Raw genomic sequence first — 288,358 nt, forward strand, 5'->3', positions numbered from 1 at the left:
ACTTCACCCCAGTCACATCTGAGAGCCTAAAACAGTCCTGAGATTTATGTCTTATTGCTGAGTTTTCCCTTCTCCTCCCTTCTTATTTTTCTTACAAATCTCAAGCCACTGATTTTAGAGGGTGCGCCTATGTCCCGATTTGCTCCTTGGGACAGTCTCAGTCTTGGGATTGTCTCAGTCTTCTCAAATGTCATCTTATTAATATTTTCTTCTTATTTCTCCCTCTGATTTTACTTTTTCATTTAAAATAAAAACAAATACAGCAAACTCCTGCAGCCCCCGGCAGCTGGCAGCCTGCACACTTGGCTGCTCTCACCTTTGAGGTACAGATTATACTGGCAGACTGTTGAAAGTTGTTGTGACTTAAGGAGCAGCTGATTTTTTCCCTACTTTCTTTCATTCTTTTTTTTAAAACTTTACTTAATTATCTCTATTAATTATCAAAGCAATATATGTTCCCTGTGGCAGAAAATTTGAAGAATTAAGTCTAAAGATCCAAAACAACAACAAAAATTTATTTGCTCAATATTGACAATAGTCAATATTGAATTTTAGCTCCAGCAATTTCTACATGTATGCCATTGGGTTTTACTTCTCTTCCTTGAGTCTTTTGCCTCATATGTTACAGAGAGATGATAACAAAAACTTGATAGAAAAATGAGCAAAAGACATAAAGGATAATTCACCAAAATATAAAAGTGGTCATTAAATATATGAAAAATTATTCAGTTTCACTTATAATGCCAATTAACGGCAAAAATTTAAAAGCTTGACAACATATCTTGTTAGTGAGGTAGGGAAAAATAGGCACTCATACGTTGCTTGTGAAAGTGTAAAATGGCACATCTTTAGAGAAGGGAATTTGGCAACACCTAAACAGACTACATATATGTTTACATTTTGATCCAGGAATCCCACTGCAAGGAATTTTCTCTGAAGCTGTATCTCAACAATATGAAAATATATATCCACAATATTACTCATTGTGACATTATTAATAATTGCAAAATATTGAAAGTAACCTAAATCCCCAAATATAGAAAATTTTTATTGAATAAACAATGGAACATTCATATTAAGAGGAACTATGCAACTGTAAGAAAGAAGAAAAAATAGCTTCATAAACCAAAATGAAGTAATTTCCTATGCAAAAAGCAAGGGCAGAAGTGTATATATAGTATGTTACCGTTTGTGTAAGAAACAATGGTGATAAGAAAATACACACTGCAAAAAGGATAAATTAGAAACTTAAATTGGTTACCTACAGGAGGCAAATGGGAACAGGGTAGAAAGTGTAGGAAAATGAGTGACATTTCTCTTGTAGAGTTTATTCTCTTGTATAGTTTTGACTTTTGGCATTATGTTAATGTTTGTCCACTCTCAAAAACATTAAATCAACAAAGGTGTAGGGGGAGAAACCCAAAATGAAACACAAACAGAAGCAGATAAACCTAACTTTAAATGAGTAATATAACCACACTGAATGGTGACAAAGAGCTAACTCAAATAATTTTGAACATAGTATTTTGGCTATTGTCAGTCAATACAATGTATGGGTTTAGCAATTATGAAATTACTTTCTGTGTATGGTAGGACTGAGCAAATATGTATATATGTTGATTATGCTGGCAGCCAGATTTCTCACAGGTGGTTAGGAGTGATACAAATATGGAATGGGGGAAGGCTGGAAAAACACTGATGTTCACTGTTTCAGTTGGAGGTAGCAGTGGGAATATCTCTCTACCTGTACATACACCTATGAGTTGTTTTAGTCCGGTAGGCTGCTATAACAAAACACTATAGACCGGGTGGCCTGAAAACAACAGAAATTTACTTCTGATAGTTCTGGAGGCTGGGAAGTCCAAGATCAAGGCACCAGCAGATTTAGTGTCTGGTGAGGACCATTTCCTCATAGACAGTTCTTTTCTCACTGTAATCTCACACAGCAGAAGGGACAAGGGAGCTCTGTGGAGTCTCATTTATAAAAGCAGTAATCTCATTCAGGAGGGTAACACCCTCATGAGCTGTGTACCTCCTAATATCGTCACTTTGGACGTTAGGTTTCAACATATGGATTTTTTTAGGGGTGATACAAATGTGTATATATACACATATACTTACTTACATGTGTGTATATGTACTCACCTGTACTATTTATATTAATATATATGTATGTAGACACTCACATACATGAATATATACACAAACATTTCCTTACTTCACACTGCAAAAATTTAGAAGCATATTAAAACAAAACAAAACAGATTTTGGTTTTCAAATAACATACCACGTTAAAAATAACTAATACTACTTGAATTAATGACTGATTCCATGGCCAGGAAAGAGAAAAACCAAGATGAGCCTGGAACATCTTCTTGGCTAACAAGCAAGGATGTGCTTAGAAAATAATGGAAACCCGTATTAGCCAGGGTTCTTCAGAGAAACCAATAGGTTTCTATTATGGGTTTCTAATACACACACACACACACACACACACACACACGGTTTTAAATATATATATATATATATATATATATATATATATATATATATATATGGAATTTAAGAATATATTTATTATAAGGAATTGGCTCACATAATTGTGAAGGCTGGCAAGTCCCAAGATCTTCATGGTAAGTCAGTAAATTGGAGACTCAGGAATGTAGTTGACAGTGTGTTTCTGGTCCAAAAGCTGGCAAACTTGAGACCCAGAAAGAGCTGTTGTTTCAGTTTGAATCCAAAGGCAGGAAAAAGCTGATGTCCCAGTTGAAGGCTATCAGACAGAAAGAATTAGCCTTACTTTGAGAAAGGGTCAGCAGTTTCTGGCCTATTCAGATCTTCAACTGATTGGATACGGCCCACTGATTGGATATGGAGGGCAGTCTCCTTTACTCAGGCTACTGGTTTAAATGTGAATCTCACTCAAAAAACATCTCACAGACACATCCAGAGTAATACTTGTCCAAATATGTGGGCAGCCCATTTTTCAGACAAGTTGACACATAAAGTTAACTATCACAGGACCTATGAAAAAAATAAGATAAATAATGACAGCAATACATTATAACTCATTGAATAAAATAGGAATTGTGAGTCCATAGTGATAACCAAAAAAAAAAAAAAAAAAAAAAAAAACCCAACAAAAAACAAAACAAATAAATAAGAAAATAAAAAGGAAATCTCTTCCTTAATGTAATATATTAAATATTATTGTATAAGTGTGAAAGCCAGGAATGAGAGGCAGATCACCATTTTGTGACCATGATAATGATAACTGATTCAGAGAAATAGTTATAAATATTACAATAGTAGATGAAGGTTTGATGAGGCAATGCATATACACATACTCTTAAAGATTAAAAAAAGAGAGATGACTTTACCGTGGAGAAACCTGACTGGCACTACCTCGTGGCTTCATATTTAACATCACCAATAATGGGATAAAATGACATTATGCACTTCCTGACGCAATGCATTGAGGACATAATATCACATAGATAGTATTTTTGCCAAAAATTGAAGAGAAACAAATTGAGGGGAGGTCTACAAGATGTATGGCCCACATATTTAAAAAATGTCAATGTCATGAAAAAGAAAAGTTGAGGAACTCTTTCAGATTAAAAAAGACTAAAGAGACATAACATCTGAATGCAATGAAGGATCCTGAATTGGATCTTGGATCTGAAAAAAATTGTTACGAAGGACACTGTTGGGACAGTAGAGCATATTAAATATTGCATAAGCATGAAGTTTCCTGATTTAATTATTATACTGTGGTTATATAACAAAACACCCTTATTCAAAATATCTTAGTTTCTTTGGGTGTCTAGGGCTGAGACAGATTTCCAATGAGGTTCTCAAATGCTGGACAACTGGTTTTTGGCATCAGGTAAACCTGGGTTCAAGTCTTGATTCTTTCATTTCCTTAGCTTTTAAGCTTGAGCAAGTTTTTGGACCTTTGCTAGCCTTGTTCTAAGGAAATATACAGTGAAGTACTTAGGAGTAAAGGGGCATGATGTATGCAACTTACCCGAGTTGTTCAGAAAATGTATGTGTGTGTTTGGAGAGAGAGAGAAAGATAAAGCAAATTTGGCAAAATGTTAATTGCTAAATCCAAGTGAAGGGTAGAGAAGAGTTCTTTGTAGTATTCTTGCTAATTCTCTGTGAGAAGTTATTTCAAAATAGTTTTTAAAGTTAAAAAAAGAAACAATAAGAGTATTTATAGTAGTGTAAAGACTAAATGAAATAATCCATAAAAAGATTTTATGAAGCTTGTATAAGTATAATATCAATATATTAATATTTGATCAATATAGTAATATCAATAGCAATATATATTAATATCAACTATACATGTGACATTTGATATCAATATTATTTGATCATATATTTACTATATTGATATGTTAATATTACTAATATTAATATGAATATACTAATATTTATTGTTGCAGTAAATAATTTTATTAAAATAATATTACATAATAATTTTTATATTGTGGCTTTCTTTATTCACTTAAATTACTTAATTCACTTAAATTATATCATAAGTGATTTTTAATGATGTGTGAGTTTCGTTGTTGATACATATCACAATTTTACATGTTGTCTAATTTTGGGTGTGTATTTATGTTTATGCTTTATAAGTAATATTTTATTTCTAAGTTTATAAAATAATTTACGAATATTATAAATTTTTGTCCCTTTTCCTGATTGTGTAGGACAGCGTCCTTGAGGTGCTATTGCTAAATCAAAGGGGCAGACATTTTAAAAACTCTTCAGTTAGCTGCCAAATGGCTTTCTAGAAAGATTTTCCCTATTTTCTCTTGCATCAGCAGGATATGAATGTATCCATTTATCTCACCCTCACCAACATTGCAGACTATCAGTTATCTTACTCTTTAGAAGGAACTGATTTTGGGGGAATTAAATGTTTCTGGATGGTAGAATTTTGGTAGTTTTTAAAACTTTCTGCTTTGTACTTTTCTCTAATTGCTTGAAATTTTCCTAAGGAGAATTACAAAGAAAAACAAAAAAATAATTCTTGAAAAGCCAAAAAAAGATTAGCTTAGTGTTGGCCAGTGTAATAAGGGAACCAATGTAGGTTGTGCGGTTTCCTTATCCACAAGGAAAATCATGCTGTCACCGAGGAAAATTAGTCTCCTTGGGTGTCTAGGGCTGAGACAGATTTCCAATGAGGGTCTCAAATGCTAGACAACTGGTTTTTGGCATCAAATAGACCTGGGTTCAAGTCTTGATTCTTTCATTTCCTTAGCTTCTGAGCTTGAACAAGTTTTTGGACCTTTCCAAGCCTTTGTTTTCTGTTGGCAATATAAGAATAAAAGTGCCTTCCTCATGGCATTGTTGGGAGGTTTAAATGAGGTAATGTGGGAAAAATGCTTGGTAATATACTAAGTGCTTTATAAATATTGACTTAAAAATACATCATGCAAGTAACAATGTTTTCATCTGCAATCTTATAATAAATGAACTAGTGGGTGTTGAATGCTTATACATAGCGTCTCTTAATGTAAGTCAAGAAGAGAATATTGCCAAGGGGCAAGCCACAAAAACCAAGTTTTCTGGGGAGGTTAAATTTGTCCAAGGACTAGAAACCATGACTCCAATAACTTGAGCTTAGTAATGAACTGAACCAAAGTTCTGCATACCAGAGGACTGTATCTTAAATGCTTCGTTACATTCCTATACTTACTTGCCCTGGAGACCACCAAAGAACAGTTTCCTGCTAATTAGATGTTGAGCTAAGACTTTTAGGTATAATCTTGCTTTGGGTTGACTCTGCAAGTAACAAAGTCAATAGTATTATTTGTGCATACAAATGCTGTAAAACAGTATTTAGATTTAGACGCTGGAATAAGAGTCTAAAAGATGTCTTCAAGTTTCTTTAAGTCAGTGTTACCTTGGGAGAAAGGATACATACTATATCTCACCACCAAAAGACCTCTCAACAGGATGATCGTCTATTTTTATGTGGTTGTAAAGGAAATATACTTCCCCAGCTCTAACTTATCATTGTAAAAGCAGATCATTAGTTGTAAAAGTGTTGCTAATATAAGGTTTAAAGGAATGGATGTTGAAAAATTAACTTGTTTTCCCCTATTTATCTCTCCAGGAAACAGTCATCATAAATATGCATTCCCGTGCCTCTTGATAGTAAGCAGATGCTACACTCCCACAAAACAGAGCTCAAGAAGCTTTAGCCTATGGGGCAGAATCAGCCGTAACTGTCTGAACATATTTACTTGACCAAGATTTATGCTACATTGAAATTAAGTCTAATCTTAAAAAGCAATTGTCTATTTAATTAAAATTTATGCACACTAGTGAATAATTTGAAAACATATGTTACAAATCTCTAATATAGAGGGGTAAGACAATGTGCTCAAAACATGCGTAGAAATAGAGCTTGGTTTGAAGAAGGAAGAAATTCCAACCCTCTTAGCATGGTGCCTCTTTTCTAAATTCCCATCTCAGTCTGCGGAATAGGGCGCCATTAGTTTACATTGATGATAACTTTTTTTTAATGTGGAGATAAGCTCAGTGATGCCTGAAAATACCAAGGTGAAGGGTTTTTCTTTGCAGGACTCTGGAAATAGATGGGGAATTTCATCAGTTATTGTGGTGAAGTTGCCTCCCTCGCTCTCTAACTGTCCAGGAGTGTTTCCTTGTGGCCGTAGTTTGGGGAGTGGGCAGAAGCACTGTCGGTCACATTTTCAGAGCTTGCTTTACCTTTGAATTCTCTGATGATCATAAGGCCCAGTCTGCGACTGTGGTGTTTGGCCTTTTGAGATGGAAAAATGTCATTTTGCTAAAGCTATCTTGCTGCTCAAATGTCATGACTTGCTTAGAAGAAAATACAACTGGGTGTTGATTTGCCATTCTCTGAACTCATATTGGCACTTCATCTGGATTTGGGGGCTTTCTCCTTCCCCACTTTCTTGTTTTGTTCTTGGCGAGTATTGTATCCTGTCACTATGCTATAAACACAGTGCTAAAGCACCAAAAATATGGAAAATTATGATGGGGATGGTTTGGAATCCTCTAGTCAAATTTAAGAAAGTAGCTACAAAGGAAAAATTCTTAACTTTGAGGGTCCATTCGAGCCCTCAAACTCTGCTCCCTAATTCCACAATGTTTTAATTATAATAATAAAATGACTAGCACCACCTGAATTTTTTCAAATATAAAAGTTGGAAGTTTGCATTTCAAATATTTAGCATTTACTTGGAGAAGTAAAAAAAAAAAATCTCCCTGTTAGTACAAGTCATTGATATATTTTTAAAGTGATTATTTATTAGTAAATACTAAAATGGTTTCATATTTAGGAATGTTTGAAACCTTCCTAACAACCATGCTGTTTACCTATGTTAGATTCTTCTGGCTCTAATTATCTGGTTCAGCTACTTTAAATTATTGGTATTCCTGTGAATATGACATTAAAAGAACTTATCTTCATGATTTGAATTTCATTTAGCTACCCACAAATTGAAACTAAAATGCTTGTCTACTTAAAACCAGACCACCTTACTCAGTAAAAAAGAATTAAAGTTTTGTATTTATATGCCATTTTAATTGATTTCTTAATTAATTCCTTAATGAATCGATTAATGGCATGCCATTAATCTCAAGCAGAAATGGAAGTGTCAGGCATCACTAAGTCATCAATTTAAAAAATAAATCAAATTATAGGGAAAACCCATCAAATTGTGCAGAGCTTTAGAGAAAAAAAATAAAATTTTCAGTAAATCACAAAACAACGATTTAACACCTGATCTTAGGAAATGATTGCAAAATCTTTGTTTTTTAAATTTAAACACACTTGGTTCTCATAAGGTGTTTTAACTGCTATCAGTTTGCTCTGTTAAAGACAGCTCCATTCTTTTTATGGAATATATAAGCTTAGCTCTTCGTTCTGTCTCAGAAGATATATTTGCTACTAACACAAATTAGACCATGCTTATTTTTAGTGAATGCAAAGACAAAATGGATATCAGACTTTTTTAACCCTTGAAGGATAAAGATACTTCTAGAAAATTAGCTTCTCTTAAGACACTTTCAAGTTTAGTGAAAGTAGGTTTTAGTGAAACAATGATGTTGCCTTTTTTGAAGGAAAATAACATTGATTAAGAACCATGGAGTTATAAAATATTCAGATTCAAAGTTTACGTAGAGAATATTTAGATACAGTTCTTTCATTCTGCTTCAAGAAACGTGCTTAGACAGGGAGTGACAAACATCTACATCCCAACCCCGGTCCAGCTTGTGGCCATGGATCTATTACGTGACTTCTCCAGGTCAGTTTCCTCATTTGGAAAGTTGGAAGGATAATGCCTTTTTTCACTTACTCAGATTTGTGAGGATTAAATAAAATCATGAATGTAAACATGGAATCATGAACTGTGACACTGTTTGTGGGGACAGAAAAAAATGTATGTCAGATATTACTTGAGGGGAAAGTATAAGCCCTACATTCTTTAATTAAATCCTTGTTTTCCATAAAGCTTATTTTCTTTGATTCAGTTTTGGCTAATATAATCATGCTAAAACCAGACTGCTGATCCAGGAGCTCCTTACATAAGGAGATTGAGAATATTTGGAAGACATTTGCTTAGATGAATAGTTCTCAAAGTTTTTGTTCTCAGAGTTGCTTTACACTCTAAAAAAATTATTGAAGACTCTAAAGAACTTTTGTTGAATTGAGTTACATCTATTTATAATTACTGTATTAAAAATTAAAACAGAAATGTTTAAATATTAATTTATTTCAAAGGAACAATAAGTTTATTACATGTTAACATAAATAAATATTTTGATGAAAAATAGCTATAATATTGAAAACAAAAATTGCTGAAAAAGTAGTCTTCTTTTACATTTTTTCAAATCTCTTTAATGTCTGACTTAATGGAAAACAGCTGAATTTTCACATCTGCTTCTGCATTCAGTCTCTTGCCAATATCACACGTCACATAGCCTCTGGAAAACTACATTCTAAACTCATGAGAGAATGTGAATGAACAAGGAAAAGAATATCTTGATATTTTTATAAAAGTAATTTTGACCTCATGGAGTCCCTGACATGGTTTTGGAGACCCCCAAGGTTCCTGACCACTTTGAGGAGTGCTGGCTTGCAAGATACAAAAAAAATACATTGCATCTTGTGTTGTGATGAGGTGCATCTTATGCAGCTACTTGAATCTGATTTCGGAAACATAATCTTTCTGGGTTGTTGTTTAAAGATCTTATGAGTTAATAGCAATCTTCTCTGAACTTAATTATTCTTTTTTATTGATATATAACATTGTATAAGTTTAAGATAGCTAACACTTAAGTATTTTTATAGGTAGACAGACTAACTGTTTTCAGGAGAACTAAATTTTCTGTTATTTCAGTTGTATATAAAGGGATTAAAGATATCTTTTTGTAGTCAGAAAAGCATCAGGACTCCTCTGACTTATTTTTCTACTGGCTTGTTTGTATAGTCAGTGACTAGATTACAAACTCATTTCTTCAAACAATTTAAAAGGAACAATCTACTTGGATACAAATGGAAGTTGGTATTATTATTGCAAGGGAGGCCCAGGAAAGTAAGAGATTTCCCTCAAGTCACACAGCTGCTGATTGGAAAACTGAGAATAGATCCCCACCTTCTGATTCTTTATTTAGCACTTTTTCATGACTCATTCTTAACTAGATTGGAACATATAATTTTCAGTAGAAGTAGGGAAATGCACCCACCTTCAGACCAATCAGACTCCTTGTTATATGCTATCACAGTGACCTGAACTTCCCCTCATAATTCATCACATTCTAATTTCTCGTTCAATGTCTGCTGCCGACCAGATGGTAAGGTTCATGAACGGCAGGGTTCATATTTGCCTCACTTATTGTTATATTCCTGATACATAGCAGATGCTAAACAAATATTTATTGAGTGAATGATATTGTAATGAAAGCACAGAGTTAGAGTCAGGTTAGAGTAGACTGGACTTAAGTCAATGTTATTTAAAATCCTGCTTTTTAAAAACACTGTAGCTGAAACATACACCTACTCCGACATAGCAATGTCTAAAATACATCCAAGAGAAATTAGTACATAGGTCTATCTAAAGACATATAGCAGCTTTATTCATAACGGTGCCAATCTGGAAACAACTCAAATGTTCAACAAAGAAATAGATGAATCAATACTTAAATATTCATTCATATAATAGTATATTACATAGTAATACAAAGAAATTACTGGTGTTCAAACACCCCAGGTAAATCTCACTGAACTTATGTTGAGTGAAATAAGCCAGACAGAAAATATACCCTATGTGATTCCATGTACACAAAGTTCAGGAACAGGCAAAACACATCTATAGTGATTTCGGCCAGAAGAGTTGTTACCTCTGAGCGGAGAAGGAGGGTATTGACTGAGCAGGGAAATGACGGAACGTTTTCTGAAAATATTCTATGTCTTGATCTGGGTGGTAGTTACATGAGTGTGTAAATTCATTGAGCTCTACACTTAAGGTTAATGCACTTTACCCCAAATTATATGTTCTTATACCTCAAATATATTTTTAAAAAATCCTCAAGCTAGTACTTTTTCTGCAATATATTTTGAATCTGCAATGTGGAAGAAATTATACTATGCTCAATTTTTCCTAAGTGTCTTAATTTCTCTGTAAGTGGTATAATTAATATTAATAGTTAACATTTATGGCATATTTCTTATACTGCACTAACCATGTGGGTGCTTTACATACATCAGCTAATCTAATGACATTTAATCATCACTTTGGAGGTTACAGAGGACTTTTTTGAGCATACTGTTCCATTCAAAATTCATGTCAACTCCTGGAGACATCCAAAGGTATAACCTCATTTTATATATCAGGTAAATAAGGTTTTCAAAGATGAGGACACTTCTCTAAGGTCACACAACTTGTAAATGCCAAAGCTTTCCTGACATCTATGACTCCACATGTGGTTAAGCTACTCTGTTGTTCTTTTATAGATCTATTATATAGCACTAATCTGGTGAATTCAAAATATCAACTTTCTTGCAGATTCTTCAGTTGTGAACAAATGATATTTTACATGGAAGATAGTCTCAAATGCCAGAGTCAATACCAGGAGTGTTGTTAGATACAGGCTGTGCACGTATAGACCATTTTCCAGCAGGTTGGAGCGGTAGCGACCCTCTGACACACTGAAGATTCCTTAAAATCACTCCAGATGGAAATGCTAAGATTGGCAGGCTGATCCTGCTCGTTCTACCATAGGGGAATTAGAAAGAAAATATGTCGCAAAGACACAAGCTACATAATATGGAATCCTGGCTTGGAATCAAAGGTCCTGAATTAATGTTTCTATTCCAGCATTAGTTATGAGAATTTGAGCACTTTGAATTTCTCTTCTATAAAATGAAGACCCACAGCCAGTTCATCTCTGTTATCCCCTGAAACTACATGAATACATTCAGTGGATACAAGCCTTAGAGGCAGCCTCTTGCTACAGAAGTACAGCTAAAAGTCAGTGATTCTTCTATCTGTGTGATGAACAGAATAATGTCAAAATTGTAGTGTTTTATGATGATCAAACAAGTTAATGTCTATGAAATAATTTTGAAATGGAAAAAGACTCCAAAATATTGTATTAGTGAGATTATTTGCAATATTCATTAGAGTAATTAATATTCATCTGAGTTCACCTACATTGGAGTAGGTTAGACCATTCACATCTTTCTTCTCTTCATGTACTAAGTTAAAAGTAATGCCCATTGGATGCTGCAGTTCATGCATTTAAAACCTTAAGTAAAAGCTACTATTAGAACCGAAGGTGATATTAGGTTGGTGCAAAAGTAATTGCAGTTTTTGCAATTTTAACCTTTTAAACCGCAATTGCTTTTACACCAACCTAATATTTCTATTAATGATAGTGAAGAGTCAATTCTAGAGTGTTCACTATTTAAGAGGATGAAAACACTTAACAATATCCCCTTGGTTCTCAGGTGCCTTTGCAGAAGTTGTGCAAGATAAAAGATCAATGGAAAAGCATGGACCAGATAAGTAATAAATTCCTCCTCCATTTCCTATGGTAATGAGCTTTTGTTTCTTTGAAATGTAGCTGGTCCGATGTTTCCTCAAAGAGTACCTTGCTGAATAAATTTTCGTTTTGAAATTTTTCTTGGATGGAGTTTCTGGGATCCGTTTAGTCTTTTTGATCCCTGGTAATCATAATTGTGACAGATCTAGGTGCCATGGTAACATTTGAAGACGCTAAAATACCTGGAGTGTATTTTAGGTCCAAACAAGAGCTGGTGATGTACAATTAAATATCCCACTGGATCCAAGTCCAGTAATTTAAAAAATACTCACCTTCCTATTCCTAAGAAATATAATAAATGGTTAAAAAGGACCCACCCATTCCCCCCCCCCCCCGCTTTTAATCCATGATTGGAAACCAGTGTCAGTCAGCACACTTCCCAGTCGTTCAGTGCTTCCATCAACAACATTTACGCAGAAATGTTCTGGGGGGAGAGGGTGGTCCACAGTAAGGGAAACAGAAGGCATCACAGAATTCTCCATCATTTTTCAATGATAGCATTTGTCAGAGGAAGAAATGATAAAAACTACTGAATCACATACCTTTATCATTGACTATTAAAACCCAAGGAAATAAGATATAACTACTCTGACGACAGTGAGGTTCATAAGTACCAGGTTGGACAGTTAAGTCCACGAACTCATCCTAGAAAAAATGCTACACACCTCATTGCTGAATATCACTGTGGTCACCTTCCAAGTACTCCCCTTGGGAAGCTATGCACCGATGCCAGCGCCATTTCTGGAATGGCCATCAGAGCTGTCATCGTATTACCCTTGAAGTCTTGAATGTCATCCAAATATCTTCCTTTCAATATTTCCTTTATCTTTGGGTAAAGAAAGAAGTCATTGGGGTCCAGATCAGGTGAGTAGGGAGGGTGTTTCAATACAGTTACTTGTTTACTGGCTAAAAACTCCCTCACAGACAGCGCCCTGTGAGCTGGTGAATTGTCATGGTGCAAAAGCCATGAATTGTTGGCGAAACATTCAGATCATCTAACTTTTTCACGCAGCCTTTTCTGCACTTCCAAATAGTCAACTTGGTTAACTGTTTGTCCAGTTAGTACAAATTCATAATGAATAATCCCTCTGATATCAAAAAAGGTTAGCAATATCGATGCAACAAATTTGCAAACCTAATTGTCAGATCACGTATATACCCAGAAGTGGGATTGGTAGATCATATGTTAATTCTATGTTTAACTTTTTGGAGGAAGCTCCATACTGGCTTCTATAGTGGGTGTCCCATATTACAATCCCGTCAGTAGTCCATAAGGGTTCCAACTTCTCCATGTGGAATTCTTAAGACTGTTTTTCCTTTTTGAGAGATTGATTCTCTGGGGATTATTGCCTTTTTCTTTCTGGCCATTGCCTTTTTCTTTTTTTTTAACTTTGGAATTAAAAACATTATTAGATGTTACTTTTTTAGAGTGCTTTTCGTTCACAACAAAATTGACTGGGAGGTACAGAGATTTCCCACACATGCCCTGCCTTATACATGTAAAGCCTCCCCCTTTATTAACATCCCCTACCATTTGTTACAAGTGATGAATTTATATTGACACATCATTATCACCTACAGTTTATTGTCTGTGCTCAGTTTCACTCTTGGTGTTACACGTTCCATGGGTTTGGACGAATTTATAAAGACATTATCTCCACCATTAAGGTATCATACAGAGTAGTTTTATTGCCCTAAAATATTTCTGTGCTCCACCTATTCATATCTCCCTCCTTTTAACCCCTGATCCTTTTACTGTCTCCATAGTTTTGCCTTTTCCCAAATGTCATATAGTTGGAATCATACAGTATGCAGCCTTTTCAGATTGACTTCTTTCACATCATAACATGCATTTAACATGTCTTTTCATGGCTAGATATCTCACCTTTTTTTTTAAGCACTGAATATATTCCATTGTCTTTATGTATTACAGTTTATCCACCTACTGAAGGATATCTTGGTTATTTCTAAGTTTTGGCAATTATGAATAAACAACTACTATTGCAGGTTTTTGTGCGGACTTACGGCAAAGAGTATGCTTAGTTTTGTAAGAAACTGCCAAGCTGTTAACCAAAGTAGCTGTGAATTCCCACTGACCACGAATAAGAGAGTTCCTGTTGCTCCATACCCTTGCATTTGGTGTTGACAGTGTTCTGGAGGTGGCCAGTCAAAGAGGTGTATAGTGATATCTCATTTTTGTTTCAGTTTGCATTTCCCTGCAGTCATACGATGTGTGGCATTTTTTTCATACCTTTGTTTTCCATAGGCATATCTTTTTTTGTGAAGTATCTGTTAAAGTCTTTGGCCCAATTGTTAATCAGGTTGTTTGTTTTCTTCATGCCATTGCATTTTAATCTGACTGAAGAATCTGATTTTGTTTTCAACTACAAAGTGTGTACTCACTAAGGAAGAGAGAAGTAGGTCTTTTCCATATCTGTTCAGTGGAGAGAAAAGTCAATAGTAAGATGAAGAATAAATATTGGAAAGATAAGAAAGGTGTTTTAGCATACACCATTTGATCAAAGCAATACACATAACTGGATAGTGAGGTTTAAATTAAGGTATCCTCAGTCTGCTGGGCAAAGCAGACATCTGAGCATGAATTCAGTTATGAAAAATCTTTATTGACATACAAAGAGTCAACATACATGATACGGAAGAGGTGTATTACTGAGACTATAAATTCTTAAGGCAATACCTCCCTATATTACATGTGATAAATCTCTTCCCTGGTCCTAGTTTATGAAGGGTATGTTGTATATTCTATAGCACATTTTTTGTGGCACTTACACAATTCATAATTATTTAATTGTGTGAGAATTTTTAAGAATATAGATATGGACTGACCATAGCATAAGTTATGTGAGGCCAGGGGCATGTTTATTTTCCCCATTGCTGTTTTTTCAGTAATGAAGCTGGTATCTGGTGCATTGCAGGAGCTTGGAGATATTATTGAAGGAACAAATGCAGTGTGGTAGAGAGAATCTTGTTTGTAGAGGGAAGGGATCTGAGTTCCATTAATATAATACAATCAGAATCATCACTAAATAGTAAGCTTTCTTGGGGAATTCACTTATTCTCTCAGCCTTGGTTTACCCCATCTATAAAATGAGGATTCCATAGTTGAACACTTTTTCTCCCCAGACAATGTTACTTGGGGTCCGGGGGTTTTTAGGAGGTGTCCTTGGACTGCACAATGGAGAAATCCAAGACACAGGGCTCTTGGCCCTCTATCCCCACTTTGGAAATAAAGAGCTCCTCTTCTCTGTTTTATGTATTGGGATTCTATGAAAAATTTTATTTACAATACACTTCCAATGCTTAAATTATGGTGGAAACCCCATAATTTAAATTGGAAAATCTCTGAGACCACTTCCAGCATTGTCTGGATTATTCTTATCCCAGAATCCTCATTTCATTCAGGTTTTTGCCTAAGTGTCACCTGCTCAAAGAGACCCTTTTTTTTTTTTAAAGTTGATGGGTTTTTTTGTTTGTTTGTTTGTTTTCCAAGTCAAGTTGTTGTCCTTTCAATCTTAGTTGTGGAGGGTGCAGCTCAGCTCCAGGTCCAGTTGCCATTGCTAGTTGCAGGGGGCACAGCCCACCATCCCTTGTGGGAGTCGAACCGGCAACCTTGAAGTTGAGAGGACGCACCTCAACCAACTGAGCCATCTGGGAGCTCAGCCGCAGCTCAGCTCAGGGTGCCGTGTTCAATCTTAGTTGCAGGGGTCGCTGCCCACCATCCCTTGCGGGACTCCAGGAGTTGAACTGGCAACCTTGTGGTTGAGAGCCCACTGGCCCATGTGGGAATCGAACTGTCAGCCTTCGGAGTTAGGCGCACAGAGCTCCAACCGCCTGAGCCACCAGGCCGTCCCCTCAAAGAGACCCTTTTTGACCACCCTCTTGGTATAATTTGTGCGTATTATACCACAAATGATTTGATTGGTATGATTTTGCATTTTGTGTGGTAGGTATTAGTGCATAAATCCTGTCTCTCTGACTGCACAGTACATTCTTCGGGATGAGAGTCATATAATGTATATCTCTTTCCTAACCCTAATCAGTCTTTAATAGAGGGCTAGAAATGGAATGAATATTACTGTTCAACTTATTCATTTACAAATATTTAGCAAGAACTTTGTAATAGTTACTGTACATCAGACATTTGGCATTCAAAGTCTTTAATATACCATTTAATTTCTTCTTTAAAATGGAAGAATACTTTCTCCAATGTTAATGGAAATCAGAGTTAATGTATTCAATCAGAAGAGCAACATCTTGGTGAGATGAAGATTCTGGGCAGCGGGCAAGGTTCAGTTACTGGCTGAGGGATTAGGGCCATTACCCTCCCTTCCTTACGACCAACCCTTCACTGGCTGCCTATTGCCTCAGAGACTGCACTGCAAGTCTCTCACGGCGCCCAGCTGCTTCCCCATCTTTCTTCACCTGCTGCCATTTGGAAAACCTTTCCCCACTCCATGTTGTCCTGATGTGTCAACATTCCTAACCCCCACTCCTTCTCTAGTTGCCCTAGGGTTTTTCTGAGAAAATATGGAAGATGACTCTTTTCCTTTTGGATTGCAAGCCATAGGAAAGTAGTCCTGCGCTGAATGTGGTCTTCTTTGTCACAAAACGCCTGTATGTAGCAGGAGAAAATAAGGTTAATATGCAAAGTGAAGCAGAGATGGAGATTGGCAATAGAGGGAAAGATAAAAGGTTTTAGTCTCTAAATCTACTCGCGGTATCAGCGTTGTCGTAAGGGTCAAATGAATTAATAAATGCATGTAAATAAAACTGTATATAAGGATGCCCGTGTTCAATAATTGTTACCTTCCTTAACTATATCTAATATGATATTTTAATGTATTCTTTTTTACTTCACCTGGATTGTAAGGTTTCGAGAGCAGGCCCTAGGTTTTTATTTATTTCTGTCTTGCCTCTCGCCCATGATTAGTACAGAACCTTATCGAAGATTCAGTAGCCTTGGAGGGAATTTAATAGATTAGCACATTCTGGTTCCTGCAAGACACATCCAGTGTATGACTTCACCCTCATCTTTCTAGATAAGTCTGGGAATTTTGTTGGTAGGCTTGTGCCACTTCTAAAATGGGAACATCATCTTTTGCCTGTGGATTACTTTTGTTACTTTTGGAGTATTCTGACTTAGGCTGAGCGGCCATGGTTTCTTTTTCTTTCTTTTTTTTTCTTCTTCTTCTTCTTCTTTTTTTTTTTTTACACATAACAACTGTTTTTATTTTGATTTTTCCTGCTTAAAAATGCATTGTTTTCTGAGAGAGCTAGAGTTAGGCGATTTTTCCAGAATCAGTGAGCCAAGACTCCCAACTCCTTGGGTTATGCTTGGAAAGATAAAAATTGTTCCTGGTGCTAAGCTTTGAAAGACCAAATAACTCCCAAATCTCACAAAGATTGTTGAAATGTAAAACATCTTAGAATTAAATTGTGTACGTTGCCTTTGGTGCATTTTCCTGTAAAGAGGATTCCTGATGATTTTGTTCACGTATACAATCGTGTTCAGAAATCTTAATGTCTGTTTAATGCTAGTGTTTGAAGCTGTTTTCAAGTTAATTATTAATGAGAAAAATAGGTTGCCTGTTTGATTTTCAATTGTGAGGGCAGAGTAGAATGGAATGAGTCAATTTATTCTGATTTCCTGACTGAATTTAGTGGCCAAATGTGGAAATGACAATGTAATGAGTAGAAATTTTAGCCTGCAGTTTCCATTTCCACAAGCAATAGCCTTGGATAAGAGAATGGGAAATGCTTGCTCAAATAGATTCAGTGAAGCTTGTGATTTGAGTATCAGTCCTCAAAAAATTAGAGGACTTGAATCTTTCATTCTTTCAGATCTCCAGCTAGACCATTAGCTCCAGACATGAAACAAAGTGCTAGGAGAAAGATTCCTTTGTTAATAACAGCTATGGTGCTTGGTGTGTACATGTATGTGTTTGGAAAAGTCTGTCCCTTTAATATCTCCCCTGACAGGTAGACCCTCTTCCTACACCCTCATTCAGAAGATTTTTAAAAAATTTTTATTTATTTTTATTTTTATTTTTTTATTATTATTCGGAAGATTTTTAAAAGATATTTTATAGAGAGAGACTCATATCTTTTACAAATAAAAGGTTTATTTTCGTCCTTTCCAATCCTCATACCTCATTTTTTTTTCTTATTGTACTACCTAGGATCTCCTATCCAATGTTGAATTACGGGGACTATAGCAGGCATTTTTCTCCTCTTCCTTCTTCAGTGGTTGCTAAAATTTTACCATTAAGAATGAGATTTCTGATAGATGTCTTTGGTTAAAAAGCCTTCCATTCTATTCCTAGTTGGCTAATAGTGTTTTGTTGTTTGTTTATTTGTTTATTTTTAGTGAATGAGTATTGAATTTTACTGAATACTGCTCTTCTGCATTTATTAAAATGACGTGTGGCTTTTTTCTCCTTTAATAGATTAAGATGCTAGATGTTTTCATTTTGAACCATCCTTCCAGTCCTGAAATAAACCCCATTGATCATAACGACTTTTAAAATACATAGCTAGATTAGATTTTCAAATATATTATTTAGGATTTTGCATGTATGTTTACAAATGATATTGGGTCTGTACTTTTCTGATTTCAAGCAGAGTGCGCAGCTCTTTTTCTTGCCTCCCTCAGGATAGTTTCATTTCCTGTTGTCTCTTACCCACCCTGTCAGCTCTGAACTCTGAGGTCAGGAAGCCTCCGCCTCCAAACCTCACTGGGTTGTGTTTCTGTTCTTTTCTGGTATACAGAGGTACTTATTGTACTTTTATTTACTTGTTTGCTTTTAAATGGATCTATTTGCGGTGTGGGTATGTCTGTCCTTTCGTCTCCTGCACGGATAGTCTTTTTTTGTCACAGCATCACTTCCCATAGCGATCCAGCTTTATTGACTTGGCCAAAACCCATCTCCATCATGCAGTCCAACCTCTGTGCTTGGCGTCTTAGGTAACATTTAATGAGCACACTACTAATGCCTTGGTTTGAGTTGTAAGTGTAGGTCTTGGCTGTGCTTCTCAGACAGTGCTATATTTCTACAGCAGTTTAACGAAATCGTATGCATTTTATAATCCAAAATATGCCAATCTCCAACACAGGACATTTTATATTTTCCATATCATTCCAGCCCTAAGGTTAGAAATAGAATAATTTCTTTAAAATGCATTTTGTTCCAACATTAAGTTCAGCAGCCTATGCTTTTAGGGGAACAATTCTTGGATGTTTCTTTGCCTTGTTCTTTTTAAACCCTGGCTTTGCATTTCAACTGGTCCAACATTTACTAATGTTGATAATTATATTATTTCAATAGCCCCTCCCCATTTGTGGAAGATATGAGAGAACGAGTGACTTATTTGTATAAGCAGGTACTTCAGATTTCAAGACATTTTGGATAAACGAACCCTAACTCTGCCTGTTTTAGGGTATGTTCAGAAGTCAGGCCAATGGTCATATGTATATAATTAACTATGACAATTACATTTCCTGCAGACATGTTGGAATACATTGCAATCTAAATTTGTTAATTTTGCTACGATGTTTAAGGTATTTTCCCCCCACAGAAGTAATATAAAATATTTATTTATTTTTCTATGCTAATTCATAGCAGAAGTACACTGATGCAATTGTCTACTAGGATTTCTTTATCAAATGGATTTTGTGTCTCAACTAGTAGCATCTAGAATCACCTTCATTTCTTTTCAGGTATGACATCCACAAGGGGAGGCAATTCTTAAATTCAATCTGAGAACAAAATTTTCTATCACATGTTTCCTGGTATCATAAAGGCTTTATTTATTTCTTGCCCTTTCAAGATTAGTACATGAATATTCTTTGTCACTACATTTTGTTTACTAATAGCTGTGTTTAGTAAACAATGTTTGTTTACTTATAAAGAGCTTAGTGATTCTTCAAGAAGTTTTACCCATTTATACTTAGAGAAATGGAATGAATCAAGAGATTCTTGAAGATTTTAAATTCCTAGTGATTCTGAGTAAGTATATATGTATATCATTCATTGATATACATATGATGAGGTATTTATAAAACATGTTTTGATGTAATATTTATAAACCATGTTTTAAAGTAAAATAATTATTTTTCTCTCTTCTTTTGTATTCTTACTCATTTCTTTTCCTTCTTTCCTTCCTTCCTTCCTTCCTTCCTTCCTTCCTTCCTTCCTTCCTTCCTTCCTTCCTCATATAATTTTCTTCCCTTTTCCATTTCCCTCTCTCTCCTCATTTTTCCAAGGAAAGGGGTATGACGTGGTGCCTTATTAGGGTAAACCACATCTAGGTTGAATTAGATTTATAGTGCCCTGTACATTTGGCTAAGATTTAGAATAGCAGGACGTGTCTCAATATAAACATTTCCCCTAAAGTGAGATAATAGTCCAACTTTTTTATATATGGTCAATCTAAAAGTTAGGCCAGAGGATATGCTATTATTATTATTTTTTTTTATTCTGGTGGAGCTGAAATAAAGGAAAGCATTTTAGTATGCAGGTGTTAAGAAACAGGACTCTCAACCACCCACTGAATCCTGATAAGTTTGACTAAATGAACCTCAGTTGAGAGGATATTTCTTGACCTGTGATGTATCTGAATCAGGGGGCTCATAAACTATATGCAAATGAGGTGAGATTAATGGGACTTTTGTGGATTTATAAAAAGAATCAGACACATGAAAAGCCTTATAAACTGAAGAACTAAGATGATACTTTAAAAGAGAATCCTAGAATCTTCTATCTTCTCCTTTGAATGCTGTGACAAAAGCTAAAAGGGGCCCGTTCCCTCTCGTCCTCCCTTCTGAGCGCTGGGCATCTTGTGTGAAATGAATAAAAACCCCTCAGGATGGCAATTTGTTTGAAGAAAAGAGGTTCAGGAAAAAAGTATGTTTGAAGAGTTTGAAGGTTCAGGAAACAACTGTGTGAGTATGTATGTGAGTGGGTGTGAGCACGTTTGTGTGTACCTATGTGCGTGTAGTATGTGTGAATATGCATGCACATGGGTGTGAAGTTGTATGAACGTGTGTGTACATGCCTTTGAATGGGTTTGTGTGGGTGTGTCCCCCATGGGTGCCTATGTGTGTGTAGCATGTGTGCACGTGTGTGGTGTGTTTGAGTGACTGTGTATGTAGCATGTGTATGAGCCTGTGCATCTGTGTGCTGAGGGCTGTGGGTGGGAGAGGCAGCTTCGGCTCAGCCAGTGGCAGAGCAGTTAGTATATAACTAATAGTGAGAAAGGAAGCTGGGGAGAGACAAGGAAGAGAAGCGACCAACCTCATTAACAAAAGCCCAGTTCTGTCCCTGCGGACCCAGCCAGCAGAAGGGACTGGAGAGCTGTGGCTCTCCGCCAGGGAGGTCGGGCTCCCTGCAAACAGTGGCAGGCATCCTTTATCATGCTCTTCTCAGAGGGAGTCCTGAGGCTTGGCAGTCGGGAAGTTTTCAAAGCCGCAGCAGCAGCAGCCTTGGCGAAGACCCGCAAAGACGGTGAAGTGTGTATGTAAACTTCAATTCTATTATTTTCTTGTTGGGTGGGTTAATGGATTTTTCGTACAAAGAAAGCTAAAACTCAGCTGACCTGAAAGACTGGAATTTCAGCTCTCTTTACTTCCCTGTGTTGTTTTTCCTCCCCCTTCCTCTCTTTAAACCAGAGATTAACCGGTCAGTGACTCTGATCCTGCCCGCCCGGGCCAAGGGTTCCTAGTTTTGGGGCTTGGAAAGGAAAACCACTACCTGTAAGTATCTGCTTTATATACTTCCTCTCATCTTAACTGTGACCCTTATGTTAGCAGAATGCCCCAGAAGTTGCGTGCATGGTGGTAGCATTAACTCCAAGTAATGATGCAAGAAGTATGTAGAGTCTGCTTGCAAAAGTTTAATTCTCATGTAAACTAAGAAGCTGGTAACTTGTGGTGTTAAAAAACCATATGCCAAAAATGGGATACTCTTTATCATGTAATAAAAATTTGTAACTCCCGTTTGAGTCTATTTCCAATGGCACTCACCAATGAAATAACCATTTTAAAATGTTGTGATTTTTCTCCCCCCAGAATGGTTTTTCTCAGCCAAATAAAATGGCAAAGGGAAAAGATGCAAAAATTAACAAAACAGATAATATCCTCATGGTATAAAGATATCAAAATTTGGAGGAGACGATTTTTGGATACTTTTGCTTTAGTTTAGCTATGTTTGGATATGTTTTCAAAAACACGGTATCTTTTTTAATGGGGATGAAAGAAGAGTGTTGGAGAGGCAAAGAAATCAAATTGTTCTGAAGTTTTTGACTGATTTTTGCTTACCAACCAGATTTAGTTTAGGAATTTTTGGTGCTGTAGCAAATAGATTCTTTTAGTTTTCATCTGGATCACAGAAATAATTTTTAAGGCATTTAACTTTTATTCCTGCCTTTTACTATTGCTCTCAGTCTTGTGGCGTGGCATGAATTACAAAGCTTTAAAAGAGCATTTCCGGAGGCTGGTTGGAGTTTATGGCCTGGGAATCTTGCTGGAGAGATTAACCTCTTCAGGGCTGCTCTGGGGACCAGATCTAGTGATGCAAATGCTCTTTAGCTTTCTGCTCTGGAAAACTGATATTGTCATGTCTGGCTCTAGTTAAAGCTTGAAGAGTTGCTCTTCCTTCCCCCGCCTACATTTGGTAAAAGTGTCTTTAGCAGAACTCTAGGAAAATGTTAACTAGCTTTGGCTCTTTCACTCCATCAGAGATTCTCAAAGTGTGCGTAAGAACCACCAGGGTGCTTAGTGAAACGCAGGTGCCTAGGCCACACCCCCAAAGAATTTTAGACCTGGGGTGGGGCCGGGATTCTACCCAGGTGATTCCGATGCAGGTGTGGTCACACTTGGATAAGCACTACTCTACCTTGTCCTTAGCAATTAAATTCTTGTCATGTACTTGATTAATATTAAATCTCCTATCTAATTCATAAGCTTGAGTTTGAGCTGATGTTGAACATAAGCTATGTGCAACATGGTTTTGCACGCTTGGCTGGCAAACCATGGTTTTTTAACCAGCTTTCCCACCAACTTCATCTTTGTTTCTTTTTTCTTTTCTTGCTCCCCTTTCCATCTCTGCCTTCCCATTCCCATGAGTGAGAAAGGGAGTGGGGCAAAGCTACCTGGACACCATATTTTCCTGCTATAGGATCTGACCTGCCCCCTCCATGGCCGAGCAATGTTTGTCCTGGAAACTTTAAGCCCAAGGCTGTTTTAATTCTTTATCAGCCTCCTGGGATGCTCTGCCCCTGAGTTAGGCAGAACTCAGCTGGATTTCTTGGGACTGTTCAGGAACAGTGTAATTCATAGAAGCTGAGTTTAGATTGGACCAGCCCAAAGGGATTGGGAAAAACAGGAAGTGATACCTCCATCGTGTCGAGGTCCTCCTTTGACAACATAGGAAAGTAAGACCTCAGTCTCCATCCCCATCCTCAGTGACATTTTCTGGCATTGTATATTTATGGCATTGTATATTTATAGTAAAAAGAAAATAGGATATGGTCATCAGTGCCCCTTCCTTTTTGCCCTCTACGCAGTCCAGTTATTCATGGGTGCCTGCTACATGCCAGACTCAGTGCTAGTGTCCAATGACTTTGAAGTGACCAATGTGAACAGTATGGACAGGGTCTTTGTCCCTACGATGTTTCAAATCTTAGCTATTGCTAACCAATCTTAGATGAGCCACCTAACCTCTCTAAGCATCACTTTCTCCATCAATAAAACAATAGGGCTGAATGAATGAGTTTTGGTATCTTCCCTAATGATATTCTGACACTGATGGATACAGCTCAGTCTTCTAAAGTCAGTTATTGGGGAATGGGAACTTTTTTCTTTTTAATTTTTTATTAAAGTATAGTTGGCATACAATACAATGGGAACTCTTTAGCGTTTGCTTTGAGAACAGGCCCCAAAGATTTGGCTTACTGCTTTTCTTCAAGATTAAAAAAAAAATATATCCTTTACATTTTCTTTCTCTCACAAATAACCAAGACCACCAGTATAGTGAGTTAGACAAATGCCACTTTTTTCAGAGCACACAGTCGTTCTTCACAACGGGATCCTGTAACTCTCTAGAAACTCTGTGTCTCTGGGTCGGTTACTTAGGACGGCAGCCTCTTATCTTGTCTGAATCTGGTGTTGTTACCCCTTTGGAGAGCTGGGTGGTCCGAACAGGACTTGCTGGCTTCCATACTTGCACAGCTTGCAACCTGACCCTTTCATTCAAGTGATTTAATAGCTTTTGTGCTACCAGGTGAGAAGCTCAAATAGAGATCTTTGAAGGGCTGGGGGGAAAAAAACAACTCCCTAATGAAATCTTGCATTTTGTCTGTACTATAGCTTCTCTCACTTCGGTGACTGGGGCAACATTTCAAAGGGTTCTAAGACTTGGCCATCAAGATAAGAAAATATAGCTGTGATCGCTGTGTTTTTCTGACAAATGTAGCCTCCAGCTGTCTGCAGATATCATGTTTGGGTGGGAAACTACTCACTGGAGACAGAGTACAGGGATCTTGCAGAGTTAGGATTTTTTTAAAAACTTTTATTTATTTAAGTGTGTTTTTCCAGGACCCCTCAGCTCCAAGTCAAGTAGTTGTTTTAGTCTAGTTGTGGAGGGCACAGCTCACAATGGCCCATGTGGGGATCGAACTGGCAACCTTGTTGCTAAGAGCACCGCTCTCTAACCAACTGAGCTAATTGGACACCCCCAAGTTAGGAATTTTTGACTAAATGTTTTCGGCCTTTCTTTGTTAAGTTTAAAGGGGATAGCGAAGTAGTCTTTGATTTCACTCTTAGCCCTCCCTATTTATGGGGTTGTTGATATGATATCAAAATACTTCTTGTGTGCATCATGCAAAGGCTGCTAAGATTGAATATCACTCTTCATTCTCAACTTTATCCTTGAAATGTTCTTATCTGGCTTCCTTAGAGACAGGGGCAGATAACACTCTAGGACTCACTAAGCCCCAAGTCCTTCCATTGGGGGTTGCACCTCCCCGGGATCCCATCTCTGCCTTCTGTCAAGTGTTATCAGCTGCTTAGTACTTAAAAATGCTCCCTACATTCTTCTCTTAAAATAAATGAGCCAGGACTTTATCTCATGGGGTCGCACTCCATGCCATGGTGTTTTCATTCCAAGGTCTACATTGCTTGTTAGCACAAAAATTCTTCATTTTGTAAATTGTTAGTCAAAACCATTGTGAAGTTAGGAGAATTTCAGAAGGGATCGAAATTCTCAGATGAGGACCAATCCAAATGTTTGAAAGTTGTTGGGTATATCCTATCCAATCCCTTTCACGGCCCAGATTTGTTTTTCCTGTAAAAGTGATGCTCCTTCTTGGGAAGACAGCACAGCAACAACATAAGACAATGATTTAATTCTGTGATATGTAAATCTCCCCCTTTATTAGAACATGGTAGGATGATTCTATTTTGTTCAATAAGTATTAGTGATTGTTTTAAACCCAAAAGGTAGTACTGATAGGAGATCCTGGAAATTAAATCAGAGTAGTGCAGTTGAAAAAAAAAAGTGACCTTTCAATACATTTCAACTGGCTTGCAATCCTGGTCTACAGTATTCTTTGGTTCTGTAATATTGGGCAAGTTATATACTCAGTTTGCTTAAGAGTACATAAGGGTGTTAATATTCACCTCACCGTGTATTTGTAAGGTCTAACAGACATTTGGAAAGCACCTAGCATGGTGCATGATATACGATAAATGCTCAATAAATATTTCTTCTTTGAGAGAGGGCTAACACGGGTGTGAAGACTGGAAAGAAGCAAACATGTGGCAAGCTACTCAATATGTAGGTGTAAAGAAAAGGGAAATGGGAAAAATAGCTTCTTTCCAGATCACAGTGACTGAGAAGGATAGATCTCAACCCATTACTTCCCTGGCCTTAGCTCTGGTCAGCAACCTAGTTCTCAGTGGATTCCTTTTCGCAGATTGAGTAGAAGCATGAAACAAAGCTTTGAACTCACAGACTACCAAAGCGCTTAGTGTAGAGAGAACCAGGGCGATGTAAAATCCTCCTGTCCTCAGTTTTTCCTGCCCCTCCAGTATTGGAAACTTTTACAGCCATTTCAGATAAATATATAAGAAGATGAGTTATTGTTTTTGTCAGGATTTTGCTCCATTGTAGCAAGGAGCCCAACCTGTGGGGAAAATGTTTGAGAATTTGAAACTCTGGGGTTGCATCATGGTGAGCCTGTGAACTGTCATCAAGTGGAAAGAAATAGTCACTCAAACATGCAGTGTTCTTGTTCTTGCTCTTTTTCTTCTTTCCACCAGTTTTTCTTACAGGTCCAGTGTTTGCATTGGTGTAAGCCAGTCACTCAACTGGTATTTATTGAGCTTCTCTGTGCCAGGCCCAATCACCAGGACTGGAGATACGTGAGTGCACAGAACAATCATGGTTGTTATCTTCAAAGAGCTTACAGATAGAGTAAAAGGCAGACTTGGAAAAAAAAAAAAAACGACTGCAAATAAATAATGAAATGCCTGTAAGGTGTGCAACATGTGGTAAAGGTTATTACAAAATTCTGTGCAATCAGATAACATTGGTCTGGGAGGTTGAGACCTCAGAGGTGCTCAGAATTTAGCCAAGGGAATGGAGTGGTTGGTGAGAGTGTGGGAAGGGCATTCATGGCAGATGAAATAGTACAAACAAAACACGGAAAGGCCTGGTGTGGGCAGTATGCTGAGTTTAAGGAAGGAGAAAAGAGCTGTGTGAGAGGAGAGTTGTACGAAAAGAGGCTGCAGAGGTGAGCAGGGGATAATCACGCAGGGAAATCATTCTCACATTCAAAAGGGACCCCAGAATCCATACTCCCTCTCTAAGATCCTTATCTGTGTATATACCTCAGCCCTGGCTATTACTAGACAACTCTGAAGGGAAGTTCTTTCTAAAAGTAAGTTGAGATTTTACCCAGTCTCCCTCGTTCTACACCCTGGAATCACAGAGTCAAGTCTCTCCTCCTTCAAATATTTGGAGACAGACTATTTTCTTCACAAATTGCTGCCAAAGTAGTTCTGCTCTTTCCCATACACTTGCAATTGATTTTTGGAAATGTAGGATTTTACATTTGTGCTTGTTGAAAGCGAACTTACTGGCTTTAGTCTATCATTCCAGCCTCTGATTAGTGAGGCTGTGGATCTTTATGTCTTCAGTGATAACAGTTAACCTTCCTGGATTTGCGCGGTGTGTGAATTGGATAAGCTTGTCTTCTATATCTTTGTTTCGGAATTTAGAAAGTTGTTTAACCAAAGGGGGACAAATATGGAGCTATGGGCAACAACTCAAGAGGTTTCTCTTAAGAGAAGTGGTGGCCCTAATTATTCTTTTTTTCCTTTTGAAAAGGAAAATAGACACAACATTTCTAGAGGCCAGACTCATAGAGATGTCTCAATTTAAATGGGAAGAGCTCAAAGAAGTCAATGTGTGTTCATATTCTCATTTTGACAAGAATGTTAAAGGCCCAGATCAGCTGTAGTTGCCGATTTCATTTATTGATGCATGTGCTGAATGCATATTACATGCAACAGACAGTTTTGTCCTCCTGCCTTCAAAACACACAGATAAACAGCTACACCATCAGGTATGCTGTGATAAATGCCCTGTGATTGGTTTAAGGAAAATGTGGTTCTTCTGCAATAGCAGAAAGAAAATCTTTCCAAATGGACTGATCAGGTCTTAGGGCTTCTTGGAGGAGGCATTTCAGGAGGTGTTAATCTGTGAGGAGGATTTTAACTAATAAGGATGGGAGCAAAGACATTCTAGGCAGAGGGCAGATGAGAGAGCAAGGGCATAAAGGTGGGACGAGGCCAGCAGGTCAGTGTGAATGCGTAACTGCAGCTTAGGGGAAGGGGTAGGGCTGTGGTTTTGGGATGCAAAAGACTGCGGGAGTAAAATGTAGTGAGAAGCCAGTTGAGGTCAAATTTTTAAGAAGTATCACGTTTTTAATGGTGCAATATGACCAAGAGAGGAGAAAAAGGCGGTGGAAAGAGAAGAAAGCACAAATAAAAGAGGAGGCATTAGTGAGGTAGAAAGAGAACTCGGGGTATATTGAGGCACATAAACCGGGAGAAGCAATTACGCAGACAGTGTGGTAGAGGGTACATTGTTAGATGCTGCAGGGATCAGAGAGAATTGTCAAGGTTCTATATGCTATGTTAATTAGGTCACTGGAAGCCTTTGACACAGCTATTTCCGTCGACTGGTGACAACCAGAATCAAGTGGGAATATAAGGGCAGTGAGGGAATGGATAGAGACAATTTTCAAGGAGATAGGCTAGTTGGTCAACAGGAGGCATATTATGGGAAAAGAGAAAAAGAAAATATTTGATGAGTCTTACCAGTAATAGTCATAATAGTAATACTATTACCAGTAGTAAGAACACAACATTTATTGAAACACTCACTCCGTGCTCGATGTTCACCTATATTTTTTCATTTGATTCTCACAACAGAACCATGGGTTGGTGTTTTAACCCTTGTTACACGTGAGAAAACTGAGGCTAAGAGAACTTAGTTTGGCCGAGACGACCTCACCAGTGAGTGGTAGAACAAGCATTCACATCGAAGTTAGCCTGCTTCCCCGTCTTGTTATTGTTCCGGCTTAGCACCTAGGCTGGGAAGGCAGCTCTCCTGGTGCAGGCTTGGCTTCTCCCAGGGGGAGGGCAATTGGCCTGCTGATTAAAGCTAATTTGTCCAAGTGATAACACTTTTTTAAAAGAGGAAAGATGGGGATTAAAAGGCAAGTGTACTTGAAGAACTGATTTCTACCAAATATGGAATAAGTACCTCAAACTCATTTCTGAAATGTAAAAGCACCCCTTTTAACGTGAAATCATTGTCACTGAGATAGAGGAAGTGGTCCTGATGTAACGGCCTGTTGTTCCACGGCAGTCAGGGCATCAGCGGTTCATTTCAAATTACAGACGCGAGGGCCTTTTCTCTTGCATTCCTCTGCTTTCATTGTCCTTACTTTCTTCTTCTTCTAATGTTTTTCTGGGCTTAAGAAAATCAGACTCCTGCTAACCACATGTCATGGCTCAGTAACTTTGATCTTCTCATTGACGGTGACCTCTGCTACTAAGATCTAGCCACTTTCACCCAATAGAAAATGCCACAGAATTTTACAAGTGATTTATAAGTGATTTTGCTCAAGTGTCGGAAAACAGTTGATGCCTTAAGGTCTTAGAATGTTTGGAACAATAAAAAAATAGCTGCTGCTGGAGGTATTGATTTGTGATTCATAGATCACTAGAGAGTGATTTATCAGTCGGAGAGGAGCAGGCATTAAATGGCCATTTGACTATATTAATTAGCTACCCAAAGAGTTTAACATTGATTTTTATATCCTCCTCGGATCTTGTTTACCATGCATATGAATTTGCCAGGGCTGCCATAACAAAGTACCACAGACCGGGTGGCTTAAACCACAAAAATTTATTTTCTCTCAATTCTAGAGACTGGAAGTCCAAGACTAAGGTGTCAGTAGGGTTGATTTCCTTCTGAGGCCTTACTCCTTGGCTTGTCTGTGGTTGTCTTCTTCCTGTGTCTTCACGTGGTCTGCCCTCTATACCCATCTGTGTCACAATTTCCTCTTTTTATATGGACACCAGTTAACCAGATTAAGGCCCACCCAAATCACCTCATTCTAACTGAATTACCTCTTGAAAGACCCTGTCTCTACATGCAGTCACATTCTGTGGTACTGGAGGTTAGGCCTTCAACATATGAAATACGGGGAAAAAAATTCAGGCCATAATATCATGCCACAATGTGAACGTTTCCGCCTGGTGTTACTTAGCTGATCTTCCAAATTCTTAAGACATTACAGCAGGTCCTCGAATAATATTGTTCCATTCAATGTTGATGAGATGCCGCAGGGACTAAACTCTTGTTTATATCAATTAGCCTATGACAAAATTGCTAAAATTGTTATATGTTGTTTTGCTTAAACCTGCAGAACATATTGACAATGTTAAGTGCGGGCTTACTGTACTACAGCACAAGGAAATAGAATAAAACCTATGGCCCCATAAACCCACGTTAAAAATATCTGTTTATAATACACTCTGGGTTTAGAGTTTGGCTTCAGGATGGGGTGGTAGGGAAACTTCCTCAGGCAGGACTAGCTTTGTATTTTCGGGAATCCCAGATGGAACCCATTTTATCTTTCTCATTGGGCCATAAAGCCTGTGTACTGCTGCTTTGACTTTTCTGGTTTGGAGGGAGCAGTGTGCGGGATCCATCATTTTACATTACAGATGCTATGTTGCCTCACTCATTGTTGCTGAATTGCTTCATTGGGAACTATTGGTTTTTATTTACTCCCAATAAAAAGTCACTTTTCTGGTATGGGTCTTTGTTAGTCGCTTGGGTGCTAGGTCCATGGTGCATGGAAATTACAGGCTACAGGATTCATTGGTAGGAAGACTCTGGGGTCCTCACACGTCCCTTCCCCCCACTATAGCTTTTGCCTGCATTAAGAATGACAACCATGTAAGCTCTTGGGGACATGGCCAGAGATCACATGGTGTTTCACAGCAGGCTTGCCGTCCCTGCCAGCCGCGTGCTTACACCTATCATATCTGAATCGTTAGCTCGATAACCAGAGATGCTGAACTTAGGACTTTAAAACCCAGGACGTAAGACTTCAGACTTTTAAGACCTAGACTTTTCAGACTTTTTAAGACTAAGACTTAAGACTAAGACACTGACATGGTAAGGAGCACGTGTGCCCATGATGTGAGGGCAGTTGAATTTCTCTGTTAATTAAAAACAACAACAAAAGCTATCTTCACAGTAATCTTATGAAATCAATACTAGGAATCCCCACGGTACAGAGGATGAAAGCAAGGCTAAGAAATTTTAAATAACATATTTATAGTGTAGGTTGAGGTTCTTTTTAAACAGTAAAGTGTTCAAAAAGTGAACAGTTTTGTCCAAGTCCTTAGTTCAAAAGCTTAACTGGGGTCTGCCTACAAAGAGATGTGTGAGCTAAAGAGTCTGACATAAATATCATGCATTATTATTTTGCTTTCTCTTTTCAAAAAGGAATTGATTCCTTTTCTCTTTCAAAAGTTGATCTTCGTTTTTTGTTATTGAGTAGAAAAAGCCAAATTGCTTATCCCAAGCAGAAGCCTGGAGATGGTGAAATGGGCTCCAGTGGACAAGACTAAGGTTCCTGTCCATGTTAAGAAGTGTTGTAAGAGACTTAAGATAGTGGCCATAGTTTCGTTGAAGAATTGAGGAAGTAACTGGTACATTAAGAATACAGAGGGGAATTAAACTTTGGAGTGATATAAATTTACAGACCTGAAGGTTTGAATGTTTCTTCTTTGCAGCAGATAATTAAGCAGATAGCCTCAAATTTCTTTCTAATTCAATATATAATGATTTTGCAAGTAATTATTTTATGGCGATCTATTACTTCCAGCCTTTCTATCACATCTTGAACTATCATACTATGAAAAAAAAAACATGGAAAATATTAGCCTGTGAGTAATACAACTTATTGCGATAATATATATATTTAACTTTGTCTTTAAAGATTCACAGCAAGGGAAAAGTTAGAATGCAATGGAAACTAGGGGTAGCACAAAATTTTACTAGTTAAACTTCATGTTAATTTCTTTTATTTGAGGTTTTGTTTTCTTTCTAACAATGTTGCCAATTCAGGAAGCCACTGTCTTGTGCCTACATCTCACACATGTGACTGGATTTCTAGGAATGGCCCTCCCTGTTAGGCTGTCAGGAAAGGTTCTTTCCTTTTCTCTCAGTCTGAGGCCAACCTATCTCCTTCCCCGCTTCCCTATCCCGCCCCCAGTCACCTCCAAACTGGGTCTTGCTTTCAGCCTCTTCCCGGTGCTTTCAGCCCCACCGCACTCTACCCTCATGGTTTTCAGACCTGCCAGAAAACCTAACTTCAGTCTTTGGGCACTACAACTCCTTTGACCTCTTCTTAGACTTACAGTTGTTTACAGCAGTGATTCTCAATCCTGGTTGCTCACTAGAAGCACCTGAAGAACTTTTGAATTCAGATGCCTGACTCCACTCAGCCAAATAAAATCCAAAACTCTGGGAGTGGTGCTTGAGTGATTGTGGTGGGAAGCCAGACAGGGGACCCGGTAGTTTAAGGGTGATGTTAGAGGCAGCTCTTTCATCATGGTGTGTTTCCCATTGTTCTCAAGCGTTCAGACCATGCTTAGCCCTCATAACGAACTTTTACTTCCTTCTGGGGCAGTGGAACAGGGCTGAAGCCAAAAGAGTGAATGAAGTTTCTTTTGCAGCCAGTACTTTTCCTCAGGCCAGGGGAGACACTGGGGCCAACCCCCACATTGAATAATTCCAGGGGGCGCTGTTCACTTTGGTGTCTGTGGAAACAGCTCCCCTGGTGCATGGTGCCCTGGAATTTGGTTGTGCTGAATTGAATGAAACAGAGCAGAGGAGCCTCAATACCTTGAGCCAGCATTTTAAAGGACAGATATGTTAGTGTGGTTTCCTACAGAAACATCTTCCATCATGAGGAGTTTATGCAGTACCCAGGGGATATCACAGTTGGAACTGCATTTTTCAGCTAGTCTGGACACTGTCTATGGTAAATATGTTCTCAGTTCTAGACAGACGCTTTGCAATCCAACTTTTTAAAAATAGCCTATTTGTGTCTTGGAGACTCTAAAAAACATGTTTTAGCCATGGCTGCTTGTGTACGCTGTACATTTCTCTCTTTTAAAAACATTTCTCTGACTTGTTGGTGTTTGCAGTTGTTCTTCGATGCCATTCTTATACATGGACGCATTCTCTCACACAGATTTATTCAACAGTAAGTCATCTAATCAGACACACAGATGGGTTATTTGCAGCTTGTGAAGTTTATGAAGATTTTGTTTTGGAGCCATTACATGAAGCATTTTTAATCCCACTGAGTGCAACTTTGCACCCTCCCACTCTGCAGCCCTCCCTCCTTTCTGCCAAAGTAAGCAGATCAAGTTTCACTCTTAATGCAATTAAACTCAGTAGGCCACAGAGGCGCAGGGAACTCGTGTGCAGAAGTAACACTGGCTCTGGATGTGCTTTCACATGGGGGGGCCTCCATGTGGGAGAGTGGTCTGTGGGCCAACGAGACCTAATGGCACTTGAGTGGCACTTGAGTGGCTGGTTATATGCAGATCCTCAGCGAGGATATTGCTACACAGCCTGACTAAAATCATGCTCAGAGCCCAAACGCCAGGAAGCGTGATAAGCAAGAAGTCGCTGTGGTTTGCCTTCTGTTGGTTTCTGTTGTTTTGGCCCTGTACAGCTCTATAGAAAAATTTATGGCTCTGTCTGGCTGTTAACTGAAGAGTCAATTCAGCCTAAGTCGTAGAGTATGTCAAAGGATGGTTCAACTGATAACTTTTAAAAATTAATAAAAGTTTGTTTTTGAGCAGATTTAAGTTTATAGAAAAATTGAACAGAAAGTGCGTTTCTCACATATGCCCTCTCCCTCCAGTTATTCTTTATTAACATCTTGTATTAGTATCATATATTTGTTACAATTGATAAGCCAATTTGGATTATCTAAAGCCCACAGTTTACATTAGGGGTGACAGTTGGTGTTGTACATTGTATGGGTTTTGATAAATATTTAATGACATTTATCCCTTATTACAGTGTTAACTTTTTTCAATGAGATAAAGAAAAAACTTTCTTTGATCGGCCTGCAATTGAAAGGGGAAGGAAAGGGATTGACTTGGGTGGAGCCTAGTGTGTGTGCGCTTGCTGGGGACTTTGGTGGAGCCATAATCACATTTAACTATTTGAACAATCCTGTAAGGTATCAATTATTGTATAGACGTGGAAACAGAGCTCAAGGAAGAATAAAGACTTTGTTCAAGGAAATGGTGGAACCAGGAGAGGTGCACATATCGGATGTATCTGATTTACAGTCTGGTCTCTGGCTTATCACTGTTGCATTTTCTTTCACTTCAGCTCCAATCCTACATCAGATCATCAAACCCCTCCCCTTTTCCTCCTCCTTTTCTTCTTCCTCCTCTTTCCTTACTTTTTTTTGTTTTCATTGGTTCTGTTGTATTGAAAATTATTTATGAAGTTGTTTGTGGAAAACAAATATTTGTAGAAAAATTGATGTCACAGCTCAACATCAAAATTGTGCTAAGATCCTCAGCAGTGAAGAAAGTCAAGACTCTCATTACAGTTGTGTTAGGTTTAATTATTTATTGTTTTTAAAAAAGTGTTTTTTTTTTTTTTTTTTTTACTTCACTGTATCTTGGTGTATGATACTGTGATTTACTTTTCACACTCTGCTTACCTTAATGAATAAAGCAGCAGGCCCAATCAGTTCTCTCACCTTTGGCAAATCACTTAACCTCTTAGGGCCCTTATTTCCTCATCCTGACCACTGTGTGCTGGGGCATAGAGTGTGGAGTTCCAGGAACCTAGGCGCCTGAGCCTGTCTACTGGGGTTTGAATTCAAAGTCCATCATTTATTAGCATTTGCCTTGGACAAATTGCTTATCTGTTTCCTTAAATTCAGAATCCTGAGAATAGAGTCTACTCCATAGGTTGTTGTGAAGATTAAATGAGTTAAAACAGTTCCAAAGGCAAAGTAAAATGCATAATACTTGATGATGATAGCGATCATGATGATGATATTTAAAATTTGGAGGAGAAGCTCCTTCCAAGTCTAGAATTCTGTGTTTTTGATATACTGTACTTAGGTCCAAACAACACTGCACTTTTTGTCTCTTATCACCATGTTTCTTAAGTCATCAAAAACGTTTCCATTACAGCTGATCTTTTTACAAGACTTTTGTGATGGTGGTCTCTTTTCTGCACCAGATATCCGTGAGTTTGAATTTTATCATTAGCTATGACAGGCAAGTATGATGGTCAGGGCTATCACAATACAACTCAACGAGCAATACTGGGTAGTTTTCTACATGTCTGAGCAATCCTTTTCACAACGAAGTGCTTCATCCTGAATAGTAGAATTTCTTTAAGGATGTAGTACTGAGTTTGATGGAGTCATTAGAGCGTTTTGCTCATATGTTATCATAGAATATAATTTTGTATTATAAAGTACTTGGTTATAAATCGCTCTCTCACAAGACCTCAATCTCTTAAAGACTGGGCTTGTATCTTAGTTAATTTGTAGGCATCCATTGCATCTCTTCTCTTTCACACAAACGCTGCTTCTTATATAACATCTATTTGTTGATTCTTTGACTATGTCACATTCTTTCTTTCCATCTTCAAACATACCCCTTTTTACCTTCCTAAATCCTATTTATTCTTTCAAAGTTAACTCTCTCCCCTTCTAGGAAGCCTTCCCTAGGCCAGCTGAGTCAAATGCTGCCCTCTTATTTAGTCCAACATCACACAATACATTCCCCCATTATAGCACTTACCACTCTTTTTGAATTGTTAGTTTATGTCTGTCTTTTTGCATTACACTGTAAACTCTCTAAGAGCAAGAATTTTCTTTTTTTGTCTTTGTGATCATAGCACTTAGTATAGCCCTTGTCACAAAGTGGGTACTTGACAGTTGTTTGTACAATGAATGAACAAATGAATTTGTCATATACAAACAGAGAACCAGGCTGTATTCTAAAAATGGAATTGTTCTCAAAAGATGAACTCCTGAACATGTTTTAATATGAATTTAAACGGAATCTCACTTTTGGACAATTTGGTTATTTCATTGTGATTTAAAAGATGCAGAATTTACTCAAGAAGAGGAAAACCAATTTTAATCAGGGTGACTCTGGGGACGTCTTAGATGTGATTTTGGGTACAGACACATGGTTAGACCCAGGTGAAGAACAGGTGTAGTCAGCCATGGTGAATGTTGAGTGAGTGTTTTTCATTCTTTTTAACGTATACAATTAAAGCAAGCTGTTGTGAAAATTTGTATTATTCAACCCTCTGGCTAAAAGCAAAATGAATGTAAATTATGGCCACTTCCTAATCTTCAAGGAAATGCCTTTGATGGTTTAAGAAACTTTAATAGTCATTAAAAACAGAACTGTAAGTTGAGGGCACTAAACCTTTTCCCTCTGCAATCAGTTTTCTCTAACTTTGAAGGCAGCTTTAGTAGAAGGTCTCTGTAGAGAAAGGTCAGATGTCTGGTTTTCAAAGAGTGGCCTGGAATTTAGATTTCTGATGTAGATTCATTAAGTATGGATTTATCAGGTCTGACCGGAGAATTTGTAGACACCATGTGGCCATCCTATACTTCAGTCATTTTAATTCTTAGCCTTGTATCTCTTGAACGATTTCTCAAAGAACCTGGTTTTTTTAATGAGAAAAGGTTTTCTATAAGTTTGCAAACCTTGAGCTTAAGAGTTTCTTCTCAGAGCCTTGAATAATCTCATACTACTTGTGAATCTTTAAAAACAGATTTTAGCATTCTGTGCTTCAAACATATTTGGATATAGAAGACATTTTTGTGGAAAACTTTTAGCAGTTCCAAAGTGTACATTTTAAGCAACACAGTTTGCCATAGGTGGCCCTTACCAGCAGGATAGACACTGCAGTGTTGAAAAAATTCTAAAAAAGGAAATCTCCTAATGAATTTGTGTAGTATCAAAGGTCCATCTTTGCAACCTTGATTTTGTTGGCATAGCCTGAGGGAGAGCTTTCTCTTCATAATTCTGTGAGTCTGTCAGCACTTCCTGAGATCTGGGAAGGAATTACAGAAAGGGATATTTCTGGACCGAGCATCTATGATTTAAGTGAGCTGCATGGGGTAGTGGACATTGCACGGGCCTGGATGTCAGAAGAACTAAGTTTGTAATCTAGGCTTGGTTTCCAGATAGCTACATAATCTTGGTGTTAAAAAATGATCGGAGAAGACAATTTAGGTGATGCAAACAAACTTTATTTAACATTTCATGAACTGGACAGTCTCCTTTTGGAGAACTGCAAAATGGGGTGGATGGCGAGCCTTTTTTTAATAGGAAAAGAAATAAAGAACAATGAAGATGGCAATAAAAAATATCTGATTGGTTGGGGCCACAGAGTCAACCTTATTTGGGGTGAGAAGACCCAGAGTTGGATGGGTGTTTGGGGATTGGCTGACTGAATATACTTGATTTCTGTCCAGGGGACCAGAAAGTTATCTAAGTTTCTGTTTGCTGATATGCCACCCTGGGCAAGTTAGAAAGTTATTTGAACATTGGTAAAGTCATTTCACTGCCATGGGACTTTCTTTCTTCTGTAAAATGAAGGGGCTTATAGAAGAGAAAATACAAATGGTTAATGGACATTAAAAAAAAAAAAGCTAAATCTCGAGAAAGCACAGAAATGCAAGTTAAAATAGTAGCAGGGTACATTTTACTTGGGAAATGAGTAAAGATTAAAGGGGATGATATTAAATGTTAGCGGTGAGCAAGACTGGTAAGGGTATAAATTTGTATTATCAGTGAGCATGCATATCAAGACCCTCAAAATAAGTTTATAGCCTTTGATTTTATAATCCCATTTTTACAAAACTATCAAAAAGAAGGAACTAGAGAAATACACTAATTATAATTAAGGATTTTTCATCACAATCTATTGACATAGTAACTACTTCAATGTAACAATGGATTGACTAGAAATCATAGTATAATCATGTAGTGGATATAGCACACAAGTGAAAGTGAGATCACAGGGAATATTTAATAACAGGAAAATACTTAGAATACAATGTTATGTTAATATAAAAGAATGGCACACAATTCTTTTATAGGATGGTTCTAATTAAGTTTAGAATCTGTATATGTGTATATGTACATACCTATGAAAACCTAAGTGTGTTTTCTTTGAATATTGGGAAAGTGCTTTTTTTTCCTTTATGTTTCTATATTTTAATTCTTTAGGTAGTAATGAGCGTACATTTATTTTATACACTAAATGGAAATTATTTCCGGAAAAAGCAAATTAATGCATAAAGAAAATGAACGTTAGTTGAATTCTAAACTTTCTCCTAAACCGTACATTCTGTGATTTAGATTGCATATTAGAAAAAATTGCCGAGTGGAGGAAGCAGAGCGTTATAAACAGAATCAACACCTATTTTATTAACTTCATAGACTGTAATTTTGACGTAGTCTGTTTGCCGTGAGGCCTTTCTACTTGCCCGGAGTGTGAGGAGTTGGAACCCTAAGAGATGCTGGTAGACCGGAGATCTACGTTAACTATATGCTCTTAAAGTAACAGCTACTTCCTTGAAGGGAACATTGCCTCCAGTGAAAACGTTACCTCCTGCAACAGTCATCAGTTGCTGTCTGGACCCATAAAGGAAGTTGTTAAGCTTTTACATACTGTAAGAAAAAGACCCCAGGGGTAGGGAAGCAATGGCAAAGGTATAAGATTTTGTTGTAATGAGAAGCAGTATAATAGGGTGGTTAAATGCACAGGTCCTGGCATTGGGCAAAATGGTAGCACGTTGCTTAACCTCTTTGTGCCTCATTTTTCAAATTCTGTGAAATTGCTGTCAACCTCCTAAAACCATCGTAGGACTTAAACAAGATAATATATGTAAAGTACTCTGATCAATGCCTAGCACTTAATAAATGTTAGTTTTCATTATGATTATCATGTCACTTCTCTAAGTCACTGTTTATTTATAAAATCAGGATAATAATAGAAACTACTTTGCAGGGTTGCTGAAATAGCAGAAAACATGCATATAAAGAATATAGCCCAGTACCTGTATATAGTAAGTAAAAAGGACTAGTTACCAAGAAATCATAAAAGCACGATACTAAAAATTATTTGTTAAAGAAAAAATTCTTAGAAGTCACAAGATATTTCTTTCTTCTTCACCACTCTGTTCTCCTTTTCTGAGAGAACTCACTCTGGAAATCCTGTGTAGGGCAAGATTGTGAAGGATTTTCTACACATGTGGGGTCACTGAACAATTAAAGCTCCATAAGAGATTATGAACTTCTTGAAAGAGAAGAACCTGCTTTTTGTCTGTGTCTTCCCAGCACTTTTTTGTGTAGTGTGGCTCAACCACTCTCTGTTGGAGGGAATAGAATGAGAATGTCAGGATAGAGGAGGAAAGAGCCAGGATGTCAAAGGCCTGCTTCTTCAGGCTCTATTGCTTCTGGCTATGACCTTGGCAAGTCTTAGAATGTTGACTACTCCTTGTTGCCTATAAACAAGGAGCAACTAGATCTCTCTCTCTCTCTCTCTCTCTCTCTCTTTCTCTCTCTCTCTCTCTCTCTCTCTCTCTCTCTCTCTCTCTCTCTCTCTCTCTCATTGGGAAGGTTGCAGGAGGCAGTGGATCTGAAGTCCTTGGTAAAGTCTATCTAAATCTTAATTTCTTCAACTAAAACACAAAGAAGACAACCACTTTATCCAAGTTTAGAAAGCTAGTTCCCTGCAGGTACAGTTCTCTTGATTTCCAGTTCCTTGCTCCTGGGCTAATCAATTTATATCACATCTGATTTGAGTGCAATTCAGTTGTCCTGTGGATAATTCCATTCAGCTACTAGTAGTATATGATTGAGAACTTTACATTGGAATTATATGAATTACTTGGAAAATAGTTTGGGTGAAAATTATGATAATTTAAGAAATTCATCATAAAAATTTCAGGATGGCTTCTAAATTCATTCTGACTGGCATTTGGAAGATTTTAATGTGGAGTGGAAGTCAGAAAATCTCTGGCTTTCTTCACCATTCTAGTCAAGGATATCAAAATCTCTCTGTGTTTGGGTGGGTAGGAATGGGTTGAGTCGTGAGTAGGTTATTTTTTACTTGAAATGCTACTTCTCTGTTAGTTTATTTTCTTTCCTAATGACTTCAGGGTACTTGCAAGAGCTAAAGCTGTGAGTCAGGAAGTAATTCCATTGTCATCTTCAGTTGATAGGTAGTAACTATCTGGAGCTCTGAGGAATAGAATATCTGGCTACATAGGAGTTCTGCAGACAGCAAAGCAAGTGAATAAAAAACTATAATCAATTTTTGATATCTTGATATCTGTGCTGGGCACTGGAGGAGGAAGGCAATTCCCTTGTGTTGTGTAGTAGCCACCATTGCAAATTCCAAAGAGGAAAAAATAGTAATATGATACTCATCAGGGCACATCATCAATATTGACCAGCAAGAGTTTCCATTGTGGAGAGAGCCTGGGAATACAGCTGTGGTCCATTTTTTTCTTGTTGTGCACAGATTATCAGATAAGTAACAGGAGTATCATGCTTGTGTCAACACACAGAATACATGCTCCCACAGTTAAGTTAAATGTGTAATTATGCAATAAATACCAGCTCAGATTTCCCCTCCACCAAATGAAATGTTACGGAATTATTTCCTTCTGTTCAAGATATTTACCAAGAAAGAAAGTTTGGTTAAAGAAATCTTTTTGAATTTTTATAAGGAAGAACTTGAAGCAGGGTAGTTTTCCACTTTTTAGAACATCTTTTCACACATTGTTATTGGGTTGGACAGGTATACTTAGAATACATGATTTCTCCTTGAAGAAAGGCAGTGGTGGGAAATGGTCTGTACTAACAAAACTGATTTGCAGTGATGACATGAGGTTTTTGAAATGCTGAGAAGCAGCTGACCCACACAAGCAAGCAGAGACAGGATTTGTTTCTATTGTAGAATCAAATTCAGACCCATGTGGCTAAAGTCAGTTTATAATCTCTCTTGATAATCTAGCTACCTTTCTACTTCCACTTCCAAATACCCTCACTGATTCTGCTGACTCTGTAGATGTCCACATCAGCAGTTAGAGAACAATCTGTGGACAGAAGGATTCTGAGGGTCTGACTTGGCCCTATGTTGAGATCAAGGAGATGGAATTCTCAAGATACGCTAGGTTTCCCATTAGGGTATTGTCAAATAAATGTTGGCTGCCTCTGGACATCATAATTTTATATCAGAGACAAGGCGATTACTACCGTTTTATTTTGCAGGACATAAAAGAGCCATCATAACCTGTGAAATCTTGTTTGACACAGTGTTCTGTTTTCCTTTGCTTTTGTTCTCTGTGTGGTTTTTGTTGTTGTTGTTGTAGTTTGTGTTTTGCCCTCTCCTTCTCTGTTTATCTGGATCTTTTTCTCTTTCCCTCCTCCTGGCACCTTCTTCAAGTAAAAAATCAGAGCAGTATTTTACATGGACTCTCCACATACTTAGTGTTTCCCATCATTAAGAGAAAAATACAAGAGCAAAATTAGAATATTAAAAAAAAACAAATAAAGCATATTATTTTTTTGATCTTGGTTGCCCCTAATTTTGTAGCCCAGTTGACTGAAAAATGAGTTTTGTTTGATTTTGAATTTGGAAATTGTACTCTTGTTTTCTTTTTCCCAAATGTGTAGCTTCAGGTTGTTTCTGAAATATTAGAATTCGGTTTTCACTACTACATCCTATCTTAAGGCTATGAGGGAAAAAAATAATAAATTTAGAATGTAAATAAAGCATACTCTTTTTGACTTTTACTGAACCTAATTTTTCTGCCCTCACTAAGCTCTAAGTCCTGACATTCTATTTTTCTTGAGACGAGCTTTACTCTCATTCCTTTGATATATTTTGTAATAATAATATTACATCTGTATGGAGCTTTATAATTAAGAAAATAGTTCCACATGGATATTTCATTTGGTCTCAAGGGGAAACTGGAAGAGGGAGAATGAATGGCCTTATTTTTCAAAGAGGAAACTGATGTTCGTAAGAATCAAGATTAGAATATGGATCTTCAGTATTCAGGTCTGCTTTTTGCACACCAGTGTGGCCCAGGGAGCCACAGAAATAGATTTTCTTCTTTTTATCTCTTGTCTCTTCCTGGTAGTGAACATTATAATCTTGGTCCTGTCCCTTATCTCCTGAGTAAGGGCTTACTATCATAGAGGGAATGAATTATTGCCTCATATGCTGTAAGATAAAATGTTACAGTCTTTAGCTAAATAGTGACTAAACTAAATTAATAGAAAAGCTTGAAGAATAATAAATTGATTATTAAAAGTGTAGAGTTCAATCAGGAGTAACAAAATAAACCCAAAATAACAGTGGGTTAAATAGGAAAGAAGTTTACATCCCTCACCATGTAGAATTCTGGGAGAATGGGCCAATATGGCGACTCTGCTTTGCAAATGCCCCAGACACCCAGGTTCCTTCTAGCTCGCAGGTCTGTCGGCTGTGTTTCTCATGTGCAAGACAGCATCTCAATCTGGACAACAGGTTTGAGGGAATCATAAAGGTACATCTGTGAATAACAGACAGAAATTTTTCACCTTCCTGAGGCAGATGGCAATGAACAACATAAATAAGCAAATGTATGTTTAGATGATTCTAAGGGCTAAAGTTTCAAACAAAGCAGAAAAAGATGTACTGGGGAGGAGAGTCTCATATTTTCATGGGGCAGTTAGCCGTGGCCACACTGCAAGTGTGACATTTGATGGAAAACTTGAAAGTTGGTGAGGTGGAAAGAAGGATATCTGAAGGAAGAATGTTTGTGCCAAAGGGAACAACAGTGGGAAGGTTCAGGAGCAAGGAGAGAATGGGAAGGGTTGGTCTTGATTTGTCTGAAGAAAGCAAAGATGCTAGTGTGGCTGGAGCAGAGTGAACAAAGGGAAGACAAACAGGACATGAGATGAGAGAGGTAAGGGAGGAAAAGATCACATGGTTCCTGTGTGTCATTGTGATGGCCATTTCAATTATCCAGCAGAGTGGTGATGGGTTGGTCCAGGTTGATAACAATGGAAGTAGAGAGAAGTAGTTGGATTCTGGATATGTTTTGGAGGAAGAATGCATTCAGTTTATATTGCTGTGTAAACAAATTGCTACAAACCCAGTGGCTTATGGCAACACAAATTTATTATCTCATAGTTTCCATTGGTCAGGAGTCCAGTCATGGCTTACCTGGGTTGTCTGATTTAGGTTGTCACCAGACTTCAGGTAAGGAGTCAACTGAGCTCCACTCTTCTCTGGAGGCTTGATTTAGGAAGAATCTTCTCTTAAGCTGATTCAGATTGTTGGCGGAATTTATTTCCTTGGGACAGTAAAACCCTTGGAGGCTTCCTTTTTCAAGTTCAGCAGGAGAAACTTTAGCTCCAGCCTGCTAAGAGAGAGTCATGTGTGTGCGTGTGTGTGCGTGTGTATTTATTTCAGTATCCATTGGTTGTGTACAGAAATTTATTGAAGTCATTAAAATGTAAAGCCTTTCTATGGGGATAATAAATCACCATTGGTTCACCTAATCATACGCTGAATTTAAGAATGTATTTCAATACATTTTATTTTGGATAAAATCATTTCTGTTCTTATAGAACACAGGGAAATAATCTTGAAATTCTAAATGCTTAAAGTAGAAACAAAGAATACATTTGTGCAAATTCAGTCCATGGGAATGACATCCCATCACCTTTGCCTTATTTTTTTGGTTGGAAGTGTCATATGTTCTGTTTTCACTCCAGGGCAGGGAACTTCTGGATAATAGGAAGCTGGAATTATTGGAGGTCTGTCCACTGCAATGCACAAACAGGATTTTTTGTTCGTTTAGATGTAGAGTGTGAAACAAAAGAGGAGAACAATTGAAAGTTGGAGTTGCCGTTAACAGATAGGGAAAACTGAGGAAGGGAATATGAAGAGCCCAAATTAGGGTACAAGTACAAGACGCCTATGACACACCCCATGGAGATGTCAAAGGGACAGTTGCATATACAAATCTAAAGTTAAGGGAGGAGTTTGGAGATCTAATTTTGGGTCTCATTAGCATGTAAGTGATATGTAGAGCCAAGTAATGAGATCACTAGGAAGTGAGGGTAGACAAAAGAACAAGTCCAAGGACTGGACCCTATGTTCCCCCACATTAAAAAGTCAGAGTCTGAGAAGAAGCTGTACAGAAATGAGATAAGAGTGAGATAAAAGGAATGCATAAGAGTATAAAGTCCATGCGGCCTTTACATGTTGACTTAATTTGTTTAAATCTCAGAAAACAAAGTTTTCCCCCTTATTTCTCAGTTTTGGGAGACACCTTCCTACCCTGTGGCCTTTCCTCTCTGAATGTGCTAGGATTCTTTGAGTGGTTTGAGATGCCAAATGTGAATGGAAACAAGGTTTGATTTTGTCGAGAAAGTTCAGCAACCAGATTTACATTCTTGTCCAAATAAGCCAACATAATTCATCCTGTGTATGGACAGAATGGTCAGTGGAAATGTGTGAATTGTTTTATTTTGGGAATGACAACATAAAATAAAACCCAGGCTGCTCTGTAAAGCATACACCCCTTCAGGTGTCAGGTGACACATGTCATACACTACCTCAAAAGTAAAAGGGTTTAAATAGTGACAAGAGAATGAGTCTTCCTTTAATGTTCTAGATGTAGGTAATAAAGACATTTTCGTCTACACAATTCTGTCAAACATTTATTTCAATGTCTATTGGCTATACGTATACAGGCATTTATTAAAATCATTAAGCTGTGAAGCTTTTCTATGGGCATAATAAACCACCATTGGTTCACTTAATCTTACCCTGATTTTAAGGATATATTTTAATACATTTTACTTTTGATAAAATCATTTCTGTTCTCATAGAATACAGAGAAATAATCTTGAAATTCTAAGTGGTTAATGTAGAAATTTGTGCAAATTCACTCCATTATAATGTAATTAGTGTTGTAAATAATGCAAATATGCACACACATTTAGTGTTTCATTAGCTATGTATGTTGGAGCTATATTATTCGATTCCTAGTCCCGTTTACACATAAACAAAAACCCAAATGTTCATGTAGAAGAAAATATATTTTATCCAATTTCCACTCAGGTATGTTTTAGTTGTCTTCATTCCCCAACAAAGTCAGAATTGTGTCCATCTGACAAATTATGAAGCCTATTTCTTATTTGGGTAGAATTACTCATGTTTCCAAGCAGCGTCCAAATAATTCTATTAGCTCTCTTCTAGAAATCAGGTTATCGTCCTCATTTAACAAGTGAGGAAACAGAAGCAGAGTTCAATAACTCCTCCGAACACAGAACCACACGCTGCGGTGAGGCTGGGCAGTGAGGCTGGCTGGCGTCTGCTGGACCACACAACTGACATCCCAGTTGGGGCATGTTCAGTCCGGAAGCAGGAGTTACAAGCAGTGTAATGAAACGACCGCATTGCCTTTCAGATGGGCCTGGAGGTCAAGTTAGTTTATTTGTTTTTAATTTAGCTGAAATGATAGGCTGGTTGAAAGATTTCTTTGTCGGTAGGGATTTTTTGAGTAGCCACGCAAACCTTTTGGTCTCTCTCTCTCATTTTTCCTCTGACCCCTTCTCCCACTTGCAGGATTAGAAAAGCACTTGGGAGGCACATTAATCTTGCCAGCGTTGTCAGGAGTGATCAGCGAGTTTTATTAAAAGCCCCGGGATTGCCTGAAAGGCTTCCTTGTCTGAGTTTGCAATGAGAGAGGCATGTTAAGATCTTGGGGCACATTGTCAGGACCCTTTGCCCTGCCCCTTGGACTATGAACTGACACCCCCGGAAGAAGCACAGAAACTCTCCTTTGTTGAAGGAATTTCACCGGTGGACGGAAAGGAGTTGGCCCCTGTCGGCATGAGCTCTCTGAATTGGGGTGGGCTGAAAGCCGTGATCCTGCTGCTCTTCCTGGACTGGGCCAGCCCCACCTTCATCAGCGTGAACCGCGGGGTCAGGGTGATGAAGGGCAGCTCCGCCTTCTTGTTGGGAGAGGACCTGAAGTTCGCCATCCCCAAAGAGAAAGATGCTTGCAAAGTGGAAGTTGTTATGAATGAGCCAATAACCCAGAGGGTTGGGAAACTCACTCCACAGGTAGGTCATAACTGAGATTTTCTATTCAGTGGTGTGAATAAATGTGAGTGTGTGAGTGTGTGTGTGTTTGTGTGTGTATCTGTGTGGAGAGAGAGAGAACACAAAACAGAGACAGCGCTGGGCAGTCTCTTGCGTGGTGTGATGTGGTCAGTCTTTATGGGTTATTCTTAGCTCCCATCATCTTAGCCATTGCTAGTCAGGTCATCTTTGGATAAGATAATCAGGATTTAAGGACAATTTTAGAACACATTTGTGACCGTAGAATAGCAAAAGTAAAACAGGAAGACATTGTCATCTATTACCATCACCCAAACATTCCCTTGATTAAGGGAAGAGAGGTGGCAAAGAGAGGTGGAGATACTTCACTTTCAATATTCACTGTTCTTCAAAAATGTCTGCATAAATTTTTTTTGCTTTAGTTGAAACCTAGGAGACTGTCTTTTAAGGATTTTCTAGGCTCTAGATGGGCATCTAAAAAATATTAGTATACAAGAATGGCCCCAGGTCACAAGTGTTTGGTAATTTCAACATCTCCCCACTTTCTCCCAATACAACTCGCATTCAGAAATGTGTTTGATTGGCATCTATCACTCGAGGAAAAAGGGGAGACCTGAATGAGTAGGTGACATGAATAAGCTCAGCTGCAGGCAACAGAGATTCAACTACAGGGACTGGGGTCAAAAGCAAACCCTCGGAGTTTTGGGGAGCAGCAAGATAGGACCCGAATCCTAGAGGACTGGGGTCCCTGATAAAGCAGGGCTGTATGGATATATGTGGGTACCTTATAAAGACTGATCAACTAATAAATTTGTACCCTTTCATATATATTCAACATTTATTTAGAAGTGATACTTAATATTTTGTGGGGGAAGAAGAGAAGAAAAATTCCTCCTGGTGGCAAGCTAGGGCAACCTATGGTCAGCTGTGTTAACTCTGGCCCCAAGCATGTGTACCCTACTGAGCAAACAAAAGCCCTGTTATTCACCAGATTTTCCCTCCTTAGGAAGAAATTTTGGAGGATGTATATTAAGCCAGCCTCTAAGGTGTATTTTCTTCCCATCTCAAAAAATCTATGACTTCTAAATATATTTAGCATTTTTTTTTTTCTGAGAGTAATGAAATTGTGTCCATTATATATTTTCACTGGAGACCAAAAAGAGGTCTAAGTGACTGAAACTAGGTGAAAAAACGTATTTGGTCACAAGGATCAAGGGTTGTGATAGATCTCCAAGTTAACTCCATCGCAAACTTTCTCTGATTTTAAGGCGAAAATCCACATAGAAAGGTAATATGGAACAGAAACAACAACCTGTCTTGCTGATTTAGGAAAGTCTGGACTGCTAGGGAAGGGAGATGGGCTCTGAATATCCCCAACAGGTCCCCTAGTGAGCTATTGGTCATTAAAACAACAGCGACAACAATAAAAAACCAAGTCCTGAATGTTCAGTATATGTATCTCCAGAGGTAAATCTGACATCGCAAACAGATTCATGTTATCTAAAGTAGATATGTGATTTACATCTAAAATTTATCCTGTGGAAAAGGAATCCACTAAAATATGGAGTTTCATCACGTTTTTGTCAAATATTAGAACTTTGTACCATAAAGAAATCTATATATTCAAAAATGCTGTTTCCTAAACTACCAGGTGATCTTCCTTTTTTTTTTTTTTTTTAAAATTATGATACTTTCAACAAAAATGGAATCCCAAGTAAAGTCTGCTTTTTTGAAGTGTGTGCTTGTTTTTAATTCAGGCTGATTCAGCCCTCTCAAGGGATTTATCTCTTATGGAGTTTTTGAAATTAAGGATAGCCAAACGTGCGTGTGTGTGCATGGACACACACACACACACACACACACACACACACCGCCTAAACATTATTCTTTAATAGAGCTTACTAGTAAGTTAAAAGCAAGGCTTATGTGAACCCATTTCTAGCAAGATGACTGTATTAACAACACCCTGCTGTGTAATGAACAGTTTTATTTGATTTGTACGGAAAATGTTTTGTTTAACATCTGTTCAATTAGTGTTTTCATTTCATTACTGGAGTTTGTCTTAGGACCAACAGGTTCATTTTCCTATTGGATGTTTGGAAAGGGATTTCAGCTGGTGCACACCAGTACCTTCTGTTTAGACAACCCTCCTGATATAGTCAATTAGATAAGGTCGATGGAATTATGTTTTCCTCATGTTTTAGGTCAAAACTTCTTTACACCCAGCATTTTTAACACCTGTCCCAAAGCAAAAAATTTCCTGGGTGGAAAAACACCCCAATTTAATGCTGAGCTTGCTTTTTTGAATAGGAAATACAGCAGTAACAAAATATCTCTAGTTTGAACCAGTTTACTGTCATTATAGTGAGTAATGTGTTAGGAATGTGTGACAATTTAATTATAAATTGTAATTGAAAAGCAGTTGAAGTGGAAAAAAACAAAGCTAGACAGTAATTAGAAAAGGATTTAGCTCTCCTTTGTTTTAGTTAGCAAATTTATGGACAATTATGGTTGTTGCCTTTTATAAAAGGAAAACATATTATGAAACATAAAACAGATGTTTCTTTTAACAAAGCAGATTGTCTCTTTATTACCATGACTATTTGTCAATAATATGGGAAAGGTCTTTCTTTTATTTCCTTTCTTGTAAATTAAGAGGAACCAATGATGGATGCAGGAAAAAAAGATCATTTGTATAAGTGATAAAGTCTTCTCACTTTATCTTCCTTTTTTTTTTGTTTATTATGTTGTCTGTAAATGTTTGAAGCTGTAACAAGGTACAGGCTAAACACCGTGAACTCAGTAGTGATGATGTGTGAATACCTCCAGGGTATACAGTAAGTCCTCACTTAACTTCGTTGATAACTTCTGCAACTTTAAGTGAAATGATGTATAACTAAACCAATTTTACCATAGGCTAATTGATACAAACAAGAGTTAAGTTCCTACTGCATCTCAGTTATAATGAAATGACGTTGAATAAAACGACACTATTTGAGGACCTGCTGTATATCTTAGAACTCTACCAAGTCAGAATGGGAGTCATGGTATAGGTGGCAGAGGAAATTCCTTTTAAAAACTAGAGTTTCCCAAATATAAGAGTTAGCAATTTCCTTCATAGTTCTGAGTGAGGTGATACAGTGAATTATAATTTTATGTGAACAGAGAAAATTGCCTTTAAATTGCTATTTGTCGTATCAACCATTTCTGTTATTACATAAATAGTAAAATATCACAAGTATAGGAGAAACACCTCAGGGTCATGTTTGGCTCTGATGAACCACAATTGTGTCCATAGTCAGCGGCTGCATCTTTGAATATAAAAGCACTATTTGTAAAAGAAAGAAATAAAAGGAGAAGAAAAATGAATATACAGAACTCAGACAGTGTGTTTGCGTGTTTGTGATGCATGCCTTTCATGAATACATGCAGGTAGACCTTTCTTACTCAATTGTTACGAAGGGTGTGGGTAAATAATATTTTGATAAATGGAACCATCTTTTAAATGTATATAGACTGTAAAAAGATTATTTAGAGAGATAATCCCTCTTTAATTTACAAGCTTGATCTGCTTGCTGTGATTTTCATAATTTAGATATTCTCAAACCAAGATACAACGGTATAAGCAGGATGGTGAGTTGGTATGGAGTTGGGTAGACAAGGTGGTGATTAAAACACACACACACACACACACACACACACACACACACACGAAACAAAACAAAAAGTTAACAGACCACGATTTCCTCAGGAAGTACTTTACTGCTGGAAAAATTAACTCTTGTACCAATTTTCTCACAGATATTTATCCATTTCTTCATGTGAACTAGGTCTTTGACTGCCATTTCCTTCCCAATGAAGTAAAGTACATTCACAACGGTTGCCCAATTCTTGATGAAGACACAGTGAAGCTTAGACTTTACAGGTAAGCAGTATAAGAGCTTCATTCATTCTCTGCCAGATGACCATCCTGTGCAGTTCTTTTTCTGTGGATAGGTATTATCATGGGGAGTTACTAGATTCCAAACAAGAAAGTAATCAGTAGAAACTGGAGACCTGAATGAGTGAGGGAAGAGTTGTAGCCAGCTTTCAGTGATTTTTATTTGTATCATCTAATAAGGATGGAGCTTTTCTGTGGCAAATTATTAGTCCTATTCTGTTTCCCTTTAGAGTTCTTGTACAGGTATCTCTCAATCCAACCCTCCACTTATGATGGGAAATGGAAATTCTAAAGTACAAATTCTTAATATGAATAAGGAGGAAAATATGTACGTATTCCAAAATTTAGTAAATTTCTTCTTTTTGATGATCAGGTGCTTAATTATAAGAAGTGCAGTATCATTTATTTTTAAACATATTAAATAATAAAAAATATTAATATTAAATAATAAAAAAAATTAAAAATTCTAAAGTTAAACAGAGTGACCATATGACCCAGCAGTTCCACGTATATATATGCAAGAGAAATAAAAACTTATATTTAGCAAGAACTTGTATGCAGATGTTTATTGCAGCATTATTCATAATTGCCAAAAAGTTGAAATAGGCCAACTGATGAATGTATAAACAAAATGTGAGATATCCAGATAATGGAATATTATTCAGCCATAAAAAATGAAGTACTGATACATGCTACAACGTGGATGAACCTTGAAAACTTTATGCTAAGGGAAAGAAGCCAGGCACAAAAGGTCATATATTGTATGACTTTATTTATATGAGATGTCCAGATAAGGCAAATCCATTAAGATGGAAAGTAGATTAGTGGTTTCCAGGGGCTGGGGGAGGGGCAAATGGGAAGTGAGTGCTGGTGGGCATGGATTTCTTTTTGGGGTGATAAAAATGTTTTGGGATTAGAGTCATAATGGTTGTACAACCTTGTGAATATACTAGAAACCACTGCGTGTATGCTTTAAAAAGGTGAATTTTATCGTACATTAATTATATCTTAGTAAAAAATTAATTAAAAAATTAAGCTCATGTTTTTGGTATTGCTCACTTCATATAAACAACTGAGAATGCAGTGTTGGTGGAGTAGGCCTTTATATAGTTTTTACTTGTTTTTATTGCTCTTAGGAGTGTTGGGATATAATAGCTCAGTGTGACTTTCCCGTAAGCATTAGACTAACAGTAAAGAGTGTTGTAGAAGACATTGGAATAGTGAACCATTCTATAAACACTGATGACTACCTGCCATAGGTCAGGCCTGTCCTGGGCTTAGGAAACACGAAGATGAGGATACATGGACTCTTGGTGCTCATAGGCTGATGCAAAAAAGACGGTCAGATAATTGTGATGCAGAGAGACAAGTGCTGAAGGAGAGATACGAAAACAATGACGTGCTCAGAAAATGAAAAGGCGCTCAAGGATTCCTTAGGAAACGATGCAGTGAGCGTACAGGAACTTTTTATTTTTCTAAGACTTTAAAGTTAAAAAACAAATTCGTTTCAGAGACCTTGCCTAGGAGGGCTGGAAAAGCTGATGAATTCTGACTGGTCCCATTTCTTCCTTGAGTTTCTAAGGGGTGGAGCGTGCGGAGGAGCAGTCCTGAAGGGTAGAGTTAGAGGAGCTGTCATTCCTCTTGGTCTTCAGGACATTTAAAGTAGGATATTCAAAGGAGTTGGAGATGGAAAATCGGGAAGCATGCTTATTCCCCTCTTACCTCCTTTCCAGCCCTTTGGCAAGCTATTTGACCTCTCTATGCCTCAGTTTCCTCATCTGTAAAATGGGATTCACAATGCCTACATAGGTTCTTATGAAGATTGCGATACTCTTTGTAACTAGTTTGCCATTAGCTTGAGCCACAATAAAAGCATATCAGTTAGGAGCTGCATTATCGATGCATACCCATCTCTCATTAATTTTCTTCTGGCAAAGTGGTCACTAAGGTATTGGAGAGAATGGAAGTAACAATCACAGAGTACCTTGCCACACACTAAGCTGGGAACCCAAACTAGGCTGTAAAAACCGCGCTTGTCATGGTGTTTCTGAAGAGCAGAAAGACCTTCATATGCTTCAGAAACTCCTCTCCCTTTCACTCCTGAATTAAAACTCAGCCCATAAAATATATGAGCTTCGTACTCTTAAATTTTATATGTGCTAGAAGTGAGACTCTGAGCTCATTGCAATCATTAAATATCAGTATGAGTGATGGGCTTGAGAGCGGGTATTGAAAGAAAGGTCATTGGAGATGAAAGTGGCAGAGAAAGGGATTGCCAGCAAGATAAGAAGAAAGTAAAAGAACAGAGACATTGGGAAGAGAGTATGAAATAAAATCCAAACCATCCAGTAACCAAATTTTGTGAAGGCCAGTCTTTAAGTTTCTGTCCAAGCATGCAAGTGTCAGAAGTATTTGTGCACCACGAAGTACTGCCTTTGCTCTGTTCTCCCCACAGGTTTACTGAGACAGACACGTTTGTCGAAACCTTTATCCTGCGGGTCTATCTCCTGGAACCAGACTGTAACATCATCCGTACGAGTAACAATGTACTGGAGGTGTCTAGGTTCTATGGCCTGTCCCGAGCCATTGACAAGAACCTGGTTAGCTTTGACTACGACAGGACAGCTCCCCTGGAGTGTACTGTCAGGCTGGACCCTGTGGGAACTCGGCTGCCAGCCCATGGCCAGATGGTTGTGGTGGAGTCTCGGCCGCAAGAACCACGGGGAGATCAGCCACACACTTTTTTCCCTGAGTCTCGTACGATACGTTTTAATACTTACTTGGGTGTTGCTAAAACTGATGAAAATGTCTGTTTGTGGTCATCTACCTCTGTGACCAAGAGTTTTACTTAATATTATTGGGAGCTGGTTGAAAATTGTAGGTTAGTTTTTCAGAGTATGGACTTGGAAGTCCTAAAGACCTGGGCTGGAAAACTGCCTATGCTATTCATTTCCTGTGTGCTTTTAGGCACGTTACTTAACCTGTGAAATGGGCAAGGGTAGTAGCTGCTCCATAGGCTTGTGTAAGGATAGAGTGTATGAGATCATTGGCACAAATGGTTTACACAGTATGGCTCATCATAAGTGCTCAAGAATTGTCAGCTGCTATTAGTAATAGCAGCAATGGCAGCTGTAGTATAAGTAGTTGGTATATTAATTATTATTAGATTATGAGCAGATTTGAGTTAGAGCTGGTGAGTAGCAGCCATGGTTTAAATCAAGAAGAGTTAATAGTTAATTTTTTTCCCTATTATTTATTACATCAATACATTTTGGGCAACTCCTATATGTACAATAGCGTTCTAGGCACGATGGGAAACCAAGAAATATGAGGGATAATCATAGTCATAGAAATACTTTGAAGCTGGACAGCAGTTTACAGCTAACGACACACTTGCACATAAGTCATCTCATTCAGTCTTCACAACCATCGCGTTAAGAAGAAGAATGTCCATCTTCTGCCCCAAGGCAATATACAAAAGGCCACTTGAAAAAAATAAGTGTCCTATGTGTATCACACACTCCGCAAGAGCAAAAAATGCAGTTGGGCAGAGACATAAAAACTGTGGTTTAAAGTGGGAGAGAGCAATTGGCCAAAGAATGTTTAAGGGAAGGTGTAGTAAAAAGACTAAGTGGACCTGGAAAGACATGCACGACTCAAGTGTGTGACAAGCACAATGGGGAGAACATTTCAGTGATTAGAATAGTCTGGTAGAGAGAGATTGCATGACGGAGTCATGGAAGTGGGTGCTGCAAACGCAGACTGAGCTGGACTGTAGAAGGGCTTAGAGAGAGCCACTGGCCTGTCTGTCAGAAACGTTCAAGCACCAGAAAATGCATTTCATTTTTCTCTCTGTAACTCTCGGTGCACAAGGATCTCACGAGACAACTAGTCCACTGTTCTTTTCAGTAAAAGAAATCACAGGCTTTTAGAAGCATGACAACCCACTGAGTGAATGGTTGGAGGGTCCCCATGAGTATTCCTGGGGCAGTGAGAGGGAATAATTGCCCATGGGAGGGAGGATTGGCTTTTACATTTGACAATTGTTACGTTCAAATGACTGTCTTAATTCAGTGTTGTACACCCTAGAACTGGAGACAGAACTCAAGTGTCCAGGTGGAAGCTGTGTCCCGGGATTGAAGAAAATAGGAAGCCTCAAAGTGAGCTGTGAGGAGTTCCTGCTGATGGGGCTTCGCTATCAGCATATGGATCCCCCTTCTCCCAACACCGATTATATCTCCATCCGACTGGACCTCACAGATAGCAGGAGTCAGGTCGTATACAAGGTAGAGTTTGGGGTTATGTGTCTATGTCCCCAGCTGATCCACAGAGAAGGCCAGTTTCCTGGAGTTGCTCGTGTTGGCTCCCATACCAGGGGGAGTTCCTGGGCATTGGGCCTGGAACTGCCCAGTGACTCATTAGAACTGGAGGCTTATTTATTCTGCTAATAAGGGCTTAAAGCAGTAGCTTCTGTAAATAATATCAGTATAAGAAGCTGGGGTGACTGTGTGCCAGATGAAACTGCTTGGCTCTCTTCTGTCTGGACTGGGGCCAGTTACATGCTACCCTTCTTCACTCTTTCCCTTCATTCTACTTCAGCTTGTCATTTGATCTTTTGTAATACCTTCCTTTTATGCCCCATTTCCCCCTTCTTTATTAGAACCACTTTTCACCTGTTAGAGGAAGGATATCAGGGGGTCCACGTACCTACTCTGCAAAGCCAGGAAACTGGGAGGGAGGGGACTTCAGTCCCCCGTTTATTGTAGTAGCGGATTATATACTTTTCACTCTTCCAGACTTTGAGATGGAAGGCTGGGTCATCAAGGAGACAGACCCCCAATTTCTTTTAAAGTCTTTCCTCTTCTTGATCTCTTTACATTGAAATGATGGCGTAAAATGGAATCAATTTATACAAAATATTTAATATGCTATTTTACTGATTCATGTACATATTCTATAATTTATTTTCTTGGGTAGCTGGGCAACTGCAACAGCTTGGATTTTGTGCTGATATGCAATGATCCAAGATTACATTTGTGAAAACCTCCATCTTTCACAGTCTGACTTCTCACTAGGATTTCTTCTGAGACACAAATATTGAACATTACTATCCCTAAGAAATTTATAAGACATGGAATGATAAGCAAATGATAAAAGAGGATCATGAAAATTTAGAATTGAGATTTGGAAAGACTTTGAGATAGTCTGGTCAAGTTGATCAGGTAAGTTAATTGGAGAGCTCTTAAAGGATAAATTGAGTCTAATATGTAATAGTTAAGATCACTGGGCCCAGACTGCCTAGGTTCAAATGTTTACTTAACTAGCTGTGTGACTTTGAACTTTATGCTTCATTTCTTTAATCTTGAAATGGGGATCTTAGAGTAACTGAGAGTGTTAAATGAAATAGTTATGAAGCACTTCACACAAAGCCTGGCACATAGTAAGCACTACACATATTTTGCTTGGGAAAAAGCCCCCAGTAAAAAACTGATTATTAGCTAGGTTTGGAAATATCTGGTTTAGCCCAGGCCCCTTATTTGATAGTGGTGGCCAGAGAAATTGCGTACTTGCCCATGTATTACATGGGTGTTTTATGGCTGAGCGAAGACTAAACTCTAAGTCTCCTAACTCCTAGTAGTTATCTTCTGTTTGTTTTAACATGAAACTCCTTTCACTTTTAATGTTTTCTTGTCTCCATTAAAAAAATTAGATCCATTTTTTTTTTTGTAATTGATTTTTCTTCTTTTTCCTTTCTATATTGAGTTAGGGCTTTGTTTATATTTTCAGATCAGTTTTACTGAGCGTTTATCCCTTCAAATGAACTTCTTGCTTTATTTAGCATTAATTATTAACTATTGACCATAGTCAGTTTGGCATGTCATAAAACAGATTCTCTGATGAATATAAAAGTAATATGCTCACTACAGAGAATATTTTTAAAAAATACAGAAGGCGAAATAAGAAAATAAAACTAGCCGTATTTCTACCATTTTTGGACACACAGTGGGGAGACATGCACACCTTGTTTTATGGAATTGAATTTATACTGTATTTAAAATTTTCTATCTTTTAAAAATTATTTTTATGCTTGTATAAATCCATCACCATCGAGTGACTAAATGACTATTCACCCATAATTTCTTCTAGTTTTTTAAAGGTTTTCTTGTTTACCTTTGCCTTTGTAATCCACCTGTAATAAATTTTATTATATTTTGAAACACAGGAATAGTTTTTTCCAAGTAGCCAAAAATTTTGACACTATTTGTTGAATAGGTAACCTGTTTTACCCTTGATTTTAGATGAGTCATCTATTGTGTAGAAAGATATTATGTATACTATTTCAAGGCTAGTTCTTTTGTTGCTTAGATTTGCCTACTTATTCCTATACCAATATTCTATTATTCTAAATATAATAGGTTTATAATACACTTTAATATTTTACAGGCAATTTCTTAATCATCACTAGTCTTCAAAATTTTCTTAATCCATTCTCACCTATTTTTAGTTCCAGAAAATAGTTAAGTCATTTATATTAGTTTTAAAAAAGCCCATAAGCATTTTTATCAGGATTGGATTAAAACTACAAATTATTTGTCTGTAGAATTGGAATGTTAGAACATTTACCCTGTTGAGTATTCTCATCCAGAAATGAGATATCCCCCTTCATCTAGGCAAGTATTCTTTGATGTGTTTCTTTAAAGTTTGCAGGTATTTTTTCATGTAAGTTGAGCACACTTATTAAGTCCAGTCCTAGATAATTTGTTTTTGTGAAATTATTGTGAATAAATTCTTGCCTTCATTATATCTTCTCATGGGTTACTGATGATAAATAGGAAAGTTTTTTTTTTTTTTTTTTTTTTTGGTATAATTCTCTTCTATCTGGCTTCTTTCTTGAATTCAATTATTCTAAGAATGTTTCAATTCTTTGGGCTTTTAAAGACCCTAATTACATCTTTCACTAATGACGATAATTTTATCTTTCCTTTTCCAGTAATTACTCCTCTTATTTCTGGTCTCTTCCCCACTGGCTTGGCCAGAATAATATTAAATATAATGATGTTTACAGGAAGACTTGTCTTGTAGTGTTTATGAATATCAACTATGCCACACTATTCTTTTTAATGCTTCCTGCTTTGAATTCATCTTTCTTTGAAATTGATATGGTCATTTCTTTTATTTCTTACATGATAACTTTGGATCATCCTTTTACTTCTGATCTTTGTATATAATTTTATTTTAAATGCCGCTCCTGTAAGGCACATATAATTGGATATTTAATTTCAGAATAATTGTTATGAACCAGGGAATTTAAGCTTTATTTTTGTATTGATAGATACGTAGGGATTTTTTTCTATCTTGTTCTCTGCTTTCTTGCTTATTAAAAAATTTATCTCTCAATATAGGCTATATTTTCTTGGCATTTATTTTTACTTATTTGAAAGTCCTATATCCCACATTATGTTTTACTAGAATTAAATTCTAAATGAAAAATTCTTTAACCTATGTTTTTAATATTTAAAGTGAAAAACAAACAAACAAAACACAAGTTCTCTTGGCTCCTTCCTATAGATGATGAGACTTGATCCTGTTTATCTTTTTTCCTGCCAGTTGCCCGCCTCCCAGGCTTTACTTTTTAATCTGCAATTTTAGTTCTAGCCTACAGTTATTACCCTTATTATTTCTTATATCATGCATCTTTTATTTCAAGTAAGCTTTTTTGACATTTGACATTTGTATCAATTTTCTTAACATGTTTAAAATAACATACTGATTTAATCTTAACTCTTGTTTTAGTTGGTCTTATTGTTTAGCACCAGTCCTTTTTATATTGTGATTTCTCCATTCTTCAATTTTCAAATTATGCATCTTCAAATAATTTTTCCCATGGCATGTGAAGAACAGACACTCTAAACCCTGGGTATCTCAGCATATCATTCATTTGTCTTCATAATCCATGCAGTGGGGGCTGGGGGGTATATATGTGCGGTAATCGTCTTCTCTGTTTCTTTTTGAGCTTCTCTCTTCTTTGGAGCATTGCTAGGTATTTTCTGAACTTCCAGGCTGTGGGTTTGGGGGGAGTATTGGAGAGAGAGGTCTTGTTTGATCAGGCACTGATGGGATATGACTTCACGTTCTCTGAGTCTGGCATATGTATCAAGCTGCTTATTTGTCTCTGAGGCAGTTTCATGGCTCCTCAGAAGATACCCCATCACAAAGATCCTTCATCACTGAGGCTTCTTACCTATAAATCTCTTTCTAAAGAGGATGCATTTCTGGCCCGAGTGATCACTTGGAAGTCCTCCGGTAGCTCCTAAGATATGATTGCCACTTTCAGCTTCTTGCTGCTGGGATTCTTTATCTTCTCGAGGATGTACCCTAAAGATCCGGGCTTGGATGGCCTCAGACGAACTCTCTGTTCCACTTGGCCCATATCTGGAAGCACTCATGTAATCTTTCCTGCCATAAACAAGGAATGTAAAACAATCCCAGCGTAGCCACCGTTATCTTCTGCCTCTAGCCACTTAGCTTCCTCAGGTATGAGTTTGGCATCAACCCTCTGTGTGCTCCACGTGTAAAAGACACACTTTAAAGCTGGTCTCTGGACACCTGAGACAGGGATGTAGCATGGTCCCATCCTTCCTCTTTGTGTGGCTGTGTGGTGTTGGTGGTCAGGCGAGTGACTCAGCACAACACAGCATTCCTCGCGCTAAGTAAATCGCTTTCTTTTATCTTTCTTATAGTGGGCAAAAGGCTTCTAGAGTCCGGAGCTGGTTCCAGACCATTTGCTTTGTAAACTCGTGCTTTTCATAAACTCGTGCTTATAGTATCTGTCCCACATTCACTTTGAAATCTGACGTCTCTTTGATTAGAACTTCAGTTGAGACAGAGCCAAGAAGAATTCCATTTTTAACATTCCGTTATATATGGATTATAACTCGTTGTCCAATAGCCAGTGTTCAGCAATATTGAACCCATGTGACTAATAATTGAGCTTGGTTCTCTCAACAGTAGAAAACATAAAATCCCAGGATAACTAGCATCTCCTACTATGAAGGTTCTTCCCACCTGCAGCACTTGTTGAGCCCTTAGATCCCAGGACGCACCTTCATGGTTTCTCTGGGGGATCCCCATCCTGAGGGCTTCTTCCTCATAGCTCTCTCATTTGAGAAGGGGGCATTTCTAGTGTGAGTGGTCATTTGCAATTCCCATTACCTGCTCCTCACTTGGAGACTCAGAGTTTTAACTAACTAGACAACTGGCAACCATCCTTTAGTTGCATGAGTATCGAGCTATAAAGACATTTTCCTTCATCCTGCCCCTGCCTGCTTTAAAACAACATTACAGGAAGTAACAGGGTGGCTGGAGGAGATTGGCGATGTGTGCCAGCTACTGCTAAGTACTTTACTTTGGCTATCTCATTTAATCCTCATTTAATACTTGGAGATCTAGTATTCCCATTTTACAGATGTAGGAAATGAGATTTGGGAATTAAATAACTTGCCTAAAGTTACACAGATCATAAGTGCTGGAGATAGAATAAAAGCACAGTTCCTTCTGATGCCAAAATTGGTGCACCTTCTCAACCCTGGCTGCCTATTAGAGTACCCAGACAGCTTTAAAAATACCAGTTTTCCAGGTCCCTCCTCGAAACAATTCAATTAGGACTTCTGCCGATGAAGCTTGGGCATCAGAATGTGTTGAAACTCCCCAGATGATTTTAATGTACAGCCAGGTTTCAGATCACTGCCAGATACACCCTCTATTGAGGCTGTGGTTTTATGGTAAATATCATATTATTAACCCTGTGTGTTACAGATTCCTTTATATTGTTTTCCCCTTCATATTTTCTTTCTCCTTCCAAAGTCAGAGAGTGCGTGGTTGCCTGTCTATATCAGAGCTGGCATTCCAAATCAGATTCCGAGGGCTGCATTCATGGCCATGTTCATCCTGGAAGTGGATCAGTTTATCCTGACCTCTTTGACGACATCCGTTCTGGACTGTGAAGAGGATGAGACCCCCAAACCCTTGCTGGTGTTCAACATTACTAAAGCCCCTCTCCAGGGTTATGTGACTCACCTGGGGGATCACACCAGACCAGTGTCCTCATTCACCTGGAAAGATCTCAGTGACTTGCAGATTGCCTATCAGCCACCAAACAGCAGCCATTCTGAAAGGAGACATTATGAGGTAAGATGGAAGCGACAAAGCGCCTAGCCTATTTGGTATTCGCAGCGTTATTTAAGAAGCCACTTCCCTTAGCCTTCAGGTTAGTTTGTACATGCTTTGGCTCTGAACAGAATCAATCACTGTGCATCAGGATGCAAACACAAATGCCCAGAGGAGCCAGGCTGGTGATGCAAATAAGCAAATCTTCCTGGAGGGAGACTGTGGGGAACTGGACAAAGAGCTGGTGTGGGAAGAAGCAGCTACAACTCAGTTCTAGGTGATACACACCATCTAGTGTTGCTAGGTAGTGTGTATAGCTCATGTGTCACAAGAAGTTAGAAATCTATAATTTTTTTGTAAAAATGTTTCAATTTTTAAATATAGAAAACATATTACAAATTTTAAAACATATTGTGCCAGCTACAAAATATTTCTGAGGGCAGCGTTTGGTCTCACCAGTTTGAGAACTCTAGTGCCCTCCTGTGTTACATAGACCATTGAAGTCAGAGATGAGTTTCATTTATAATTCTTTCATTAATAAACTCCTTTACTCTTTTTTTTTGTTTGTTTGCAGAAGTGTTTTACTGGGATCCTTAATTAATAACACCAAGTACAGGAGATTCCATAGTCTCATATGATAGCTAATTTCACTGTCGAACACTTTCCATCAGGAAAGTCCTCTTTTTATTTAATCTAAATCTTTTCTGCTGCCACTCCAGCCTTTTTCCTCTTGTTTTGTATTCAGTGGGAGTGAAGAACAACTGGTTACAGAGTTGCACATAATAATCCTTCACATACTTAAAGACCTACCAGCAGGTTGATTCAAACAGGTTGGACAATTTAAATGGGCAGATTGATACAGATGTGAGTTCAGGTTTATTAAGGGACGTGAGTGTCCCTGGGTTTACCAAATTGTCCTCCATCTAATTTAGGCATTTGCAGCGTTTAGTTTCAAGGGCAGACAAAGGACTTCAGACTGTAAGTATTATGTTTTGCCCTTTGCTTTTATTTACTTCATTTCATAATAGCAAGTGGCAGCTTTTGTTTCTTTCCCCCCCCAGCCTCTCATTCCTTCCATATTATGAAGTAATTTCTCATTAGATGTCCAGTTTTACCTCAAGCTCTCAAATGAAGCACTTCTACTCTGCCGCTTCCTGTGTGCCTTTTTTTTGGCATTGCATAATGTAATCTTAAAGCAGAATTTGTTCAAACATGTGATTTTTTTTTGTTGTCATTAGAAGGTAACTCGATTTTTTTTCAGTGGAGATTATACACTTTTCAGATTTTTGTGGCCTGGAAGTGCATTTTGTACATTTGGCTGCTTCTGATGGGATTTCTGAGAGCTGAGCAATGGCCTGTACTCCCGAATCTCACTGACCCTTCTCTGGGCTGTAACACCAAGGCCGTCTATTCTGTCAGGCCTCTTTGGAAAATTCAGTCATTCCATTATGTACTACATGTACTGAGAAGACAATTCCTTAGTGAGTACATAACATACAATTTTGTATGGCTCAACCTAATAAATATTTTCATTATACCTCGAGAAATACATCACCCACCTTGTAGTTTCATTTTTAGTCTGTTGCATTGGCACCCTTGAATCTGTTTCTTTTGATGTGTTGTATTTGCTGATATGTTACTGTTTGATAATTGCTCTTATCCTTTCAAATGTATTGCACATCCTTCAGAAGTAGGCAGTGTACCTTCCATTTTTGTATTATACCACGTTCTTCTCTGTTAACACCTGGTGAAATACATACATATCACATAACAAGGCTTAAAACTTATCATATAGCCCCACTAAGTAGTTATGGATTTCATGGGAACAAATAAAATCTAGAGGTTTATTCTAGAAGGATAGAGGCCTCTAGATGAGGGTCTCCTAATAGCAGCACCACTGACATTTTGGACTAGATAATTCTTTGTTGTGGGGCTATCCCTATGCCTGGTTGGATGTCAGTAACGTCCTTGGCCTCTGTCCACTAGATGCCAATAGCACCCCCTCCACACTCATATGTGAGACCATAAATGTCTGTAGACATTCCCAGATGTCCCCTGGGGAGACAGGACAAAGTCACCCCCAGTTGAGAACCATACCTAGACCCCATACCTTTGAGAGAGGTTTGATTGGTATGATGATGGACTGACATCGACTCCTGAGCAAATGCAGTGGCACGTCTTCCACATATTTGCTTATTTCATGGTAAAAAATTCTTTTATGGAGAAGAAAATTTTAAAATTCGAATACACTAAGGAACAAGATCTAGAGCCCGGAAAAGTGAGATCAGGTTGTCAAAAAATGAGATCAGGCAGCAGCAGCAACCCGAATCTGTTTTGCTTCCATCTGTGGTATATACCCCAGAAGCAGTGGTATATTATCCTAGAACATTTCAATGTGTGGTTCATATGCAACTGTTTGCTTGCAGGTGGAGTTGGAGGTGTATGACTTCTTCTTTGAAAGGAGCGCGCCGATTACAGTTCATATCTCTGTCAGAACAGCAGATACCAATGCCCCGCGAGTGTCCTGGAACACAGGTGAAGCTCTTGTGGGTTTCAAGCCACAGAGCCCGGAAGGGAAGACAAAGTATATGGGTCGGGAAAGAAAGGCGGTTTGATCCCCATTTCACATGTGAGGAGACTGAAACCCAGACAGGTTAGGGGCCTCAGATAGTTGGTTTTGGTTTTGTTTTTCTTACTGGCAGGGTGAGAAATTTAAATCCAGGATTCCTGAGTGCTGGAGACAAGTTCTTCCCTCTGCATGAGATAAGCCAAAAAGAACTTTCACCTGGATGAGGCAAAAAGGGGACTGTGTGTAATACCAAGCTGTAGTTAGATGGAGAGAAAAGGTCTCGGACTGTGATTATTCAGAGAGATAGAAGGAAGGCATAGACTGGTGCCCTGTACATTGTCCTGTTTTTAAGTTGGGTTGCATGGAAACCACAATATGTAAGTAAGAGCTTACACTGCTTTATTTGTTTGAAAAGAATGCTCTGCCTCTCATTTCTGAGTGGACTTATAATGCAATGTATATATTTAGGTCAGATGTAAATGTAGAATGTCAATGAAGATTTTTTTTTTCTTTCCCATTAATCCCGTTAATATTATTCAAAACATATTTATAAGCAGTGGTAGGTTCTGTTAAGGGGATAGTACATGTGTCTGATTTTAATCCTCAGGTAGGAGCTTAAACGAGTTGCCTCTTGTGTTTATGTGTTTGTGTGTGCGTGTGTGCACACATGCGTGTTTGTATGCATGTGAATTTCAGTAGAGATGGAGAATATTGGTTGAGCAGCCTTGGTTTATAATTCTACTTCTAGCTCCTACTCTACCTTTGTTAGAGGGATAATGAGAGCAACGAAAGAACTGGTAACCTAAAGTTTAGTAATAACACATATTAAGTATATTATGCTTGAGCGTAGAGACTTGATAGTCTGTACGTGTGCTTGTGATTTGTGAAACCCTGGCATGTTAAGAGAGCTCTAAATCTGATTTTGGCTACTTTGGACATTAGGATCCTTTTCAAAATGAATTTTTACTTATTATGAACTTATATGTTTATCATTGAGAACTTGGAAAGCACATTAAATAGAATAAATGATGAATAGTCATGAATAAATAAATGAAATAGTATGAATGAATAAAATCATTTATTACTCCACCATGAAGCCATAATCACTTAATATTTCATTATATATGCTTCTAGTCCTCTTGTTTGCTTTGCTGCTGTGTCCCATGATGTCTCATTCTTTGCCATACTGTACACTCTTAGCTTCACAACACTTATTACCAGTCAGAGATTCTTTATATCTACTTCTCCTTCCCCTATACCTCCCTCCCTCCCTCCCTCCTTCCTTCCTTCCTTCCTTCCTTCCTTCCTTCCTTCCTTCCTTCCTTCCTCCCTTCCTCCCTTCCTTTCTTCCTTCCTTCCTTCCTTTTTCTAAATATGCTGCATGTCTTAGCCCAGGTACCCTAGCAGCAGCCCCTGAGGCAGGTTGTATGCATTAACCCGGCACTGAAAACTAGAGTAAGGGGAAAAGGGAAGCCGAGGTAGTAAGACTGAGCTGGTCACAGCTTTACAAGAAAATAAAGCTGAGGGCTTGATAGTGCTGATGTCTCCAGGAAGGGATGGAACCACTGTGTGTGGGGGGAGTTGGGTGGGATGGAGAAAGGGTGAACAGTCTGTCAACTCCTTCTCATTTCCTGCCTCATCACGGTCAGTTTGCCTCACTGGATGTTAACTCCCACATGTCCAGGTGTGTTACCTGGCCCCTCCTATCAGCCACTGCACAAACTCTCTGAGCCCCAGGGTGTAGGATTTGGCCACAGTCTCAAGGGAGGTCATGGAAAAATCAGGCCCTTGCCTCAGAAGGCAGTGAGGTAAACAGATCAGAAGATGAGGTAACTGGAGCAGCCAAGGCTTTAAAATTGTGGGGACTGTGGGAACCCTCGTGGGGCTGCTGCAGTTGGAAACGATCAGGAAGGCAAGGGAGGCTGGGTAGTTTTGAGGGGAAGCACTAACTGGACGTCCCAGTACACTGTCTTTAAATGTTGTCAGCTGTTTCTTTAAAAAGTTCTGCTCCCTTTCAAGATTCCTTGTAATCTGTTGGCTCCCAGCTCTAATGGGTAATGGGAAGGGTCGATGATGCTACAGCTCCCTGTCTCTCACTGGAGTATTCAGTCTGGAACCTTTATTCTTGTTCTGAGCAGCACTCTCTTTCCCCAGATTTCCTCCAGCGTGCTGGGTCCAAGAAAAAGGTTTTATTTTGATTTCTTTAGTTACAAAAGTCCCATCCTTATTAGAGTCTAAACTAAAATACAGCCCTCATTATAAAATGTCAGATACTTTACATCTAGCACCATTGAGCACTGTCTTAGTACAGTAGCTCTGTATATGCATATTTAGCCACTTTACATTCTCTGTCCTGTGGGCTACTTACGAACTCGTAAATTATAGCTGACCCTTGAACAACACAGGCGACTGGGGGTGCTGACCCTCCAGGTAGTCATAAATCTGTGTATAACTTATGACTTCCCCAAAACTTAACTACTAATAGACTACTGTTGACTGGAAGCCTTACCGATAACATAAATAGTCAATTAACACATATTTTGTATGTTATATGTATTACATACTGTACTCTTACAATAAATTAGAGAAAAGAAAACGTTATTAAGAAAATCATAAGGAAGAGAAAATAAATTCATAATAGTTATTGAAAAAAAAAAATCTGTATATAAGTGGGCCTGCACGGTTCAAACCCCTATTGTTCAAGGATCAACTGTACCGTGTTTCCCCGAAAATAAGACCTAGCCAGACAATCAGCTCTAATGCGTCTTTTGGAGCAAAAATTAATGTAAGACCTAGTCTTATTTTGTTATACTATAAGATCGAGTCTTATCTAATAATATAATATAAGACCGGGTCTTATATTAATTTTTGCTTAATAAAAGATGCATCAGAGCTGATGGTCCGGCTAGGTCTTATTTTTGGGGAAACAGGGTATATGTAAAAGAACTTCTGTTTTGTCCACAAAATATCTGGATATAGCCTTTGAAAAACTCCTTGTGGACCTTAATGAACTAGAGATCCCCATGAACATAGTATCTGTTCTTTCCTTTGGTGTTTATTTTCTGGCACTATCATGTCTCTAAAGGATATGTCACAAGGAACCAGATGTCAGATTGGAGTTAATAGTACTGAAAGTAAAAATATTACTAAAAATAACAGCTCAATTCCAGTTTCTTGAAAAGCTTTTCAAGATACAATTTTCAGCTAGTTCTTTGAGTTAAAATTCATTAATCTTGTCTTAAAGTAGGCTTGTTGGCATGTCATAGAACTTTGCAGGACATTTTTATTTTGTCCTGTAGGTCTGAATCTCCTGGAGGGCCAATCTCGGGCCATCACTTGGGAACAGTTTCAGATCGTCGACAATGATGACATTCGCGCTGTCCAGCTAGTCACTGTGGATGGCCTGCAGCATGGACGGCTCACAGTAAGAGGTGATGACCAACATTTTTAACCTAGAAAAGAACCCAAGACGTACTTTGTCCGAAAACATATTTAATAAGATCTATGAAGCATTTCTTGGGCTCCATTCCTAAATGAATGGTTATATCCCCAAAATGTGGAGATCTTGAAACAGTTGGCTTTTGTGTTAGGGTGTTCACATCAGTGGATGACCATTTATGAGCAGTGCCTTAGCTCATTATTTAAAGCTAATATACTTTGTAGGGCTTCTTCTACGTATACTCTTTAACTGATTGTCTTATAGTTGGAAGACAAAATATTTCTCTCTCATTTCTCAGCGTCAGAGAAATGTGTTGAAAAACAAAAAAAACATTAAAAAAAACAAAAAAAAACTTTGGTAATCATTTTGTTACGATGGTATTAGAAGCAATTACTATAGTTTAAAGAAAATGAGTTGATAATTTTAATGATAAGGGTGGTAGTTAAGGTTAATGGGCCTAATAAAAACAATAGCCGTACTTTATGAGCTCAGAAGATTTAATTCAATTATCCTGTTCGTTCGCCTAATAATGCAGAAAGAGAGCTCTTATTTATCATCAGTTGTGATTAGGAAATGCTGAAACCAAAATAAAATGACAAATTCTCTTGTCTAATCCCAGGGCAGGGGGAGGTCAGCTTAAGACTGGGTGTGTCAGGAAGGGAGGATGTTCCGCTGCAGGTAAGGGAAACCCAACTACAGTGGCTTAAAAATTCATTTTTTTTCCTCATGTGACAAGTTGTCCAGAGGTAGGTAGGTATTCCATATCCACGATGCCGGAAGTGCTTTTCTGCTGTCAGTGGTCACAAGATGGCGCCTGTGCCTCTAGGCTCTGGTCTGTATTCGAGGAAGAGAATGAAAAAAGTTGTGCCATCTAAGTTTGCTCTCTTTAACAATCAGAGTATGATACAGTGACTTTTACTTATGTCTCCTACCATCTCACATACTACCCCTAAGTGCAACAGAGTCTGGGGACATCATTTTTAGAAAATGATCATATTGCCGTTCCAAATAGAACTAGGATTCTGGTGCTGAGGAAGAAGCAGAAAGTGGCTATTGGGCAAGTAGCTTATAGTGTCTATTATACTAGTGTTTAATCATTATTCCAGTGAGATCCTCAACACAAACGTACGTGTGGTGTGTGGGAGAATAATGAGGCACCAGCCATCAAGATCTGCAATAGTTTATACAGAGCGGAGCAATGTTTATTCATGCTGCAAAATGAAATGTAGAATGGTAGCCCATAACACAATGATATTCTGGGCCCAGAGGAGATAAGAAAACAGTACTAATATTTATTAAGCATTTACTTTGTGCCAGATACAGTGCAAAGCATTCTACATGCTTTATCTTATTTCATTCAACTTTACAAAGTGAGGTACTATTATTATTCCCACTTTCCAAATGGGGAACCTGAGACTTAGAGAAGTTGACTTGTCGGAGGTCATATACCTAGAAAGTGGCAGAACTGGGATTTTGAACATAGGCCATTTGCTACCCAAGCTTTAGCTCTTGGCCAATAAGCCAGCGATTCTCAAACTTTAGCATGCCTTGGACTCTCCTGGAGGCTTGATAAAACACATATTGCTGGGCCCCACCTCCAGAATTTCTGATTCAGTAGGTCTGGGGTAGGGACGGAGAATTTGCATTTCTAACAACTTCCTAGACGATGCTGAGGCTGGTGGTTCAAGACCACACTTCTAAGAAGTGCCACCATGTAAGATGATAACAGCGAGTTAAAGAATAAGTAACATTTATTGTAGGCTTCCTATTGTTTAAGTTCTCTTGTCCATGCTAGGGAATATGAGGTAGACATTATTCCCTTTTTCTGGATGAATCTCAGATACGTGAAATACCGTGCCCAAGTCTGCATAGCTAATACTAAGTGTTACAGGCAGTGTTCAAAACCAGGTCTGTGGAGGCCCAGAGCCCACTACACAGTGTGTCATTTTTCCAGGCCAGGGAAGTCTCAGCTGCACCACTTTCCTTAAAGCCCTCTTGTCTAGTGCTGCTTTCACTACAGGTGCTGCCTTTGCACCCCCTCGTCCAATCAGCGCCATCTCTGCTCTCTCCTTTAGGGGGGAAAGGATTTCTCTTCACTGTGGCTGACCTGCAGGCTGGAGTCGTTCGCTATCATCATGATGACAGTGACTCCACCAAAGACTTTGTGGTCTTCCGGATATTTGATGGCCATCATAGCATCCGCCATAAGTTTCCTATCAACATCTTGCCCAAAGATGACAGCCCCCCGTTCCTCATAAACAATGTTGTGATTGAACTGGAGGAGGGACAGACCATACTGGTTCAGGGGTCCATGCTGAGAGCTTCAGACATAGACTCCAGTGATGACTACATCTTCTTTAATATCACAAAACCACCACAGGCTGGAGAGATTATGAAAAAGCCAGGGCCAGGCCTGATAGGTAAGTTCTGACAGTAAGATCATTTGTGTCAGAATTCGTGCAGAGGTGGAAATCAAGTTTATGAGGTAAGATACAATTATTATCCCCATTTTATAGATGGGAAGCCTGAAACTTAGAGAAACTAAGTTGATCTATCCAAGGATGGGCATCTGGAAAGTTCTAGAGCTGGGCCTGAAGGTAACCATTACACTATGAAAAATTAAGATTGCCAAGCACAGTGATAGAACAAATAAGTTTGAAGAGAGATATTTGGCCTATTCTAGGTTATTGATAAAGTAATTTCATGAATGATATTTGCTTATATTTTGTTAGAATAATTTTATAACTACGTCTTAAAGTAGTCAGGAGTAACAAAGCAGGGATCAAGTAGTTAGTGTTCCTTAAGACTATCTTTCTTAAAAATATTTTTCTAATGCTAATTTCTCTATGTATTTTAAGAGAGGTGTGGCAATTTTAATTTTTTTGCTTTATTATTTATAATCTTTGATTAACAACTGTTAATGAAGATTCCTTGGATATATACAACATATGCAGAGTGGAGTAGAGGAGACTTGGAGATAAGTCCTATATCTTTATACCCCAATGCCTGGCAGATGGTTGCAAAAATATTTGGTGTTTTATGGACCCAACAGGTTATCCTGTCCCTGGCTTCTTTCAGAGGGATCTATTTAATGGCATTATCTACTATCGTCACTTTGGTGGTGAAATCTTTGACGATTCTTTTGAATTTGTCCTGTGGGACAGCCATGAACCTCCAAATTTCTCAGTGCCACAGGTAAGAGGCCATCTCTAAACACCTTCCCAAAATCTTGTCCACAGATATCAGTTCTCGGAGATGTTATTAGAAACTACATGAAAATAGGTTTCAGTGTTCAAAGTCTGAGAAGCAACAGATTAAGCAAAATTAAGTCAATTTCTTTGCAACATCACTTCTCTTCCATTTATTTTTTTAAAGAGTTTTATAAATTTCCATGAATGTGGTGTTTCCAAGGTTATTTAACGGTGGGACCCTTTTGTACAGAACACCTCACAAAATTTTTTGGCCTCATAGCACTAAAGAAAACAGTGACATTTTATATGTAGTGGTTAAAGTATAGGCTCTGGAGTTAGACAGTCTATGTTTCTCTTCTGTCCTTGACACTAATTAACTGGTTGATCTGTGCCTCAGTTTTTTCATCTTTAAAATGGAATAATACTACTTCCTTATAGAGTGATTGTGAAGGCGAGATAATATATATAAAATACTGAGAACTTTTTGGCACATGGTAAGTACTCAATAAATAAATTAGCTATTATTTATTGTTGCTTTTGAAGAACTAGGAGTTTTGCTACCACTCAAGTATATCATTTAAATATATAGAATGCAGATATAGATTTAAGGAGGCATTCTATAAAGAAATTACAGCAAATGGAATCGGTGTACAGTCTGGACAACTATAAAGGAGTAGACTCTTTGCAAGGAGAGAGCGGTTGGTGGTAAGAGCAGAAAAAAGAGAGCTGAAAATAAATGGTCACCTACTACATGTAGTTTTTTTTTTCCTAGACAGTTTATACCTATTATCTTGGAAGATACCATGTATAAGGATCTAAGCAAATCTTGAACCAGTTCTAGAATGACTACTGAAAGTAGGTATCCCTATTGGTTATATAATGTGTTCCCATGTCACAGTCATTCACATTAATTAATGCATACATGGGCATTAAGCTGTTCATGTGTTTGCACAGATGAAGGTAACAAAAAAGGGTGATTAGGAAGAATGGTGTCAGAGAACCCAGAAACTGAAGGAAGTAGGTGATTCCTGTTAAGAGGAAATGGAGAATGAATGAGAAAATTCTCGATTCAACTGCTTATTGAATAACAAATCAACTCCTTTACAAATAATGGGCCCCTATTTTCATCAATGTATTATGCACCATTTCTAGATTACATTTTTTAAAATAACTATTTCTATGTATTTTTTTTAAAGGTTTATTTCTTTTTTTATTGGGGAATGGGACCAGGACTTTATTGGGGAACAGTGTGCACTTCCAGGACTTTTTTTTTCTTTTCCCAAGTCAAGTTGTCCTTGCAATCTTAGTTGTGGAGGGTGTCGCTCAGCTTCAAGTTGTTGTCCTTTCAGTCTTAGTTGTGGAGGGCGCAGCTCAGCTCCAGGTCCAGTTGCCATTGCTAGTTGCAGGGGGCGCAGCCCACCATCCCTTGCAGGACTCGAGGAGTTGAACTGGCAACCTCGTGGTTGAGAGCCCACTGGCCCATGTGGGAACTGAACCGGCAGCCTTCGGAGTTAGGAGCACGGAGCTCCAACCGCCTGAGCCCCCGGGCCGGCCCCCTAGATTACATTTTTGATTGAGAATTTAGTTGATTTGATAATCCAAAACGGCAACTATTAGTAGGATTTATTTCTAACCCTTCTGTTGTATCTATTCAAACTGAGTTTTATTTCTGACTAGAATACCATACCACTTTTAGCAGACTCTATGCCTTTTTGAAAATAGAAAACTCATGGCTTCTTTTTCCTCTTCTGCTATCATATATTTTGTAGGTCATATTTTTATTTATATCATATTTCAGTTCATATGTAGTTGTCAGATCCCTCTAAAATAAAGACCACAGTGACTTCATTGAAACAAAACTATTTCTAAATCTTGGCAAATAAGTCAGACTAAAAACTGTAGATCAGTGATAAGGTTACTTCTTCTGATGGGTGGATTTCTAAGGAAGGATCATAATCACATTTTTCTTTGCTTTCATTTTCTTAATCTATGTTGACAGACAGAGAGAATGTATAAATTTGCTCTGTCTTTCTGTACCACCTATTTTTGGCTCCTGAATATTCTCCAGCTCAACCTTGTGCACCCACCTCTCTATCTGACATCTCCACATGTATATCTCACTAGCATTTTAAACTTACCATGTCCACAAGACATTTAGTATATTTACCTCAAAACTTGCACAAAACCACTGTAACTAGAATCTCTGAAACCATCTCTAACTCCTTTGTTTCTCTAATATCTGAAAAACCAATTAGTCAACAAGTCTTACTAAATCTGCTGGATAAATTTCTCTCATCTGTCTCTACTTCCCCACCCCATTGCCATTGCTTTACTTCCAACTTTCATCTTTTTGGGACTAGATTATCAGAATCCCTCACATGGTCTCTTAAGAATAGAAGAGATCCTTTTAATTCAGGACAATTGAAATCCTTTGATACAGTAGCAGCACATTTAGTAGAATCCACCTAGCATCAAGTTCCCCCAAATTCTCCCTCTTCTGATTTGTGGCAGCTCTAGCTTAGTTCCTTTCCAGACTATGGACTTGCTGCTCTAAGCCATAACATCACCTGCGCCTGGAATCATTTTCTGATGTCCCCCTTCCACAATTCCCTCAGGCTGGGTCAGCTGGTATTTTTATATGATCTGATATCAAATCACTATACTGTGAGGTTGTTATTTGTTTTATTGGATTAACTTTGAGCTTATTAATGAGCTCAAAGAATCCTGAACTATTCATCTGTGTGTCTTCATACCTTAGTATCAGACTTAGAATCTCAAGAACTGTGTCTTGGCCCCAAGTGGACTCCTGTTCTTTCAACTTTTATTGAACATAGGAGGAAATAAGAAGACTGAAACATTTGGTAGAAACTGAGGAGTCAGTGAGATGAGGAGGTAGTAAGTATAAAGGTTTATTCTTCAGAGTTTCCAGGAATCAGTGTATTCATAAGAACAAAAGAAGTAGAACAAGGATTTCTGGTCAAGATGGTGGAGTAGGTAAATGCTGTGCTTGCCTCCTCACGTGACCACATCAAAATTACAACTACACTACAGAACAACCATCGTTGAGATTGACCTGAAGTCTAGCTGCACAGAAGTCCTACAACTTAAGGATATCCAGAAGAGGGCAAGTTGAGACTGGTAGGAGGGGCAGAGATGCGGAATGGGCAGGTGTCACACCAGCTCTAGTGACAGTTGGCCTCGGTTCACAACTTAGCCTCTCTTAGGCTCCTCCAAGCACAGTGCAGGTGACGGCCATCTGTGGATTGCTTTGTGTCTCATTCCAGGTGGCCAACCTTTGCAGGGTGCAGGCTGAAGCTGAACTTGGCCTGTGGCAGGGCCCCTCCCAGGAGACTCTTTGGACCAATCTGGAGCACAACCTGGCTGCCTCTGAGTGATGACACACCCAAAAGGCAGACTGGGCAGGCACCAGAGCTCTGCTAAAGTGAATCCTAATCCATAGGGTCAGCCCCTGCATACTAGCTCTTCCACTGTTATCACGGCCAGTTCTTATAATCAACCAGCCTGAGGGTCAATCCTCCCTATTGATATGCAAACAGCAACCAAGGATCAGCTACAATAAGGAAGACACATGCAGTCTACACAAAGGGGCACACATGGAGCACCTGGCTCGGCTGACCAGGGAGACTGTGTCACAGAGATCCGCAGGACATGCACTACATGAGACTGTCTTGAGAGACATGGCAGTTCTGCTTAATACATAGAAACAAATACAGGGAGGCAGCCAAAATGGGGAGACAAAGGAACATGTCCCAATGAAAGAACAGAACAAAGCTCCAGGAAAAGAACTAAACAAAATGGAGACAAGAAATCTACAAGATACAGAGTTCAAAACACTCGTTATAAGGATGTTCAGTGATCTCAGTGAGAGCTTCAGCAAAGAGGTAGGAAACATAAAAATGGAGCTAGAAAACATAAAAAAGAACCAGTCAGAAATAAAGAATACAATAACTGAAATGAAGAATATATCCGAGGAAATCAACAGTAGATTAGATTAAGCAGAGGATTGAATCAGTGATTTAGAAGATAAGGTGGCAGAAAACACCCAAATAGAACAGCAAATAGAAAAAGGAATCCAAAAAAAATGAAGATAGTTTAAGGGGCCTCTGGGACAACATCAAGTGTACCAGAAGGAGAAGAGAGAGAGAAAGGAATCGAAAACCCATTTGAATAAATAATGACAGAAAACTTCCTTATCCTGGTGAAGGAAATAGACATATAAGTCCAGGAAATGTAGAGAGTCCCAAGCAAATGAACCCAAAGTGGCCCACACCAAGACACATCACAATTAAAATGTCAAAGCTTGTAAACAAAGCAAATCTTAAAAGCAGCAAGAGGAAAGCAGTTATAGTTACCTATAAAGGAGCTCCCATAAGACTGTCAGCTGATTTTTCAACAGAAACTTTGTAGGCCAGAAGGGATTGGCACAAAAAATTCAAAGTGATGGAAAGCCTGGACCTACAACCAGATTACTCTACCTAGCAACACTATTATTTAGGATTGAAGGACAGATAAAGAGCTTCCCAGACAAGAAAGAAAAAGTCAAAGGAGTTAATCAACCCCAAACCAGTATTACAAGAAATGCTAAAGAGACTTCTTGGAGAAGAAGGAGAAGAAGAAGAAGAAGAAAAATTATAAATAATAAAATGACAATAACTGCATATCTATCAGCAATTAATATAAATGTAAATGGATTAAATACTCCAATCAAAAGATAGCTAGCTGCATGGATAAGAAAACAAGACCTTTGCTTATGCTGCCTACAAGAGACTCACTTCAAATCAAAAGACATATACAGACGGAAAGTAAAGGGATGGAAAAAGATATTTCATGAAAATGGAAATGAAAAAAAAAAAAAGAAAAAAGCTGTGGCAGCAATACTTGTACCAGACAAAATAGACTTTCAAACAAAGGCTATAGCAAGAGACAAAAAAGGACCTAGTAATCCCACTTCTAGATATTATCCAAAAAAACCCAAAACACAGTTTGAAGGGACATGTGCATCCATATGTTCATTGCAGCATTATTTATAGTAGTCAATATATGAAGGCAACCTGGGTGTCCCTGAATAGATAAGAAGAGGTGGTACATATATACAATGGAATATTACTCAGCCATCAAAAATAATGAAATCTTGCCATCTGTAAACAACATGGTAGGACCTAGAGGGTATTAGGCTGAGTGGAGTAACTCAGACAGAGAAAGCAAATGTCATATGAGTTCACTTATATCTGGAATCTAAAGGACAAGATAAACAAAACAGAAACAAACTCATAGATACAGAGAACATTTTGAGGGTTACCAGATAGGGTGAAAAAGGTGAAGGGTGGAAAAGTACAAATTGGTAGATACAAAATAGTCATGGGGATGTAAAGTATAGCATAAGGTTTATAGTCAATAATATTGTAATAACTATGGTGTCAGATGGGTACTAGATTTATTGAGGTGATCATCTCATAAGTTACACAAATGTCTCATCACTGTGTTTTACACCTAACACTAATATGCTGTATATGAACTTTAATTGAAAAATTTAAAAAAATTATTAAAAAATAGAACAAAACATGTATTTTGTGTGTGTGCTGTAATCATTTTTGTGTTGTAGAACCCTGATAACTTCACTGAAACTCCAATTTTTAAAGGATGTAAATGATGATATAGTTTTCTGATGATAACATCTTCAATTTGGACAAGTATCTGGTCATGGCCTACAAATAAAAGTGAATTTAAAATATTCAACAAAATTTGTAACTTTCAGTTGTTCAAAAGTCCAGAGAAGATGTTTACTTGATGGGAGCTTTTGTAATCAGAAAGTTCCACAGTCACTGAAGATTAAATTAAACTAAGGCACAGGATTGTTTAGGTCGTACTATTAGAACACTTCCTTTGATGGAGGCTGAAACCAAGCATATCCTTAGATGAGAAACAATATAATTAAAGCTGGAAGGAAGTTATATAAGCAGGGATGCCTCTTACCTCCTCTTATCTTTCCCAACTGAATATTCCTGCTGAGAGACGTACCTGCATATCTGATGCACCTAAGAGGGGTCTACATATCGGCAAGAAACTCCCCCCGCGTGTTATATTGGTTGTCATTACTGTCACCAAATAGAGCCTAGTCCACTCAATTTGCTTTTGAAAAATATTTCCTTTTTTATCCTTCTCAGTAGAGGGCTTTATAGAGCTTAAGCCTTAGGTCATAAACCAATAGAAAGAATAACATTAGAAGTAAAATGAAGTGCCCAAAATAAGGATGAAAGAAAGAAGCAGAAAGAGGACTAAGAAACAGAGTAAGAAAGGAAGCAGATGCCACAGAATCCTGTCGGTGACGTGGAAGGGAGCAATGAAATGTGACAGGATGAGAGAACAGGCACCCAGGGTGTGGACATTTATCAGAAGTCAGGCCAGAAAATGCGGTGGGCACAACTGGCATTGGAAGGAGTTCCTGGGCTGAGAAACAACACTGGGTAATCTCAAAGGAAGAGGTAAGGTAAAGAATCAGGCAGGAATCAAAGCTCTGGGCAGAGAAAGGATCAAGAACCCAGGTCGACAAGAAAGTCACATATATTATGAATACAATTCTGAGGGTCAAGGTTAGGCTTTGTCATTTTGTGTACTGAAGTCTGATTCCCTACAAGTCTGTATTGTGGGTGCTTATGGCCATAAGTAGACAGGAGGCATATAGGGGAAGCCAGCAAGCTAGAGCCCAGTGACTGGTCTGGGCACTAGTTTTCCCCTCTCTGGGAATGGGTATTTAATAATGTCTTTTTATAACCAAATTTCAGTAAAATGAGAACACTTTATTTCTCTATGGAGTTTCTTCAAATAGGATTTTTCTCATCCACAGACACACACACACACACACACACACACACACACACACACACACACTGTAATTGTTTAAACATGCATAAATATGTAAAGACACATCAACTTAGGGGATCGTAAAGCATGTTGAAAAATGTGCCCACCAAGAATTACTACAGGGGTATAAAAAAGCATGCTTGTACGTTCTTTTTATACAAAGAATACATTGGAGAATAAATTAGCATGGAAAATGGTCTCTTTGAAGGCACAATAACTATTGTTTCCTTATTAAACCCAGTTTTTCAATTAAGTGGAGCCTCACTGATCCACACTATGGCTGGGAGGGCCCCGTAGAGAATTTCTGAACTTTGTAGATTAGCAAAAAACTATAATTGGAAAAAAAATTGTGACACAGACTCCAGGAGGCTCGAAAAATGGTTGTCATTGTGTTCCTTTATTTTGATGACTGGCTTTAGTGTTTAATTATTGAAATGCTTCATAATGGAGTAGTAAATATGCTGTACACTTTTGTAAAAGTAATGAAGGATGGAGACAGGGAATTAATTTATTGAACACCTCCTACCAAGTACTCACTGTACTACCAGCAATCTCATTTGATCCTGACAACACTTCAGTGTAATAGCCATTGTTATTGTGTTATTGTTCCCAGTGTACAGAGAGAAAAACTGATCCCAAAGGGGTTCAGTGATTTGCCCCAGGGAACACAGCTTGTAAGTGGCCAAGCTGATGTTCTAGTATTTTCCATATCATAGTAAAAGCTTAACCATGTTTTAGTTTTTGCTTTGTACGTCACTTTAAAAAGGAATTCTCTTCACTTTCAAATTGGGTATTGTGAACACCATTATTGTAGACAAAATTGGCATTGCTGATCTATGCTTCAGTGACAATATTAAATTTATTAAAATAAACTGATTAAATTAAAATATTACATTTGTTAAAATAAATCAAAACCAGGGCAAGAATACCCACGATACCAAAGCAAATGTACCATTTTAAGAGACAGTAAATAATTGCTGTCTCACACCACTTGTGGATTATTCTAAGAAAATGTGATGATAAAAGCTGTTTGGCAAATCCTCCTTGGCCTCTAGCAGCATCTAAACCTGTGAGTATGGTTTTAAAAATTCTTAAGATTACAAGGGCATGTTGACTCATTTAGTTAGCAAACACCGATGATGATGCGCTTCTACCTGCAGAATACCCTACCAGTTGTGGTAGAGCTACAGAGATGAAAATAATTTTTATTGAGCACCTACTATGTCCCAGATATTTTATCTACGTAGTGATACTTGGCCCTCATAACCACTCCGTTAGGTTTTCAGTGTTAACTTATATACAAGAAAATTGATATTTAAAAAAGTTGAGTGACTTATTCAAGATCAGTAGCTACTAAGTGATACACTCAGGAGTTTAACTGTCTGTTCACCACCAAATTCCTTGTGGTTTGTACTATACTATGGGCCTCCTCTTATGGAACTTCCAGTCTAGGAGAGGCTGATGTGGAAACTACTAATAATACAGGACCATAAAATAATGTTTGTTGAGGGATAAGCAAAATTCAGGAACAGTTACTTCCAGCTGAGAAATTGGGGAAAGTTTCAAGAAGAGCCGTGAATTATAAGAAGAACTCAGGAGAAAGCAGGAGAAAAGCATTCCAGATTGAAGAAACAACATTATCCAAAGCATAGAGGTGTGTTTGAAGACCCAGTCCTTTGTATACAGCTAGAGTGTTGGATTAATGTTGAAAGGAGTAAAAGATGAAGTTGAAAAATAGATTGTCTAAACTATGGAGGATTATATATGTCTTATCACAATAAATCTGTAAAACATAATTTTAAAAACATAATATTGGCAAAAAAGTCACTACAAAAGTCAAAAATAAAAAACTGTAGCGAGTCTTAGAGAGCATGCTAAGGAGTTTGAATAATTCTGTCCCTTCTGAGTGATTGCTTAAGATTTTTGAGGAGGTGAATAACCTGATTTGATTTGCATTTTAAAAAAAGATAACATTAGAGGTAAGTAAGTCTAGATTAGCTATTGGAGTCAGGGCTAACAGAAAGCTGTTGCAATAACATAAGGAAGAAATTATGAAAACTGGAGCTCGGCCAGTAACAGTAGGAATGACAGCTGGGGTGGGAGGGGGTGTGGTCACTGTAGGAATTTTATAAGTAGAAACACTGGGAGGTGTGTTACACATATGTAGGTGGAGAAGGGGGGAACCAAAAGTAATGTCAAGATTTCTAGAATCAATGAATAGAGGGAGGTAAGAAAGTACAGGTTGTTGGTGGAAGGGAGATGTAGAAATACCCATTCTATAGCACTTATGACTGCATTAATTAGACTTGTGATAATTACATTCTTAAAATATAAAATGGGTGGAGAATGTTTAATTTTTGGCTCACGTTCTTAATAGCTCCTGAATCATTTCATTGGAAGTGTATTATAAATGACGGTTTTTGAAAGTCATCAAAAATCACTGTGACTAGGTGATTGGGATGTTTTCTTGGGTGTCTTTTTGGTATTTCAAATTAATGATATAGATCATTTCTTCCCAGGTGGTGACAATTCATATCACTCCAGTGGATGACCAGCTTCCAAAAGAGGCACCTGGAGTTTCTCGGAATTTGGTTGTCAAGGAAACTGACGTGGCCTACATAACTAAGAAACATCTACATTTTATAGATACAGAATCGTATGACAGGTTGCTGCGCTATACAATAACAATTCCTCCATTTTTCTCCTTCCACCACAGGTATCTCTATGAAAAGTCACCACCTGGGCTGTTAGTGCAGGTTTGTGTGATAGGACTGCAGAGTCAAAAGTGTCAGTGTATAGTACTGTGGTTCGATTGCTTTGTTCGTCAGGCATGAACTTAAATTCAATTCAGCATTTACTCTAATCTGAAGCTTATACCTCCCTTCAAAAGTGGTATTAGTGGGTAAGTGACCTGTATCTTATAGTGTCTTCGGCTTAGGAAGGCTTAAAGCAGTCTTTAATCCCCTTCCTAAAAAGAATGCTTCTTTCTTCTTTTTAGTAAAATTTATTGAGTTGTTATAACATTAATTTAAGGTATAGCAAGCCACAGAATGGTCATATTCTATGATTCCAATCCAGAAAGTGGCGTGAATATATCTGAGGCTTGTATCAGGTATGTGGTAGTGTTGAAACAATTTTAGAATGAGAATAAAGACACACTTTCATGATGGCAAAGTAGAAAATATTGTACATATTTTTTGCATTAACGATAAGAATGGCATTGATGATATTGGACTTAAGGTGAGAACCCCCCCGCCCCCAACATAAAGAGAGAATAGGAAGATGGAACATTTGATTTCTTCCCACAATGAACTGTTGTGGTTTTTCTTTTTTAAATTGGTTGTAGGCTATTTGACTTAATTTTTGTTACCTGGAAAATGAGTGAAAATGTTCTCCTGTATTTCTCTTTAGACACTTGGATGCTGGGAAATTATTCATGGTGGACAGCATACCAAAGCTAACCAAAAATCCTGCAGCCCTGGGCCTGAAGTCATTCACTCAGGTAGGATGCTATGCTGAAATGTTGAAGAATATGATGGAAGTGTCTTCTGAGAAGTCCTGGGGCTCCTAGTATTGCTCTTCTAGAGGTTGGCCTTTGACATCTATTACAGATGCTTGATGTCTTTATCCCTTTTGCTTGTACATTTGCAATAAGCATGTGACATCTATTTGACAATGTTTGATCAACCTGGATATGCTTTCCAAATCTTGTTGTAATTCAACAGACTTTTGCACTGTTTTGCCAGCAGCAGGGCTGTGATTTAGAGACCTGGTGCATATGTTTTTATTCCACCAAGTTCAGTTTATCTACTATTAGGTTGCTAGAGCTGCCGTACCAACGTGCCACAAACTGAGTGGCTTAAAACAACTGAGATTTATTATCTCACAGTTCTGAAGCCTGGAAGACTGAAATCAAGGTGTCGACACGACCATGCTGTTTCTAAAACCATGCGGTGGAATCTCTCCTTGCCTCTCCCTAGCTACTGGTGGTTTGCCGACGATGATCTTTGACATTCTTTGGCTTGTAGGTGTATTGCTCCAACCTCTGCCTCTGTCATCCCATGGCCACCGTCTTCCTGTTTGTCTGTCTTCTCTTATTATAGGAGTAAGGTTACCAGTTAGATTAGATGAAAGGCCCACTCTTCTCCACTGTGACGTCACCTTAACTAATTACATCTACAACAAACTTATTCCCAAATAAGGTCCCATTCTGAGGTACTGGGGCTTAGGATTTCAACATAGCTTTTGGAGAGGGACACAATTCAACCCATAACGTCTTCTGACTTCCAAAATTCTTATCAGTCGTCTCCCTACTCCTGTGGAATCTACTCTTTAGATCCCCACAGGGGTCACATTAATGGTGATGAGCACTTAGATAGTAGCCACCTCCGTGGTTTGTGGCTTCATTACGCCTAATCTCACTGTAGTTAGAAGTTGTAAATGAGTATGTCTGCCCCATCTGGTAAGTGTTGTCATTTTATCAGTTTTACAGATGAGGAGAAAGAGGCCTAGCAGGTTAAGTAGACTGACTAGTATCACACAGCTATTGAAAGTAGTAGCGCTTACGCCGAAGCTCTCCTTTGACAGAGCCGGGTTAAAATTCCAGTCTCCTGTCTTTCAGAGCTGGCTGGCTTCAAGCACTTGACATAGTTACTTAATTTCTGTGTCATTTTCCCTCCTGATTTTTAGAAAAGGTGACTTATGAAATAGACCTTTTTGGAATTATCAAATTGATGGTGGTGGCAAACAAAGTTCGATATCATTCACCATGGTGGTTCTCTTAGACTTAGCGCTCTGAAAGTCTCTGACCCTTGAAAATTGGCACCCATGTGTCTGTCTCAATTTGCTTTTCAGGATGCTGTCAACCATATGAAAGTGGCCTACATGCCACCTATGCATGACATAGGCCCCCACCTCCAACATGTCCAGTTCACATTTTCCATCAGTAACCAGCATGGTGGCACTTTGCACGGGATCTGCTTTAATATCACGATTCTTCCAGTGGACAACCAAGTTCCTGAGGTATGTACAATATGAAGGATGAAAAGGAAGGAGGATGTAAGGAAAGCAAGGAAAGACTTTAAGACTTATTGGAAATGCTGACTTGTCTTTCGGCTATTTTAAAGAACTTTTTATTTTCTAGCTACAATGTAGGAAGAAAAGAATGGAAGGGGAGTCCTTCACCTCCCATGGGACTTTCTATTTATAAAGTGAGATTTTCCAGTTGCTGAATTTGGCATTCTTTTCAAAGCTTTATAAGAATCCCTTTCCTTTCCACTGAATTTCACATGCTGATCCCGGGAAGGGGATTAAATTATGGGTCTCTTTACAACCAGAAGGTTTTATTTACTCTCACCACAGGCCACTTATGTCACTGTGTAATCTAGAGAAGCTTTTAATTTTCCATAATGAATTACGATGGGACCTTCCATTCTATCCCATCCTTCTCCCCAATGTTTATGTAAACTTTAAAGTACTGGGGTCTTTCATTAAAACTGAACTATGAAAGCCATGCCATCTTGTGTATCTTATCTGAGAAGGCTGGGGTTTATACTGAAAGTTTGTTTGATACCCTGCCTCCTCTCCACCAGAATGCTAGCCTTAATTAGTGTGTCTATTCCTGAGCTCATTTTCCCCCTACAAAGCGAAAAGACAAAGTAGGATTACCCCATCCACTAGGAACCTTAGTGGACTAGAACCTATACATACCTCATCCCTAAGGTCACCTTCCCAGGTAGCTAGCCACGGAAGCACTGATGTCCCCTTGCTTGCTCACTGCTCACCATCTCTACACCTGACCGAGGCCGAGGTCTTACCTTGAGGGACCAAGAGGCTTATCCTATGTACAGAACTGGGTTGGATAAAAAAAACAAAAAACAGTAGCAAAAACCAACATTTTAAAATAATGAGTTGCCGACACTTGAAACATTAGGAGGTTCCATATCAAGTCTAGATTTCTAGCTTCTATTGAAAATTTGGAAGCTCCGGCAACATTGAGCCTACATACCCGGTGGCCACAGTGGGACAGGACATGCTCCCCTGTTACCAAAGTCCCCATCCAACTCATCACAGTCATTTACGTCACGGGCCTGCTACCTCAGGCCTCTGACCTTGCAATTTTTGGTAGAAGATGCACCAAAGAATTCCCATAAAATAAACTATATTCTTTGCCTCTTTCCCTGTCAGGCACCAGATCACATTCTCTGTAGAGAAAATATTTTAGAAAAATTGTTCATTTGAGTAGATTTTGTTCAGACCGTCCTTTCCTATGTATGAGATAGAGGCCTGCAGTCGCCCAGCATCTAAAGAAGAAGCTCAAGCTTTTCTAGAATAATCGTGGAGAAATCGTCTTTTATTCAACGCAGGCCAAGTCTCTTGCTAGACAAAGGTGATCTGTGGAGAAAACCAGAAAGGATGAAGTAAACAGTTACCTCCTTTCTTTCCAGGTAGATGGAATAGTTATGACGACTTGGAGCTAAAGCGGCACAGTGGCTTCTGTCTTTTTTCTACAGTGTATGGGACAAATGAAATAGTACCTTAGAAAACTGAGAATAGTGGAAATAAAATTAAATGAGTAGTGTCAGTAAAACCAGCCACAGGAGTAGTTCCCTGATGTCAAATACCCACAGGTGGTTGGGCTGAGTGATAACCACTAGGGGATTTGACACCATGCTGACCTGAAGTCTCCGAAACCTAAGCACTAAGCACTGGGTTTGGGCAGGGACTGAGAAGTTAATAATTTACTACTGGGGCCAAATTAGCCTTATTGTATTTTTTTTTGAAAGTCTCTCTCTCTCTCTCTCTCTCTCTCTCTCTCTCTCTCTCTCTCTCTCTCCACACACACACACACACACACACACGCACACACGAAAGGTTGGACAATTAAGTTTGTGAACTAAATTGTCTGACCTCGATTATTTAAAAATTATCTAATATAGCCAAATATATTCCTTGGAACATTAGCATCTTGGGATATTAATTAATGCAACCCAGGAAAACATGAGGCTGCAGATATGGACCTTGTTTCAAAGATATTACTTCTCTCTAAATAAGAGCTCCCTTTATTTCTTTCTCCTACCAACAGTGAAAATATAGGTTTGGCAAGATGAGAGTAAGACATTTGGGAAACGATAGGGGTGAGGGTGGTTATAAGGAGACAAGGTTCTTACTTTTATGTTTTCCTTTGCTGGTGGCTGTAGTTCATTAAAGAGCAGAGGGCAGCTGTCTCAGGCTGGTTGGTCTCATAATTTCTATGATCCACGGGGCTGCCCTTGGAGCATCTGGATGCTCCTGGCTGCTGTGCCCTGGTGGGCAGGATAGGGCAGGGCCCTGAGTGGAGGCTTCAGCTTGTCTTTGCTCACTTCCCTTTCCTCGCCCATTTCTTGTTCTGTCCGGATTACCAACTCTTTCCTCAGGGAACATTCTCCTTTCCGGGACCAGCAGCTGCTCTGAGGAGAGTATTTCTTCCTTGGAGAATGCTGTGTCCTCACTTTGGCAGGGCATCCAGACCATCTGTGAGGGGCCCTCAGAGCATACAACTCGGTCCCCCAACTGTATCTGCTTGCTTTGTGTAGTAATACAAACTTGGGGAAATGCTAGGTTAAACAAAGTTAACATATATTCCTATTGTAGGATCTCAGAGTATTGAATATGTTTATGTGCCTCATAAATCTCCAGGGTAAAGAAATTGTATGCAACAGTTTTCTAGACTTATGTGACCATGGAACACTTCTTGGCCCCCAGTCAATGTGTTGATAAAATATCCCAAGCCCTTCTAACTTTCTTCTTACTCACAAATGAATTATCAGTCAGTTGAGCAGTGGGTTTTTCTATTACAGAAAATGTCTTTATGGTTTACTATTTAAGTCTAATGTTTGAATAAATCAATCCGTTTCCTATGGAATCTTCAGTTTCCAATCTTCAATTTCCCTGTGCCACTTCCATCTCTAAAATACTCGCTACAACTGACGTTGGAAAGCTCCAATCAATCTCCCAAGTCTTTAAGAAATTTTAGTTTGAAAACAGAGATGGATTCTTTTCTCCAGGGGAACTTGGTATAGGTTTTGCTCATTTGGCAGATTAGTGTAAATACTCGTATGTGTTGAGCGTTGGTGGGTGTGGTCCTGGGGATGAATGTCATTTTCTCAGTTTAGCGCCACGGAGAGTAATCAATTTGATTGCTGCTTTTACTATGCAAGGGCTGAGATAAATGTAGACACTTCAGGTTTATAGATCTGCCTTGCTTCTTTATATACATCCATGCTTAAAATAGGAAATATTTAGTAAACAATATTTTTCAGCCAACATGTTCTACTTACGAACTTGTCCCTTATACCACATTCTTGAAAAATGAATTAACATGTGAAGATGGTACTGGAACTTTTCTATTAATTTCTTCAGAGGTACCTCATGGAACAAGACTTTAAATGTTTCCTTCTGATGTATGTATGAAGAAAATAAAGTCCTTACTCAAAGAGTAAACTGCACATATTGCACTCCCGGTATTTAAAGATATATTTATAACAGTAAATGCATATTTGGGGGAACAATTAAAATCATACTGTGTATGTTTGTGTATCTGTGTGTATACACACAAGTAAATGTATGCAATTGAAATCAAAACAATATTACCACCTTAGAAAATTAAAGAAGTGATAATTAAACAAAACAAGCACAGGGGGAGATATAATAAATGTTACAGCAGAATTCAATGGAATTGAAAACAAAAACAATAAAGAAAATCAATGAAACCCAAAGCTTTTTTTTTTTTTTTAAATGATTAATAAAACTGATAAACGTCAGGCAAGGCTAACCAAGGAAAAAAGAGAAAAGATACAAACTACTATCAGGAATGAAGGGAAAAGCATAACTATGATCTCATAGACATTAAAAGGAAAATAAGGGAGGGTGACAAATCCTAACCACTAGACCACCAGGGAGCCATAAGAAAAGATAAAATACTGCCATTTGCGACAACATGGAGGGATGTTGAAGTTATCATGCTAAGCAAATGTCAGAGAGAAAAGTCGAGAACCATAAGATTTCACTCATATGGGGGATATAAAACAGAAAGCAACTAACAGACAAACAAAAACTCATAGATGCAAACAACAGTTTAGTGGTTACCAGAGAGTAAGGGGGGAGGAGAGGTAGAGGAAGAGTGTAAAAAGGGTCAAATATATGGTGACAGAAGAATTGACTCTGGTGGTGAACACACAATGCAATATAGAGATGATGTATTATAGAATTGTACACTTGAAACCAATATAATTTTACTAACCAATGTCACTCCAGTAAATTTAATAAAAACAACAACAAACAAACTAAATGTTTCTTTCGTTCTTTCTAGGTTTTTACCAAGTCTCTGAGAGTGGCTGAGGGAGGTCACTGCATCATCAGCACAGAGCACATTTTGGTTTCTGATGAGGATACCAAATTGGACAACATCAACCTCTCCCTGCAGAGACTGCCTCAGCATGGAAGGGTGGAGCTGAATGGGCTTCCTCTAAACGCAGGGGTCACATTTTCTTGGGGAGTCCTCCATGCCTTAAAAGTCAGGTTAGAACATTTCCTGTTGTTTTTTTTTCTTTACATGCTTTGGCTCCCATCTGGATCGATTGTTAGGCAGAGAAAGAGAAAGAAGTTTATCTAATTCATTGAGAATTATCAAATATACCATTTAATACTCTCAAGGGTCAGTTGAAAATTAGAAATGACGAACTTTTAATTTTCCTCCAGACATTTTCTTTCCCTCTGGCTTGCTGTACCAGTGGGAATGACTTTATGGATAGTTAAACAACAAGAATTCATTACCTTGAATATTAAATTTGCTGAAACTGCACATATCGCAAGAGGTAACAATTAGAGTAGATGAATATGGACTGAAATCCTCTATAAAACCAATCTACATAATTGAACTTGGCTTAAGAAAAGCCATTTCATAACCCTGGAAACTCAGGGATAGAACTCTATTGATCAATGTCATTAGTGTAAATTTTTATTCCAGTCTACAGGGAAGGGGATTTGGAAGCAAATGAGTAGGTAGGCTGGGTAGATAGGGCATGAAGTGGTACTTGGCTCAGTGACAGTCAGGGATAGAAAAATCCCTGCCCCATGGTCCCATGGTAGTTCCCTTTACCTTGCGGTCTTTCATGGTTCTGTAAGAAACTTTTCTACAAAATCTAGAACAAAACCTCTGTAAAACAATGCAAGATACTCAAAAGCAATGGTCAGGTAGCCTGACATACAGGTTAATTTCTACTTACAAATTCGAATTATAAATAGTAATTTTGGCCTTTTTGGTAAAGTATAATAGAAGGTATTAGATATTGAATGCTTAGTTCCACACTTGGAAGTTGACTAGGAACTAGGATTTGTGCAGAGAAAGATCAATTTCATCTGACAGTTTAGTTATATATACATATATATTTTTTACGGTCACCAATATCTTGACCTCTTTTCATTACTCACCCTTATCCTCATTAAAATTTCTTCCCCTGCCCCCCTGCCTGAGATCTCAGCTCCTAGCAACATGGTTAGGGAGCCCTGTTTTAGTAATTCTTACTAGGGAGTGAATGATGGATAGAAAAATTAAAGTACTAATATTTGCCAGCACAAGTAGTTCAAGCATTCTTTTAGAGATTTCTAATTATGTTTTTTTTAATTTAATTTTCACACATCAATCAAGCCTGATAAGGTAGATGGTTCTATTCACAGAAGACAGTTGAAGAAACTAAGGCACAAAGAGTTTGATGTCACTCAGCTAGTGTATGGAGAAGTCTGGTCTGGAAAGAAGTTATGTGTGACTCTCCAGCCATACTTTTGGATATGTACTTCTAGACCCACTTGGCCCTTTTAGGGTTTTTAGCATGGTAAGATAGGATTAACATGTTATCTCATATCAATCTATTTTTGATGAAAATATTAGGGAGCACGACAAAATAAAATATAGGAGGCAGCTTATGGGAAGGAAACTGGGGGTGGGTGGTGGACCTTCTTTACTGTTGGAGTAGAATTTCAACCTGAGTCCCTGGCCAGAATATGGGTGAGACTAGTCCTGAGTAAAATACCTTTTAGCCCTCAAATTTTTTCATATGTAAACATTATATATGTTCAATATACTATGCTATTTTTAATGCAAATTATTTTTTGTTCTGTTTTTTTTTTAAACAACTTTGTTGAGATATAATTTACATGCCATGCATACACAATTCACTCACTTGAAATACGAAATTCAGCGGCTTTTATTATAATCGTAAAATTGGGTAACTCACCATAATCAATTTTGGAATATTTTCATTACCCCAAAAAGAAATGCTGTATCCTTTATCTGCACCCCCCCCTCGCCCCCTTTCAGCTTCCCTTCCCAGCCCCAGGCAACTACTAATCTATTTTCTGTCTCCGTAGATTTGCCCATTCTGGGCCTTTCATATTAATGGAATCATACATGTAGTGCTTTGTGACTGGCTTCTAATGCAACTTCTAATTTCATTTCCTAAGACTTTTTTCCATTCCTGAGTATCTTGAACAGATTATTAATAAGCTAAAAGTTTGGCTTAATTCAACAGCTATTTAGGACTTACTATGTATCACTGCAGTGGGCTGGAGAAGAAATGGGAAGTCTAGGATTAGACAATTCCTTTAAGAAACTTGACTGAGAATTAAAGGAAGATGGGCCAAGCCTAGACCAAGGAAAAATATTTTTAAATCTGGAATTTTTATAGGTTGAGAGGAAGAGAGCTAGTAAATGGAAAAGTGAAAATAGCAGGAGAGAGGCAATAAATAATTCATAAATCAAAGTTTTGGAGAAGAGCTGAAGAGATACAGAGCACAGGCAGAAAGATTAGCCTGAAAAGTGGGGCAGGAGGGAGAATCATCAAAATCCACATAGGCTTCCACTTTTACCTGTTTACTGTTCGGTGCCAGTGTCCGCCTGTTCCCAGCCAGTGTTTTCTGTAAGTAGACAGAGCTGCATCAAGTGGTTCCTTCTGTCACAGTTCCAAGCTGAAAGGCTGCTTTTAGATTTGAGGTCAAATTATGAATGCATATAACATTTTTTCTTGGGCAGAGCAATTTTACATTTAGGGATACTTGAATAGTTCAATATATGACTTCATGATTATACTGTGTTTTTTGTTATTTATTTAATAAATATATGGCCAAAGCCATGGAAGAGCTCCCGTGTCAGGCACCTTAATGTATTCTCATAGTGGCCTTGAGAGGGCAGTGACAAATGTCATCCCCACAGGTATCAGCATGATGGATCTGAGATTCTTCAGGATGACATATTCTTCGAGGTCACAGATGGCACAAATTCAATAGAATTTGTTCTACACGTTGAGGTGAGTAGAAAATTTCCTCTCTGGTTCAGACAGAACTAAAGCATCTGATTTGGAAGCCTCTCAGTCCCTGATAGAACGTGAAACACACCGGCTCCAAAGCAAGAGCATGCCTGCTTACGTCTTTGAACGTCTCAGAAAGCAAAGTTGTATTAGTGAAATGGGCATCCCACTTTCTCGCTCCAGTCCATTTAAAGATAGAACTACTCTGACCTCAAACCCAGATACTTAATTTAAAAATCAGTTGGTTCCACATATAAATTATTTCTAATATTTTTTTCAGTAACACTCAGAAATATTTATTTAGCAGCTGGGCAGATTAGGCTAGCATATTGGGGTTCTCCCTGTTGTATGGCAGGAGGGATGACTGTATGTGTGTGGTGCCCCTTTGTACTATATACCTCTGGCCTAAGGTCTGTTTGAGATGATTCTTTTCCCCCTTTGGACAAATGAAGAAAAATTGGCAATAAAGTTTGAGTACATGCCCAAAGGCCTGATGGGAACCCCCAAGTTTCTCTGTTGAGTGACAACCCAAGTCCATAAGCATAACTCATAAGATTTGCAGGTATTTATATTTAGTGACAAAGGTCTGCAGAAAGACTTATCATGCTCTTGAAAGAGCCACTAATTATGCTTACTGTACCAAATTCTGTTTCTGTCTGAATTTTGTCTCTAGGTCTTTGTGATGAGAAATTAGCATTAGTGATAATAATCATGTGTTTGTAAGAGATTTTACAGTTAATAATTAATTAAGAATGATCACATCCATCTAGTGTTTTAAGAAGTAGACAGGGAAGGAATTATCCCCATTTTATAAGTCCAAGAAGATTCAATGACTCGGTCAAAGTCATTAACTTGGTGTAGCCCTGGGCTGGCACCTCCCTTCTCTGCGACTTGCGCCATGGTTTCTTCCTCCTTACCACTGGCACAGGTGTAAATTACCAGGTGATTATTATGCTTGCTAAAGTCCCTTGAGTACGCATCCATGACAATCACAAGGCAGAGCCCCTTCCTTCCATTTTCCCTCGTAATCCTCATGATGGCCTGGAGGGCTAGATGAAGGGCAAGCAGTGTGTTATTTCAGCTGCAAAAAGAAAAAAATTCATCTATTGGCAGACTTTTATATAGAGAAAAAGCTTTTCTGAGTCACTGCTTTTTTGCTTTTTGTTTTTTGCCTTGAAAAGCGAATTTCAGGGGAGAAAACCCAACCCTATCTTTTATCGGTGACCACTTTCTTATGAATGACAATAAGCAGTGCATTTGAGGAAAACACTGTGTTTATTGTTACTTTTTAGACTAAAGGGCATGACCTTTGATAGCCAGTCAGAGGTACAAGCAAGTTTTGGACAATTATTTGTGATTGCTTTTTATTCAGGGGGAATGTTTTTAATTCTGTTGCCTTTAGAGTTGGTCATCCATTGGAAACCTAAGGCTATTTTATGAACTGCTACAAGATGGTCATCATGCATGTATTTGTGAGATTCATCTGATAGAGTCAAGAACAATAATAAAGAGGGTCTTTCAGGAATCTACTCGGAGGACTTGAACAAAGATATTGTTTCCTAATAAGCCAATAGAAAATAGAATTCTGTGTACTGTGTTTCCCCAGAAATAAGACCTAGCCGGACCATCAGCTCTAATGCATCTTTTGGAGCAAAAATTAATATAAGAACTAGTATTATGTTATATTATATCATATCAGACCCGGTATTATATTATATTATATTATATTTATTATATTATATTATATTATATTATATTATATTATATTATATTATACCTGGTCTTATATTAAAATAAGACTGGGTCTTATATTAATTTTTGCTCCAAAGGATGCATTAGAGCTGATGGTCCGGCTAGGTCTTATTTTCGGGGAAACAGGGTACTTTTTTTTTTAACTTTGATTAAATAAGTGGGTTTCTATAACCCCATCCCTTTCTTCATTAAAGTGTCAACATAATTTCATTTATACTTGTTGTAGAGTTTAAACAACTTTAAATAGCAGGATAACCAGGGCATGCATACCTATACAGTTACATTCACTTGTTCCATAAATATTTAATAAGTTTCTTCTATGTGCCAGGTCCTATGCTAGATGCTTGGTATATGATGATGAACACGACAAATAAAGTCCCTATTCTTTTAAAGCTTATAGGCAAGAGATGAAGGCATTAAACAAATTATCACTGAAATAATTAGTTAAAATACAGATGTGTTCTACAAATAAATGGGTGCTAAAAGAGAGTAAACAGTAGAAGTCCCTAAATGAGTCTGAGTTGTCGAGAAAGTTTTCCCTGAGGAACCCCTAGGAGGAGGTAGCCAAGCAAAGATCTGGGGGCAGAGCAAACCAGGTAAGGGCAGAGAGAGGGTGCAAAAATGGACCTGAGATGTGAGGAATGTAGTGTTTTGGGGTGAAAATATTGTGGGGTGGCAAAGGTACCCCATAGCATGAGATGAGGCCAAAGACATTCTAGGAGAAGTGCTGGGAAGCCATTGAAGGTTCCCAGGGGCAGTGACTTTATGGAAGCTGCATTTCGAAAAGATCCCACTGGCTGAAGCATGGGGGAAGGAAACGTAGGGTTGAGAGTACTCACAGGCCGGAGTTGATAAGTGAACTTGCAGCACACACCGACTTCACTTATGGTTGTGAACTGAGGGGAGCAATGTCCTTCATTCCTATTTAGAAGATACACTTTTTCAAATTTCTCCATCATGTTTTTAAATTCAGAGAGCCAGTGTGATCCCATGTTGCTTTTCTTTCCCTTCTACTTGGAGCTTTATTTTCATGATAGTGAGAGAAAAATGTTTTGTCAAGTTGAAATCTGGCATTGATTTAATGGTTATGGAGTTTCAGATTTAACTCAAAATGTTGAAATGCAGCTGCTGCTTATTGTAAGTCCAGAGAAACTTCCTGGGTGGCAGGAAGTTGAGTGTAGAGGGAAGCTTTGTAATCACCAAGTAATTTGAAATATAAATAACTTTTGATGTGGTAAATGTAAATGCATCAGACCACAAGGACCAGATTTCCTCTTGAATACGTGTGAATTTAATGAAGGAAAATAGGGGCTTTCGTGAAGAATGCTTTATATTACATTTATATTTTGTCTGTCTAGAAACAAACGAGAGATTTGAGTCCCGAATCATAACTGTACTCTCCCATTCCTACCTAAAATGTCTCTCCTGTGGGTCATTTCTTGCAAGATGGTTCATGTGGGGAAAGTTAAAAGATACAGACTATTTGGCCAAATTCCATGGCTATTGTTTCTTGTGTCTGGAAGATTGAAAATGCCTGTCATTCCAGTTATGAGCTGTGGATTACCAGTTGGGCAATTTGTCATTGCTTTCTTTTTCTTGAAAACGTGATTTTTTTTTCCCCTTCTTAGGTATTCCCCGTAAATGATGAGCCACCAATCCTAAAGACTGATCTCATCCCCGTGATGCATTGCTCAGAGGGAGATGAGGTGGTCATCACCTCTGAATACATTTTTGCTACTGATGTGGACAGTGATGATTTGAAACTGATGTTTATGATTGCTCGAGAACCTCAGCACGGGGTAGTGAGAAGAGCTGGAGTCACAGTGGAACAGTTCTCTCAGGGAGATGTTATCTCAGGGGCTGTGACGTACAAACACACAGGTAAGTGACAGCATTGTGACTAGTTTGAGTGTGGGGAGGCAAGCAACCTGACAGAGCCTTAACCCCACTCCTTACTGTGGACTCCAATAATCGAACAGTCTTAATGCTTGCTTCCATTACAAAAGCAGCAGCAGCAGCCTGTATCCCATTGTTCAAGTAAATCACCATACTTAGAAGTAGTTCTGATTTCAGTAATATAACGAATTTCAAAGAGTGGAAGAAGAGCAAGTGTTGTTGTTGCTATTTTCATGATGCTCCACACAGACCTTCGGTTCACTCTGGGGATGTCCTCATCCTCATTTTGGTCAACTTGATAATAACTTTATTTGACCATTACAGCTTCTGGATCCATAAATCATAACACGATAACAGGAATATCTGAAGTAAGCTCCCTAGGATAATTATATCATTAATTTTAAAACTTTACTCATCACCAGCTAGCTCCTAAGAAGTAACTGGCCTGCCTTTTAAGTTCCTGAAAAGCAGTGGTGATGTCTTATGTTTTTGTAACTTGTCCACAGCACACCACAGTGGTGGACACAGATTAGAGAATCAGTAAATGCTTGTTTGTTAGCACTGTGCTTACATTTCTGGCACCGCATTATATTGTTTCTCAGGTGGCATCTGTTTCCCATAGGAAATGTTCAAATAAATAAAATACTTATTCAACATTTGATATGTGCAAGGCAGTCCTAGACACTGTGGGCTGCAAAGGAGCATAATCCAGACCGTGCTGTGGAGGATTTTTCATTTAAATGGGTAGACAAACCCGTTCACATGCAAAGATAACAGTGTGACACATCTATACATTATCACCCCTTACACACCTTCTGAATCCTGGGTTGGTGACACTTCCTTAGTAGTGACACCATATACTTCCTGTCACTAACTTTTATTGCCCTCTATTACCAGTTCATGTTTACTCACCATATGCCCCTCTAGCCTGTAAATTCCATGGGGGAAGTACAATGGGTATGTTGGCCAGGTGAGTGGTAGAGGAAATAAGAGTTGTCAGAATTCAAATTATTTTCTTCTTTGAAAAGATATGCAGAGAGAATACAAGCAGTGATGGGGGAAGGGAACTCAAGGAGAGGACATTGAGATAGCTAAGAATTAATTTGGAAATGGGAGAACATTTTGAAATAGCATTCTGAAAACATTTTAAGTAATAATATTTGTTATTTAAGTAACACTGGTTTGTTATTAGGATACCAGTTGTCTCATGCCGATTAGTTAGTATGGCACATTTTGAACACTCCTCCAGACATCTTTCTTCTTTATGATATCTCCTTATCTCTTTATCTGTGTTTAGTCTTAGGGAAGGTTTCATTGGGTGTTTCCTTGTCCTGGGGAAAATAGTCCTGGCGCTTGATGTCTCTTAGTGTCTCTCAAGATTGTACAACTAGGTACTTCTCTTTGATTTCCCCAATAGATTTTAAGTAGACTGGCAGAAAAGGGATCCAAAAAAACAAGGATTGTTGTTTGTCACATAATTTTAACATCTTTGGCCGGCTCATGTATCTATTGATAAATTAGGGGTGAGATCTGTCTTCTTGTCCAGTGCCTTATTTATAAATCTCTTCTAGTATGATGGCCACATAAGGGAATGTTAGCTAATTTTTTTTCATAACACCTAGTAAGGCATTGGAACAAATCATTTCAAATACATTTTGTTTTTTTGCTATGTTACTAAGTTAGCAGAAATATTGTATTTAACAAGTGTTTTCTTTTTTGAATGTTATATTTTCTTGTGACATTCATGCAATTACTCAATTGGTAGTAATTTAGCCCTGTGCTAGGATGAGTATAAAGAACCACAGTATTGTAAGATCAAAAGTTTCAGTGACTTACTCTTGCCTTCATCTGTTGATTATAAAAGCCACCTAAGAGTAGGTTTGTCACCATTATTTTATTTGATTTCTACGATTATGAAAATAATACATTCTCATTGCAGAAAACTTGGAAAGTATGCAAAAGTGTAATGAAATTTTGAAAACTCACTTTACCTCTCAGAGATAATCACTGTTAACATTTTAGTATTATAGTTTCTTTTTTCTAAACATATTTTTTAACATTGTTGCAATCATGTTGTATGTACAGTTTTATAGATTACTCTTTGCATTTAGATTATCACCTGAAATTGTTTATTAAAATACTTAGTGAATGTTATAAAGTTGTAAGCATAAGTTTTAATAAGTGAATATACTCTTTTATGCTATAAAAGTACATAATTAATTTGCTATTCTTGCAACATTACACAGGAAGTCATCCAAAAATTTTCTTTTAAATAACACTATAATTAAGAGTTTTAAGTATAAATCATGTCCTTAGATTATATTCCATTTCGAAGTAATGAATTCTTCCATCTGTGTTGTAGCCTTTTTTGGTGGCTTAATGCTCAGGCTTCTTTTCCAACTCCTTCTGTAAAAGTATCTTATGCTCCCATTATATTAAAATTGCAGTTATTGAACATACAATGTTTACTTTTTTTTTTTTTCAGCTGTCTTCTCTTCCTGGAATGATTTTTCCCTTTCTTTTCCTGATTCTCTCTCCCTACAGGTCCTCTCTCTCATCTCCCAAATCTCTACCTTATCTAATGCTCAGTACAAAGCCAGCACTGCCATCTGGAAAGACTTCTCTGACTTCCTCTGGCACGTGTGCCCTGCCCCGATGCCAGTGTCAGCCAATACTCTCATCTCTTTCACTCTCGGCACCCTGTACAGAATCACACTGAAATATATGAATTTTCCATTTAATAGGTAAACATTGGCTCAATAGTGGCAATTTCATGTGGTTCCACTTAATACCTCCACACATCTGTGATGTTCTAACCGAACCGCATTTCTTTCTCTACAATTAGACTGTGTCAGCGCCTGAGACGTAGCAGATCTTTTGACATTTGACATTCTTTTGAAATGTCTTTTGACATTTTCAAAATGTCTGCCTTTTTCACTGCTAGAACACCCACAACACTAGGTGTCACATAGTAGGCATTAAATATTTAATATCTATTTATTTAATGGATGATGAATAAATATGCTTTAAGCCAATTTGTTTTTTATGTATATAAATAGAGGAGAGGCTTCTTATTTTTTCACTTTTCCTAAGGTTGAAGGCTGATTGTTTAATGCTAATTCTCTAAACTTCTATTCTACTTTTCCTTAAAAACCTAGGTTTCTTATCGTTTCATCATTTGATTGCTCAATAATATTATCTCTGAATTTTCCTTGTCTTTGTTTAAACAGGGAGAATAATGCCAGGCACGATACTCTGTAGCTGTGACCAGTGTGTCTTGTGAAAAAGAGATGCTGTCCCTGATCTTTTGTGCCCTAGTCTCATTGAAACTTCAAACATAATTGCTTCCATCTTGGCACTTTCAGAGTGATGCACGAGAATTACCAAAAACACATCCGTAGAACTTTTCTTTTCCCTGGAGAGTGAGCGCTCCTACTTTCGCGCTGTTAGTAACCCAAGAGTGATTGTCCTCTTCGCTGAAAAACTGTGTAATCTTCCTTCTTCTTCTCAGTGCCTGAGTTGGGGCCATTTTGAAACCCATAGGTGTAAGCTCTAAAGAGTAAAAAGAAAATGAAAATAAACACCACTTCTTTTCCAGGTGCCGCTGCTATTTTGTTAACATCTTGGTTATTATATGATGAGGAAAATATTGAAACAAATGACAACAATGGGGATTATCTTTGTATTTCACTTGTTCAGCTCCTTCTGTTTCTCAGAACTGCTATGTGGTTGATGGTTTTTAATTTAAGGTGGTTAATGCAAATGGACATACAATTACCAAAGGGACAAGGGTACCTTCTGCTCTCCCTAAGGTTGGTCCCAACACTAAACAATTATGAAGGAAGAATGAAACCATCATTGGTCTAGTTTCGGGTCTGTCCTTTGTTCGTTTGTGAACTGTCAGACCCTTGTTAGCCCTGTGTTGCCCCTCCGTATGGTGATAGATGTCTGGCAGGAATTTCACCAAAGGCAACAGATGGGCAAGCATTTTTGCATTATCTTCATGACTATTTCATAGTGATAAAATTGAGTTTTACATTTTAGCCATCTAAGTTCCTTTTCTTGACATTCTGTGCTTGTAGAAGAGGTTTGAGTAGATTTGATCTTTTTATTTTTCTATATTTTTACAAAGTCAGGTTTTAGCTCTAGCTGTGTCTTCCAGGTGGCGAGATTGGCCTGGTGCCTTGTTACGATACCATTACATTAGTGGTTTCGGATGGAGAAGCAGGCCCTTTTGTGAATGGCTGCGGCTACAATGGACCTCATCCATCTGTTCCTCTTCATGAGTCCTTTCCAGTGTATGATCTCAACATCACAGTACATCCAGTGGACAACCAACCACCTTCAATTGCAATAGGTGACAATGGTTTTGCTTTTTTTTTTCTGTTAAAGTTGTTTTGTTTTATCTAGTGATATAGTGACATACCTGTGGTTCAGTGAAATAATGCACTTTACCTATAGCCAAAATAGAGAACTACCATACAGAATTGTCTCCAAGAATTGCCTTAATACAAATTTGTGGAAACCTCAAATCTATAAAAGATTACAGGGCAAAAGGATTTACTTGTTTAAAAATTTAGATAATTCTGTATGGGAGAGTGTGTGTGTGTGTGTGTGTGTGTGTGTGTGCGCGCGCGCGCGTGCGCGCGTGCTGGGATGATGACAACATTGGAATCCTCAAATATTCTGGTTTTATTTCACATGGGAAAATATCATTTGCCTGCTGGAGTGAGAGTAATTTATTTTACCCGTAATAATTTCTATTAGAAAAGAATGAGTATACCAGAGAGACCATTTATATACATTTAACCTTATTTGCTTTTTAGAAAGTCATCTCTTCATAGGCATTATGTATATGTTCTGTCTCTCAGAAAAAAAAAAACACCAAGCATATGTATGAATGTTATTGAAATTTGCAAACTATCTATCTCCCAAGCAATGTTCTGGAAAGGAAGCATTATCCCTACAGACTAATTAAGCACCGCAGCATAAAAAAAAAAAAGAAAAAAGAAAAAAGAAAAAGTCTGTTATGAACAATTCATAATAGCTTGCAGGCAATTAACACTCTGACAAACAGAGGTAACGACTGATCTTGCAGAGTACATAAACTACATTTAGTGGCTTATCATTAAAACAGTTTGGCAATTCTTATTTTCATTTGTCACTTCTATAGAGACACAAGGGAAATCAGAGTTCCTTGAGAATGACTAAAGGGCTGTACTGGAGTATTTAGTATTTCTGCTGTCTTTCCATTATTGTCTGGCTTGCTTGTACCAGAAAAAAAAACACCATAATTCCATAATTCAAATTAAATTCCACCCATGCCCCTGAATATTTTCTCTGTAAGGAGAATTATGCCAAAGGAAATGAACATCTCCCGTGGAAGTATATTTGCATATGGGAGGCTTCTCTGAATTGGAATTTCAATCACTCCCTTTATCCTCACTATTTTGATTAGAGGATTTCACACTAAGTCATAATTGTGTTACTCTTTGTATGCAGGTACAATGTTTGTGGTAGACGAGGGTTTTTCAGCAGCCCTTACCATTAACCATTTGTCAGCCACTGACCCTGACACTGCAGCAGATGAGTTGGAGTTTGTTTTGGTTTCTCCACCCCAGTTTGGCTACCTTGAAAACATACTCCCTTCTGAGGGTTTTGAAAAAAGCAATATGGGTATAAGTATAGGTAAGTCACAGTTTCATGACCTGCAATAACTTGCCTATGTTTATGCATCTTATTGGCCAAATCATGGGCCAGGTCTTCAAAAATGTTCAGAGCACCATATACATTTAAGGAATTATTATAGCTGATGCTTTGGAATATTATTGTTTTTCATTTTAATTTTTTGTTGTGAAATTCCCGATGCATGCTAGTTTACTTCAAAATAAATGGAAAATTCACTTATGAAAATAATAATTATGAAAATGAATAATTTCTGGGGCTCTAAGGTATACAATGGGGACTGTAGTTAACAGTACTGCATTGTATATTTGAAGTTGCTTTGAAAGTAGAGCTTTAATGTTCTCACCATAACAACGACAACAAAATGGTAATTCTATGAGGTGAATGATGTGTTAACCAACTTTATTGTGGTAAACATTTCACAATATATGTGTGTATCAAATCATCACCTTAAATTTACACAATGTTGTATGTCAGTTGCATCTCAATAAAGCCGGGGGAGAAGAGATTAATTGCATTAAAGTTTACATAATTTTTCCTGTGTCTTAATGCTCAACAGAGAGCATTTTTCTCTTTTGATTTAAGGCTGTGTCAAAATACCAAAACAGCATGTCAGCCAATTTCACTCAGTTTAACCAGTTGCTTGATATGGACATCAAGTAGCAGGGGATCGATCGATTCTTGTTTTGCCTTCATATGAAAGAGATGTTCTCTTTCTTAATGAAGCATGACAAGAACGACTCACAGGTAAATGGTTTTAAATCAAGAGAAGATCTCACTGACTTTCATTCCAAATACATAAACAATGGTCATGAAGTCGCTCTGCATCCTGGTTAGCAGTTATCACTTCTCTGTTCTCCATGTAAATTGTAATCCTTCCTTAGGATTTATGGATATCTGCCTTTATGATGATGGCTGACAGTCACTGTAGCAGGCCCTGATAGGTGATTCTTAGGTCAACTGTCATGACCTCTTATTTGCTTTGCTGAGAAATAGGCTATTGCGTTAAGGATTAAGGACCAGTAGTAGCTTGGAAAAAATGCCTTTCTTACCCACCTGCTCTATCTTGGTGTGTGTGCTCTAGCTTCCTTTCAGTGGAAAGATGTGAAGGCTTTGCACATTAACTATGTGCAGTCTAGACATCTGAGGATGGAACCGACGGCCGACCAGTTCATGGTCTATGTCACAGATGGGCAGCGACGTTCCTTGGAGATACCATTTTACATTATAATCAACCCCACAAATGATGAAGCTCCTGACTTTGTGGTACAGAATATTACTGTAAGATCACAATTTTCAATTTTTCTCATCGTTTTCTGATTTTTATGTTCACTTAGTCCATTTCCATTGGTTCAGGTGTACTTAACACATTGTTGATGAGGAATGGGGAGGGCAATATAATGTCATATAATGCAAATCACTTGAAAAATATTAATCTAATAATAATGATGACGGTAATGATAATAATTGCTAACTTAGAGCAAATGCATGGATGTGATTATCGTTGCATATATGTAGGATGAGTACTTACTATGTGGTAGGTACTATTCTAAGCCATTTACATGTATTTAATCCTCACAATAGGCTTTTAAGGTGATGGTATTATTACTGCCATTTAGTAACTGAGAAAAGGAGGCGTAACAGGTTAACTAAGTGGCCCAAGATCACAGAAGTTGGGAGTGAGTGGCACATAAGGGATTTGCACGCAGGCAGTCTGATTTCGCAGCATGCCCTCTTAACCAGTGCTATAATGGCAAGGCTTCTTACCTCACAAATTATAGGCATCTTTTTTATGTAGCTCTTTATAAAGATAAATGAAATTTTAAAAGTACAATTTTGAACATCCTTTTTATGCAGTTTTAAAAAATGGTTTTATATAATCACATTTATTAGTTTTATTTAAAAGTTCAGACATAGTATAGTTAAAATGGCCCATAGTATCACTCTTTAGAGAACACCTGTTATCTTTAAATAAAGAATAATGTGTATGTTGTTAAACAAGTTAGAATGTAGAGAAACATACGCAATGAACATGGAATTCTTCCTCTTCAAAGCTCCTACCCATAGTCACTCCTCATCAAGTTTTCAGTAATTAATTCCACAAAAATAATTTGTGCATGTGCCAGTGATGATTGTGTGTATGTGCGATTTTTCTGTATGTTTTTACTTACAAACCAAAGATTATGTTATACCTACTACACTCTACTTAAAACAAATAACTAATTATGTATGTTGGAAATTAACATCAGCATAGAATTCTTTTTAAACACAACTGGTTTTTATATATTATTATTTAACCCAGACATACGTATAGCAAATCCTGATTGACTGGATGAGCCCAGGCTTTGGAATAAGAGGGACTTGGGTGTTGCTGTTTACTAGTTGCAGGGTCCTGGGTAAGTTATTTCTCTGTGCTTCTGATTCCCCATCTGCAAAGTGTATAGCATGTCTTCCTTTGGGGTAGTCATGATCAAGATGGTGAGACATGTAGTAGACCCTTAATAAACATGCCATTTGGATTAGTGTTGTAATGTTTGTCGTCTATTTTCTGACATTGACCAAAGCAAATATTATCCATTTTGAAACAATTATCTTGCCTTATTTATTTTTTTTTTACTAAAAATCATCAAATTCTAAATGGAAAAGTCTTCACTTGATTTTAATTTTCTACTGAATCTTAACGGTATACGACAGCCACCTCAGGATGCAATTTAAGAGCCGGCTTCTGCCTTTCCTCTTCAGTTGGGACATGGGTTTCTCTGGATAGCACCTAAGTCATTATGAGACAGAAGAAAAATCTACAAATAATTTATTCTACTCCTACTTCTATTGTCTTGTGTCTATTTAGGGTTTAAGGTTGGAGTTTCGGAAATAATTAGGCCCCTGGGAAATTGTTCCTTGCTCTTATCTGAAAGTGACCATGCTTTTTACTGAGGATTTCTTAGAGAAACTATTGAAAGTACCAAATGTGACCCCCCCATGTTTATTGGCAGAGCTGGCTTTAAGCAGCAAGTGATTTTTTTTTTAAATTAAAGTTTATTGGGGTGACAATTGTTAGTAAAGTTAGATAGATTTCAGGTGTACAATTCTGTAATACACTATCTATATCTCACATTGTGTGTTCACCACTCAGAGTCAGTTCTTTTTCCATCACCATGTATTAGACCCCATTTACCCTCTTTTAGAGCCCCCCCCCACTCCCTACCCTCTGGTAACCCCTAAACTATTGTCTGTGTCTATGAGTTTTTGTTTCTTCATTTGTTTGTCTTCTTCTTTTGTTGTTTTCAGTTTTATATACCACATATCAGTGAAATCATATGGTTCTCTACTTTTTCTGTCTGACTTATTTCACTTAGCATTACAATCTCAAGATCCATCCATGTTGTCACAAATGGTACTGTTTCGTCTTTTCTTACGGCCGAATAGTATTCCATTGTGTATATGTACCACAACTTCTGTATCCATTCATCTATTGAAGGACATTTTGGTTGTTTCCATGTTTTGGCCACTGTAAATAAAACTGCAATGAACATTGGAGCACACTTGTCTTTATGGGTAAATGTTTGGGATTTTTTGGGAGCTACCCAGAAGAGTGATTGCTGGGTCATATGGTAATTCTATTCTTAATTTTTTGAAGAATCTCCACATTGCCTTCCATAGCAGTTGCACCAATCTGCATTCCCACCAAGAGTGTACGAGGGTTCCTTTTTCTCCACAGCCTCTCCAACACTTGTTACTATTTGTCTTGTTGATGATAGCCATTCTGACTGGGGTGAGGTGATAACTCATTTTGGTTTTTATTTGCATTTCTTTGATGATTAGTGATGTTGAGCATTTTTTTCATATGTCAGTTTGCCATTTGTATGTCCTGTTTGGAGAAATGTGTCTTCAGGTCCTCTGCCCATTTTTCAATTGTTTGTTTGTTTTTTTGTTGTTGAGTTGTATGAGTTCCTTGTATATTTTGGATATTAGCCCCTTATTGGAGGCATTGTTTGCAAAAATCTTCTCCCATTCAGTTGGTTGCCTCTTTATTTTGTTGATGGTTTCTTTTGCTGTGCAGAAACTTTTAAGTTTGATATAGTCCCATTCATTTATTTTAGCTTTTACTTCCCTTGCCTTTGGAGACAAATTCATAAAATGCAGAACCCAAGGTCCATAAGTTTAGTACCTATGTTTTCTTCTATGCAGTTTATTGTTACAGGTTGTATGCTTAGGGGCTTTGATCCATTTTGAATTAACTTTGGTACATGGTGACAGATAGCAGTCCACTTTCATTTTTTGCACGTGGCTTTCCAATTCTCTCAGCACCATTTATTAAAGAGGCTGTCTTTTCTCCATTGTATGTTTTTTGCTTCTTTGTCAAAAACTATCTGTCCATATTCATATGGTTTATTTCTGCATTCTCGATTCTATTCCATTGGTCTATGTATCTGTTTTTCTGCCAATAAGATACTGTTTTGATTATTGTTGCCCTGTAGTACAATCTAAAGTCAGGGAGTGTGATACCTCCAGCATTGCTCTTTTTTCTTAGGATTGCTTTGGCTATTTGGGGTCTTTCGTGGTTCCATACAAATCTGATGATTTTTTGTTCTATTTCTTTTAAAAATGCCATTGGGATTTTGATGGGGATTGCATTAAATCTGTATATTGCTTTGGGTAATATGGCCATTTTAACTATGTTGATTCTTCCACTCCTGAGCATGGAATGTTTTTCCTTTTCTTTGTGTCTTCTTCAATTTCTTTAAAAAATGTCTTATACTTTTCAGCGTATAGGTCTTTCACATCCTTGGTTAAGTTTATTCCTAGGTATTTTATTCTTTTTGTTGCAATTGCAAAAGGAATTGTTTTTTTTTATTATTTCTTTTTCTGAGGTCTCACTGTTAGTATACAGGAATGCAATGGACTTTTGTACGTTGATTTTTGTAGCTGACAACTTTACTGTATTCATTTATTGTTTCTAATAGCTTTTTGGTGGAGTCTTTAGGGTTTTCTATGTATAGCATCATATCATCTGCAAAGAGTGACAATTTAACTTCTTCATTCCAAACTTGGATGCCTTTTATTTCTTTCTCTTGCCTGATTGCTCTGGCGAGGACTTCCAACGCTATGTTGAAAAGCTAAGGTGATGGGGACAGCCCTCATGTTCCTGAATGTAGAGCAAAGGGCTTCAGTTTTTCACCATTAATTATGAGATTAGCTGAGGGTTTGTCATCTATGGCCTTTATTGTTTTAAGGTATTTTCCTTCTATACCTATTAAGTGTTTTAATCATAAATGGATGTTGTATCTTGTCAAATGCTTTTTCTGCATCAATTGATACCATCATATGATTTTTGTCCTTTATTTTGTTTATGTGATGTATCACATTGATGGATTTGCGTATGTTAAACCATCCTTGTGCCCCTGGGATGAACCCCACTTGGTCGTGATGAATAATCTTTTTAATGCATTGTTGCATTCAATTTGCTAGAATTTTGTTAAGGATTTTTGCATCTGTATTCATCAGAGATATTGTTCTGTAGTTTTCTTTTCTTGTGTTATCCTTACCAGGTTCTGGTATCAGGGTAATGTTGGCCCGATAAAATGAGTTAGGGAGTATTGTCTCTTCTTCAGTTTTTGGAAGAGTTTGAGTAGGACAGGTATTAGATCCTCTTTGAAGGTTTGGTAGAATTCACTAGTGAAGCCATCTGGTCCCAGACTTTTGTTTTGGGGAAGGTTTTGGATGACTGATTCAATTTTTCTTTCTGGTGATCTGTCTATTTTGATTTTCCAATTCTTCATGATTCAGCCTGTTTTTAAGAACTTGTCCATTTCTTCTAGGTTATTGAATTTTGTGGCATATAGTCCTTCATAGTATTCTTGGATGATCCTTTGTATTTCTGTGGCATCCATGATAACTTCCCAACTTTCATTTCTGATTTTGTTTATTAGTGTATATTCTCTTTTTATCTTAGTGAGTCTAGCCAAGGGTTTGTCAATTTTATCAATCTTTTCAAAGATTAAGTCACATTTTTTTCTATTGTCAAATTAATTTTTTCTGTTGTCTTTTTGTCCTCTATTTCATTTAGTTCTGCTCTGATTTTTATTATTTCCTTTCTTCTGCTGACCTTGGTTTTCATTTGTTCTTCTTTTACTAGTTCTTCAAGGTGTAATGTGAGGTTATTTATCTGGAATTTTTTTGTTTATTGAGATAGGCCTGTAACAATATAAATTTCCCCCTTAAAACTGCTTTCGCTGCATCCGCAAAATTTTAGTAGGATGTATTTTCATTGTCATTTGTTTCTATGTATCTTTTGTTCTCTCCTCTTATTTTTTCTTTGACCCAGTCGTTCTTTAAAAGTACGTTGTCTAATTTCCATATATTTGTGGTTTTTCCTTCTTTCTTTTTGCAATTGATATCCAATTTCAAAGCCTTGTGATCAGAGAATATGCTTGGTATGATTTCAATCTTAAATTTGCTGAGGCTCGTTTTATGTCCCAATAGATACTCTATCCTTGAGAATGTTCCATGAACACTAGAAAAAAATGTATAGTCTGATGTTTTAGGATGAAGTGCTCTATAAATGTCAATTATGTCCATCTCATCTAATGTATCATATAGGGCTGCTATTTCTTTTTTTATTTTCTGTTTGGATGATCTATCCATAGCTGTCAATGATGTATTTACGTCCCCTACTATAGTTGTGTTTTGGTCAATTTCTCCCTTTAGTTCTATTAGAAGCTGCTTGGTATATTTTGGTGCTCCCTAATTGGGGGCATAAATAGTGATAACTGTTATGTCTTCTTGTTGTGTAGTCCCCTTTATCATTATGAAATGTCCACCTTTGCCTCTTGTTACCTTTTTTATCTTGAAGTCTGTTTCATCTGATATCGGTATGGATACACCTGATTTTCTCTGGATACCATTTGCTTGGAGTGTCAATTTCCACCCTTTCACGTTGAGTCTATGTTTGTCCTTTTAGCTGAGATGTGTCTCTTGGAGGCAGCATATAGTTGGGTTTAGTTTTTTGATCCAGTCTGCTACTCTGTGCCTGTTTATTGGTGAGTTCAGTCCATTTACATTTAGGGTGATTATTGATATGTGAGGATAGCCTATCATTCTGTCTTTAGTTTTCTGGTAAGATTGTGTCTCCATTGTTTCTTTGCCTTTTTATTTTTGTCTATTATTTCTGTCTAGTGGTATTCCATGATTTTTTCCACTCTGTTTCTTCTATTATTATGTTACATATTTCAGTTCTGGATTTTTTTTTTTTTTTAGTGGTTACCATTAAACCATTAAGTTTATGTAAAAGAAAGTTTCATATTTAGAGTATTCCATTTTCGTCAGCATGCCTGCTTTCTCCATTCCCATATTCCGGTTCAGGCCTTTACTCTCCCCTCTTTTATGGTTTGGTTGCCACAAATTATCTCTGTTGATGCTGGTCGAATAGCCTCCTTCAGTATTTTTTGTAGTGCAGGTCGTGTGTTAGAAAATTCCCTCAGCTTCTGTATGTCTGGAAAGCTCTTTATTCCTCCTTCATATCTAAAGGATATCTTTGCTGGATATATTATTCTTGGATCATAATTTCTCTCTTTCAATAGTTTGAATATTTGATTCCACTCCCTCCTGGCTTGTAGAGTTTCTGCTGAAAAATCTGATGATATTCTAATGGACTTTCCATTGTAGGTTACCATCTTCTTTTCCTTGGCTGCTTTGAGGATTCTTTCTTTGTCGTTGATTTTTGACAGCTTCAACACAATGTGCATTGGAGAAGGCCTGTTGGGGTTGAGGTAATTAGGTGTTCTATTTGCTTCTTGGATTCAAGGATCTAGTTCTTTCCACAAATTTGGGAAGTTCTCTTCGACTATTTGTTTGAATATACTCTCTGTTCCCTTCTCTCTTTCTTCTCTTTCTGGTATGCTCATTATTTTTATATTGCTTTTTTTGATGGAGTCAAAAAGTTCTTGCAGAGTTCTTTTATTTTCTTTAAGTCTCAAGTTTCTTTCCTCTTCCATCCGTGTCATTTTCAGGTTTCTATCTTTGATGTCACTGATTCTTTTCTCCATCTGGTCAACTCTACTACCTAAGTTGGCTATTTCATTCTTCATTTCTTTTATTGAGTTCTTAATCTCCAGAAATTCCATTTGGTTCTTTTTTAAAATTTCCATCTCTTTGGTAAAATATTCGTTTTGTTCTTTGATTGTGTTTGTGAGTTCGTTAAACTGCCTGTCTGTTTTTTCTTGCATCTCGTTGAATTTTTTAAGAACTGCAATCTTGAATTCTCTGTCACTTAAGTCATATATTTCCATATCTTTAAGTTCATTTTCTGGAGACTTTTCATTTTCTTTCTGAGCTGCCTTGTTGCCTTGGTTATTCATGGCAATTAATGATTTGTTATTTCTTGTCCTAGACATCTACAGGAGTGGGTTCTGCAATAGGTTGATAGAAAGAGGTCTTTCTTTTGTTTTCCAGTAGGTGTTAGTTGAATGTTTTATTTTCTCTCTGACTGTAACCTTTTATTCTCTCTCACACTATAGTGTTATGTTTTCTCTGCACTATTGTGGCTTCTCTCACAATGGAGGGATTCCCTGGAAGGTAGGCTTCTTGTCTGTGAACAGTTTGCCTGGATCATAGGGTGCCGCCTCTGTGGGGGGATGTGGAAAGCTTCTGAAGTTCCAAAGCTCTTTCTGCAGCAGATTGAGAACTGATGTGTTTCAGCAGTTCTGTTTACTCCTGCAGGGATCCGCCCAGATGGAGGGGACAGTTGCAGGGTTCTGAGAGGAGGCCCAGAGCAATGGTGATGACCACCACCACAGCCAGTCCTGCTTCCACAGCTCCCTTCTCTTTGCCGGAACTAGTTGGGCTGGGAGTCTGTGTCTGTGGACCACTGTTCTCAGAACTGCAAATATTCTGTTCTTTTGCTCTGACACTGCTACTGTAGTGCTTCTAGCACAGGGCAGATATGGGCGGGGTGAGTTCTGGGAGGGTAGGGAGGGGGAAGCTAGTCTCAGTGCCTAAGGCTTCCGTTCTCTGCTTGGCAGTGAGGGCTTAAACCACTGTTTTCAGCCTTCTTCCCTCAGTCTTTGCTCCGAGGTCTCTGCCGTGAGTGTTGGGTTCAGCCGTGTTATATGCTGTCCCCTCAGCCCTGTGGGCCATAAGTGGAGCACTAGCAGTCCGAGTTCTTCCCTATCCTGCAGCTGTGGTAGTTCTGGGATGCAGCGAGCTCGGAGCACCTCCCCTGCTCACGCAATTTGTCCACCTTTAGGTGAATTCAGTAGTGGGCCTCTTAGTCTTGCTTGTGATGCGCAGGGAGTCCTTTGTGGAGTTATAGTTGTTCAATTTGTTGTAAATTCCAGAGGAGATTTCAAGAGGCTCACCTCATGCTGCCATTTTTATGACATAATCGCAAGTGATTTTTTTAAATAGTCATATTTGTTTTGCTTTATTGTCAAAAGTATATTTATTTGGTAAATAGCTGGGCTTCAGTGAGTTGTGTGCAACATGCAAAAAGAAAAAGTATAAGGATGGTTTTAGTTTAAGTTCTTGTCATCTATTTCAAACCTGTCTACTACTGTGTATCTGTATTTTGTATATATTGATTTCAACCTTTTATTTATAATCTCCATAAACAATTAAATGGGAATAAAGAATCCACATTGTTTTCAATAAAATTTCCCCATTATCTTGTGAACTAATTTACTGTTTTTGCCATGTAGTGAGTCCAGCAGTCCCAAGCTTGGTGAAGAAGTATATGTTTAAAAAGAATTCTATGCTGATATGAAAATATTTCCAATATACATAGTTAGTTATTTTTGTAAAGTAGAGCATAGTAGATATAATACCATCCTTGGTTTGTAAGTAAGAACATACAGAAAAATCGTACATACACATAATCATCACTGACATGAGCACAAATTACTTTTGTGGAAATAATGACTGAAATATTAGAACATATTTTTAGGTTGCCTTACTATAATTCTTAGAGAAAAAGACTGGTTACCACCAAAGATGATATCATAATTATATCATTCTTCATTAAATTTTGATGCCATCTTCATCCTTAATATGAGTAGGACCAGATAAAAGAAAATCAGCATTACTTTAGGCCAGGTTCAGATATGGCAAATGATTTCTTCCTTATGCAAATTTGAAAAGTGGTTGCAGGAAGGCTCCCTTTAAATCAACAACAGAGCCTGAAGAGCAAAAACATTTTCACAAAACTAAACCACATGTGTCCTTCAAGGCTAAAATGCCCACTCAGTCATGATGACATTCCTGGTCTCCTCAACCCTTTTGTACTTCTTGTTTATCCATATTTAGTAGCTAGACATTTTCTTTCTTACTTTAAAGTTATTGATGGACAGGCCTTCACAATTTCATCTGACTTGTATTCTTTAGAGTATTTGTATTCCCCACAGAATGTAGCAGAGTGACATCGTAGGTTCCCAATGTGTTAGACGTATGCACTTTATTATTTAGGTCTTGCTATATTTCAAAATAGAAAACAGAAATCTTTCTTTATTAAACAGAAATCTTTCTTTAATAAACAGAAATGTTCTCTTTATTCTTACTATGAGAAAAAGAAGATCAAGACAGCTTAGTACCAAGCTCTAAATGACTAAATCCTACATGAAATGAAAAAACATTCAGTTCTCTTTGTGCTTAAGGAAGTAGGAAACCTGAAGTGGGGTGTGGGAGTAGGGGAAGGTAGTTCAGGAAAATTAGAGGTATGAGGACTGGGGAGAGATGAATGACCCAGAATTAAAATATACACTACTATGCATCCAGAAGCACCCTTCTCAATTGTTGATAGCAATTGAAATGCAAAAGTTTTTCCTGCAATGGCAAAAATGAAAAAAACACCAGATACTCCCAGTACGTATAGCAGATATTTGTGCCATTTCTAAAAACAGAAACATAAGAATTGTGAAAGGAACAAGGTTCAGGAGGTAAAAAGAAAAGATTAGGATCTGAAGGTAAAGGGTCTACACTGTTTCATAACTGAATCCCTCTATTTTCCAAGAATCTTTTGGTTGCTTTTTTCCCAATTTTTGAATTATGAAATTATATGTGTGTATGTGTGTGTGTGTGCGCGCGCGCATACACACACACATATATGTAAATATATATATATGCACACATAAATATACATGTTATCATTTGTCTATCATGTAAATGAAGAAGATGCTCTGAAATCTTCAGAAAAATTCTGAGAGAGCTTAGCAGATTTGTTCTTTTCTTCTAAGGTCATGTTAACCCAGCAATATTTAGGACTCACTACCCACAAATCTCATGGAAAATTTGCAAGGCTATCTTAAAATTACTTCTTTTGAGCAATGGGCCAAAAGAAAGACAAGTTTGATTTCTCACACAACTGACTTTTCTGACTTATTGTCGTTTAGGTGTGTGAGGGTCAGATGAAAGAGCTGGATTCTTCCATCATCAACGCTGCTGACCTGGATGTGCCCAGGGACAACTTGCTGTTCAGCATTGTGCATACACCACGTCACGGCCTCCTCGTCAACGGGGTGTTTAGCAAAGACTTTCCTCAACATAAGCAGCCAGCCAGCCCTGGCCAGAAGCATGAACTTGTTCACAACTTTTCCATGGATCTTCTCAAAAATGGTATGTCATGTGCCTACTTTTATTAGTTGGTTGTTGATTTAATAGTTTAACCCAGAAAAGATTACCTTAAATCACAAAAATAGGAAGTGGAGAAATGGCATTCACCTACTTCATTTATCCTTCGAGGGTTTTCTCTTGGCTCTGGATTAATGTAGGGCATGCAACTCCAGCTAGAGATAGTGGGTAATTAAAAAGGAAATAATAGGTTTCTTTCACTTTTAGAGTATCAATAAAAATGGTATTTGTGATTTTGGATATTTTAGCTCAAGCTTTTAATGTCATACTAAAAAAAAAAAAATCCCTTTAAGACTATTGAGATCATGGAACTAAATTTGAAGAGATTTGTCTGCCAAAATTTCCACATTTGAAACAAATATAGAACCATATATAATACTTCATTATTCTCTGAGGAGATAATTTCCTCTTTAAAGAAATGACACATTGGAATAGCAGCCTGAATTATTTTTTAATTACTCTTTAAAAAAAAATTGACCTGATGCCATTTTCTATATATAAAAATACTTTTAAATATTTGAGAGAAGTGTGCGGTTCTAGGACCACTGCCTACTCTCACTCCTCTTTCTGCCCTCAGTTATTCTGTTTCCCAGTCCAGGGTCCTTTTCCATCCTTTGCTGGGGCCACCACAACCAGTTTACTCTTGACTTCCTCCTCCTCGGAGGTCACCCAGACCATCCAAACCGTTCCTTTCCTGTGTTTCTTCTTAACACTTGTTCAAAATTTTTCCTACCGTCTTTTCATTTCTTCTTTCTCCAACTAGAATGTAAGCTCTCTGTCCCAAAGTTAATTTTGCAATAGTTCTGCAATGTCATCTCATGTTTGAATTTGAAAACCTAATTCATATATTTTTCAGTTTTTATCAACTACAGAGAAATAAATTCTGGAACTTAAATGATGATATTACCAAATCAATAACCATGTGTAGCAAGTAATTCAAGACATAGTTACAATATTTTATTCAAATTTACAATACAGGAAAAAGGAATGGTAAATTGAATTTTACTCTCAAGGAAATCAGTTTTTTAAAAATAACATTCATTGGTTATTGTTAGTTTAAATAAGGATATTGTGTGAAGTTTACACTATAACAATCATTATAAAGAAAAAATGTTCATATAAATATTTTGGTGATATTCTCAGAGATTAGATTTTCACCTCTATTTTATTTTTGGTTCATTTATGGCTACATAATTTTTAACTTTAATATATTCTCTCACATACTTTTTCCCCTGCAAACATATAGAACTCGTTCAATTGCTAGAATGTTATGTAATCTGTTTCATTGCTATCAACTATTATAAGCATCTTTTTACTTTTTAAATATTAATTGAAAACATGGTCTGTGATAACTACAGTGTTTTATTTTATGGATGTACTGTATTATAATCTTATATAACTGTCTCCTATTTTTAAATATGCAGATAGCTTTTCAGTTCTGGATATTACAATAAATATTTTACATATATTGATATAACAAATATTCGTGGACATATCTTAATATTTCTTTTACATAAATTTTTATAATGAGATTACTTGGTAAATAAGATGAGCATTTATAATACTTTTACAGAAAAAAATTGCCATTGCCACAAGTGCATAAGCATGCCTATTTTCCTAATCAATAATAGAGGTTGTTTTTTATAAACTTTGCAAATTTGATGGTCAATAGTAGTCTCATTGTTATTTTGATTCGAAATTCTTAGATTATGAGTGAAATTGAACATATTTTTTAGGTTTATTAACTATGTTACAAATAAGTTTTTCCATATTTGCCTTTTAATTGAAGTTTTTAAGTACGGAAATAAAAATTGTGAGTCCTCCAACATTGTTCTTCTTTCTCAAGACTGTTTTAACTTTCTGGGTCTCTTGCATTTCCATATGAATGTTATGTAGGTTTTAAAAAAAAGTTTCATGTTTAAATTTTGATTCATCTAGAATTGATTTTGCTTATTGACTTAAGGTAGCGATCTAACTATAATTTTCCCCAAGTAATGAACTAATTTTCTGTTTAAGTACTTTGACACCCTTGTTCTCATGCAGTTTATTAAATAATATATTCTTTTCTCACTGATTTCAAATACTACCGTATTCAAATAGGAATTTTTAATGAACTAAGAGGGTACTCTTACTTCATAAAATATTTTAATTTCGCCCTATTGCACTGATTAGTGATCTCTTGCTAATATCAATGGCTTGGAAATTAATACAGATTATCTGTGACATGTTTTGGAAGTGTTCAGTCATCAGAAAGGTTTACTTTCTCTCTTTTTTCTCTTCTTCCAGGAATGAGGTTGTTGTATGTACATGATGACTCAGAGAGCCTTGCTGATGGTTTTACTATCCAGTTGTCAGATGGGAAACATAAGATACTTAAGACCATTTCAGTAGAGGTCACCCCAGTCAATGATGAGAAACCAATGCTGATCAAGTAAGCTACCTGAAAAGGGTCCCTTTCACATTCTCTATAAAATTCTGAGGTCCAGAACACTAGGTGTAAATGTAATGTGTGTCCTCAGAGAGAAGCAAGTCTGCTCCCATCACAATTTGTCCCACCAGTCAGGCACCGAGAACGTTTAGTGCAAACGTTGGTTAATGTAACTGCTTCTAAACAATTTCCAATGAGCCCTTTAATTATTTTTTCTCTAAAAGTTCTTTTTAGTTGTAAATAACTGAGAATGACCTAATATACACTATAAAGTGAGCAGTACACTAAATATTTAAGCACATGCACATACATGCACCAAAATGCAATTGATGTATGATTTCAACTAAAGTGTGATAATATTAATTGCAGACAGTCCTCGCTGTGGATTTGGTTAAAATTGTAACTAAGAGTGGCTGAGAGAAATATATCAATGCTACTTTCTTCATCATTTTGACATTTCATTGTCTACAAGTCCTCTACCCTATGGATCAACACCTTGTCACCTGATGTCAAAGTGATCAATTTTAAAAAATGCTGAAATGATACTAATTGCAGGCTTTTTCAGTATCTCCCTCCATAGTTGATCAGAATTTGATCACAGGGTATGGAGTCTTCATCAATTATATATCTATAGTTCCAGCCATTTCTCTTATTATTGTCCACTGTACAGAAGTGTAGAAGGTTAGACCTTTAGGAAGCCCAACTCTTCTCTAGTGTTGTGTGTAGAGAAGTGTTTGCTCCTTGCCCAGTTCACCTCTATATTCAATGGTGCAGCCGTGAGAGGCATTGAGTAGACAGTCTGAGGTAAACACCTTTCTGAAAATGTGTAAACTCCCAGAGTCTCCTCCACTTTGCAGAAAAGAGACCTCCAACAAGCTCCTATCTTATCCTGCCGACCCTCCTGCTGTTCCCTTATGGGCCACCAGTGACACCCTTGAAACTATTATGGGAAGTACTGATGACAGTTTTTTGGAGGGTTGCATCTCAGACATCAGTTTGACTAAGAGTATTCAACAGAAATTTCTATTTTTTAAGTCTCTAGCTGAGATGTTGGATTGGTATGCCTTGATTTGATTTATAAAAATGAAAACATGAAGGATATTGCAGTCTTATGAAACCTCCTTTCTGATAACCTCACTTTACCTAATTGGGAGAGAGAGAGGTGAAAACTGGTGTTTTACTTAGTAAGTGTTTTACTAAGTACTTACTAAGTGATAGATACTGTATTGGAATCTTTCACATATGTTATTTCCTTACGTCCACACAAAACTGTGGGAAGCAGGTATTATTATCCTCAATGAGAAAACTGAGACCTGAAAGGTAAAATAATTTACATAAGGCACTCACTGAATTCTATCTGACTTACTAGTTCTTGTCATATTCTTGCTATTAAACTGCCTGGGATAGCTACATCTACAGAATCATAACTACATCTACAAATCTGCTTTAAAATCTTTCCTTCATCTTTCTTTTCTTCTTTCCTCCTCTCCAGTGGAGAAGAAGTTATATTCCCCCTTCTTTCCCTTCCACATGTGTCCTTGGGTCTGTTGCATCTTGCCTCCTCCCCAGTATATGTGCCCCAGAATGTGCCCCATTATATTTTCACTCCTGCATCTCCAATCTCTCCCTTTTCATTCCTTCTGCTAACAAGACATAGGGATACAGTTTGTGCTTGAGAGAACACATTCTGGAGCCAGAGTTCCTTGGATTAACCAATTACCGGTGGTACGACCTTGAACATGTTACTTAACCTCTCTTTACCTCTTTGTCAAGCTCTTTGCAAACGGGATTAATCACAGAATCCCCCTCATAGGGTTGTTGCAAGGATTAAATAAATTAGAATATGTAAAAGTGCTTGAAAGACTGGCTAGTACGTAGTAAGTGCTCATAAGTGCTAGTTCTTATCATTAGTACCAGCAGGTATCCTCATTCTAAAACTGGAAAGATGATCCAGTCCCTCATTCATTTCAGTGCCAAACTATTTGGAGAGGGATAGCTTATGCTCCCTTCCTCCATTTCTGCCCACTAATGTCTCCAACCTTTACTACTTTATTAAAGTTGCTCCCTTAAAAGTGACCCTTGGCTTTCCCACCAAATCTAGTGGCTCCTCCCATCTTACTGGACGCTGTTAGAGCATTTGACATAGCATTTCTTTGATGTTCCTTTCCGGTGCTGTAGATGTTTTTGGTTCTCCGGGTCACATCCCCTCAGCCCTCCTCTGATTGTCGTGGTGGGACCTACTGTGCACGCTGTCTGTCCATGTCCCACCCAGTGCACACAGTGTGTGCTCCACTTTTCTGCTTCAGGGTTTTCTCTGAAGCAGTAGTGGCTCATCCAGCCCCTGGCCAGGCACAGCAGAAAACACTCTGCGGGCAGCCTTCAACCTGTGGAAGCTAGTAGATAAGATGAATAGCCAGCCTCTCATCCTTCAGAAGCACAATGTGAGGCATATTTCACATGGTTCTTCAAATGATCCCCAGCAGCGTGGAGCCCATAGCAGTATAAACACCCTTTGTTGCCATTTCCTCTTCTTCTCCGACTCCTCACTCCATTTCCTGTTCCTGAAATCACTTTGCAAAGAAATTACCTGCACCAAATTCCTTGTCCCAGGGTCCCTGTCAGTGTAACCCAGACTATGACATACTTCCCGCTCTCTCTGCTTCTTTGTGACGAGAACACTAGCTACCCAGACTATTAACAGTAATGTAGAGGGCCACGGATTACCTAAATATCACCAAGCTTATCATGGTATATCATATGGGGCACCAGACAACCTGGGGTTGAGTCATTGAAACTGTAAATAAGTTTCTATAAGATTAGAATGATAATACCTGACCCACTTACTTTATGGAGCTGTTATTGTATGAAATAAAGTATTAGAAACAAAATCATTTTATCAGATAGGTGGTAACATAAAATTGTAAAATTCTTTATAAGTAAATAATAGAAGTATGTAATTACCTCAGACCATATTCATTGTTGCTAATTGTCTTTTAGGACTTTCATGTGTAAAGTGAAATGAGAGCCTATTTCACAAGTCTGACTCATCATTTTCAATACTTTGGGTATTGAATTTCATTCCCGAGTTGTTGAAAATTGGAAACTGTGATAGTCATTATGAGTGTCCCCTGCTAAAGCAGTACCTTCTATTTTCATATCAACCCAGACATCTTTCTTTTTACAGGAAGGCTGAAATTACAATGAACATGGGTGAAACTCGTATTATTTCTAGCGCCGTACTTTCAGCCATAGATGAAGACTCACCCGGGGAGAAAATTTACTATGTATTTGAAAGGCTTCCCCAAAATGGGCAACTTCAGCGTAAGGTTAGTGACCTTTTTACTTTTATTTTGCAAAATGAGTATCAGGGATAAATTTTCTCAGTACATAGATTTCTGTAACTGAATTTATTCTCTAATAGCCGTATTTTGTCTACAAGTAGAACACTGAAATTTCCAAGTATGTAATGAACGCCCACCATTCTATACATTCCTGTTCAACTCAGGGTAAATTCAATCAATATTAAGACTCTCTTTCCCCTGGGATTATGCCTAAATTTGGGGGAGAGAGTTACTGGAATAAAGCCAGTTGTCCAGTTTCTGATAAGAATCAGGTATCCTTTGAGATATCTTCATTCCCACCAGATGAAAAATGTTTTAAAATAGATTTTATTTTTTCAGAGCAGTAATTGTAGATGTCAACACACTGATTACCGTTTATAGAGAGAGACAAAATAACTGAAATAGGCGATACGCTATTGAAGAAGAACAAAGGAGAAAGGCTGACACTACCTGACTTCAAGACTTACTGTAAAGCTGCAGTTATTCTGACAGTGGGGGCTTGGTGAAACAATAGACAGCTAGATCAATGGAACAGAATAGACAGTCCAGAAGTAGACCCACACAAATAGAGTTCACTGATCTTTGACAAAGGAGCAGAGGCGATACCGTGAAGAAAAGGTAGCCTTATAACGAATGTGCTCACCAGTCTGACTCAGGGTGTGTGCATGGTGCCCAAGGGTTAGCCCAGCACGAATTACAGATCAGTCACTTGAAAAGGTCACTTGAGTAATCCCTCAGAAGGTTTATTTGAACGGTGGGTTAAGGCTAGCAGCAATCACCACCTACCATCCCCAATGTGATTATTTAACTGAATGCTTAACTTTTAATCTAATGGAGGCATAGTCCTCGAAAAGCAGCAAGGATTCATTCTGCGTGGAACAGCCTGATTGTCTCAGATTGTAGGTACCATAGAGAATCAGAGTGAAGAGCAATCACTGATTTAAATTGAGGTACAGCTGCGTCCTTATTTCATTTCAAAGAGTAATGAAGCAGAAATGCAGTGAGAGCTCACACATTTGGGTGACTTGGGAACTGAAGTGTTTTGGATATGTGAAAATCCAGATGGGTCCAGGTTCCCAGCATGGCACCACATAATTCTCTCCCAGCTCTTTAGGGGTTCTCCAAGTCTCTCCAAGACCAGGGACCAGGACTCCAGGGTTCTTGTTTTCTTCTTGACTTTCCTTTGTTTTCCCCACCTTGTGACTCTTATTTGCTTCCTCCTTTGGGGCTTGCAAATGCTTTCGTCAAGTCAAAGCTTTCATTTGGGACTGCGATTGGGGAATTAGAAGAGAGAGAGCAGATGATATATATATATATATATATATTTTTTTTTTTTTCTGTAATTACTTCCAGGGGAAAGATTACAAAGGAAAAAGTTAAATAGAATTGCTGGTTGTCCAGTTTGAAACCTGAAAGAGAATCTGTTTTAAGAGTTACTTTCGCAAATAGATCTTATGGTGAAAACAGTGAGCTTAATTATTATAATATAATTTTCACCCCATGATCACTGGGGCAGAACATAACTTTGTACAAGCTTCAGATGGGCTAACATATTAAAGAAGAGGAAACTTTACCAAATAGAGTAACAAAAAGGGAAGTGGTAACAAAACGAGAGGAGAGGAAGACAAAACATTGTTGCCAGAATCTGGGAGTCTGTGGAATAATGCACCAAGAAAAATAAAAAATGACTGATTTAAATTTCTGTTTTAGGCTCTTAACCCAGACAGGAAAAGTGCAAGATAATAACACAGAGTAAATTTTTAAGATGATGTTTTTCTTAAATTATGTCAAATGACATTACAGGCTATTTTGGGGGGAAAGCTATGCATTTTGAGAGAATAATAATAGTGTTATTACTGAGATACAGGTTTATTAGTATTATATTTTATAATACTCTTAATTGTCAGCTCCCTGTAGCATGAGCACTTCTTTTAACTGAAAATGCCACAATTTCTGAACTGGATTATGTACAAAATATATGCTTAACTGATGTTGGCTTGTTTTAAAAAAGATTCTGATGTTTGCAGTTATATTTTTTGCTGACTCAAGGTATAACGTAGAGCGTGATAGGGAGCTTGATTATTTTCTTTGGGCTAAAAAGTGTATGGGGCATAAGTACATTTATTCTACTTTTGTTTTATCTTCGTTAGATAAGCCCTATAACAAACCAGTTTGAAAATATAGGTTTGATTAATTGTACAATGATATGAACTAAAAAAAAATAGGAAACCCCAGGTGAAACACAGTTAATATTTAAAGGATCAATTCCAGCAGCTCGATTACCCACCTGCTCTCATTAATTGGAATATTTAATCAGCTATGATTGCTCATGATAAATAATTTGGATTAAGCATTGCTGTTGAATTGCCACATGACTGTCAAAAATCCTTTGGTTGAAGTTATTTTTCCCCCCAAGGTCATAAATTGTTTTAATGTATTTCTTTGAAAGGAAAAAAATAAGATAAACGGTAAAAAAAGAAAAAGGAATCTGGAGTTTTTCTGAAATATCATTTATATTGGAGGTTTTCAGGGGATATGGAAAACGTCCACTAACACAGCTTGGGGGGAGAAAAAGCACAGGCAGCTGACTAATTCTGGCACCTTTCAGATAGGGAGGGACTGGGTCCCTCTCTACCCTGGCATGAAATGCACTCAGGAGGAAGTGGATCTGAACTTGCTGAGATACACACACACTGGGGCAATGGATTCCCAAAACCAAGACAGCTTCACCTTCTACCTCTGGGATGGCAGCAACAGGTCACCTGCATTTGACTGTCACATCACCATCAAGGATATGGGAAAAGGTAAAAGCATTTCTACCAGGGTTTACTGGGGTGAGCTCGTGAGAAGTGAGCTCGTGAAAGACAAGTTTTTCCCCTCCCTTCCTCCCCCTCTCTCTGCCTCCCTCGTTTCAGTACTCCTTCCCTTCTTTCCTTTTCTCTTTCCATTCTTTATACCTGAAATTCCATCCTTTGTGATTCAATCCTTTGGCTCCTCACCTGTTTTGTCTATGATCTATGAGGTTCATGAGATAGCTAATCCATTTGTTACTTTCAGTATTTCAAAAAGCCTATTGGAAACTAACCTTGCCCACAACATGGCTGCATATGCTACTTTACCAGGATTTTCGCTTTAAGTAAAAATTTGCCAAATCAATGTGTTTTAATTTCAGAAAGTAAATTGTTATTTGAAATTGGAGTTTCAAAGGAAAAATATTTCCAATACAATAATAATAAAGGAAATAATAATAAATGAATTTTAAAATTAGAAAACAGGAACTTTGTCATTGAAAAGGTTAGAAGTTGTTGCTCTTTTCAGTTTGGAAGTGATAATACATACTCTTTAAGGTCAAGGGAGAAGACTACAAGTTAATAAGCTTCTCTTGAATTAATTAAGCAGACCATTTGCATAGTAGGACTCAGACTAGGTAAATGGTGAAATGCACAGAGTGAAAACACTACTAGAAAGGTGAGCAAGGCATGTCCAACTGTCACTACTCCATCCTTTTTCCTAGAGGTTATTTGAGGAGGCTAAGGATCACATTTCATTCATTGATACTGTCCAGGATCTATATATTCCCAGGACCAAGTGTAGTCTTAATATCTTTACTACATGCTTGGTTGACTGAATGCTTTCTTTTTTTGCCTTGGCTGCCAGGAAACTCAGAACTAAATTGGATGCTTACATGCAATAAATATCGTACTTCATGTGCATGGTAGAATTATAATTGTCCTGAATCTTTTAAAACACATTTTGATTGACTGATTTTTGAGATGTTTATTTTGGGCTGCATAATAATATATTTGTTTCCTGATTGTAAAAATATATCCCTTTATTATGTCTAAGCAACTCTCAGATTAGCTAGATATTACTGTACACATTTATTTCTCTTTGCAAAAGTAAGACTTGTTCATCATAACTATATGTCTGGGCAAAATACAATACAAGGAAATATATCAGGGCAAACAACTAATGTGTTAGGGCAGACCATCATCTCATTGCCTCAGCACAGTGCATTCCTGGGAAGTGGGGTGAGGGTGGAGGAGGGTTTTGTTCCAAGTAGCCATCTGGGATAATTTTCTAGCTAGAGGAACCTTCATCTCTGAAGGCTTTGAAGGCAGTCTGGCAGTGAGATGTGGAGGAAACTGAGAGGATTTCATGGGCTGGACCTGAAGGGAGGGTACCTCTTTTCTACACATCCCGGTGGCGGAATCACAGTTACAGGCCACATTGAGGGAGGCTGGGCGATAGAAACCCTGGCAGTATGCCCAGGAAGAAAAGGAAATGAGGCTGGTGAGTGCCTCACCAGTCTGCTACAACTGACATGTGATTATTTTCTAAAAGGATTTGGGAACCCTTACATCAAGTAGATACATTAACCTATTAACATTGTCACGAGTTCCAAATATCTTCTCTTTTGTTTCTTTTTACAACATGGTTTTATATCTGTACTGTGTTGGTTGTATCCTTTTTTTTTTCTTGGCATGAGTTTTCCCAAGTTGCAGCATAACTTTGTAACCATGATTGCTCATCTCAGAATAAAACTACATTGAATTGTTAGACTAAAACATAACCCTAATATTGAGCATTTGGGTTATTTGGGTTATTTCCATTTGGGAGCCATTATAAGTAACATTAGGCCTTCCAGTTGTGCCGTGTCTTCTGATTTGCACAGTAGCTAAAAGGACATGGAGATCTTGGAGGGAAGTTTAGAAGGACATCACCTATAGTTGACCCTACTCCACAATTTGCTGTTATAGGGCTGAAAAACTGCATTGAGGCAAAACTCAGATGCTCTTTTTCTTCCTCAAATCCATCTTCTGCTCCTGGTGAAACCTCTTGTGGGTGATTTTTTGTTTTCCCAGCCTTTGTTCAGTCTTCTTACTGCTTTGATGTGTTCGTCTTTACTTCCTCTGAAGCTCGTGGGGCTCGGGTTTTGATTTAAAGTCAGGATAGTCATTAATTCTGCATTGGATGTAAGTTGCATTGTAAGTTTGAGTTAAAAGCATAATATGCCAAAAAGACGAATTTAATCATCTAAAACAAGGTTTCTCAATGTTGGTGCCATTGACATTTTGGGATGGATAATTCTTTGTTGTAGTGGACTCTCTAGTGCACTGTGGGATGTTTGGTAGAATTTCTGGCCTCTATGTGCTAGAAGCCAGTAGCAACTCCCAATTATGACAACCAAAAATGTCTCCAGAAATTGCCAAATGGCCCCTCACTGAGAATCACCAGGCTAAGTTGTATCTCCATGATGTTTTATTTTCAGTTTTTGTTTCCTCATGGGACTGAATATATTTTCCAAATTTCATTGACTGTGTGAATTATTAAATTTAGAATTGGATTGGCATTTACTTCATTCACATTTCCTTTTGGGCATTCACCCTTTTAGTGTTGATTTATAAGAAATCCCTATATATTAAAGAGAGGAAACAAAATAATATAGTGTTTGAGTTTGCACTATTGAGTCAGATGGGCTCCACCTTTTATTAATTGTGTAATTATTGGCAAGTTAGCATTTTTACACCTTACTTTCCTCATTTATAACCTGGAAAATAAGATAATACCCTACCTCACAGAATTGGTGTGAAGATGAAAGATCCTTAGTCCTGTGCCTAACACAAAGTAGAAGCTTTATATTTTAGTTACAATCTTTTTTTAATGAATAGAATTGGATTATAATCCTTATTTTGTAAAACACTGTATCATTAGCCCACGTGTGACCCACTTCTACTTTACTCATTCATATACTCTTCCATATGTTCTTTTTAAAATACATAACCATGTGATTCGAGGACTGGACCATTTGCAATAATGAACATCTACCTCTGTGCTCTTCCCATTCTCCAAAGAGAACCACCATCCTAAGTTTTGTGTTAATTATTTTCTCACCTTTGTTTATAGTTTTCTGGGACTTGCTCACAAAAATAACATATCTAATAAGCTTCATCAGTGTTGTCGTATGTAGCTGTAGTTCATTCATTTTGCTATTGTGCAAGATTCAGTTTTATGAATAGACTACAGTTTGTGTATACATTCACCTTTTGAAAGGGTATTTGGCTTGTCTCCAACATTTTCAATTACACACAGTGCTGCAATAACCATTCTGGGTCTTGTATCCTGGCTGTAAGTGCATGTGTTTCTGTCCGGTACACAGCTGGAGTGCAATCACTGGGTCAAGGTGTACGAGGTAGGACAATTAGGTTCACGAACTCATCCTAGAAAAAGTGTTACATACCCCATTGCTGAATATCATTATGATCACCTTCGAAGTATTTCCCTTGGGAAGCTATGCACTGATGCCAGCGCCTAGTCCACCCCTTCAAAGCAATTTTGGAACTATTTTTCTGGCATGGCCATCAGAGCTGTTGTCGTATTACCCTTGATGACCTGAATGTCATCAAAATGTCTTCCTTTCAATATTTCCTTTATCTTTGAGTAAAGAAAGAAATCATTGGGGGCCAGATCAGGTGAGTAAGGAGGATGTTCCAATACAGTTATTTGTTCACTGGCTGAAAACTACCTCACAGACAGTGCCATATGAGCTGGTGCATTGTCATGATGCAAGAGCCATGAATTGTTGGTGAGAAGATCAGGTCGTCTAACTTTTTCACGCCGCCTTTTGAGCACTTCCAAATAGTAACCCTGGTTAACTGTTTGTCCATTTGGTACGAATTCATAATGAATACTTCCTCTGCTATAAAAAAAGGTTAGCAACATCTTTGCAACAAGTTCGTGAACTTAATTGTCGGACCTCATATGTGCTATTCAACTCGACAAAATCATGCCAAATTGTGTACCAATTTATACTCCTACCAGAATCATATGAAAGATTATCTTGATCTACATCCTCTTCAACACTTGCTATCATCAGAGTTCTATATTTTTGCCAATCCATGGGTTACAAGACGACAACTTACTGTGATCTTGACTTGTACTTTCACAGTTATTGAGATTGAGCATCTATCTGTATCAGTATTGGCCAACTGTGTTTCCTCTTCTGTATATCTTCTCATATCTTTTGCCTAATTGTTTCAGTAATCATAGTTATATAAACCATTCCACATCATGTTAGTTTTTAATTCCGCACTCTTTGGCCTTTGTTTTTTTACCTTTACCTTGGACATTTCATCTTTTTTAATTGGGTTCTTGACCACAATCTCTTCCAGGTGATATTGTCATCCTTGCAAAACCACTTGTGATGTCTAAAGGAGGCAGAGGTTTCTTGACGACCAGCACTCTCCTTGCTATGGATGGAACAGACAAGCCTGAAGAACTGCTCTATGTCGTCACCTCCCCACCGCGATATGGTCAAGTGGAATATGTCCACTATCCTGGAGTCCCTATTACAAGTTTCAGTCAAATGGATATAGCAGGACAGATAGTCTGCTACGTACATCAGAGTAAGGCACCTGTCTCCAGTGACACATTCAGGTGAGCCTCAAGGAAACATTTCAGAACCCCTTCTCTGGATTAATGCTTAGAAAGACAATGAAGGGCAAAAATGAGTCCTTTCCAGCTCTGGTATAGCTATGCTCTTCAACTGACTAGCTGTATAAAGGTAAAGGTACACAATGAAAATAACAGCAGCAAGGCAAGAAATTAGGGCTTGTTTAAAAATAAACAAAACATAAGCAGATTTAAAGGCAAGCTGTTCTATGAGGAAGATGTGAAGACCTGAGGATGCCAGCTAAGGAGAGGCATAGAAAAGTAATTTACCACTTTTTAAAAATATGTTTTTCTATATGAGGAAAAGTACTTACTAGTAAACATTTGGCATAAGCAGACACTGCCTTGTGACACAGTGTGTTCTGGTAACTATATCATAAATCATGTTGTCATAGAGTGGATCATATTTCCCCATAGAAACAGTGTTATAATTGGGGGCTGTGCACCTGTTCAAGGATTCTGTATCAAATAAATCATTGGAATGAATAACAATCTGGTGAAAAGGCAAAGACACAACATTAATGAAAGTCTACATTCATTTAAAATACTGAAATCTGTTTCCAGTCACAAAAAGCAAGAGAAACTTTAGGGAACCTATCATCTAGCAATTCTCAAAACTGGCTGAAGTCAAGGTCCTTGACACAAATACAGGTCTTCCGGGCCGGGCTGAGCACCAAGAAATCCTGGACTAACCATTGAGAGAACCATGGTGTATATCCAACCCTGAGTTTTACCAATTAAGAAGGAGGCCCTGAGAGCATTAGTTCATCTGCCATACACACAGGGCTTCTGGATAATTTTCATATCAGACTACAACCTTCAAAACAGCACTACGAATGTAGCATCGTCCTATATTATTCCGTGGGTTCCCATAAACTCTCAAGTATACTGATACACCCATGTTCAAATACCGCTCTCTCTCTCATATGTTTTATCTATCTCGGTTTAATATGTCTGCTGTGATAAGCATTGTTTAAGTGTCAGTAAAGGTGATTTTGCTTGCCTTTGTACCATTTAGAATGATGATTTGGATAGTTCAACTGTTAAACAAAAAATCCAGGGACGTTTGAAGGAATATCTTTTTTTTTCTCTCTTGACGAATGTCCTTACCAAGGAGATAATCCTTTGGTTGATCACTATCTTCATAGCCAATTTAGTGCTTGAATATTGCTAGTCACTAACTAGCAATAAAATAACATGTGGGGATTCCTTTTCATGCTGGGTCTTTCTCTTGAGAAGTTGTATAGGATAATTGCTGAGGTACAGGCTTGAGGTCAGTTATGGCCTCCAGGACTTTGTCATTTACTTCCCATGGCTGCCTCCACGGGCCTATATCAAGTCCCACATCTTCCTGTCCTGCCATTTCCCCTTCTGTGAAAAGGAATGCTGCTCGTAGGGTTGCATTCACAGGGTTGTTGGGAGTTTAAATGAGCCTATACATACAAAGTACATAAAACAGTATGTGGCACAGAGGAAGAATAAAGTAAGTATTAGCTGCTATTATTACTTCTACTACAACTATTGTTATCTTTTTTATTATATGCTTTCCTTGGCCTCCTTTTCCCCTACAATCTTTACAACACCAAGCATAGTCTTGCAGGAGAAAACAAGTTACAAAGAAGATTGCTCTTGTTTCCTATTTACCAATGGAGAGTGGGTGCTTCTTGGGTTAATCCATGTATATCAGATTCAGGGCTTTTAATGTTTCACTTCTTTCTAGAACTTCTTGCTCGTGTCTAGTCCTGCTTCCCCTACTCAGTGCCCACCAGAGGGTCTGATAAAGACATTAATAATTGTGGTGGAGAAACCAGTGATCCTGCTGAAGAAACCAGTGAATAAGTGTGTAAAGATGTTCAAAAAAGAATGTTAAGTGTTAATCAGAAGGTGGTGATGAGCTGAGAGTGAAGAACAAAATCCCCATATGTGAGGACTGGTGATACTGCAAAACTTTCCTATTGCGTTATGTCTGTAGAAACTCAGTTGGTATTTTAGAAAACATTTATCCCAGAAATTTCTAAATTTCTGGGCCCTCAAGAGAGTTACCTGGGAGATTTATAAAAATACGAATTCTTGGACCTCACTGCAGAGAGGTGACTTTCATAAGTCCTGTCTCAGGAAGCTGTATTTTTAAAAGCTCTCCAGCCAATTCTCATGCAGTCAGGACTAGCAATCACTGGTCTGGTGCAGTCTGTTGTTCTAAGTATGTTCTGAAGAGTTTAGAGAATGTACAGAAGCCCTCTCAGGGCCTCCCAGGGACAAAAAATGAAGGGGCTTGAATTGGTGGGGCTCTGGGCCCTCACCCCAATTTATTAATAGAGCTTTGTTTTGGTTTGTTTTTTGATGGTTTGATTTTTGGTTTGTTTTGCACATTGCATTTATTCTGGGCAAGGTTTTCTTTCAGCAGAAAGGCTGGGGCTCTATTTCCCAAAGTGAGTGAATTGTACCACCATGATATAAAAATTCAAAATGAGGTGGGCTAGCACAAGAAAAAGCGAATCAGGAGTGAGAAAATACTCCCCTTTAGTTCTCTCCATCCTTCTGTTTATTTCCAGAAGGAAGTCTCAGGCTGATGCTCATATGTCCTTAAGAGCTCTTCATTATTTACTGTTTCCCTTTCTAACAAAGAGAGTACAGGCCTCAGCCTCCGAGCCATTGGGTGACAATAGCTAGAATTAAAAAGATTCGTTTCTTATCTGTATTTTTGTAGTAGTTATGAAGATTAAGCTTTTAATAGTTAAAACCTTCAGTTTTTAGTCATGAAAAAGTTTCCTTTTAAGTGTATTTGAGTAAAATTGTGAGTTGATATAAAGCAAAGTATTAAGTAATAAGAGTACAGGCAGTACAAACAGATGGCAAACATTGTGACGGTGATGTTTGAATGACTCAAGATTAGGAAACACGCGTCTAGGCAGAAAGTAAATAAATAACAAAGGTTGAAAGCATTGATTTAGTCCAATCCTTCTATATACATGTAGGAAAGCTAGTATTGCTTGAATACCTGCAATGCATCAGACAGTGTACCAGATCCTTTTCTGCATATCATTTCCTGACACCACCACTTTAAGAGAGATGCTTTGTTCCCATTTTATGCATGAGAAAACTGAGGGTCCAACAGGAAAAAAAGGAAAGTCACCTACCCTACCATAACTGAGTATCAGAGTTGTTTTCGGGCCGAGGTCACATTTTGGAGAGCTCTTTCTGTTATACCTCATTGTACCAATAATTTGTGGAGAATCTGCCCTTGTGCAAAGGAACCTCCTCAATGTGTCATTCTGATGTTTGGCCAGCAGTTGTACATATTTATAACGGAAGAGTTTAGCATCTGCCCAAGACCCTCGGTTTAATCTTGCCATTTCCCTAACCCAATCAGGGGCTGCTGTGCTGTTTGTCAAGTGGTGCTAAACCAAAGCTGAAAGCCTGTTTTAATGAATGTGTGATCATGGTGCTTTTTAAAAATTAAATATATGCAACCGATCTAATCACCTAAATTTATGTTGCTTGCTGTTAAATCTGGCAAGGAATTTGGCTGCGTAGAAGAGATAAATTCTGTGGCAGAGGATTTTTCCCCCCTTCTCTTTTTAATGTAAGATATGGCAGCATTAATTAAATGAGGCGGAGGGGAGGGGGGTTTAATGGTCAGATTTTACTTTCTGCAGAAATATTTTGTGAATCATAAATTTTTCCAGCATTGTTTGGTGCTGCTGGCCTGGAAGAAAGATTTGGCAGCACATTCGAGGACAGATGACACCAAGTGATTAGCAAGCTGACTTCAGCTGCTGGCAGCCGTGTACTAAAAGAACATGCTAATGTCCTCCATTTTGACATGCCGGCTGGACTTCTTTTTTTTTTCTTTCTGAGGAACTGGCTCTATTTATGATTCCATTTTTATCCTTTAAATGCCATGACAGATGGCAGATTCTTCAGCCAACTCTATTGCCAGGAAATGTGGAAAGCTTGAAAGCACCATGGTAATGGTGAAATCAGACCAGGCAGGCACCCAGACAAATCTGAGAGTCATTCCCCAAATTTTGTGAGAACAGTGGTCATCTTGGCTGTGTCTCTTCTCAGGGAAGTGTCATAAAGGAGGTTCAACAAAATCGACCCACAGAAGGAGTTGCTACCCCGATGCCATCAGCTTCTTAACCTTGGAATGGATGCCATCATAGCAATGGCACTGTTGTATTAAAACTTGAGAATGTATTTGGAGCGTTTCTGTGGGGAAAGGGAGGGGTACGTTTGGAAGGGCATCTGGTTAACCTTCGCATGTGTGAGCAGCACTGACCTTCTTGCACTTGCTCTGCTAGGCTTATTTTGACGGGGAAGCCAACCATGACTGTTCACCCTGTCGGTCTCTCTCTGATAGTGTTTCTCTGCCTGTGAGTAGTTTGCATTGTTACTCGTGAAAGTGAATGATGTGTTTGATCCAGTCATGTTTAGAAATTGCATCCTTTGCACCACTGGCTTATTAGCTTTAGGTCAGTGCAGACAGCTGCCTCGGTGTCCCAGCTGGGAACACTGGCCTCAGTAAACATATTTCTTTCTCTTATGTGGTCCCTGCCCTGCTTGCCCTCATTCCCATCTGTCTGATGGCAGGCTGCCGATTTCCGATGTGGTCAGATCCCCGTCATCAGGCAGAGAGGCATTTGAGATGGACGGCCTGGAGCGCAAGACCATTTCATTGTCCTCACACAGGTTACACACTCCTAGATACAGGCAGCCATCCTGAGACTGAGCTTTGAGGACCCAGTCAGGTATTTTCAGAATTCAGTCTCTGGACAGAAAAGTCAGAATCAGCTACTCAAAATGGCCACCTCTGGTTGAACCCCTGGCAGTCACTGGAGCTCCCACTTAACCTCCTTGCTCCCGACCCCCATCTCTCCCTTTAGTTCCCCTCCCTCCTCCTTCCTTCTCCACCGATATTTGACATGTTTTAATGGGGCACAAAGTATTTAACTCCACAGTTAATGCTAATACTGAAAATATGTCTTTTGGCTTAAATTTGTGTAAATGGCTAGTTTAAAATGCTCCATAAGAGCACATTTTGATACAGAGATCTGGAAGGGAATAGAGAGCCCTTTATTTGTGAAAGAGGGTAAACTGGGAGGCATGAAACATATTTATTGAGAGGTTAAATGGAAAAGAGGAAAACTGGAAGCACTGAGGGAATGCCTAGCTTCCTGCTTGTTTTACCTCTAGTCAGAGGATAGGCTCCAGGGAGGAACGTGCAGCAGTAACAGGAAAACAGTGAAATACAGGCACAATTCCATGAAAACCTTGCCCTGAGAAAGAGACCATGATTCTCATACCTAAAAATGCATGTCGCTTGACCTTTAAAACTGTCGAGGTAATAAGTAAAAGGTTGAACTCAGAGATATTTTTCTGGGTATCCTTCTATTTTCTTTTCAAAAAGTAACGAATTTTGTAAACACTTCATGATTCGGCAGTGAAATTACCCTAATTGCTTAGAATATATTTATCAAAAATTCAGCTTTACAAAAGGAAAAGTAATTGTTTTAAGGAAACAAGGTGATTTTGCTCAATGTACAATTCTAATGTTAATTCAATATCCTTATTCAAACTGTAAAATAATGCTGTGACCAAAACAAAAAAAAAAACAAAAACAAACAAAAATAGCAAAAAGCCGTTTATATTCTTTACAAGTCTAGGTGTGTGAAATGTTGAATTTTACTTTATTTGTTACATTTCTCATAGCAATTTTAACTTTTTGGACATAGATTCATTTTTCTATGCATCATAGTTTCCTTGTAGGCATTCTTAGCAACTCGATAATTAAAAAGCTCAAAAATTTTAGCCTATCCTTCAAAGCAAAATCTGTATCAGCCAAAAGTCTTCTCCCTTTACTTTTTGCCCAGCTGTTCTTCTCCCTGAGTCCTTCACCTCAGGCAAGCTGGTCAACTCAGTGCACTCAATACAACCTGGTTTTAGGTTCCTTCACATTGAAAAGCAGAGCAACAACCCTGAAACCTGGAAGGACAAAACACATTTTGCAAAGGATAAAGAACGTGATAGTCAAATTTGTCATATCAGTGAAACAAATATAAACTCCATATTTTCTCTAGTTCAAAAAAGAACCTGCAGAAAATATCCTTGTATAATTTAATGTTATATTCACCTAAAATTATTTTTAGAAATTTTTACATTTATGGAATAGAAAAGGGTAATCTCCGTGAGTATTTTGAGCAACTATAGTACATGGAAAACAAAAACTAATAGATAAAACTCCATGATTATTTTGAAGTACGTTTTTGGGGGTCTGTGGTAAAGTTGTCAATTTCTTTTACGAGTAGTGATTTCTTAACTTTTTGGAGTCTTAATAGTGCATTTTGTTTGCTTAATTTCATGACACTCTCTATTCTCCTTAAGATAAAAATTACACATTGAGATGTTCTAAAGATCATTTAAATTAGTTTTATTTTGAGATTGGCAGTGATGGGTGGAATGTGATTTAGTGATCAGTACAATCAGAAACACTGTACAGTATTAGAAATGCAAGATTATGAGAGAGAGTTTGCTTACCTTGAATTTATATCATTCCAGCTTCTCTTTATAATTCTGAAGTTGTGCTCAGGCACCACCACTCTGTCTTAGTGGATTGCTAAGCCAGTAGTTATTAAACACACTGCAAGAGCACAGTGTGAGGTCTAAACACCTGGGTTCTGGTCTCACCTATCTCCTACCTACCTTGTGATCTCCTACCATGTTTCTGAAACTTTCTGGTATAATTCTCTTTTCTTTAAAGCAGGGAAGCAATCCTTGTCTATCATAACTCCCACATATCTTGTAAGGAGCAAATGTAGATGCACAAGAAAAAGTAAGGGATTATAGCATCACATGATAGTTTAGAGGTGGATGCTACTTAGTGATCATTTGGTCCATTTTTCACTTTACATAAGAGTCAAAATGAGGCCCACAAAGGGGAGATGAGTTAGACACGACTACATGGCTGAGTAATATGATCTGCCCCTAAGAAATACACCACAAACACATGAATACAGTGAATTAGCCAAATTCAGCCTACTCAGCACTTTATTGAATTGGCCCCAATTATCAGTCTTAAAAGGTTAGCTTATTAAAACACAGTTGCAAACGTATAAATATGTAAAATGAATGTATTCTTCAAACTCATGCAATGGGTCTAATTCAATGTGAAATTCCTTTTTGGGGGCAAAGAATAACACTAAACATTGACAAGCCTGAGAAATAGCATTGGCAGAATTAGCCTGCTCCGTCTACCGTTAATATTAGTGAGAAAATACTTTTGGGTGTAGAATGGGCAATTTGTGTATTACCCAGTGACTGGTTTACTGAATAGAATGGTGTGCTTCTGAAAGACCTGCCCCTGATTTTTCATGTGAGTCCCAACACGACATACAGATCCTTTAGTAAAGGCGTGTGTTGTTATCATTTCATTCCAGTAGATGGTGACACAAGAATCCATGCTGAAGGCTGCCTTGCCTCTCTTTGCCAGATTCATTGTCAGCAATGGACTGCAGACCAAGCATGGCGTGTTTGAGGTCATCCTGGAGACTGTGGACAGAGCCTTCCCCGTGGTGACCAGGAACAGGGGGTTGAGACTGGCCGAAGGGGCCACAGGCCTGCTTTCCCCGGAACTCCTTCAGCTGACTGACCCTGACACGCCCGTGGAGAACCTCACCTTCCTTTTGGTCCAGCTCCCCCAACATGGCCAGCTTTACCTGCGGGGGGCAGTGGTGCTTCAACACAATTTCACTCAGCAGGACATAGACAGAGGGCACGTGGCCTACCGACATTCAGGACGGGGCTCCCATACCGATCGCTTTACTTTTGTGGCTACAGACGGTACAAACCAAGGCTTTGTGGTGGATGGTCGAGTGTGGCAAGAACCTGTTTCATTCATCGTCCAGGCAAGTATGACAAATACACAGTTCCTTGCTACAGATGTGGAGAAAACGCCTTTCAGGAGAACCATTTCCTTTCCTTCCTTTCATTCATATATTTACTGTTCATCTACACCACGCCAGGCACCAGGCATATTAATATGAACAAGCAAATGTGGTCCCTGAGCATGGACTAAGGACTGACCTTAAGAGTCATTGGTAGGTAGTGCAGAAAAGAACAGAAAAACACAGGCTTTAGGTAAAACAAACCTAGGTTGGAATTTCTGCTTTGCCATTTATTAGCTGTGTGAACTTAAAAGAGTTCTTTAACTCTTGTGATTCTACTTTTCCTTCTTTGAAAAAACATGCCTCACAGCGTTGTGGTGAGAATTAAGTAAGATTAGGTATCCAACGCCCCAGCGTGTTGCCTGAAACATATTAGATATTCTGTCTATTGTAACTACTGTCATAATACCTAATTATACTGTTATGATGATGCTTATTGGTCCATGTCATCTGCTGGCATTTTAATGGCTTTCAGCTAACCATATGGAAACTTACAAGGCAACATCAATATTACACATGTAATAATGATGAGAAAAATATTTTTAATCGCTGCAATTTTTTGAGTGTTAACTGTAGATCACACCCACTTTACATATCTTTTTTAATTCTCATAAAAACCCTATGAGGTGCATTTTATTATTTCCGTTTTATAGATGTTCAGAAGTTTAGAAGTTAAATAATTTGATCAAATTCACATACAGTCTTTCTGATCCCAATTCGGCGTCTTTTTCTATGGCACAACGCTGCCACATTTGTGTTGACTATTATGATGATTCTTGGAGGGCATAATGTGTTTTTCTTTTTTTTGTGAAAACACATCAAGTATGTTCTGGCTCTCAAAGCCTTAAATCCACTCTTCTTGGATGTAGTTCACCCTGTTCTACATACTTCTATCAACAGCAAAAAATATATAAATCTGTCTCTTCAGGATGCTTTCTGATTATATAAAATAATCATAATTTTTCATGGCTCTTTAGTCTCTGTACTACTCAGGATTCTCTAGTAACAGAACCAACAGGCTATATGAGTATATAGAAAGAGAAAGAGTGATTTACTTTCAGGAACTGGCTCACAATTATAGGGTCTGATATGTCCAAAATGTACAGGGAAAGCCAGCAGGATGGAAATTCCAGCAGGAGTTGATGTTGCAGTTTTGAGTCTAAAGGCAGTGTGGAGGCGGAATTCCTTTTTCTTCAGGGGACCTGTCTCTTCTTTTAAGGTCTTCAGCTGATTGGATGAGGCCCACCCACATTCTGGAGGGTAATCTGCTTTACTCAAAGTCTATTGATGTCAACATTAATCACATTGAAAAAATACCTTCACAACAACGTCTAGCCCAGTGTTTGACTAAACAGTGGGATATCATATAGACACATAAATTTTCACAGTCGGGATCTCAGGTGGGATCTGAGTAGAAAGGTGGTGTCATGATAACATCCAGTGAGTGCTGGATCAGTCTTGGCACTAGGGTGGTCCAAAAAATGTAATGAAATCATCATGCACTGGGAGAAGAGAGAAGGTATTGATATAATTGACACAGTATGTTAAGAAGTACTTTGTACATAGTAAGATGATTGTGTTTTTATTTCTTATTGTGTTTTCATTGTTATTAGTCTGATCCCACTCTTCAGTCTATTAATATCTTTTTCTTGATTCCAGACTCCCCACGTTATGTAGACATATGTCACTGTACTCTCCAACCAGAAATAATTTTCTGGGTCTATTGGCAGCAAATTTGTAGGAGTTATCAGTTCTGGTGCAGGCATAAGAGTTTGTTCCTATACTCCAGAGCAGAGAAGAAAAAGGGGGTAGAGTTTGGAGAAAGTACTAGAATTTAAATTAGGTCTCTCCCAATGCCAGTATTATCATAAAAGGCATGGTTATCGTGAGAGAATTATCTCTTGGAAGTTGCAGAATTTACTGATAGGATAATGTTGGATACATATTATAAAGATTCTTTTTCATCAAAAGTACAAGGTTTTTCTTGCCAAAGGGAAAAAAAAATCATTATGTGTAAAAATCTCACAAAAAAAATCTCAAACTTTCTTCCATAATATCCCTGAACTCCCTGGTCTCTCTGAGCAGAGAAGTCAAGCATTTTAGGAAGTGACTAAGCACGCCCGGCCCCAAGCAGTGCAGGAGAAATGACCCCCTCAGTTTCTTGCCTTCAAGAGCTTTTTTTGAAAGGATAATCTAATATCTACCACTGAGTGATGAATTGCTCCAATTAAGTTTCCCAAGTGTGAGTATCCTACTCTTATGGTCCCAACCTTGGAACCTTGGATGGTAAAGCCACTGGACTTAAACGCAAAACACAGGTGCGTTTTCCTGATACCAGCAGGCACTAATCTAACATTCATTTTGTAGGAAATAATGTGTATCTGACCAAGATACTGCAATCTTGCTGCAATGATTGCTGTAATCTTCTTTTAAAGGTGACAGGGCTGGAGGTGAGAGAGAAAGGAAAAGCATCACTGCATTCTCTGGTTAAGGCATGTCTGAGATTTTCAGTAAATTCAACACAGTTATTATAAGGACATAGCCTTCTTCCTCTCCTTTTTTTTTTTGGTGAAGCATTGTAGTATTAAGTCATTATGTTTTAGACTCATTTCTTACACAGCAATAAATAACTGATACATCTCTCCTCCATGAAAGGCTTCCCTTTTCTTTCATCCTTCCTGACATCCAGCCACTCTTCAGGGATTATTATTTCCTCCATAAAATCTTCTCTGATTAGTCCAGGTCAAAGACTTTCTCCTATTCTTGTACAGAACCTACCAAAACATGACTCCTTAAAGCAGTAATTATGTGCCTTGTTTTATATTTTTAAATTTCTTTATACGTGTTACCATATTTTGCTGTATGACCTTTCATGAATATAGCCTTCTTTTTAAAACAAAAACAAAAATAAAACACAATATTTTACACTCCAATATTTTTAAATGCTTCTGGTATACTGAGGCAGAAGGCCTGCTTTTGAAGACTCTAGAACTTTAATAAGACTAGGATACATTTTAGCACAAGGATGATCAAAGGCACAATAGGGAACCATGCAACTGGAGTTTAGATATTAACATTTTTTAAAAAATAAGTTATCACAACAGTGTTTATTCCTCTTACTACACTTTTGTTTATCAACTTTGAGAATTACTTACATGGCTTGAAGTATTTTTATTTTTCCTCTCCTGACATTGGCCTTCCTGGCCACCACGTAGGAGCTTCTCATCCCTAAAGGCCATGAAAACTATATGACTCCCCACCTTCTACTCAGCGTCACAGCTCTGAGGTCGCCACCTGTACCTTTTAGGAGATGAGAATGACTAACTTTTGAAAATGTTTCTTGCTTTTTCAACTTATAAAATAATTGTTTATTGTAAAGAATTCATAAACTACAAGAAAGGACAAGAAAGAAATACTTTTCACAATCATACCCCTAAAAGGTAACTATAGTTGGTGGCTTCCTTCCGTTCTTTTATTCTGTGCAATAAAAAATTAGATGATAATATACGTACTACTATACATATTGCTTGTTCCCACTCTTCATTATGTTATGAAAATTTCTTCATGTCATTAAATCTTCCTTGAAAATGTAATTTTTAAAGGCTGCATAGCATTCAGTCTCAGGTAGAGATGATTTCTAAATCCCCTGTTGGACTTTTATTTTTATATAACCTTGTTAATTGCTGTTACAAATTATATTGTAGTGAATATCTATATATCTATATATCTATATCTATATATATATATCTATCTATATATATATATATATATATATATATATATACATTTTTGTGTACACATATAATTGTTTCTGCAGGATATACTAAAAAAAGTGAAAGTTTTCAATCAATGATACACATTTCAGTATTCATATATGCAGATTTCTCTTCAGAAAATTTTCGCAAATTTGGACTCCCATCAACAAAATATAAAAGTGTTTGATTCTCCAAACATTAACCAACATGATTTATGATTATTTTTTCTTTGAAAATCATTTTTTAGTATAGTTGACATACAATAATATGTTAGTCTCAGGTGTACAACATAGTGATTCAACATTTACATACTTTGTGAAGTTACCACCATCATACGTCTTTTAACCATTTGTCACCGTACAAAGTTATTATGATGTTATTGACTATATTCCCTATGCTGTATACTACATCCCTCTGACTTATTTATTTTATACTGGAGGTTTGTACCTCTCGATCCCCTTCACCTTTTTTTGCCCATCCTTTAGCAGCCATCACTTTGTTCTCTGTATTGTTAATCGGTTTCTGTTTTGTTTGTCCATTTGTATTGTTTTTTAGATTCCACATAAGAGTGAGATCATATCGTATTTGTCTTTCTCTGTATTATCTTACTTATCATAATACTCTCTGGGTCAATCCATGTTGTTGCAAATGACAAGATTTCATTCTTTTTTATGGCCTAGTAATATTCCATATATTACTAGGAATATCACATCTTCTTTGTCATCTAACAATGGACAGCTAGGCTTCTTCCATATCTTGGTTATTGTAAATAATGCTGCAATGAACACGAAGTTGCATATATCATTTCAAATTAGTGTTTTTGTTTCCTTCAGATAATGCCCAGAAGTGGAATTGCTGGGTCATATAGTAATTCTAGTTTTAATTTTTTGAGGAATCTCTATACTATTTCCCACAGTGACTGTACTAATTTACAATCATACCAATAGTGTACAAGGGTTCCCTTTTCTCTACATCTTTGCCACCACTTACTTGTTTTCTTTTTCCTAATAGCTATTCTGACAGGTGTGAGGTGATGGAATGCTCATTGCGGTTTTGATTTGCTTTTTCCTGATGATTACAGATGTTGAGCATCTTTCAATGAATCTCTTGACCATCTGTGTGTTTTCTTTGGAGAATTATCTATCTGATTATTTTTAATTGGCCATTTTTAATTGGAGTGTTTGTTTTTTTGATGTTGAGCTGTGTAAGTACTTTATATATTTTGGATATTAGTCCCTTATTAGATATTTGTAAATATCTTCTCCCATTCAGTAGGTTGGCTTGTCATTTCATTTTAGTTTGATGTAGTCCCATTTGTTTATTTTTACTTTTGTTGCCCTTGCCTGAGGAGACATATCTAAAAAAATTGCTAAGATCGATGTCACAGATTTTACTGCCTATGTTTTCTTCTAGTTTTATGGTTTCAAGTAGTATTACATTTAAGTCTTTAATCCTTTATGAGTTTATTTTTTATATGGTATAAGAAAATGGCCCGGTTTCTTTTCTTTTTCTTTTTGCATGTAGTGTGTTTTCCCAGCACCATTTATTAAAGAGACTGTTTTTTCCCATTTTATTTCTTGCATTTTTGTCATAACCATAGGTTTATTTTTGGGCTCTCTATTCTGTTTCATTGATATGTATGTCTGTTTCTGTCCCAGTACCATAATATTTTGATTACTATAGCTTTGTAGTATAGTTTGAAATCAGGAAGCGTGATACCAACTTTGTTATTCTTTCTCAAGATTGCTGTGGCTATTTGGGGTCTTTTGTGATTCCATATAAGTTTTAGAATTATTTGTTCTAAATCTGTGAAAAACGCAATTGGTATTTTGGTAGGGATTGCATTGAATATGTAGATTCCTTTGGGAAGTATGGACTTTTTAATGATATTAATTCTTCCATTCTATGAGCACAGTATATCCTTGCATTTATTTGTGTCTTCTTTAAATTCTCATGATTATTTTTGTTGCTAAAGGGCCTTGCCAACTGTAGAGGAAAATGCTATTTGATTGTTACAAAATTCCATATGGAAATACACAAAAGAGGAGTGCTAATTTTTCCCCACCCCAGGAAAAATGTACAGTCTTGTGCAAATGCTCCCAGAATTTTGTAAATGTCTGTATGAACACAAACATGTATTTGTTTTGAACGTAAACGGTGTTATAGTCATATCCAATTCTGCAACTTGCTGGGGTTTTTTTGGTTGTTGTTGTTTTTACCAGTTAACACTAAGTTGTGGAAATTATTTATTATCAGTTCATACTACTTCTTTTTCTTTTTAATAGCTGAATAATTCATTATATCATCATATACAAAAAAGATATAAAGGCTTATCATTGATACTTATTCTTCACTTTGCTAGAGTGAACTACGGTTTACAGTGGTATCATTTTTGGGTAAATGAAGTTTAGAAATGAATGATTAGGTATAAGGGGGATGAAGGTAGTGTTTTTGTACCTGTTTTTTTAATATCAATGGTAAATTATGCTAATCTGTGTAAACCTGCTCCATCCCTAACATACAAGAACAACAGTTATTTGCAAGATGGTCTGAGCTCCATACCATGCCTGAATGAGGCTCTCTGTAGTGTTTGAACCTATACAGCTCTTTCGCTCCTGAGTAGTTGCCCATCTACCATCTTCACAAATTGAGTCCACCTATTTAGTTACCTGGTTCTCATCCTCAATGAAACAAATACACAAATGCCTATAAATAATCACTTCTCACTTTTTTCTTACCGAGGCATTTCTAATTTTATTGAACATTTTTTGCTATTTAAACAAAGACATGCCAAAAAATGTTCAATGCATTTGTAAACCCTTATGACTTTGTTTCTGTAAATCACAAAATACTGGAAAAATGGGGAAATCCTTCTGTGGAGCTAACAGTAAGTTTGCAACACAGTTCTTGGGTCAATTTTAATGTACCCATTCAACAAATATTCCTTGAGCTCCTGTTATGCTTTAGGCACTGTGCCGGGTGCAGGGAGTAGGTGAGAGAAAAAAGACATGAGAACTACCCTCAGAGAGCTTATTTCCTAAGGCAGGAGTCAGACAAATAAATAAGGCTGTGTCAGAATTTATAATGGAAAGTCCACCTCTGTTCCGGGCATTGTGATATTTGCTGAGGGTACTGTGAACAAGACACTTATACAGCATGCAAGCTAGCTAATCAATGACTTGATTAGTCTAGCCAAATCAGATTTCCTAACACCTTTCTTAATGGAACATCTATTGACTCTTCAGGACTGGTGTTCCATAGAAATGCTGCAAGAGCAAAAACTTACTAACAATCAAGATTTTGAGACCTTCCCAAAGGAGGAGGTTAAGGAATCTGAAATTCAGGAAAGTTTGTCATTGTTAACCGTTAAGACCCCATGGGGATGAGAAGCCTTTGTATAACATTGTATGTAATTATTGACAACTCAGGTGGACCAGTTGGACAAAACAGCCCCCCACATCACATACGTGCATTCCCCTTCTCAAGTGGGACTCCTGAAAAATGGCTGTTACGGGATTTACATCACTTCCCGTGTGCTGAAGGCATCAGACCCTGACACCGAGGACGATCAGATCATCTTTAGGATTTTACGAGGGCCCCAACATGGACATCTGGAGAACACAACAACAGGTACTGCCTTCCTTAATCCTTGTAATTGCTCATTTTAAAACGCCCAGTGGCTCACAGTGCTAGGGAGTAATTTAATTAAGTGCAGGCCCATTTGCTAAACATTCCCCAGGGCTTACTGATAGATGTAGTTTATACATCAGTATTGGTGCTCACGAGGGTTTGAAGCTGAGCTTTCCTAAATTCATCTTGAGTGGGAGAATAAAATACTGATATGTTATTTTCTTACATGCTATTTGTTGTTTACCACTTATTTTTAGCAGCCAGATTGCAATATATTCAGAGGAATATTCAATGTCAGGACCAAATTCATATTTGTGACTAATTTTTTCCATCATAAATTCTAAATGATGTCAGTTCATTTAAAAAAATTCTGCAGTTTTTTTTTTTTTGTATAATGGTTTCTCTGGATTGTATAATATAATAATTTCTGCTTTATGAAGACCGTGATCAAAATCTATCATTAAAATGGATGCCACAGAATTATAGATTTTATTACAGTGCTTTCCTACTCTCCCTCTATTTTTATATTTCCTTTAAGGTACAGTATTTCCGAGACAAAGTAAACTTTAAAGAATAATTTAAGTTCATTGCATGTGAGTTGTAAGATAATTGCAATAATGTTAATTTCCTTTAAAAAATGTACTTCTGCTATTTTTAAAGCTGAGTTTAAAATAAAGTAGCCATGCAATTTAATCAGCTCTTATTTAATATTTTGTTTCATTACCCATTAAATTCCTTCATTTCTTTTGTAGGTGAATTTATCCATGAGAAATTTAGCCAAAAGGACTTAAACAGTAAAACCATTCTTTACATCATAAACCCATCTTTGGAATTTAATTCAGATATCATGGAATTTCAAATCATGGACCCCACAGGGAACTCTGCTGCTCCTCAAATGTAAATTATTTTGCTTATTCCATAGTCCTGCTTATAGTGTCCTAAATGTATCTGATTAGGAAAGCTAAATGTTCTTTTACAAACAGAATCTGAGAGGATAAATTTACAGACAATTTCACAATCTCATAGAATTTATTTTGGGGAGAGATTTTTCTTTTTATTATTGCTTGATATTGAGAAAGGCAGTAGCTTTACAGAGTATGAAAACATTAAAAAGTTGTATAGTTGTATAGTGCTGGGTCATTCAGTTTATGCATGTAAATGCATACGTGTTCACACACAGAGAGGTTTCTGCCGTGACAATTCACGGGCATCCAGGACGGAGCTTGCAGGCTCATGTACAAATCGTGCAGCAAGAGGTCACTCTAGGACTGTGTTAGTTACCGTAGTCTTATAAAATAACTGGAGTGGGACGAATGAGATACCTAGTCAGGAAGAGTTAGCAAAATAGCTCTTCCCTTCCAAAAGAAAAGAAACAAATGATTACTTGAGACTACCTTTACATGTTAATGAATCTATCATAGGTAAGATGAAGACAGTATAGAGGAAAATAGACTTGTTGGTGTTAAGTGACAGAAGTTGTAAAATGTGTACAGCCACCCTCAGATGACAAGAGTAACAAATCCTCAGAATTAACAGACTATAGGAATTTCACTCACTGAGTCCCTATCCTAGACTTGTCTTGAATGTAGACTTTGAATAATTTATCAGTTATCAGATGACTGTAGAAAGGTTAATCGTGGTCCAGTTCTTGGGCTGTTTTTTCTTTCTTTTTAGATTTGATATCCTTACCAGTCACCTCAAAGAAAAGTTGTTTATTTATCCTAGTTTCAGTATTCACCATATCCTAGCCAAACTACACATCATAAGAGAGTGCAGCCCCTTGATGGGATTTTTATTACAGATTATGGATAAAGGAAAAAAATAAAACTGAGAAAACGCCTCTGCTCTTTTCATTCTCGCCTTTTCTTTCTGATCCTGAATTGTAGTTCCAGTATTTCCCAGCAGAGGTCTCTGTAGTTCTTGTTAGAAAAACTAGCATGCTCTTAAAACACAGTCCCCGGGTTCTACCTCCATTGCCCTGATAAAGTGTAGTACCTGGCCCAGATTTATGAACTCCACAGATTTTTATTGAGTGGCTATTATATTCCAGGTGCACAGTACCAGAAACTGGTAAATAGAAGTGAACAAAGAAGGCTTCACCCCCGACATTTAAATATAATAATGAGGTTATAAAATTAAAACAGATGACCACCACCCACTAAACCGCTCTTGCCTAAAAGAAATGATTCCTCAGGATTGCACTGTATAGAAAATAGATGAACTACTTGCAATTTCAGACAAATATCTTCCAATTCTCAAGAAAATGTAAAAAGAAAAAAAAAATCTTGCTCCAAAAATATTAATAAATTGATTTCACTTGCTCTTTTAATAGTTCAACTAAAAAACATAAGAATACTGATCAGACTTGCTACTGATCTAATGCTCACAGCTGATCCTCACGTGTGAACACAGAATAGTTGATAGAGAATATTTTTTTCCCCAGCAATGGTGCTAGATTGATATTGCGTTACTTACATGCCCTTTTCATTCCTTGTTCTTACCAAGGACATTGCTTTTGAAGGTGATTTATATTTTTAAAATAATCCACAGATTCATAGCTGATTCACAGAAGTATTTATATCCTTAAGTGAGGCTATTTTAAACGGGCTCCTACTTGTGTTGGATATAAATTTTTATGTATCCATGCTGAAGATGTTTCTAATTCACTTTGAAATGATTAGAACCAAGGGAGAAGGTGATGCAAAATATGCCTATTGAGTGTTAATCCAAATATAATTTTTATTTGAGTCTGACATATTAGGTTGTTTTCTTTAAACTAGGCAGGGGAAAGTAGAAATTTATGTTCATAAATAATTTTTGAATGGTATAGTTGTCTCCAGCCTCCTTTATTAGAATATATATTTTTTGGAATAAGAAGCACATTTTCCCAGTAAGATATAATGTTATGGATAGTAGGTTGACTTCCCAAGAAGTCAGCAAGAACCTAGTTACACGTACAATATAAATCACAGGCATTTGCAATATAATTGTTTTCTGCTCTATTTCACTGCTCTTCATTTAGTCATTACAACCACCGATTAATTAGGTACCATCATAATACAGAATTTACAGGTGAGAAAACTGAAACATGGGGATAGGAACTGGTTTTTCCTAGCTTATGCACCTAATTTGTGAAGGAGCTAGGATCCGGGCCCAGGAAGTATGGCTCTGGAGTTCATGGTTTCCTCAGTGCACCAGAGAACTTCTTGCCCACTTTTTTTTTTTTTTTAATTAAAGTTTATTGGGGTGACAATTGTTAATAAAGTTACATAGATTTCAGGTGTACAATTCTGTAATACATCATCTATAAATCCCATTGTGTGTTCACCACCCAGAGTCAGTTCTCCTTCCATCACCATATATTTGATCCCCTTTACCCTCATCTACCAACCCTCCTCCCCCCTTACCCTCTGGTAACCACTAAACTATTGTGTCTATGAGTTTTTGTTTCTCATTTGTTTGTCTTGTGCTTTTGTTGTTTTTGGTTCATATATTAAGTGAAATCATATGGTTCTCTGCTTTTTCAGTGAAATCATATGGTTCTCTGCTTTTTCTGTCTGGCTTATTTCGTTTAGCATTATAATCTCAAGATACATTCATGTTGTCACAAATGGTCCTATTTCATCTCTTCTTACCGCCAAATAATATTCCATTGTGTATATATACTACAACTTCTTTATCCATTCATCTATTGAAGGACATTTTGGTTGTTTCCATGTCTTGGCCACCGTAAATAAAGCTGCAGTGAACATTGGAGCACATGTGTCTTTATGGATAAATGTTTTCAGATTTTTTGGGTAGATACCCAGGAGAGGGATTGCTGGGTCATATGGTAATTCTATTCGTAATTTTTTGAGGAACCTCCATACTGCCTTCCATAGCAGCTGCACCAGTCTGCATTCACACCAACAGTGTATGAGGGTTCCTTTTTCTCCACAGCCTCTCCAACACTTGTTACTACTTGTCTTGTTTATGATAGCCATTCTGACTAGGGTGAGGTGATATCTCATTGTGGTTTTTATTTGCATTTCTCTGATGATTAGTGACGTTGAGCATTTTTTCATATGTCTATTTGCCATTTGTATGTCCTCTTTGGAGAAATGTCTCTTCAGGTCCTCTGCCCACTTTTCAATTGGGTTGTTTATTTTTTTGTTGTTGAGTTGCATGAGTTCCTTGTATATTTTGGATATTAGCCCCTTATCGGAGGCACTGTTTGCAAAAATCTTCTCCCATTCAGTTGGTTGCCTCTTTATTTTGTCGATGGTTTCTTTTGCTGTGCAGAAGCTTTTAAGTTTGATATAGTCCCATTCATTTATTTTAGCTTTTACTTCCGTAGGCTTTGGAATCATATTCATGAAATGCTCTTTGAACCGAAGGTCCATAAGTTTAGTACCTATGTTTTCTTCTATGCAGTTTATTGTGTCAGGTCTTATGCTTAAGTCTTTGATCTATTTTGAATTAATTTTGGTACATGGTGACAGATAGCAGTCCAGTTTCATTCTTTTGCACGTGGTTTTCCAATTCTGCCAGCACCATTTATTGAAAAGGCTGTCTTTTCTCCATTGTATGTTTTCTGCTTCTTTGTCAAAAATTATCTGTCTTCTTGACCACTTTTAACAAAGTGTGCTAACCAGCCGAAAGGGAAAGGAGCTGCAGACTTAACTCCCTTCTTTCTCTGCAGTCTCATTGGCCCCCAGGCAGCAAGAAATGATGAATACTTACTTTTCAAGGACTTTCAGTTTTACTTGGTTTTAAATGTTAATTATAAGTATTAATATTAGCGTATACTCCATGTCTAACACACCAGGAATTATGATGTAGATAATAAACAATAAACTACTGGATTTAGAGCCAAAGAACAGGGTTTGAGCTTTGGCTCTGCCGTTGATGTAGGTGACTGTTCAAGCCTTAGTTATCTCATCTGTCAAAGTGGTGGCAATGGCAACATTTGTTTAGAGAAGCACGTGAGGTAAGACATATGAAAGCATCTTGCACATTGGAAGTCCTTAACAAATGCAACCTGTGGTAGTGATTACTATTGTTGCGCATTCGTGTGGGTACAAAAGTTGGCTGTTTGAAGAAATGTTCCAGAGACATTGGGTGGCCAGCTATAAAGCCCAACTCTAATTAGAAATTGATTCTAGGATGATTTACAAAGTGAACCATCAATATGCTTATTAACCCACAAGCTAAATGCTGTACAACTTTGTGTTTTTCTTTAGCTTGGACAGGATTAATAGATTAATATTTTGCATATTTGAATGGGTGAATACCTTCTGTAATAAAGCTAAAGGGACAGGTGGGTGCCATCTGGAGCAGAAAGGGGGCTCTTTTAAAAAACAAGAAGGACCCATGTTCAGTTAGAATGTCCCCAAAATCTTGATTGCTGGTAAGTTTTTGCTCTTGCAGCATTGCAATGGAATACCAGGCCTGAAGAATCAATAGATGTTCCATTAAAAAAGGTGTTAGGAAATCTTATTTGGTTAGACTGATCAAATTGTTGCTAGCTAGCTTGTGTGCTATTTAACTGAATCACATCCCAGAATCCTGGAGATGCTTGTATGGATTGGGGATCTGAGAGAGGGACATAGTATGTGTTATTAACCCACAAGCTAAATGCTGTGCAACTTATTAACCCATAATAAGTTAATACTTATTAATAATAACACATACTTATTAATAAGTATGTGGCATAAGCTCAACTTGATTTGACTGTAGAACAACTTGTCTCTTCCCTTCCCTCCCACACACCCCGCAATAATTCATGGAACAAGTTTTTCATGGAATACAGTTGGGAGACTTTGTGAATAGAAATTATTTTGTAACACTGAAATCCATGGAAATTTGCATAGAGATTTAGACTTGGCTGAGGGCCTAGATTTCAGGTACTCTGCTAGGTGCTTTCACATATGTTTTCTAAGTTAATCTGCAAAGCACAATCCTCTAAGGATGATAAGGAAATGAAGCTTAAAGCATTTAAATAATTGGCCTGAAGTCACTTACATTGGTGAGCACAGAGCCAAAAGTGAACCCTGATTCCCTGACCTCAAAGTGCACGGTTGCCTTATTCATCGTAGTGGCCCATGCCTGACTCACTCACAAGCTCATGTCTGTTCTCAAGTCCAATGTGAATCTCAAGATGATCTGCAGAATTCTCAAAGCAAACTACACAGGACCCACCTCATTCATCAAAAACACCTTTGCAGAGCACAGACTGTAGCCGACTTCTGACCACAGCAGTTTCCTAATACATCTTCTACGTCAACCTTTTTCTTGCGTCCGCTGACAAAAAGTGAACTTCAAAACAAAAGTTGACCCATACTGAAGTTCTTCATAACTCAGGCTGCTTCTCCAGCTGCTGCATGATTCCAAACACTCTGTTTCTTCTCCTCCGTCTGCTGTTCTATTATTCACTCTTGGCCTTAAATGAGAAGGTACAAAAGAAATGAAAAGGAAAAGGAATTTCTAATAGGTGAACTTTGCAACAGTTTGACAGCTTTATGAAACACCTTGTAGGGGAAGAGGTTGAAACTATTGGCTAGGTAAAGCTTTCACATTACCAGCAAGCCAGAAGTTAAAAGCATTTGTTTCCAGATTCGAGCTAGGAAAGTACAGAGGAAGGGAAGGGAAATAACACTTTTTAAGTACCCACTGTGTACAGGTGCTTTATACAAATTAATGAATTTTAATTTTCATCATTTGACATGAGTATAATTCTTCTCATTGTAAAGATAATGAAAACGGAGGCCCAGAAAGATTAGGTAACTGACCGTAATCACACATTAATAAGTGGTTGCAAGACATGTCAGACTCCAAAGCACTTGTTTGGGTACTCACTATGCTGCCTCCTGGCTAAACACTGTTTCCCCATTATCATGAGAGCAAGACAAAAATGAAAACACAGGTGTTCATGGCATTCGATTAGGGAGCTTAATAGCATCCTCTTTGAATTGATAAGTCTTAAATTGACTACTTGGAAAAATATTTTTTAACATCTCAATTTTCTTAAATCATATGCGACTTGATTATAAATGAAAATCTAGTTACGAGAATAATTTAATCACAATTTTAGCTTCCATAAAATCACGGAGAAGCTCAAACTACTTAATGAGTATTCATTAAGGTTCATTTAGCCCCTTTGAAGTACAGACCCATCATTATTATATTTTGGGAAGTGAGGAAACTGAGGCATAGGGGGATTAAGTACCTTTTCCACACCCTCTTGTAAACCTAGATTAATGTCCCAAATTCCAAACTGGAGTTTTAATCCTCAGTGTTTCTTTCAGTTCATTGCTCCTTCATATACATGAATCAAGTAGACACAGAATCAAATATTAGAAAGTATATATTTTTGACTCTACGTCAACACGATTGACATTTTGGGCCTGATAATTCTGTCATGGGGAGGCGTGTGTGTGCATCGCACGATGGTTATTGCACGTGTGCATCGCACGATGTGTAGCAGCATCCCAGGGCTCTCCCCACTTCACGCCAGGACCACCCTCTTCCCAGTGTGACAATCCAAGCTGTCTCTAGACATTTCCAAATGTTCGGAACCATGCACACGCCTTAGATAATAGCATACATGTGTGTGAAATTATGATGCGTGGTAGGATGCTCTTGTATCAATGCCATCTTTCTCTCTACTCTAATGAAGTCCAATAACTGCCAGAGAACCCAGAGTAAGTCAGGGCTAGAAAGCATATGTGAGGATAACCTAGCCTAGCATTTTTTCAAAGTGTGTAAAATATGATATCAAGAGGGCTGGGGAGAAAAAAAGGCTTTGGTGGTCGACTTAGCTTGGGAAACAATGGGCTAACCAAGATTCATTTAACAAATATTTATGGCGCATTTGCTTCATCCTCGTCACTCTACAAAGGACTTGAGAATCTGTCAGTGAACCAAAGACTCCTGTTTACTTAGAGACTACATGGTATCAAAGTAAATTAAATAGTACGCGATATGTGATACATACTTTGGAAAATGAAAAAATGGGTCAGAATAAGGGGGGGATCACAGATGCCAGACTTTGAGGATGGACTGTGATTTTAAATTGGGTGTTTAAACAGCTTTTCTGGTGCCTGATTTAGAGTTAGTGAGTGGCAGAGGGACCAAAAGCCTCATGCTTTCTAATCCAGTTTAATTTCCACTACTTTATCCTAGTCTTCAATTTACAATAGTGGTTTGGGGTGAACCAAAATTTAGTTTTCACATTAAATCAAATTTTCTATTGAGATGAGTTCTCCAAAATCACTTAGCGAAGTGTTTCTCAACTGGGGATGAGTTTCCCCCAAAGGCACATTTGGAAGTATCTGGAAACAGTTTTGATGATCGTAACCAAAGGAGAGGTGCGACTGCATTTAGCGGGTAGAGGCCAGGGATGCTACTAGATAACGATGCTCTGGACAGCCTCCCACAACAAAACACTATCTGGTCCCGAATGTCAATAACGTAGAGGTTGAGAAACCCTGACTTAGAGGCTAACGGAGTTCTCACCTCCTGCTAAATGACTTGAAATGATTGCCATGTGTGTTTTACGTAAAGTGTGTCCAGAAACTTCATTTCTGACCTTAGAAGGATATTTATTCAATGGTAATAGGAGAAGGGAGGGATTATTAGAATGTGAAAGTTTGAACCAATCCTTTTCTACGTGACACCTACACATCCAGAGGTTTCCAAATTACTCTCAAGGGTTCCTGCATCTGGTTGTCTACATGCTGCCAAGCATACAGCTGTGTGGCTTCTAGAAGGGAGAATTCTCAAGTGACTAACTACAGGTCTTACTTTTTTTCCAGGTGTTTGTGTAGAGGTTAAGCAACCATAGTCTCAGCGTAGAAAGATCTGAAATACTGTACAGCAAAAAACAAAAAGAAACACATTCAAAACGTGTGTTGCATGCTCATATATCCCATAGGTATGCAAGTGCTTTGCAATTTAAATATTTTTCTGGAAAATACAGAGGGTGCCAAAAAAAAATGTATACACATTGTAAGAAAGGAAAAAAAAAACTGTATTAAAATTGTCATACTCACTATATACTGATAACAAAAGATGAATACACGTCATGTGTATACAGTTTTCTGGCACCCCCGGTACATAGCCTGGCTTAAATTTTATGGCTTTTCAATAGATCTGTATTATTTGTAGTGAGTAGTTTTAAGAAAATAAAATAGAACGTTGAATTATGACAACCTTACCCTCTAAGCATTATGCAGCATTCTAATGGTTCATTAGGGAAATGTACACACTTTCCCAAACACCGAGACCCTCTATGCTTTGAAGCTGCACAGACTCTTCATGGTGTTCTTATGGCTCTAGATCAGCAATCAAGCTGCATTTAGCTTTGTGCCCTGAGATCACCTGGATCTGCAGAGTGACACTGATGAATTTTGGCTTGTCATAGTTAGCATTAGTAATGGATGGATTCTCAGGAGATTGGACAATGAAACTCATTTAAACTTTACTGAGACTTAGCTGAAATGCAGCCGTAGTTATCTATTTCACTTGTTTCCAATGCTTTCCTATCTTTCCTGTTTCATCTTTCTCTTTTTTCCCAATCCTTCTTGCTGATTTTGTTCTTTCTTATTTAGCTGGGTCCTTTAGGAATTCTTTGCAACATGTTATTTAGAATAATAGCATAATTATGTAGAATAGTAATGGAATGTTATTTCTATTGGCATTTATAATATCCTTGTTGCTTGTTATCACATGATTCTTTAAACATTTCTTTATTTCTTGATCTGTTTCATGCCAGATTTGAGTTCCATTGAGTTCCATTTAAGATCCATGAGGGTCCCAATATTATTTAAAGAAAGAATCTTGTTTGCATGGCAAAGTGTTATGAAGCCCATAATGTCAGCCACAGTGAATTTCATATCTATTGATTGAATAAACATCTATGTTCATAGAGATTTGTGAATCTCTGCAATAATTCCATGCTCCCACAGTACCCTGGGATCCCTGGCCCATGGTCCGAGCAGTAGAAGACAGTGCTACTGAGTGTGTTTGGCTTCAGATTTATGCTGGAAATTTCATCTCTGCTACCTATTAGCTTTGTTATAACTTTTTTCCTTTGAGCTAGTCTTGGGTTTCTTTCTTTAAAAACAGTTTCTCTCCATATTATGAAGATTAAAGAAGACAGTTTCCATCAAATGTTGGGTTCAATAGTTATATTGTGGGGGGAAAGACCACCCTCTATTTATCAGGTTTATTCAGTTGTATGGATGCATCCAAGCTCTATTCTTTTATATGCACACAAGAATGAACAGATAACGGTTACAAAACACATTAACATTTTACTTGTTGGGCACACTCTCAAAGATAACTTGTTATGAAACTTACCCCAAGTTCAGAGAAGATCTGTGTCTGGAACCATTCTTGTTGTACCAATGAAGAAGGCCAAAAAACAAGAGCGATTTCATATCGATGTCCTTTCCAAAAATGAATGTCTCCTTGAATTTCACAACTGCTCGTTCCTTTCCCTTCAGTACACTCAAGTTTGAATCTTTTTTTTTTGTTGTCATTAAAAATTGTGGGACCTCCGACAGTCTTTTGAGTTTGGTTTCTGCGTTTGTAAAATGGAATTCTAATACTTGCTCTGTCTCCCTCGTGGCGTTGTTGTAAGCATTACATGAGATTGTGAAAGTTCTCTGTGAACTAAACGGTATCAAACACATGTAAGAAATTCTTAGCATTGGTGTAAGCTAATGAATCACTTTGTCGCCATGAGGTGAACCAGTGGTTCGGTCTCCTACCCGGGAAAGGATCCCTACAGGCGTTTACTATACGTATCTTATGATTTTCCCTTTTCTTTTTCTTTCAGTTTGGAACTGAAGTGGTCTTATATTGAATGGTCACAGACTGAATACGAGGTCTGTGAGAATGTGGGCATATTGCCCTTGGAAGTTACCAGAAAGGGCTATTCCATGGACTCCGCTTTTGTGAGTGTAAAGGTAACCACCCTAAAATGTAAACTCAAGCTAAAACTTAAGCGGCTGGCTGCTTGGTGCCTTGGATTATTTTCTTAGGAAAAAATTAGAGTAACCAAGGACATTTAAAGTTGCAGGAATGCCATACTCTTCTGGAGATTCTAAGTACAAAATCCCCTGGTCCCTCCACCTGTTATCTAACTTCATTAGCTCTTAGATATGATATTGCGAACCCATTTTTAGTTTTTCAACCTAGTCATTAAGTCTTACAGTTTGATTTCACAGGAAGATAGGTCCAACTTGGTGAACTTGGGCCAAACTCTACTTGAGAAAAAAATAAAAAGTTGTATGCAAGACATTCTGTGGAGTAGCCAGAGCAAATTTCAGTCCTCAGATGGCTTTCTCATAGTATATACCAGGATCACTTCCTGGTCTCAGTGAATGAGGAAAACCAGGGCACAGACTTATCTTAAGAGTTCCCAAAGGGTACAAAATTAAGAGAGCATATATCAATACAGGTACCCTGAACTATAAGACATTTTCAGTAATCACTTTTGAATGAGTCAACTTGCTATTCCTTTTCACTGCCATGGACCTTGAAGCACAACCTATGGCTTCTAGAACTGAAGGATTTTTAGAAGTCCCTATTACAGGAGCACTTCAAGAGAATGAAAGCATGAAAAGCTATTATGTACTAACGACAGCAAATAAGCCTTAAGACTCCCTCCTCCACCTAATGAAAAGGGCACTGATATTAGCTGCTGGAAAAAATAGCAACTCAGTTAAGTCTGAATTACAATAATAAATCCAAATCACCTTCAGATCCTTGTGCACCTAAATGCTACCATATCCAGACTCAGTATTTATCTGTCCAGTGGACATAGGCTCATTTCCCCAGATCTGTGGGTGCCTTATTGTTGTTAAAACATTAGACAACTTGGTATGCCCTATAGTATTCCAGCAGATTGTTTATGGAAAAAGAAAGAATCTGCCTGGTTTTCTAATAGTGCTCTGCTCCTCCATAGAAAGCACCATATGCTCGAGTCTGGAGTTTTGGGCCACACTACCATTCACCTTGCCAGATAGAAAGAACCTACGTGGTATGACACAGAACCTTTTGTCTACTTCAGCTGAATGCACACCATGAACCTGCCAGCTGAGTGTGCAAGGGCTTCAGCAAACAGCCCTGAGCCCTTCACTGACGACTCTACCCACAGCACACAGCCTGTCGTTGTATTTATCCAGAGCTCATTGGCTGCTTGACTAGGAGCAGGGAAAGAGAAAGCACTTTTACTTGTGTTATTTGTCCTGCTTTGAATCATGCACCTTCATCGGACTGATTTCTCCAATCGCTTTGCCTCAGACCATCCTTTATCCTACATAGGATTCCGTAAACTCAGTGGTGATAAATACTAGGTAATTGCACGTGCAAGTACCATGCAGAGATGTGTAACTCCCAGCATATGGCAGGTACAGGTGTACAATGGGCTGCCTTTCCACAAAGAAAGGTGCTTCATGAGGAGCCTTGGCACTGTAGGCAAAGAGCAAATGGGAGATGAGGAGGTAATATCCTTCGTGAGCAAAATGTTTCCACTGCAGACCCACTGGTAGGTGTTAGGGCTTTTGATTAGAAATGGAGATAATGTCTGAGGCCATAGAAACAGGAATTTTTATGTTAATTGTGTTTCATTCCTTTGTAAAAAAGTGAAGAAATATATTTAACCCACTTTCCCCACCATCTTAAACATCTAAAAAAGTGCAAAAGTAACAGCTGTCTATTGAGCTTATACTTGGTTCTCATTCGATGACTTCTTTTTTCAAACCAGCCAAGGATTCTTAATATGTGTAGGCTCCCTCTAAGGGATGTGAAGCCATGAATTTAGAGCCCGAAAATCAACTGGCTTTTAGCCCTGAGGGTAGGGAACAGGGAGACAGTCAATAACCTCATTAGACTGGAGTGATTTTTTTTTTTTTTTTTCTGTTTTACAATTTACTTGATGGAGCCTCTAAAGCTCTCAGTTCTGGGTGTGGCTTGTCTTGTGGAGCTCTTCAGGTCTGTTATCCCCATAAAGCCCTCATTCACGACTGTGAAGAGGGATGGTCTCATCCAGGCAGGAAAATGGAGCAGACTTGTATTAGTTCATCTAGTCTAAAAGCTTTCGGTGCCATGGAGCTCGCAGGAGACCTCGGAGCTCATGGACAGATCAGCACCCACGCTGTTGGGAGTGCCTGCGTTTTCTTCTCCTCTTCACTGTTCCCCTTCCCTTTCCTCAGAGACACTATTTTAGAACAAGGTTTAGGTAAAGGGAAGGAAATGAAATAAATTCATATTCATAAAAAAAGAGCAAAATATATTTTAAAAATTCACATTACTTTCTCCAACAACTGAATCATTTATAAAGGAGAAGCAAAAAAAAAAAAGTTTTACTTTAATTGATATTAGTCTAGAAAAAAGTTAACTTTAAGGAAGATCCATGTAACTTGGATCAAAAATGGTTTATTATAATAAAAAAATGTTATGTTAAAAATAGATTTTAAGAACATGAATTTAGTCTAGTATGAGACTAGACTAGGCATTTCTCTATGATAGAATATTTATTTTTATTAAAAAAAGACTTTTTTTTTCCACTTTAAGGTCAAGCAGGTGTCAGCTGCAGTTGGAAAAGATTTCACCACGACTCCATCTAAACTGATTCAATTTGACCCAGGTACGTTTTGTCTACAGTTTATTTCATGTTTTTGTAAGGAAATCTGGAGATTTTGGAGAAGACAGAATATTAGGCAAATTCAGCCAACTAGAAACTCCTCAGGGAAACCATATCACTCCGCAACAAGAGAGATCAGTTTGGACTTGAAGCTTTGCCCCTTATATTTTATTTTATTCCAGGTGGATATTTATTTTAAATGAGAAGATCATAGCAAATAAAAAGTATAAAATATCAAAGTAAACATCCAAAAATCCAGGAAAAAATAATGTTTAAAAAATTATTTGAAGGCCTGACACAAAGCTGAAATGATTTAATTGCCTCATGTTTTGATATTCCTATAGAATGTTATATTCATATAGATTCCTAAAGGGCATTTCTAAATTATCTCTCTTAGAATAGGTTGATCTGAGGAGATTCCAGGAGAAATTATTATTTAATTAGTACATATTTGGCATCAGATCTCTGGAAAAATTTTGGTAGGTACAAAAGGGAATACAAAAGGATGGTACCTGTTCTCAAGGATGGGAAATACAGACGTGAAAACAACTCACTAATAGTGCGTTGGAACACAAAGGATGCGCCATTGTTCAGGCTAAGGAAATTCCTGGAAGATTTCCCAGAATTCTGAGCAGGTAAAAGAAGAAGGGGACTTTCGGCTAAAAGACCAATACACTTTAGGGGAACTGTGCCTAAAGCACCAAGGCTGGAACCATGCCTTCTTTTCCTGGCTTCCGTAGATGGGGGCAGGTAGCCCTCCCTCACTGCAGTGCATGGTTCTCTCTCTTTCCTCTCTGGATCCCTGCTCTCGATCACTTGTCCAGGGCAAATGGAAAAGGCCTTGAGCCTCATGAGCCTCATGAGGCGTATGGCTTTGTGGTCTCCTGTACAGGAGGAATTCTGTACTGATAACACACCACAAAATCAAAACTCTCGCCATCGTTTGTCACTGCCACATGACGTTTACAAAAAATTGCCTTTCTGCAGTTTACCCCAAGTTACCTGATGTTTGATGACTGTATTTGTTGGCGAGGGCTGCCCTAACGAAGTACCACAAACTGAGTAGCTTTAAAACAGAAATTTCTTTTCTCACAGTTCCGAAGGCTAAAAGTTGAAGTTCAAGGTGTTGGCAGGTTGATTGCTGCTGAGAGCTGTGAGGGAGAGAGACTGTTCCATGACTCTTTTCTGTGCGCTTGTGGTTTGCTGGAATCTTTGGTGTTCCTCGGCTTCTGCTGTCTTCATGTCCATATTGGTGCTCTCCTTGTATGTGTGTCTCTGTTCAAATTTCTTCTTTTTATAAGAACACCAGTCATATAGATCAGAGACCATACTCTAGCAATAAGACTTTATCTTAATTCCATCTGCAAGGACCTTATTTCTGAATAAGGTTACATTCTGAGGTACTGGGAGTTAGGATTTCAGCATATGGATTTTTTTTTTTAATTTTTATTTATTTATTTATTTTTTAATTTATTGGGGTGACAATTGTTAGTAAAATTACATAGATTTCAGGTGTACAATTCTGTATCACATCATCTATAAATTACATTGTGTGTTCACCACCCAGAGTCAGTTCTCCTTCCATCACCATATATTGGATCCCCTTACGCTCATCTCCCACCCCCCAGCCCCCTTACCCTCTGGTAACCACTAAATTACGTTCCCCAGATTAATTTTCAAAACCCCATGGCCATCTTGTGGTTACTGATTGTTTTATAATCCCCTCACCTTCCCTCTTACCCCCACACCCCCGCCCATCTAGCAACCCTCAGTTTTTCCTCTTTGTCTCCAAAACTGTTTCTGATTAGTTCATTCACTTATTCTTTTCTTTAGATTCCGCATATAAGTGAGATCATATGGTACTTATCTTTCTCTGTCTGACTTATTTCACTTAACATAATGTTCTCTAGGTCCATCCATGTTGTTGCAAATGGTAAGATTTCTTTCTTCTTTATGGCTGTGTAATACTCCATTGTGTAAATGTACCACAGTTTCTTAATCCAGTCATCTACCGATGGGCATTTCGATTGTTTCCATGTCTTAGCTATTGTGTATAGTGCTGCAATAAACATAGGAGTGCATAAAGATTTTTGAATTGGAGTTTTGGATTTCTCCGGATAGATACCTAGGAGTGGAATTACTGGATCATAGGGTAGTTCCATTTTCAGATTTTTGAGATACCTCCATACTGTTTTCCATAGTGGCTGCACCAATCTGCAATCCCACCAACAGTGCACAAGCGTTCCCTTTTCTCCACATCCGCGCCAGCACTTGTTGTTTGTTGATTTATTGATGATAGCCATTTTGACTGGGGTGAGGTGGTATCTCATTGTGGTTTTTATTTGCATTTCTCTGATGGTTAGTGAGGTTGAGCATTTCTTCATATGTCTGTTTGCCATCTGTATGTCCTTTTTAGAAAAATGTCTCTTCAAGTCCTCTGCCCATTTTTTAATTGGGTCGTTTCTTTTTTTGGAGTTGAGTTGAGTGGGTTTTTTATAGATTTGTGATATTAATCCCTTGTCAGATATATCATTGGCAAATATCTTTTCCTATTCAGTAGGATCCCTTTTTGTTTTATTGATGGTTTCCTTTGCTGTGAAAAAAACTTTTTAATTTGATGTAATCCCACATGTTTATTTTTTCTTACTTCCCTCGCGTGAGGGGATATATCAGTAAAAATCTTACTCCGGGTAATGTTTGTGAAGTTTCTTCCTATATTTTCTTCTAGGTATTTTATGGTTTCAGATCTTACATTTAAGGCTTTAAGCCATTTTGAATTTATTTTTGTATATGGTGTAAGGAGGTGGTCCAGCTTCATTTTTTTGCATGTGTCTGTCCAGGTTTCCCAGCACCATTTATTGAATAGACTGTCTTTACCCCATCGTACATTCTTGCTTCCATTGTCATAGATTAAATGGCCATATAGGCATGGATTTATTTCTTGGGCTCTCTATTCTGTTCCATTGATCTATGTGTCTGTTTTTATGCCAGTACCATGCTGTTTTGATTACTGTAGCCTTGTAGTATAATTTGAAGTCAGGTATTGTTATACCTCCCACTTTGTTCTTATTTCTCAAGATTGCTGAGGCTATACGGGGTCTTTTATGGTCCCATATAAATTTTAGGATTATATGTTCTATTTCTGTGAAAAACGTTGTTGGTAGTTTGATAGGAATTGCGTTGAATATGTATATTGCCTTAGGCAGTATGGACATTTTAACTATATTAATTCTTCCTATCCATGAACATGATATGTGTTTCCATCTATTTATATCTTCTTTCATTCCTTTCTTCAGTGTCTTATAATTTTTCTGAGTACAGATCTTTTACTTCTTTGGTTAAATTTATTCCCAGGTATTTTATAGTCTTTGGAGCAATTGTAAATGGGATTGTTTTGTTAATTTCTCTTTCTGATGTTTTATTATTGGTATATACAAATGCAACTGATTTCTGAATATTAATTTTGTATCCTGCTACTTTACTAAATTCATCTATCAGCTCTAATAGCTTCTTGGTGGAGTCTTTAGGGTTCTCTATATATAGTATCATATCATCTGCATATAATGATAATTTTCCTTCCTCCTTACCAATTTGGATGCCTTTTATTTCTTTTACTTGTCTGATTGCTGTGGCTAGAACTTCCAGAACTATGTTGAATAGAAGCGGAGATAGTGGGCAACCTTGCCTTGTTCCTGATCTTAGGGGGAATGGTTTTAGCTTTTCCCCATTGAGTATGATGTTAGCTGTGGGTTTGTCATATATGGCCTTTATTATGTTGAGATATGATCCCTCTATTCCCACTTTCTTAAGGGTTTTTATCATAAATGGCTGTTGGATTTTGTCAAATGCTTTTTCTGCATCTATTGATATGATCATGTGATGTTTATTTTTCCTTTTGTTAATGTGGTGTATCACATTAATTGATTTGCGGATGTTGAACCACCCTTGCATACCAGGGATGAATCCCACTTGATCATGGTGTATGATCTTTTTAATGTATTGCTGAATTCTGTTCGCTAATATTTTGTTGAGGATTTTTGCATCTATGTTCATTAGAGATATCGGCTTGTAGTTTTCTTTTTTTGTGGTGTCTTTGTCTGATTTTGGGATCAGGATGATAGTGGCCTCATAAAAAGTGTTTGGGAGCCTTCCCTCCTTCTGGATTTTTTGGAAGAGCTTGAGGACAGTAGGTGATAATTCTTTTTTGAACGTTTTGTAAAATTCACCTGTAAAGCCATCTGGTCCAGGGCTTTTGTTTGTTGGGAGATTGTTGATTACTGATTCAATTTCCCTGGTGGTAATCAGACTATTCAGGTTTTCTGTTTCTTCTTGAGTTAGCCTTGGAAGGTTGTACGCCTCTAGAAAATTGTCCATTTCTTCCAGATTGTCAAATTTGTTGGCATATAGTTGCTCATAGTAATTTCTTAAAACTTTTTGTATTTCTGCGGTGTCTGTTGTCACGTCTCCTTTTTCATTTCTGATTTTATTAATTTGGGTCCTCTCTCTCTCTTTTTTTAATGAGTCTGGCTAAAGGTTTGTCAATTTTGTTTATCTTCTCTAAGAACCAACTCTTAGATTCATTGATCTTTTGTATTGTTTTTCTGGTTTCTATTTCATTTATTTCTGCTCTGATCTTTATTATCTCCTTCCTTGTGCTCCCTTTGGACTTATTTTGCTGTTCTTTTTCCAGATCCCTTAAGTGTGAAGATAAACTGTTGATTAGTGATGTTCCTTGTTTCTTTAGGTAGGCCTGCAAAGCTATGAATTTCCCTCTTAGGACTGCTTTCGCGGCATCCCATAGATTTTGGGTCGTCGTGTTTTCATTTTCGTTTGTCTCGAGATATCTTTTAATTTCTTCCTTGATCTCCTGCTTGACCCATTCATTATTTAGTAACATGTTATTCAGCCTCCATGAATTGGTGTGTCTTCCAGTTTTTTTCCTGTAGTTCATTTCTAATTTCATAGCATTGTGATCAGAGAAGACAATTGGTATGATTTCAATTTTCTTAAATTTATCAAGACTTGTTTTGTGGCCTAACATATGGTCTATCTTGGAAAATGTTCCATGTGAGCTTGAGAAAAACGTGTATTTTGCAGCATTGGGGTGAAATGTTCTGAAAATATCGATTAAATCCAAGTGGTCCAATGTATCATTCAAGGCTGTTGTTTCCATATTGATTTTCTGTCTGGAAGACCTGTCCCTTGTTGTCAGAGGTGTGTTGAAGTCCCCTACTATGATAGTGTTACTGTTGATCTCTGTCTTTATGTCAGTCAGTACCTGTTTTATATATTTAGGTGCTCCTATGTTGGGTGCATAGATGTTTACTAGGGTTATGTCCTCTTGTCGGATCAATCCCTTTATTATTATATAGTGCCCATCTTTATCTTTTAATATGTTCTTCATTTTAAAGTCTATTTTGTCAGATATAAGTATTGCAACTCCAGCTTTTTTCTCATTTCCATTTGCATGAAATATCTTACTCCAACCCTTCACTTTCAGCCTGTGTGTGTCTTTTGTTCTGAGGTGAGTCTCTTGTATACAGCATATACAAGGGTCTTGCTTTCTTATCCAGTCAGCCACCCGATGTCTCTTGATTGGAGCATTTAATCCGTTTACATTTAAAGTGATTATTAATAGGTACATAGTTATTACCATTTTTAAATTTGTAGTTAGGTTGTTTTGATCTTTCTTCTATTTACAGAAGTCCTTTTAGTATTTCTTGCAATGCTGGCTTGGTGGTGATAAATTCCTTTAGCTTATTTTTTTCTGGAAAGCTCTTTATCTCTCCATCAACTTTAAATGATAGCCTTGCTGGATAAAGCAATCTAGGTTGTAGGCCTTTGTTTTCCATCACTGTGAGTATCTCCTGCCACTCCCTCCTGGCCTTCAATGTTTCTGTAGAAAAGTCATTTGATAGTCTTATGGGAGTTCCCTTGTATGTAACCCTCTGTCTTTCTCTTGCTGCTTTTAGGATTCTCTCTTTGTCTTTAAGCTTTGCCATTTAACTATAATGTGTCTTGGTGTGGACCTGTTTGGGTTTATCCTGGTTGGAACTCTCTGCACTTCCTGGGCTTGTATGTTGGTTTCCTTCATCAGGTTGGGGAAGTTTTCGGACACTATTACTTTAAATATGTTCTCAATCCCTTGCTTCCTCTCTTCACCTTCTGGTATTCCTATGATGTGCATGTTGTTGCACTTGATGTTATCCCAGAGGTCTCTGAAGCCATCCTCATTGTTTTTTATTCTTTTTTCTTTCTGTTGTTCCATTTGGGTGATCTCTGCTACTTTGTCTTCTAAGTCACTGATTCAATCCTCTGCTTCATCTAACCTGCTGGTAATTCCTTCAAGTGAGTTCTTAATTTCGGTAATTGTGTTCTTTAGTTCTAACTGGTTATTCGTTATGATTTCTACATCCTTCTTTATGTCTTCCCTAAGCTCCTTAAACAATCTTATCACCAGTGTTCTGAACTCTGTCTCTGAAAGGTTGGTTACCTCTGCTTCATTTGGTTCCAGTTGTGGAGGTTTCTTCTGTTCTTTTATTTGGGACGTGTATCTTTGTTTCCCCATTCTGGCTGACTCTCTGTGTTTGCTTTGATGTATGAGGTAGATCCCCTAGAGTTCTTAGTTCTTGCTAGGTTATCTTATGTAGTATGTGTCCTTTATATTTGACTCGCACTACTTCGTTGTTCTCCTCTGCGTGTGCTCCAAAGGTGACTCTTGTGTTGTGTATATTGTCCTGTTCAAGATCTTTAATTGCTTTTTGCTTGTGAGTAGGTGGGGTTAACTCCTAGGCTGACTCGTTGTGAGACTTGGCTCTGCCCACCGCAGGGCGTTCTGCTGCATGAGGGTTGACCACTTAAATGTGGTTTGGCCTCTATGGGCTCTAGTGCCTGCAGAGAATTCCCTCTGGGTGTGTGACTTGTAGGTCAAACCCAGTAGTACTCTGGTTTGGTCTGGAGTTGGCCTCTGGATATGTCGAATCTTGTGCCTCTTAACCTGGGCCCTGGTAGGGCAGTTTCAGAACAAAGCAAATCACCAAGCACAACAACAACAACAACAACAACAAACAAAAAAATCACATACATTCACATGTAAAAACACCCGATAACCCCCACTCGACACAGGCAAAGATATCAAAGATATAAAGACAAAGCAAAACAAAACAAAACAAAGCAAAACAAAAAGCAGTGCTAGTCTTGGCTTAAGCCCACCAAGTAATGTCCAGGTTGTCCTCTGCTGTACCAAAGAGCCCCCTGCTTATTGCGCAGGCAGAGCCGGTCACCTGGTGCCCAGAGTGACTTTGGGACTGTAGATTTAAATGTGTGGGCCTGAGGGGTCTGGATGATAGTTTTTACAGTCAGTGCAGTTTCTGCCCTTGCCTGCACATATGCACACTGAGAGTAGCACCACCAGCCCCGTGTCCAGTACTCCTGAGTCTTAGGGTACTTCTTCAGTGTGTGTGTGTGTGTGGGGGGGCGGTGCGGGCAGGAGATTTCTGAGCTGCTGAAAGCCCAGAGCTGCGTCTGCTGCTTATTGCTGATCCCTGGGAGTGTCTTGGCGGTAGCACTTGCCCCACCCTAGGCAGGCCAGAAAGGGTGGGGTCTGGGGATGGAGGGGTCTTCTCTCTCCCAGCCGAGCCACACGTCACCCTCTTTCCGCAGGCCAGAAAAGGTGGTGGGTGGTGGCTAGGGGTGGAAGAGTCTCTTCTCTCCTAGCCCAGCCAAAATCACACTCTTCCCAGCCTCTTCCCTGGGTCAGGGCTGCTTGTCAGTCTTCCCAGAGCCTGAGCACTACTACGGCTCCTCTGTAATCTGACCCCACTCCTCAGTTCAGGGGCCAGTTTAAGTCTCTGGAAGGGCGGGGTAGGATTGGAAGAGCGGGGCGGGGGAGGGGCCCAGGTATGGAGTCTGTGTTCTTTGTCCACCCCAGGGCCCACTAGCCACCCTCCCGGCGGGAGAAATCATCCGTGGGACACAGGGAAAGAGCCCACCTCCTGGTCTCTGTGCTCTCTGTTCCGCCCTGGGATCCCGTGCGTGCCTGGAACTGCGGGTGCCACCGTGGTTTTCGCCACCGCCGCCGACCAAGACCCCGCCAAGGGCCGCGAGTTTTCACTCCGCTCCCTTCCTTCCTTCCCCTGCTCGCCCAATTAGCGCACCTTCAAGTAATCCTTCCACGAGTCTCTTAGCTGTTCTGTGTGATGAGCAAAGAGTTCTTTGATGGGTTATAGGTCCTGTTTGTAATAAGATCCTGAGGAGAACTCAGAAAGTGCGCCCCGCTGCCGCCATTCCTATGACGTCCAGCCTCAAGTTCAGCATATGGATTTTTAAGTGACACAGTTCAACCTACCACAATGAGCCTTAAATTTGACATACAGCAACCCAAATATTGTTATTGGCCTCCTCCTGTGATATTTAAGTTGGTGACTTTCATAAGTTTGTTCCTCAGGCTGACCAAACTTTGTGAAAAAGAGCTATTACCATTATGTATTTGATGTTTACCTTCCGGTTGCTGCAGGCGCTTGTGTTCTGGTCAATCCTAAAATAAAAGGGTTTGATGCGTTTTCACTGGGTCGTTTCTGTACTTCATGTTAAGACAGTTCCAACCTTTCCACTTTTCGAGAGCCGAGACTCTGTCATATGTCATCTCTATCATTTGAGGTCTGTTTGTTACAAGCCTGTAAGTGATTTTGGCTTTTAATAGATTTGAGTTGCTCACCCAGTGCTCTGTTTGGGTTGATAGTAACTAGAATATATCACTCTAGACGAATCTCTTAAAGCTACTTTTTTGAAGATTTCACTGGATAAGATAAATGCCCATTTGTCTAGAAGAGTTTATATTCTGTTTTTGAGTAAATACTAATGACTTCTAAGGGTTGTAAATAGTAATGATTTTTAGAGATTATTTAGACATGTTAAGAACAAAAATAAACATATCTTATAAATTAAAAAACAACACAACACGTGTCTGTTTATTGTTTTGGAACTTATTAGCCAGAAACAGTTTCATAAACTGAAGTCTTACTTGAGAGAATTTTTAAGTTCCCCATGTCCACAGGTCCTGCAAATATTTATTTACTTCCATGTTGTTAATCCTGGTCTTTTTTGGGTCTGCTGTCTCCATCCCCATCTCTACCCCTTTTGCCCAAAGCAATCTGTTCAATTCTTTAAAAACAGCAGTTTCCATGATTGGTGAAGAGTGAGAAATCAAAGAGAGTGGGATGTTAAACGGTTTAAGAACCCTTGGGAGGCAGCGGGAGAGAAACCAAGTGACTTTTCAGGCTAGTGAGCTATACTCAAGTAAACTTGCCTTGTAGTCATTGTACCAAGCCAAAAACTAATCCTGACTACTTTGTATTCAGCTTTTGTGACTAACCTTGAGTCTAAGTGTAAATATTCTTAAGAAAACGATTGTTTTCCTTTAAAATATTGTGTTCTTGAAAGGTTTGCCACATTCTTAGTTGAGACTTCATCATTCCTAACAGTCAAAATATTTCCCTAAGGAACAGATCTCGAATGTGGTATTTACTGAAAAACATCAAGAAAAATGTCTTTCAATGGTGAAATCTGCTTTGCAGGAAAATATGCAGGAATTGACCTACTCTGTAAAGGAGGACATGTCTGCATAAAATGACACCGTCTCTCTCCTCTTCAGCACCTTTTGTTTTATGGGATCATGGGGCCAGTTCAAGCCTTCTGAAAATGCTTATAATCTCAGTAATTTAACAAATACTTTGCACCTTGAAAGTGGGAAAGGAAGAAAAAGAAAAAGCAAGAAAATCTTACTTCCAATCTCATTAATGTAAAAAAGTTGGTTCTATGTGCACACCTGGTAGGCATAGAAACAAAGTTGAAATGCAGGCAAACAAATCATAAGCACTCACATGAAACTTGGAATAGATTTTTTCTAACCATCTGTTTCTACTCCATAATGTCTTACAAAAAATTGTAAGGTTTTCTAGGGGTGGTTGGGGGAAAGGAGATGTACTATAATTTTAAAAAATTCTTACAGCAAGAGGGCAATTGGTTAGGCTTGGAAATATTTTTTTGTGTGTTGGATTTTTATTTGAACACTGCTTAACTCCATGGGCTTTGAGAGTCAAAATAGTTCTCTGAATAGTGAAAATCTTAGTTTTCAAATGCTTTCTTCAGTGTCCAGCCTCTTATCTCTTTATGCCAGTTTTATTACTGCAGCTCTCCTAACTCCTAGCCTCTCTGCCTGAGCCCCTAAATCTTCCCACGTAACACTTTCAGTTTCATTTTTTCCAAGATGTCCATTTTTTCAAGAGCTTTCCCTGTTGCCTTTGGTTTAAAGTCTGAATCCGGCCACCGAGTTAGTGTCCAGGACTGTCTGCAGTCTGGCTATAAACTGCTACTGCGGCCTTGTCATTTCCTAGTCACTTCTGTGCCCTCTCTATTCCGACCAGCTAGTCTGCTCAGCCTTCCCTGACCAAGGCTTCTGCTTTGCTATCCTCTTGCCTTGGCTTTTGTTGTTTTCCCATTTCCTCCCTCCAGATCCTTCCAACTCTGGAGCCCACATACATGTAGTGCTTACCATCTATTCTGTGTCTTTTGGCAGCTAATCATACATAGCCTTGAATAATTGACTTTTCTGGTCCTTACATCTTGTCTCTTCGAAGAGGTTTTAAATTCCTTTATGTCAGGGCTTGCTTATGCTATACCTCTGGTATTCTCCATAGCATCGAAAACAAAGGTAATTACATAATAGTTACAAATTAATGTATTTTGATGAATTGATTTATCCATCCATGGGGTGGGACTTATAAAATATTTTATATTAGCTGCTTCAACTTCTGTTTTTGCAAAGACTATGAGACTAGTTGTTTTAAGAACTCAGTTGATACTGAAAGCCTAACAAATGAGCTGTTAGTTTATTTTTTTAATACAATTATTTCAAATACTTTTTTTTTCCTTTTAAGTGCAGCCAAGTGAAGGGTAAGTAAACAGTTTCATCTTTCCATTGGATTCGGCTGTGAATAGATGAGACTTTGATTAGATCATGAAATGTATAACGACATACCTTCAAGAAGGAGGCCATCATATAAACAGCACGACTGAGAGGCACAAATCTGTTGAAAAAAATCTGCAAAGAGAAAAGTACTCAGATTCTCAGAGGCTAGAAATGAAATGTTTTAACTGCTTATATAAAAGGGTTGATAGGAAGTAAAGCACTCAAATAGCCAAGGAGTAAGCTTTTCAAAACTTAGTCCTAGAAGGTTAAATCATAACTTTATTGTCTTTTTTTTCCTCTTAAACTTGAGCCTTCTTTCTCCACTAAACAGGTATTTTCTTTTCTTCCTGCCACCACTTTTTTTCTAAATAAACTCAGGGGGATGTCCTATAATCTACATCATGGAAACTGGTCAGCTTTAGACAATCTCAGAAATTTCTCCCACCTTTAATATTTTGTGTTTCTGGGGTTGATTTGCATCCTCTCTGAGTGGTGGTAGGCTGGCTGGAGATATGTTTGAATAATCCAAATGGTTTTGTGTTATGTTCACAAAGTTACTATAAACCAAGTTTGATTGTAACTCCACGAACAGAGGCAGACAGACGAGAGAAAAACAAGAGGACTCAGTCTATTTCTACAACTCCCATCCCATAAATTCTCTATAGGAGACTATCCAACTACTGAGTATTACATCATCAGCAAAAGAATTTGCAGGCTAGAAGGATCTCAGGAAGTGGGGCAGCCGATAGATGCAGCTGTCTTTAGAAATCAATCATTTCAAGGGTTCCATGAATAGCATGAAGTACCATCCGATAATCACTTCTAACTGTCTGTATCAACATCTTAAGAGTTTTGAAACTATTTTAGATTGCAGTACTTGTTTATTCTTAAGAAGAGAAGGGGCAGGTTGGGAAAAAAATTAAGTCTTGGATCTCATCTACTAACCATTTTTTTGTTCATCCCTTGCAAAATGCAGCTTACTTTTTCTGTTACAGTGTTTGCATTTAAACGGAATCATCATTGTCCAGGAACAAATGTGGTCTTTTAATGTTATTTGGGAGAACAGCAGGACTTTAGTGAGTTGGTAGCAGTACAATAGCTCACTCAGGCTACTGCAGTCTAGCTGTAGACATGTTAATTAATATATTTCTCTGACACCTAGGTGATTGAAATAGCAATTAAAGAGTAATTAAAATGTTTACTTCTTGTAGGAATGTCAACTAAGATGTGGAATATAGCAATTACCTATGACGGATTAGAGGAAGATGATGAGGTCTTTGAAGTAATTCTGAACTCCCCTGTGAATGCAGTTCTTGGCACCAAGACAAAAGCTGCAGTGAAAATTTTGGACTCAAAAGGAGGTATTCTTTTGATCCTCATCTTGAAATCAGGAGCAATCCTGGCACTGTAGCTGCTTGCTTTCAACAGCCAATGTGCTTGATAATGCCTTCACATCAAAAATGCTTAATTTCTTGTCAGGAAAGCAACCTCAGCCATGATGTAGGCCCTTTATTCTGGTTTCTGCTTCATGCAGTTTTCCTCCTGCTAAGAACTATCGGTTCAGAAAAGCAACAAGTCAGTGCCATACTTGTTTTTTTTTTTCTACCCGTTTGTTGTTCTCACCAAGGGGGAAACAATGTTGGTGAGAATCAATCGACAATTATTTTTCCCCAGAGTTTGTAGGGCTGTAATTATCTTCCTCTATTAAAGAGAGCCCTGAATGCCTAAAATCTGAGACCCCAATGGAATGTGACTAGGAAAGGCCTAAAAGAGGAAGGAATGGGAGAAAAATAGATGTGAAAGATGCAGCTGGCTTGGGGATTCAGGAACAGCTAGAAAATATTAATGAATAATAACCTTGGGTTGCAGAGCCAAATATAATAGGTCCTGGGTAGTATATGCTAAAGAACAACCTGTGAACTCAATAAAACAAAAACCAGCCAAAGTCCTTGGTGCTCTGATTTTTTTTTTTTTTTGTCTGCCAAATACTTTGTACTTTTTTGTCTATTTAGCATTTGACAGCTGCCCAGGTACCATGCTTGCTCTTATATCCCTGTTTTTATACCTGTCATACCCTGTAGTCCCTATATTTTCCTTATCTGAAATCTGTTATCTCCTCCTCTCTTTCTCATCCTATAATAAAAATAGACACTATCCTCTTTCTTTCATAATACTCACATTTTCACAACATCTCTCCCCACCATCTTTCCTCCCTAAATTTATTTCTTTTTCAGTAGAATTTTCTGTTTTCTGTACATCAAGCACACAAACACATGAAGTACACACTTTACACTTAAAGTATAAAATATCCGGCCGGGGGTTCTGGTTTTAGATTATTTTCATACTATTTGGCAACGTTGCCAATAGAAGTAGCTCCATTAAGATTTACCGGATCTTTGTCCTGTAGCGGTTGAATGCTAATTTTTAAAACTGTTACTTGATTTCACTGATCTGTTCAAACAATTTCAGTTTCTACCTCTAGGAGACTGGGGAAAGAATAATAACTTTGAAGTGTCTGTGGAATGATACTTGATCAGTGAATATACCTGATATATTGAGGAATACTATAATAGGAAGAGAAGTGAGGCTGTTGTGGTACAAGTATATGATATGATTATAAAATCACCACAGAGTGATTTTCATCTATATTTTGTGAAATCAATTTCATGACTTTATAATCACCCTGTCGCTGTGCAGAAGGGCACAGCTTTCCTGGATGGAAACTGATGAAGACTAAAGGAGTTTCTGGCAAATGGCAAAAAGGCAACATCTGGTGGGAAAACCATCCATCTAAGTTTAATGACAAGCTGCTCCAGGGGCTGTGTTGATGTGATCACTTATCTGTTTGTGTAAAATGAAATGACCTGCCATCTTACATGCCTCCAGGACAGTGCCATCCTTCATATTCTTTCAACCCAAACAAGCACAAAGCATGGAAGAAGGGCATTTGGCCCCCGCTGTTCCCAGGGTCTTCCTCACACACCACTTCTGGTTCTTTTCATCCGGAAAGAAGACCTCTTCCATCTTCCAAGCGGCTCGCAGTTGCCAGGGGAGACACCCCACAGGGCTTTGATTCTACAGATCTTTATGGACTAAAGCTTAGGACCCAAGGGAATGGCAAAACAGTAAGGATGGGCAACTTTGGGGATTTGATGTGAGGGGTACATATTAAAAGAATCTAAAGTTATTAATATTAACAAGCATTCTGAAACACTGAAGAAGCTGTTTTGATTCTCCCAGTGAGTGGGGGCCATGGTTCCTTATATGGTCATGAAGTCCGTTTTGTATATATTAGGTTGGTGCAAAAGTAATTGCGGTTTTTGCAATTATTTTTAGCCTTTTAAACTGCAATTACTTTTGCACCAACCTAATACAAATAACATAATGCTGCCCCACTTCATTTGAGGTGATAGATATACTGACTCATCCAGATGATTTCTGCTTTGGTTCTTTTTGTGATCAAGACAGGGAATGACCAGTGGCCCTAGAATAGAATGACATTAAGCAATCTACGTGACTGTGGAAACCATGGCTTTGACCTTATAGCATAGCATTCTAACCAGGCACACAATCATGAGTATGTGTGTGTGTGTGTGTTTTGGACCTCTGTGTAAATATACAACTGTAAATGTACCAACAAAATAAGAATGTCTTTTCTCCCTAACTGGGGCTATGAATATATGCATCAACATTGATAAGTTGTGATGAGGTCCAGTGATTTTTAAAAGTCCAATGATTTGGGCATGGAAGATTTTGAGGAACATATGTTCTAAAATTTTTCAAATATTAACAGTATCTTACTAGATGGGTTTTACCCTATTTCTAATTATTATTCAAGCCAATTTTATTCACACTTTTTTCTGTGTTGATTTCAGGTTCATCCATCCTCTGTTTATAGAAATGGAACAGACATCATCTATAATGTAAGTATAGTCTGAGAGAATTGCTAACTTTCTTGAATTTATGGATACAAAATATTTGCTGAATCTATTTTTTTATGTCTTCTATAAATTTCTCAAAAATTAGTATAAGACTAGGTATTATATTATATTAAGACCCGGTCTTATGTCTTATATTTTTGCTCCAAAAAACGCATTAGATCTGATTGTCCGGCTAGGTCTTATTTTCGGGGAAACACTGTAAATTTCAAAAACTTGATTTGAAATTTGTTTTAGAGCATTGGGTGGTCAGAAAAATAAACAACTTTTTGCTTTTATTCAATTTTTGAATTGCTCATTTTTACAACAAATCTTTTTGTTTGCTATCTTGGTGTTTTTTTTATTTTATTTTTATTATTGTTTGTTGATTTCCTCAGTATCATGGGATGGTTTCCCTGCAACTGGAGGATGACAGGTCCCCAGCTCACAGAAGAAACACCAAAGTATCCATTATTAGTCAGCCACAAAAGACAATCAAAGTGGCAGAATTGCCTCAAGCAGATAAGGTGGAATCCACAACTGACTCACACTTCCCCAGACAGGTATGAAAATCTTTTTCTTCCTATTCACCTTACAGCAAGCTGTTTGCTGGGCCATAAAGCTTTAGGATAGTTTACTCAACACAAATGCTACTCAACGAATGAAGACCTAAAGGAGGTAAGTAAGTCATCACCGTACATTAAGTTAAATCTCAATTGTCTTTCCTTCTTATAGAGCCATTTGCCCTCATTTCCAAAGAACTGCACACTGGAATTGAAAGGACTCTTCCACCTTGAAGAAAGCCTCCAAAAGCTGTATAAGTGCAATGGGATTGCCTGGAAAGCTTGGAGCCCCCAAACCAAGGTTGGACACAGGCTGAATTGCCAAATACCTTTACTTGCCATATGCCCTGTGATATGCGGTGTGATCAAACAATACGGTGAATGTTTAAATTAAAAAAATATATATTACAGTAAAAGTCACATTGCCGTTACTCACCCTCAAAATACTCTCCCTCACTTCAAACACACTTATCCCATTGTTCCTGCCACTTTCTGAGGCAGTTCTGGAAGTCCTCTTTCGTCAGTGTCTTTAGTTGTGCTGTCATGGCTGCCTTGATGTCCTGTATCGATTCAAAACGTTTTCCTTTCATGGTCATTTTGACTTTGGGGAAGAGCCAGAAGTCGGTTGGTGACAGATCTGGTGAATAAGGTGGATGAGGACACACCATAATTTTTTTATTTGACAGAAATTGCCATATACCAGAAGCAATGTGTGACATGGAGCCTTTCCGTTGTGATCAACAAATACAGTGAATGCTGCTGCCGAGTGCCATCCAACAGAAAGGCAGGGATCTTCAATACGGGAAGCAGCATATCGAACCTTAGTAACAGTGTGTGACAAGTTTCAACTTGTTAGGTGCAGTCAGTCGGGTGTGAGCTACGGTTGAGAGAAGGTGTGTTATAAAGTGTTCCATAAATCATCCTCCATCATGACAATGCTCCGTGTCACCCATTGCTTCTGGTATACAGTCATTTCTGTCAAATAAAAACATTACAGTGTGTCCTCATCCACTTTATTCGCCATATGGGCACCATGTGACTTCAGGCTCTTCCCCAAAATAAAAATGATCCAGGGCATCGAGGCAGCCATGACAGCGCTACTAAAGACACTCACAAAAGATTTCCAGAACTTCTTCAGAAAGTGATAAGAACCGTGGGATATGTGTATTCGAAGCGAGGAGGAGCAAATTTTTTAAATTTAAACACTCACTGTATTGTTTGATCATACCTTGTAAGGCGGCAGAGAGGAAATGATCTGTCAACTCATGCTACTTCTTCCTGCCCTTGTTACACTTTGAAGACAAGGGGAAAAAATGACCCAGGGGTGTTTTAAAAATCACAGGAACACACTAGTTATATCAATACAATTTAAAAATAATTTGTTTCATTATCAGAATGCCACAGGTATAGAATTGAAACATTGCTAACTTTAGAAGTGTTTTCTGTAAGAAGCCATTGTATTTCTCAAGGTGGAGAATTGGGATTAGGGCTGACCTCCTTTCTGGTGACAAAGCTACTCTATTTAAATGAGGAGACTCATAGGATTCTTTATGCTGAGAACAGGCTGTAGACTGTGAAATCCATTATGATGTGAAGATGGACAACTATTTTTCAGGAGGTGGAAGACAAATCCTGCCCAGTTGGGTGGCACCATCACTCAGGCTACTGCCACTCCTTGATCACAGAGCAACAAGGCACCTGGAGCACAGCTGCCCAAGCTTGCAGGGAAAAGTAAGAAATCTTGTTTCAAATTTGACTGTTTTCTTTCCTACTGTTTCTCTATTTTCTCATGGAACTGTAGGGTTGCTTCATTCATTCAAGTGTTGGGTGTCCAATACCTACCCTTGGCGTTGTTAGGAGGCCAGAGACAGTTTTGAAGTTCAGAATGGATTTGGGACTGACCTTTGATTTAGCTCTTTTATGTTAAGATTGTATCATTACCACAATTCTATTTTTTAGCCTCTCCATCTCAATCTTGTGAAGAAAGTCAGAAGGAGATTTTCTGAGTCAGCAGCATTGCAGGTTCTACCTTTTTTTTTTTTTTAATAGGAATTCCTATTCATTGATTTGAAAACAGCAATGAAAGGTCTTAGCATCAGACCTATGATAACGTAAGGGACATTGATGATTATGAAACCAGACAAATTGGACAAAGTGTCACTGGGTAATGGAACACTCAATGAAGGATGGCTTGTGGTTCAAAAATGACAACAAAATTTACCTAGTTCAGAAGGACTTTAAAAATGCATAAATAACTACCCCTGACCCTCCTTTTTTGCCTACCTGGATATTATCCAAAACAATTCAATTAGGCTAATATGCACATGGCTGTAAATTGAGACTAGAGAAGTCCCTGGTGGATATCAGTCAGATCTTGCACTTTATCAAATTTAAAAAGTTATGCTCATCTAAAATCGCTAATAAGAAAATGAAAGGACAAATCACATTTAGAAAAAGCTAATCTCAAATCATATATCTGATAAAGGTCTTGAATCTTGAAAATACAAACAACTCCTACAAATCAATTACAAAAAGACAACCTGACAAAAAAATAGCAAATGAGAAAAGATATACAATTGGTCATTAAGTACATGAAAAGGTGCTCACCACCATTAGACATCAGGGAAAAGCAGGTGAAAATCAGAATGAAATATCACTTCACACCCACTAGAATAGTTAAAATCATGACAATGCCAACTGTTGTAGAGCAAATGGAATTCTGATGTATTGTTGGTCGAAGTGTAAAATGGTATTACCACTTTGTAAAAGTGTCTGGCAGTTTCTTAAAAAGTTACATGCCTCTATCCTGTGACCTACCAAGTTACCCTAGGTATTTACCCAAGAGAAATAAAAATATACGTTCAAATAAAAAGACATTCACAAAAATTTCTTCCTTGCTTGCTTCCTTCCTTCCTTCCTTCCTTCCTTCCTTCCTTCCTTCCTTCCTTCCTTCCTTCCTTCCTTCCTTCCGTCCTTCTTTCCTTCCGTCCTTTCTTTCTTTAAAATTTGGAGATCTAATTGGCTTTATTAAGCATTCATGAATTGGGCAGCATCCCCATCTAGCAACTAAAAAGGCACTCCCACAAAAATTTCATAGCAACCCTTTTTTTTTTCATTGGGATTGGGGAACAGGACTTTATTGGGGAACAGTGTGTACTTCCAGGACTTTTTTTTTTTTTCCCAAGTCAAGTTGTTGTCCTTTCAATCTTAGTTGTGGAAGGTGCCATTCAGCTTCAAGTTGTCCTTTCAGTCTTAGTTGTGGAGGGCACAGCTCAGCTCCAGGTTCTGTTGCCATTGCTAGTTGCAGGGGGTGCGGCCCACCATCCCTTGCAGGATTCGAGGAATTGAACTGGCAGCCTTGTGGTTGAGAGCCCACTGGCCCATGTGGGAATTGAATCGGCAGCCTTCGGAGTTAGGAGCATGGAGCTCTAACTGCCTGAGCCACTGAGTGGGCCCCCATAGCAACCTTTTTCATAATAACAATAGTTTGAGTCATTTGTCTTTTTGGTACTGATTTATAGGAGTTGTTTATATTTTCTACATCAAAAGGGAATACTGTAGATAATTTTTTTTGATAAATTATTTTATAAACAATAAAATGGAATGAACTATTGAAACCTCCAACAAGGTGGATAACTCTCAAAAACATTATGTACAGAGGAAGCAGCCCAAGTAACCTATTAGTTGTTATTAGAAATACAAAACAGCTATCTCTGGCAGGAATTGTGGTGTGACTAGAGTGATGGAACTCTTCTATCTCTTGCTCTGGCTGGTTGTTACATAAATATATATATACTATGGTCAAAAATCATCAAATTGAATACTTTAAAATTTATGCATTTTTTTGCATGTAAATTATACCTAGATTTTTAAAAAGCTAATAGAATATTTCAAAAGTATATTTAAAAACTGGTCAAATCAACCACCCCTGTCTTCAGTGATTGTATTTCAAGTCCTAAGTATAAGGTACTATAGAGGTTAGTCAGTGGCCTGCAGGTTTTTTTGATGAGTTGGTGGTATAAAATAAGTTAAAATTTTTTTTAAATCTTATGGATAATCATTGCTTAAATACATACATGAGGTCTGGTAATTAAGTTCGTGAACTCATCCTAGAAAAAGTGCTACATACCTCATTGCTGAATATCACTACAGTCACCTTCGAAGTACTCCCCTTGGGTAGCTGTGCACCGACGCCAGTGCCTAGTCCATCCTTCAAAGCAATTTTGGAACTCTTTTTCTGGAATGGCCATCAGAGCTGTCGTCATATTACCCTCGATGCCCTGAATGTCATCATGAGTAGGGAGGGTGTTCCAATACAATTATTTGTTTACTGGCTAAAAACTCCCTCAGAGACTGTGCTATGTGAGCTAGTGCATTGTGATGTACGAGCCATGAATTGGTGAAAAGTTCAGGTCGTTTTTGTTTAACTCGTTCACACAGCCTTTTCAGCACTTCCAAATAGTAAACTTGGTTAACTGTTTGTCCAGTTGGTACAAATTCATAATGAATACTCCCTCTGATATATATTTAAAAAAAAAGTTTAGCAACATCGTTGCAACAAGTTCACGATCTTAATTGTCATGCTTCAGTATTCCCATAATGCTATATGTTAAAGAACAATTAAGACATTCTTCCACCAAAATAACCAGGCGTCCTTGTTGTTGTTATGGGTCATTGAGTTGGCTCTGACTCCTTGAGACCCAGGAATGAGTGATGTCCACAATGTCCTGTCCTCACGGCCCTGCTCAGCTCCTGTAGATTCATGCCTATGGCTTCTTTCATGGAGTCAATCTATCTCATGTTGGGCCTTCTTCTCTCCCTGCTGTCTTCTATTTTTTTCCCTCAGAATTATTGTCTTTTCCAAAGAACGCTGTCTTCTCATGATGTGTTCGAAGTAGGACGGCTTCAGTTTTGTCATTTTTGCCTCCAGTAATGTTTTGGGATTAATTTCCTCTAGGACCCACTTGTTCATTTTTCTTATGGTCCAAGGTTCAGAGGTCCTACCTTTATTTAAAGTTTGCCTTAGGAATAGTGGGATAGGTCTTTTTTCCTCCTTAAGGAAAGAGCTTTGATTTCACAATTAGCAAGAAGATTGCAACATACTACAGATGGGAAGATACGGTTTCTCTACTGACAAAAATGAACAGGGCAAGTACAGAAGTGCTGTTATGCTCTAGCCAAGGTTATCAAGATCAAATTGTTGCTGTGATCTATTGGTAAAATATAGACGAACAGAGCAATAGAACCCCCAAACGTCAAGTTTGAAAGCAGCCTTATTGTTCATTTTTCGGGTAGTTCTCAAATGACAGTGCAAGGAAATCTAGGGGCCTGTGAGTATAATAAAGCTTTACCTGGTTCTTAATATGATGAGAAAAATGAGAATGAGTACTATCTTTCCATCCATTCATTGATGTTTGTGTAAGGTAATCATTCTTTTATTCTGAGATTATGACCTTTTAAGTTTTTGGTGTCAAAAATAATTTCTTATGAAATAATGGCAACTTACAGTAATACTGTTGATGTTTTCATGTTGACAACCCTCTATTAGTCCCTCACTCTTTCTGTTTATTTTATTTTATTGATCTATCTAATTGATCTAATTGCATCTGGGTTTTAATGGTAAGACTAGTTATAAAAAGGGTTCTTCATATATCTATTAATATTGTACAATTTACTTATCCCAATAATAAATTTAAGGCCCAAATTAACTTAAAAGCCTAGCTATTTCCTCATGCATTTAACCTAAGATTTCATCTGCAACCTGGTTTGAAGTACCTTCACACTGTGACCCTTTCATACTAGCCTGACCTAATTCTACAGGTGTCTTTGCCAAAAATGCCCTTGCTTTTATATTGCATTCTATAGTTTACATAATTCTTTATATATAGGGGTCCCAAAAAAATGTATGCAAGTGGACACTTTGGTCAATGTTGCTCAAGCAGTAGTTTGCTGTAATCAGATTGATGCTGATGGTAACCACTTTGAGCACCTCTAGTAATTGCAGGAGTCAAACATGACTAGTATTCATCTTTTGTTGTTGGTATATATTGAGTATTATAGTTGGAATAGTTTTTTCCTTTCTTAAACAGTGTATAAATTTTTTTGTCACACTCTGTATATTAGCTTGTTTGATCCTCCCATCACTTTAGTGAGGAAAGCTGGTATTATTATCTACCTTTTACAGATAAAATCAAGAGATTTGGGGAAGCAATATCACTTGTGCTTGGTCATACAAGCAAGTAAAAGGAACAGAAAGGACTTAATTTTCTATCATACTCTCCAGAATTAGTTCCCTAAGTATAGGGGATATCTCATCTCAGGTGAATTGACAAGGACACCTATTTTAACCTTGTATAGGACTAACCTGAAGTAGGTTTTCAAAACTATGTGTTAATTTTGTATCTTTCACAACAAAGACATATTAAGATTTTTTATTAAGTTATGGATTCTAGGTTTCCTTTGAATTAGAATCAAAGTAACCCTTCAGGGTAAACCTAAGATACAATCAAGTTCTTAGTTTATAGATTCATTCATTCAACAAATATTTATTAGGGTATTATTGTAGATCAGACCACACTTTTAAGTATTATCCCCCAGTCTTGGCCCCACAACTTAACAAAATCACTCCTCATTCATCAATGAGCTTCAGAGATATGGACACCGTAACTCTCTACATTTAGCTGTCCTATATGTCAAGTCCTAAAACCCTGCATTTTACACCATTAAAGTTGTCATACTGTCCTGATAATTTCCTCCATATTCCCTTCCCACAAAGCTCTATCAAGAATGTAAACATCGCTGAATTTAAATTATAGTATTTAGCTTTTGTGGAGTTGATGTCTTACTATAGGTTCAATTAAGAAGTTCTGTGGACCTAAATGTAATAATATGAGTTACAAGAAATAGTTCTTGATTAAATATGTAACACATAAAATTACACTTGGAGATAGTATAAATAGAAAGATATTTTAGTCTGAAATAAACTATTATAATTAAATTGTAAAATTTCCATCTGTCCTATTAATTCAAGGAGATTACTGATCATATCTAGCAAACCAAACATGATATTATAAATAGGTTGAAAACTAATTTGTTCATATATTTTGAAGTTATTTTTATAAATTCTGTTCTCAGAGAATTGTTTTAAGCTGTGGAACAGATACTTCTTTTTACATGTAAAACTGAGAAAGTTTTCAGAAGAAATGAAAATTTTTAAGGACAATTGGAGTTTTCTTATCATATTTTATGTGACTAATTCTGTATTTATCAGTAATATAAACTCAAATTACACATTGTCAATTCACTATATTGATCCAGAAATTAAAACATCTGTCAAATACCATTTCTGATAGTATTCCAGGGTATGTAAGAGAGGCAAAGAAAACATATATGGTGTGAGATTATTTTAAATATCATAAAAAGCTTCTAATTTTAAAATTTTAATGGAAAGAATGGGTGTGAATGTTAGATCTGATTACATCTGTATGATATTTCAATATGCACTTTATTTCAGAAGGACAACAAGAATGATCACCCCAAGAATAGTTAATACTAGTTACAAGCATTTCAGAAACTGTCTAGGTGCAGATGAAAAGCAAACTAATAGAACAATAAAAGATCTCAATAGTCCTTTGGATCAGTCATTCTAAGAGGAACATTTTTGGGCAGCAAGGCTACCTCCTCAGTACAGTTTTTCTCTGAACCCCAGGACTTTCCCCACTATTCAAAATGTTTTTATTCATCCTGTGGGCCTCCCTGCTTCCCTTCACCGATTACTTTTCAGGGTCATTTTATTCTTTTCTTCTCCAACCTCCTTGGCTTGAAAAATTAGTATTCCTCTTGGAAGTATCAGTTCCTTCTGTGATGTAAAATTTATAATTTCAACATTGCATAAGCATTTTTAGGAGATGGTTTTAGATTCTATAATTAGAATCAGTATTCATCTAGTATGTCTTTGATTTGGTCTCAGGGACCATTATTCAATTCTAGGCTATGTTTTCCTGGGCTCCCTTGCTACCTACAGATCCTTTACATAAGGTAATTTATAGTACCCATGTTTCAAGAAAACCAGCAAATTTTACTTTATCCCTTATCCCTAATCAGATCACTAACTCAAGTCAATCTTTATCTCCAATCTCTTTTCCTCCCCATTGGTGTTTTATTATTTTTCTAACCCAGAGGAGCTAGACTCCTAGATTAGGTATTTCTTGAATTTACATATTGTAATCTCATCTGCTCATTTCCTTAGTCATTGTACATTTGGTAATTGTGTTATTATAGATCATTATCTATGAAACCATTTTGTTTTTCCACAGGAGTGTCTGGAACCCCTGCTGACCTATCCTTAAAGAGTTACTCTGAAATATATCTATACTTAATCAAAAAGTTTCAAAGAAGTAAATGTTTATTTCTGTAACTAGGAAAATTAAGGTTTCTGTTTTTAATACTACACTTTGAATGCCTTCAAATTTCAAAGCTGTCAAAAGAGTTTTGTTTGTGTCTCTATATTTTATTTTTATGTCTCTATATACATATCTACCTAATATTCACTGTACTTTATATGTATGTAAGCATAAAAGGAATGATGTTTATAAAATAATCAACATATAAATGCCTATTATTTTTATAAATAACTTAGGCCTCACACTTTACCAATGCTAAACAGCTATTTTCTCATCTTGTTTTTTGGGGACTTTTTCTTCACAGAGTCAAAAAGGAAATCAAACTTATACTTGACCAACTAAAATAGATATTACAGTCTCTTTTAATGATAGTTTCATGAACCTTAAAGCAGGAGGAGATGCTAAATAAAACCCGTTACTTCCTGATGATGATGAGGCTGGAATTGCATCCATTAGGGAATTAGGGACAGAGCAGGAAGTGGAACGCTCTGTTCCTACGCTCTGTTCAATACACCATATTAACTGAGGCAGCTGCTCAAGCCTTCCCTCTGTCTGTATTTAACATATATTTGATATTCTGTGTTCTAAACCCTCAGCATGTTGGATATGAGGAAGAATGACCATATTGAATATGAGGAATAAGGGAAAAGATGTGGTATCATATCTCTTGAACTGTCAGACAGGAGCTAACAGTACATAATGAGGTCAGAAAAGTCACAAAACCCAAATCCAGCAGCCTAAGACCATTCAGAAAAGGAGTAAAGATTCTTACATATCTTGGAAGGTCCAGAAGTCACCACTGAATTACCGAACAATAAAGCACTGGTGTTAAGGGAAAAAAATCATCAAGAAATGGTTAAATTATGTTCACTGTATGTGATCTGGAAAAGCAAAAAAATGGATATGAAGTTCAAAAAGACATAGGCAAAATGACTAAAATTCAATTCAACAGTTGTCTAAACTTATTACAAGTATTACTAATTTTGCTTCCTACTTTAAAAAATATCAATGGTTATTAACCAGGCAAGAAAATCATAGTAACTTGGTTTCCTGTTTGACGCTTTCTGTATTATAAAAAAGGAGAAAAAGAAAATAATTATCTATTGTCTCTTAAAGCATTTTAAAAGAGCTTTTAATGAGCACTGCCGGGGAATTAAACACAATCAGATATTGCTTATAGAAATAACTCAGCTAGCGGCAAAAGTAATTCATAAAGAATTATCATGCCTGTTAGAATGTCTTTCATCAAAAACAAGAAATGACAAATGCTGGCGAGGATGTGGAGAAAAGGAACACTTGTACACTGTTGATAAGATTGTAAATTAGTGCAGCCACTATGGAAAACAGTATGGAAGCTCCTCAGAAAATTAGAAATAGAACTACCACGTGACCCAGCAATTCCACTTTTGGGAATATATCCAAAGGAAACAAAAACACGATGTTAAAGAGATACGTGCACCCTCATGTTCATGGCAGCATTGCTTATAATAGTGGAGACATGGAAACAAAGTAAGTGTTCTTCGCTGGATGAATGGATAAAGAAGCTGTGGTATATATATACACACAATGGAATATTATTCATTCATAAAAAGAAGGAAATCTTGCCATTTGCAACAACATGAATGAACGTTGGGGCATTAAGTCAGACAGAGAAAGACATAATGTATGATCTCACTTACATGTAGAATCCAAAAAAATACAAAAAACAAAAATAAAAATCATAGAAAAAGAGATCAGATTTTGGGTTATCAGGGATGGAGGATGTGGGGTAGGGGAATTGAATGAAGGTAATCAAAAGGTACAAACTTCCAGTTATAACGTAAATAAGCACTGGGGATGTAATATAGCACATGATGACTATAGCTAACACTGCTGCATGATGTAGGTGAAAATTGTTTAGAGAGTAAATCCTGAATTTGCATTCCGAGGAAAACATTTTTTTCTCTTTTTTGGTATTTATATGAAATGATGTATGCTAATTTATTGTGGTAATTATTTCACAATATATGTAACTCAAGTCATAATGCTGTATACCTTAAACTTATTAAAAAAATTCTATTTGAGAAAAATATGTATGTTTATAAGGACAGGTGTTTTAACTTCTATACCACTTATAAAGGTTTGACAGTGAGGGCATCCTCATTTCACTGAGTATGATGAAAAGATCACAGTTATCAGAGTATTTGACTAAACACACCAAGCTCAAAATGTAGGCCTCAAGTAATTTTATCTGAATTATTTGGTTTACCTTACTGATTAAATTAACTAGATAATTGCCAAATTTATGCCATTTAGAGATAAACCTCCTATGAGAGGAGTAATATTTTGGCATTAGCTAATGAATCTTTCTAAGAAAACAGTTGCTGATTTTCTAAAAAGATATTTAAAACCTATTGAATTTATGGTGCAAAGCCCAGATATTATAATAAAATATTACTTTCTTTGCTGGTCACTTACCCCACCCTGAAGATACTCATTAAAGTAAAAAAAAAAAAAAAAAAAGTACAGTATTAAAATCTTGGAAGGATCTTTCTACATGTGTACTTTTTCTATTTTAAACTGATTTTGAGATGCGTATCATATTAGCAGGAATGTTGAACTGCTTGTCACTGATGCTGTCATTTTCATTCATTTTTGTGTAGTCACCTGGGCAGCCTTGTAACTGTCCTCTCCAGACAGCATCTGCGATGGCTCTGGGACTTCAGCGGAAGGGAGCCTTTTTGGATAGGCAAGTATTTGTGCTGTACTGAGGAAGGAGGCACAACGTGAAGAGAACAGCTCTCTTCTGTGGACGAAATGATTGTGGTTTTATAACAACAGACAGTGTTGCATGGTCGGGCAGTCTATTTTTTAAAACTCATCTTAATCACACAATACTTTCATTTCTAGACATCTGTTTCAAAGAAATATTAAAGGATGTGGTTCTGTTTACTGGTAAGAGAATTCAACAAATGGTATTTCTAAAAGTAAAAAATTAGAATTAGCTATAAATAGAGGATGGTGAAATGAATTATAGTGTATCGTAGGAAGGAATATTAAATATTTCATGCTTTTGTAAGATATTAAATATTAAAGACATGACAAAATGCCTTATGTTTCTTAATTCATTCAATAAATATATGTTGGATGAATATTATGTAACATATGCAATGTGTTACATTTGTGGTAAGGTACTAAGTAAGAAAGCAGAGACCATAGCCATATGAAGCATGAAATAATTTAGAATAAAAAAGAAATTTATATATATTAGATATGTATATTTATACATTTATATACATGTACACATATACATACATTTATAAAAAGAACTATGCCAGGGATGGCCCGTTAGCTCAGTTGGTTAGAGTGTGGTGCTCTTAACAACAAGGTTGCCGGTTCGATCGCCACATGGGCCACTGTGAGCTGCGCCCTCCACAACTAGATTGAAACAACTACTTGACTTGGAGCTGATGGGTCCTGGAAAAACCCACTTAACAACAACAACAAAAGAAATGTATCAAAGAATTAGAGCTGTTGTACCTCCAGATACACTTATTTTCTGAAGTTGTAATATTTTCTACAATTTAACAATAATACAAATACTTTCAAGTCACTTTACAACTAGGAGCATTCTCAGGGCTTAGCTAAGTCACTTTTCTCGCTATCTCGCCTTAAAGGTACTGTGTTTCAGGGAACTCTAATAAAACCCATTCCTGGCTTCTCAAAATCTCTTTAATACTCACTGAGTCTCTAAATTCTGAAATTATGAGAGTATTAAGTTGAAGTTGGAGGGTAGGTTTTCTCTGCATCCACAACAACTGATTTCAAGGCTCTGTCCCCACAAAAATACTTAAGCATAGCATCACCTGATCAATAATTCAAGGAAACAATCCAGAAGAAGACAGGTTATTTCTAACAAAAATTAGTTCATTTTATTCTATCCCAAAATACTTGACTGAGAGTCAGTTGGGAGATTATATGCTATGTAACTAAGACTGTTTTCAGAGTCAAGTTTGGTTTGGGAGATGTCAGATCAGGCTATGAGGGGTACTTTTCTCCACTGACTCTTTTTATTTCTCTTCTGAAGGAGAGTGAGGAGGAGGAATGTTTCTTTAAGAAAAATTACCAGAGCTTTACAACGTTAAAGTGTAATTTGCAAAAATTGCCAGTGGGAGTAGAGAGACAAGTTGAGAAAAGCTGCTTTTTATTGGAATTGTAACAGATTGAAAAAAGTCTTGAGCTCTAGACTAAAAATAATACTCAGTAAGCTACTTTCACATATGAAAACGAAGACATTTAAATAATGAGGAAGAAGAACAATAGACAAGAATGTATCTGTGTTCCTGATATGGAAGTTCTACCTGTAGAATAATAAGAACAATAATTGCCATTTATCAGACAATTGTATTTGCTATGTGTTTGACATATCTTATTTAACCCTCAAAAACAGCCCTAGTTAATGCTATTTTTTATTCCTATTTCTTAAGTGAGGGAACTAAAACTTAGAGTGGTTAAGCAACCTGCCTAAAGATGCTCACCTAGCAAGTGGTGGAGCTGGGATTCGAATTTACATCTGCCTGAACCCAAAGCCTTATGTGCTTAGTTACATCTTATAGGATTCCTAGGTCCTATTCCATGTTTTAGAATGTAGGACCATGTTTACATGTAATTACTGAACTTAGAGCAATAGACTGATATGATATCCAAGTATTAATGTGATAAATGCTTTGGCACATTCTTTTGTTCACATTAGGTTTGAATGACCAAGTGCGTCCTGGCTACTGGGAGTGGATTGGCGGTGAACCTGTCACCTTCACCAACTGGAGGAGAGGGCCCCCTCAACGTTCAAAGCCTGGCAAGAACTGTGTTTTGGTTCAAAGACAAGGAAAATGGCAAATAAAGGACTGTAAGAAGGGCAAACCTCACAATTATGTGTGCTCCAGGAAACTCTAAGTGTAACTGGCTTTACAGGTGCCCAGTGGGATTTCTCACCTATTTATTTACCGGATTTGTGCATATTGCTCAATAGAAAATAAGGTGCATAACTGACTTGGTACTTCTTTTTTTTATCATAGTGTATGAGTGATTCTATCTAGTAAATAAGGAACATAAATGAATAGTTCCAGGAATATTGATAAATGAATATTTCTTACAGGAAGAGATATACTTCTTGCATCTCAATCTCTTTCAAAATAAATGCCTGATGTATTATATGGTGCAAGATTTGCTTGTTCCAGGAGATCCCCATTCCAACCCCACCCCATATCTCAGTCAGCACCAATTTCAAGGTTTCTGAATTTTTTCGGTCCCCGTACCTTAAACGAGTCCATTCTGAAATCAATATTGCAGGTGCTTCTACTTATTCAGTCTGAGTGAAACTAACCCTACCAGTTCATTAAATCAAGGTTGAACTGCAAAGGGTTGCTTTGTCCCTTTGGAGCCCTTTTAAATATGAAACCTGAAATAAGAGGCTGTGGATCAAAAGGAGAGTTTTCTGTGGCAAAAAAGGAAAGCTTTAGATGGAAGAATTTTGCTGATGGAAGCTCATCCTGCAAATCTCTAGTTCAGGTAAGAATTCTGGGGCTACCTGTACTTCAGAGGTCTACTCATCACTACTCATGAGACATATATCCTTTTCCAATAAGAATGTTGGCATTGTACCATTCCAAGGCTAATTATTGGGTTTCTCCAGCCTTACAGACTCATGAAAAATTTGAAGTAACATGAGCCTCTCTTCATTCGTGTTTGTAGCAGTGACTAGCATTTCTCAAAGACATTTGGAATAAAGAGTATATATAAGTGATGGTTAATATATGGAAGAGAAATATGCCTCCTCAGAAGTGTCCCAATGAGCAAGGCTGATAAACAAAGAAAAATAATACTGAAAACAGAGCCTTTGAAAGCCTATATCCTCAGAAAGGATTTTGATACAATTTTGAGCCCTTAAATAGTTAATATTTGTAGAAATGCCATATTAACTTGATTCTCTAATGTAAAGGTACCTTATTAATTTATAATGTCACCTGTGTAAAACATTTTTATAGCACTGAAGCATATTGCAGCCTTACAAGAACACCCTTCTGAAATCAAGTTTTAATTACAGGAAATTAGAAATTTATTTCTGAAACATTTACTCAAAATTTTCCTCTTTTCATAATCACTAAAAAATATGGTTGTGCCAAATGTAACTTGCTATATGAGCACCAGTGTAACTTCAGAATCAAAATGAGCTTACCAAGTAGACAAAGCTTTGGTGTAGGTTTTATTATAGTAATACCATTGGTGAAATTTTAAAACACTGAAGAAACTCAAGTCTACTTTCTGGATGTAAAACATGACAAGCTTTTTTTATTTCTGCTCATTTATCAATATTTTGGTTAATAGAAATATTTACAAAGAGAGGCTGGGATAAGATTTAGACATTCTACCTCTTAATAAAGGTACACATCATTGTGGAGTCAGGAGGCTCCTTACCTTAGTTATCACAAGTAGGTATTGGACTGATACAATATACAGGTCTCCTGTATGACACAAGCTGTCTCTGGTGCTTAACTAAAAGATGTTAAATCCATTCTCCAGACCAGTTCCAATCCCCTCTGATCCGCTGGTCTCTGCAGTGTGGAAAGGTGTGATGCCAGATAAACAAAGAGTTGTTTACTTCAAGGGTTATATCTTAGGGTGGGAAGTAAAAGTTCAAGGTATGAGAAATTCCAGGGCCCCTCCTTCTTACTGGAACTCTAGAACTATGTTAAACTTTAAAACTGGAAATCCAGAACCATGGCAACTAGTATGTAGAATCTTCTTAACCTGATAGATTTTATTATACATTTTTGCAATGACAGTGATATTTAAGTGTAATTGCAATGTGAGCACAAAGAGAGAATATTTTGAATTTTTATAGCAACCAGAAGAATGTTTAAAAATATTCCTGATCATGAAGGCATTAATCAAGTGGTAAAATCCAAGTAATTGAAAGAAGATACAAATAAAATTTCAGGCAAGTATGGGTGCTGGGAAGTGGTCATCATGACCTTCACTTTTTCTCATGATTGGGTTTGACTGTGTGGGGAGAAGTAAGTGATTGTCATGGTTCTCTCCACTTTGATTGGTAATTGTCACCCTTCAATTTCTGGTGGGAGTAGGAAGGAAGGAAATGGAGCAATGGTAGAAGGGGACTGGGAGATTATACAAGAGGAAAGGGAGAGAGGAGGAAAGGGTTGAGTAGCAAGAGATGGGGACTGATGGTAGTTAAGAAGGAGAACACCAGAAAGAAGGACCTGAATGCCACCTAGCTCTTCTCCCCACACTTGAATACGGATTCAGGAAAAGACCCACTTTATTCAATGGCATCAACCCAGCAAAATAGTGTGCAGCTTTTCAGAGTCTGGTGATTTTTGGTCTTCAACAAAAGAATACATGTATACAATAACATATATTTGCTATACATAAACTTCAAAATGATATAATTATTTTATCTCCTTCCAAGGAGTAGTAAAGATGAACCAGGTGACATTAGTTACATTTCTGTTTTGTTTATTTTTAACACAGCTGAAATCAGTATACACATATTTTCATTAACAGTACGTTCTGTATAATTTAAACCATAAACTGATGCTGATTAATTTCTGCAACAAAGCAGCATATTAAATGTACTGTATCTACTGTTGTATCAGAATTAATAAAATAAACATTTCTAGTTCTGAACCACTGTTTTTAATTTTTAACATTTTCTATTTATTCTACCCATTGTTAGAAAGGATGGAAAAGAAAGCTCAACATGTCTTTTTTATCCTTAACTCTGAGATCAGTCTTTAGCTATATGGCTTCCATCCATCTACCCAGCCACTCATTCATCCATTCACCCACCATTCATTTAACAAATAATTGAATATGGAGTGCCAACCTGCAAGTGACATTACCCTAGATACCGGAGATATTGTAGTGAATGAGAAAAACAAATAAAAATATGAAAGCATCATGCATATATGCTTGTTTCTAACAGTTTTTTTTAAAGCATGGAACTTTCTATCAGGACGGATGTCACAGAGGCAATCATTGATTATATTATCACTTTTTAGAACTGGACTGATACAGACAGCTCAGGCTGTCTTTTGTTATATTTTTCTCCTGATTACAAAACTGGTGTTAAATTCTTGAGCTTATATTCAGCTCAAAGTGTTATTGATAGCAGCTAACCCAAGTTTCCTGTCTCCAGATCAAGTTAGGAACTAAAAGTTTCAAATCTACTAATTGGTTTTGCAGCATTTATTTTTTTTCCAAAAAGACAGCAGTATGTCTCTTGGTGTCTTTGAGATTCCTGGAGTAATACAAATAAAAAAGAGATAACTTTGATATCATCTCATCTAACATCCATATTGTACAACAGAGTAGACCGAGTTCCTCAGAAGTTAAAGAGGTAAGAAGTCAGCACTAGAACCAGAGTATGTATTCCAAACTGTAGGTTGAATCTTTTCTAATTATTTCACATATTTATTACCACTTTGAGCAAACGGTTTTATGTAGTCAAGGAAAATGTCTTTGAATGATGAGTATGATAACAGTCACTATATACTTGAAAACATTATAAGTGAAAAGATGGACACAAAAGGTCATGTATTGCATGATTCCATTTATATGAATTTTTTTTTTGAGGGAATGAAAATGTTCTAGAATTAGATAGTGGTGATGGTTGCACAACATAGTGAATATACTGAAAACTACTGAAGTATATACTTTAAAATTTTATGTTATAGGAAGTATATCGCAATTAAAAATGCTATTTAAAATCATATAAAATTTATTCTAGAAAGCTATAAATGGGTTGATATGTTTGACTCATCCAAGATACTTTTTCCAGTCATTGTACCATGTCTCGTTCAGGTTTCTGTTTATTTGTTTATATGGTTTGTTAAGGGGAAGAGATTACTGAGTCAACATATTTTTTAATTTAGAGTACTGCTTTATTGATTTCCTTCTCTTTCTCCCTATTAATCATGAGGGAACACTTACTGATAGCAGAGTGTGTCTGGATGTCTATAATATCCAGACTTCCATGATTTTCTTAAAATTAATTTTACAAGTCTTTAGAACAGGATCATGCAGGAAATGAATATACTATCCTTATAACTTACACATGTAACTGTTCATTTTGAACAGTTTTTATAGGTCTTATATTCTGCTAAGCAATAAAATTTAGTTTATCTTAACATGGAAAGGAACAAAAATCAACCAACACTTCCATTAAAGGTCTTACAGTAACCTGCAATACTTTTTATAAGCAATGAAGTATGAGTTCACCTTTTATTTCTATCCTTCTCTATATTTTTGCTTCCCAAAGGCAATCAATCCCAATTTACCCTCCAGAAGAAAAATGAAAAAAGATATACTATCCTAACACTAGTGAAAAGAAAACTGGAGTGGCAATCTTCATATCAGAGCAAAGACTATTACCAAGGAGAAAGAAGTTTATTTTATAATTTAAAAGGGCCACTACATTGAGGACACAATAATCTTAAACATGTATGCATCTAGTAACAAAGTTTAAAAATACTTGAAGGAAAACTGATAAAATTGCGAGGAGAAATCAGTAATTATAGTCAGAAATGATAATACCCCTCTCTCAATAATGGATAGAACAAGCAGGCACTTTTAGAACACTCTACCCAATAAGAGCAGAATGTACATTCTTTTCAAGTGCACACAGAACATTTACTAGGGCAGACCATATTCTGGGATGTAAAATGAGTCTTGATAATTTTAAAAGATTCAAGTCATACAAAATATGTATTCTGACCACAATCAAATTTAATTAGAAATAAATAACAGAAATATATCTGGAAAATCCCCAAGTGTTTGGAAACTTACAGACTTCTTTACTGCATGGGTTAAAGAAGAAATTAAAGGGGAATTTAGAAAGTATGGTGAATTGAACAAAAATGAAAACACAGCACATCAAAGTTTGTGGGATGCCATTAAAGCAGTACTTAGGGGAAATTTTATAATACTAAATGCCTGTATTAGAAAGCAAGGTCTTAAGCTTAGCTTCCACCTTACTAAACTAGAAAAAGGAAAAAAAAGCAGAAATAAGGAAATAAAAATTACCAGAGTCAAAATCAGTGAAATAGAAAATCAATAGTAACAGTTTTTTATTTTATTTTATTTTATTTTTTTAGTAACAGTTTTTTAAATGTCAAAAGATTTGAACAGATATTTCACCAAAGAAGATATATAGATGGCAAATAAGTACATGAAAATATGTCAATATATTAGTCATTAGGAAATTGTAAATTAAAGCCACAATGAGATAGTATTACACACCTATTAGAATGGCTAAAATTAAAAAGACTGACAATAACAAGTATTAGTCAGGATACAATGAACTCTCATACACTGTGGGTGGAAATATAAAATAGTCCAACCACTTTGGAAAACAATTTGGTAGTTCTTAAAAAATGGTAAACATGTACATGCCATACGATCCATCCAGCCATTTAACTCCTAGGTGTTTACCCAAGAGAAAAGACTAAATATTTTCTTTCAAAGATTTATACATGAATGTTCATAGCAGCTTTATTTGTAACAACAAATTAAATAACTAAATGTCCACTATCTTGTGAATGGATAAACAAAATATAGTATATACTTACAAAGAAATACTACTCAGGAATATAAAAGAATAATAAAAAATGAGATATTGCTACAACAACATGGATGATTCTCAGGATAATTATGCTGATTGTAAGAAGCCTGACCAAAAAATACATAGTGTGTATATACTCCATTTACAGAAAATTCTTTATAGTGCAAACTAATCTATAGTGACAGAAAGCAAAACAAGTGTTATCTTTGAATGGGAGAGGAGGACAGGAAAGGGCACAGGAAGGGATTGCAAAGGGACACAAGGAAACTTTTGAGAGTGATGGAGTTTTTCACTATATTGCTTGTACTAATAGTTTCACAGATATATATATATATGTGTATATATATATATATACATATATATGTATATATATATGTATGTATGTATGTGTGAGGTCTGACAATTCGCGAACTTGTTGCAACAATGTTGCTAAACTTTTTTGATATCGGAGGGATTATTCATTATAAATTTGTACTAACTAAACAAACAGTTAACCAAGTTTACTATTTGGAAGTGCTCAAAAGGCTGCGTGAAAAAGTTAGACAAAAATGACATGAACTTTTCACCAGCAATTCATGGCTCTTACATCACAACAATACACCAGCTCACACGGCACTGTCTGTGAGGGAGTTTTTAGCCAGCAAACAAATAACTGTATTAGAACACCTTCCCTACTCACCTGATCTGGCCCCAAGTGACTTCTTTCTTTACCCAAAGATAAAGGAAATACTGAAAGGAAGACAGTTTGATGACATTCAGTACATCAAGGGCAATACAATAACAGCTCTGAAGGCCATTCCAGAAAAAGAGTTCCCAAATTGCTTTGAAGGGTGAACTATGTGCTGACGTCAGTGCATAGCTTCCCAAGGGGAGTACTTGAAAGGTGACCGTTGTGATATTCAGCCATAAGGTGAGTAGCACTTTTTTCCTAGGGTGAGTTCGCGAACTTAATTGTCTGTCCTCGTATATATACACATATGTCTAAATCTACCAAATTGTACACTTTAATAATGTGTTATTTATTGGATGTCAATTTTATACTCCAGTAAAGCTGTTTAAAGGAAAACAAAATAAAATCTACAACATGGTTGAAAATTTTCAGAAGAAAATGAAAGCTATATGCATGAAGATATATTTATTTCAGGACAATGAAAAATTGGAGCAAAGTTATATGATTTAAATATCTAATGGTGGTAGAATGCTTAATGGAACATTTTATTGCCTCTATTAAAATGATAATTCTATCACAATGTTAATTTAAAATAGCAGAATATAAAATAATATAGGCACTATTTTAATAGTTGCGCTGCAAGACACAGGCTGATGAAGAAGAAAAATAAGAGGTGGGTTTGTATCTCAATTCCACTGTTTACTAGCTGTATATCCCAAAGTCCCGAAACTTAGGTTTCTCATCTATAAAAGGGGGATAACAATAACTTCCTAGAAAAATTGTTGAGAAATTAAATATGAAACTATAAAGCATATGCCTGGGACATAGTAGGCACTCAATAAAAGTTCCTCTTTAAAAGCTGTAGAGAATGTGTGTGTGTGTGTGTGTGTGAGAGAGAGAGAGAGAGAGAGAGAGAGAGAGAGAGAGAGAGAGAGAGAGAGAGAGAGAGAGAGAGAGAGAGATGCAAAGTACCATGACAATGTCAAACAGTACTTGTTCTCACCAGTAAGTGGGGAAGGAGGATCTGGGGACAGGAGAGTTGGGGTTGTAAGTTCCATATTACAAGTGAGAACTGTTCATATTAGAACATTTGTGTTGAATAGTTTTTGGAGAAATCCAGGTGACCGAGGAAGCTCTTTTTTAAACCCCAATATGCTTTGCTTTCAGACATTAGGGAATAGTTTTTCACGTAACAGAAAGGATTGTTTGCTGCTAAGGACTTGGGGGATATTTTCTAAGAATGGCTTTTCCATGGAGCCATATTTTCAAAATTTCCTTTTGCATTCAGTATGCAAGGAGCATACTTGTTGCATATATTCAGTATTCATCATGCCCCCAAATGAACATGTGAACACTTAAATGGTGCTAAGTGGAGAGAACTGTGGTTCAGGGAATATGGGAGGCAGGAAGGAATAAAGCTAGAAGCTAAAGGACAGAAAAGACCAGCGGAGACTGGCTCCCAGTAAATCATCTTCTTCCTACCCATCAGTATCCTTGGGTCATTTCAGTGACTATCCACAAATAACAGGCTTCTTAGAGTTTCAGATTTGAATCAAGAGTTGAACTTTTGTTAATATGAATAAGGCCAGCCCTGCTTTATGGAAATCTTGAACCCAGGGTCAGGTACACAACAGAAGGTAAGCCTTACTGGAAAGTTCTGCTTTACTTTTACATTTTATTGTCATGATTTTTCAGTTTGTCTCATGCCACCTTGTTACTGAATTTCCACACCTTGGAGGGAAAAATGTGTAATATTTTAATATTTATGTTACAGATACTTAACATTATGTTTCTGCACAGGTGTTGCCAAGATAGTCAAGCCAACCTTTATTTATAGAGGGTAGAAAATATAAATCTGTCTAAAATCTTTCATGAAACGAAGGTCTTACTATTTCCAGGGTTGATTTTGGTACCTACTCTTGGAGAGCCTTAGAGAGGCGTTGTCAATACAAGGTGTCATTGTTTTAGCTTTCCTACCCATGACTTGATTTTCTCCCCAACTTCCCTCTCTGTTGGCAACTTTTCCTCACATTCTGTCGTACAGTTGGCCCCGAGTCAGTTGAAAGCTTTGCAAGTTGATTTTCCATTCCCATCTGAATTTTAGCTTAGCCGTGGAGCTGTTTTCCATGTGTTTTTAATCATTTGTTCATGTGTTATGAGCTTATAGGAACAATGTGGTTCCCCCAAGCTGCCTTCATTGTATAAGCAGAAACTGGCAAGGTGGCCAGTGGGGAAACTGTTTTCAGACAGATGCCCCTACACTCGTTTCTGTTGGTGATACACCGCCCCCATCATCCAACTGGAGGAAACAATTTACAAGCTGCACAAACTTAACTAACACACATAGAATTCTCTGGCATGAGTTACCTTTTCTAGGAGTGTACTTCTCCGTCAGGAGAGACTTACTTGGGAACTGTGGCTAGTAGGACAAAGTTCAAAGACCTACTCTGAGACTCTGGCCAGGCTGGAAAATAAAGGTTTAATCTGATTCTTCCCAGATTCAGTGGAAATTTGGTTTTAAAATAGGGTCTAGACACAGAAAATTAAGGATACGTTCTCCAGGACAAAGAGATACCTTTTAGAAAGTAAAGAGCAATAAGGACCTGTGTCAGAAGTCTCTTTCCACATTTTAATTGGATTTGACATGTTCAAACAAACATTCACCAACTACCCAAGTGTAGAGTGAGTGGCCAGGAATGGGAAATAAACAGAAAATGTATTTAACAAAATCCCTCTTCTCAAGCTGCTGACAATGCAGTCTCCTGCAAAACACAGGTCTTGCCTTCGAGGAGGCTACCCTCCCTGGTTAGGAAGAGACACATGTACCCAAATTAACCTAAGGCTGAGGAATCACTAAATGGCAGAGGAAAGAATATCTTTACTGGTGCCCCCAAGTAAACCTTGGTGTTATGGGTGAGATGGCTCCCTTGTAAATCCTCTACTACCTAGGGAGCCAGCTGGACGGCGGGTCTGCTCTGCAGCTGAAGACTTCAGGATTGTCACAGTTCTTTTGCCCTCTCTGACCTTTTTTCCCCCCTTTATTATATTTAGGACCATACTCATGAGAAATGAGTTAAACATTGCAGAGAGTTCCAACAGCTACAAGAAGGTATGGGTGATCCTGGGAAGAAAGATGGAAAGGTGTGCTAGAGTGAAAAGCTAGACTTCAGTGAGTTGATATGTCAATGGACGTGAAAAAGTGGAGATGGGGTTTAGACAAGTCTTTCCAAAAATTTCCTTCAAAGGCAGAAGACGATATTGAAGTGCAGAACTTGAAAACTTTTATGAACTAAAGAGACACTTCCAAAAGATTCAAAACAAGCAAACATTATATTAAGAGCAGCCAGTGGAGTGAAGATAGTTTGATGATAAGAGGGGAGACTGTTTGATAAAGTAGGTTGGACAGGATGGAATTGAAGAACAGAATGGAAAGGAGAAATTAAGTGGTGTGGTTTGATGGTCTAATGGGAGGAAACTCTCCCATCTGATGGCTTCTATCTTTCTCTGTGGAAGGAGAGGTCATTTGCTGAAAATGATGTAAGAGGCAGAGCATCAAAGGTTTAAGAAAATTCAAGAAGTTTTAAAATAATCTATATGGAAGATGAAGAGAGAGTTGATTAGAGTAATATGAAAGATTGCTGAGCAGAATTGAGGGTACAATTAAGATGAGAGATAGTTAATTTACATAGAATCAATTTTTGATATTTTGTCATCATCTCTGCCAACATTCCATAGCCCAGGTATGGCCCAGGGACGGTGGATTTCTAGGGTTGGAATTTTACTAGATGGGTGCAAGAGGAGGACAAAGGGGCAAGAGAGTTAGGAATACTGCAAAAGTTTGAAATGATGGGCCGTGAATGCAACCTTGATAGGGAAGAAAGTGAAGACCAGAGAACTTACATTCATTCATTTGTTCATTTTAAAATCAATATTTTGGAGCATCTGCTACGTGGTAGGACCTATTCTAGGACGTAAAGTTGTGACTAAGAAAGATTTAGCCCCTGCTTTCACGGACTTTAAATTCAAAGTGGAGACAGATGTTAAACAAATGTTCACACCATTAAGTGTTTAACTACGATTGTGGTAGTACTAGTATGAGGATAAAGGAGAAAACAAATGCTGTGGGAACAACTGTGTGAGAGCACTGAAACAACAAAATGACATGAGAGAAGAGAATGTGGAAGTCACAGTTTAGAGGTAGAGCAATTCCTGGTAATGCTGAGTCAGGATGTAATGGGGACGGGGAGTCCAGTTGGAGTGGCGGTCATCAGATTTCAGCAAGGGTATTGAGTGAGACATCATGTCGTACTGGTGGCTTGTTATCAATCAGACCCATCCGTGTGGACACTGAAGTCACCCAAGGGATAGGATTAGGGGTGAAAAGAAAGGCAATGAGCCACATGAGGAGGGCAGGGCAGGCTGTATTGTCCCTGGCAAGGTTTAGGGACATGAATTTAAGTACCTGAGATCATATAGCTTATGAGCTGTGAAGCTGAGCCAGGAATCAGATAAAGTTTTTCTGGCTTCAAGTCTAGAGCTACTGCCACTTACATTACTCTTGCTGAGAGCAGCTTTCTGAAGCAGAATGAAAAATGATCAAGGTAAATGTTAAGGATGGGGAAGAAGGAACATGACAGAGGTTAAACATCAGTGGAGGCAACCTGGACTATGGGAGTGGGGGATGGAGGGACAATGGGGTGGTGGGACAGATGGTGGAATTCTCTTAGCTGCCTTGGCCTACTTTTCAGATTTGCAGGAGCCCTCTCTGCAATCTTGATAAGTAGCTGATTAGTCACATTTAGGCATTGTCCATTATTCGTGCATGGTAATAGATACATCCCCAGTTGCAAAAAAGTAAAACGCTTCTCCATGGTATGGGAATGTTTTGGACAGAGAACAGTAAGATCACTGAAACTGCAAATAGAATAATCAGATCTTAAAAGATATTTCAGGGATCAGTGCCTAAAAGTGGAAATGGGGCATTTTTGTGGCATGCTACACCATTTGATAGTTGTCCTTTTCTATTGGCTACGCATTTTGTTCTCTTAGGGTGATGTTATAGTTTACGAGAGCTGCCATAACAAAGTACCACAGACTGGGTGGCTTAGACAACAGAGATTTATATACTCACAGATCTGGAGGCTGGAAGTCCAAAGTCAAGATGTCGATAAGGTCATTTCCTTCTGGGGGCTCCCTCCTTGGCTTGGAGACAGCCATCTTCTCCTTATATCTTCACATGGTTTTCCCTCTCTGTGTGTCTTTGTCTTAATCTCCTTTTCTTATGAGGACACCAGTTTTATTGGAATAGGGCCCACCCTAATGACCTCACTCTAACTTAATTACCTCTTTCAAGGCCCTGTTTTCAAACATGGTCACATTCGGAGGTTCTGGGGGTTAAGATTTCAACATATGACTTTTGAGGAGACACAGTTCAGCCCATAGCAGGTGGCAATATAAAAAGATTGCATAAATAAGTTGATAACAGTGATTGCCTCCATGGCAGGACAGGAAGCCTGAGAGGTCAGAGGAAGATTTACCTTTCATTATACAATTTTTTTGTCCTGTTTGACTTTTGATACTACATGTATTTATTACCTAACCAAAAATCAAATGATTGCACGTCTATTGCACGTCCTGGCACTTAACAAAGATTTATTGACTGAAATGAGCAGAAACACAGTGTGACTGTACCTGATACCTTTGGGATCTGGATCTGACAGTCCCTGATTAGCACAGGAATGGTGGCTGCCTAGTGTTCCTTGCATAACTTGCTGTAAATAAACTAGACTGCGGACTCCACCAGGCCTGGGCAGGGACACCACCTTTTTATCCTCAGACCCTAGCACAGAGTTGGCGCTCACATACTTACTGTACGAATGACTACATCAATGAGTCCAGTAAGTGGAGCAGCTCTGGGGAATGAGGCCCTTTCTGATGTGTTCTTTACATAGAAAGTATCAGGGAAGGGTGTCCAGGGGAGAGAGTTGTACATGTTGAATAATTTACTGAAGCAAATTATGTCAAAAGGATTAAGGGGAAACCACTTACTGTAATGTGCCATCTTCTTTGTCTTTTGGAAAACACAAGAAAGATTCTGCCTTCTTTGAAAGGGTTCTTTTTAAATAATCAGAACTCCCATGACACAATTGCTGTTCTCTATTTTGAAAAGAGACCTCATTACGAGGCAATGGCATGCGCCCTAAACAGATCTCTTTCACAAATCCATCAAGCCTAATTCCCTTTTCTGTCTCTCAGTTTTAACGCTAATGCCCACCTTCTACCCCAACACTGCTTCTCACCTTTTGTTGATTTAGGTCTGGGGTTTTCAGGAAAGAGCTGAGCCTCTCTCATTTTCCTCAGAGAGCGCTAGACCTCTTTTTCACTTCCTTCTGAGAGTCTGTAAGAGAGATAGATAGAAAATGCAGCTGTGACTGTCCTCTCACAGGCACGCTGGGAGCTCTGCCCAGTCCCGAAGACATATTAGTTCCTAGGAAAACCAGGTCAAGTTGGAATCAGAGCTCATATTATGTGGAGCCCGAGCTGTAAATTGGAATGAATGTATTATGATATTGGCCCCTCTGGCTCTCACGAAGGCCTGAGGTTATCCCAGGAAGTGGACTTAGCAGTCTTGGGCACATGTAAGCTCAGGCCTACCTTTCACTGTGGCGTTTGCTACTAAGTACACCAACAATCTGTGGTGCTCTCTCCACACAGCGGCTTCCCGCTGTGTCGGGAGGCCCACTCCAGACCCACCTCCATTTGGCTTCATCCAAATTGGGAGGTGACTAGATGTCTGTGTTGCTGAAGACCCACAGAGCCAGCATATTTTTGCTGAAAGCTATAAAAATGTTTGTGTTCTTAAGAGTAAGCTATAATGTGTCACACACTTAGCTTTAGAATTGGTGAAAGGACACAATGGTGAAAGGGGAATGTCGTCGACCCTTAGCTGTGAAAGACGGGCCAGGAAAACAGACTACTATACCATAGCTCTCATCACACAGGCTTTACTTTGCTAGATTTACCCTTCAGGGTAATTGTCCATTTTCTCAACAGAAATGGCAACACAACAAGAGGAAATTCTCCATGAGTACTTTTTAAAGGACCTTTATAAACACCAAAAGTGGCATCAGAAAGAGAGTTTAGGACTAAAGGAAGGTTAAAAACGGATAACGGACATCACTACAGCTACTATAATAAAGTTACAAACTGTATGACACCACTAGACCATATAACCTGTTTGAGGGCAGGAACCAAGTTTTTATCATTTTCTTTCATCTTCTAGTATCTAATATGTTGCCTGGCTTCCCGAAGTGAGTCTTCTACAAATTTTGATGCAACAGAAATTATTTTAATTTTGTTCAGAGCTGATCAACCTGAGACCCCAAGTGGAATCTCTGGGATAGTCTTCAGTTTGGAGAAATGCTAGATATTGTGATTGATGGCAATTAGAGTTTAGACACTGAAAAGTAAAGCTTAAAAGGAATTAGGAAACATATCATAGTTGGTGTCCATAGCATATTTATACTCAGGGGAGAGAGAGGCCAGCTCTGGAAAGTCCATTTCATTGACTAACTGAGGGGAATGAAGAAATTCAAATAGCTGGCAATTAAAAAACTACTTTAAAAGAAGTGGCAAATCTTAACGCTCATTTAGGATAGATCGACTTTACCTTAATTAATATTAGTACAGGTTCTATGGTATTTGATATAAGTAAAATATGTCTCTTCTGATAGAATTTTGGAAAAATATGGTCCATTTTTAAATAGTTCATTATTTGTAGGTAAAGGGCTTACTTGAGGCTTTATCTCACAGAAATCAGGCATGATTATTAAAAAGAACACAGGTGTCTGGCAAAAATATTCCAGTGGGTCACTTTAAAAGAATGCTTAACTAGTACTAAAAATTGGGGGAGCATGTTCCAGGATTATGTGTGTTACTGAAAGCAAGGAATATAATCATTAAACTAAAAGGGAAGAAACATAAGCAAGTATTGGGTCAATTCTCAGTGGAAATAGTGTTCAAATAGTGTGGAGAGTCCATTAGACTCAATTCTGGGGTTTCCGTTTCCTGCATATGTTTCTTTTTCATATCCTGGCCTGATTTACGACATTTTCAAATGATAGTCACATAACAGATTTTCCTGTGATCCCTAAAGACTCATATTTATCTCCATCTTTATTTATCCTGGTCATCAATTATGCTAGAATTGGGAGGTAATGTGGATTCTGTAAGGTAAAGAATTGACCAGCCAGCTTCATGCCCAGAGCTATCAAACCTGGTTCTTAGAATCCACGTTCTCAAGTCTGGCTCTTTGTTTAAAGAAAGAAAAAAAATCATTAGGCTGCTTGAGAGAAACATTTCCCCATCTTCAGTGAAGACTGATGCGCTATCAGTCTATTAGTTAGTATCTCGTTGAGAAATTTGTGAACAATTGAAAGGGTTTATCTGATGACTGACCAGTTGTGAAATTTAGCACTGAGTATTTGATTCTTAAGGTGAGGGGAATGACTTCGAATTGTGAGTTTCCCCTTACTCTTTTGCCACACAAATCAGCAACCTCAACCGCATCTAAGTAAGATGGAGAGTCTTCTACTCAACAAAGTTAACATCCATCTATTTCTTCCTTTCCCTCCCTTAAAACGTTGATATACTCCTTTGGCTGCTCTTGTGTGGTGTGTGTGTGTGTGTGTGTGTAGAATCTAAAAGCTTAGGCTTCTGCTAAATGTATGCTTTGAATTTTTATGTGGTATACTTTTCTCATAAAAACATGTTTTATCTATTCTGTCCCAACAAAGCAAATGCACCTCAAATGTTCTGTTGACTCTGGTCCTTCTTCTAATAACAGCGATGGGAAATCTGGGCAAAGAATGTGTTGTTTTCTCTAATACTGCTCTTTAAATCTCAGACGATAAAGTGTCAGCTAATGACCCCCTGGGTCACAGGCTTTCACTCTGGCCTTCTAAAATACACAAAATTCAAGTGAAGGCAGGACACCATTAGCACTACATAATTCAAGCAAACAAATGTGTTTACACTGCCTGGCTACTGACCACCTGCCTCCTCATCCCACAAGGCTTGTATCTATATATGGGAGCTCCTTGTTCACAGTCCTGCAGGGAGCGAGTCTCTCCTTCAGGCCTGACCGGCTGTGAATCTGAGAGGAGCTTGGGCTCCCAACAGCATGCATCTCCTCTTACTTCAGCTGCTGGTACTCCTGACTCTGGGAAAGGCTGCACAGCATGGCCACCAGAGTCAGAGTTCGGTTCCTCTTGTGGTCCTAGAAAGGAATCGCAGAGAGCTTCCCATGGGCAACCAAGAGGAGGCCGAGGAGAAGCCAGATCTGTTTGTTGCAGTGCCACACCTGATAGGTGCTAGCATTGCCGGGGAGGGCCGGAGACAAAGAGAGAAGACGCTGTTCAGGTTTGGCAGGCTCTGGAAGAAGCCTGAGAGAGAACTGCACCCAACCCAGGACCCGGTCGGTGAGCACTTTCTACTTGGCACCCAGGCCCTCACTCAGTCAAAGGATGGGATACAAATGAGGAAGTCACCTCTTCAGGAAGAAGCCAAGAAATTCTGGCACCACTTCATGTTCAAAATGAGTCCGGCTTCTCAGGGGGTCATTTTGCCCATAAAAAGCCACGAAGTGCATCAGGAGACCTGTAGGACGGTGCCTTTCAGCCAGGTATCTGTTCTGGGGGGAGAGGGGATTCATCAGGTTTGAGGAAGGGGTGGGCACCTGGGACAGGTGGAGAGGAAGGGAAGAGGCTGCCAGGAGCCTGAGTCCTGCCTAACTCCCAGGCTTTCTCCCTGGGCAGTCCTCATGGGATTTGGCAAACTATTATCATACCCCCGAAATTTCCTTCTAAACTCTCCATTGTTTCTTGATGTTCTGGAAACGCCGCAAGAATTGTATCACTGTCCTGCCAATATTAATCATCATTTATATTGATGGCACATAGCTTTGTTTGTTTATTTTTACAAAAGTGTTGCTCTATCCAGAATGATAAGTAAAACAACACTTTCAGTTAGAAAACAGGGAATTCAGAGCCATCAACCGAGAACTCTCTCTAGCTGTGTCACTAACACTCTGTTAGGATGAGGGTGAGTAGGTCAAGTCCATCTGCAGATCAGTTGGGATACATTGGACTCCTCCCCAAATACTCTCAGACACATATGTGATGGCCTTAATCCCAGTATTTCACATGGAACTACTTCATAGGTCTATAAAATATGTTGAGGTTTTTAGGCAGAAGCTGCCGTATCACTTTAATATAAGCGTAGCAAAAATGATTGAATGTATTTTCTCATTAACTTTTTAAAAATAATCTTGGTGCAAAGTCACATTTTCTAATACCTAAGCTCCTAATTCCTAATACCTATCCTGATACCTAATACTAATTCCTAACACTCTTCCTAATACCTGTCTCCTAATTCATGTTGTGTTGGATGGTTTGTGGTTGTTATCATTGATTCTCCACTATTAAGATGAAGGAGCATTCTACTGTCTCCTTCCTCCCGTCAGTCCTGGCAAGCCCCATACTCCAAATGTTAAATTAAAATTGAGAAACTGCATCAGGTGCTTAAACATAAATATAGTGAACTAACAGCAACATGAGGTAGAGTAAAATTTTACAGTCCAATAATACTACCCAATTAAGCAGGCAGTATTATAAGGTAATTGACTGTGCAAAGCAGTTAAGTATTATGCCTAAAAAGGCAAGGATATGTAGCAATGACAAGTCAACTGTCAAATAATAATGACTGCTTTGTTGGCCATGTGCAATTAGAAAATTGCTCCTAAGAATCATGCAATCAAATTTCCTTTGAAACTCTTATTTTGAATTCTATTGCAAATGAAATTGAAATTAAGGTGTTTGACTCACATATTTTGAAAGGCACATAAAGCTATGAGCATAGGGTTATGGGAGAGGCAAAAGTGATGTCATGCATGATGATTTGCAGGCTTATGTGTTGCAAATTTGCTCCATGCAACTTCATGGATTTGAATGTACTATAGACCCTGCAGAATAGGATAGAATCAAACTCATGATATTCTGACCTATGAACAATTAAACAGACTTTTATTGCGAATATATTATGCACAACGTACTGTGAGGAATCAAAAGGGACGGCACATTACTCACATAAGAAGTCAGCCATTAGAATTTTTCAAATGGCAGCCTCCAATTAGACAAAATTTCTTAAAGTTCCGCATTTCAAAATAGAATAAGACACTTTCATATTAACTTAGGGACTTCTTAAAGGTTAATTTATTCATTTACTCAATAAAAGAAATCTTTTGTTGAGGTGGCTTTATGCCCTTACAGATAATATCACTTGGATAATGCAGAATATCCCAAATTGGAAAGTTTTTGACATTTTATTCTAAATTATCCTCAGACTTAACAGTCTATAGCTTCTGTATCGTGTGTGTCAATGAAATGCTGCAAGATCATTTAATGGAGATGTGTTTGCCTTGCAGACTATCACCCATGAAGAGTGTGAGGAAGTAGTTGTGCAGAACAACCTGTGCTTTGGGAAATGCGGGTCTGTTCGTTTTCCTGGAGCTGCACAGAGTCTCCATACCTTCTGCTCCCACTGCTCGCCTGCCAAGTTCACCACGATGCACTTGCAGCTGAACTGCACTGGCCTTGCCCCTGTGGTCAAGGTGGTGATGCTGGTGGAGGAATGCCAGTGCAAGGTGAAGACGGAGCACCACGAGCATCATGCCCAGGATCCCTTTATCCCAGGATTTTCAACTTAGAAAAGCTCTCCCAATATTACCTTTCAACAGCAAGGCCACAATAGCAAAGTTGCTCATTATTCGTTCTGGAAGTGTTCAGTACTCTTTTAAGGGAAAGGTGGTATAAAAAGTAGTAAGATAGAGCAAGTTAGAGATAATGCTATTCGTCTAGTTACCAGTACACATTTGGTATCCAGTTTTGGCCCTCCTGCTTACTGGCCATAGAAGGGTAACAAGTTATGGAAGCATTCTCCACCTTGAGTTTTTCATCGATAAATGAGGGACTTGAACTCGATGATTGCTAAAGTCCTTTCCACTACTAATATTCCATGATCTATTGTCTCCAAGTTTTGGTACAAGCCCTCCACCTGAAAAAAGGAAAAGAAGTAACCTAGATCATAAAAAAGGGCTTCTTTAATTGCTGTCAAATCACCAGCAAATTTGTATAATAGAAAGGATTCCTCATACTTACAGCTGCCTTTGCATCTCAGGCAGTGTTTTATTTGACTCCAATCAGATGATTAAGTAGTTCCATAGATGTAAGTAGTAACTTGTTTGGTTGCTTCCTTATTTTTGATACTCCCCATATAAACTTCTTAATGTCAGGTCTCCGGCTTTGAAGAAGGAACATTAATGGTACTTTTAGTGCTTTACATCGGGATAAGGAACAATCACTGATAGCCAACAAGTACCTATATTGTGGGGAAAGAAAAATATATGGCCAATACCAGGTTTAAAGGTCAATCCAGAGATGCTAATGAAAGTAACCAAGGAATTCCAGTAGCTGTCAAATTACATAAACTGCAAATGATTTAAAATTAAAACAATTTACAGATGATATATTTTATCCACATGTATTTTGGATACTGTAGTAAGTAAGGGTTCTGTGTCTGGATGACTTTTTTTTTTTTTGCTACTGTGTAAAAACTTTATATTACAAATTTTATTCAGCAAAAGCCACCATTGCAAGTTCTAAAAATATTCTGAATATTTGAATGTATTAAATTTTAGTGTATGAAACATTCTGGGAAATGTCATGACATTCAGTTGTCTTACAGTTTGTCCTTATTTGTTTCGTCTGTTTCATAATTTAAAGACACTGTCTGGAGATTATCTAACTCGAAGCATTTCTGAAACGGTTTCAGAGCTAAGACGATGGCCTAAGTGTTTCTTCTGACACATCAGATAGCCCTCTGTTAAGGTCCTTGAATCACAGTCTTCTGTGATTACATTTCTCCTTTTATATTTATTTATATGCATGTTTTGTGCAGAGCTCGCTTTCCCCAGACATATTTCTTTTTCTGTAATCATTCTTTAAAAATTCATCTTAAAATTATTTTAATTGTTTGGATTCCTTTATTTTCAGTATATTCACAAAAAGTGTATCCCAGAATAATGATTATTTTCTAAAAAGAAAAAGAAATCAATGTATAGTTTAATTCTATTCCTCCTTAATCACACTATCTAACCTGGTGTTCTGCAGAAGCGAACGCATTTATATTTAGTGTATATTTTACAACACATCAATGTAATAGAATATGTGCTACACAGATACACATGTGGCATTTACATCAGAATATATTATACCCTTTAGTGGTCAAAGACAAGCTAATTGGCCAAGATATGATCATAAGGATACAACTGTTAAGCATTACTGATATCCCAGCTGGTCAATATATTTTGGTGCCAAAAGCTATTGAGCAGCTGTCTAGTTTGCAATTGTCTAACCCTGATTATGTAAACCCATCTCTGCCAATTGGACTATCCTCTTCGTCGTTACATTCTTGTAAATCCCTTTTATCTATCCTTGCAAATAGACTCTCTAGCCCCAAAGAGTCGTCAGTTTTATTCAAACTCTGGCCTGCCCTTCCCTCACATGTGAATTCAAGATGAGATAGCTAATAGTGGCATCAGGGCTTGTATTCATAGAGTAATTGTATGAACCTCACCGTTTTTACTTATTCAACCATTTTTATTTATAAAAAAGGCAATTTTCAATGGTTCAACATAATACATGGGAACTTAAGAAACCAAGAGGAAACACACAAATATTGAATATCTATTAAGTGTCAGATACTGTGCAGGGTCTTTTACATAAATTAAACAATTTATGTAATACATAAATATATAAATTATACATTCCTTACAAAAATATTATGAGGTGGGTAAACATTTTATAGGTGAGGAAAATAAGTCTTAAAAAAGTTTAAGCAATTTGCCTAAGGTCATTTGGAGCATATTTTTAATTTGTATTAAAAAATTTGCTCATTCATTGTCTACCAATTTAGATTTAACTCCTCTAGGTCTCTTGATTATAGGCCTCAAAGATAATTTCTTTTTACCTCCTGTCTAACTCTCATATTTCAAGGAAATTGATGTTATCTTTTGAAAGAGAAATATTCCATAGGTCAGGTTCTCAGCCACGCATTGTCCTGATTGAGAGGTGATCACGGCAACCCTCTCAAAAATCTTGGTTTCATTTGTCTCCTGATTAAAATAAGGCTGATAATAGTTACTTTAACATTATTATGCTGACTAAGTGTAAGTAACAGCCTATCAGAGAGCTTTCGATTCTGTAAAACTACAAGGAGTTAATTCACTCTTCTCCATTCAACTTTCTCTTTTTTTTAAAAAAAAATTGTTTTGAGAAATTTAAAAGACAGAAAATTGCAAAGAATAACGTAACACTCACATTCTCACCACGAGAATATTTAATATTTTCTCATCTTGTGCTCCTTGTCTATTTTTTTTTAAAGAAATCAACCATTTCACATATTAGTAAAGTTCACTCTAACTACTCTGCTGAGTCCCAACCCTCACGCCCCTGGCCCTTCAACACCCTTCAACCCAAAGATTCCTGTTTAGAATTCCAATATCCTTTTATATTTTATGGATGTACATACACATCCATAAATAATGTATAGTATTATTTTTGTGTGTGTGTATGTTCCTTTATTCAGCTATTTATTCACCAGCTATGTGCAAGGTACCATTCTAAGTTCTGTGAATGTAGCAAGGAAACAAGTCAGACGTGATCCTGCTCCCTAATGGGGGGAAGACAAGTAATTTGAAAAATCAATCAATTCATCAATTAATCAACTGAGAGGAAAAATATCAGGTGGCTATAAGTGGTATGAGTTTTAATTATATGCATGATATTTTATATACATTGTTCTATAGTTATTTTTTTTCTCCACACAGAATTCTGACGTGTTTTTACAAAAGATTTTAGAGTTTTGTTTTTTTAAAATATACGTTTATCTCTATTCTAGAAACTTGGCATTAAATATTCCCTATAGAGAGTGATTAACTGAGCTTTGATAATTAATTTTTTAATGTACATGGTCTCTTTAACCTGTCAATTGAATTCCTATCTAAGAATGTCCTGTACCTTCTGAATTCTTACAGAGAAGTTATTCTATGCAAGTCATTGTGCTGAGAACTCTGGGATAATCTAAGGTAAATAAGACACATTCCCCACTACCCTGGAGCTTACAATGTAATAGCAGAGATAATATATGCAAATTATAAATCAATAATGGCAGTAATAATAATAACAGCCACTAATTATTGAGCCCTTACTATGTGTTCAAGTACTTCTTATTTCTCATCTCCTAGAAATAGACATTTTTATACCCATTTTTTTGACAAGGGAGTGAGAGTTAGAGAACTTCATTCAGTCCACAAATATTTATGATTGTGATGAGTTGGTCATTGTGCTGGGTACAAAGGATATAAATAAATGAATATATGATTATCTGAATATAATTCCTGATCTTAAGAAGTTATAGTCTAAGAACAAGTAACTGAAAGTATTTGCTTCTGTAAAGCTAGAATTATGATTCCCCCCACACAACCCCCAACCCCAGACACACTTTCCCAGTGAAGTCTTCCTTAACCCGCAGATTAGGTAAGGTTCACTTCTTATATGATTTCATGGCGCTATATACCTGTACGTCATAGCACTCATCTCATTTTGTAATTACACCTTTATTTGTGTCATTATTCGTCCAATCGTAAGCTCCATGAGAGCAGAGGTCATATTAGATGTCTTTCACCACTGTAATCAATACCTAGGAAAGTGTGCAGCACATAGTAGGTACTCAAGAAATATTTTCTTCTGCATAAAAGAAACAGTATCATAGGTATCATGTTGAAGGTATATCATGTGTTAAGCATTGTTTCAAGAACTTTATATACATCATTTCATTTAACCCTCATGAAGTCCTATGAGGTAAGAAGTACTGTATTATTTTATAGACGAGGATGTGCATATAAATTAAATCACCTTTCCACACTACCACTTCTGGGGCATAGCAGGAGCTGAATGACTCCAAAATCCCAGATCTTTCCTACTGTGCTGCAGTGCTTCAGGATTTCAAAAATAAGAATATATATACATAAATACATATATTTATTCATACAAATATACATAAACATATGCATGTATATACATGCATACACACACACACATACATACGTACACATATATAATCAGGGTTAAACACCTAATTCATCCACTAGTCTATGCCTTCTCGGATTCCCATAGCCCCATTAGTCATGCCTGTCTTAGGGCATTTATATCAGTGAGGATGCTTTCAACTCAAGTACCAGAAAACACAATTCAGAATATACTAAGTTATAAAGGAATTTATTATTTCACTAACAAGAAGTCTGGGAGGCAGCTAGTTCCTTGGTTGGTCAAGTTAGAAGTCCTACCATTCCATCAAGGACTTGGGTTCCTTCCTTCTTTCTTCTCTGTCACTTTCTGTCATTCACCACCAGCTAAAACTCCCCTCAGTCATAATATGCTGCTGCAGTTCCTGACGTGTTTCAGCATTCACACATTCACAGGTCTGAAGTAGAAAAAATGGATTCTCTCTCACTTAACATCAATTTTAAAGAGCTGAATATAATCAGTTACATTGAGGATAATTAAACAATGGAACAAAATCTTTGCCCTGACAGCAAAGAATAAAAAACAAAACAAACAGCTATTGGGTAGGTAAGCATGGTGAGTGCCATAGCCAGTGCCACTTTTTAACTTAAGTTATTATTTTTTTATTTTATCTTTCTTTCTAGATTGTAAGCTCCTTAACAGCAAGTCCTGTATATTAGACATTTTTGTTAACCCACTGCTACTAATTTAGTGTTTTATGTTTAATATATTGTATTATATTATTTTAATATTATTAAGTGCATAAAACATTTTATATATTATAATATACATTTGTAAATACATATATAGAAACATGGACATATGCATATACAGTGTATACTTTTAATGTTTATAAGGGATAAATGATGAACACATTTAAGCTAAATAAATGAATTTTGGGAACTGGTCTTGGAAGGATAGGTAGTATACATAGTGCGGGGAATTTTGAATATCAGCCAACAGGTTTTAGAGATGTATTTAACAGGCAATGGGGAGTTTTTGAAGGTTTTTGAGCAGATTAGGATGGTATGGGTTTATAACAGGTACTTCAGAGAGGCTCATGAACCCCTTGAAATGTGCATAAATGTTTTGACTATGGGCATACTTCAGGGGCGAAGGGCCAGAATTATTATGATCTTCTCAAAGATTTCCGTGAGTCAAAAATCCTAACAGTGGGTATGATAAATTAGGACGGGGAAAAAGCTGGAGGCCAGAAGAGCTGGAAGAAACCTTGGAAATCATATGCACAAACCTCTTCTGACTGGAACTCAGGAAAGTCAGGTTTCCATTATTGGAACAAAGGATGGACTTAAAATACACATTAGAGGTTCTTCTTCACCCTGTTTAACCTAATGTTCACGTTCAGGAACTTGCCAGGGTGAAACGGGTGAGTAATAATACCCTGAGCAAAGGAATGGATTTTCCTGTAATACTAGTTTTCCAAAGCCAGGTCCCACTTATCCACCCACATTTCTGGGAGAGAGCTCAGCTTTTCATTTTATGGCCTGCCTCCCTCTTATTCTGTGTGTTCCTCCTCCTTTCCTCCAAAAGAAACAATCACCAGTGACCCACCTGTGGGTGGGGACTTGGGTTAATATTTTTCAAAGAATTATCACAACTTCCTCTTGTATACCAGCTAAGGGAAACACACCTATTTCTGTCCACTATCCAAAGAACAAGAATTTCCAGTAATTTTATTACTGAAAGGAAACCTTCATCCTGCCTAAACCTCAGGCAAAAAATAGGTAAACATAAATGGATAGAACACCATGTGAACTTATAATTGAAGGGACTCCCAAATATGCAAATATCACAAAAAGAGACTATGCCCCCATTCTCCTGCTTATCTGCAAAGGAGCTTTTGAGTCCAGGTAGATCTCCAAGGAAAATTGCAAAGCAGGTGGAATTTTCTTTGGAATCTACTTTTCCTCCTTTCTGCCTATGATCTTACCCTAGAGCTCTTGCCTTTCTCTCACCTTTATTTCAGGATATCCAAATTATCTAAGCTGCCCCCAAGCTTCTAATTCCTGCCCACTCATCTATCTGGCTCATCAATGTATTCATCCAATTGACATCTATTTAGAACTTATTAAGTGTCATGCATTTTGCTGACTCATTGGGGTACCAAGATGGCTATGATTGGTTCCTGTCCTTGAGGACACATAATTTACATGGCTGGAGAGTTTGGGTTTCATTCTACAGGCAACTGATTCTTAACCTAGAATTATCTAGGAGCTTTTAAGATACAGAAATTCTGTTCCAATGGGTGGAGTTAGCAATAGGGGACAACAGTCAATATTCAATACATCTTTAAAGCTTCAGAGGTGATTTTGCCACCAGGCCAGATAATGAGGCTGTGGGGACAACTCTATTCTTCCCCACACTGAAGAACACTTGCTCAGATTCCTTCTTGAAGGAGAAGATCATGCTGTTTTCCCAGCCCTTCTTGATCCTCCTGTTGTTCTCCAAAACTCTCTTTTAAGTTCTTCAAATTTCATTTCTGTGCAATTCATGAGTAACGTGACTCTTGCTCAGTTAATAAAATTGCAAAATTTTTTGCCAAGAGGAAATAGAAATGTTTAATTGAGTTGATTTTTTCTCCCCCAGATAAGTTGTTCTTTTTATCACATACCTATGGCATTTATTTCTCCATTAGCATTTAGCATTGTAATTCAATAACTCTCAAATATTAGTGTGCCTACAACTTACTTTGGGTGCTCAAAGCAATGCTTTCTTGGCTCCACACCCAGGATGTCTGATTTACTGGGCTAGAGATATGTTCAGGTATCTGCATTTTTCTATTTTTTTTCATTATGAAGATTTTCAAAACTACCAAAAAGCTAAAGAAAAATAGTACCAAGAATAATTCTATAGCTGCCAACTTCATTCAACAATTGTTGACATTTTGCCATATTTTCATTTCTCAGTTTATATAAATGTATGTATGAATATTCACTACATATTTTTATATTGTTGAGCCATTTGAAAATAAATTATAGGTATCATGTAACTTCCCTCTTAATACTCCAGCATGCATCTCCTAAGAATGAGGATATTCTTCTACATGATAAAGATAGTGATATTATCACTACTCCTTAGAAATTTAACAATATTTTCAAAATCTCATCTAGTTATTTTAATGGACATCTTCTGGATCAAATTCTCTCTCTCTCAAGTTTGGTGGGAGAAGTTTCAGACATCGTGGTGTACTAATGGAGGAGAGCTTTGGGGAGCAAGCACGACTCATGGCACAACCCAAATAAGTCTTGAGTTAGTTGTGGGTAGATTTCACAAATCAGGGCAGACTAATCTTGCCAGAATGTCCATTCCACTTGACACAGAGTCTAAGAGAAGCCAGACAGGTCATACAGCTCCTAGGATACTCTCCCACACAATGGTTTTTAAGTATAGGAAAGGTAAAATGTTCTTTCCTTCCTGGGAAACTTCAAAGAAAATCCTCCTGCCCTCATTTTTACAACAGAAAGTTGACTGGTGAGGGTCCAAAAAGGTATCTACAGCATTAACTACATACCTAGTGTAAGGGGTAAGATTTGTTTCAGTGGAAACGATCAGTTGAATGATTCCCTGTTGTGATTAAAGAGTTAAAATTGTGGCCCAGAGTCACAGAGGTGTTGTAAGAAATGGGGATCATGGGAATTGTAGTGAGACACGTCTGCATGCTCTCTAATATTGTCTCCATAAAACAGCATCAGCTGCCTGTGCACATGGTGTAATTTTAACATGCTCTTTTAATATTTACAGTGTGCCTGTAAAAGATTTCATGATGACAGTTGGTGCTTCCCGTAATATTTAATGCATGACAGCTCAACAGTGATCAGTTTGCTTTAGAAAAGAGTCTCTGAGAATGCTGTTTGTCACAAATCCTGGCCTGGGGATGATTCCTGGGGCAGAATTTTCTAAACCTAAGGTTGATCCCATTTCATTGCCTACATGGTTCGGTTTGGTAAGGTCATATCTCAAGGTTCTTCCCATACAGCAAAAGTGGAATAGGAAAAGGTGGAGTGAATAAGTAGGTTGTTTGCAAGCATAGGTATGAACTTGAGAGTGACTTTTTGTTTTTGTAATGCAGTTACAGCAAAAGTTACTCCTTGATTAAGAGAGTAAAGGACAAAGATATCAGCAGAAATGATGTGTGTGTGTGTGTGTGTGTGTGTGTGTGTGTGTGTGTGCATGTCTATGAGTTTGGCTGCTATCCAAAGCAACACAGGCATTTATTAAACCCAAGATGTGGTCAGTGCTTTCTACAGAGTTAGTCCATCTTTCACCCTTGCTTCCATTGAATTCTGCAATTACGTGTTTGCCTTCTCCGTGCTATTCTCCATCATGTCACTGAGCTTGCATTGCCTGCCTATGGGATTTTCTCAGACAGCTCTATTTACTGCTGCACCCATGTCAACCACATTTTTACCAGCTAAGGCTAAGGCTTACTGCTGTGGCACTGCAGGGTGTCAAAAGGTGAAACATCAGATGGCCTAAATTTTTTCATCTATTACATGTAGATATCATGAACCCGAGGAAAGTACTGTTTTATTACCTCTGGCACCTGGGTTTTCCTTGAAGTACCCAGATTATTTTATTCCCCTAGTCAACATTATCCTCACGTGAGCCATGTGGGGGGTCTCTTTCAGTCTCTTCATCAACTTCCCTGGTGCTGAATACTTCCTTCTTTCCTTTCCCTTTCTGACAGCTCAGCACTTCCTGTGTTGTGTCTGAACAGAGATGGAAGCCATTGAATTTTAACTCTCAGCTTCCACCTCTCCTCTTCAAAATCTCCCACTTGGTTACCCTCTGGCTCTTCTTTTGCTTCTGAATTTGACAATTAGCTGTTCCTTTTTCTACCAAAGGCCAGCCTTTCTATTTGGATTTTTGATTCTACAAGTGCTCCTGCTCCACACTTTGTTTAAGCTCCCAATTTTAGCTTGTCTTCCTTTTTGCTATTTTTATGGTCTTGGCGGCAAATCCAGGATCCCCCCATTTCTTTTTGCTATTTTCATTATAATGAAATCTCTCAATGAAAATCTCACTCAATCTCCATGCAAAGTAATTGGCGTCATTAAAATTGCCTTATTTTTGTTAATGCTCTTTATAATGAATGAAGACAGAACTTTTCTAGACTGATTTTTCGTCTTCCTTGGAATTCTGTTACTCCACTTAAATCAAGCTGTTTTCTAAAAATATTACCCAGAAAAATAGTTTTTTTAAAAGCATATTTTCCTTCTGCTTTCTACTTTGATCCACGTTTCTCCAAAGGATGAGGTATCAGGGTAACCTGCCCAAAACATCACTTCCTCCCATTGTCGGAAGAGTCCATGTGTGAAACTGCTGAATATGGCAGTTACTTTGTTGTGCCATTGACACAGAAAGAAAGACCTCTTTCCTGAAGAACTTTGACTTTGTCCTGACAGTGGGTGGCTTTCTTTATCAAATGGGTTGTTCAAACTTAATCAGCCAAAGGCTACCAGGGACAAACCTGTAGCTTGACAAAATAAGATTTGCTGCCTTGCAAGAAGGGAGGGCACTTCAGAGGAGTGCCACTAGTCAAGTAGGAGGAGCCAGGCATCTCTTATAAATTGGGCTCCCATTGAAGGATTCTGAAGATAATCTAAGGGAAGCAGAGATCAGTTTTTGGATTGATTGTTATTTCAAGATGGGGTTAGGAAAAGAGGGAGTTCGCTAGGAACTGGGTGCTATCCTGAGGTGAATGTGGCTGAGAAATTGGGTATGCCTAGTACTAAATAAAAACAGCAAGCAGTCTGGGGCAAAGAGAAGGTCATTATGGTAATTTATAACTGCTGTATGACCTTGGCAGGAAGAGTGTTTTCTATTAACTTTGCAGCTGGCTTTATCGGTGGTGTCTGTTCTCCCCGCTCAAGAGCAGTGGCAGGGCTTCTTTTCTCTTTTCAGTCCAAGTTGATTGTCATTCTCTCCAGTCCAAACAGATTTTAACTCTTCAGGGTCCTGGATTCTAAACTGATCGTTCACCAGGACACATTTCCCCACTGGTACTTAACCAACTATAAGAATCTTAGGTTCATCTTGATTTACCTTAATATGAATCTCGAGAGCAAACATCAAGCAACCCTAAAAAGTTAATGCAAAGCCACGTGGCTTCACCAACGGATTCCAATTTCAGACATTCATAACTTTTCCAAACTCCGTCACTGTGACTTTTGATGATGCCACTGCTCTCACTATTAGTCTTTCCAGATGACATTACCCCACTGCAAAAGCTTAATGGCTCCTCACCGGAAACAGCATTGTATTTTAATTCATCATGATTTGACTCTGTTGTACCATTCCACTCTCCTCTCTACCTTCCCATGTATTTTCCATTTGTGCCACAGCAGATGGACTGTTGTACTTTCATGTCTCCATGCCTTTGCTTACAGTTTCCCTCATCCTGGAAGGATCCTTTTTCCCAATCAAAATCCTGTCTTTGTGTGGATGATGCACGAACTTTTTTCCATGAAGCCACTCCTGAATTACCCTATCTGCTTTTCTAGCACATTGCTTTAACTCTGTTTAGCATTGCTTTTGTTCTGTCTCCTAAGCATACAGTGGTTTTTTTTTTTATAGTTATCCTTGATATTTGGGGAAAACAAGGTTATTTTGCCTACTCTCTGTGTCTCAGGGCAAGTTCTTAACTTGAAGTTCAAGACTTCATTGTGGTCCTCTGGAGGTGTGGGAAGGTGCAGCAGCTTGTGAAACTTTATATATATGTTTATGTAATTGCGTGTGCGTGTACTTTGTTAACAAGAGGGTCCACAGATTTCGTCAGATGCTAAAATTTGTGTGTTACCCAAAAGTGGTTAAGAACAACTATTAGAATATTAGACTGTTGTGGAATGGGCACTCTGCCACTCAAACAGATGGGGGAGATGACTATAAGCAACCAAGAAATCATGAATGTGCATCAAATGTGGGTGCTTAGGGCATGGTACCCAGCTGGGCAGGTGGAGAATGCCATCCACCCAAAGCTGCCAAGGGCTATTATCCAGTACTGATTAAACTCTGGACTGCATTTGCACTGACTTTTGGAAAATGCAGTAAAATCCAGTCCTCCCCAGTCACGGCACAGAAGCACAGTAATTGGCTGAGCTTATCCACATAAATGCTCTGACTGTGCCTTTGTTGAGAAGCTAAGTTGACAGTGGCAGCAATACTACTTGTCCTTGTCTATTTTTTCAATTCCCAGATAAATATTAGTTTGATTAATAATCATGTCTCCATCAGTCACAGGCACCATGGGTAGACTAGAATTCTGGAGGGGAAAAAAATAGTACATGACATAGTACATCTTCTCTCCATCCTTACAGTACATAGAAAAGCTCCTCTAAAGATTACATGATGCCATATCTCCCTTACTGTCTCATTATGACGCAGGTAGCTAAGTATAGGGGTTGCAATACAGTATAGTAATATCTGTCATGAATAATAGAACTAGATGACTTGAGCTTCAGTGTAAGGAATAGATGGGCCCTTGATTATACTTTTAACTGTCCATGCTAAAAAGGCTCATGATTTTGAGAATGTTTTTCCTGCTACTTCTCTCTTTCCATGGCTTTTAAAGAAAATTCTCTGTGATATTGATTTGGCTGGTAAGGGACAAGTTAACTCATGGAAAAAAGTCATGAAAAACATGTACACTTTCAATTGCCATGTATATTCGTGTGCTCATCCACTAATGCTCATTTTGGCACTTGTTGAGATATTTGCCACAAATTATTGTCACAAGGGTATGCTAAGAGAGTGCAACATTATTGAATTCAGTTACCTGATACAGGACGTAAAACTCTATCTTTTCTCTTTGCCCAAAGTGACTCATTATCTGCATTATTTCTTTTCAAACCAAACCACTTACAAAAACCCACTTTACATAAAATGCATGATGAAAATCAAACGTAATTCTTCCAAATGCAATTGTCACAGCCTTCCAACTAGCGAAGCATAAACAAAGGAGCTTATTTCTTAATCTGAAAGGCAATAAAACTTGCATAGAGTCAAGTCGATTTCTACCATTGAGTTCCTTGCAGGATAAGAGACAATATTCTAGGTCAGTAATTTTAAAACTTGAGTGTGCATTAGAATCACTTGGAAAGCTTGTTAAAACACAGATTGCTGAGTTCCCTCCACCCCCAAAGTTTCTAATACAGTAGATCTGGGGTGGAGCTGGAGAATATGGAACTTCTCATGAGTTCCCAGGTGTTGTTGAAGCTGCTGGTATGGGGACCGCACTTTGATAACCATTGATTAGGTCTTTAAGGTCCCAACGTGTTTGTGATCAATTCAGAAACTACAACATAACACATTTAAAAATACCTAGCAACACAAGGTAACATAAGGACCCCAAATAAGCTACAATGTGTGTGAAGTATGTGCAGTGGTGAGAGAGAATGCTGGGCTGGCAGGATTTGAGCTGACTCCCAGATCTGGATAGAATTAAGATCGTCAGAGTAGAAGATGGAGGTAAATGAACCTGGTTAGTAGTTAAAGCTGAGACTGAAGCAGTAGGTAGGGACCAGTTTGTGAATGGCTTTCAATGACATCCTGTAAGGAGTTCAGATTTTATGCAGCAGGTAATATTTCTTCCATCCACACATTGTCTCCTCCAGTGGCATGCAAGCACAAAGATTTAACTCTACTGCAAACACTTTAACCTTCCCAAGGTACTGTTCAGCTGGGATGAGGGACAAGAGGGGAGGTTTTCGTATAATGTTTGATAAGATACCAATTTAGACCTGGAGGTGGATTATTTGCAATGTTGAGTCAATTTATTTTTCAAAAGGGTCAGGATGGGAAACTGGGTAACTTTCGGATGTCTCCTGAAATACTAAGTAAAACCTCTTTGAGTACGAATTTAGGTTGCTGACATAGGGAAAATCTTGGATGGCTGGGGCAACTTTGGCTCTTGTCCTATTGAGGGTCTGTAGTGAGCAAGACCATGCAGTAGGGTCCAGGGCTTTTCAATCTCTAAGGTGCACACGTAGGAATCACCTGGAGATCTTGTTAAAATGCAGATACTGATTGAGCAGGTCTGAGATTGTGCATTTCTATCAAGTTGCCAGAGGATGCTGATGCTGCCGACTGCATTTCGATGGAAGGTACCACGAGACATCCAGAACGTCTTAGGGGGAGTGAGGCCGGTTGACCATCTCCCCTTAAGGAGAGAGGATAAGTGCAATCCTTAAAGGAATGCCTCTCTCCTGTATTCTCGGAGCGGGGGACGCTGAGGGTGTGGGGGACGGGGAGAAGGACGCCCCGGGCAGAGCTGGGAAGCGGGCATCAGGGGAGGGCGGAGGCGCCCCGGTGCGTCAGGTACGAGTGTTCGGGTGATGGCGGTCCGGCCGGGTACGGGGACCAGGTCCGCCGGGCGTCTCCTCCTGCTCGCCGCGCGATTTCTGGTCTTTCGGCCCTCCGCGGCTCCCATCGTGGCTGCCGGGCGCGAGGCGAGACGGCGACGGCGGCAGCCGGTCACTGCGCGGAGCGGGCAGGCGCGTACTCACCCCGCCGGCCCTGGCACTCGGGCTCCCGGAAGCGGAAAAGGAGAGCGGCCCGGCCTGGGCGACGGAGGTACTGGGAGAAGTGGAGGAGGAGGAGGAGGAAGAAGAGGAGGAGGGGGAGGGGGGAGAGCCGCTGGCGGCCGCGAGAGCAGCGGCGGCGAGAGGACAGCCCGCGGGCGCCGGTGAGTGTGCAGGCGCGGGGGCCGCAGCCGCCCCGCCTTCCGGGCCCCAGCCCGTCGCCCCTCGGCGCCGGCCGTCCTCACCTGGCCGCGCTCCCGCCCCGTGCCCTGCCCCCTCCCCGCACCTGCCGCCCCACCCTCCCCGCCGGCACCTGCCCCCCGCCCAATCGGAACCCCGGGTTTTGTCGGTGCCCTGCTGATGCCTGGCCTGGCCTCGCTCAGAGCATCTTCAGCCAGGGCTGCCGCCGCCGGCCAGCTGCCCCTCCCATTAACTGGTGGTGGGTTAGCTCCTGACCATCCTGGAGAGGATGTGGGTAGGTTGGTTTGTTTGTTTAATTTATTAAATCTGTGTTCTGAGTTTCTCGCCTGTGAACTGTTTCCCGTTCTGTACCCCCGCTCGGAGACCTGCGCCAGGGATCCCGGATTTAGGCGACCCCAGCCTTTCATTCATTTTCCAGATGGCTGGTGCGAGGCCGCCCGGGATTAGCAGGAGGAGAAATAGTTTACTCCTGTAGTGACCTTCTGCCTCCCTCCCTCAGATCCAAGAGTGGTTTTTAGAAAAATGGTTTATGGATGGCAGCACTTTGCACTTGTTAGCCTTCACTATAATTGGTCGTTGGCTTTTAACTGGAGAGTCCATTTAAAGTTGTGGTCTTTCTCAAGCTGTATTTGGGTCACGTTTTATGATCCCTTGGGAGTTAGTGGAGGATGTCTGTATCTCTAGGGCTGAGAGAACCTGACTGGTTATTACTTGAAAATATTGCAGTGTAGCAGTCTATAAAAGTACAAAAATCAAGGTCGTTGTGGGCGGGTCGTAAATCATAGTGTAAAATTACAGTGTAAAATAAAGAGGACTAAGGATAATTAAGGTGGGCACGTTAAAAAGATGTGTCAAATGGATCCTCACCCTAGTATGTGAAGATATGTACTTAAAAAAATTCACTACCTACCTTGTGGTGGTAATAATAACAGTAATAGTAGTAATGATAATTACAATTGTAAGGTAGTATGTGTCATCCCTGTCCTAAAATGCTTTTAGTGTAATATCTTGTTAAATCTTTCCAAATATTTAGATTTTATTTATTTTAAAGATAAAATTGAGAGAGGTATGCTTTATTTTGCCTCAGTCTGAATGGCCAAAATATTTTTGAAGAAGAGATGACGTGAGAAATCGATCAGAAAGAAATAACCAAATGAGATTGGGTGTTGTGGGGAAACAAACAAATTAGATGTTAGTCCCATTGCCATCACCATCTAGCTGTGCAGTCATGGGTTTCAGTGACCCATGCTCTGTTTTCATCTATACAATTAAGGAGTCAGACTAACTTCTTTAAAGCATCTTCACTTTTCCATGCTTATTTGGCATATGCTGTGTCTGTAAATAATTTAAGACCCTTTAATATGTTAAAGATACATTTAAAACATTTACTTGAAGAAGTATGAGTAAACTTATATCAAAATATAAGTAAAAAAATGCATAGTTCCATACTTTTGGAATAGTGTTTGGTTAGTACTATACCAGCATTCCTCATTTTGGGTGTAATGCAATAGGATTATGTTTGGTCCCTTTAAACTGTTGTGATTTCTGTTAAACTTAACATACTTTAGAAGCTGTAGTTGGAATAGAGCGTATTTTAAATAAAGTGAAAATTGTGTTACATTGCCTATCTCTGGGATGTTTTATTTAATAAAAGAAATTTAAGCATTTTAAAATGCAGACACATAACCGTCAACTTAACCTGGTAGGTTCTAAAGCAAGAAGTAATTAGTAAATCATTAAATTTTTATTTCTTATTTGCCCACTGCCTGATTTCTTTAATTCATAGGGACTGATTAAGAACTTCTAGAAAAGAGCATGGATAAAATAATGCCATGTATTAGTGAAGAAACGGATTGAGAAGTCTAGTAATGTCTCCATGGAATTTTTTTCTGGAATTGTAATTGAGTGTGAGTCAATAAAATCTTTTTCAGCATAGAAAGTTACGTAGTGGTGGTATTAGTATTACTGGTGGCATAACAGGGAAGGCAGAGGAAAAGCTAGTTTTATTACCAGAAAGTTGTTCCCTAAGCTCAGTTTCACTATATATTAAGAAATGAAGACTTTTTATATTGCTTTAGTAAAATATTAGGGCTCAGATTCAACTTTTCAAATGTACTAAATATAAATGGCATTTAGCATCTAGTAGAATAATCAGCGCATTAATACCTCTTATTAAAGTTGAAAATGTTTCAACTATTTTGAGTTGGTAAAAAAGTGTAAGTGAAAGACAAGAATGGAAAAAACACTAGTCATTGTTATTGTAAGAATAGTGCTATTTGGGTTAAGAATCATTGATAAATAGAGTTAGCCTAGTTTAAGTAGCATATCTTTATGGACCTGAAGTAGCACTGCTCACATTTTCAGTCTTTCTGGAGAACTCAGCACTTGAGTCAGAATTCCCTACTTTATGGGGCTTCATTGACTTCTGAAATCAGGTCCTGATTTTCTCCCAGGCTTCATTCCACGACTCACCAGTCCTGCTTTTACTTGCAAGAGATTTAGTTTACAGGCTTTAGTTCTGTCTCTATTTTACATCACATCTCTATTTTTGATTTACTGCTTGAAGAGACCTCATGCCAACATGTGGAAATACAACCTCCCTACATGCTTATTGTATGATAGCTGAAAGGCTATACTATCTAAGGTTTATCATCTCTGACAAGTAGTTCTCAGACTTTAGTGTTAGCGAAAGTAGGTAGCTGGGGTATGGTTAAATTGTATCACTGCTTTAACGATGGGGACCAGAATCATTTTTCGTTCTAGAGTTTCTAAGACTAGAAGTAAAACTCATCTTTAAGTTTCCCCTCTCCCACTCCCCTTCAAAGTTATCATTTTTGGAGGTGCTTATATTTGCCAGGCAATTTCTCACTTAAGCATGACAACAGCACTGTGAATTAGTATTTTTATCACCATTTACAGATGGTTAAACTGAAGCTTGAAAAACTGAAATTTGTAGAGCTAATAAGAGGCTGCATTATAATTTGAATGTGGCTCTCTTTTTAATATCTGCATAAAATTACTTTCTACTCTATTGAAATAAACTGAATACCTATGTGATATTTTAAAATTGAATACCTCATTGACTATTAAGGACAGCTATAGCCTGATATTTTAGGTAGAATTATTTAACTTGACCAGTTTTAGAGTAGATAAAATCAAAAGTTAACTAGCTGTATAAATGTTTATATAGTTGTAACTTTCTGTTTTTCAAATTCATATGAAGTGGATATTTTAAAATTTAATATATATACAGAGGATGCAAAAAAAAATGTATACAAGTGGACAGTTTGGTCAACGTTGCTCAAGCTGTAGTTCGCCATAAACAGAAGTGTGTGGATCCTGATGGTGGTAACCACTTTGAGCACCTCTTATAGCTGCAGAAGTCAAACGTGACTTGTGTTCATCTTTTGTTATCGAGTATTACAATTTATATATTGAGTATTACCAATTTAATAGTTTTATCTTTTCTTAAAATGTGTATACATTTTTTTTTTTTGGCATAACCATTTTCTTTTTGCCCTGTGGGGAAAATTTTTTTTTCTTTTTTGGTTTACCCTATAAATTACTGATTGTATTCTTTTAGACATAGCAATATTAAAAATATTTAATTACATTTTATGGTTAAGAATATTTGGGATATTCTTTGTTATCCCCAAATTTCTTGGATTTTTAAACCTAGCATTACTTTTATGCCACATTGATGAGATTTGATTCCACAGTGGTTGTAATGTTGTTGAACTGGATGAAATGTTTATCTCATTTTGGATGCTATGGTTGCAGCGTACCTCTAATAACTATAAATGTAAAGTAGGAGTTTTCCTTGCTTTTAAGCCAGTGAACTCATGGATGACTCATGGATGGTTGACCTGCACTATTACCTAATAACATTACTGACAGAAACTGTTGTGCTGAAACATCAGGAAGCACCCTACAGTCATAGCAGCGTTATTGACCTTGGCCATATTTCAGAACATTTTATTGCATCACATTGAATTCTGCTTGAAATTTTTTTCTCTAGAAGAAGACTGAGTCATTCATTTGCCATTAGTGTAGCAGTTCCTTTACTATCATTCCATATTTTGTGTCTGAGAAACAAAGGTGCAGCCAAGGAGGCCACTTTAAATTAGCTTAAAAAGTTAGAGTAGAAACATTACAGTCGGCAATCTAACAATCATGGACCACAGAAAAGTTTAATCTGGGAGAAAAATAGTTTAAAAATATCTCTTAAGGGGAATGGAAACGTAATGATAATGATTTTGATAATGATAATGATTTTGATGTATTTTTCACATCCTGAGTATGTAATAGTTTCTCATTGCAGTGGTAAGCAGTATGCTTAACAAACTCGTAACTTGTCCTTTATTTCCTGTCTTGGAGAATGGCACCACCTTTCACCTAGTCCCTCAGCCAGAAACTTGGGAACCATCCTAGCCTGTGTGCTTTTGGGTCCAGCTGTTCACCACTCCTGTCAGTTTTACTCATTAAGTTATTAATTGCCTTTATCCAGCATGTCTCCTGTCTTCAGTGTTCTTCTTCACCCCCTCTCCTCTCCAGTCCTCTTGTAAGTTACCATTTTTCGGGTGCTTACCACGTGCCATCAATTCTCATCTGGGTAACCAATAAGCCTAGCTTATTTCATGTAGTCAGTCTTGGAGCTTAATCCATCCACCCAGTTTATTCTGCAAAGTGTTGCTCTTCTTTCCAAAATGCAAATTTCACCATGGCATTCTTCTGCCTAAAATCCTTCAATGGTCTCCCACTGTGTTCAGGGACAAATCCAAACTCATTGGCATGGTTTAACAGTATGCTTCACTCTTAGGTCACTCTCCGCTTGTAAGTCATGAAATAATACCAGAGTCTGTCAGGTCCAGTGAGGGTAAATATCATTTTATTAAACTTTCAGTTCTATATGTCATACGTACAAAGTGTATACTCATATATCTCACCTCTTTCTATGTGTACTGGTAACATTATGAAATATATTTCTTAGAATTGGTTGTGGTTCAAGCAGTTAGACGTATTTTATCCCCTTCTATATGCAATGACTAATCATTTCAGTTTAGTTGGATTTTCCTTATGCTCAGTGAATAAGTCAGGCAGAAAAAGTCGAGAACCGTATGACTTCACTGATATGTGGGATATAAACCGAAAGCAACAAAGGAACAAGACAAACAAAAACCCATAGACACAGACAACAGTTTAGTGGTTAGAGGATAAGGATTACCAGAGGGTAAGGGTAAGTGGTAGAAGAGGGTAAAGGGGGTCAACTATATGGTGATGGAAGAACTGACTCTGGGTGGTGAACACACAAGGTGATGTCTGGATGATGTAGAATTGTACACTTGACACCTGTATAATTTTACTAACCAATGTCACATGAATAAATTTAATTAAAAAAAAAGGAATCCTGATATATCACACAACATGGATGGACCTTGAAAACATGTGCAAGAAGCCAGGCACAACGGACCACATATTGTATGATTTCATCTATATGAAATGCTCAGAATAGGCCAATCTATTGAGACAGAAAGTAGATTAGTGGACACCTAGGGCTGGGGGAGGGAAGGGTGGAGGAAAATGGGAACTGAATGCTAATGTGTACAGGTCTTCTTTTGGGGGTGATGAAAATGTTCTATAATTGATTGTGCTTATAGTTGCACACCTCTATGAATGTATTAAAAACCACCTAATTGATTTTGAGCACAGTTAAAAAAATTATACCTTAATAAATTTGTTTTCAAAAAAAATTGTTTTGTTTTTTTTTTGCCTGTTTTTATACCTTTGTTTATTTGTTTTCTTATTCAGAAGAGCCCCCATTCTTCATTTAGATTTCACTCTCTCTGGAAATCTTTTCCTGAGAACAACTGACCATAAGAAGTACATTTTGTATTGCAACCTAGTACACACATAAATATTCACATAAGTGAAAAACATTCCAGAAACAATATCCTTCTTATATGAGGTGCTTTCTTGTCCCCTTGCCCTCTATCTTACCTTGTCTTATGTGGTATTGATCTTGTCTGTTTACTAGTCTGTCTCCACTGAGGATAGGGCCGCCTCTCTTTTGTACTCATATGTAGTATTTACATATACTATATATAGTATATAGTCAATAGATATTGATTAAATTAATGAAATATTGAAGTGGTGTGTTATCTAGAACTCTTTACAGTATTATTGTTTAAGCTTGAACTGTAGAAACTAACTTTTATGGTTGCTTCTTACAAAAGGATAACTTTTTTCCTTAAACATAAAACATTTAAAACTAAAACTTGCTTCTATTTTACATTCTATGTTTATCAATTGTAATGAGAAAGTTCTAGCCTCACATGGTGATAGATATTACATTGCATTTTGTCATATCAGTGATCTCAGAATTGATTGTCATTTTGTGATTTGTGGTCAGAAAGTTTGATGAAGTCCAAATGCCGGACACATAATGCTAATTTGATTTTATGGGAACTGAGTGGTTTCAAAAGAGAATTTTCATCTATAATGGCAATCAAATGCAGATTTGGGGGGAATGGGGAGATATGAAAGAAGATAATCAGATGGAGTTGAATCATCTTATTTCTGAATTTAAAACTTTGTAATTGACATTTTCATAGTTAGAATATTTAGCTTTCTACAGTTTTGTTCTTTGTGAGAGATAATTGTTTGTTAAACCATTAATAGAGTCTCATGGAGAACTGTTATTGAGAAGAGCTCCATTTGTTGGAATGTAATACAAAGAAAGAATGAATCAAGACAAAACCTCTAAATGCGAGTACCAGAAAAATTGCAACACATCATAGTGAATTTGCAAGTAAGTATTTACTTAATTTTACATGGGAATATATTTCTGAATTATGTGGTGTTGTATCCTTAAAGTCTTATGTTTGGATGCATTTAATAATTGTTCTTCTGCAAAAAAAATTGTAGTTATTTTATTTAAAATTTTTCATATTACATTTGACCTAAACATTTTCTTAAATAAGGCTTTTTCCACAGAGAAAAAAAATCCGTAAGTAATAGAAATTTCAGAAACATCTTTCTGTATTATAAATCTTTGCATGGCTTTACAGCTCATGCTTTTGCACTTCATTTTAAAAAATAACTAATTTTAAAAGCATTTAATATAAGAACAATATGTAGATAAAGAGAGGCTTAAATTAAACATTTTGTTTGTAAGGTTTGTAGTGTCTAATCAGACCCTATACGCTATCTTTATATTTCAGTTGGTGAAAAGAGTTTAGAAGTACATATGTTTATTAATAAACTTAGAAGAACATGTAAATATGTGGAAACCTTCCTTCTCACTGCTCTTTCCTTCCTCAGCCTGGTGGTAACCACTGTTAACTGTTCAGGAGATGTGTTCTTTCTCACACTTTTTTACTATACGTGTACAGAAATTACTTATACATATATTTTTTCCAACAAGAAAATTATGCAAATATTTCTATAACTTTCTTTCCCCTTCCACATTTAATTATGAAAATTTTAACAGGAGAGTTGAAAGAATCAGTGTAACATCTGAATACCCATAACCTACATTCACAACTAATATTTTACTGAACTTCATCACATACTCATTCTCCCTCTGTCCATCTGTCAATCCATTTTAATGTTTTTGGATCCATTTCAAAGTAAATTGCAGGTATCAGTATACCTCCTCCCCCTGCTCCCCAATACTTCAGCATACATATCATTAACTAGAGTTCAGTGCTGGTTTACAGGGTTTTTTAAAAGATAAATTTACATACCATGAAATGCACCAATTTTACATGTGTGTTTCCTGAGTTTTGACAGTTCATAACCTGTGTATCCCAAACTCAAATCAAGATAGAGGTCTTTATCAGCACTGCAGAAAATTCCCTATGCCTTTCCTAGGCGATCTTTCTCCTCCCCTCCCTTTAGGAAACCACTGTTAAGATTTTTCTGACTGCCATAGACTTTCCCTATGGAATTTATTTTTTCTCACTCAATACTATGTGTGGGTAGCCATATGCAGATCTAGGCTACCTCCTTCTTTCTCTTCTGTTTTTCTTTTAAAGTTGCAATGGTTTGGAAATAGTCTGCACTATGAATGTGTTGTAATTGATTTGATCAGTCCCTTCCCTCTACATGGATATTTAGGTTGTGCCATATTTTTGTGATTATAAAAAGTGCTGTACATCCTTGTATGTATATGTACCTGTACACTCTAGTGAGTATTTTGTAGGTATTACTAGAAATAAAACTCTAAGAGTTTGACATTGTAATAGATACTACCGAATTGCCCTCCAAATGATTGTATCAATAATGTATAAGTGTCCTTTTCCCTCTGCCTGCTCACCATTGGATTTCATCTATCTTTCTAAAATTTTGTCAATAAAAAGGATGAAAATATACCTAGTTATTTCACATTTTCCTAATCACTAGTGACTAGTCATTGGCTTTTTTTCTTTTGTGAATTGCCTCTCAAAGTATGTACTTTATATGCCTCTTATCAGTTATATGTTACTTTATTTTTTTCCAGGGATGCTTTGGCTTTTAATTTTGTTCTTGGTGTGTTTTCAGAACTTTTTTCTTTATGTGGTTAAACTTGGCTTATGGGTCTTGTTTGTGAAAACCTTCCTCTTTCCAAGATTATAAAACTACATGCTATTTTCTTCTACTAGTTTTGCTTTTTATTTGGAATTTAGAACAGAAAGAAAAATCACTGTCTATGGGGTGCCAGGAAAATTTTTATATGGAGAGTGAGATTCAAATTGACCTTAAAGTATGAGTTGAATTTAGAGTAAGCAAAATGGTAAGGATATTTCAGATAGGAGAAGTGAAATGGGAGAGGGAATATATTTTTCATATTCATGGAAAAGTAATAGACCACTGGCTAAGGTGGAGAGTCCGATAAAACTGTAAGTTTAGAGATAGATGTTTGACTAGATTTCTTGTAAATTATTTTGGATAACTTTTATCATTTCCTAAAGTCTGCATTCTGATGGTATAGTTTTCTGTTGTATGCTTGTTTTCTGTCACTTTTTATAATGACTTGAGTATTCTTCCTGAGGAAAATGTGTGGTGAAATTATAGTTGCCTGAAAAGGCAAAAAAGGAAAGGTGGTTTCCTACCAGAATAGTTTGAACATTATAAAATTCACATAGTCCAGTTTATTAGAGTTGAATTATGATTTCTTTTAAAAAAAAGTTTGTGCTGTAGTAATTTACATCATTAAAGAAGTTAGTCACAGCACTCAAGATTGCAATCTTAAAAAATGTTGAAGTACCAGTATGTCCACTTAGTTACATCAAAGTTTGAGTTATGAGTTCACCATTTAATATACAAATTAATATGTTGGAATCTCTAGCTAATGAAAGTATTTTACAAATGCCACACTTAAGACGGAGTAGCAGCATGTGTTCAGTTCAGTTCAGTTGTTGCTCAGGATGTGTAATAGTTTCTGTTCAACCATTAGCCACGCCTGGTGGATATTAACTGAGTGGAGCCAACCTGCAACTCTACCAGTTACGTGTTTCTGGTTGTAATCTGATTTGGAGCTCTTGGGAGACTACTGTTTTCCTCTCTACAATCCAATTGTAAAGATGATGTGGCACTAATATTCACTAATCAGGTATTTGAAAAATATATTCAACATCTTATTTGTTTACTGTTTTATTTTTCTATCTTTTGCTCACTTTTCCTTGGGGATGCTTGTTCTTTCAGAGTTTGTTGTCTATGTATATTTCCATCTAGGAAAAACGATTTTTAACTGTCCTTTTCACTATCTAATATTTTCTGTTGTGAAGAATCTCTTCTAGTGATAAGAAAAATTCGTTATCCTCTGGTAGAGGAGAATAAAAATAGAGTTCAAAACCTAAATATTTGATCATTTTGCTGCTTGTTTTGCTTTTTCCCTTGTTTGCTTTTCTGTTTCTAATACTAACAAATTTAGAAATAAGTAATGAAATTACTCTGCTCTATATAATTATTGTCGATCATAGTCTGTTGGTTAGTCCTGAATGGAAGGAACTGAAACATTAAATGAAAGAAGGCACATGAAGTTAACAATATTAAAACATGTTGAGAGACAGAGCGTTTAGTCATTTCTGTTATCACTTGATGGTTGGCAAGACTGTAAAAATAGACATTCTTTTCAATGTTTGTGTTTTTAGCTATGTAGATAGCTTAATTGTATTTGAACTCCCTTAGTGTTTAAAATAATACCTAGCAAATTAAATAGCAAGCTTTATTCTCTGTGACTTTCCTTATTTAAATGATGCTGATAGGTCTTTTACTTTTCTAATTGAAAGGTAATGAAGTTCAACTTTTACTTTTTTTAAAGACTTAGGCACTATTGGCATTTTAGACTTCATATGTAAGTACTAATTTAGACCATACCTGATTTAAACAGTTGGGTGTTGTTGCATTTGAGCTGTCTTTTTCCTGCTGCCCCAATACTTGTAGGTTCTGAGGATGATAGCAAAGGGGTAGTCTTTGAAAACTAAATAACCCATAATCTTTTTTCCTTTGTTCTGGTAGCTTTATAGCTTTAAAGAACATTGGCAAGGCCTGTAAGAGATGATACTCTGAGGCTCTTCATCTGATGATAAATTATTCTTAGCATGAAATAGTCTGGGATATAAACTGAAAATTTGGGAGTCATTCTTGACTCTTTTCTCTGTGACCCCTAATATCCAATCAATTAATAAAACTTACTGGTTTGATTGTGACTATTTCTTCAGTTTAGCTCTTCTCCAAAACTAACTTTGGCTTTTGTCTTCTCTTAGCTTAACTGATCTCAGTCTTTAATTTTACCCTCCACACCAGAGCTTCAATAATTGATTTAAAGTATACCCATACTGTTCATTATGTGAACCCCCTGCTTCAGTAGCTTTCCAGTGCCTAAGACTGCAGTCTTAACATCCTGATATGGCATCTTTGTATCCTTCATGATGTAGCCCCTTCTTTCTCATCGCTCACTGTCCATTGAAAGCTTTGTGATTTATGATGGCAGTTTGTCATACCTCCTACAATTTTTATTCTTGTGTACCTCCTGCTCTGCCTTCTGTTTGCAGCATTATTGTCACTTTTCAGTGCTTGGATAACTTTTGCTCTGTCTTTTAAGACTGAACTCAGGTATTACCCCCTTCAGAAAGTCTTGCCTTGGTTTTAACTAGTCCCCATCTTTTGTGCCACTACTAACATCTTGTCCACGTTTCTGGAACTTATCATATTATTTAAACCCATTTAATGACTTGCCCCCCATTAGACTGTTAGTTTCTTTAAGCAGAAACCATGTCTTACTCATCACTGTATCTACAATGTGTATATTGGAGGCTCAGTGAACATTTGTTGAACTGAGTTCAACTCATTGCTGCAACATTACAGTCTTAGTGAAGCTCCTGGTTAAGTGGTTCCTAGATACCAGTCAGCTGTATAAGATACAATTGTGGAGCATTTGAAAATATTTTATTGTTTTCGAGCTTTACTCCATAGAGAATTATGATTCAATAATCTGGAATGGGGCCTGGGAATAAGTATTTTTAAAATAGTTCCTCAGTTGATTCTATTTTGCTTACAGGTTTGAGAAACATTATCCTAGTTTATTATTGTATTATTCCATTGTATTTTATGTAAAAGGTGCCCCATAGATCTCATATAGTAATTTATTGTTTAAGCTTTGTAAGTTACATTTAAAGTATGGATATTTTTTAAGTCACTTTTTTGGTACCATAGATACAGAGGTATCTTAACTTTAAGTCTCTCAGTGGGAGGTCTGTTAGCATTTTGTTAACTGAGAAAAGTCCCATTTAAATAGGTGTCTTCTTGAGTTGATAGTAATAAGAATAGTTGGTCTTCATTCCATTAATTTAAATATTTTAGGCAATTTGTAATTACTTTTTATTATAATTTTTCAAAACAATTTTTAAGCTTTTTATTATGGTTTAAAATTGCACAAATCTTTACAGTTCAGTGAATTTTTACATATGTATATACCCCATAAAGCGCTACCCAGGTCAAGATATAGAATATTTTTAACCCCTCAAATTTTCCCTCGTGTCCCTTTCCAGTTAATAAAAACCCCTCCCACTACAAGATTACCATTATTTTGACTTGAATGCCCATCAGTTAGTCTTATGATTAAAACTACAAAAAATTTTATGCATATGTATCTTTTGGTGGGTATTTTCACTCATTGCTCTTGGGTTTACACATGGCATTGCTGGGTTAAGGACAGGCTTGTGTTGAACTTCAGAAGGTGGTGCCAATTTATGTTCTCTGAAAGCAATTCATACTGAAAATTGAAATTAAAGTATTTGAAACTTGTGAAATTTGAATATTTTGAAACTTCTCTTTGTTTTCCAAAGTATTTTATTTTGTCAAAAATATGCAAAGAAAACTCAACAAGCATCCTTTAATAGTTGCCAGTAATGTAGTTTTGTTTTAGTAAAATAATTTTTTCTATATCAGTAACTTTTTTCTTTTTTCTCTCTCCTAGGATCATCGTTCCGTGTGGGTTGGCAGGCAGTTGTAGGACTGCAAAATGGGTCTCCGGATTCACTTTGTTGTTGACCCACATGGTTGGTGCTGCATGGGTTTGATTGTCTTTGTCTGGTTATACAATATTGTTATAATTCCCCAAATTGTCCTCTTTCCTCACTATGAAGAAGGACATATTCCAGGCATATTAATAATAAGTAAGTTTCTAGGTCTTTATTTATTTCTTTATGTAATTAAAGATTTTCCTCATTGCGAATGTTTTCGGAGCACAGTGTTACTATGATAACCTTTCTTTTAATATTGTTAGTACTATTAATATAAGTTATTTACTGCACTGTGAAAGTTTTAAAAAATAATGGCCTTCATATATATTTTGCAGGGTTAGATAAATGTGATATCTTTACATCTAACTCTGAAAAATGTATACAGATCATTTTGTTTTAAAAAACTGGTACAACAGTGCTAATTTGTATGTGGGTGTATTTTTAATGTTTCTGTTATGCACTTACTGCAAATGTAGGAGTTTGAAGAACGAAGATGGTATACATTACTGAGAAATGAGATTTTCATGATATGGATATTACTGACTATGATGTCGATTATAACACTTTGAACTTCTGGATAATTATTTTCTGCTATATCTTTGGTGGTGGCTTGCTTATAATTAAAAGCATAAGTTTGAAATGACATATTTTATATGTTACATGGCATTTACAGTTTCCATGTACATGATGTCATTTTGACCTCCTAAGAGCTCTACGAAATATAACCTCTGTTATACAAATGATCAAGCCGACCATATACAATGCATTCAGTCCTGGAGTTAGCACTTGAACTAAGTTTCCTATTACATGTGAGTGCCATCTTCCCCCCCACCCAACAAAATGCCTATATCTTACTCATTATTCATTTAAAAGGGGAAATTATGATGAATGAATATATTTTTCTCTTACAGTTATTTTTTTCTAATTTTTTGTTTTAAATATTTTTTAAAAGTTTCTAGATTTTTTATTTTCAAATTAAAAACATTAAGATCTATTGAAAAGGGCAATTGAAAAATTACTCAAAGTAATTTTGTGTGTGTGTGTGTAATTTTTAAAAAAAATAAATTTTATTGGGGAGTATTGGGGAACAGTATGTTTCTCAGCTTCAAGTTGTTGTCCTTCAATCTAGTTGTGGAGGGCACAGCTCACTGGCCCATGTGGAAATCGAATCGGCAACCCTGTTGTTCATAGCTCACACACTAACCAACTGAGCTATCCGGCCTCCCCACTCAAAGTAATTTTGAAGATAGCCAGTTTTAAGTTAATGAAAAAGTTTAACTGTTGAGCAGGTTTAAAAATGCTACTTTGATTCTTTCAAATATAGTACATGTAGTAATTAAAAGGGAACCCATTTATACTGTTATTGATAGGGAATCTCTGTTAATATAAAATCTGATTTATAGCAAGTTTATCAGTTATTATCATGCAAAGAAATATTTAAAAGTGGTACATTTAAGGTAGTCCTCTTGGCAATATTATTTGATGAATGTAAATAATCATTTAATTTTTCCATCGTATCTCTTGAAAATTATTTATCTTGATGGTATGAAAATATACGTGTAAATTTTCAATATGCTTGTTGATAAAATGTTTTGAAGCATAAATGGCTAATTTTATTTATTTCTTTATTTCATAGTATTCTATGGCATTGCCATATTTTGTCTGGTTGCCTTAGTAAGGGCCTCAATAACTGATCCAGGAAGACTCCCTGAGAACCCTAAGATTCCACATGGAGGTATGGTACTACTCAGATTTATTAATTTTACTATGCCAGAATTATTATCTTTATTAATATATTTTATTACCTTTAGTATGTATTAGTTATATGTCTTCTAAAAAACACAACATTTAAGTTTTTTCTCAAATGTCTTCTTTCCAAACTTCTCTATTTAGGATAGCAAATCCCAGCTGACTCATATCCCCCACTCCTTGGCTGTCCTTTTCAGTATACTTGTGCTTTCATTTATCTCTTCTCCTGTAGCTCCGTATAACCTCTGTGAGGGTATAGAGCTGTTGTTTTGTTTTTTTTATTTGTTCAGTGCTGTATCTTTAGTGCCTGGAAATGGTCTCTGTCACTTAATAGATGCTGTGTATATATTTGTTAAATTATACATAGTTATCTGATAAATTATATTTTTATTTACCAAAGGAATTTTTTGATAGTGCCACTTACCTCATGATGCAATAAATATACTATTGCTTATAGTAAATTATGCAGTATTATGATGTATTGCCTATATATCTCGAAGTTCTAACAATTCAGTGAAAATTTTGAAAGCCTTTTATTCTAGTTTCAATTGAAGGTAACTTTTAATTATCTTATTTTATAGTAACTGTTCTCACCACAAAAATGAATTGAAAATGCATTGCTTATTTTATTACATGCCGATATAGGAAACCTCATTTACCTGTTTTCCTGAGTTTCACTTTTTGAACATTTGCTCTGTGAGCTTTGAAAACTCGCTGTACTTCCTTCTATTAAGAAATCTATATGTCTTTGTTGTACATTATAGAACCAGAATACTTTGTACAGTAATTGAGTGGTTTCCAAACTTTCTGCATGTTAGAATCATCTGGGGAGCTTTTAATACAGTGTCCTGATCACATCCCATAGTAATTAAATTGCCATGTGTGGGGGGGTGGGACCAGCTATCAATCAGGATTTTTGGAATCCCAAGTGATTCAATGTGTAGCAAAGTTTGGGAGCCATTAATTCATTCCAAAATTAGTGGTAAGTCATTTATAGAGCCTCCGTTGAGTTTCCCTTTTTTTTTTTTTTTAAAGAGTGATTTTTATTGGGGAAAGGGAACAGGACTTTATTGGGGAACAGTGTGTACTTCCAGGACTTTTTTCCAAGTCAAGTTGTTGTCCATTCAATCTTAGTTGTGGAGGGTGCCGTTCAGCTTCAAGTTGTTGTCCTTTGTCCTTTCAGTCTTAGTTGTGGAGGGCGCAGCTCAGCTCCAGGTCCAGTTGCCGTTGCTAGTTGCAGGGGGCACTGCCCACCATCCCTTGCGGGACTCCAGGAGTTGAACTGGCAACCTTGTGGTTGAGAGCCCACTGGACCATGTGGGAATCGAACCAGCAGCCTTCGGAGTTAGGAGCAAGGAGCTCCAACAGCCTGAGCCACCGGGCTGGCCCCCTCTGTTGAGTTTCTGATTACTGTTTTTTGAGACCCAATTATTTAGGGGCTTGCTTGGCCATGCGTGTTTAATGATTAAATAGGGATGGTATGACACTGATGTTTACTTAGCTGTAGAAGTTTCTGAAAACTGTGTTGAATATTTAGGTTTGATGAACTTACGGAATCAGTATCACTGTCACTTAGCAGTTTGTGTGTGTGTGTGTGTGTGTGTGTGTGTGTGTGTGTGTGTGTTGTGTGTACACACTTGCACGCACCTGTGTTTGGGGGTAGCACTCTGATTTGTATAAAATCTTTCTTCTCAACTAGCTTAAACCAAAGGCTCTAAAATATAGATACCTGTATTGTCTACTTCAACTCTAAAACTTTCTGATGAAATCTTTTAGTTCGCAGTGGCCAAACACTCAATACCTACTTATGTCAGATACTGCAAATCAGTAAATGGGGCCACGTAGGAATTATTTCATATTGAAAGTTTCATATCTTATCTAAAGACAGCAGCTACTACTCAGCTAGAGGGTTTATACCATGAAGAAAGAAAAGGAGAAGACTAAGAAATGGTTTATAGATATATGTATAGGGTAGGTTATAATGGATGGATTTTTTTCTTGCTGTACCAGCAAAAACATAGATGATGCTTTACATTTTTAGATTTTTACAATAGTGATTTTTTTTCTTTGCTTTTTAACCACGTAAGGGTGTGTGTGTGTGTGTGCTCATGCATGTGAGTGAAAATGAGGTATTTCTCATTTTACATACTTGTATAGTATCTTAAATTTAGCCAAAGGAAGAGCTCAAGCTCTTTGTTTAAATAAATTTATGGTCCAGACCATACATCAGCAAACTTTTCTTTACTGTAAAGTGCCAGATAGTAAATATTTTTAGCTTTAAGGACCATACAGTCTCTGTCACAACTCTTCTGCTCAGCCATTGTAGCAAAAGCATCACGTATTAGATACTACGTAAATGAATGTGCCTAGGTGTGTTCAAATAAAACTTTATTTATGGGCATTGAAATTTGAATTTCATGGTTTTTATATACCACAAATAACAATAATAATAATAATAATAATAATAATAATTATTATTATTATTATTTTCAATCATTTAAAATTTCAAAACCATTCTTAGCTCATGGGTCACACAAATACAGGTCCTGGCCTGGATTTGCCTGTGGACTGTAGTTTGCGAACCTGAGAATTACGGACTTTCTCTGACTATAGGCAAATGCACTCTTCTGTTCTTAGGGTATAACATTTTCAGTCTGAAATAAAGAATTTTATTATTTAGAATATTTTGCTAAAATTGCCAGTAATAAATATACTGTATTTATGTTTTAAGGGACTGGTTTAAGGACATAAAGTTTTTATGTTGTCTTCTAATGAAAATTGGCTCATTGAGGCGACTCTCCTTTTTTACTATATTTCATGCAGTATGTGAATACAAAGTCTTAACATTTGGGATGTTTGGGAGTGTCTAGTAAGGTGGAAAAAAATGTGATATGCTTGTGACATTGTTTTTTGCTACGTATGAAATGAATTTCCATTTTATTTACAGTTAAATAATGCTGGTTTAACTGTATCTAAATTAAACCTTAATATTGTTGCTCTCTCACATTTTTATTAAAATGAGACCTGTAAGTAAAAAATGAAAGAGGGTTTTTTAAATTAAAATTTATTGGGGTGACACTGGTCAACAGAACTAGATAGGTCTCAAGTGTACAATTCTATAATACATCATCTGTATATTGCATTATGTGTTCACCACCCAGAGTCAGTTGTCCTTCTGTCACCATATATTTGAGCCCCTTTACACTCTTCTACCACCCCTCTCCCCCCTTACCCTCTGGTAACCACTAAACTGTTGTCTGTGTCTATGAGTTTTTGTTTATTTGTTTGTTTTGTTCCTTTAGTTTTATATCCCACACATGAGTGAAGTCATATGGTTCTCGATTTTTCTGACTTATTTCATTTAGCATAATAATCTCAAGATCCATCCATGTTGTCACAAATGGCAGTATTTCATCTTTTCTTATGGCAGAGTAGTATTCCATTGTGATGTATACCACATCTTCTTTCTCCAATCATCTGTCAAAAGACACTTGGATTGTTTCCATGTCTTGGCCACTGTAAATAATGCTGCAGTGAATGTCGGAGTACATATATCTTTACAGATAAATGTTTTCAGATTTTTTGGGTAGATACCCAGGAAAGGGATTGCTGGGTTGTATGGTAATTCTGTTCTTAATTTTTTGAGGAACCTCCACACTGCCTTCCATAGCGGCTGCACCAGTTTGCATTTCCACCAACAGTGTATGAAGGTTCCTTTTTGTCCACAGCCTCTCCAACACTTATTATTTGTCTTGTTGATAATAGCCATTCTAACATGTGTGAGGTGATATCTCTTTGTGGTTTTTGATTTGTATTTCCCTACTAGCTAGTGAAGTTGAGCATTTTTCATATATCTGTTGGCCGTTTGTATGTCTTCTTGAGAGAAGTTTCTGTTCATGTCCTCGGCCCATTTTTTAATTAGATTGTTTGTCCTTTGTTGTTGGGTTGTATGAGTTCGTTATGTATATATTTTGGATATTAGCCCCTTATCAGAAGCGTTGTTTGCAAATAACTTCTCCCATTTGGTTGGTTGCCTCTTAGTTTTGTTGATGGTTTCTTTTGCTGTGCAGAAGCAAGAGGACTTTATTTTAAAATGAGATTTTAAATGTGAAAATCTCAACTTTTGTATTATTGGAACAACCAGTTAATTCGCTATAGATTTTATTTAGAATTTATTGATTTCTTTAGAGACATCTACAGCAGAATGTTTTTTCAACTTTATTATATAAAGTTCCAATACACTTATTTTACTCCTGGACACTAAACTAAAATAATGCAATTAAAATAGTGTATCTTTTTAGAAAATTGAATACTGCCTGCTGTTATCTTCCTTCACTTATGTTTAGAATCTTTCATTTAAAAAAATTTTAAACTTTTCATACTTTAGCAAGCATTCAGTAACCACCTATTGTGTAATAAGCTCACATTTGCATATACTAATATTTACTCTGAATATGGAGTTAGATTAATTTCGCAGGCTTTCAATGCGGTTAGGGTATAGTTTAAACATAAGTGATGGAAGGTTCAATTTTGTAAAAGTAAAATTTTTCAACAAATATTAAAAAAATACATACTGTATAATGAAGCAGTTGTCTTATCCTGGTAAATTACTTTTTTTTATAGTTTTTGTATAATGAAAACAATGACTTTTCTCTATTTCTGTAAACTTCATGTTTTTAGCACAAACCGTATTTGTATGCTTTTTCACTACAGATTAGAGGAAATTGCTCTTGATGGTGGCACAGTTTTGTAAAGAACTTTATTTCCATTAGATAGTAATTTTCTTGTAATGTCTTCACTTTTGAAACTATTTTTATACATCCTAAAGTTATCTGAAATTCTTCCATAAACATTCCCAAGTGAATTCATTGATATTAAAAAATAAGTGTTTTTGGCCCAGGTTACTGTGGTGTGGTGGGCGGGGGTGGAATGCCATCTCTGTTTCTCTAATGAGTTTATAGGATTGATTTTGATTTATTAATCCATGTAAACAGGACTCAGCATTAGTCCTTCTTTAGAACCTTTACATAATAAAATTTCTAGAGACTAATTTGTTTAAATAAAATTCTGTTTTCATATAATAATTTGGTTGTGCTTTAGGGTTTTGTCATTAAATTTTACTTATAACAATATGTCCAAAATCCAAATACATTGTTTTCTATCCCTTAGTTTGACTATTAATAGTGTCTCATTTTTATAGTGTTTAAAATTAGAAACATACATAATCAGACATACATAGAACAGAGTGGCAACATGTATGGCAAACACAATACTAGAGACTTAGAAGAAAAATATCTTAGACATATATATTTAAGACTTTGTATAAAATCTTCTAAGCAGTTGTTGCTAAATTTCCCCATTACTCATTTGCTTTCATTAAATAGATTTTAATTTCTTTCTCTAGAAAGGGAGTTCTGGGAATTATGTAACAAGTGTAATTTGATGAGACCAAAGCGCTCCCATCACTGCAGCCGCTGTGGCCACTGTGTTAGGAGAATGGATCATCACTGTCCATGGTAAGGAATGAATAATTCACTTTTGGAAGGAAAAAAAAAAACCATAAGTCTTAGTACTTAGCTGATTTAAACAAAAGTTTAAAGTTACGTAGTTTTAAAAAAAATTTTAATAAGAATGCATTTTTGATCCTACGGTTCTGTGAATTCCCAAAGTCATTTTTCCACAGAGATCCTATCTTTTCTAACACGGAGATATTTGAGTAGAAAACTAAGAATTAACGTGAACCCAAATAAAGAACGGAAGTGATTGTATTAAATCAGGCATTATTTGCAGAGCATTTCATACAGGACTTGACATTTAGAAAGTACTTCAATAGTAGCTGTTATTATTTCTAAGTGTAATAAACCATATACATCCCATTATTTGTATTTTCCTTCCCATTTGTTTAATCAAAGAATAACACTTTTCAGGTACCCTGATACCTCATTTCTCCCCATTTAAGCCTTTTTCAGTATTATGTGTTAGATATAAGTATTAACGTTGCATACATGTTGGGTGTAAGTGGTACCTAGCTGATTCTGCTGAACTGCCAGCACTTTTGGTCAATAGGGGGCTCTCTTGTAATATTTAATGAAAATGATCAGTTGAGAAATAGAATTTTTTAAAACAAATGCTGTGAGGATTCTGTGTTGTATCTCACTTCAAAGCTGCCACAAATATCTGTGAACAAGATACTGTATTTAGGTCTGTTTTTCTAGGATGGTATCTCTATGTAAATATTTAAAACTGGTGTATTGTAGTCCTTTATAAATATACGTACATGTTTGTTTATGTATATATGTTTATATATGTATATATGAATGCTAGCGTCATTATGTTTGTACACACATGCATGCATATGTACAAAGTTAACTACGTAACAGGCTTCTTATAAAGGCATTTATCTAAAGTTGACTGAAGGGAAGAGTTTAGCTTCGCCTAATAATGCTAATCAATTTAGAGTTTTCCTAATTTTTGATAACTTATTTTGAGAGCACAAGTTATTATTGGCAAGCTTTTACTGGAAATTTGGGTTTTATTATAAACTGATAATTTAAATAGAAGATAATTTTCTGAGATTAGGAGAAAAATAAAAGCATTTTAGATAAAAAACACTTTGTTTACTATATTAGAAAGTTTAAAATTGTCTAGTTCCGTCAGAAGGATAGTATAGTATATAACATACAATTGGTGTTTAAAAATATGCTTTGAATTTAAACAGATTCTCAACTGCTTTATACACCTCAGTGATCTGTTTACAAATAGAATAGTACTAGATGAAAAAAAGCTAGATAAAAAGGTAAGTGGTAATCACACTGAAAAACTCAACTTTATACACTTTTTAGAGTAATGTTTCTGATTGATTAAAAATATAATAAATGTTCATGATACAGTTGGTTATTGATACTTCCTTTTAGAAGAATGCAATAGTTTAAGCTTAAAAAAATAAACAACCAAATAGGAAATGTATTAGTGCTATAGAAATTTGTGATATTAGTTATTTATTTACTTTTAAAGAATGAAGACTAACTTGAGGACAAAATAAAGTGCTAGTTAGCCAAAACTCTAAGATGGGGGTGAGTTCTCTGTTTCTAGGCCTCGTGCTTCCTTCCAATTTAGTCAGCTTCTCAGAATATCAGTAGGAAGATGAGTGGAACTAGAAAAGAGTTGGAGGATAGGAAAGGAGAGACCAGAGACCTAAATAGATTTAGGTATTTTCATGATTGAATTTTCTAATAGAGCATTGCTGAGATATTCAGAGTGAAGGAAATGTACAGTGTAAATTGGAAGCAAGAAGAATTTTTATTATTTTCAAAAAGTGCATTGTTAAGTGCAAATTTGTAGTCACAATATAGTCATGAGGACATGAATACAGTATGGGGAATATAATCAATAATGTTGTGAAGATTATGTAGGGTGGCAGGTGGGCACTGGACTTACCAGGGGGATCATTTCATAGACTGTGTAGATGCATGACCAACACACTATACATCTGAAACTGAAGTAGAATAATATTGAATGTCAACTATAATTAAATACATACATATACACACGCACACACACACGTGTGTGTGTGTATACATACATACATACATACATACATACATACATACTGGGGGGGTGCCAAAACATGTACACATCTTAGGAGATGTTATCTACATGTATTACTTTTCGAAGTTGAGTTGAATTATGAGAGCAATGTGTAGTATGACGTTTGCTCAAAAGATGGCGTTAATGAAATGAATGCTAGCGTCATTCATTGTATTACAATTAATACAGTTTTTTCTTTTCTTAAAATGTGTATGTATGTTTTTGGATATATATGTGGCCACGGGATGTAAAGTACAACATAGGGAACATAGTCAATGGAATTGTAACAGCTATGTACAATGTCAGAGGGGTAGTAGATTGGTGGGGGTTTATTACTTTGTGAGGGGTGTTAATGTCTAACAATTACATTGTTTTGTACATGTGAAACTAATAAAAAACAAACAAACAAACAAAAAAACCCTGTATGTTATAACTACCTAACAGCTTTAGATTTGGAGGTCACTTTTCAGATCACCTTAAGACTTTCTCTATTTCTTGCTCTATGTATTTTAATTGTTACCAAAAGAACTCTGACATATATAGATTGACTACCTTAGTGTTTCTTAAAGCTCTTTGGTTAAGAAGAAAGCCATGATCGTAGCAATTATTTCTCAAATTGTGGGCAATAGGGAGGATGGGACAAGCATAAGTTATCTTTCAAGCACAGCTGTTGAAGAATATTTTTGAGTACATACATAAATACACTTCTCTGATAGTCCTGCTTGTAAATGACAAAACACAGGAAATTTTCCTGTTAACAAAGCATAAGTTCTTAAGTCTAAGAAATGCCTCTGCAAGGCTTTCCATTCAGTTCTACATTTGATTTAAAAAAATAGTTTAACAACACTCCTTTGAAACAATTTAAGTTAGGGATTGAACCTATTATATCACTTTTTTCTAAACAGTGACAGTATAATACAATGTTGAAATAAAACATTAGTGCAGGGTAATTTATAGATTTAAATTAGTGTTTTCTGCTGGAATTGTAAAATATTTTGGAAATTTGGATACAATAAGTTTGGAACAATAAAATACTCAGCTTGTATTAGCCTTAAAAAATGTGCGATTATAGTATTAATCCTTTTTTCCTAATTAGGGTTTACTATTGTATTGCTGGAAGTATAGCTCTAAGAATTTGTAAATAGTTTTGGATGTGTTTGTATTCAGAAACCAAGGATAGCTTTTACTTTTTAAATTAAATTTATTGGGGTGACATTGGTTAATATGATCATATAAGTTTCAAGTGTACAGTGCTATAATAGATCATCTGTATATTGCACCGTGTGTTCACCACCCCAAGTCAAATCTTCCATCACCATATATTTGAGCCCCTTTATAAGTATGGCTTTTAAAAGTAAAAAAAATTGTGAACTTAGCAGTTATGTCAGAGTAGCAGGTTGAAATTATTTTACTTCACATCATTCCAGTTGCTCTCCAAGCTAGAATGCTGTAATGGACGAGCAGTGACCACTAATTGTACATGGTCTAGCAAGTGTCTTAACTCCTTCGTTCCTGTTTCCATATCAATGAAACAAGGAGACAGCTCTTCCTGCTTTACTGGGTAGTTGTGAGTTGAAGGGGATCATATACCTGTGGACTACCTTTGTAAAGTAGAAAGTGCTTTACGAATGTGAGGTGGCATATTTCCCTGACATCTTTTCCTGTGCACTGTTTGCTTTTAGATTTGAGTGGCTTTAGCATTATCTCCATGAAGTTAAGCATATATGAAGTTCTTTGTGTTTATTTTTAGTTTTACCAATTCTGAAATTAACATCTTATTAAAGTGTAAAATATCGTTTCTTTTTTATTTTTTTTCTTCAGGATTAACAATTGTGTTGGTGAAGATAATCATTGGCTTTTTCTGCAGTTGTGTTTCTACACTGAACTTCTTACTTGCTACGCACTGATGTTTTCTTTCTGCCACTATTATTACTTTCTTCCACTAAAAAAGCGAAACTTGGTAAGAAATGTTTATATCCACTAATGTTAGAGCAACTGTAGCATACAGTTACCAACATGCAATTCCTTTAAGTGCAGAAGATTGAAAACAAAAGCAACACAAATAGACCCCCAAATTAATGAATTTTAAAATAATTGGGATTGAGAAAATAGACTCTAATCTGACATTTCCTTTTAACCAAATTAATTTACGGTTATTTACCAGTGTTGAATGGCTTTCTTTAAAAAGCAACATATTAGATCTTTCAATATACGAGTATATATTTTGGTTTAAAATATCTACAATAATGAAAAACAAAGTGAAATTTGTTAACTTCTTGTTTCTTTCCAAGAATAAAAATAGACTTTAAGTTTTTAAATATTCTCAAAGGAATGTTAAGTTCTTCAGAAAAAGGACATTTTTTCCCTCTGACTTTTAACAATACCAATAAGAAGAATTTGCAGTATGCTTTAAAAAATTGTATATACCATTTGAGGCAGTAGAGGAACTACAACAGAGGTTGGTAAGGCTTGCCCAAAAAGGTGATGGTAGTGGTGGTGGTGTAAATAGCAGCAACTAGGAGTTTTAAGTCCTTTTGACTGTGTATCAACCATATGCTATGGGCATGCCATTTTCTTACTTTAATGCTCACAACAAAGGCATGAGGTGAGTACAGTTTTTTCCCCATTTTTATAGATGAGGAACAGACTACCGTGTTTCCCCGAAAATAAGACCTAGCCAGACCATCAGCTCTAATGCGTCTTTTGGAGCAAAAATTAATATAAGACCTGGTCTTATTTTACTACAATAGAAGACCAGGTGTAATATAATATAATATAATTAATATAATATAATTAATGTAATATACTGTAATATAATACTGGGTATGATATAAGACCGGGTCTCATATAATATAATATAATATAATATAATATAATATAATATATAATGTAATGTCATGCAATATAATGTAAGACCGGGTCTTATATTAATTTTTGCTCCAAAAGGTGAATTAGAGCTGATGGTCCGGCTAGGTCTTATTTTCAGGGACGCACAGTAGTAACTTTAAATAAGTACTTACTGAAGGCACAAAGCTAGGAAATGATTATTCAACTGGTTTTAGTAGTAGAGCTGGGATTTGAACATGATCTTGTGTTTTCTGAATCTTACCTTGTGTGTTTTGTGTGTAGAGCTGGTATTTCAGCCTGATATTTATGTTATTTGGACTTTGATTGTGTTTTTAAAATACTGTCTGTGTGTGACAGAGAAAGAGAGCATTCACAGGCCTGCAAAGGTGCATGTGAGGTAGCAAGATAGGGGAGGAGAGAGGGAAGAAAGAATACAATTCCTGATAGAGAAGGAATTTTTCTTTCCTATTATATGCTTTTTATATTGCTTAAATCTTTTATAATAAAAACAAGTTCAGTGGTGGTACATATAATTAAATTTTGGGATAACGGAGAGAGTGAGAGAAGGTCTTAAAGTTCTAAGTATTTAGATCTAATTGGGGTATTTAATTCATTTTTATTTAGTGTAACTGGTAGTCTTTCATCTTCCTGTCTTCCATTTGAGCCATGTGTTCTTTGTTTCCATTGTTCTCCTTTTTCAGCCTGCTTTGGAATTTTCAAGAAAAACTAATTTATCCTTTCTGATGACCATAATTTTTTTACTCTTCTTTTAAAGATTTTCCAGAGATGTAAACATTCTTGCTTGAGTTTTTGAAATTTAATCTAAGTTTATACTTTGACCATTGCCCTGATAGTGAATGCAGTGGCTTTAGAACACCACCTGTCATCATTTTTGATATTGTGGGGTATAAAATAAATGTAGAACTAAATCACATGATGAGATGTTGTTGCTGTTGTTTATATTTTGTGTGTTTTAGTGCATATTTTATATGAAGTAAGTGTTCATTTAGAGTTATCCAAATATCGATGCTTTTTCTAGTCCTTGCTGTCTTCATACATTTCTCAACTTCTTTCTAGGAGTATTTTTTTCTGCCTGTTGTTGGAAGTCTACTAGTTTTGGTTCACTTGAGAATTTCCTCATTTCTGTTTCATTTTTGAAGGATTTATTTCCTTGGCATAGCACTACAGGGAGGAGTTACTTTCAGTTTCAAAAGGTGTTATTGCATTGTTTCATAGTTTCCATCATTTCTGTGAAGTCAATTTTTAGTCTTACTGTCACTCCATTGAAATAAAGTATCTTTCTTTGGCTGCTTTTATGATTTAGTTAATTTAGTTAATTATTTATTTCAGCTTTAGTGAGGTATAATTGACATAAAAATGCGAGTTATTTGAATTGCACATCATTGTGATTTGATATACATAAACACCATGAAAGGATTCCCCCATCTAGTTGATTAACACATCCATCACCTCACGTATTTATCTGTTTTTGTTTTTGTTTCATTTTTTCTGGAGAGAACATTTAAGTTCTACTCTGTTAGCAAATTTCAGTTATGCAATACTGTTATTAACTATAGTCACCATTAAATCCTCAGCTTTTACTCATCTTATAGCTGAAGTTTCTACTATGCTTTTACCAACCTCTCCCTATTCCCCCCAACCCCAGCCCCTGGCAACCACTTTACTCTCTGTTTCTATGAGTTTTACATTTTTTAACAAAAAAATTTGTTTTGTTCTATGTATAAGTGATACCATGTGGTATATGTTTGTCTGGAATATTTCATTTATCATAATGCCGTCAAAGTGCATTTATATTGTTGTAAATGTTCTTTCTCTGAATAATATTCCATTGTGGGTAGGTATATATATATATATACATATATATATATACATACACACATTATATATATATATACATTATATATGTATATATATAATGTATATATATATATACTATACACACACACACATATATGCATTATATATATGTATACACACACACACACACACACACACACACACACATCTTCCTCATCTGTTCATCCATTGATGGATACTTAGGTTGCTTCTGTACCTTGGATATTGTGATTAATGTTGTAGTGAACATAGGAGTGTAAATAATTTCCTCGATATCCTGTTTTCATTTCATTTGCATATATACCCAGAAGTGGAATTGCTGGATCATGTGGTGGTTTTATTTTGAATTTTTTGAGGAGCCTCCATGCTGTCTTCCATAGTGGTTGCACCAACAACGCACAACCACATCCTTGCCTACACTCATCTCTTGTCTTTTTGCTATAGACATTTTAACAGATGTGAGAAGATATCTTGTGGTTTTGATTTGCATTTCCCTGATATTAGTAATGTTGAGTGACTTTGCTTGTATCTGTTGGCCATCTGTATGACTTGTTTATAAAAGTGACTGTTCATTTCCTCTGCCCATTTTTTAATTGAATTTTTTGTTTTTTATTTTGCTGTATAAGTTCTTTATATGTTTTGGATATTAACCCATTATCAGATATATGCTTTGAAAATATTTTTCCCATTCCATAGGTTGTCTTTTCATTTCATTCATGGTTTCCTTTTTAGTTTGATATACACCCACTGGTACATTTATTGTTATTTGTTGCTTTTGCTTTTGGTGTCAAATTCAAAAGGTCTGTTTCAAGACCAACATCAAAGAGCTTACCCAATATGTTTTCTCCCCTGAGTTTTATTCTTTTATGTTTTATGTTCAATTTGTTAATCCATTTTGAGTTGATTTTTGTGTATGGTGTAAGGTAAGGGTTCAGTTCCATACTTTTCCACGCAGCTGTTCAGTTTTCCCAGCACCATTCATTGAAGAGACTATCCTTTCCCCAGTCTTGGCTCCTATGTTGAAAATTATTTGACCAGGTATGCATGGATTTATTTCTTGGCTTTCTATTCTATTCCATTGATCTATGTGTCTTTCTGTGCCAGAATCATACTGTTTTGATTGCTATAGCTCTGTAATATAGTTTGAAATCAAGAAATGTGATGCCTCCAGTTTTGTTCTTTCTGAAGATTGCTTTGGTTACTTGGGGTTTTTTGCAGTTTCATACAAATTTTAGGGTTGTTTGTTCTATTTCTGTGAAAAATATCATTGGAATTTTCATAGGGATTGCATTGAATCTGTAGATCAATTGGGTAATATGGACATTTTAAGAATATTTGATTTTTCCAATCCATGAACATGGAATTAGGTTTTCATTTATCAATGTCTTCTTCAATTTTTTTCATCATTGTCTTAGTTATGATGGTACAGATCTTTCACCTTCTGGTAAATTTATTCCTAGGTATTTTATTCCCTTAGATTCAATTGAAAAAGGAACTATTTTCTCAATATTTCTTTCTGATTATTATTAATGTATAGAAATACACCTGATATTTGTGTACTGATTTTATATCTTGCAACTTTACTGAATTTGTTAATTAGTTCTAACAGTTTTTTGGTGAGATCTTTAGGTTTTCTATATATAATATGCCATATACACATAGAGACAGTTATACTTCTTCCTTTCTAATTGGGTTGCCTTTTTTTTTTTTCCTTGCCTAATTGCTCTGACTTCCAGTACCATGCTGAATAAAAGTGGTGAGAGTTGGCATGCTTGTCTTGTTCCTGATCTTAGAGGAAAAGCTTTCACTTTTCACAATTGAGTGTTATGTTACTGAGAGCTTATAACATAGAGCCTTTATTATATTGAATACATTCCCTCTATACTCAATATGTTGACAGTTTTTATCATGGGGTTGTTGAATTTTCGTCAAGTGTTTTCTCTGTATCTATAGAGATGATCATATGATTTTTATGCTCCATTTTGTCAATGTAGTGTGTCACATTAGTGCTGGCCTTGTAATATGATTGCGGAAGTGTTCTGTCTTCAATTTTTTTGAAAACTTTGAGAAGGATTTGTGTTAATTCTTCTTTAAATGTTTGGTAGAATTCACTCATGAAACCATCTGGTCCTGTACTTTGTTGGGATGTTTTTGATTGCTGATTCAGTCTCCTTAGTAATTGGTCTGTTTATATTTTCTGTTCCTTCATGATTCAGTCTTGATAGGTTGTATATTTCTAGGAATTTATCCATTTCTTTTAGGTTGTTCAATTTGTTGGTATATACTTTTTCATAGTAGTCTTTCATGATCCTTTGCACTTAATAGTATCAGTTGCGATGTCTCTCATTTTTTATTTTATTTGAGACCTTTTTTTTTTAGTAAGTATAGCTCAAGGTTTGCCAATTTTGTTTATCTTTACAAAAAAAGAAAATCCAGCTTTCAGTTTCCTTGAATTTTTATCCTTCATCTTTTTAATTTCTTCATTTATTTCTGCTCTTTCTTATTTCCTTTATTTCTGCTAACTTTCAGCATGGTTTGTCCTTCTTTTCCTAGTTCCTTGATGTATAAAGTTAGGTTGTTTGAGACTTTTTTTTTCTTTAATATAATTGTTTATTGCTAAGAACTTCCCTCTGAACTGCTTTTGCTGCATCCCATAAGTTGTGGTATGTTGTATTTCCATTTTCATTTCCCTAGAGATATTTTTTGATTTCTGTTTTAATTTCTTCTTTGACCTGTTGGCTGTTCAGTAGTATGTTGTCTAATCTCCATATATTTGTGAATTTTCCATTTTTCTTCTTGTAATTAATTTCCAGTTTCATGCTATTGCGGTTAGAAAAAATGCTTGATAGGATTTCAGTCTTAAATTTATTAAGACACGTTTTATGGCGTAACATGATCTATCCTGCAGAATGTTCCAATTGCTTTTGAGAAGAATGTGTATTCTGCTGCTGTTGAATGCAATGTTCTGTAAATGTTTGTTAAATCCTGGTTTAACGTGTAGTTTAAGTCCAATGCTTCCGTATTATTTTTCTATCTGGATGATCTATCCATTGTTGAAACTGAGGTATTGAAGCCCCCTACTATTGTATTGCTGTCTGTTTCTCCCTTCAGATCTGTTGATATTTTCTTTTGTATTTAGGTCCTTCTATGTTCTGAACATATGTATTTACACGTTACGTCCTCTTGTTGGATTGACCTTCAAGAGGAAAGATGATTATATATTGATCTTCTTTGTCTCTCATTACAGTGTTGACTTAAAATCTATTTTGTGTGATATAACTACTTCTGTTTTCTTTTGGATCCCATTTGCATGGAATATCTTTTCCATCTCTTCATTTTCAATCTGTGAGTCCTTAAAGCTGCAATGAATCCCTGGTAGGCAGCATATAGTTGGGTCTTATTTTTAAAAATCCATTCAGCATTTTTCTATCCTTTGATTGGAGAATTAAGTCCATTTACATTTAAAGTAATTATTGATTGATAATGGACTATTTCCATTTTGTGAATTATTTTCTGGCTGTTTTTTAATTCATTTGTTCCTTTCTTCTTTTCTTGCTCTCTTTGTGATTTGATGATTTTCTGTTGTCATGTGCCTGATATGTAGAATTTGCCCAGCTAGTTTCTAATTTCTTTCAAAGGGAATTGCTCCATGTGTAGCAGTGTGTCTATGGGAAGAGTAGAGATCAGGAGCCTTCTTTTTTGCTATCTTGGACCAGAACTCCTTTTTTTTTTTTTTGGTCTTTGTGTTTTAGCAGTTATTCTATGATGTGCTTCATTGTTGTTTTCTTTGCATTTTTCTTGTTTGAGAATTTATATAACTTTGGAATCTGTGGCTTAAGGACATCTTGGCCAGTGTCTCTTCAAATATTACTTCTGCCCAACTTTTTCTTTTGCATTTCTTGGAGTCTAATTATGTGTATGTGAGCTCTCACTGCACTGCATAACTTTTGCACTTTTTCCTGCATTTTCCTTTATATTTTCCTCTGTGCTTTCAGACTGGGTATTTTCTACTGACCTATTTTCTGGTTTACTGATCAGCTCTTCTGCTCTATCTAATCTGTCAAACACTTCTGTTGAATTAATTAATTCAGTAGTTATGTATTTCACTTCCAGAATTTGCATTTGATACTTTCTTTCATAGATCATATTTCTGGTGAAATTTTTCATTTGTCATCTGTATTTTTGAACATTTCAATGAGTTATTTTAATGTCTTATGTTTGATAACTTCAGTATTGAGATACACTTGATGGTCTGTTTCTGTTGACTTTTTCTTTTTCTCTTAGTTTCCATATATCTGGTCCTTTCTTCTGACATAACTGATAAGTTTGGTTGGATACTGGGCATTTTGTGTGACAAATTATAAAAGATCTTGTAGAAGTTTTCTTCTTCAAAATGCGATACTCCTTTTTTTAGACAGTCATCTTGATCCAGTCAAGGGTTTGTATAACAAATATTTCTAAGCTAAATAACAGAACATTAATCTTAATATAGCAGTTCTTTTGAAGATGACGTTTATTGATTTTATTGAGATTTTGTAAGGATTTATGATTATTGGGTTTTGTCTTTGTGAAGGACTACTTTTACTTTGCCTTTTTTTTTTTATAATGAAGCCCTTCAGGATTCTCAGCTGAAAAACTTAGATATTTACTGTGGATTGTGCCTTATCTTTATTGTTTTCCCAGCTCTGTGAAATAGTAGAAAGCTCTGAGTCTCCACTTTTACTCACTCTTTCATAACTACTGCTTATGAATTGACGAGTACCTTATTAAGGTAAAAAAGCAGTGCAGAATGTAGGAATCACCTTAATCCATTTCTACTCTCTGTGTGATTTTAGCCCTTCATGTCCCAGCTAGCTTGGCTACTTTCCAGTGTCTTCATTCAAGCTGTTTATTTATCAATTAATTAGATTTTATCTGGTTTTTAGTAGTGTTCTTACTGAGAGGGTAGTCTCATATAATCTCTTCCGTCATAGGTGCCATTTGCAGTAGAATTTTGTTTAAAAATGCTGCCTAACTTCATAACTCCTCAGGGAACACTCAGTCTATGTAAACGGTATCCTGTGGCGTTGTGCAGAGCAATACTTCTGTAGATGTAAGATTTGAGAACTGTGGAGGTGTGGGGAATGAGACTGTGATGGACTTTATAATACAGGTAGAGATTAACCAGATGGAGAGATAAAGGAAGTCACTGCTGGACAAGAGAACAACAAAAGGCTTGGGGAAATAATTAGAATAATTGGTTTTAAGGTCAAATCTGTTCTAAAGTAGTGATATACTATATAGAAAATATTTCTGAGGCTAAAGAATAGAACAGAACATTGTGCTCACTATAGCAGTTCTTTTCATGATGACATTTATTGTATTTTTTTATCAAGGTAGAAAATATTCAGTACAAAAATCACCATTAAAATTTGTAAAAATAAGTTTGTGTAGTGGAATACTCTTTAAACAGTCCCCATCATTTTTTTTTCTGAGTACTTGCCTGTGTCTCTCATTTTTCTCTAAAACAAACAAAAAACTACTGTGTTTCCCCGAAAATAAGACCTAGCCAATCAGCTCTACTGCGTCTTTTTTAGCAAAAATTAATATAAGACCCAGTCTTATTTTATTATAAAATAATAAAATATTTTATTATAAAATAATAAAATAAGACTGGGTTTTATATAATATAACACCGGGTATAATATAATACCAGGTATAATATAATATAATGTAGTACCGGGTCTTATATTAATTTTTGCTCCAAAAGATGCATCAGAGTTGATTGTTCAGCTAGGTCTTATTTTTGGTGAAACAAGATATATCCACCTCTTTGTTTTGTTTGTAAAACTGGCCGTAGTGTCAGAGATCTTATTCATTCACCTTGTTACTCTTTTTTATGATTTCGGATATGTAATAAATATCCCCCAAATATCCATAATTATTTCTGAAGATTGTTTAATGACTACCGTGCATCTCGTGGAGATAATAGTACAGTTAAAGTATGCCATGGACTTTGACACTGTATTCTGTTGGCCAGAGGAAGTGAAAGCTTTTTAGTCTGAATTTTTCTTTATACTCTTTCAGGTAGGTAGATGGCAGCATAGTATCTTTGCTAGCCCATCTTTAAATTCTAAACAGAGCACTTCTTTAGGTGGGAAAAGAAAGTGTTAACTCTTAAGTTTTTGTTTTGTTTTAAGGTGAAAGTATTTATTCATTAAACAAGCGAAAAAATGAATTGCCCTTTCAACTTTGTTATAATGGAACTTAACCTGTATCAATAGGAAACTGGTACATTATGGTTAGGCTTATGGGAAAGAGAGTTGAAAAAAAGGCTGTTTATAGATTCTGGGAGATAAAGGGTTTGAGATTCTGATTTTCTTCTATGTCTCTCTCCGCAGCTTTTTCTATTCTGGGGAGTTCTTTCTGTGCTGGATTGTTTTAGTTGCTTTTCAATTGCTTCATTGTTTTTTAGAGTACTTTAATGCTTTTTAGACTTTTTCTTTTCTTTTTTTTATTATTAGTTTCAGGTGTACAAAACAATGTAATAGTTAGACATTTATACCCCTCACAAAGTGATAATTCCCCTCCCCCAATCTGCTACCCCTCTGACATCATATATAGGTGTTACAGTTCCACTGACTATTCCTTATGCTGTTCTCACATCCTGTGACTATATGTATATACGTGTGTGTGTGTATATATATATAATTATAGTTGACATTCATTATTATTCAGCTTCAGCTTCAGGTGTACAGTGCAGTGATCAGGCATCTACAATGCCCATGAAGTGGTCTCCCTCATAAGACAAGTGTCCATCAAATACCATACAAAATCTTTACAACATTATTGACTATATTCCCCAAATTGTCTTTCGTATCCCCGTGGCAATTTTATGGTTACTGATTGTGCTTTCTAATCCCCTCACCTTCTCTCTCATCCCCACCCCCCCTCCTGTCTAGCAACCCTCACTTTTTCCTCTAAGTCTCTGAGACTGTTTCTGATTAGTTTGTTCATTTATTCTACTCTTTAGATTCCACATCTAAGTGAGATCATATGGTAGAGTACCTTAATACTTTTTAGATTTTTTTCTTAATCTTTACTTACTTAATCTGTACTTTTAAAATATCCACGTATGGGTTTTCAAGAATTTAAATATTTTTACTATGTGGAGTTTTGAGGAAATACTTTAATATATCCTTTAATGATGGAAGGCAGTAGTAAAAGGTGTAGGGGATAAGGAATTTATTCATCATGAATTAATGCCCAAAATAAGAGTTTGTTTTTAAGTTGTAAATATTGATTTACATGGTCTTACACTAAAGAAGGCCTACAAACCTTAGAGAATTAGTATTACTTTCTTCTTTATAAATAGAAACCAAAAGAATCTCAAAACTCTCAATTAATATTAAGACAAAAATTCTTATCTATAAAAATTTCAAAACCTTAAGGAATAGATTATTTCTCAATAAATGGGGATAGAGTAAATATTTTTAGTTAGAATTATAGAATTCAGAATCAATAAAGAGTATACGCTTTGAGATATTTGGAGAAGTGTTTCAAATGTTAAATGTCAGATTAGTTAGACCATCATTTGCATTTTTCATACCAATATTATGTTAAATTTTAATTAAAATCCCTCTTAAAACTAATGTCTTACTTTAGTTATTGGGATGAAAATCATTTTAGAGATTACAAAAGCCTGTAATTTGGAAAGTGACTTATCATTTTAAATGAATAAAATAGAAGATATTAAAGAAATGAATTTTCTGTGATCAAAGTCCATATTTGATTATTTTTCACATAGTTATGTTAAATGTTTATAAGCAAGTGCTTGGTCATTTGGCATATTATTAAATTATATTTCATTTTGTATTCTAGTTGTTTACCAAAATCAATATAAGAAAGTTAGTTTTCTAATTAAATATGAAAGAAGGTATCACTATACTTAGAGTATACGTTCTAAAATAGATTATTTGTTGTTCCATGAATATTTCATTAGTCACATATTTCATAATTTTTACTTTGTATTATTCTGAGTTTGTAAGCATTTGATTAGTGAAAGATGTTGACTCATTTAAAATATCCGTGAGAGGATAAATAGTATAATAGGTTCCCATTGTACAGATAAGGTGATGAAATTCAGGGTGGTCCAATTACTTGGCTAATCAGAAAATTGCCAGTTGGCAGAGGTGTGATTTGAGCCCTTTTCTGCCTGTAGTACCAAGCTGCTATTCCATTTTCCCCTGAGAAAAATGTTTAGCAATATTATTATAGAATTGTTCATTAAAAGAAAGCAGATTTAAAAATACCCAAGCATCACAAAATCTGCTCTTCAGAGAAAGTTCATTGAATCTCCTGATTGCTAAATTCATACTTGGCTGCTTTCATGTTTTTATTGAGGCAACCCATCTTTAGTAGTTTAATATAAACTGTCAAAATACATCTTATAAAGGCATTTTAGTAGGTTAAAAATATTTTTAAAAATATGTACCTGCTGCTAGTAATCATGTATTGTAGGCGGTATTGTCTCTCTACATGAGAAAATAAGAGGTTGTTTTCTTTTTTAAATAAATAATTTGTGACTATTAGTGTAGAGATTATGCACCTAGTCATTTGTGGCATACCACTTTAGTTCTAAAGTTGCATCTTTTAAATTGTTTCTGGATGAGATAGAGTCAGATAATTTCTAATTGATTCTTTTATGCCTATTTGTATGTGAAGGGCAAAAAATATATACTAACAGCATTTAAAACTATGGGGAGAGTGACAGAAGGGGCGAAGGAAAGGGAGAGAATTTCAATAAAGGACATGCTGCCAATATTCAACAGAGGACAATAAATAATGTTTAGCAGTCCATCCAGCCCTTCAGCTAGGAAGATACATTATTATTATTCCAATTAGCTCATATCTAACAGTGTTGCTAAGCATTTGATGTCAGATATAACCAAGCCACAGAATTATTTGCCTATTTTGGCTAACAAAGAATAGAAATATCCAGAAGACATGGTTGCAGATAGCTTGAATATTGTAAATCTCTGTGTAGTTTATTTTAATTTATTTTGTATAATCAAGCTTAAAATTTCCTGACTACTTCTGTTATTTAAAAATATATTTTAGGCTTTACCCAATAACCTTTGTTTTTTTGATATCTGTAAGGTCATTTATTCATCATGGTCATGTTAGAATGGATAAAATTGCCAAAATATGTATTTAGCTTTTTGGATTTTTGGCAAGAGTAGTCAAGAATAGCCAAGAATAGTGTGGAATTAAGATAAACATGAAATGAAAATTATTTTAACGCTAGTATGAAGGTAATTTGGCATTTTTTTTAAATTAAAGTTTATTGGGGTGACAATTGTTAGTAAAGTTACATAGATTTCAGGTGTATAATTCTGTAATACATCATCTATAATTAATTTGGCACTTTTGTTCACGTATCCTGAAATGCTAGTGGGGATACTGTCCCTTGGTAAAGTTTATCTATCTTCTTCTTTTTTTATTTTCTTGGAAGGAATAGTGTCAGATATATACATAATTAGTCTATATCTGTAGGGGAGAACATCAGTTTAAGAATACCCTAGTATTCTAACAATTGTCAGTTCTGTGTGTCGATATATATCTATGCTTTTAGTGACAAATGGAACAGAAGCCTTATAATAAATCTTGACCTTGCCCTGCAATACCCGGTCTACTGAATATATGTCCTCATTACATTTGTTTATATAGCTACCGTAATTAGTTATGAATATTGTAGCATTTAGCATAAAAGATTTAGCAGTTTTTATTTCTCTATAAGAAGGTTTTATTCACTTTGTGCAACCCTGGTACCAGGTTATTGTCTCACTCATCTTTTACCAGATACTGTAGCACTGTATTAAATGATAAATGTAGCAAGAAAAATGTTATCTTGTTTTCTTATTGAAGTGTTCCATGTATTCTAGTTTTTACTGCTAAAATATGGGAAAGCATACAAAATGATGTTTTGGAAATATTTTACCCTCAGCTATGAACGTATCAGTCAGGTGCCAATGAAATTTGCTCCCTTAGAAGATGTATTTATATCTGTATCAAAATTTAATGTATAATTCTGAACACTCAATGATAGCCTTTAGTTAGGTGCGAATAGTGATTGTTTTTTCATTCAAATTCATTTCATTCAATTTCCATTAGGATTTAACAAGACTGAAAAAGTGCATTTTACCTGGGGGCTGGAGGTGAGAGAAGGATGGATGTACAGAATAGTCCCATAACCTCTTCGCCTGTATTTTTAAATATAATGATGACACTTAAGCTAAGGTCCATTCCAAAAAATGCTGGTAACCATGCAGATATAATAGAATTTTATTTTATGCAAGACTAATTGCCACATGACCCTAACCTCAGGATTTGAAGTTGGTTATTTAAGCATTTTGAAAATTCAAATCTGTATAGTTTAGATTAATCTCAGTTGTGATTGAAGTTATTTCCATTTTTTGAAAAACAGAGGAAACCAAATCCCTGCTAGTAGTACAGTAGGGGGAGGGAGGAGACTTTGCCCCCCAGGGGACAGGGGTAATGTCTGCATATATTTCCGATTGTCACAACTGAGGGAGTGCTACTGGCATCAGGTGGTTAGGGGCCAGGGAGGCTGCTAAATACCGTCCAGTGCAAAGGATAGTTTCCCTCAACAAAGACTGATCCGGTCCAACGTAACCATGTGCTGAGAGTGAGAAACACCTTCAGTAGGAGGATGATCACAGATATGTCACATACTGTGAATTATCAGACCAGGCTCCTAAAAACACAGAAAGCAAACTGTAAATAGTAGTTCATAAACAAAAATTGCCTTACTGGTTAATATAAAAACTATTTTATATGTAAAATTTTATTTGTAAAACATAGTTTATTTTTTTGAATTATGAAAAGTCACTAGTCATTCAGCAAATATTTGAGTCCCCACGGTGTGCAGTGGTCCCTGTTCTAGGCTCTAAGGATGCAGTGGCGAACAAAACAGAGTTCCTGCATTCAGGAGCTTACGTTCGAATTGGGAGAGACAGGCAATAAACAAACACATGGTATAGAAGATGAATATAATAAAGTATGGTAAAGTTGAGTAAGTGATAGAGAGGAATGATTGATGATACAGTCAGGGAAGGCCTTTGTCATAGTGACACTGAGCAGAGACCTGGAACTCAAGCGTGTCACTGATACGAGAGGAAGCGCATTCCAGGGAGAGGAAAGGACCCATGCCAGCACCCTGGGCTGGGAGCATGCTTGTCATTTTTAAGGAACAGTAAGGGGGCTTGTGTGTCTTGAGTGAGTTAGGAAGAGAGTAGTAGGAGATAATATGAGCTAATTGGATGTGAAGACTTTGTTTTGTTAGGATGTGTAGTGGTTGGGACTTTGGAAGCTATTGGAGGGTTTTGAGCATTACACACACTCATTTACATTTTATAAAGAAAACTGATTGCTGGGAAGAATAAGTTGAGGGATAAGAATACCAGCAGGAAGACCAGTTGCTAGACTATTAAATTATAGTCCAAACATTAGATGATTATGGGAGTGGTGGAAGTACTGAGAAGTGGTCCATTATAGTTTGAAGAGCTAACAGGATTTGGATGTGGGGTTTGAGATCGAAAGTGACAAGTTGAGGATGATTCCAAGATTTTATTGCCCCAACAACTGGAAAAATAGAAACACCATTTACTGAGATGGAGAAGTCTGGAGGAAAAGTAGGTTTTAGGAAGAAAAAGATTTTGGTTTTACTTGCGTACATGTTTACTTTAAGATGCCTATTCGACACCCAAGAGGAGATGTTAACTAGACAGATATAAGAATCTGGATTTCAGAGGAGTGGTCTGCGATATAAATATAGCAGCTTTTGGTAGGGAACAAATTTGGGGAAAGGCACTGGAGAGAAAAAGGAAAATTTATTCAGATAACAGTTTGCAAATCGAGGAGTTGCAGCCTCCGGTAGAAACTCAGAGCGTCAGCCAAGACAAAGGAGAGGCTATTTCTTATAGAGAACTTCCCAACTGTTGTTCCCAGTACCTGTCAATTTCATGTAAATGAGGTTTTCAAATTGTACTTTGGATGGGATCGGTGTAAGTGCAAATAAGGGCACATTTTGTACCATTCTGATTGGTCAGGGCAGGTCACAGTCTGTTGGTTGGTGGATAGCATGGCAGTGACAGAATAAAGAACTTCTCTATATTGGTTGACTCAGGCAGCATAAATAGTCAGAGCATAGAGTAGGAAACAGAGAGGTTCAGCTCGTGGTTCTTCAACATACAGTGTGTGTAAGAAGTCCCTGTCAGAAAACCGTCTCTGGACTCGAATTTTGAATTTAGGCCCATTTAACCAGAGGGAATCCGTGTCCATTTCGGACAAGATAAATTCCTCCTCAAGGTTCACATTAGATAATTTTCTTCTCAGAGTCCACATGGCATAAAGATGGTATTTGAAGTCATGGGACCTGGTAGATTTTCTAGGAAGTAAGCATAGATAGAGAAGAAAAGAGGTGTGAAGACTGAGCCCTGGGTGCCCTTAAATTTCAGTGGTCAGAAAGATGGAGAGTGACCAAAAAGATGACTGGGAAGGATCAGCCAGTGAAACAGGAGGAGAACAGTGGTGAAAGAGAGGGTCGATGAAGTCGATACTGTATCAGAGGAGAAATTATAACAGTGTACCATGGAATGTAAACAAGCAGGGAGCTGCCTGAAAGTACTGGGGGGAGGCAGTGATGAATGGTGAAATGGTTCGATTAAGAGATTGGAGGTCCCATTGAGGTTGACAGTGTGTTAGCATTGATGGCTCTCAGGCAGTTAGCTTGAAAGATATGAGATAGTACTCAGAAGATGATATGCTTGAATTTGCAATTATGATATGAGTAGAATTATGGGAAATGATGAAGTATAAGATATAATCATAGAATTTAGATTGAGGTTAGGATAGAAAACAAAGATTATTGGAAGAAATGAGTTTGAGGAATTCACAGACCACGTGTTAGGATTATTTGCCAGATCATAAGTAGCCAAATCTGACTCTTGGTTTATTTTCATTTAGCTGCATTAGGAAGTGATGCCCCTACTACTCCCTAGTTTTATAACCTTTTGAAATTTTAAATGATATAATTCTAAAAGATTACCAGATAGGAATATTATTTCATGTAAGTACCTCCTCTTCCTCTGTTGGTTTGTGTGACATGTGTGTCTGTGTACATGTTGCTTATGTGTTTCTTTTTCTGTGTTTATCTCTGCCAAGTGTGTAACAGTCTTTGTAGGTATTATTCTCTGTCTCTCTATGTGTTGGGGGAGGGGACTGTGTTCTTTTGTCTAGCTTTCTATTTCGAATTCGTTCGTTCGTGGGTTCATTCATTCATTCATTCATTCAATAAATACTTATTGGGAGCACCTGCTGTGAGCTAGAGCTAGTTGTAGGCTCCAGGGTCTCATCAGTGAACAAAACAGGCAAAAGTCCCTGTCTTTAAGAAACTTACATGCTATTGAAAGACAGTACATAAAGAAATAAATATATATCAAATGGAAGTAAGTATGTACTATGGAAAAATAAAATAGGCCAAGGGGATAGGGAATGATGGGATTTTCTATACTTTGAGAAAATAAGCAAATAGGCCCTGGTTAAAATAAGCCAATGGGTCTCTGATAAGGCGATACTGAAGCAGAGACCTGAAGGAAGTAAACGTGGTTATCTGGGGAAAGAGTTTGCTGGAAGAACAAATGGAGCAATCCTGCTGTGGGAGGTTGCTTTGATATGTTTGACAAACAGGAAGGAGATCAGTGTGGTTGGATCAGAGGGGGCCAAAAGTGCTAGATGATATTAGAGGGCCAGTCGGACGCTTCCTCTCTCCTTTTTTCCCTCTGTCTCTTATATCCTTTCCTATAACTTGTTTGACTTTTTTTTTTTTGTTTCTTCTTTCACAGGCCATATGTAACTAAATTTTATTTTATATTTTGTTATATGTGTTTTAAAAAACTTATTTTTTATTTCTAAAATGAAAGTATTTTCATATTTTATATTTCATGATCACAGCTTTCTTTTTACTATAATTACATTTTTGGGGGCTTTTATATTATAAAATATATACATACAGAGGAGTGCACAAAAATCAAAACCTGGCTCAGTGAATTATTGCAAAGCCTTTTTGAGCAATATTTATAAATTTTATTCTTTTTATTACATTAGATTTAGTTAGTTTGTTTTCATTGCTATGGATATTGCTATAAATGTTCATAGAATTTCATTTAGTATAAAACAGTTTCTTTATCCATTCTATTGATGGACATTTCCATTGTTTCCAGTTTTTGGCTTTGTTCATGTTCTTTGCTGTACATGGTGCGTGTGTTTCATTTAGATGTATAGCTAGAGGAGGCAGTGTTCATAGGTTATGTGTATGTTCCTTTACATACTGTTAAAACAGTTTTCCAAAATGGTCTGCTGATTTAATGTCCCGCCACTTGAGTATATAAAGTCAGGTTACTTCACAGCCTTACTAATACTTGTTCAAGCCTTCCTAAAGTTAATTATTTTGGTGGGGATGAGCAGAACTTAATTGTGTTTTAATTTGCATTTCTCCAATGACTAATGGTATCGAGCCCCTTTTTGTATTTTGACTGACCGTATAAATAGTCTATTTTGGTGCATATGCCTGTTTATGTATTTTGCCTATTTGGTAGGTGGGTTATTTGACTTTTTTTCCCTTGTAATGTAGGATGTTTTAACTTTGGGCCCTTTTTGCCTATGTGTATTGTAATTGGCTTTCACTCTGCGGCTTGCTTTTTCACTCTCTTAATGGTGTTTCTTGATGAACAGAAGTTTTTAATTTTGATGTACTCCAACTTAACAATCTATTCTTTTCTGGTTAGTGCTTTTTGGGGTTTAATTTAATAATTTTATTTCTAGCCCCCAAATGATCAATATAATTCTCCTATATTGTCTTACAAGTATTATATTTTTCATATTTCCACCTGGAATTGATTTTTGTGATCCTTTTGAGGTAGGAGTCAGGGTTTCATTTTTTCACAGATGGATATCCAATTGATTTACCACCACTTATTGAGAAGATAATTTTTTCCACTCTGCAGTGCCATCTTTGTCATAAGAACCACATATGTGTGTATCTGTTTCTGGTTCTTTTCTAGTGCATTGGTGTATTTATCTATCCTTGTGGTTATACCACACTGTCGTAACTATAGTTTCATAATAAATCTTGTTATCCAGTAGAGGAGTGTTTCTCAACTTTTTTTTTCATTGTCATGAGTCCACTAAAGGGTCTTTAAAAATATTTTCCCCCTCCCCTCTATGAAGTTAAATACTAAGGAATAAGATTTTGTCAGGCAGGACTGATTTGTGTATGGCCACAAACCATTGAATAGCTAAGATTGTTTTTTTTCCATTCAGGAACCAATCTTCTCCTTCCTGGGGCAATACTACCCCTACTGTGAATGCATGCAGTAGAGCAAACCGTCCTACCTTGTTCTTTTTATATAGAAGTGGTATGCTAGTCTTTGTGTTTGTTTGTTCTATGAAATTTAGAAACAGCTTACTTAGCAATTCTGCAAAGCAAAACAAGTAAAAAACAAAACACTCCCACCAGTAGAGTATAAACTCCAATGGTGGGGGATTTTTATTGTGATTGTATTAGTTCTATATGTCAGTTTGGACAGTTGACATCTTTACTGAGTTTCCTGATCACAAGAATAATACAGCTTTAAGAAGAAAATTGCCTCAAGAAGAAATTGGAAACATGGGTAGTCCTGCAATCATGAGTGAGTTGTTAAAGCGTTTCATGCAGAGAATATTAATGCTTATAGATTTACTAGTGAGTTGTAGCTCTAGCAAATATGAAAAGTAAACAATAATTCCAGTCTTATACAAACTCTTTAAAAGAACAGATAAAAAAGGGAACTCATCCCAACTCATTTTATGTGTATAGCAAATATTTGATGCATAACTTCTCAAGGCTAATAAGAGAAAGAAGATTATAGACTAGTCTGATTATGAACATAGGTAAATAACTCCTAAACAAAATATTAACAAACTGAATCTGGTTATGTATAATCAGCCTGATGAAGTTGAGTTTATCTTAGGAATGAAATGTTGTTTTTTACATTAGAAAATCAGTATATTTTATCACAATAACAGATGAGGAAAAACAATTTGGGTATATGAAGACTATGTATCAATGTATGAAGACAAAGATAAAATTCAGCATCCATTCATGTTACGAATTCTTAGCAAACTAGAACTAGAAATCTCCATTAAAGAGATAACAGGTCTCCAAAAAAGAAAAAAAAAACAAAACCACAAAACAACACACAACAGCTATCTCACCCTCAATGATGAAATGTTGATCACTTTCCCTCCAAGTTGGGGGACAAGGCACCAATGCCCACTACATCCCCTGTCACCATTGTTATTAAACAGCACTAGGAGGTCAGTTAGTGAGGCAAGAGAAAGAAAGAAATGGTGTAACTGCTTAGCTTAAAGAAATAAAACTGTCATGACTCTTAGATAATATGACTGTGTAAATGATTTATCCGTACATTCTTTTGGGTTTTTAAGAAAGTTTAGGAAGTATGACTACAAAACAATATTTTTAAAATCAATTCTATCTCTATGCTAACAAACAACCCGTTAGACGATGAAGTTAATAGCAAAACCATTTATAATAGAATCAAGAAACAGGAAGTTCCTGAAATAAATCTGACAAAAAAAAGTACAAGACCTCTGGGGGAAATTGTGAAGCTTAATGGAGAAAGTATGTTACATATGTGTGTGTGTCTGAGTGTGTGTTTTAACTTGAAAATCTAATTTAAATATTTTTATGGCAACACAAATTATCTGGAATAACCAAGACATTCTTGAAAAATAACAAGAAGGGATGACTTGGCCTACTAGGTATGGAGAATTATTACAAAGCTATAGTAACTAAGACATGTGTCATTGGTACAGGGATAAACGAACCAAGAGAACAGAAGAGAGAGCCCACATCAGATTCATGCATGTATGGACACTTGACCTCTGATCACTGAGGGAACGACTGCTTTTTAAATAATCCACCCTGGAACAATGGGTTATCCATACAGTAAAATTAAATTCAGACCCCTATCTTTCACTGTACTCAACAGAGTAAACACGAATTTCAGGTGGATTGGTGACCTAAATGCCAAAGGCTTTTAAAGGCTTTAGAAGATAATATAGGAGAATGCCATTACTACCTTAGGGTTAGGAAAGATTTCTTAAATAGGAAATAAAAAGCACCAAAGGAAAAGATTGATAAATTGGAGTACATTAAAATTAAGAACTTAGGGTTATCAAAAGATACCGTAAAAACAATGTAAAGGTACTCTCAGAGTGGGAGAAGATATTTGCAATATGCAAATGAAACAGTAGTATCCAAAATATATGAGCAATGAATCGTAACCTTTACCTTTAGCGTAGGGATGTGGAAGAGAATGCGATAGGGAAGGAATGCACAGAGGAAAGCCTCTGCATGGTTTCAAATGTTCTCATTCTTGAGAGAATGGTGTCACTTTTCTCTAAACTTGTATTTTATACATTTATCTATATATAAGCACATTTTTTAACCAAAAGTGGGAAGAAATGAAAACAAAGAAATACAGCTATTGTATTAGCTTGCTAGGGGTGCATAAGAAAATACCAGAGACTGGGAGGCTTAAACAACAGAAATCCATTCTCTCACAGTTCTGGAGGCTAGAAGTCCAAGCTGAAGATGTCGGGCAGGTTTGTTTTCTCTGGAGGCCTCTCCTTGGCTTGTAGATGACCTTGTGCTCTGTGCTCACAGTCTTTCCTCTGTTCTTGAGTGTCCCTGATGTCTTTCCTGTTTCTAAGTTTCCTATTCTTAATAAGGATACCAGTCAGATTGCATTAGTGCTGACCCTAAGGGTCTCATTTTATTTCATTTTTAATATTTCTTTGTTTTTCAATTACAGTTGACATCCAATATTATATTAGTTTCAGATTTATGACACAGTGATCAGACATTTATATAACTTATGAAGTGATCACCCCAATAAATGCAGTACATTTGACACCATACATAGTTACCACAATGTCATTGACTGTATTCCTCATGCTATGCTCTACATCCCCCTGACTGTTTTGAAACAACCAATTTGACCCTCTTGACCCCTCCCCGCTTTACCCATCTCCTCCCCATCCAGCAACCATCAAAATGTTTTCTGTATCTATGAGTTTGTTTCTGTTTTGATTGTCCGTTTATCCTGTTCTTTACATTCTACATATAAGTGAACTCATATGACATTTGTCTTTCTCTGTCTGACTTACTCCCCTAGCACAATACCCTCTAGGTCCATCCATGTTGTTGCAGATGGCAAGATTTCATTCTTTTTTATGGCTGAGTAATGTTTCATTGTATGTATGTTCTTTATCCATTCATCCATTGATGGACATCCAGGTTGCATCAATATCTTTGCTACTGTGAAGAATGCTGCAGTGAGCATATGGATGCACATGTCCCATTGCAGTAGTGTTTTGGGTTGCTTTGGATAAATACCCAGAAGTGGGATTACTGGGTCCTTCTTTGTCTCTTATTATAGCCTTTTGTTTATTTGTTTGTTTTGTTTATTTCATGTATGTCAAAAGATTGAAAAGTTAGATGTAAACTGAAACATACAAATGATAAGTCTTCCTATGATGTAATTAAAATACAGTAGAAATTTTAATGACATTTACAAAATCTTTTAGAAATTCAGAGCATCCCTCTTGAGCTTTTGATTATCTTAGTATTTTAATCTTATAATTACAACATATCAGTACTCTACTTAAAATGCATATGTGTACATATACATGTATACACACATTTAATTGTAGTTGACATTCAGTATTATTCTACTTCAGCTTCGGGTGTGCAGCGCAGTGGTCAGGCATCTGCACAGTCCATGAAGTGATCCCCCTGATAAGTCCAGTACCCATTTGGCCCCTACCTAATCTTTGCAATATTACTGATTATGTTCCCCATACTGTATTCACATCCCACCTTATGTCTTTTGATTGGAGCACTTAATCCATTTACAAAGAAAGTAATTGTTGATAGATATGTAATTATTGCCATTTTATTATTCATAGTTTTTATCTTTTTTTTTCTTCTTCTTAAAGAAGTCCCTTTAACATTTCTTGTAATACTGGTTTGGTGTTTATGAACTCCTTTAGCTTTTTCTTGTCTGGGAAGCTCTTTGTCCCTTGATTCTAAATGACAGCTTGCTGGGGAGAGTAATCTTAGTTGTAGGTCCTTACTTTTCATCACTGAATATTTCGTGCCAGTCCCTTCTGGCTTGCAAATCTTCTGTTGAGAAATCAGCCAAGGGTCTTATGTGAGCCTCTTTGAAGGTAACTAACTGCTTTTCTCTTGCTGCTTTTAAGATTCTTTCTGTTTTTAACCTTTGACATTTAATTATGATGTGTCTTGGTGTGGGCCTCTTTAGGTTAGTCTTATTTGGGACTTTATGCATTTCCTGGGCTTGTATGTCTATTTCCTTCTCCAGGTTAGGGACATTTTCTGTCGTCATTTCTTCAGATGGGTTTTCAACTCCTTGCTCTCTCTCTCTTCTCCTTCCGGTACCCCTGTAATGCAAATATTGGTATGCTTGATGTTGTCCCACAAGCCCGTTAAACTGTCCTCAGTTTTTTGGATTTTTTTTTCTTTGTTGCTGTTCTGATTGGGTGTTTTCTGCTACCTTATCTTCCAAATCATTGATTTGTTCCTCTGCTTTTCATCTAATCTACTGTTGATTCCCTCTAAAGTATACATTTCAGTTATTGTATTCTTTTCTTCTAACTGGTTGTGTTTTATGTTTTCTGTCTCCATTTTTATGTTTCCTATCTCTTTGTTGAAGTTCTTCTCCCTGAAATCATTGAGCATCCTTATTACCAGTGTTTTGAACTCCGCATCTGGTAGATTGCTTGTCTCTAGCTTATTTAGTTCTTTTTCTGGAGCTTTGTTCTGTTCTTTCACTTGGGACATGTTTCTTTGTCTCCCTATTTTTGCGGCTTCCCTGTGTTTATTTCTATGTAGTAGGTAGAGGTGCTATTTCTCCTGGTGCTGGTAGAGTGGCCTTATGTAGTAGGTGTCCTATGGGGCCCAGTGGCAGTCTCTCTGGTCACCTGAGCCAGGTATTCCAGGTGTGTCCCTTGTGTGGGTTGTGTGTATTTGAGCCTTGTTTGCTGTTTGTACATCAGTGGGAGGGATTGACCCTCAGGCTGATTGATTATGAGGACGGACTACAGTGGAGGAGCTGTTGTACAGGGGCTGACCCTATGGGGCAGGAGTTGCTTTAGCAGGGCCCTGGTGCCTGCCCAGTCTGCTTTTTGGGTTTGTCGTTTATGGAGGTGGTTGGGTGCTCTGGTGTGGTTTGAGGCTGGCCACCATGTGTGTTGTTTCTGGGGCCTCTTGGGAAGGGCTCTGTTGCAGGCCAAGGTCAGCCGCTGCCTGTGCCCTGCCCAAGGCCACTTGGTATGAGCTACAGAGTGATCTGTGGACGGTTGCCACTTGTGCTGGGCTTGAAGGTGCCTGGGAAAAGCTAAGCTGCCAACTGCGGCTGGCTGCCACTAGTGCCAGGGTTGCGGCTGCTTACCAAGAAGTAAGGGGCATGCCTAAGGGCCTGATTTTAAATTAGTCACCTCTCTAAAGGCCATATCTCCAAATACAGTCACATTCTGTGGGGGAGTTTGGGGAGACACAGTTCAGCCCCAACACTGATTATGTAGTCAAGATCTTGAATAGCAAATGGGTTTCTGCGATTTTGAATAAAATTTCCCAAGCCAATTTTTGGATTTAAAAAGTGCTATGTCTAAAAAAAAAAAAAAAAAAAATGTAAAGCTGCTGTGCTCTGGAGTACTGTGTGAAATGACTCAAACTATGGCTTGTGTATGTGTAAACTTGGAATACAACTTTTTTTAAAGTATAAGAGTGATAAAAAATAATTTCTAAGTTACAGTGTATTTTTTACAAATACTCTTAAATGTAAATATAACCAAGTGAATAAATGTTATATTATCACTAGTTCTTTTAGTTTCATCTCATCCTTACCATTTATAAATTCTAGTTGGCAAAAAAAATTTTTTTGACTCTTTTCACTAGGTGAAAAGAGGATGCATTTTATTTGGTCATGTATTGTATTTTTATTACAGTAAGCTCTACTATAACACAATATGTGCATTTCTAAAACTCACCCCACTATGCAAAATCACTCAGTGAAAACCACAGACTGATGGGAAAATGGAGGCACAACACTCAAAAATTTAGTGACACTTAAAAGGGTAGGAACCTCATATATACAGCAGCACAGTTTTACACATGCTAAATAGTTAAGAAATACATAAATACTGTAATGAACATGGCACTGTACCTTAAAAGAAACCTGAAGTTGCCTTGGGGAAGTGGGCATGAGAAGGTTGTGTGTGAGTTACTGTGAAGTGATGGAAGGAGGGAAGTTGTAATGCCAGAGGTAGATAGATGAGTGTGGCTCAGAACACACAAGGTAAATTGAGGTAGCGGGTACATGATTGAAGTTGTGAATGTGTTTGGTGTGTTCCTATATGGCTTCGTTTAGCTGGCTGCAGGTTTTTGTGTTTAGGGCTTCTCACAGATACAATCATGTATAAGCGAAAACAATATGCTTGTGCTCAAATTATTGCTTAATGTATTAGTGTTGTTAGAACAAATTTGTGTTTTCAAACAGTATTGTAGCAGAACTTACTATACCTAATTTTTTACATTATTCATAGCTCCATCTTTTCATCTTTACATATGTGGTAAGGATTCTGCATTAGGCTATTTTTACTGAAGTTTTGAAATGACTGCTTCATACTTGACTGCTACCTAACACCTTAAGTGTTTTGGTGAATTTTAATTTCTTCTAGGCTAATGAATTGAGCGATTTGGGTGTGGAGTCTGATTTTTGCTTGAGTCTGGTGGGTGATCACTGTGATGATACACAGAAAAGCATCAGTTCTTTTGTGTCAAGCAAGGGAATTATGTTCAGTCACCTCTCTATTTTGGGTATGGCTACCAGGATATCTTTAAGCCTTAACCTGAATCAATATTAAAAGAGTTTGTGTGGTTATGTTTGGGGTCCTTTCCATTCATTTGTTGTGTTTATCCACTGTGGCCGTTTTATACCAAAGTTTTGCAGTAATAGGTTTCAAGGAGTAGTCTTTGTTCTTTCACTGGCACTCCTCTGGTCTGTCTGGTTGGTAACAATGAGGGTAAACAAAATGCTTCCCCTTGTTTTCCTGTCCTTCCACCACAGTTTCTTTTAAGACCCTCATTTTTATGCCCTGAACCAGAAAATCAGCTTTCCCTCACAGCATTTCCATTTCTCCTTCCCATCTACGCGTTCCTTTATATTTCTGCAGTCCTTGCATATGTCCCTGTTACGGCATAAATCACATGGTTGCGGAGTTGTGCAGAGTTGGGTTTTGTCTCTAAATAAACTGCAATACTTGAGGGCATGGACCATATCTTTATCATTGTTATGTTTCTCCTGTATAGTGTAGTGCTTGGCAGTGGTGGCTGCGTGAGAGGGTGGATGGATGAATAAAAGGGCTTAAAGACAGCTGTCCATGTAATCCTATTATTTGCTTTCCCCCCTCACTTTGACTTAAGTTTTGTAATCTCTAGGTATCTTGATCTCTTGGACTTTAATATTATGAATCAGGCTTGTGAATTCAAGCTTTTTAGCAGTGCCAAAATAAAATTTCCTTTTGTGGAACGAGAGTCTACACAATTTGTTTTGTTTTTTGTTTTTTGGAGTTTTTTTGCTACAAATAGTAAATGAACATGGCTGATTTGGAACCTTAGGATTCAGGGAGTTTTTTGTGGGGGTACAATGGAGTAGTAAAATCCTTTTTTTCACCTTGTTGCTATGAATTAAAAATTTTTTTTCAAAATTTTAAAATATTTATATATTGATTAAATGAAATAAACTCAAAACAAAGGCAGAGTATTTCTTTTAAGACAAAGAGAAATGTTATGGCTCAATTCTTGATCATTATTGCAATTGTAAAAAACTTTCTTTTTCTTCTTACAGGACCTCTTTGTTGTTAGACATGAGTTGGCCATAATGAGACTAGCTGCCTTTATGGGCATTACTATGTTAGTTGGAATAACTGGACTTTTTTATACTCAGCTGGTTGGCATCATCACAGTAAGTATATTTTTAATGTAAATCAATGTATTTATCAACATATTCCCTAGTTATAAACGTAATTCTAAAATGTTATGAAAGTTTAGAAATTAAAAGAGAAAGTTACTCATTGTCATTTATATTCCCATTTCTCTATGCCTGTATAATTTTAAACTAGTTATAATCAGTGTACAGAATGTACATACAATTTTTATCCTGCTTTTAAACATTAACAAAGTATTTTTATATAGCTATAGACTTCATGTTTATAGCTTTTAATAGTTGGATGTACTCTGTTTAGTGAATATACCATAATTTAACTAACCGTTTTCCTGTTGATCAGGATCTAGTGTGCAGTTACTTTTTTCTCTCTTACAGATAATAGTACTTTGAACATCTCCTTTTCCTTTTTAAGCTATTATATCAGGTAAATTCCAAGAAATGGAGTTGCTAGTAGAAACATTTTATTAGTAATTAAATCTTTTGGGTATTTTTTTTTTGCATGTACTTATTAACTAAATGAGATTTAGCACAACAGAAAAGATCAAAAAGTGAGAAAAAATCATATTGAGTAAGGATTTAAAAGTTTGATAATACATTGCATTGCAGAAGATGTAGGGTAAACAGACTTTCTCATAAATCATTGGTGGGGGTATAAATTCGTGTAACCTTTTTAAAGGGCAGATTGTCAATGTCTTTCAAAATTTAAAATACACAGCCCTTTTGACCAACCGCTACAAATTTGTAGAAACTATTTATTCACTTCTATGTAAGTAAACATGTATGTTTAAAAAGGTCTTCATTATTATATGCATTATGTATGAAAACTTAAGTATTTACCAGAAAATATTCAGTGAAAGAAATGTATAGTAAGAAAATACGTTTCAAAACTTACTATAAAGCAATACTAATCAAGAAAGTGTGGTACTGGCATAAGGATAGACATACTATTAAATGAAATAGAATTGAGAGTCCAGAAATATACACGTGTATCTGTGGTCAATTATTTTCAACGAGGGTGCCAAGACTATACAATGGGGGAAAGAAAAGTCTTTTCAACAAATTCTGCTGGGACAACTAGATATCCACATGTGAAAGAATGAAATTGGACCCTTACCTCACACCATGTACATATGTTAACTCAAAATGGATCATAGACCTAAATGTAAGATCTAAAATTATAAAACTCTTAAGAAAACATAGAATTAAACATAGGCAGTAGTATCTTAGATATGACACCAAAAGTGCAAATAACTAAAGATAAAATTGATAAATTGGACCTAATGAAAATTATAAACTTTTGTGATTCAGACGACACTATCAAGAAAGTGAAAAGACAGCTTACAGAATGGGAGATGATATTTGCAAATCATAATCTGATAAGGGACTTGTATCTAGAATCTATGAAGATCTCCTAACTCAATAAAAAGATGACCTAATTAAAACATGGACAAAGGATCCGAAAGGCCATTTCTTCAAAAAAGATATACAAATGGACAATAAATACATGAAAAGATGTTCAACATCATTGGTCATCACAAAAATGAAAACCAAAACCATAATGAGATATTGAGTGCACACACACTAGGATGGCTGTAATAATAAACTTGACAGTTGGGTGGCTGGTTGGCTCAGTTGGTTAGAGTGCGGTGCTTTTAACAACAGGGTTGCTGGTTCAATCCCCGCATGGGCCATGGTGAGCTGTGCTCTCCACAACTAGATTGAAACAACTGCTTGACTTGTAACTGATGGGTCCTGGAAAAACACACTTAAGGAAATAAAAGTTAAAAAAAAAACACACACACATAAAAAAACTGGACAGGTAGATGTGAAATAAGCAGACTGTCAGAAATTTCAAAAAAATAAAAAATGAAAAATAAACTGACAGTAATGAAAGTTAGAGATTCATTAAAAAGTGATTGTAAAGTAGTGATTTAATCAAAGTAATTCGTAATTACTTTATAGTCTGTTCATAAGTCATGTCAAAATTGCCAGATTGTGCTTGCGTTTTTTGAATTTCCAGTTTTGAATTTCCCAAAATCATTAGTATATGTTTATATTCCTTGGAATGGGATTTCTCATATTTCCCCAATTTCTTCTGATTAATGACTAGAAATGACATTTGGGAGCATTGCTGCTAAGAGTACAAATACAAGTTGCTTATGAGGGCCATCAGGGGTTATAGCTGAGGGTGACAATTTCCTTCTCATCTAGCAGCTCTGATAGCTTCAGAGAGTCTGGTTTAGCAGCAGAAGCTTCAAGGTCTTTTAAAAATCTCTACTTTAAAATTTTAGTGTTCACTACTGAGTTAGACATAAAGTTATTTATCGTAGTTGTTGGTTTTTAAAACAATTCTTAAGTTTTAAATTGAGTGCCATCCTGAGTAGCGTGATGAAATCTCTTTTCCTTCTGCTCTGTTCAGTCCCATCTGGGACGTGAATCATCTCTTTGTCCAGCATATTCACTCTCTATACTCTACCCACCCGTCAGTAGCCATTTCTGATTATATCAGATCTACTGTCATGGTATCGCAGTGCTTGTGTTTAGGTAACCCTTATTTTACTTAATAATGGTCCCAAAATTCAAACGTAGTGATGGTGGCAATTTGGTTACGCCAAAGAGAAGCTGTAAAGTGTATGTATGTATGTAGGTATGTATGTGTGTATGTATATATTGGAAAAAACATAGTATACAAGTATATAGGGTTCGGTAATATCTGAAGTTTTTGGCATCCACTGGGGGTCTTGGAACGTATACCATTCGAATAAAGGGGGCTACTGTATAATATCAGGTTATGTTCTGACTGTATTCCATACTGCCAACCTGTTAATATTTTCATATTGCACAATTTTCTCTTTTGCTGTAATATTGAACAACATTTCATTGTTTTAAGAGAGGGAGATTGGGTCTGATGTGCTATTTCTAAAACTGAGGAGAAACCACATTTGTTAAATAGTGCTCTCTCCAAAAGTATCATCTCTTTCTGTGTACATGTGTTACCCTCTCAGAATAGTCTGTACCGGACAGATCTGATATCTGTAGAAATTATACAGATACATTCAAAGAATGTGAGACATTCAAAGAAGAATGGAAGTATTAAGAGAAAGAAAGAGAAAGAATATATTCTGTTTATTAGTCCAAACTTTAGTCACTGTACTTTCTCTTGAATCCAGTAATCTGAAAAATTACAGTAAGTTTCAATTCCGTTTACCTGGCTTTCATAGCGAACTTCAAGCATCACTCTCTTTGGATTAAAAAAAATTTTTTTTAAAGGTTTCCAGATTACGTTTCTGCTCACATTGGTTTAAAGTTATTTAAGGTTTAATTGTTTAAAGTTTTTATGCATTGAGTATTTAACTTTAAATCTAATGAATTATTAGCATTTATATAAAATAGTATCTAATATTTTAACTGAATTAAAAAATACAGATTTTGCTTTCTTTATAAAGCATGCTTGCTGTTTCATTTTATGAAAAAGTTAAGATTGCCTACAGGAAGTTTCACACCTGGACATGTTTTTGTCATAATCGGAATCCACCGCGCTCTCTTTAGAGTGTGAAAGAAGTGATGATTATGTCAGGTAGCATAAGAAAAGAATGGGGAGAAGGAAACACAGTAAATTTAATCTTCCACTGAAATCTTCCTCCTTCCCCTACTCCTGTACCCCCAAAGACCAAGAAGCATTTTGGGAAAGCACTGGTAGGAATATCATTTCATTATGTAAACTATGAAATTACATAGTTTGACTATAGGCCCATTAAACAACATATAAGCAACAAATGCTAGCTTTTTAAAGTTTAGATTGAGATTTTGAGGAAGCAGCATATCAATTTTCAGCAATTTTCCCCATTATTTGTTATTTGGAATAAATAAATAGTTTCTCTCCTGTGTAAGAGGAAAAGTCCCATCTTCTTATTGATAGTAGAAGGTAACAGGATAATCAGAATAATGATAAACTGATATCATTTTAGAGCTAGCAAGAGTAGATTATCTGACCCAGAGAAAATAATTAGAAATTACTTAAATTTAAAAATAGAGGATTTCTAATGTCATTTCCAAGGTTAAAAGTCAACACAACCACGTGTTTCTGTGGAACAAACTAATCTTAAACCCAATTTTCAAGGATTACCTTTGATTATTTTTACGTTTAATTTTAAACAGGATTTAATAAATGTGTGTATTTTTACTAAAATTAATATTGAAGTTAAAGTGTTCAAAGTAATTGGCTTTAAAATGTTCTTAATTTAGGGAACAGAGTATTCTAATGATTCCTTACTTAGACTGTTTAACCTTTTTATACTGTTTCTGAATGAAATGGACAGTGATGTTGTTAGTAGTAAAAGATGTCTGAATTTTTTCCTGAGCAGTAGTTCACACACAGCCAAGCATAATGTCCATTCTGACAACCACCGGTACTAATAGTGCTGGGTGATTGTGTTAGCCCTGTTTTCAGTCACTGGGCTTGGAGAAAGTTAATCAAGAAGCTCTGTACCAGCTGGGACAGCGCCTTCTGGTGAGGCTCTGACAGTGAGCTATTGTACATCATGACACTGCTCTGACAGTCTGTCTAAATTTTGTACACAAGCATTTTTGTTTTCTGGGCACCATGGAGTTTATGTAATAGCTTAAGCTTTTGATGGTGTCTCTGGAGCTTAGTGCTTTTCTCAGTTGTGGTGAGGTTGAGGGTAGGGTCGGGAAGATGTATTTACTTGCAGTTTTATAAAAGGCTTTAAATTCTCAAAGAAGAAATTGAGCTTTTGCATTTGGTCTCACAGGTACTATTGTTGGACTCTCCTTGAATTACTAAAGATAGCTTAAAGCAGAGCTTTTCAAATTAAAAGGGAAAATGACCCCTCCCCACTTCAACCCCCATAAATATGGGCTCCTGGTTACCTAAATAAATATAGAAAGAGTTACAAATGCAGCGGTGACTTAATTTTAACTTGGTAATCTTATACAGTGAAAAGTATCTTCTATTCAAAATGTCAATTAGTGGACATACCTGCCTTTTAATATATACCCAGAAATGTAGTCCCGAGATTATTAATAATTATATTTTGCCAAACAATTAAATTTTGCCAAATATCCCACTGAATCAGTGTGGTGAATTAGCAGCATTTAGTACAATCTCTGTACAAATTATGTTTCATTTACTCAACTTCAAATCAGCATTGCAAATATGGAATTCATTGCTAATTATGCTGAACATAGCTCACTTATATTTCTATAAAGGGAATTCTGTACAGCATTTTGTTTTCCTTTCTGAATTATATATTTGTTTAATAAAACAAAATGTATTTCTACAGTATTTCAAATTATAATATTAAATGAAATACTCTCAGTAGCTTTTAAAAACCTAGAAAACTCATTAAAATTTAAAATGTCACTTCTTATGTGCTTGTAAATGCCTTATACTAATAGTGGCTATAATATTTCTTTGAATTTTGGATACAATAGAGAATTTATAGAAACTAGATTCCCCCTCGCCAAGGAATTCGTTTAAATACATACTAAGTTACACTGCCTAGTAATATAAAAGCATTCTTTTAAAAAATGCCTGCTATCATCAAAATTATTATGTGTGTAATTGGATCACTCCTTAGCATAAGCATATTCCTGTGGGAAAATGTATATTGTCTCATCTCTTTGCCCATTATAAGTATTAAAAGTATTTCTGATAAGATTAAAAGTAATTAAAAACAATTTAAATCTATTTCTATAATAGTGCATGGGGACAGTGTATTTTAATTTCTTAAAGCATTACTAATTGCTTGAGTGATTAAATAGATGCTTTTTTTTGGTGTGGAAGCTAAGCATTTACGAGTTTTCCTTTTACTTGTAATTTTCCCTAGACATTCATTTTATTTCATATTCTGAATCCACATCAATTTTTAATCTGACTTTAAAACATTATAGAATTGGAGAAAACAGTGAATCTTATATTTATAGTTAACTTGTAGATCTTTTTCCACAATGATTCATAGCTTCTTTCTGTCACATTCTATCAATATATTAGTTACTCCCTATACTCCAGCCAAAGAGGTACATTAGCTCATCTTACTTATACTGATCACCAAAACTCTCACTGAAAGTAGAATTTTGTTTTAAAAAGGTAAGAGTAGTTGACCTTGAGTGTTGATTGTAAACATAATTTTTCAGCTGTTTCAAATATTTTGTGTAAGGCTTATTTATAGAATATGTCACTGTGGATAATCATCCTCTGTATATTCCTGTATAGTTATTTCTTGACTGCTTTTACTACACTGTAAGTTCCCTGATGCTAAGGACTGTGTCATAACAGGTACTTAGTAAATTTTTGATAGATGGACAAATGAGTAAACGAGTCATGGTTTATGTACGTACTACTTGGTTTTCCAGCTAGATTATAAGCCCCTTGTGGACACTGGATTTTATTTGTGTAGTTTCCCAGAGCCCTGGTCATTTTATCTTTTATTATAAAAACCACTTTTTTGTTTAAACGTGATTTTTTTTATAGTTCAGTTCTGATGTAATTGAGAGATTATATCTCCAAGCCCTCTCAGAAAGTGTTTAGTAGGTAATATCAATAAAAACGAGGACTGCCATTCATTGAGGAGTGATTAAGGGCTCTGACATATTAATTCACTTAATTCTTGCAAAAACCTATGAGGTAAATATTATTATTATTTGAAAATTGAGATCCAGAGTTTTAGTAACTTTCTTAAGGTTTTATATAGCCAGAAAGTGGCTTGCTAAAGAAAAGTATGGGAATGATTTTGGAAAGAGATTTTCAGTGACTATTTAAATATAAGATCTCCTTCTCTCTCATTTTGGTTCCACGATTGATTAAAAATGTGTATGTCAGATCTCTAATAAAAGATATATAGCTGGTCCTGTGTTGGAGATGGATGCTTAAAGAACCATTTATTTCAAATGAGGAGTAAAGTGAGTTCTGGCTTCAAAGGAGGAGAAAGAACTCATGTTAATAGGAACTTTTTTCTCTTTGGACTGCAGAAAAAAAAAATCAGTGTTGTAGACATGTAGTGAGTACCCACTTTGAGCAATATATGCTGGCTGCTAGGTGCTATGGAAGGTATGAAGTCAAATGAGCTGCTCTCCGTAGGTTGATCAGAGGTGCTAGGAAGTCCAGCAAAAGTCTATCTTAGAGTTAGTAGAAAATAGTAATAAATAAACAGGTACATAATCTCTAGTTGTGAAAAACTTTCCTGAATAGTTTTTTTTTTAACTCCAAATTAATCAACAGAGTCACCGAATTATGAATGTGCAACAGAGTTAAAAATATTGACAAGACCTCTAAGAAGAATAAAGAGTGCAGGTTATCACTGATTTTATACCAAATGTCTTCAATGTGTCCTTCTGATAGAATGTCCTTACTTGGGTCTTCAGTTTGGCAGATCAAAAACACCATTTTGAAAATCTTTCCAGAGTTAATCAGACCCAAAGACAATGGCTCTTACTTCCAGACTTAAAAAGTATAGCCATAGAAGTCATATAAACCAGATTGACTGTTTATCCCCTTGTGTGTGATATCAGCTGTGCCAAAGGACTCTTCACACTCTTTCTCCCTGTAACAGCATTTATGAGAAAGTATAGGTTGGTGAGAATGAACTCAAAGCAGAATGGGTTAGTTGGATAGATTATATCACCAAGCTGCCTGTTCCAAGAGGACTAGATTCTCAGGCCTGTTAACCAGGAAAGGTCTGTCTGGTGATAAATTCTTGCTTTTTGTACCTCACCCCTCCTAATTTTTATAGTAGGCAATAAATACTCCTGCTCTTTTTCTTCTAGGAACTTTTTATTTTCCATTTTACTTATAATCTTATAAGTTAGGATACAGCTTTATTTTATAATCAAACATATTTTCTTAGGCTGAATTTGAAAGATCATTTCTAAGAGTAAAATTAACCATCCGAAGTAAAGTATTGGTTGATAAAATAAGTAAGGCCTATATTTCTGTAAGTGCTTTTTCTAGTTTATTCTTTTTTTTAGGAAATGAACTTTCAGTTTTTAAAATAGGACAGCATTTTCATACATCTCTTAGTTATGCATACTGAAGAACATCTTAGATATTTTGATCGTTAGACCATAGTCAAGACAAATATTTCTCATGAGGTAAGGTACCCTGATTGTAGACAACATAAAATGAAAACTTCTTTCTTATCATTCTTTGGAGAACTTTTCTGGATAATTTTTCTGGATAGCTGAATTTTGTATACAACAAAGACTTTATAAATTATATTTATATTCCTTAAAGATAGCAGCTATCTTATTGGTCATTTTGTGATGAAGGTATTGAACTTTTTATATTGAATGGAGCTGTCTGCCCAAAAATCTATTTTATTTTTATTTTGTGTTTTTTTTCCAAAAATATCCCACATTTCCATGCTTTATGAAACAAAACAAAAAGTATATTAAATCTAACTAGTCACTTGGAAATAACTTAGTTTCAGTATTCCAGCCAGTAGTAACCTGTTTCTTCTTCTAGTTTTGTTGTTTCCATTGTGCTTATGAATATGATAGCATGATAACCTGTGTTGCTCTGAGTATGACATATAATGGCCAGTGCAAAAACTTCGTTATCTATTTGGGTGTTCAAATACAAATTGTACTTTTTTCTTGCATCATAATAATATTTGGATAGCAGAGTTTCAGAGAGATAAGCATTTGTCATTTCTAGAGGGGAAAAAATAGCTATATTTGGCTACCCTCACAAATCGTGTTCATTAAGTCATGGTAAACATCACACCCTCTGATAGAATAACCAAATAACCATCTGTTTATGATTGCTTAATAAGTAGTATTCTACTTTTTTCTTGAACCATATTTAGAAAGATGTCAGAAGCACTTGAAAATAAAAGGTTTTCCCTTAGGAAGTTGAAATCTGAAGTTTTCAAAATTCATTCTTTTATTGCCACAAATAAGTTCCTCAAAGTTGTAATCAAGTTGTAAATTTCTGCATAGTAAAAATTTCCTGTAATATTGGCCAGTTAAAGTAGGTTGACCTTGTAATTGCTTCTGTATCCTATAATAGTTTCTAGTTTTTAAGTATTATATTCACAACTGCAGTGTTAGGCCATTTATATATACCTTTGCTAATAGCACTTCCTGACTTCTGTCCTGTCTTTTCCTTTGTATATTTGCACAGTCTATCTTACTTGTTTTAGAACAACCTGCCACTCACCAGTTCTAAGACATCACTAAAATTATTTCATTCACTTTCTATACAGATGTGAAACCAGAGGCTAGGCTTTCCTCTAAGTTCCTAATCAATGTTGTCATGTATTTGCAGATTGTGTTTTCACAGAGTAAAACATTATTTTGAGGAAATTATGCAACAGAATCAAGAAAGGTTAATTATAAATGCAATTGTCATTGGATACTATGAATTTCAAAGCATGATAGGATAGCTAGTTTATATAGAATATGTAGCTAATCTATAAACTTCTCCCAAATTCCTGGGTAATTTGGAAATGCAACTCTATTACTGGGGACTAGTCATCTAAAAATTTAAAAAAAAAAAATTTGTTTTCCCATATGTGGGCTAACTAGTTACTCAACTGCTCATATATAAGAATTTAATATTATGAGCTATTCATGTAACTTCTATAAGGAGGCTTTTAAAGTAAAGGTTCTTTTAATTAGTGTCATTGGAGGGAAGTTTTACAACCAAAGAAGGTCTTGGGATTGGAGTTGAAGCCACAAATATTTGCGTAAATATTACTGCTAAATAACAATACAGCTCACCTGCCATATATGAGCAAGCTAGGAAAGGATAAGAGGAGAAAAACTTCTCTAACTTTTTAGTATATTTAAAATAATATCTTTTCTTTTGTACTACTTTAAAGTATATTTAAAATTTAAATATATATCTAAAATAAGTTTATGTAATTTGATTATATATTACTTATCACAGTTTCTCAATCTAATGATAGATATTCTGTTAACATGAATTAAATCAGAATGTCTAGAAACTATCTTTTATTTATTGAATTGTTTTTCTTATATATTTGTTAGAACCTTATTAAAAAAACGCATAAATTGTATTATTATCAAGAGACTCATTATTGTATTGAAAAGAAGGAAATAGTTTTTAGCCAAAGAACACTAATCAGTTCACTTTACTTTTCAGAGTACTAGATGTAGTATGGCAAATGCATAGATTGCCTTGCTGAATTTGCGTTTGTTTACAGAAATCCAGAACCAGTAGTGTTCTTTGGCTCTTGGCAGTTTTGTGTTCATTAGTGTCTTTATTTTGTCATTTTCGTATTTGTTTTTTAATGCATGTTCACTGACAGTTGAATTAAAAATAGATACTAGACTTTTAAAAGAATTATCAAGGAAGAGAGTATAATAAAAGGTTATATTTTAATGAAACTCCTACATTTTTTGCGAGGTTTTATAATTGAATTTTTTTTTATACAATGTAATGTTGAGTCTATTATTTTCATGGGAACTTCAGCAATGTATGTAGATAGTTTACAATTCTTAGTACACATATGTAAACGGTTTCAATCTTTAGAATATTCTCTGAATATGATTAAAAACATTGTAAAATTAATACAGAATAAAGCCTTGATAACTTTGTTACATCTGAGTATAACTTTTTTTTTAATTTTTAATAGGATACAACATCTATTGAAAAGATGTCAAACTGTTGTGAAGAAATGTAAGTATAAAAGTGACATCTGTAGTGTTCTTACTAAAAATGGAAACAACCGGCCACATTTGAAAAATGTGCATATGTAGTGGAAAGACAGTATAGTGATGGCTTTTTCCTGGTGCCTTGTCCAAGACCTGAGCCAGACAGGCAGAACCCAGTCTTACAGTAGGGGTCTTCTAGACATGGTAGTTTTCAAACAAAATAAGTAGTGATCATTCTTGTTCCTTGTCTAACTAAAGTAAGTTAAATTATTTGTCCTGAAAGTACATCAAAAGAGATTTGCTACTGTGTTGTTGACACACATTCTGTTAATCCTGAGATTCTCCTCTGCTTCAAAAGTTACCCTCGGTTGATTGACGACACAGATACAATATCTGCTATCCAGAGTTAAAACTCAGCTGCATGCCATAATGAAAGAAAAGCTGTATTTGTGATGCTGGGACACAATTCATCAGAGTCCAGTAATGGATCCCCAGCCAACCTGTATTGTTTTAGCTGACTGAAGTGCACCCTGGGAGTGCTGTCTTTCACTAATAATGCTGTCTTCTGTAGATCGAGGCCCCGAAAGCCATGGCAGCAGACCTTCTCAGAAGTTTTTGGCACTCGTTGGAAGATCCTGTGGTTTATCCCTTTCAGGCAGAGGCAACCACTGCGAGTTCCCTACCACTTTGCCAATCACGTCTAAACAGATGGATGGTGGGCACAGATGGGTCCTCCATGCTGGAAATGCGTTACAGGTTTTCTGATAATAGAAGGATGACAGTCTTCAAGTCAATTAAAATCCACCCACCAATCTTAGGCATCATAATGTGCCCCAGGCTTAATTTTAATAGTGATCTTGATCCTGTTGTGGGACTAATACAAGATCTATATTTAAGTTTTAAAGCATGTTTACTTTCAAATTAGCTTTCCACAGGGATTTCTGTAAACGCTTTTGTTATTAAACTCAAAAGGCAGTGATTGGGATAAAATAATTGTACATAATTTCTTTGAGTACTGACAATGGTACTGATTTTAATTTATGGGAAATTTCAGATGTTTATTTAAATTTTTCACTCTGAAGCAGTACTAACCAAATCTTAATTCTTCAGGTTTTGCAAAACATTTTACAGGTTTTATGCAAATTTTCTTTTTCAAATACAATTTAAAATACATTAATATTTCCTTTTGTATGTGCTGCAGGATTTTTTTATATGCAGCATAGGATTGAACAACAACAACAAAAAAAAGCAAAAAAAGGGCAGTGTTTTCTTAGAAGTAGCTTTTTAACGTTTTTCTCTTCACCAAAAACAAAATAAAAACACCGCTAAAATAAAGCACCAACTACCTACCTTATTTTAAAGGAAAGATTAATTTTTTTCCATGTTAACTTTCCCATTTCTTTACCCTGTACTGTTGTAATTATTGGTTGTTGTTAATATATTTGCTCCAAGGAGAAAATTTAGACTAAGTGGGCATGTATTTCTATTTTACCCTCAGATTTTGATGAGAAAAAAGGATAGCGAATTTGCAATAATTCCATAAATACCTTTTCTAGTGCAGTTATACGAGAATGTGTGTGTTTTTAAAATGCTAGTATGACTAGATAATATGTAATGTACAGTATAAAGAGGAATATTGTGCTTTTGAAAAGAATATATATACTTTTAACTTTTATTTACCTACCAGTAGATCTAAAATTAAACATTGATAGTTTATATATAATAAATATTGGCCAACTAATACTGAAATTTTATCTATGGGAAATTACCAGTAAAAGCAAGTAAATAACTTTTATTATTTCACCCAAATTGAAATTAAATTTTAATTGGTCAACTATAAATTGGATTGAAAGACCTTTTTTAGTACCTAATGTTAGGAAATGATCTTAAAATAAGAAAATATAATGATCTATATTTATCATTAGTCTTCTACAAATTTAAATTGCTAGCAGTGGTGGGCTTTTGGAAAGGATAGAACATTTGTGTGAAAAGACATTTAGCATGCTTTGAAAAAATTCAGCTTTAAAATTTTTTTCCATTAGAATACTGCAAAATCCATATATCTTTTAAAAAATTTTATGTACTCAAAGTCTTTCCTTTGAAGAAAAGATTGAAGGGGATCTACTGTTCTTGGAACATATCTATAGTTTCCTTTTCGTTGGTTTTGATAGTAGGGAATCATACCTGAGAAATCATGAAACAGAAGGTTACCACTGTCAGCCAACTGTAGTTAGTTCTTTCAGAAATTGTAAATATCTTCTAAAATAATAGAATAAGCTGTTCTCAGAGATATGAATACCATGTCTTTCATGTTTTGATTAAAATGCTTTATCATTTGAAAATTTAGAAGTGGTAAATGAAAAGATGTATTGGTGCTGATAAGATGCAGCGTAAATTCAATGTGAGAAGTATATTTGTGGAGCTTAATGAACCACTAAATTAGTATGTTCATGTCAGGCAAATGGGTTGGGTTTTGTGCAAGCTAATATTTTGAGTAAATTAGGCCTGGTGGCACAACTGTTATAAGGAAGTCATGTATCGATAATGCAAATGGACATCAGTCGAATGCCCAGCTGTATACATTCCTTTCAGATGAGGACCTTGAAAACAACAAAATGAAGTGAGGCTCCACTCATGAGCTCTAGAGACCTAGTTTTGCTCCGCATAGTAGCAGTAGTTACCTTGAGGTAGCTGGGAGGTACTCAGTGCCAACTTCTGCCTCAGGAATGAGAACCAGAGGTGGTCCCTTTCCCAGTCTAAGGGTTTTTGTTTTTCTTAGATTTACCACTTCTAGGGCGCATTCTCTTGCCCTCATTTCTGTACTTTCTCCCTGGTCCCGATCCCGCTGTACCTGATTCCTTTGGTACTGGACTACAAACTAATATGCTAGGCAAGGCATATATTTATTTTGTTTGAATGGTAGAAATGAAACATATCAATATATTTATATAAGAATCTATATTAATGTATATCTACATACTTCAGGTGTAGCTTTCAGTATTCCCAAATAGTAGGTTGGTGCAAAAGTAATTGCGGTTTAAAAGGTTAAAAATAATTGTAAAAACCGCAATTACTTTTGCACCAACCTAACAGCACGCCTAACTATGGATTTTGTTAATTCTTGTTAAGACAACTTGAGAAAAACTAACTGGCAGTTTCCTAGGGAGTGCATAAACTCTAGTGTTCTTTCTGCGCCCTCTTTTGGCTAATTGATGTAATTTGCTGGCTCTAGAGATTTACTGCCCCATGAGTAAATTGTATAGCCGAGTTCTGAGCATTTCAGAGGTACAAACTTAGGGGGAGTGTATGTACAAAAATGTAATATTTTGTGAAAATGAATGTGTTCCTGTTTATGTCACATCTAATTCATACAAAATGATGACCAGTTTGCTTCAATTATGTATATTATTGGGGTTTTTTTTTACTATCAATTACAAATTTACATCAGATCAGGATAAACAAATGTAAACCATTTCATGAATTTTATTTTATTTTAAGCCTTATTTGGGCAAATTAAGAATTGGAAAAGCCATTACTTTAAAATGACTGATTTATTACAAAACACCAAAATCCATTGCAGTTACAACAGCAAGCACCTAATGTGTTTTACTGAATTTCCAAAAAAAATACATTTAGTTTTTTAAATCTGTTTTTGGAATTTTTTTTTTTACTGATTCTGTTGCATTAAAATAATAAGAGATTAATAATTCTTTTTATACTTTTCATTTTTTAACTTTCCTACTCAGAGTTATATAGCTGTAGCTTTCTTTAGTAGCCGATTTATTATGTATTCTGGATATTATGAAAATAACTAATGATGTTGAACATTAGAAAATCATTATGAACCATGAAGTAACTGATGTAATCTATATGTTGGACGAAGTAGTTCCTTATAAACATTCCATTTCATTTTAAGCAAAAAGGATGTTTTATATCAGCAAAGTCATTAATTGGGCTTCTGGAAGTGCAAGAGTTTTACCTAGATATTTTAAGTTACACCTCTTGAACAATTATATTTGGTGTTGTTCTTTTCCTTGAAACAATCTTTATGGGCTCCAGATTGTCAGCAAATACTGACTGAATTCACTAGCCCCCAAACTGGAGGCATTCAGTTAAAGAGCTTTTGGTACTTTGTAACCAAGACTTATATTTTAAAAATACTAAGTTAACTGATGTCCTATTATAAGAAAGATACTATTTTGCTTAAGAGTGGTATTAAAAATGTTTGTGGTTAACATCACAGACAGCTATATTTGAGTTTTTAGTTAATACGTTAATCTCTTTTAACAGAAGAAAGCATAGTTTACTTTTAAAGTAATAGAAGTAGAGAGCGTAAACATACGAATACATAAAAGTTCAGTATTAACAACGAAGTTAAAACTTCCGTCAGAATGAACATCAGTGAATTTTTGCTAATGTCTAGAGGTATTTTTCTCTAAGGATGGTGGCTAATATAACTATTCTTCATCAGGCTTTTCCAAGTCACTTCCATACAAGTAATTAGTTGAATGTATGTTCCACCCAAAAAGGTATATTAATTCTGAATGCTAATCATGAAGACTTAAGTTAGGACGTTACTCCCCATCAGGAAGTGTGAAATAATTTAGATTATGGCCACATAGTTGTCTGTGTGGTAGGTCACGGGGCAGTTCGAGTGTGCTAATATGTATTGCTATAAAATCACAATGTGTCCAGCCCTGGTTTACAATAGCATTAATAGGAACAAAGCTGCGAGTCTCGCCCTGGATTTGTCTCTAGTCTCTACTTCCCTTAGGTTTCATGGAGGAATACATCACCTAGCTCAAATGTACTAAACTATTGCTGCTTCATTAAATAAGCTTTTGACATGATCTCTCATATATGTAGCTATATCTAGAACTTCTTTGGTAAAGTTTGTATACTTACAAACATTAAGTAATTTATTAATAGAGATAAGTATTAAATGTTTTTACCCAATTCTACTACTATTGCTTTCAAAAATATAAGTATTGGCAAAGGTATTTAGTGAGTCATGTACCTTTAGTATGTTCTACTTGCTAGTATTATTAACCAATGAGTGAGTGTATTATTCATTGTCTACATTTGTTACCATCTGTTCTGAGATTTAGCCTCTGAATTTATCTGTAAATCACAAATTTCATTATGCTCTGAATTTAGCCATTCTCAATTGAATTTTAGAATATTCTATAGTAGAATGTAAGAAAGTAATAGACCCAGCTTGCTTTAAGTATTTTGAACCAATGTTGTTATTCTGTGTATCCGTATTTAGCATTTCTGCTGCCTTTGGGATGATGATGGTTTCACTTCAGGAAAGTGACTGTTTCCTCAGACATCTCCATTCATTATCATTGTGCAGTTTTTAACAACAAAATTTACTGTATTTTTGTCTGTTTTTCAGATGTTGTAATACTGCCTGCTAGTGCTAATTTGAAACCGAAGCAATGGTATTTAAAAATCTTAAGTCATTGGTATTGCCAGTATTTTCCACTATCATTACATACTTTTTCACTATTATGTCCTTGTATCCTAGTCCACCGTAGAGGACACAGAGTACAAATGAGTAGTAAGTAGCCAAAATTGGAGGAAGAGAATAGAGGAACTTACTATGGAGAGAAAGCTAGACTGAGCATGGATTATCAGCATTTCTGCAACAGGGGAGACTGGATTCAGTGTCTGTGACATCAGAACCCCCCGTGTTGCAATCATTTTAGCCTTATCTCATTGATACCATTTTACTGGAAGAGTTGTTTAATGCATGTAAGCATTTAGTTTGAGCTATTTTATCTAAGGAAGTTATATTGCTGATTTTCTTCAGCTGGTCAGATGCCTTTGAGAAATTGTTTTAAATATTATAATTGTGTAGTGTGTGCTAACATGAAGCGTTAAGAATAACCTGAAAGGTGCAGCTATTTAATGCTGAGGAGAAATGAGTAGATTGCCCAAAGTTTGTTTGAAATAACTGGGACCTTTTTCACAAGTCTCCTATTGCAAAGAAAGGATACTAAGTATTCTAGTAAATTTTGTCACCAGGGTAAAAATCAACAATTTGTATGTAAAGGGTGATTTTCACTTTGAAATTGGGGGCATTTTGGAGTCCTTGATACCCTGCAGGTCTCCGTATGTGTTAGTATTGTGAATACCTGTAACATGTAATGTAGTGCTTGCCACAGTTGTTCAACACTCTGATCTTTTTGGTAGTGATAGCTTTATATATAAACAATGATGTGAACAAAAGGCAACAAAAAAGGTGTGTTTCTTTTTGTGGCTTGGCTTGCCTATTTGACTAAATACAGGGTTTAACTGCGTAGGCTGTTCACTACAGGGAAGGGTTGTCTGCATATTGCAAGCTCCATGTTCTTGCCAGTGTGCAGCGGGTGACATTTTAACCTACTAGTGCCTAAAGTTACTGTTTTTTTTTTTTTACAACCTTTACAACTAAGAAATCCCGGTGCTACTCACTTTAGCATTGAGTGACATGTTAATTTCTTGTACCAAAGAGTTTTTGGTTGACTGAGAGTTTTCTTCTCACATCCTTGCGTTTATAAAGTAGCATTTAATGTTAACTAAGAACCATTTTGATGAACAAATCTTAGTTTTTGCACATTGCTGCCTCAATTTAATTGATTTTTAAATGTCTCTCATTTGAACTTTTTTTTGAGTTAGGTGGATGAGTATGTTTTTTTTATTTTGTATTTTGATATAGATTGGCTACTTTAAAAGGTAGTTTAATAGGTTGAAGTTACAAAAGATAATTGAAGCATTTTTCACAAGGTATTTTGGTTTTACTTTATTTCTGCAGGAATACATGAGAAATAATAAGAAGTCTACTTTTATTTCTGTAAATGAACTGCGTAGCTTATTGGGCCCTTTTAATGAGTGCTGAAAAAAATGCTAAAAAGAAAAGGTAAGGGCCCTTTCTGATTACAAATGAAGAATTCTGCGTTTGTGTGTATGTGCGTGTATGTAACCTTTATTGGCATTAAAAAATGGTATCGGCATTTGTCTATTTTGCAGATAAAGATAAAATTAAAGAACACTTTAAAAATATACATATACATATATATATATGTAAACATTTCCCAAGAGGAAATGCAAATGTACCTGATTTAAACAAAACTGTAATAGAAAATTGAACTTTACAAAAAAAAAGTCTGTATTTGTTACTCACTTTACATAAAAAGTTAGAGTAAGAGTTATTTTAAAAACTAATTCTACTTAGTGATTCATTTTACACAAAATGGGAGAAAACACCCTTTAGAAGTACTTGTAATTGTCCACATGTAATACTGCTATATATACTATTCTGGTTCCCTATGTTTCCCCACAAATTTTCAAAACAATAATTTAGCATCCTTAAAACTGTGGCTGAAATGGTTAAAAATTCTGGCAAGATAACAGTGTGTATGTATCGGAAAAGTAGACAATCACATTTGAGAATGTTTTGCATTATTTTTAATCAAAAATTCTCTCGTTGAATGTAGATACAGTGTATGGTTTTGCAGTGGATTCTGAATGGAAAAAAAGAAATCTGAAACTTATATGAAACGTGACTTAGGATGATTTGAATGATATGTAGAAGTACAAATATACATGCCATTAGAGGTAAAAGCAAAATTTGAAAGCAAAATGGGAAGAAGCAACCTTATGTGTCTGTCTAATTATCAATAATTTCGTTCCTAGATCTCGTTGCCACAGTATCAGTTCTGAGTTATTCAGCTTGTTTATTTTATTTTGTATTATTTAAAATAATGTGGCTGAATGTGGGTATTTGTTCAAATTATTGGGTAGTAGAGAGTTCGTCACTATACGCTGTCCTCCAGAGATGAATATTGAAAAAAAAAATTCTACTTTAGCATAGGTAGAATAAAGCAACTAAACGATATGATAGGGAAAATTTCTACCACAATCAGAGATACTCAGACAAGTGAGTCGCGAGTCCAAGAAGGAGCAGGATAGGTTGTTGGGAGGACTGAGCACAGATCTATCGTGCTGGTATGAGCTTTGTGTCCCTGGAATTAGTCTTTTGAAAACATCTGACTAGTAAGCTTAATGAATAGGCAAAATCTGTGACATGTTAAGGTTCCTAAAATTTTGCGTCAACCTCAAATTGTGTCTAATATTATATCCCTAAAATAAAGAACTTTTATTATTTATTAATGGTATGTTCTGAGTGCCATATAACGATCCTATTTTTAAATTGGTCAGGCATTTTTTCATTCAGTGCATATGTTTACCTCTTGAGTGCTGTTTTGCTGCACTGCTTATTTTACCTTGTCTGTTCCCCTAAGAGCATTTAAAGAAAATCTTCCATAGCATTTCTAGTGCTAACAATAATAAGGAAAATAGTAGCTGAGAGATAAGAGGCTAGGTTGAGAAGAGTGAGGAAAATCACAGGTGCAAGTCATGTATCTGAGATATATATACTTGTTTAAATGAAGAGTCTACACTGGTTCTTAAAACGGAAAACAAACCATGTATCTACCTTAAGAAAAATATTTTTTTTTAATTTATTTTAGTGATTTAGTTTTATTCATGTAATATTTCTATATTTCTTTGCTGATTATTTTTAATTTAAATTGTGGAGTTTTCTCTTGAAATGTATTATGTACTGTATTTTTAGAAATCTTATTTTTAAATAAATATTTTTTAAAAACATAGGACTGTCTCCATTACTTTGTTACTTATTAAAATCAACCCAAATTCTAGATTTTTAACACTAAAAAATGTGTGATAGGCCACTTTTTTTTTTTTAGTTTTATACTATTTGGATGATTATGCATAATTAGTAGACTTAGGATGTTGTTTTACCATAATCTCAAAATCTGTTACATATTCAGTAAGAACCAGGTATACATAGTAGGGTAGAAACTGACAAACACATTATTCCAAATTAGGCGTATTGTCTTAAAGATGACCCTGATGGCTAGATTAAGTCATGCAATTTATTTAGCATTTATTGAGCCAGACACTTTTATGGAAATATTTTTCTTTAAGGAATAATTTACTTAAAATAATATGTGTAGAGTTTGAATATACATCTAGGTATTATTTTTGATCTACAGATATTGAATTGCTTAAAGCCTTTGCTGTTATAGAGTTACATTCTGAGAGTTTCTGGGTACTTTATATTGACAAATTTCCAAAGTCTCAACTAATTGCTTTACCTGTACTTGGGAGAAGTCACACAGGAGAAGTGTATATTAGTATAGTCAAAAATGTCATCTGAAAAGACAAATCAGTATATCTTAAAAACAGTGAAGGAGTAAAAACTGCCCTGAGGATAAAAGATAGCGGTTAGACTTTATTTTTTAAATTCTTTCTTACATTTTCATTGCCAGAATAGTAATGTTGATAAATATTCTAGGTTAATGCATAAATTAAATAACTGGGTAGAATTGCATATAAAACTATAAACTTCCTTGCATTGGTAAGTAAAAGCAAATTGTTGCAAACTTTCAAGGATTATAAAACTTTAATCTTATTCCTTTTCCAGTTTTGTTTGCTCTGATTCTAAGCAGCATTTATGATAATGATGCTTTCTTAGTAAAGATAAATTATGATTCTCAATATTTTTGGTCTCAGGACTCCTCTACATTCATAAAAATTATTGCAGGCCCCAAAGAGTTTTTGCTTATGTAGTTGTCTTTATCGATATTGACCATATTAGAAATTAAAACTAAGTATTTTAAATGCTTACTTATTAATTCATTTAAACATAATAATAAACCCATTGCATGTTAACATAGTGTATTTTTATTTACAGACCCGTGATTTTACATTGTTTGCAAATCTCTAATATCTGCCTTTATAAAAGAAATTTGGATTCTCATACTGCATTTAATCTTAAACTGCATTTAATCGGTTGCATTGTTATTTTGGTTGAACTATCTAGAGAAATCTAGTTTCATGCAAATAATGTGCAGATACTTCTTGACTTAACAATGGGGTTATGTCCCAATAAACTCATGGATGTTGAAAATACTGTAAATTCAAAGTGCATTCAATATACCTACACTACCAGACATCATAGCTTACCCTAGCTGGTTTCTACTGAATGCGTATTGTTTTCCCACCATTGTAAAGTTGAAAAATCATTAAGTTGAACGGTGGTAAGTAGGGGACCATCTGTAATTGGAAAACAGAGCGATATTTTAATAGACTCTTCAAGTGACTGCACACTTCTTCTTTGATACAACACAAATACTCAACAAGTGATTGTTTTTTAAAGTTTAGTTGCAGTTTTGGACCAGAAACAATACGAAGAATCTTGTAATACTCTGTTACATTAAAATCTATTGGTCTCTTTTTCACTTTGGAAAGTTCTTTTAACTCATACATGATTTCATGACATCATTGGTCATTTGGAAAATATTGGAGTAACACAGATCTTCCCAGGGTTGACATATTTCATTGTATAAAATAAATTAGATTAAATTTTAAAAATTTATATTATCACTGATCTTGTCAGAAAAGTAAGTACTGGAAGGCTGTTAAACTTGTAATGACACATTGCATTTTTCAAAATTCTAATTTTGACTTGAAAACTTGAATTTTATCATTGGTAACCACATACTGTCAGTGATTTTCCTCAAAATGACAGGTTCACTTCACTCAGTTTTGAGAAAACGTTTGCCATATAACCAACCACATCTGAAAAACCATAGTTTGTCAGTTATTCTTTCAATTAAAAAAAGGTGTTCCATGAAAACTGTGGCTAGTTCAGCTTGCAACTCAAACAGTCGTACCAGTGCTTTTCCTCGAGAATAAACAATCATACTTTGAAATGCAAGTGAAATGCTACGTGTGTGTACTTCCCATGTTGTCAAACAGAATATTAAAAATGTATTCAAAAATCAGGATTACTAAAGTTAATTATTTTTACTGATTCGTCAAGGGCATTATGAAATGAAACTGCTTAACTTTTAGTTTAGCTAAACTTTTTTAAGCTAAAGTTTGTTTGAATCTACTTAATTTAGCTCTGTTTAGAGAGGAAAGCAATGGGGGAGGGTAGGACAGAACATTATGCATTGAAGACTTAAATTCATTTACTCTGTATTTGATAAATGAAAAGGAACGTCAGCTGCTTAAAAAGAGAATGTGTATTTGTATATTTCTGCTTTTGAAGCACTTGAAGCATCCTTAAAGATGCACATCTATAATATTTAGCTTTCTTCTAAAGAGACAAAACCTAAAAATACACGATAGCATTATAATGCTGCAAAATCATTTGAGAAGCTGCCAGATACTGTAGATGAGCAAATGCACACAAATGCTGGTCTAGGCTGACCAATTACCCATACGAGCAGCAATTATATTAGCGTGCAAGGGCAATTGGAGGGAAAATTGGACCCTGTGGACATTCAGCTGAGCAAACAGGACTGAGGAATGATAGAGGATGTGTGTTAGTTTGGAAAAAAAATACATTTAACCTTACTTAAAAAAATATTTGTATCAGTCACAGCACATTCTTTATATGTCCTCTGGTTACCTAGTATTTTTCCCATTGGCCCTCTTCAAACAAAAAACTGCCTCTGCTTAAGGATCAAACACCCAAATAATGATACATTCAACACATTAAAAAAAAAAAAAGCCAGAATAATTCAGGAAATAGAGAACTTGGAATATATAAATCCAAACAATCAGATGCTACTGTACACATGCACGTAAGTGTGTCATAGAAGTAATTTAATTGTGGCGTAGTCTGGATATTTATCCTTCATATTGAAATGTACTGTTTTGTAACTAGAAGTTACAAGCTGTAACTTGTGGTGAGTCTTGACAAAAAGTGAATGATTAAGGCTCCAATATGCACTGGAGGTGTTAGAGTTCTGCATTGAACTATGGATGAATAATCCTTGATGAATAAGTAATGACCATCAAGTTAATGAGGTGGGTTCTATAAATTGTATAAGCTGTGTAGCTCAAGGCCAGATCCCCTCATTCCATTGAACAGGTTCAGATTTTAATTGCGACTAGGTAGAAGTACCCCGATATCATAGTTTTTTGGGTGGTCTACATTTGTCACAACTTGATATCTGATTTGGAGAGTTCTTAAATGTTTGAAAGTATTTTGAACATTCCTCGACATGGAGGAGTACCCACGATATGGGAAATGCCAGGCCATCCAAAGCACTCTAATTTTTGCTGTTCATTTTCCATGTCCCCTTTTCTTCTAAAGTCATTTCAACAATTTGGATGATCCCTGGGGTAGGCCACCTTCAGTGATCCCCACCTCCTTGTATTCAGACCCTTATAGAATCTTCTCCTTTTCCCACACTGACGCTAAACACTATCCTAGGTTTGGAATGTATCATCCTATACATACTTTTATACTTTTATGTGTGTAAACATGAAAAATACTTTAATTTTTAAAATTTACATAAACCTCACAGTAGTCCTTGCCTTTTTGTCCTCCATAGCACTTACCATCTAGAGCACTTACCATCTAGAGTAAAATGTGAAAAATCCCCACTCCCACTGTCCTCCCCAAAGGTAGCTACTGATGGTAACTTGTGTCCATTCTTCTATATACCACGTGCATGCTTGTTTGGTTTTCCAGGGAGACCCTACTGACTTTCCTGTGATTTGCATTTTTAACTTAAAAACCATACCCCATTCTTTTAAACTTTTCAGTAGATTTCATCATATCAATATCCTATGATTTATTTATGCCTCTCTAATGAACATCAAAAAGATTCCTTTTTTTTTTTTTTTTGCTATTGGTAAGAATGCTATCCTAAACATGTTTGTACAAAAATGTTTGTGCCCACGTGCCAGTATTTCTGTAGGTAGATTCTTAGAAGTGAAGTTGATAAGTCAAAGGATGTGAACATTTTAAATTTTGATAGGAAATACCAAACTGTCTTCCCAAATTCTTTAATTTCACACAGCCTCAGTTGATACTATTAATCTTTAAAATTTGTGTCAGTCTAATAGAGGTGAGCATATATTCATTTCTTTTTCATCTCCAAATTTCTTGTTTATGGTGTTTGACTGGGTTGTTTACTTCTTGTTCAATGTTATTAACTCTATATTTTCTGGATAATATATTTTTTCCAATGTTTCTAAATTTTAGCCCACTTTCTTATTTTCCTTTCTGATCGTTCCTATAACTATTGCTATGTAACAAGTTACCCCAAACACAGTGACATAAAACAACCAGCCTTTTTTTTATGGTCAGAGATGCTGTGGGTCAGGAATTCAGAAAGTGCACAATGGTTTTTCTCTGTGCCATGGTGTCTGAGACCTAAGTGAGAAAGACTTGAAGACCAAAGCAGTCCGTTATTGGAGACTGCCCTCAGCTAAAGACTCATTTCCTCAAAGCCTCTTTGACACTGGCTGTCAGCTGGGAACTTAACTGGGACCGTCATCAAGAATGCTTGCATGGGCCTTTCCATATGTCTTTTGGGGCTTCCTCACAGCATGATGGCTGGGTTCCAGAAGAGGGTGGCCCAAGAGAACAAGACAGAAGCTATGTCACCTTCTGTCACCTGGCCTCAGAAGTCACAAGTCTCTGTCATTGCAAGCTTGCTCAGATCCTGTGAAGGAGAAAGTAGACTCTACTTCTTGGGAAGAGTGTCAAGGTCACATTTCACAAGAAAAGCATGTGGGAAGGGAGGTATTGTTGAAGACATCTATGGAAAATACAATTTGCAATGATCATTATATTTTACGGAAGAATTAAATTATCTTGAAATATAATCATTTTCTTTAAGACTTCAGGAGTTTGTCTTGTTTAAAAAGGCCTTTCCTAAATGAACATTATATGTTTTCCTTTATTTTTCAAAAAGCTTGATAGTTTTGCTCTTTTGTATTATGCTGCTGAATTGATTTGGAGTTTATAAACCCCAGTGTAACTTTAGTTTTTGTAAACTTCAATGTTTTGTGTATTTCTGTAAACTTGTTTTTGTAATAATTGTATACTGGGAGACTAGCTTGAAGGTTTTTTAGATGTGCAAAATATCACCAACACAATTTTTTGCATAGTTCATTTTTTCATATCTGATTTGTAATGGCACTTGGGTTTTTGAGGTTATACAGACTGCATTTAATTCTTCTAAATTTTGGTAAAAATTTCAGAAGCATTCAGCTATATTTTTCTAATTGTAACCTTCATATAAGAAACGGTATTTTTAATACCTTTATCCATTTGAAATAAGAATTTTTTCATGTTTTTATTCCCCATTCCCACTTATTTTTTACGCATATAATTTCAAATTTAGTCAGATTGCTATGTTGTATCTTCCCTTTAAAAATAAACTTTATTGAGGTATCGTTTACATACAACAAAATGTACCCACTTTAAGTGTATATTTCAATTAGTTTTTACCAATAGATACACCTATGTAACTAGCAACACAATCAAGATACAGAATATTCAATCACCCCAAAAAGTTCCTTGGAGTACCTCACTCCCTACTGTAGGAGACACTGATCAGCTTCTCTCACTATAGATTAGACTTGCCTTTTCCAGAACTTCATTTAAATGGAATTGCACAGTATGTCCTTTTTTTTTGACAGGCTTCTGCTCAGCATATATTTTTGAGATTCATCCATGTTGTAAATATCACTTTGTTTCTTTTTGTTGCTGAGTAGTATTCTGTTGTGTGAATTATCCTAAATTTTTTATCTGTTGCACTTCCTGAAACAGTTATTAAGGCAGTATTATTTCTTTAAATACTTCATAGATATCACCAGTGAAGCTAGCTGGAAGCTAACTGGATCTGGGTGTTTCTTTGCTGGAAGATTTTTTAATTATTCAATTTGTTGTTATAGGTGTATTCAGGTTTTCTATTTCTTCTTAAGTGTTTTGGGGATTTATGTCTTAATAGGAATTTGTCTATTTTATTCAATTTGTCAAATTTGTTAGCACAAAGTTGTTCAAAGTATTCCCTTAGAAGCCTTTTAATTTCTGTAGTGTTAGTAGTGATGTCTCCTCTTTCATTCATAATTTTGGTAACCTGCTTTCCTTTTATTTTTTAAAATGTATTTTGAGTGTGTTTTTCCAGGACCCATCAGCTCCAAGTCAAGTAGTTGTTTCAATCTAGTTGTGGAGGGCGCAGCTCACAGTGGCCCATGTGGGGATGGAACTGGCAACTCTCTTGTTAAGAGCGCCGCACTCTAACCAACTGAGCTAACTGGCTGCCCAACCTGCCTGCCTTTTATATTTTGTCTACTTAAAGGTTTGACATTTTTTTTTTATCATTTTAAAAGACATTTTTTTATTGTCATTGATTTTCTGTTTTTTTGTTTGTTTTCTATTTCATTGATCTGTGCTATAATTTCTTATTTCCATTCTCTTTGGCTTGCTTTGAGTTTAGTTTTCTTTTTCTAATTTCTTAAAGTTGAAAG

General features: G+C 36.7%; 3 protein-coding genes across 16 annotated transcripts; all 3 read left to right on the forward strand.

The window, feature by feature from the left end:
• Positions 1-14,268: 14,268 nt before the first annotated feature.
• On the forward strand, positions 14,269-183,072 carry FREM1 (FRAS1 related extracellular matrix 1). 7 transcript variants are annotated; one of them, XM_033123895.1, is made up of 39 exons: positions 14,269-14,289; positions 21,561-21,647; positions 21,803-21,886; positions 45,450-45,950; positions 49,778-49,872; positions 52,343-52,644; positions 53,977-54,173; positions 59,752-60,075; positions 62,481-62,589; positions 65,923-66,054; positions 68,138-68,482; positions 69,115-69,257; positions 78,655-78,851; positions 79,547-79,637; positions 80,990-81,157; positions 85,485-85,693; positions 88,383-88,476; positions 91,857-92,109; positions 96,287-96,481; positions 97,627-97,812; positions 98,894-99,090; positions 109,191-109,413; positions 111,715-111,859; positions 115,041-115,182; positions 117,806-118,001; positions 122,370-122,634; positions 130,139-130,553; positions 137,776-137,977; positions 138,730-138,874; positions 148,800-148,929; positions 151,541-151,613; positions 163,791-163,940; positions 165,466-165,704; positions 166,455-166,502; positions 166,895-167,059; positions 167,232-167,360; positions 168,675-168,790; positions 178,104-178,189; positions 180,194-183,072. In XM_033123895.1, the coding sequence occupies exons 4-39, from the start codon at positions 45,717-45,719 to the stop codon at positions 180,391-180,393; spliced, it is 6,540 nt and encodes a 2,179-aa protein (XP_032979786.1). In that variant the 5' UTR covers positions 14,269-14,289; positions 21,561-21,647; positions 21,803-21,886; positions 45,450-45,716; the 3' UTR covers positions 180,394-183,072. The 7 variants fall into 7 exon arrangements, with proteins under 7 accessions (XP_032979786.1, XP_032979784.1, XP_032979787.1 ...); XM_033123893.1 differs by lacking the exon at positions 14,269-14,289 and having other exon boundaries at positions 21,270-21,647; XM_033123896.1 differs by lacking the exons at positions 14,269-14,289; positions 137,776-137,977; positions 138,730-138,874; ... (8 more) ...; positions 178,104-178,189; positions 180,194-183,072 and having other exon boundaries at positions 21,270-21,647; positions 130,086-130,214.
• Positions 183,073-195,930: 12,858 nt separating this feature from the next.
• CER1 (cerberus 1, DAN family BMP antagonist) lies at positions 195,931-198,727 on the forward strand. Its single transcript, XM_033124004.1, has 2 exons — positions 195,931-196,431; positions 198,232-198,727. The coding sequence occupies exons 1-2, from the start codon at positions 195,931-195,933 to the stop codon at positions 198,511-198,513; spliced, it is 783 nt and encodes a 260-aa protein (XP_032979895.1). The 3' UTR covers positions 198,514-198,727.
• A 13,532-nt stretch (positions 198,728-212,259) lies between these two features.
• On the forward strand, positions 212,260-273,842 carry ZDHHC21 (zinc finger DHHC-type palmitoyltransferase 21). 8 transcript variants are annotated; one of them, XM_033123563.1, is made up of 11 exons: positions 212,260-212,521; positions 218,479-218,635; positions 219,349-219,478; positions 222,107-222,262; positions 225,131-225,212; positions 226,813-226,911; positions 232,330-232,441; positions 236,334-236,472; positions 262,271-262,387; positions 272,989-273,032; positions 273,579-273,842. In XM_033123563.1, exons 5-11 carry the CDS (start codon positions 225,176-225,178, stop codon positions 273,709-273,711), a joined length of 681 nt encoding a protein of 226 aa, XP_032979454.1. In that variant the 5' UTR covers positions 212,260-212,521; positions 218,479-218,635; positions 219,349-219,478; positions 222,107-222,262; positions 225,131-225,175; the 3' UTR covers positions 273,712-273,842. The 8 variants fall into 8 exon arrangements, with proteins under 8 accessions (XP_032979454.1, XP_032979446.1, XP_032979452.1 ...); XM_033123555.1 differs by having other exon boundaries at positions 212,263-212,521; positions 225,131-225,329; XM_033123557.1 differs by lacking the exon at positions 212,260-212,521 and adding an exon at positions 212,591-212,633 and having other exon boundaries at positions 225,131-225,329.
• The last annotated feature ends 14,516 nt before the right edge of the window (positions 273,843-288,358 follow it).

This window comes from Rhinolophus ferrumequinum, chromosome 12, assembly GCF_004115265.2.
Source record: "Rhinolophus ferrumequinum isolate MPI-CBG mRhiFer1 chromosome 12, mRhiFer1_v1.p, whole genome shotgun sequence".
Classification (NCBI taxonomy): Eukaryota; Metazoa; Chordata; class Mammalia; order Chiroptera; family Rhinolophidae; genus Rhinolophus; species Rhinolophus ferrumequinum.

Coding starts and splice junctions, on each gene's coding strand:
- FREM1 (XM_033123895.1), top strand. CDS start 45,717: ATGAGCTCTCTGAATTGGGGTGGGCTGAAAGCCGTGATCCTGCTGCTC. Junction 99,091..109,190: donor TTGTGGTACAGAATATTACT/GTAAGATCACAA, acceptor ATTGTCGTTTAG/GTGTGTGAGGGTCAGATGAA. Junction 151,614..163,790: donor ACTGATTCAATTTGACCCAG/GTACGTTTTGTC, acceptor TACTTCTTGTAG/GAATGTCAACTAAGATGTGG.
- CER1 (XM_033124004.1), top strand. CDS start 195,931: ATGCATCTCCTCTTACTTCAGCTGCTGGTACTCCTGACTCTGGGAAAG. Junction 196,432..198,231: donor GGACGGTGCCTTTCAGCCAG/GTATCTGTTCTG, acceptor TTTGCCTTGCAG/ACTATCACCCATGAAGAGTG.
- ZDHHC21 (XM_033123555.1), top strand. CDS start 225,176: ATGGGTCTCCGGATTCACTTTGTTGTTGACCCACATGGTTGGTGCTGC. Junction 232,442..236,333: donor ATGGATCATCACTGTCCATG/GTAAGGAATGAA, acceptor TTTTTTCTTCAG/GATTAACAATTGTGTTGGTG. Junction 262,388..272,988: donor AGCTGGTTGGCATCATCACA/GTAAGTATATTT, acceptor AATTTTTAATAG/GATACAACATCTATTGAAAA.